Below are 243,414 nucleotides of genomic sequence, written 5' to 3'. Positions count from 1 at the left end.
AGTGTGTTACTGTTTGACTCTAACCATTTCTTGCACAAACCATCTCTTTATCTAAAGGTTAAAAGCCACTTTTTAATTCATCTATCTTTATTCATTTGTCAATTCTCCCTGAAAGCTTTAAAACAACTTAATCCTTCATTTATTCCTAGTTCTTTAGTATAATAAGACCAACAGGTGAGCTTTTATTCCCTCATAACGACAAACTACCCACTTACAGAAGTCAACACCCCAAATAAACATTGTGTAACAGTAATGAAGAGGCTCAGACGGGGAACTAAGATTAGCTGCGTTTTTTTCCCCTTCTAATTAAGAAGCGTCTTTTTGCTGTCGTCATGTCTGCGCGTGCGCCCGCGTCCTGGGCTATAAATAATCCAGTGAAGGATAAAATGACGTCACTTCCACTAGCGTTTTAGGACCAGCAAGCTGTATTACGCCGACACATTCGCCGCTCGGTCGCTGTAGTAACGCGTGGGGGATCGTAGGCTTATTTCCACGCATATTTGGAACCACCCTCCTCCCACACGCGTCACTTTTCCAGCTGAAGTCATTTATTTTCTTAATTGAACCATCTGGAATTGTTTGTAACAGAGAAGAGGGTGGTAATAAACTCGCCGCAACTTTTTCTTTGGATAAGCTTTATAACATTTTATTAATATAGATGTTTATAGCTATGTCTAGTTGATCACCGGTGTTTATTACACTCGCAAGCCGGCTGTGATCGCTCATAGGCGGACACCAGAGAAGCAGATCTTCGCTCGCTGGCCACCTGACCCCGTGGAAAACAAAAACGGCGACACTAAGCACCGAGGGGGCGAACTTTGCGGGTGCTTTTAGCGTCCACGATGCGACACCCCGGCATCATCCCGATGCAGGATCTCGTAAGAGCCGCGCTTTAACGCTACCGTCGAGATGAGCAGCACCGACTTGGAGCGCGTGTCGCTCAGCTCATCGGCCAACTCGGTGGCGTCGAGTGCGCGGACGTTATCGGCCAATGTGAAAAAGCTCCACAACGCGCTCAACCTGCTGCTCAACGACTTTGAGAGGGAGCAGTTTATCCATTGCCTTAATGTCTACCACTCCAAACGTAACGTTTACGACCTGGTGCAGACGCTTAACGTCATCCTCAACGCGCCTAGTAAGCGACAACTTCTCCCCATGCTTCGGCTGGTGATCCCCCGCTCGGATCAGCTCCTTTTCGAGCAGTATACATCGGAAGGGCTCTACTTGAAATCGGATTTAGTTGCAAGCAATGGCACGGCTGAACCTAGTCCTGGTCCGGGCCCGAGTCCGACCGCTCACTACTCCAAGGATAACCCGTCAGAGTACCAGGTGGCTTTGCGCGGCTCCCCGGATAGCTTCAGCACCAGCAGCGATGGGACAGCTCCTCTGGTCCCCCTACTGGGCAGGAACTTTATTCACGAGCCTCCTGGAGAGCTCCGTCAGGTCACGATGAAGCGACATAAGAGCAATGAAGGCCTGGGGTTCAGTATCCGGGGTGGTTCGGAGCATGGAGTGGGTATCTATGTGTCTTTGGTGGAACCGGGAAGCTTGGCGGAGAAAGAAGGCCTTCGGATTGGGGATCAGATCATGAAAGTCAACGATAAAGTCTTTGACAAAGTGTCCCACGCTGAAGCCGTTAAGGTAATTGATTCTTCACTTTTCTACATCACTGCATGTTTTTGCTTGAATTAAGAAATCTGAAATGTTGCTTAAACGTGCTAAACAAGGGTTAAATGTAATCGATTTGGTTTGAGTGGGTGATTAGGGTCCTAATATTTGTCGCCACGTGGGTCTTAAAAACTGATGCAGTTACTGTTATACTGTCAGTGATGGAGACTGGTCGTATTTACTAAAGTCCTTGAGAATTCCGTCCAATTTGTTTTCTGGGCTTAAAGAAAAGCCATTAGCAAATGAAGTGACGAAAGAATCTGCTTGATTTGTGTACACTGTTGATTGATTTAAAAAGAGCCAATGGCAGGCAGTTTCTCGGTCTTATTTGAACTAAGTATTGAACGTGTATTGTTGTTTTTTTCTACAACCATCTTCCACTCGAAGCACGTGTTGTCATTGATTTTATGATTCCAGTACACTGTAGTTTAGATCGATTTACACCAATTGTAGATGCGGTCACAATGGTACATACTATTCTGTCGTCTTTTTAAAAGCCTCTATTTTCTAATGGATTTTACTTCCATCCATTTTCTTTCAAGCTTGTTATTTTTTTCCATGGTCACATTTGAACTAGACTCAATACACACATATTTAGACAAACATTCACAATTCAGCTATAGCCATAAGTCTTCATAAAGACTACTTTGTGATATGTTTTGAGAACAAAAACTAATTTTACACAGCTATACTTTAAAAAAATACTCCTTATCCCTATAGCAACCCTTATTTTTCCTCACAGCTTTCAACTCTATGCTTTATTATCAAATGTGCTCTTTTTAGATTTGTCTAGGCTAATAAGCTGCTTGTCATTTGATGAAATTAGTACATTATTGCCTATGAATATGAACCATTTTTATCAAGTTGATGTGTGAAGCTTAAAGACAGGTAGGTGTCCATCATTGTCTAAAAAAATGACCATTTTCATATTTTACGGTGAGTCGGATCACAGTGTGATCATGTATGAATAATTCACATTTTAGCATATCATATTTTATTCTGAATGACTTTCTCTCACTTCCCTCAGTGTTCGATAGTTAATGGAAAACATGGACTGACCTTATTTCGTTTTTTATTGGCATACATGCACAGAATAAGGACCGCCAATGCAAGCATGGTCTCAAGTGGTCTGCTTCGTATAGATAATAATCCACATTTTTCATCAACAGTGCCTCTGAATTGGCACCTAAACATGTTCCAGGTTCACAATAATGAGAATTGCACGGCTTAGTAATTATAGTAATCAGAAGAGTATTGAGTTGAGTGTCTGTGGGATGAGTTAAAGTTAATTTCATAGTCCATACACTTAATTAATCGCTTATAGCAAAGGCAGAATTGACAGTACACATTGTATTTTTTTTATGCAATACCCTTGAAATTTTTAGAAGGGTTTCTGACCTGTGAATGCAAGACAATTGATTGCTGCAGTTATAGATGCTCTCTTTTTAGAGTCAATGAGGTCTTTACATTTTATCTATGTCTGAGATGTGTGAGGAATAGTAATAGAAATGGAAACAAAACAGGGCTTAGAATGTCTCTATTCATGTTGTAAAGTCTAATTTTTCTGCCAATCCCTGTCTTTTGTATTTGTTCACTGATTATGTAAACCGTGTCCCTGTGAAATATTCAACGCCCACATATTGCTAACTTTACCTGGCTGGCATATTCAGGGCCTTCCTTTTTTATTTCAGTATTTGCTTCATTGCTACATATTTAACAACAATCATAATTGTGGTTTTTATACAAACTATATATTTGTTCAACAAGTTCAACAGTGAGCCTGGAGTGTTTATAAATAAGGATCTTTTGTTAAAACAGCCAACAAATCTATATTTGGCATCATATCTCTATTATAAAGCGACACCAGTAAGCTAGACATTCAGGAAATATGTCATTAATTACATTTTTTTTTTTTGGTCTCACTTTCTGGCTCAGTAGATAAAGTCAAGATTTCCAAGCGAATGCTTTGGTGCTACTAGCTGACAGGATACTGCAGTCTATTCGCTGCAGTGCGTTCTTTCCATTTGGAATTGTTTACATATAGTATATTGGTATACCAAGTAAGACGAAAACAGCTGATTTGCCATAGTAATGTAGTACAGAACACATGACTTTTGCTGAAGGGCAGCTCAAGGTATTGAAGAGCTCTGCACAAATGTCACATGACTAAGAATGCTCTCATAACAGGACATCCCGGAAGCGTATATCCCTCAAAGTGTAAATCATAAAAATTGTGAAAGTAAAATGGTTAATGACAGTGTGGTTGTTAACCTTTGCATATTATCTGATAGTGTTGAAAGTTGCTGGTTATTGCATGTCAGCTTTTGGTGTATGTTGCTTGTTTTTCAGATTCAAGCCCACTTTTCTTCCCTCTTAAAGATATGTTTTGACTAAAAGAGGTTTTGCTCATCCCAGATAGGCAGACAGAAACTATTTTCGTCCCTGAGGCATTTAATCACCAATGATGGGTGACAAGATTGAGTGTCGGTTTGATGTTTGGATTGCTGGACTGGGAGTGGACTATGAAAAAGACCTTTCAGATAAAAATGATGTATGGTAATATAGAAAGCAGGTTCATGTTATTATTTAGAATAACATTTATAGTTTTTTTTTGCTTAGGCTTCTGAAAATATGAGAGTGCTGTCCAGTTTCAATATGTGCACTTATCTTGACTTTACTGACAGTTTCTGACCATTTGCACAGAAATTCTGCATCCATGCAAAATAACTGTCATCTCAGAAAAGGTAGTGGGAGAATTACAGATGTATGTTGTCACTCTTGGCTTGACATGATTGCATGGAGGTGGGCTGTTGTCAAAAAAATTTGAAGACAAACATTTATGGAGTTGTTTTCAACTCTTGGAAAACTCCAATTTAGTATCCAGTCTTTTAAATGTGACAGTTTGTTCTGTTAAATCATGTCATTGTCTCATTTGAAGTAGGCAAAGTTAATACTTTATATATTTAGTCGTTATTTTCGCATTGGGAAATATAGCCAAATGTGAATTCTGCTCAAAATATAATGCAATATGTGGCATCTGCGGTACTTTTCTGGATGGAAAAAAATACTACAGTTAATTTCATATTTTGTACTCATTTTAGGCACACATATGTGTTGATTTTGTCACCTGGCAGATGCATGAATCATCAAATTTATTGTGATACGACCACAGAGAATATCTAAGCAAAAGTAACGGTAAGATTGACTTATTTGTATTTTAAGAGTATTTCATTCAGTACTTCATAACATTTATAGTGCAAAATGTCATTTAAATGAAATATCCCAACTATGGGATGAATAAAGTTATCCATATCCATAAAATATTGCTGAGTAGTGATAAGAAAGATAAATAAATAAAACAAAGCTTGCCCAAGTCAACTCATAACTGTGTAAAGTAAGCAAATGAGTATTTACCGATTAAAAACGACATCAGATTCGAATTACTCGAAGCAAACAATAAACTAGACTAAACAGATGGGACACTTGTTAGATTGTGGAGAATATTTGGAGGCAATCACTGAAATCTGACAATGTAAAGTGGCACCTGCACCTGTCTACAAAAAAATTGGCTCGCTCTTGAATAGCTAATCACATACATATAAACTCATTTAAACCGTAAACACTAGCTGAGAAGGCCAACCTTCCTTTGCCAATGAGTTAAATGAGCATAAGATAAAAACAAAGAATATAATCTCACCATGAGAGGACTGGAGGTCATTTTTTTTGAAATGTCTGGCATGAATTATTGAGCTTAGAATTTATAATCATGAAAGGACGCTATGAAACGCATAGGTAGGAATAAGCATGACAATATGAAAATGGTGTTAAATAAGGCTTTTCTTTGAGTAAAGGTGTGTCAGTGAATGAAGATTGATAGAGGAGACTTGTCTTGACCTCAAAGGGGATTAATGGATACTTTGAGCTGCTTGGATATTTTCCATCTTTAACATCACGTTGTTATGAGACTGAAGAGGCTGTGATTTGAATAATGATGTGGAACGGGCATTGTTGCAATAGCCAAATATACTGTCGCTCCTTTTGTAGCACAGATGTAATTAAGCACTGGTGGGTGACTGTGGTAAGGTGGGCTAGGATAGATGAGGCATTACATTACTTATGCCATTTTTATAGGCGATTGTAGGCAGTGATGGAGTAGTGTTACATTCTGTATATTGATCTACTGTACCTATTCATGTAAATCGGTAAAAAAAAATGTTGTTTTTCCCCCCATAGTATTTCAGAGTACTATTGAGCTTTACTAGGATGTAATTTTATTTTTTTAAAATCTAAATGTTGGTCTAATTGAGCTGTGGATGTCTTTAGGAGCAGTCAGATTTAGAGATTCTGTTTAAATAATAGTTTTTTTTTAAATGGTATGGAATTGTGCAACATTATTTATTATGATTAGAAATTAAGGCTGTTATTTTGTAAATGCTTATTTAGTCAATGCAAGTTGTTGGGAACACTAATGGAAAGATTTAAGGACTTTATAGGATGGGACACCAGAAAATAATAAATAACAAAGGTTAGTAAATGTAATATAACTTTTAGATTAGTAAATGTAACATAATTTTTGGGGGATAATCCACTTGATATCAGACATTTTTAATTTTCTTTAGGTCAGTGTGTATAAAACTCGCTGTCTTTTCAATTAAATCTTCCATGTTTGTTTTTTAAATTAATTTTCTGAGAAAGTTTCATTTGCAGTACAGTCACACTCTGTTGGTTTTATTTGTGGTAGAAAGTACACACACGGCAGTTCCAACTCTTTCTGCTTATCACTGTACTGTGGACAATTAGAACTAGTGTAAATCCAGAGTTAGTTAAATTAATAAACATTAATCCGATCTCGGCACTATTTAACCTCTTTACTTATATCATGACTTTGGCTGATCCCTGCCAGATGCAATTATCCTGTGATGAGAAAATGAGCCTAGGGTCTTGGGAAGATTCAAGGGTGAAGGACAGTATGAAAGATATTCCATCACATACAACCTTCCATAAATTGGATAAACCTGCAGCTAATATCGCAAACATGCTCAACCTCAGACAATCACTTGTTCTCAAAGATCTCAGCCGATTATTTTCGCAGCGGGAATGTAGAAGCGTTATTTATTTAGCGTGGTTTCATATCTGATATAGCCGGACTGGAGATAAGCTGCTGATTTTACTGAGATTAGCTCTTGGAAAAAAAGATGGTTTGCCTTAAGAATTAAAGAAAAAAAAACAGATGCGGAAAGATAATTGACTGGTGGTTGAACGGAAATGACAATTTCATTTTTAGATGGCTTTAAACTGAGAAGGGATCACGTTAAATGATTCTGATGAAACAGATGAAATGTGAAGGGTGAGAGCAAGGAGGAATTGAGTTAGATCAGTTTTTTTTTTTTCATTTTTCTCCATCTGTCCACATGCTATGATCGGTCAAAATCAAAAAGCCAATTTTCCACTACTGTCTGGTTACATCCCATACGCGCCCTCTGCTGATCTAATCTTAAAAAGAAAAAAAAGATCATAAAGTGAAACTGAGTCAAGGGACAACTATTGTATACCACTATTTGGTCTAAGAATTCTGACCAGTCCTTTAACTATATATACTTTTGAAAAATAATGCCATACATTTCTATATTCCCAGTATAATTTCGATTCCAACAGCTCATGAAGACTAGCCGTACTGTAATATGCTGTAAAGTGTAGTATATGGTAATAACACTGACGAAGCAATGAGATGTGAGGCTTTTTAATGTCTCTCCTTGATAGTAGTGAGGGGGAGAGAAGGTAAAGACATGGAGGTCTTTGTCCTTTAATACAGTACCACTTAGTTGGAGTGGCCTTTCCACCGCCAGCTCTAAATACAGAGATCACACTCATAACTTGCTCCAATGGACTGTGGATAAGGTGCTAGTCTCGGAAGGAGTGTCAATGTTTAAATCCTATCACAACTTGTACTTATCAGGTACTGGAAATGAGCAGAAAGTGTACATTGGTATTTAATCGACATGATATTTGAGTTATTTGAACTCAAAACTGTCCTATTCTTGAGATTCCAGCCTGTAAAGTATATTTTTGTAATTTCTGGAGTTGGTTGATTAATAGTTATCTGTAGAAGTATTGCAAGTATTAAATATCTGGATTGCACTGATACTAGTATCCATAAGGTAGTAAATGGTGTTATCAGTATTGGCTAGTACTAAGAAATAACTTGTCGATTGTAATGATGTTTCCAAAATGTTGATAGGCCTGCAATCATGTGGTGTCCAATCATTGTGCTTTGAATTTGAATGAGTTTATCACTACTGGATCCAATCCATTTCAACCTGCAGCCTTAGAAGAATATGACGAATGTCTGTTTATTCCTTTTCAACTATCTAGCTGCGTTAATTTTTGTTTTGTTTTGTTTTGTTTTCCCCAAAAAATGTGTCAGTACAATCTCATTATTTGCCAATACTACACAGCCGGATTTCAGAATCTGTAACAAGAGCCAGAAATTGTCTCGGCGCAACACCATAAAGCTTTTCTAACTGTCTCGGTGGCCCACCTGATTTTCTTCCTCCCCTTCTACTCAGTTCATTATTTCTATTCTTTTTTTCTTGCCCTTATCTTCCATGCAAAGTACTTCCTGCCAGCATTATAAAATGAGCTGTGTGCGTGGGCATATGCTGCCAAACGCTTGCTATCCATATCACACAACAGACATAAAATCAAGGCCAACCAACAACAGCTTGCCAAAACTAACTAAATGACCCATTATCGAACCTTTCCTTTCCTTCTTGGCTCGTCAGAGGTCTCTGGGCAGGTGTTTCAAATCTCTGTGTAGGGGTGTGGGGGGTGTTTGGGGGGTCCGCCTTTCATGCTCTGGCCTTGTGTTATCCAGCTGTCTATTCTTTCCCTTGTGTACAATTCAGCACAAACATTGAGGCAAAGGCGATGAGAAAAGCCATCACAACTATTTGCGGTGAAATGTACCTTGCCAGGTTTAAATTAACACCATTTACTGTTGAACATGATATTAGATACAAAGTATTTGTGTGTATGTGTATATATGTATATTTATGTGGATGTGTATATATGTATATTTATGTGGATGTGTATATATGTACATATATGTGGATGTGTATATATGTACATATATGTGTGTGTATATATGTACATATATGTGTATGTGTATATATGTACATATATATGTATGTGTGTATATGTACATATATGTATGTGTGTATATGTACATATATATGTATGTGTATATATGTACATATATGTGTATGTGTATATATGTATATATATGTGTATGTGTATATATGTATTTACGTATACGTATATGTGTATGTGTATATATGTATATACATATATGTGTATGTATGTATATATGTGTATGTGTATATATGTATATACATATATGTGTATCTATGTATATATGTGTATGTGTATATATGTATATACATATATGTGTATGTATATATGTGTATATATATGTGTGTATATATGTACATGTGAATATGTATATATATACAAGGGTCAAAGCTGTTGTCATCATAAAATGTTAGTTTGCTACACAAGCAAAGTTAATTAACATTTTATCTTCCTAAAGCAGATATTAACTGCCGTGTTCTGACTCCAAGCAGTCAAAGACTCAGTAAATATTCTCCTCGCTTCAACTTTTTGAATGATGAGCTGTTATTAACGTAGCATCACTGATGATCTTCACACCTCTCATTCCTTATTGTTAACACCCAGATTATAAAATGTCCCTCCCACAATTTCAAGGTAGAATGTAGTACTTTAGGTTGCTTTATTAGAGCAAAGTTTCAGTGATCAGCTTTTGTGTCAAAGTAGTCATAAATCTTTGTTAATTTTTGGTTATTGTAAATGAATCTATTGCTTGATGTCTTCATGTAAGGAAGAACAAGTTAGATACTGTAAGTGGTGAAGCTAATAAACCATTGGAGAGGCTCTTTGAAGGCAATTTCTCCCACGTCGCCTTTGGTCTCGCTCAAGCAGAAAAGAGCAGATGACGAAAAGCCCTGTCTTGTCACAGGCACTAATGGAAGATGGCGAAGGTTAAAGAAAAATATCAAGCCTTGATGTACTGAAACAATGGCTGAGTGTAATAGCTAGTCACTTTTAAAACACTGTGTCTCATATCCACAGAGGTTCAAGAAACAGAAATGACAGTTGTCGGGCTGTCTGCTCTTTTGCAACGCCACGTCATATTGTGAATTTGGCACCTTTCAGAACATGCAGTCTGGATGCAGTGCAATAATTCTACAGGAGATGAAGGCCTTGGGCTTGGAATATGAAGGTAATAAAGAATAAGAGCACTTAACTCCTTCTGACAGATGCACCATAGAGACTTTAAAATCTCCCAAATAGTCAATGTACTGTGCTTCCACTTGACAGACTTACCTCCTCAAGTAGGCACTAACGTGTAGTCCAAGGAATGAATGACATTTTCTTGCTAATTTGCTGAAACAGCTTAGTCGGCATGACAAGTACATTTAGCTAAGGTTATTATAATGCCAATTTTTTATCAGGGCCAGGATAAAATGAGCTTAAATGGCCAAATACAAACAAAACTCCCCTCTGTTTGTTTCCCAGAATGTATTGGCTGATTCTTAGTGTTGACATATCGCTGCAAATGTGCACGTTTTGTTTTGTCATGGCTCTTTTCTGAGCTTTGTGCAATGTAGGCCAGGCTTGCAGGCTAGAGTTGGTCAATGCAGTCAATATTTGCACTAGGGCACAACATCGACTTCACACTAACCGTCTTGTATCGGGCCATTAGGATCCACCAGCACAGAGAGGAATGGATTAGGCTACTGCAATGTGGGCCATAAAAATCATCGTCACCTCCCCACCCGCTAGGGTCCAGTCATCAATACTGGCAAAGGCTCATATGGTCACATAGAGGCTGACATCACGGAAAGGACACCTTCAAATGCAACAGTGCATGTGTATAAGCCGCACTATTGCAAGGTTGTTTTGGGTTGTGTCGGAGTGACCTTTTGTCAAAGTTTAATGAGATTCTGATAATTACGGTTAGCCTAACATATTGAAAAAGTGACCATAGCAAGTTTTTTGCAGATGTTCGGATGATTGCTTTCAATTAGAGTCCAGTTTTGTATGAAGTTTGGGTTAATAATTATCCATTCGGTCATTTTCCAGCACAGGATAACAAAGTATTCATTTTGATGTAATTTGGGGATGAGTGGGAGAGTGGTAGTTCCCAAAGACAGAGGTTGTGGGTTCAATTCCCTGCTCTGGTGGCTTTTAATTTGGTACTACTTTCAAGCAGGCTAATGCAATGTGTGGTGTACTTTTTTTAAACTGTAGTAGTTTGCTTAAACTGTTGTATATTGAAAACAACTGCAAAAATGTTACTGTTTTTAATTCCCAGTAATACAGCGGCTAATCTGAATATATGCAATACGACATTGTGGTTTTCTTTAGTACTCTACTCATCCACTTTTCCTTACAGTTTAAGCTTCTGCGTCGTAAAAATATGACAATTTTAACTAACAGAACCAATGTGTCAGCATATATGGGATAAGATGGGATAAGACTAACTTGGCTGTAAAATGGAAAAGGCTGCTTCTAAATGCTTCACTTAGCAGACAAATGTATAACCTATGCTGCAGTGATGTACTTTCATTGCATTTACAGCTTTTTAAGCCGCTGCAGATGGATGGGTGGGTATGGAGCCTTTTTATTTTTTAAGAGATTAGGGCACATATGGGCATTATTTGAATGCTAAATATGTCTTGGTAGACACAGAAAAAAGAACCAAAACACATGGTGAGACCTAAACAAACTAAGCTAGGATACATATTTTTTATTTTTACCCTATTAGTCATATACACAGGCCAGAAAAGCTGTGAATCTAATTCTCTCTAGGGCCACATAAAAGCTGCTTGGCACAGTCTGTGCTATAATTCTTATTCGTTGGGGAACCTAAATATGCTCCAAGTGTCCATATGTCAGGTGATTTTTTTCGATTCTCAACCCGAATTGTTTTCCTTTCACTCCCGTTGCATTATTCTGGAAGTGTTCCCGTCTGTCTGGTGTCTGGTGTTGTGTCCCACTGCTGCAAAATCAGATCACTTGAAGCTGATATAATCTGTGTCTTTCTTTCCCTTTAATCTGTACTGAGCATTAATTACAGGAGGCAAAATTCTATGGGGCTTTCTTTTAGAACATCTTTAAATCCCTGATAGTGATTGTACTATTTATTATTACTGAGTGACTTTAGTGAAGGTCAAAATGTAGCAATATCCAGAGAGTTGAGAAATACACTACAATGTACAATCCAGTTAGACTTTACAGTATTAAGGGTGAAATATCAACATAGTATATTGATGATTTGACTATATTAGAACTATTTAGCACAGTTCTACTCAAAAGGAGACTTTGTGGAGGTTAATATTCGGATTTAAAAACCAGTCTGTTGAATAGAAGTTGAATTTAAGTCATTATAATTACACATTTAATCACAAAGGCCCTCACTAATTGCATTTAGTTTGTCGAGTAATTACCACACTATGTAAAGACTATAGATTTTAACAGACAGGTCAACCATTACAAATTACCATCTTTATAGGCTCAATTTCCAAAAAAGCCTATTAGAAACTCAGCGATCTGATATGTTATGTTGTCCTATTAGTCTAAACATTATATCCAGCTTAATATGTGGATTTAAACTTACATTATATTTAATGGAAACCATTTTAAAACGGTTTATTGATTCTCGGCGTGAGGATATCAATAACCTATTGGGATACGAAGTATTGCAATATATCACCATATGGATATATTGTCAACTTCATACTCTGTAGTACTTGTTGAGTGTATCTGAAGAAAAAAGTAGCCGATGACTGACTGAGTAACGTTGACAGATTGGCCTGTGCTGATGTGCCTTTGCCACTGGATTTAATTTTCTGCTTTCCTGGGTACAACAAAACAAGAGGTCGAACATAAGAGTGTTGTGCTGAGATAGCGGCTCAAAAGATACAAAAACACACACACTTGAGACATCATTTGACAAGATCGAGCAGCCCTGTGGAGCTTCTTGTAATGCTGCTTTCTCAGAATTTCCAATTCAGGATACATAGGCGACATGGGGCGGCATCTGAATTAGATGTTTGGTTAAAAAAAAATAATACAAGTAAATACATATTCAGTTGCATATTAACAATATTAAACAGTTAGCCCTTGCCAGGCCATTAAAAGGCTTAATGAAGTTGTGACATTCTGAAAATGTACTTAAAAAAACACGACTTGTGTTGAAAATTATGGTCATATACCTTCTAAAATAATCATCAAAATCAAGTTTTTTTTAGGATTCCGTCCCCAAATAATAACCTGAATGAATGCAGATATTCACAAGAAATTGTTTTGTAAAATATGATTGAATTTGAAGTCACACAATAGTTATCTAGTTCTACAATGTCTTCTGTGTCTGTGCTTGCTACTGCAACCAAATTAATTTACCAAAAACACTATTAAATACAACTCTAATCTAATACGATGCTAATGTTAAGTTATGAGTCATTAAACACTGCTTCAGATGTTCTTAAAAATGTTGTTAGCATATTAGTGCTTTTTATTCCAGTTTATAAAACGACAGTGAAACATTTCTGGCATCTGTAAATAGCATGGTACATTCTAGCTGCTGGTGGACACCGAGGGGACACAATGGGAGGCCAGTTTGATTAATGAGCTAATGTACTATAACAAGTTGGGGGTAGATTAATCTTTTGTCAGCAAATAACACCCCTACCCCTTTTGAACAGTGTGATGCAGTTCATTGTCATGGTTGACATCTCTTGAGTTTTGCTGTAACCGTCAGCACTGTGGAAACAGATCAGCAATACTTATCTCTGCCAAATGTAGGATTTTTTTTTTTAACTTAAAATGCTTAAATTTGTATGAGTTTATTGGAAACCTCATCACATTTGAGCCAAAGTAAGGAATGTCTATATCAGCAAGGTCGGAAGCCATGTTGACTGGACATTTTATCCATATTTCTTCTGTAATGTTGTTTAAAATGCAACAAAAATGATGTATTTCAGTGCCATATGATTTCCATCATTGTGAAGGACTGAAACTATTCATGACTCAATTATGATTTCATAGTATTGTCTCGCTTATGTGCAGGTGTTCCAGCATGTTAATTCAAATTAATGAGAGGAACAGGATTCGGGGAATTGGAGGATTAGAGAAGATGAGTATTGTGGGTATTTTTCTCCTGCTAAGCCCAGTGATTGATGACTTGAGTCTGTTAAATCTCTGTGTTGGCGGCCTTGTCGATTAATCATTAATCTGTTTACTTAATTTGGGTTCCCAAACAGCTTTTTGTAATACCCAACCAATGCACATCTGCAGGTTTGGAAAATCTGGTGGTCAAAGTATCCCTCTAATCATCCAATAGAAAATTCTGGTTCTAGATTTGGTAAATGCCATTTTTATGTATACCTGGATATGTGGAAGCTACACTAAAATTGTCCTGAGTCATCTCTAAATAAGGTTGCAACTGTCAGAAGTAGATAGGCTGAGTTCATTGGTTTGTGCCTGTTTGTTTTCACTAACCTCAAATTTGGACTGGTATAGGATTTAGACAAGAAGCCTGTATTGATTTGACATTTGATCTCAGCTGTCATCTCCTTTCTGATTACACATCTGGTAAAAATCAATGGGTTTTCCCTCTCTCATAAAACTAAATTATTGACTATCATTAAGGATTTGACGGAGACAAAACGACTACAATTACAGCCGAACCGTTGTTTTACTTGGATTGGATCATCTGGATCTTTCCTTCTCTCTTACTCTATTTACAGTGCTATTTATCCGTGTAGATTTGCCAGTGCTGTTGTGAAAGTACCTCTTCAAATTGAACTTTCTCAAAAGATGTTTGTTGAGGAGTGTGTTGATCTCTGTATCTATCCGAAATGGGGGCGCAGTAGTAGTTGATAGATTCAGTCTGACAGCTGGGAACTAAAAGGCAATTTTCCTGGTTGAAAGATGGCACCCAGTAATGTTTTCATCCACATTGGTTACTTGTCTGTGTGTGTGTTTGTGCACATTTATGCAATGGTGGCAAGCTTGAATGCACTTGATTTGTCAAGTGCAGGCTAACCCATGACGGCGTATCAAGTTTGTGCAATTGGTTTGCACAATAGACAACGTCAGGTTTCCACTTTTGCTTCTAATGCATCTAAATAATGCTGAAGGACTGTTTTCCCACATAAAATAGTGTTCTATCTGAAAGATCCTTTTAAAATTAGTTCAAGTTACAACATATATACATACAATATCTTTTTAAGGATGGGCATTTATACTTGGAAACTTGAACTGTGGACTTATTGTTGCCTGTAGGTTATGACTTAGCCTGTAGATGGAATCTGCCTTCTGATGATGTTTGATTTCTCAATGTTTAGGGAAATAGCCAGGTGGTTGTAGTTCAGTTTGAACTTGTCACTTTAAGATTTTCAGTTGGTTTTGTGTGATAGGTATCAAATTTACAGGTTTCATCTGGAAAAGTTGCATATCTATTTTTAAGTCCTTTGGCTTTAACAAGCTTTTCTTTGCTTGATTTGTCCAATGCAATAACCCAGTCCTTTGCCTTTTCGCATTCACGTCGGTGACTGTGTCAAATCTGCAGCTGTTAAAGTCAACAGCCAGAAATACTAGGGCCTCTGGGTATTTACTGAACTGGCCCATTTGGTCAGATTTTTATGTGCAGTCCAGGTACATGGGAATATATTGATCTGCCAGAGGGTCCCACACACCAAAAGCCATTAGAAGGCAATGAAGCACAGCAGACAGCAATTTCTGATCTCAATGTATTGCTCTATAAATGTACACTTTGTGTCTAAGTGTAGGTTTCTATTTTGCGACAGGTAAATTGCTTGCCTTTATTTTGAATTAATTTCTTTTTGTCAATTACTGTAAATGCTCTATAGTGTTTGTACAATTTTTCTGTCACCATTGAAATAGATATAGTATGTCATACAATGAAAATATGTCAAGTTTAACACATGCTTCACATTGCTTTACATGCTTTTATTGTGCTTTGTAAGCCCCATTTTGTATATTTTCGACAAGTAAAGCTGATTTATAACATGTTTTTATTTAATATACATTTTTCTTTCCCCCTTTTCCATTTTTTTTAGGTGCTGAAAGGGAACAAAAAACTGAATCTTTCCGTACGGTCAGTAGGGAGGATTCCTGGCGGCTATGTAACCAACCACGTTTATACATGGGTTGACCCACTGGGCCAAAGTGTTTCTCCTCCTCCCGACTTGCCCGAAAATCACAGCGCCACCCTCCGAAGAAGTGAGAGTCAGCGACGTAGTAACTTGCAGCTCCTGCAGGAGGGAGATGAGAAAAAGGTAAAAAAAAACCTAAATAATCACCTTTTTAACTGTTTCTGCTTGAAATGCTTTTCTGCAACTTAGCGTTGTTATTCTTGTCAACCATAAACTTTAGGCAAAAACTCTATGAGGTGGAAAACTAGAATATTAATGCTATTAAAAAAGCAAGGGAAAGTGTTTTCTTCTAAAGTAGCTCATTTATCTTTCTAGAAAATCAGGTCCACTTTCCTGGAAAGGAACAAGGGAAATTTTTGCTTCTCTAAAGAGCATTCATCTTTAAATTAATCCAAGATGGAGAAACTGTAATAGACTTTTTATGTTGGGTCCTTTTTATTTTCTTGTCGTGAAAAGTTATCTCAATGAAAGCAGTGAAAATTACATTAGTTAGGACTGATTTAGATTTTTTCTTGGAAATATTTTCTCAACTAACGTCTGCCACTTTACATGCATTTGTGTGTTATTATTAGAATGTATTATGGATATTGAGCTTTGCTGTGATATGTAAGACTTTTGGTGTAGAATACGATTTAAAACTGTATTCTGTTTACAGTCCTTAAGGTCTGCATGGCGTTTTCAGTGCATCAATGCATTGGGATTACAACAAGATTTGTCTTTTTCACCTCAACTGTCTTAAGCCATCCTTATTAATTGCACTGTTGTTTCCAGGTCAACTTAGTTTTGGATGATGGGCGATCTCTCGGCCTGATGATTCGAGGGGGAGCCGAATACGCTTTGGGTATTTACATCACTGGAGTGGATCATGGATCAGCAGCAGAGTGTGGAGGACTCAAGGTATCGTAAATTTTACACTCTATTGATTCCATGGATCTGATCAAACACTGCACACTTCTATTTATTAACTGTTTATCAGAGTAACATTTATGGAGGTAAATAGTGTTCATATACAGTTGGTTAATAGCAGAGGTTGTTTATTCTATTATTTGGTCTATGAATATTAACTTTAAAAGGGTTTTTATCTGGAAATTAGTTGATTTTGTGTACATTATGGCAATATTTTCGATTAGTTTGCGTCTTCCATGAATCTTTAGTTCATTCAAATCATCACAGAACAAAATCAGCAGTTTTTGACTTAATTATTGTCGTGTATCATTTCAAAATGGAATGGCTTGGGCAGAAAGACTGTTAATAATAAAGTTTTACATCTGATATTCGCAAAATCGCTCCCTTCAACACCACTTATTCTTTTTTGCTCTCAAAGATGTGGGCGGTTGCTATGGATACTAGAGTAGTAAATGGGAATTCGGATCATACTGGTTGGGTGGCTGAACAGTTATTGTGACATGAGGTTTTCCAAACCAAATCCAAGTGTGGGGTTGATACCAAAAAGCAAAGCAAATAAATAAAGAAACCAAGAAAACTTAGATTTTCGCACCCTTTAAGAGTAAAGCTTGTAAATGTTGTCTTAAACCCCCCAGAACAGTTCAGCTGAATGTGTTTTTAATGGTCGGTGAATAAAAGGGATTTATAGTTGGCTCTTTTCTGCGAGGACAGAAGGTCTGCCAAATTATACTTTTCATTCAACTCCAAAGTACGAGAAAGGTCAGTCCTGCCTTGATAGTTGCCGTCGACATGCTATTGTTTCATTTCATTAAAATTGGCTGGACAAAGGTCATCCGTGTCGTGATGTCAAAACAGTGGCATGTAAACAAACTAATTGGGAAAGTCATAGCCAACCTTTTGTTTGTTTTTACATTTAAAAATTAAGATTTTCCGAATGAGATATGTCATTGGCTGGATAGGTAACTAAATGAAGAGGGCTCTGAGCATATTAATGGATTCGGGCCAAGGATTTCTCATTTGTTCGGGGGTGATTTTCCATCCCGTCTGATGATAAAGCAATCCTGCTGAGACAGCGCATCACACAGTGACAAAAAAAAGAGGCTTTGCAAAACAACAAGGTCATTTAACTGACACTTTTGTCATCTGGCATCTGGCAATAAATCTCAATGTCACATGACTAGAAATTGAAATGAAGCTACGTATTATATGGACTATAAGTCGCACATTTAGGCCTACGACTATTTCTTTCTGGACACTGACAGTATGTTATATTAGTTCTTAGTTTCTGATAAAAATGTCCTTCAAAAATGCCATTTATAATCCAATACAAATTATTAAATTTCTCATCATCCATTCTTTGAGTGGTCCAATTTATAGTCTGAAAAATATAATATATTAATATGATAACCTTGTCTTTGAACTTGAGCCATTCAACAATTACAAGAAATTAACACAAAAAGAACGCTTCTACAAAAACAACATTCAAAGAAATACATTTTATCACTCAGTTATTCATATGCATATATCCAAATGGGCACTCATATTGGCAGACTTTCTCGTCCATCCTTTTTTTTTAAACCACTTGTCCTCCATTTTGGCTGGATGTGTGAGCTGGAAGCCTATCCCTGGTGACTTTGGGCAAGTAGCGGGGTATGGCCTGGACCATAGCCAGTCAATCACAGGATTCTTCTCTAAGGACAGATCGTATTAACAGTTTTTTTTCCAAAGTATGTCCTCACAAGTACATTGCTTCAGTCCAATAGAGCTTGCATCTATACAACAGTACCCCAATTCAATATAAGCACTTACTTTTAACAAGAGTCAATGTAACACCTTGACTAAAGGCAATATTGACACTATATTATTCATCGCAGTTCTTGTTTACAGCAACGTCTAATAGCATTTAATCATAGTGAGGCATTTTCAATACAGATATCATATTACCTCATTTAGCTACTTGAAAATGCCAAAATAATTAAAGACCGCAAGTGCTGCCAGTTCATTTCCATCATTATAAATGAAAAACAATACAAAAATAACAACCCAGGTGTGCCTGAATAATCTAACTGGGAAGGCTGTCCCTGTTTATTTATTTATTTATGTATTATTTATTTGTCTTCAGTAAATATGAGATTCAAATTGGGCTCCACACAGACAGTAGTAAAGCGTGATTGGTACCCAGAGCTCCATTGATCAAAGTCAGAGCCGTTAACAGGCAACTCGAGTGTCTAATACTCCTAAGCCACCAGGGACCTTTTAAGCAGTGAATAACCACTGCTGTTTGCTGCCACTATATAGCCACTCTGTTTTCTTTCCCTTTTTTTGCAATCTGCTCCCTCATTCTTCGTAAATCTTGAAGGAAAGCCTCTCTGATGTCCATTTTTTTCCTCATAAAGACAGCAGAAATGTCTTGTATCTTTTTTTCTTTATGACTGTGTCTTCAGACTTTACATAGTCATGACATGACACCTGATGGAATGCTTATGGTAGTTTTCTTTGTGTCATAAACCAGATTTATTGGAGTTATATTTCCTAAATCTGCCCAAAAAATGTTTAAAAGTATGTCAACTTGAGATCAAAAGTGACATAATTTACCGAATGAGATTTAATGACTTTTTTATAAGCATTCATTTATATTCATGACCGCATCATGTCTTGATTATGACATTGATGGTTGTGTTTTATGTCACAGTCATAAAGACAATATATAATATAAGATATAAATTATGACTACCTTTTAATAATATGTAACAATTAAAAAAAATGTAATAATAATTGGCATCAACTAAGAAACTCATCAAGGTCATCTCATCTCATTTTCTTATCCGCTTTATCCTCATTAGAGTTGTGGGGGGTGCTGGAGCCAATCCCAGCTGTCTCCAGCCTCATCAAATACATCAAAAATTTAAATAGCGAGTAAAACTTCAACTTTGCTTCCTTAATAATAGACTAATTTCCATATTATATAAAGTATAAGCCCTAATAGAGTAAAAGCCCTAATACAATATCCATTGATATTCATCTTTGACCTCACCCAGATTTGTTTTTAAAAAACAAAATCAAAACCTAGTGTTTTTTAAAGCCACCTCTTAATTTTATAATTGGAGTGTCCTAATTTTCTGCATCAAACAGAGGCTCATCTCCAAACTCAATTAAAAGTTTTGCCCTTTCAAGATTACAAATGTTTTAGGTGTCTCACCGACAAGAGTTTATTTTTAAATAGTGGACAGAAGGCTGTTACCATCATCCCAAAGGGCAGAATATAATGATTTGGACTGCATAATCATATTTCTAAGGGCTTATTTGGATGATTGATCATTTTGAAAAGCCTGGGAAAAAAAAACTGAAGTGAGTAGCCAACCCTTCTTGTGGCACTAACTGCCAATCACAGGTCAGCCTGGGTCCGATTCCATGAAACAGATTGGTAATTGTTTCCCTTAAGCCGTCTGGTCTGTCAACTCAAACACACACACACACACACACACACACACACACACAAATACCCCGGGGTGGGGGAGATTATCACTTGTGCTCGTGGTTAGATTGAGTGAAAAGACACAGGATGTGATTTGTCACATAACACTTCCTATGAGTCATAATTTGCATATAAATCAAGTGAATCATTTCCTTTTTAAACATGATTTGGTACTCGGAGAGCATGGAGGGAAACAAACAAGGCTATGGTATTAGCTGCTACTCAAATAATGTCGAGTGGTGGTGACATACTAGGCAATCAGTGACATGTGCACTGATGTAAACACAAAAGCACGTCAAATGAAGGCAAGCAAGCGAGTCTTTATAGCGGGATGACACATTTCACTTTGAATGCTCCAAGAAGCTATTATGTGTTGTCAATAATATGATGGCAATATTCAATTTCTATCTTTTTTTTTAAAGATTATATTTAATTGCAAGTGAAATGACATGTCTGCTATTTTCAATGATTAAAACTATTCTCTTTATAACATTTACTGATTCTATACACTTAAGAAATTGGAAAGTACACAAAAAAATGGCATGACGGGATTGATTTTATTAATTATCTTTTGATTTTTAAAGCGGTCGTTCATTACATTTTTTAGAAAGATCTCATCTATTACATCCTGACAGTAATCACATAAGAAAATGTCATTTTGACCTGCAATTAAATTGTCATGAAAATAATTGCCTTAGTGCCAAAATGTGATATTTTTGGGTGATTTGCAACATCGTGAAAATAACAAGACATTTCAGGTCCATGTTTTTTTCTGCAGAAAGGATTTGGATTTCTTTAGAATCTATTACCGGGTCCTAATACCAGGTCGATTCAATATTCCATAAGGTGGAGAAAAATAGACCCCCGGCTCTATTTTTCTATGGGGGTTCATTTATTACAATGGAAGTTTTTGTCCTCTTCATCGAAAGAGTTATTATCTATCACAGTACCGCAGATCATTCACACATCCTCTGGCTTTTGTTGTGTTTTATATTATGGCAGCTCAATAGCATCTCTGGCATAGAGATTGACCAGAGAAAATGAAATGCTTGTGATGCTGAACCAGGCCCATCTTGTTACAAATGGAGACACCATAAAAGAGAAGAGAAGGAGGAAAATAAGGACAATAATGAGCGAGAGAGAGAGGCAAGGAAAGGAAAGCAAAATCCAGGAATAATGCCGGCAGGACTTATTATTCCTGAAAAACAGTCCATACCCATCAAAACATATCATATCTTTTTAATGACGATTTTACCATGGTGGGAATCTAAATGCAAATATAATTGCCATTTCTGGAAATAATGGCATCTGGTAATTTAGTCTGATATGGTCCAAATTGTCCAATACTTATTGTTTCAATGTACTTTACCTCCTCCGTCTGTTATATTACCTTTTTTGACCTCCATACCTTTTGCATATTAAAGTCTTTGCCCAGCCCACCCTTGCCATCATGCCCTCCTGCCACTCCTTTTTGTACCTTGCCCTCCTCGCAGGTTGGGGATCAAATCCTGGAAGTCAACGGTCGTGGCTTCCTCAACATTCCACACGATGAGGCTGTCAGGGTTCTTAAGTCTTCGCGCCACCTGATGATGACCGTTAAAGACGTAGGTCGTCTTCCTCATGCCAGGACGGTAGTCGGGGAGACCAAGTGGATTGCAAGCTCTCAAATTGCAGAGAGTTCTGCAAATAGCAGTATGGCAAGGTAAATTTCACATACTATTCTCTACCTGTATTTGAACAAAAGGTTTTATATCAACATTTTAGATCAAGCCTGTGAAATGGTGTAGAAATGTTAGAGAAAAGACCCAAACTTGGGTTGTAGTATGTTTTTTAGCGTGCATAATAGTGGTTAACTGCCTTTTTAGAAAGGCTTCAGGCTGCCAGCAACCATTTTTGTCCTGGAATTGCCCTTGTTGAAAGTCCATTTTATTGCAACAATAGTGGCAAAGGGAACTAAAAGGTGTAAGTGCTTGTTTATTTGTGGGCGTAAACCATTTTCAGTCTCTAAAAATGTTGTTTTCATCATTGGACAAGCCAGGTCACCTGTAAACCGATTTTTAATGTTATTATATAATGTATCATATACTTTTAAGCATTTATAGATGAAAAAACACAATTAAAATAGCAGAAAATTAACAAAAGGTCCTATTTAAGCATTGTTATAAAGGAGTGGATTGGAAGTCTGTATCCATCAATGGCAGCCCACAAGTTAAGCCGTCAATTTTGATTTATTAAGTAATTTAATCTTTACATTCATAAGAGTTGTGGGTTTTATTGCGGAATCTTTGGCTTCAGGATAACACAAAAGAAGGCATGCCAATATCTTTCCTAGATCGCATGATATAATAACTTTAATCCTTACGATCGTCCAGAAGCCCCCCCCCCATAATACTCACCAACATAGTTGACCTTTTGACAGCTTTAAGATCTGCAGAGCTGATTTTTATTAAACTCCTCTTATTATTACGACACAGGAAAAGAGGCCCAACACAAAGAAAAGACAGACTTATTCATCTTGTGCTGTCGGTGGGTCAACATAGTTTGCCAACAGTAGGGAAAAAGCAAATGTATCACTGTAAAAACATCACCGTATTTCTCCCTTTGGGCCATTAGTGTAATGAAAGAGAGTCAGATGCTTGGCTTTTAAGAATAGCTGCAAAAAAAATTAAAACAAAGGGGTAAATTGTAGAAGGGGGAAAAAATGCCCTTAAAAAAGCAACAATTGCAGCTTCATAGAAAAAGGGAAAACCACTTTTTAAACTGACAGTTATCTTCTGATGACTGACAGCAGGTTTAACTAACCCCAAAGTGTAAATTACAGATGATTTAATCTTAATGAAAACAAATCTGGCTGTAAACTCCAAAGCAAACCTTGATTACAAAAGTCTTTTTAACAAGAAACGTGCGAGAATCTCCCTTAAATGATTCTGTCTTGGGTATTGCATTGCTTAGCAAAAACAGATGCCTCCTCATGTCCGTCCATTTGTCTCAATGCAAGACAAGTGATGTGTTTTTGTTAGTTGGAGAGCTGTAGTGACTTACTCAGGGGAAAAAATGATGCTGAAACAAACAAAGTCCAGTACATGTAGAAGCAAAACACCCAAATTCACCTTGCGTGTGCATTACTTGAATTCCATGTCAATGTAGGTTATTTTTTAGAGGCAAAAATGGCTGGTGAAGCATTATTTGCAGAATTATACACTTGATGTATATTAAAATGATGCCTTCCATATTTTTAAGGGTTATCATTGTCAAATACAGAAGTAGATTTCTTCAAAATAAACCTGCATGATGCTTGTATATCAATATAATAATATATCATATCATATATGCTTGCTACATAGACATTATGGCTGTTTTTTGCTTTCTATTTGTTGAAAATAACCCCTTTTTTAATGATTCCCCCATAATGTCATACCACAAACCACAAGAAATACTGTCATCAAAAATTTGCTTTAAAACTGTTCCAGTTCTAGCTTTCTCCTTTCCTATTCAAAGAGTCTTTGTCTACAATTGACCATGCATGCAAAAAAGGCAAGGCAGTAAAATACACTAAAAAGGCATACTTTGCTATATAGAGTGAAAAGAGATGAAAAAATAAATGAATAAAAATAAACCTCACTAGAGCGAGGTCAAATCTAATGGGATCCTTTTGTTGCAACAACATGGTAACTAAAAAATGCGGGAAAGCGACTATATTCTTGATATTCAACATGTAGCACAAATGACAGAGAGATGTTGTGCTGTTGAGTGTTTTATGATGGTGCTTTTCTGTGAGCCAAGACCTGATTTTCAACACTCAGCTCTGTCAGAAGCCGCTGACGTAACTTGTATGATTGAACGTTGGGCTGAGTACTAAGTGTTTTCTTCCCAAAGAATACAATTTATAGTCAGAAACTGTATACATATAAAACACACAAGACTAGAAGTAATAATATATATTTGGAAAACAAAACAATGAGTAGGGATGTCCCCTATCTGAATACTTGGTTGAAAATTGGGCTGGATGTCAATAACTGTCAATAATAACCATTGAGTTCATTGTGCTACCATCTCCTTTAGGAACATGTAAAAAAGCCAATTAAGAAATGCCACCATTGGTGTAAATAGTGTGCTTGTTTAATGTTGTCTAATTTGTTCCATGGCCTTTTTTCCACAGCTTTTCTGTGGATCAAGGAGCCTCTGCTGCTGGAAAGGTGAGTTCACAAAAACTTACATTTTCTCCTTTTCTTCCTTTACAATGGATTTTACAAAGTCCAATATTCATCCATGTTCAGATTTATAACAGTTTGACAGAAAATGAAGTTAAAAAGTCAACATAAATGCATACTCATTCTTGTTATTAAAATTAAAATTTAAATCATTAAATTCCCCCCAAAATAACCACATTATTTCACGATAGACCATTTGAAATGGAAAGAATGCATAAAACGCATATTTTTACCATTTCAGGTTGTATTGTTTACTACATACTTTAGTAATATCACCCATAATCAATAATAAAATACCATTTGTTTCTGATAAGTATAAAAACAAACAATATTGCTTTCCTTTACATTATGCTACCACTGTACTGACCCAACACCCCACCACCACATGCCCCCTCTTTCATATTTGTGTCCCCTTCCAATGTCGTAATGACTTTTAAGCAAAGCAAAGGTCAAGGCTGGGTTGGAATGAAGAAATATTAGGAAGGATGTTGGACCAGACAGCTGCTGATGAGAGGGGAGGCAGTGTAGAAAAATAACAGCTCACTTCTTATTACACACTCTCTGATCAACATTATTTTCTTGACAGATGGGGGGGAGTACGATCGGAGGGTGGGCAATATTTAGAGAAGAGATATGTATTAGTTCCAGACAGCTGCTCTAAAAAAGGCTTTGTAAACAATCTGTTTACACAGAACAGTGGTGGCAGCAATTAACTACGCACTGAGAAAAAAAATACTTAAAATGAGCCAGCGTACGCCTAGCAGAAAATGTCTAATATTTGATCGTTCGTGGTGTCGGCAGGGATGACTCCAGCACCCCCTGAAGCCTTCTTATGAGAAGGGAGATAGATTGTACTTTTAGAATGGGGAAAAGCAGGGAACTGAATAAATATATTTATGTTTTTCTAACAGATTCAGAGCTACAGAATATGCCTGTAAATTTAAGTACTTCAGTTTCTATCCAACCTAACTCATTTTTTTTCAATTGACGCTAAGAATAAGGAAATTCACCATACTAATCCAAATATTTTGGTGAAGGGCACTCTTAGAAAGAGACTGACATTGCTGAAATTGTAGCCTCTTACTTCACATAAACATGTTTATATGCCTACCAGTCTCTCCTACACCTTTACTTAGTCTATAAAATAAATGGGGACTGTCTTCCAGCAGTCTACTGAAGTCAACATCACTTAAAAAATGGAAAATAAAATAATGTTTATGCTACTGGTAACAAAATAAAGTGTCCCACAAGTATAAAAAATAAATAAATTTAATCGTGACCTTAATGAATATGACATTTACAATGACATGTATCTAACATAGCTATTTCAGGACCACGGCTAGCGATAAAATTGCTCCATTGGAAGACATTGTTGCCTCATTATGTACTTTACTCAGTGCGTCAAGTGTACTAAACTGTTGTCAAATCTGTTTGCCTTTATCTTTTTGCACTCCAGTTTGTGTGCACAGCTGACTTTCAGTACATTTGCACTGTGATATTTCAAGGGAACTCTAAAAGCGTAGTGCAGTGACGCATACTGTATTCAACGCCATGTTATTCCATTTGGAGTTTACAGCTAAGTGCCAGACTGCAATACTATGGCACACTTAAAAACTTTAAATTATACCCAGTGATGAATGAGTTCAGCTTGAGAACTGCATCAAGGGATGTAGTGTTTCCAAATGTTGCCCTTTGAGTATCTCAGGGTATAAAAATGAGCTGTGAGGAAGAGTTTGGACTAAATAAATATGTTGAGATGACACGATGAGAGTTTTAATGTGTAAAAATAAGATCAAAATCTCATCACTATTTAATAAAAATTAAAAAGTGTGTGTATATAGAAGGTAGGACCACTTAGAGGTAAAACCTCCACTGCTGAATATTCTAATACTATTCTCTAATTGGGTGATTTGTAAATCATTTTTAGCTTTCTTTCTTGTACTACAATAAAGCCTTATTTTATCTTCTTCTCAGCTGGTGCCTTTTGGATATCTCTGATCATATCACATGTCATTCTGCATGTCTAGCCCACACTTCTCTTTGAGTATTCTTTCTCTTTCTGGCTTGTTATCATCACCCTGAAGCCAAATAGCGTGATGAAGCTACTTATTTACAGATAGGTCACAATTCTTTGCTCAGTTATTCATTCTGATCTGATGCATTTTGGGTTTAACTTGATAGGGGATTACCAAAAAAGGAATGAATAGTGAACAAATTCATTTGGATTACTTTATATGGAAATGTTTGTGGAATGTCTAAATGGGGATATATAAATATTTGTATGATCAATTCATTGTGTTCTCCAGATTTCAATATATGCCACTAGAAAGTAAATTCTACCTGGCAGGACCTTTTGCAACCTCATTGTCTTTTAACTTGAAATTCTGATCAGCAAACTGACTCTGCAGCTTGTAATTTTAATTCTCTATGCATGAACGAGTAGGGAAGTTGTCTTGATAAACGGCATCCATCTTTTGTGAAGACTGAAACATTGCTAGCAAGTCCACACTTTCATCTCAAAGCACTCTCATTAGTCTAGGCCAACGGCAGAACATTATAGCTTGCACTGCGATTAAATCAGAACGGTCCCCGAGAGCAATAAAAACATCCTGTAATGTCATCAATTCGTCTTTATTTGACGTTTTGCTTGAGTAGAGTTACTGAGAAAATGTATCACTTGTATCTTTTGATTGCAAAGGTGTTTTTCAGATCACACTGCGATATATATTGAGACATCATTAAGGAAGCTTTTGATGAACATTAAGTTGGTCTTTTGAACATTTAATGACATTGATTTCAGGTTATTTAATGGTACTAATGCACTGTTCAATTGTTGGATCTCAAAGTTGTGCAGAAAAATGCTAAATGTTGGCTGGAGAGGTCCAATTATTTTAAAATGGGAGGATTGGCAGTGATTTTTACTGGTTTTGTATCAATATGATTGTAGGACTGTCAGACTGTTGAGTATATATTACCTTTATGGATCTGTTGTGGTTAGAGCCTTGGCCTCACAGTTCTGGGGTCGTAGGTTGGATTCCAGGTCGGTGCGCACTATGTGGAGTTTTCGTATTCTCCCCGGGGTTGCATGGGTTTTCTTTGGGTACTCCAGTTTTGCTCCCTGTTGCTCTTGTTGATGAGCTTTTTTTGGAAGCAAAGCCCTTCAAAGAGCCACGAAATCAATTTAGCAAGGTGAGTCCTTCCGTGTAATATCTGCTTAGTGTTTTGAATAAGATCCACGACTACCATATGGCCCTCTCGTGTCATGAACCGCTGCCAACTATTGGCTTGTCCTCTGCATAAAGCCTTTCAATAGACTATTGTGAGCTATATTTAAGCATCGGTGAAAATGATGTAGGCCTACAGTATGCCCTGCGGGATTGGTACTGTGATTCGACAGTAAAAAAAATTATGGGGTCTGTCTCATAACTCTTGATTAATACACTTTCTTCTGGTTCTTGTGCTCTTCGTGTAGTAGGTCAGGTTCTATCTGGGTCAACGTTGATCCGGCTTTATCGAATTTGCTCTCTTATCGATTGGAAGGTTGAACGTTGGGGCGTGTGTTGTTGGCGGCGATAACGGGTAAGCGTCAAGCTCATCTGGCATTTGAAGAATCCAATGAAAGAATGAGAAGACGGACTGGAAAGGTTCAGCAAATTAGTCACTGTTTCTGGATCTTCCTCAACTGTGAAATGCGTTCTTGCATAGAATGTCCTCCCGAGTGTGAGCATCATTAATGCAGTTGAAAGGCGACCAATTTTATTAGCTCGTTCAAGTGCCAATCTGTCCCATAATAGGACAGCGAGAGACATTTTGGCTGTTCAAATGCCTCGTGTAGTCCCAAGGGTTGACTCCCAGGCGTCCTTCAGTGAAATAGTCGCAGGGAAAGTATGGATAGAGTATTTTTTTTTGGAGCTAGATGTGATTAGGATTCAAGAAAGGTATTGGCAGAGTTCACCTTGGTCATTAAAGAGTTGCTACCTGAAAGCCAGACTTTTCAACAGACACTTGCCATAATACAGACTGATGATTGAAAATGCAAAGACCGAGACTAGGCAAATGGGAGTCTGACTCTTCTCTAATGTTTCTGACCGGTACGTGAAGCTCAGCACTTTGAAGTCGGGTCTCATATTCAAGGGTTAGACATATAAATGATGCATGGAAATCACAAACATGAGTGGAAATACATTTTGCTTGGCAAATTGATTTGATTTGAATTGGAGTGTATGTTTTATTTAAATAGATGAGGGTTAGAAAAGATATTTTATTACTCAGAAACCATGTAAATGTTGGATTTTTGCTAGATTTCCAGTGTTACCATTGTTTTTTTATCCCTACTGACAAATCTAGACATTTAAGTAAATTGTTAATATGCTGTTAAATAATACAATTCAATGTACAATCACTGTAAACTGAATGTTATGCTTAAATCTCCATATTCATCGTAGGAAGTGAGAACAAACAAGAGGCAGATGCAAGCATTAATATGCACTGCTCATCAATTTCTATAGTGATAAAATCCTGTGATTGACGGTTAGACTAGCTTGGATAGCTATAAAAGCTGTCGTCTGCCCACACGTGTTGAGAACGATCTCAGTGTCCTCCTGTAAGCTTTACTGCAGATTTATCACTGCATGATGATTGTGGATGATGTTAGGACAGCAGGAGGTGGATAATTTATACATATGGGAAGAGATAACTGGCAGTTTTTGGGGTATTTTAAGTAGGATGTCATCTTTATCGGGCCATATTTTTGTTTTGAATGTAACTCTCTACTTTTTACTACTGTGTCTTTAGCTTTTGGCCTTCTTTCCTCCTGGGGCATTTTGTCCTTATTTTTCTTACATAAAACACCAACAAATGTAATGTCTTGGAGAACAAGTTGGACACAAAGATCCAAAATGTTAAACTGTAAGAGTCAAAAAGCCACACTATGCATTGACAAGCCAGAATAAACATACACACACACACAAAAACTAAGAATTAAAATCACATTATTCACCAAAACACTTTCTTCCTCTTACTTATAATCAGTTTTAATGTGCCTAATGAATTTGAGTGTGTTTTTAGAGAAAATAATAAATAAGAGAAATATGAAACAAGGCAAAGAGCCACACTATATACAAAATATGATAAGATGCAAAGCGCCTCATTCATTTTGTTCCTCAGCCTAAATCTGTCATCTCCATCTTGGTTGCCATTCCCTCAAAATCCTATCCATCACATCCTATTCCATATCTATATATTCCCTACACTACTTCACTCAACTTTCCACTTTATTTCCTTAACCCTTTACACATTTTTAAATGCATTTTTTTCCTATTTTAAATGATGCAGTGGTAAATATTTGCATATGTCTCCAGTCTGGTTTTTACAAGGGAGTGGCTGGATCCCAGGTGACATTGTCCAGTTTGGTAAACCAATCCAGAGCGATGTTAGAAGAGCAAGCACGTCACCTTCTGACTGAATCGGAACGGCAAACTATGGGATACTACTTGGAAGAATACCGGGATAATCACATTGGCGTTGAGCAGTTAGTCATGGCGCTCTTTGAGTTGCTCAATACACATGCAAAGGTGAGCCATGATGTCAAGAATTATGAATAATAGCAAGGTTTAATGGACTCTACCATTTTTTTTCTTGTTGCAGTTTTCTCTACTGTCAGAAGTACGAGGTCTGGTCACCCCACAAGACCTGGAACGCTTTGATGGGATGGTCTTACGCCGAGAAATCCAGGCTCTCAAAGCCAGACAGGGTACAGCGGGAGAAGCCACGCTCCAAGCGGACACTTTATCCATGGTGTCGTATCCTGACACGTTGACTTCATCTACAGCTAGCTTCATGACCAACACCACTTTAAGCTCCGCCCGGGTAAGTCTTGTAAAGTTATAGTCTTTCAATGGTTTGTGTGTGTGTGGAGAGCTTGATTAAGGATACAGTATTTGAAAAGATGTATTTTTTCCCTTTACGTTTACTGTATAACTAACCAGGAAAGGCTGCTCTGGCTGGTTGATATGATGGAGGTATGAGTAATTTTTGAAAGGGTTGACGATAAGGAGTGGTTCAATTCCCTGTGGGCAGAGATTAGGAAAAAAGACAAAAAGAAACACTTTTCTTTGTTACATTTTTTCTTCCTAGACAAATATATGGAATTCATTTGAACATTATTTTAATGAAAGGATTTGTAGTATCTGATTTTTGTGCTTTTAATCTCCAAAGGCTTTTTTCCCCAATTATTTCCTCTAATTTAAAAGCATAATATGAATTTGTTTGCAATTTATATGTAATCTCCAATTATTGTGACTACCAAGAAGAATCTAATGCAGTTTTTCACTGAGTCATGTTCAGTTAAAAATGATTTTTTGGGGGGTTTTGCAGTGTTGTTTTTCTCTGCTGTGGTTGCCTTTTTTTAATACAGCGAATAATGTCAAGAAACAGCATTTTTCAGAAAATCGTGGCATAAAAAAAACATTTTTTATGTGTTATTTACTGAAATCTCAAATCCTCCTTCACACAAAGTTGCGTGTATTTTTCTGTGTGTGCATAGTTGGAAGCATGCCTTCTTTTTTTTGAAAATCTTCCCACTGTAAATCAAATTTTCCATTTGTTTTGGGATGAATACACATCTGTGTGACATCTACTCACATGCTGTTGTGCTCTTGATGTTCACATTTGGCCTTTTTTCTACTTACTGTGTATCTTCTTTGCCCTCATCCTTTTGATTTTTCTTCTCTTTTAGAATGACAGCGTGGTGGATACTAATCAGGAAGATCCTTTGGAAAGTCTGAACACACTACTAGCTGACATCTCTCTGGTGAGCCCTGCGGCATGTTGCACAAAACATGAGTTCGGTCCGATAAACGGGGATGGCGTACCAAGGAGAAGGGAAGACGGAATTTGCAAAAAGGGAAGTTAAGCCATTGTAGAAATGGATGAGGTTAGTGGTGAAATCTGACCTGCAGGCTTTGCTAGATTTGAGTTTTTTTCAGTGCAGGAAAAGGATTTTGCACCAAAGCCAGGTAGAAACTGGTCTTATTTATTGAATGGAAAAAGGTGAGCAAAGGCCAATGATAATAGTCCACTCTTCTGGCGACGTATTTATCTCAACAGGGGGTTGAAAAGCAAGTGTAGAGGGAAAAAAAAGCTATTAGTCAGTCAATATTCTTAGCTGCCTACTTCTCAATCCATTCTTGATTTTTCTATTGTCAATGTTTTTTTTTTACCACTCATTTAAGTTCTCAGTTTCACTCATCTCTTTCATGCCATCCAAGTATGTGTCAATCAATTTCAACTTAATACGTGTTGAGGGATAAACTCAATCGTCAAAGTTGACAGGGACAGAATTCAATCTGTGGATTGGACGTCTATGAGAATTTGGATTACTACATCTTAAGCGTTAAGTAGTCTGGTTACTGTATTTTCAAGACTATAAGGCGCATTTAAAAGTCTTAAATTTTCTCCAAAATAGACAGGGCGCCTTATAATCCAGTGTGCTTTATATATGGAAAACAATTAAATTGACGGTGCGCCTTTAAATGTGGTGCGTCTTATAGTCGTGAAAATACAGTAAATATTGTCTTCTAACATGCAGTCTGTCCTTCCCACATCCCTAATCTATTATGGTAAAAACCTATATATCTATATATAAAATATGCTCTCACTTCAGGATGACGTACAGTCCACCACAGCAGACTCTCCCCCCTCCTTCAAACCTCCACCCCCAACAGGGGTGCAGAGGCGCAAGAGTAGAAGAGATCAGCTCACCAAATGTCCCTCGTCCGAATCCGCACACTCTGACTTGCACTTCACAGCACCCGCTCGCTCCAACCACTACAAAAAGCCAGTTCGAACCGCCTCCTCGCCATCACTACATCCCAAACAAGATCCTCCCACTCCGCCTACCCGGGACTATGCGGCGATCCGGAAGACCGAACTCTTGGCACCCTCCAAGAGTGGACAAAAAAATGCCAGTCATTTGTCCAAGGTCACACAACAACAACAACAACGGATTGGCCCTTTCCCACGCGTTCAGTCCCCAAGTCGGGGTGGCGGCGTCTCAGCCAGATTGCCGCCTCCGCCCTTGCTTCCCGCCCCTGGTCCACCACCCTCGCTTCCTTTTAAGCCAGCCACATTGTCCAAAGTCCCTTCTCCAGGCTCTAAGCAACAGTTTGTTACGGTGGAAGTTCACAGACCCAACGGGGAACCGGACGTCAATGAGGTGCGCCCGCTGCCACATGCTAGAGGTGAGAAATGGAGGTCAAATTTAAGTACGTTTTTACTTCACAATACGTTTAAATCGTCACACTGAAATGGATTAGATGGGAGACAAACTAAGTGGTCTTCAGATCTGGCAAAGATCATCTGAGGGTATTTTTATTCATGATTTTATGCATTACATACATTTTTTTGTACATATAAGGCATTTGCACATGTGAGCAAGCAAATTTGCATCGCTTTATTGGCCAAAACAAAAACTGTAGAGTTTGAATTACAATTACATTTGCATAAAAGGTGGACTTAAATCTAAATCTACCTTGGACTTAGGCTAAAATTAGTTCTGTGTAGGTGCTGAATTAACATTTTTGGAGAAAGAAACATTAGTGTTTTGGTTTCTTTGTTTTTACATTACACATTCAACATTGTTAGCAATGACACGCCCTCTTTTTTTGGTCTTGGTAAAAGCACATTTGTCATACAGATTGTGTCCTGGCTATTATTAAATTGTCATTAAGTTGTGCGTCGTGTTTGTAGCAAACACAAAGCCAAACAAATGCAAGATAAATGTCTTTTTACATGAATTATATCAACATAACATTTTCCTAGATCTGTCACAGTCACAAATATTAGGTTGAAATATACAAAAAGACTATTTTCATCCACTTTTTTTGCACACCACATCCCATCCGTCCTTTTAGAAATAAGAGAGTGGATTTTTTAATGCAAATTAAAAATTCAAAGCATTTGAATGGGGGGACTTAAAGCACCCATTTAGCGCCGAGCGAATTAAAAGTGCTGATATAGCGTGTGCCTGCTCCCCCCCTTAGGTGGCGCCCTGTCTCAGCTGTCAGACAGTGGTCAGACTCTCAGTGAGGACAGCGGTGTGGACATAGCTGAGTCAGGACACATCAACAAAGACAGCAACTCCCATTCCTCATGCACACGACACCCTCAAGACAGCCAGGGGGGCGGGGGGGACCACCCCACCAAACCGGTGAGGGTGTACTTTTAAACAGCTGTGGGCCCTACATGAATGAATGAGTGTATTCATAAATGAGGGATGGTCTACTTGAGCTCTACCTTTGTGAGGACCAATTGAACTGATTTTAAAGTATGTTATTATGCAAAGTTTGAGCCTAAAAAGGAGCCATGTTATGTTTGACTGAGGGTCCTCCGCCTCCCCCGCCTCGTTGATGTAACGCGAGGTAATAGATGGAAGCGCCGGTGGGCTTCTGTCGCACTCGCACGGAGCTATTTTAAGAACAGGCTTTTGTCGCACGCAGTCCAGTGAGTCGATATTTTCGCAAATAAGCCGTCAATTCTATGGCAAATTCAATTGTGTGAGAGTTTTGATATGGTGAGGTGGTCATTTAGGTTCTTTTACAGATTTAAATGGAGTCATGAGGCTTGTTTTCAATTGGATTAGAAGGGGGAAAGTATTTCGCTGTTGGTTCTCATAAATGTACGAGTATAGGTCCATGTGGAACATTTTCTCCCTCTTTAGTTTTCCTTGGAATTATCCATGAATTTTATTTATTCACCCAATGTTCCATTCTTTTATTCCATTCACAATGGCAGCATAGTGAGGGAGTTCAATCTATAATTAGGACATCGTTATGGGATAGGGAAACAATTGACATACTGTCAATATAAATATTTGCATTCTGGGAGGGAAGCAATTGTATGCATGTGTTGGGGTAGAAACAACAACTTGGAGAAATATGTCTGTCAATCAGTTGTCAGGTTTGTCAAATTTGAGGCTTGCAGATGTCTAGAATTTTAGGCATGATTACCAATTGCAAAAAAATAGATATTTATATCTCTGCATGATTTCAGCCAGGTCTGTTGGAGCCCACTTCCACGCTAGTGAGGGTAGCCAAGAGCGCCAGTACATTGGGAATCGCCATCGAGGGAGGAGCCAACACTCGGCAGCCATTGCCACGAATTGTCACCATACAGGTAAGCTTGGTTGATGTCATCCTGCCATTGATAACTGTTATAAGTACATTGGCACATTTTAGATGTAGATTTTACACAGGTTAATAGCATGTAACTGTATTTAATTGCAATACTAGATATCCAAATAATAGAAACCATGAAGGCAGACTGAAATCTGTATTAAGGTTTACAGCACTTGCAACTTAAAATATTAATTTGTACACTAGACTAACTAAAATAGTAAAAACTTTGTTTGAAATGACAGTGTATGTCTTCTAAGTGTAGACAAGAAGTCAATGGATTTGCTTCTGGCTATAACATGCAGAATTTTAAGCTTTTAAAGTAAGATCAGGCAGTAGCTAACAACATTTTTCAATGCTGTCTACTGGCCTTCTTTCTAGTGATTGGAATATTTAAAAAAAAAAATACTGATTGCAACACAGTGGAAGAAAAGACGCCAAATCAGCACAAGGTTTTTCAGCCTAGGTTTGAATGATAGAGGAAGTATGCTTTTAATATAGGACTGAAGTTTGAGCATGGAAGGAGGAGGAAGAAGAGGTCAGGTGGTGTGGGTGGTTGCAGATTTTCATATCAACAAACAACCACTGAGAAATGCGACTCTAGCTGACATTTATCATCTAGAAATATTGTGCAATGCTTACTTTGCGGACTAATTGGAGGTGCTTGGTCATGGTTTGCTTCTTAATTGTGCTGTAGATGACTTTTTTTACCGCCTTAGATTTATTAACTGTTTCTATTTTGCAGTAAAATATGCACAAGACTAAACTTACAAAGTATAAATGCCCACAAGGCTGATTTATGTTAAATGGTCCAATTACTGAGTTGTTAATTTGTAGTCTTAACATATCTCAAAACGCCTCAGAAAATGAATTTTCTACCAGCTAACTCTATTTCCAAGGCGACATCTTTAAACAATAGCGGCGCGGTGCTTTCGTTGTTATTTGAAGCCGTTAATATCATGGCCGCCTTGAGGTAAGCCATTTCCAAGCTAGGAAAAGTCACATTTTATAACTCTTACCTGGGGAAAGGTGACTTGGTGTTATTAGACCCTTGAGCAAGGCGTGCAAACTGATTGTTTCCCCAAGCATCAGCATGATAAACTGGTTTTAGAAAAGGCAACAAATGGGGTAGAAGGGAAAAAAAACATTCATTTTCTTTCTGGCTGTCCAAGGGCCATGGCTTTTCCATCCAGGGGACAGATGACAGTATCAAATCCCAGCCGGTACACCCTATTATTCTGTCTCCAATGTATAACAGAGTCATTTTGATGTAGCACACTTTTTGGCTTGTGTGTTATTTCTCCCTGGCCAACATGGTGCTTAGTGGACGGCAGGCGTTATCTCTCCAAATCAGCAGTTCTCAAGTGCCCGTTATCACTGCAGACTTTCAATCACGATGACTGAACGCTCTACCAGCAACCCGTAATTGTCGCAGGCTTTGATACTAAATAACACATAATAATGTTATTGTAACGGTAGAATGATCTTGGCGTGGAAGTTGTCTTAGTTACGTTAGTAAGGTCAAGTTGGAGTCATATTAAACATGCGTTAAGAAAGAGAAATATCTGAAAATGTTTTGATACACATCAACAATGATTTTGTTTTATTGCTGTAGTTAAATTGGAGCTAATGGTGTTAAACGCCTGACCAGTCTTTTGGTCGCCGGGCAAATGTACTTAATATTAAACATTACTTAAATATTAGACAGTACTTGGATGTTAAACAGTACTTAGATATTAAACAGTACTTAGATATTAAAAAGTACTTAGATATTAAACAGTACTTAGATATGAAACAGTACTTAGATATTAAACAGTACTTGGATATTAAACAGTACTTGGATATATACAGTACTTGGATATTATACAGTACTTGGATATTAAACAGTACTTGGATATTAAACAGTACATAGATATTTAAACAGTACTTGGATATTAAACAGTACTTAGATATTTAAACAGTACTTGGATATTAAACAGTACTTAGATATTTAAACAGTACTTGGATATTAAACGGTACTTAGATATTTAAACAGTACTTAGATATTAAACAGTACTTAGATATTAAACTCTCTTTGAGCACCGTTTAAACGTATTCATAATTTTGGGTTAAATCGATGGTCGGCTTTTGAATTGAATCTTGTATAGCAACCGTCCTAAAAATCAATAGTATTATAACATAATGAAATATTTTTGCCTCATCTCAAAAGCCCCAAGATGCGTTTACTAGTATGTCTTCAAAAAAAAGGTACTTTGGTGTCTGTGTGCCTTTGCTTGCCATTTCATTATTCAAATCATGTGGTGAACAAATGTGACATTTGTTTTACGAGCGCAGCTGCTAAATAAGGTGGACTCTTTCACTTGCAGCCCATTTATTCACTGCAGTGAAACCAAGTACTTTTGCCGTCGTGTCGCATGGTTCAATAACATAATACTAATCATTTGCACAAGTGATTGACCATGAAATACATCTGCCAAAGAAAAAGATAATCGAAACTTAATGGATAACATTGTGAGAGGACAAAACATTATGTAATTATTAGCTCGCTTAATTGCAAAATTGGAATTTTGAACAGACGCCAACACAATGACCTTAAATATATCATGAAAATCATATTTATATAATCACATGGGCAGTAAATGAGATAAATAAACATAAAAAAACAGCCACTTTAAACACATTTTATTTCTTTGCCGCAATTGTGTGACACATTCAAAGGAATGTGATGTGTTAAGTGATCAAAGGTTGCTGCCATAAGAAAAAAAATGATAAAAAAATGATTCTGTATTCTGACTTTGCCCTACTTTGGGGTAGGTATATCCACATTTTGGCAGAGCATGCTTAAACATGAAATCAAAATGCAAATTTGCGTGACTCAGCCCTGCCAAACTTGACAGTAATAAATCTCAGTGACAGTGCCTTCACGCTCTCGGACGAGAAAGATGGACAAATATATGCTGCATTCAAGTCCAAGGGGCAAACTGGGACATAAGAGCCTGGAGGGACTTCAGGTGTTGATTTAGTTTGAAACAAAAGGCTGGTGAAAACACAGAACTATTTTTGGAACGCTGAATAAATCGCATTGTTATATACTAGGGATGTCAGACTAATATTTAGATTTATAGTATGACTTCTAGTTTTTTAAATATAAGTATTATCTTAATATGATACATAATGAGCTGTTTTGTAATGAAATGTAGCAAATAACATGAGATTTTCCATAGCAAAAGACAAATTACACACCTTTAATAGTGTGAGAAAGCTAGGTAATGAAATCAGATAATATCGAGCAATCAAGGAAATTAAGTCCAAAGGATAAGAGATAGAACAAATAGAGAGTGACATATTGATTCAGTGAAAACCTTCGTTAAACCTTGCTAGTTGAATTGGAATGCAATATGGGCTTCATCAGTGTGACCATTTCCACTTGGAAATCCCAAAATGGGTTATTCATCATTATTGAACTATCATTTCACAAGAATTGCTGACATATTCATTATAAATGTGTGGGAAAGTACACATTTGAATGACCACACTCTAGTAATCGATAGTTGTTGTTGTTTTAGGCCTTACAAATGTCTATTTATACCAAAAAATCTTTAAACTACTACCAAGACATGATCAATATTTGAAAAATAATGGGATTTAATTCTTTCTTTGTCTTTCTTTCTTTAAGAGGGGCGGTTCTGCTCACAATTGCGGTCAGCTAAAGGTGGGTCAGGTGATTCTGGAGGTAAACGGGGTTTCCTTGAGGGGCCGTGAACACAAGGACGCCGCACGCCTCATTGCCGAGGCCTTCAAGACCAAAGAAAGGGACTATGTGGACTTTTTGGTGACAGAGTTCAATGTAGCACTATAGCTGAGTGACAGATTCAAGGACGCAAAAAGGGAGGACCTTTTCATTTAAAAAAAAATGGCACAAAGTTAAGCGGCGGACTTGAAGGAAAAGTCACCATGGATGACATAACATCAATTCTAGCGCGCTTCTTTTCAACATGTTACCTCTCCGCTGTGAGACCTTAACAAGGCGTGCATAACCTACTCCATTTTACTTTCTTTAAATTCAATTGGGCTCCATTTCATTTCTATTGGAACTTCTGGAATACAATTTCTTTAGTATTGTTTTTTTTAGTTTAGAGTCCATTTCTAACTTGAGTTTTTTTCACCATTGATCCAAATTGGCTTGAGTCTGGATTTATATATTGCAAAGTTGAATAAATATAGATGTATATAGTCTATACTGTACAAAGATCTATATGAAATATGAGTTGATTGAGAGGTTAATCAACTTATACACATATAATCAAAAGTTAGAAATCGGAGCAGTGCATATTTTTATTTATTTTTTTGTCTTGATTTAAAGGGATGGACAACACCTGTATCAGGAATAATGTTTAATTCATTGGGAAAACATGTTTTATTCTGAGAAAAATATTTCTAGAAGTTAGTTTTTATGACTGCAGTACTATTTTGTTCAACAAAATGTCCGTACAAGACCTTTCACCCGGCTGTCTGTATTCAAGTCCAATCAGTGTTAATGGCTGCTCTTTGGTTATTTTAGCAGATGTTGTCTGTCCCTTTTAAGCATGGAATGAATGAACATTTTCCCATCTACCATTGCATTATCCCATGCAGGTTGACAGGAACTGCATGGTGGGAGGTAGCTGAAGAGAGACCCCCGCAAGCAACATGTAAACCCTCAAAAAGCCAGCAGGTTTGAATCTAGAACAATCTTCTTTGAGGCCACTGCCTAAGCCACTTTTGCATAATGCACCGTATGCTTTGGCAGTGGCTTGAAAATCTCTATCTAATATTGTGGCCTTTATGGAAGTAGATGATTAAAATCCCTTTTTAATGATCACTCCTAACGGCATACACAAATAAGGCAGTTGATAATGAAAATGCGTAGAACTTGAATGTGGTCATTTGCTCGATGGGGGATTATTTCTCACTCGGTGTTTTCTTCTGCTTAACAACTTTGATTTTAATTTCCAAGTCCTTCAGAAATTAAAGTCAGTGATCCATTCACAAACTGTGAAAACAACACATTAACTAAAAAAATAATCATAAAATTGAAAAAATCACCCTTCCATTTAAATACTAGCGATTTACAGTAATCCCTTGAATATCGTGGTTAATGTAGACCAAACATGTCCGCGATAAACGAAAAAAATACAGTAGGACAACCAGTTTTTATAATCTGAATGTACGCAAAATCAAAACAGTCATCTTTTTGTTAATGTATTCATTATGTTAATACAGTTTAATTTTCATGTCCACAGATTGGACTCTAATTACTGGCACTTTAATCTCAAATGCAAACAGTGGTTCACTCAATTATATTGTGGATTTTTTTTAAATCACCATTCAATAGTGCAACCATAATAATAGTCTAGATATTTTAATTTTACAAAGACATGCTGGCATTCTGTATTTTTGACTCCCCACTTGGTTAACCACATAAATTGCCCCAAATAAACAATTTTATATGACAAGGAATTTGAAAAATGAACTACAAAGCAGACACCTGTTCAAAGAAATCCAACTTAATATCTTAGAGTAGACATAATATACTGGTTAAATCATCAAAGTGTGTGAGAGAAATAACTCTTGTTTTCCAAATGTTAGTTTTTAACTTTACGTTCATGTCGTGATGGATTGTATTCAATTCCAGCGCTTCCACTGAATACTAAACATTTCCTCCGTTCACTTCCAATCTGCAAGGTGGCACTTATTAAATTTCAAGAAGAACAATCGCATTCTCGATAGCATTTTCCCAAGCCGGGCATCCAACTGTGTGATTATGTAAAAGCAATCTGGCCCTACCGCCTCCGCCCCTTCTGAAGCATTCTGGGACCTGATCACATCCCTCAAATATTCCTTTGCTAACCCTTAAACTGTTCAGGTGAAGCATAGAGGTGAGTGAAAAATAATTGGAAATATTTCATTGATTTTTCTCTCGTTTACTTTAAAGACTAATTCAAGATTTAGATAATGAACCTATTTTTTCGAAATGTGCCAATTGATGTTGGGCTGCATTGATCTGATGTTAAAAGGCCTGTAGGGAGGGAGGCAAAGACTGCAAAGGGCGCAATGGCAGCTTGAAATAGTCTAATTAAGCGGACGGCACAATGGTAGCAATCTGGCTTTTTGTTCTGATGGTAAAGTCATAGACTTTAAGCAACAATAATGGCCTCTTCACTCCCAATTTCCTTGTTAATCCAATTGATTGTGTTAGTGTGTATGTGTGTGGGTGGTTGGGTGGGATATGTTATATTTGATGATGTATTATTTTTCACTTTGTGCCTCCTCCTCCCATATTAGCTGACTTTAGTTTTTGGCTATTGTTCAGCATCCATCCTGTTTATTTGCTTTTTTGGTCCTCATGTCAATTGCCTGCTCCCAGCACATGAACAAAGAGGGTTAGAAAGTAATATTGATACAGAAATGTGTTTAATTTTTCAATAAAGAGGACTGCACAAAACTAACTGGCTAAGTGCCTTTGTAATTTCAGAGCATTTTAGGAAGGCGTGGGATTTGCTTCATTCTGTGTGCAAGAGAAAGCCAGGATTATGGTATGACATTTTGCTTCACCATGACAACACCTAACACTGCTTTGAACATCCAACACTTCCCGTCTTACGACATCGACACGATGGTGCAATCGCTGTAGTTTCAGAACCTGGCTCTGTTTCTCCAGATGAATAGAAGACATTTTAAAGACATATTTCATCATCTTCCATTAATGTGTATCTAACACAGACTAGGGTGACACAAACATGAGATAAGTCCTTAATTTGATTATGGAATGTAACTCATCCAGTGATGATAATAGGCACTTATTTAAATTCCATTTGGTTCTTTATAAAAATGGCAAAGATGTCCCTAAATAAGAATATTTCCTATAATTGATTAAAGGGAAGTCCAGATGTTTTTAAATGCCATCAAAACTTTGCAAAATAAATCAGAGAGTGCTTGAAAGTTATGTATTTGGAAATATGATTATTTTTGGATCAAATGTTATGAAATTATCTCATCCCTTTTGCTACTAATCTTTGTTTTTATTCTATTTAGGGAGGAATAATGCATGGAAAGCAATTAGACAGCATCTGATCTACTCCTAATCTAAAGGAACAGCCGGATGGTGTCCTCTACTGGGCTAATGTGGTAAATGTAAATCTAATAAATCCCTCCCTGGAAGTACATTTCCACCAATCCAAAATACTCATTTGTAGATCTGGGATATCTTGCCTGCTGATTTGTCTCTTGGAAATCTTTAATCCAATGATTGGTCGTAGTGGACAGATTATAAAATTCTACTCTAGAAGGTTGTAATCAAAGCAAGCGACGTTGTAAAACTGCTTTGTTACAATCATCTTGTAAATAAAGCAGATCAGATGGAAACAAGGTAAAGTTGTTTTCATGATGGCAAAAAGTGTTGAGTAGGTTGATTAAGTGTTGCAAGTCGTCCGTATCAAATGCGATTTAACCCTGTGTGTTATGATCATCTTTGTGCCAAAGTATATGTGCTTAATGTAAAGTTTGACGTGTTGTTTTGTACTGTGTTGCAACCTGTAGACTTGAGTAGTGGTCCTGGTTTGTTGTGGTCAGCGTGTCATGGTGACAGAGGGGCGTGGCTTTGCTCATTTTTTAGTTTGGTGGTTGTCATGGAGACGGAGCCTTGTGATATTGGGAGATGCTGACGGCTAGCCTTTATAGACTAAGGTAGAGAAAACAGCTTTTGATATCAAACTGATTACTGCTTGCTGTGAGGTTTTGTTATATTTTGGAATTCAGCAAGTTTCGGGCTTTAAAGATTTGGATGAGTTCAACAATAATGTGTATTGTGAGGCTAAGTATGTATATATTTTTTGGCAAAGTTAAACACATGGTGATATTCTTCAAGTTGTGAAGAACAATGTTTCTATTATTGTTAGTGCTAAGTCTAATATCTATTTTAATGATTTTACTTTTATGGATTTTATAGTAAAAATGGACTGAATTGAATCCTGATCCTCCATGAACTATTTTCGCCAGATCTACGCAAGTGATCGGTGAGTGTACAGGTCGCACCTCAACTAAAGGGTTAAAAGCAGATTAATTCCCACCCATCTGGCCACTGTAGAAAATCCTCCATTCGATTGAGCATGTGCAAGACAACAGGTAAGTTGTATCTTTGTTTTATTCCTAACTTCACAAGACAAATATTTGCAGATTATATTTTGTGCTTTCTTCATTTCTTTTTCTAAATTCCCTACATTTTCTCAGCTGCCAAACTATCTGCTTTCATTCTTTTCTGGTGTCTAAAATGCCATAGTGTTGACGTGTGTGTATATATACTGTACACTATTTGACAATGTTCACAATAATCAGATGGGAAAGCATATGTAAATGTCACAGATATTTTGAAACATCCCTCCAGTGCCTCTGCCACATTCTACATCGTTACTGCGAGTTCTAAACTGGCCGACCCGCATTCCTGACCGCCTTTGTCCTACTTTTTAGCAACTCCATTCCAAGGACCCCTCTACACAGCTGCAAATCAAGCAGCTAACTGATGGGACCACCAGATAGATGATGGGACCCTGTCACATTTCCTCAAGTCAAGAGTTGAGTGACAATGGAGACGGTAAAGAACACCAAGGCAGGAGTTCTATCTTGGACTCCGGCTCCAGTGTGCATCTCACCCGCCAGCTCGGAAACATCTGAAGAGTGGAATGGAGGCGAAGAGCAAGATCAGGACTTTTATAGCCAGATGGATGAAAATGGCATCATAGGATTGATTCAAGAACGTGATGATGATACCGAATGTATTCAAGTTTCCCCATCTCCCAAATCCTACACCCAAGAAGATGTTACTACAAGTGGCTATGAGGTGCAGCATATGCCTCCTGAGGAGAGCGTTTACTCCCTCAATGGACAACTGGAAGATTTTGATGGACTGTCAACTTGTGAGTATTTAAACAACTCATTAACTTAATATCAGAACATATATACATGCTAAAATCAATTCAGTGTTTTGCTAATTGTGGCTTTATTTAGCATAATATTGTATAATTTGGGCCATAATGAAAATCTGTTATTTTTTTATCAATATTGTAATCATAATTTTGCATAGTGTTGCAGAAAATTTGATTGTCAGTATTGCTGTTGCAAAATATAGCCTTAAAAACACAACATAACAACATTAAAGTTGCACTGGAGTATAAGTACCTCAGACAAATCAATGTAATATTTTGTTCCTGAATATGATGGTTAATAATTTTGTAAATTATGCCAAATAATTTTTCCTACTACTCTATTTTATGTTTGCAGTTGCAACAAATCTATTGACAACATTCCCTGTCTTTTTTCCTCCCGTTTTTAGTCGCTGATGACGTTAGTACTTTAAACGAACAAAGTCATCGTGAAGACTCCACAAATGAGACCAAGCTGTCAAAAGAAGGACAGAAAACAGAGCGCTTCTCTGAAAGGGAGAAATTCTTTGAAATGGCTCCCGGGAAGAAAGACAGAGCAGAAGGTGAACGGGGGTTCCGAATTGAATCACCCCACCATAACAAAGATGAGCCAGAGATCATCAGCGAGCGGCACTTTTTCCAGTCCTCAATGGTAGTAGAAGCTGATGGCGACTGCAAACCTCAATGTCCATCATACCAGATGTCCTCTCTCCCAATGTACTCTCCACTGGGCCACTTTACATCTGATGTAGCAGCATCTGCTCCAGGGTTAGTTGGGGAAACCATTCCAGATCTGAGTCTTACTGATAGTCCTCCAGACTCCAATAGCATCTTTAGCTGTGGTTCTAGTCCTGAGCACCAACAAAACCAACAACTGGAGGAAGAACCCATCTCTCCTCAACCAATAATGGCTAAGGAGCAAAGAGGAGTTCATCATGAGTATCCACAGTCTGGTCTTAAACAACCAAATACGTACTCATTTACACAAAGGTTTCAGCATGGCCAAGATACTGCAGTTTTGAATAATACACTAAAGGAGGACAATATCAAAAGAGCTCTTCAAACAAGGTGATTGGCTTAAACGTGGCCATTTTAGTTGTAGTTTTTTTTAACTTGTGGTGAATGTTCTTGTGTTTCCAGAAAGTGCCATCCCAACCACAAAGTACCAGATTTATCCAAGGTAAAGCCTCGGGTCTCTTTCCCTAAAGGGGATTATCAACCGCCCAAGAGCAGATGGCCCTCCAAGAATCCTCCAAAGTCCTTGTCACCAGAGACCCCCGTTGTCTTAAAATCTCCAGCTGACATTGTGAAAGACGTTCTGCTCAACACAACCGACGGACCTCACACGCCATTTGATTTCCATGAAAAAACATTGACTGGCAGTCCTGAAGCCAACGTGCCGCAAGAGTTCCGATGTCAGCAAGAGACTGGCATTCTACTTGACCAACTTCAGGTACATTCAAGGGATTAAATAGCTCCACTTTATATGTATCGTTTAAGGATGTCAGTGGAAGTCAAGATTTGAAAATGTGACTTCCACATTTTGTCTTTCTGTGGCTGCAGGAGAAACACGGATTACTGCTGACTAAATATGCTGAGGCGGCGAACACAATTGACCGCCTACGCTTGGAACCCAAGGTTTCAATTGGTTCCTTTCATCAGATTTCAAAACCAAACGAAAGCATCAATTGCAAGTTTTCAAGTCATTTTGCAGTGAGAATGACAAATACAAATAACGTCATGGGGGTTTTTGTGTTTTCTCTAGGTTAACCTGTACTCGGAACAACCAAAGCCTGCTCAAGTGATGCCATTGCAAGTGCAAGTGGAGCCATCAAAATTCATGCAACTGGACTTTCCACAAGCTCAGAAAGCACAGCCGAGCACACTTTCTCCACAGCCGAATGAACAAAGCACACCCAAAAGTAAATGCATCCAATTTATCTACCTAGCAAAACTTTTTACTTACATATAAGCCGCAGCTGAGTATGTTAAATAGTCGCACTGGAGTATAAGTCGCATTTTTTGGAACGGCAATTTTTTATTTTCTCAGAAACCAAGAACAACATTTGGAAATTAGCTGCAGGTCCAGCCAAACTATGAAAAAAATGTGACTTATAGTCTGTAATATACTGTACTTTAATTCAAGATGGTTTTCCTTCGAAAGTTGTGAATATATAGTGCCATAGAAGCCGTAATGAAGCATTTCCAGGAAAATGCATCTCAGAAAATGTGCCTATGTCAATTCCTCCAGGAGCTCCCACTGGACTAAGTCTGTCTGCCTCCATTTCAAAGAGCGCAGAGTGGCAAGGCAGTCAGAAGGTGGCAAATTCCCTTTACGCAAAAGCGGACAAGTTCCTCCAGAAGGTCGGCACTTGTCATTTTTGGCCTGTGAATAATGTGCGAGCGATTAACTCAAGTTAATATTTCCTTAATGTTTCAGCTCCAACATTTTGAGGACTTGCTGAACAATAAAACACCTTTCCACCAGGTAAAGGTAAGACCAAACTCCTCCAGAAGAAATGCTCATGATGACACAATCACACTCACAAACTAATGCCTTTGTCTCAGAGTTTTGCAGAACTTGGTCAAGTCCTGAGATCTTTAGAAAAGGGCTACCTGTCTGCAAAGAAGAAACACAAAGAACTTCAGGAACAAGGTGCAAAGCCCAGCCAATTTGACCCCAACCGGTAAGACGACTGGATTCAATTTTGACTGTACACATGGTGTGGATATTCTTGTACATAGTCAATGATTCATTTTTTTATGTTGTCTTTTAGAGAGCTCGAGGAGTTTATTTACCAGTGTGGGCGGCATATGGATGACCTCAAAGAGGTGGTGGATAGAAGAGCCCGTGAGGTTGATTCCGCTTCTCCTTGCCTCCAGGCACAACAAATTTCGCCATCTGATGATTCTCAGTCGGAGGTAACAATGAAATGAACATACCGTATTTTCACCACTATAAGGCGCACTTAAAAGTCTTACATTTTGTCCAAAATAGACAGGGCGCCTTATAATCCAGTGAGCTTTATATATGGAAAAAATGTCATTCATTGAGGGTGCGCCTTATATAGTGGTGAAAATACGGTACATCTCCAAACAAGGACTAAAACCAACAATCCTCAACTTGTGGCTTATTGGAGATTTAAACTTTTTTCATTTTGTCTGAAACATTATCAAATATCTGTTCATAAATCTTGAATTTCCTTTCATAATACACAGAATATTTCCCTATCCTTGGCTAATGACGGCAAGTTAATTATGTCAAATGTATATGTAAGAATGACAACACAAAAATGCCCTTTCTTTTTTTTCCAATTGATCACATGACAGTGTATCTAATAAAGCTCTTTAGTGTCTTTGTAGTAAATAAAATTATGCAACCATGTGATTGTCCCTCCTTTCCAGAGTCGACATACACCTATGTTGGTTCACCCAGTCGAAACACCCCAGAAGGAAGTCCAAATAGTTCCTTTGAGTTCCTCCAACTCGAAGAAAAGATGCGCCGAACAAGCCATGGATGTTAAGGAGTAAGCACAACATACAACACCGTCCATGTCTTGGATGTTCCTTTTTTTCAATGTCATGTTCATTTTGCAGTGGTTCCACTGTCTGTCTCACCCCGACTACTCACATCATGCGGAAGGAGGTTCGAAAGTCGTACAGTAGCAGTCAAAGCAGCCTAGCAGAAATGAGTACATCGATGAAGAGAAGTGCCAAACTTCAAACTGGGAATGGGAGAGTGTTATCTCAGGTCTGAAACAACTTTATTTTCGCCATTTGAATCCATGTATGGTTGTTTATTGATGTGTTTTGCCTTAAATAGGACAGAGTTATTTCTCCAGGGACAGACAGTGGCTTTGTTGGTTCTGAGTATAGTCATCACATCTGGGCTGCCGCTTCTTGTTCCTTCCAACAGGGAGCATCAAAGTGGTTAGTTAATACAATTTTTACCATAGATTTTTACCATTTTTTTCCATTCCCCTAATAAGAATTATTTTTGAAATATCTTTTTCAATTTTGTCTTTTTCCTGGTGGTGCCCCCAGTAATGTTAGGCCTCCAGAAGCGAGCCCCAAAAAGCCCCAAGCAAGCCGAAGTTCATCCCGATCTCGTGAATCCCCGCAACCGCAAAGGCGCACCCCAATACCGGCCGCTGAATATTTTCAGCAAGCCATGAGAAGATTATATCCGGAAGAGCGCAAGTCAAAGCATTGGGCGAGAAGTCAAACGGACTCAACAAGGACTGACAGTGAAAGTGGTAAGTTTGAGTAAAAATCTGTATTATTTTTTGCCATTTTAACCTGACATCTCTTGTATTTGTAGCCAATACCGCGTCAGAAGACGCACAAAGTGACCAGTGTGAAGAAAACCACCTCTGTTCCTCCCCAAACTCATCTTCCTCTGCGCTGCGTCATCACCATGGCGACACTCCTAAAGCGGCGAGGTCCAGTCAAGTGGTGACTTGCAAGTGAGTGTGCGTAATGCGGCAGCTGCCATGGCGATGCTTGCGCAAACAAAGCATCCCGCCAGACGTTTGTTCACTGGATTTTTTTGTAAGCCTTGATTTAGAAGCCCATCCATCTTCACAGCTTGTGAAAGACTGACACTGACTTTTTGTTTTAGTGACATCAAGCTTTATTTCAGATATTTTATTCCAGGACTGGCTGCTAATGTAAAAAAAGGTACTTTGCCTTGCCCGCCTGCATGGTATGGCGTGGAATAACACATTAAGATGTTTTATGGGGGTTATTATTACCATAAGGTGCTCTTGAGATTTCTCCATTTCACCTTTATGTAAGAATATTATATTAAGTACATTTAAGTCAGTGTTTGCATTGGTTGGCCTTCAACTTTTGACACTGAAATTGAGACACGTCAAATCTATTTTTACATGGGAAATCTGGCAGTATGTTAGCATTTAATGATCTTAAATTCGGATGCCAACAAAAAAAAATATGATTCATTATTTTACATTGTTATTATAGTGAGGAAGAGGACCCTAAAGGGACTTTATAGTAATATTGACCCCTATGTGTTGGGTTTTTTTCCCCTTGCATTGATAATTGATTCTTGTTTTGAGTGTTTCCTCAGCATAGCGTTCATATTTTCTGCACCTATGATGTTTTCATCCTGGTCATGATTTTTAAAAACAAAACCAGTCGATATGACTTTTCATTTGGTTTCTTTATAGTGATCCAAGTCGACTTCTACAGGCCATTAAGTCCATCCGTCCAAATGGGGAGAACAACTGTCATTCTGTGCCCAATTCCACTCAAGGCAATTGTAATGACCACCGAAATTCACATCCACTCAGGTTGGTACTTTACAGAAACAAAAAAAAAATGTATGGAAATATTCCTTTCCAGGCACATTGTGTTTTATATATATGTATATATATTTTTGGGAGTTTTACTGTCTTTGTGGACTAACATACGGACGGTCCTTTTGTTATTAGTGGCAGCAGAAAGAAGTGGACAATTGGAGGTGAGGCTGAACAGGTGGTGAGACGCATTGCCAGGAAAAGATTGACACACAGACATCAAGCACAAGCTGAAACGTGTACGTTCATCCCTGCTAACAATCTTATCAATATGTAAACTATTCAGAATTGCAATCTGACTGTGTGATCATTTTTTTTTTATCTTTTAGCCACCGCAACAGAGGATGAACAATTCTCCCGTCGAATTCTAGTGTCAAGGTCCACTCAAACTTCAATTCTGGTTGCCGAAAGCCAGAATTCACATAGTGTTCATGTCCAGCACATGAGTAAGACCATCCCTCTTTCAACATCAATACAAAGCTGAATTCACCGTCAATCATGTCTATTGTGTGTATATTTGTATATTTTTGCAGAGCAGAATTGTGTCTCCTGCGTGACGGATAATGTTGGCAGAAAAAGCAGCGGTCCTTCTGGTTCGCCACGTGTGTCACATCCCAATTTGTCTTGTGAAAGTGAGTAATGTCACATCATTAAGGGCAACTACTGCAGTAATCTAGGGATGCCCATTTTGGGGGCGTGATTGTTCTTTTAATATGGATGTTTTGAACCAGCAGAAACAGCCGGTGGCAATCAAGAGCCCCCTCACTTTGCTTCCTGTCGTTCTCATTACTGCCGTCACTGTGGACATTCTGAGACCAAGACAGCTAATGAGCAAGGTGAGAAGGCAAAGTAGTAGTTCAATACAACACTTAGACCTGAGCTGTATAAACACCAGTGATTAACAAAAAGTATTTTAGGTTAAAAGCAATGTGCAGCAGGATCAGAATATTGAAACAACATCATTTTGAGAATCTTACCAATGTTGCATTTAAATCAGAAACTAGGAAATGCAATTTATGGAAGAATTGCCTGGGAAGCTTTTCTATAAGACTTGTCATATAAGTACCCACATGTATACATTCTTGTAGTATTACACATACTCGAATGCCTTTATTGTCCTTATATTTATAAGTACACACTAGTTCATGTAGTACAAGTACACATTAGTTCATGTAGTACTAGTTCATGTAGTACAAGTACAAACCAGTTCATGTAGTACAAGTACAAACCAGTTCATGTAGTACAAGTACAAACCAGTTCATGTAGTACAAGTACAAACCAGTTCATTTAGTACAAGTACAAACTAGTTCATGTAGTACAAGTACACACTAGTTCATGTAGTACAAGTACACACTAGTTCATGTAGTACAAGTACACACTAGTTCATGTAGTACAAGCACACACTAGTTCATGTAGTACAAGCACACACTAGTTCTTGTAGTACAAGTACACACTAGTTCATGTAGTACAAGTACACACTAGTTCATGTAGTAGAAGTGCTCACAACGTATACTACGACTGTCAAATGAAAAAACAACACTAAAAAAGTATCTCCAAAAATCCGTACTTCAACCTTTATTGAAATATGAGTGCTAGTCAAGAAAAAAGTGAAACCTTAACATCAATAACCAAATGATAGCATGAAAATAGTTGCAATTTCTGTCCTCTTTTGTAATTGAAAGACTGCAGAAGCACAAGCTCCCCCATTCTCTCCAACGGCCAACCAACGGTGTCTCTAAGCAAAGCACCCCCACAGCCTGCCATGTGTCCTACACCATTGCTGTAAGTCCAATTGACCAATTTTTGTTTTGATTGGGGTGACATTTCACCCAAAAACATGACTCGATGACTACTTTATGATTTTTTTTTAGCCTTTATCTCCAACCTCAATCCGTCCACATGTGCACCAACAACACAAGCTCTCCTCCCGACCTCATTAGTAGCAAGAAAGAAGAAAGGTCGCAACATTTGCCCTGCGTTGTCCCACAACGCTGTCTGGACGACAGCCTCCTCGCCGCACGGGAAATGAAAGACAGGTCGGATAAAATGGTGCGCTCATTGAACACGGCCCTCCGCTCTCTTGAGCGGCTTTCCAAATCCCGCTCAGGTTTCCACTCCAACTGACCAACAAAGTATCTCCACATCAAACCTACCTTCAGGGAACTTTTTTTTTTTTTACAAAATGTCTACTTGTGCTGCCATCCTTTTATTTTTATTTCTCTGTAATGACCACATATCATTTTTTTTGGCATCATTATTATTCCAACAGATCTGCTGGCAAACCTAGAGGACAAAATGCTGTCCGAACCATAGATGAGTTTGATTTAACATTCCATAACTATTGTCAATTTTTCCCAATCAAGGATTTTTTGTTAATGATAAACTCGCCTGATTTCTGTACAGGCGACTTGGAATGTTTTCCCACTCGAGACAAATGGTTGCTTCTCTTTATGTCTTGCGATTCCTGGTGATCAACAATGGATGTCCACCATTTTTTTGCCTTGGAGTCTGTCGTCTACCCAGGATAAGGTACAACTTGTTAAATATCACCACTGCCTTGATCATTTGTAGCATTATTTCCTATGAGGGTATAATGGAAGGTTTATTTTGAGCATAAATGACTTGACTAGTGCTATTAACAGTCCATTAAATGCTAGATTTGTATTTTAAAATGTGAAAGGTCAAGAAGTTTAGTTGCTTTTTGTCCTCATGAGTGAACACTGCAAATTATGCACTTAATTTTGCATTAAAAGTGCTTTTTGGTACTTGAAAATATTGATTCTAAAGGCATTTTTTAACCTTATTTGTATTTTCCCTATGACTGCCTTTGTATTAATCTATCAGTCATTAGAAATGAAAGTGCATTGCATAACATAACTGCATTTTCTTATTAAATTTTTGTGCAAAATTTTAAGAATGAAACCAGAGTCAGGTTTCAGGTTAAAAAAAAAGATTTAGCAGAAACTGTTGGAAATAAAAAGGTAAATTGATCCTTTAATTCTTTAGAAAACAAATGTTCTCATCTTCCTAAATTCTATTTTGGGTATCATTGCTGTCCACATGAGGTCGCCTTTCTAAAAACTTCAGTTTAAATTTATATTAATTTATCCTAGAAACAATAATCCTCAACAAAGTATAGTTACAGATCTTTTTACGTATATGGGCAATAACTGATGACTCTTAAAATGTAATGGAAGCCAATTTATTCCACAGCCTTAGTACATATATGTTACACTTGGAAGTATTGTTTGTGCTTCAACACTCTCAAACATACATTCCCAACAAGTTAAACAGTTTAAGACAGACTAATGTGCAGATTTTTTTTCTTTTTCTCATAAATAATTTCAAAATAAATCAAGCAATTTGACATTTAGTCCTACAGAACAGCAAATCAATAGAAAAAAACAAGCATTTGCAGTACAGAAAACGTATTATAGTGCAATATTCAACTTGTTTTTGGAAGAGGGAAAAAGGTGAAGGAAATGATTTTTTTTCTTTTCTAAATTGGTATTTTACTCTTGCAAAGCCATTCACCATTGAGAGGATTTACATTTCACCAAAGGGGGAGGAAATCAGGCAAAGAAAATAGATCTTTTTGTCATTGCTTTGTTAACTACAACTACAGCTAAAACATTGCAAACAACATGGCGTTCTATTAAAGGAAAAGTGCACTACTTCACAATTGCAAACATCACCAGTCAGAGACATTAAACAGCAACATATGGCATATACACAACACTACTCAGCGCATGATCCAATGAAACATTACTAAGCAATAATTAAGACTTGACAGGATACAATACTGAAATACAACAGGCCTTTTTTGGAGTATTCATCATGGATAAGCAAGCAATAGCTCTTTAAACATGAAAATATGACAGTCTATGGGTGCCTTTTCTTATTTACTGGTCTTGAGAGGGTTCTCACTGAATACTTAAGTCCTGGCAGTTAAAGGAGGGATGAAAAAAACTAAAAAAATCAATAGACACTTCTCCAAACCGCCACTATCACAAACTCAACCTTGATCTCAGTCATGTCGATTATTACCACATGTGTAGAATACATCATATGCGTAGGAGGATGTTAAACTACACTCTAGAATTCTAACTAGTCTCTTTTGGCGTCAGCTAAGTTCAGATAATGTGACCGCTATAGCATTCTCGTGGTGAATTTGCATAGTCTCGACCTAATACACTGAGTTGCAAGGTAGAGTCAAAAGTCGTAGTTCTGAGAGTCTTTCAGTAAAGTATCCTAAATATCCTGAAACACAACATCTTTAGAAGAGGATAAAAGTAGCTTCCAAAAACATCCACACTGGATACAAACACAGACAAATCCAAGCATGCTACTTGATACAAACATCTGAAATGGACAGCAGGGGTAAATCCTCTTCGGTTCAATATATTTATATATATATATACTTATATATATTGCATGTTGGTTGATCTGCTGTAATTTACAACCTCTCAAATCTACCTGCTTTAGCAAACATTGACAAAGCAGGTGACACGAGGGGGTGACCGACAAGATTGACCTTATTCTAGCAGGTTTTGTAGCATACAGTACACTTACATTTTGGTATAGTATTCCATTGGTTAAAGTGGACCGGATATCAGTTGCAGTGGATGATTAAATCCATTGCAAAACAGTAGTTTGATTCTTTTGTTTTAACATATAGTTTGATGTCTTTTTTTATTATTATTCTCAAGCAAGATGCAGACACAAAGGATTTTTTCACACAAAAGGGAAAGTAAGAAGGAGATGGGTGATGGAGGGGGGGGATTTTTTTAACTTGTCACTTCTTCATCTGGTTTGTTCATGGACTTGAGCTGTTCCAGCAGGCTGGTGGGGGTAAAGATGTTGGTCGATCCTGAGAGGTGAGAACACAAAAAAACACATATATGCAGTTAGGTATATGTATAAACATAGGCAGGATGTAAAAAATGCATTTTCAGCTCTCACTATTCTAATGGTATTCATCAGAAGTGTACTGTATGTTTAAAAACCAGCTAGAAACAGTCATTTTAATGTTACTTAAGCATATGTTTATAATAGTCACTGGATTCATTTTAAATACAAATAATTGTGCTTGTGTTGGTTCAGGATTTCATTGAAATGAATGTAGCAATAGTTATAAATTGCATTTTTGTGGCTTTTTGACAATAATTTGATGTGATGACTTAGGTTGGCTGGTCACACCAAACAGGTAGGCAATGTTTTAACTCATAATTTTGACTTATAATTACACAGGTGAAGTAAAACTATTAAGTCAGCTGAAGACACATTTTTTTGTCAATTTTAACTCACCATTTACAGGCGTGGAGTAAAGCAAACATCTTTAGTTCAATCATTGAATTCAATCTAATTACCACCAGTTCTAAACATAATTTAAAAAAGGTCCGACCATTTGATTTACTCCTTACAACACACATTTCAACTTGCATTGTTTGTTTCCACTGCAAAGCTCCATGCTTTGCTTTTTTTTCTCATTTGCACTGTTAAATTATTTCTTAAATCCCCCCAAAAATATTAATAGTAAAAAGAAGCAGCAACTCCAATTCCAATTGGATTGCACAGGGTCACACATGCTGCTTTGTAGCACAGAAACAAACAACGTTTTTGACTACAGTACTAACTTCTTGTGCTTGGATACGTCTAAAATACGTAACAAACACAGGTACTTTCTATAGGTAAGGGATGGCCATTTGTGCATTGAATGTAAAAGTCAGTATGCGCCAAAGCAGACATACTGGCAACTTAAGAACCATAAATAAAAATTGGTTCAGAAAATGATATCACCTCAGTGGCTATGTTAGGGATGAAAATGATGTGTTGTAATAATGTTTCTTCCAGAGAGGGTACAGACGCAGGAATGAAGATTTTTGCTCCAAGGATGCAACGTATTGGATGTAATAGTTACAGGTAATTCTTTAAAATCCAAACTTGCTGTTTGGAGTTATTTGAATAATGTTGTCGTTAGTTGTTAGTTTGCCGATGCATATCAGGTGAAGCAATGCTGTTTTAGCCACACTCAGCAGAGAGGTGTCAAACATAGTCATTTTAGACCAAAAAAAAAAGACAATTCTGGAAAAGTAACCATCACCAAATTGGAGATTTTATAACAGCACCCTCTGCTGATGAGCCAGTTGGGTGGACATGTGATGATAGAACAACACAACATCAAGGGAGAAAGGAGATTCTCTTTTAATGTGCTTCAACCATGTCCTGGAAAATAATTAAGGTGATTGTCGTGACCACTAAAGGGTTGCTTTGAGAAGAAAAATGTTAAAGTAACAAAAAAAGATGGATCTCGGGGTAGATTAAATCTGAAGTGAGCGGTTAACGGTGAGTCGACACCAGCGAGGGGCGATTTAATCCACCCAGTAGAGATGATAGGAAACGGCAGCAGGGATGGGGGATGGCCGACCCACTCGAGCATGGCCGCTCTTCATTTTTAGCTCGTTTATGCCTTTAAAAATATATAGTCTGGTTACATTGAGATAGCATTTACTACGATAAAATGACATAAATTAATATTTTGGTATTTAAACCAAGTAACATCCCATTTTCTTATGTTTTAATGTGACACTTCATTCATTTTGTGTTAAAGTATACTTGTATTTGTATATAGGAGCATTAAGATGTCAGAATTATATGGTTTTGTTGAAAATTAAGATGTTTGAATATTCTAAATTCATGTGTCAGTTTTGCTGTAAACCTACAGTATTTTTCGGACTATAAGCCACACCTGAGTATAAGTCGCACCTGAGTATAAGTCGCATAAGCCAAAAAAAGAGGAAAAATACAGATATAAGTCACACTATAGTATGAATTGCATTTTGGAATGATATTTTTTCTTATGGAGAAAAGCCATTTTTAGATAATTACAGCCTTATATATATGGAGCATGTCTCGACTCAAAATACTGCAATTCCAATTTTCTTTGACGCTGTAAGATACTCTGACAGAGCGGCCCATGCGGCGAGCAAAGGCTATGAATTACCCATCCCTGAGGGTCACAAAAAGGGAGGAGGAGGGGGTGGAAGTACATAAAACACTACTGAGTGATTAAAAAAAGAACAAGGAAGCCCTTGTACTGTTTAAAGTTCAGAAAGGGCTTCTTGAGCGGCTGCCTTTACTTTTTTCTGTGTGAATTCTCTCTCCCTCCCTCCCAATCTGTCTCTGCCTCACTCGTCTGAGGCGTCTGCGTCCTCAAAGGACACCCTAGTTGACTCTCGGAAGTCGGGGTGCTGGAGGTCCGATAAGAATTTGGTGGGGGTGAGCATGTGGGTGGAACCTGTAGGAGGAACAGAGGTGGCTTCACCACTCGTCTCTCAACACGTGAGCAGGCCCTCCATACACTTTGACATTTGGATAAAAAAAAAACAACAACCAGACGCTCTTACAAGCACACACACAGAGACACACATTTACCTGATGGTTTTACAATATACACGCATACAGGGATATTTATATATCGAACAAAAACATTAGGAAGGCAGAGAGACAGAAAAAGACACAACGAAAGACAGACAGTTTTAAAAGACGAGCTGAAGCAGAGCAAAACAGGAACGTGGAAAAGAGCAGCACAAAGAAGCGTTAAGAAGACATTAAATCAACAGTCCATGACAGTCGGGGCTACTGTAATGTAAGACACCACACACATTAATAGACATGTTGTAATTATGGGTTGCTAATACTTGTTTCTTGTTTTTTTTTTAGCAAACGGCATTTGATACCATCTCGTGGCATATTGGGGCTGAGTTGAGGAGCTTCACTTAAAGAAAAGTCGGCATTTACTGCTACCTTGTGGACTTTGGGGGCATAATTGAGGTATGTTAATATATTTTTGCTGTTTTTGGTGGGCTCAGTCCCTGGAAAGTGAAGGTATATAGGCACAATATCAACAAAATTGCCAGTTTTCGGTACTTAATGTCCCGTGTTTACAAGAAATTAGACTGTAGGCGTTCAAAGAATAATGAAAATCATTGAGTTCAATTGATTCAAGATAGCTAGAATGAGTGTTTACAACAAAAACAAGGAAAATAGCAAAAAGTTGAAATAATTGAAGCAGGAATACAGGGACAGTAAGTGGTTTTACGAACAATATTACCTATATTGTGGCACAAATTACTACTTCTTGCAATGAACCCCTCCCCTCCCCATTCGCTCAACTCACCAATGATGGCTTCCCACTTCCCATTGGCCTGTGTGACCTCGTAGGCACAGCGCATCTCGCTGAAGGACACTCCCCCAATAATGAAGACCATGACACGAGGGCCAGTGCGGTATTCTCCGGGTGTCTTGTTCTTGTGCCAATGTCCGTACCGAGCACTATCAGTGACCAAAACCATGTTACAATATTATACATTAGGATTTTAGGGTGGAGCATCCCAAATACCCCTCAATCATTTGTATTTTTTTAGTAGTATTAGTATTTGTACCTGACAGCAGTGGTGCTGAAAGAAGCAGAAGAGCGAGTGGAGATGTAAGGGTAGTGCTTAGTGTCTAGTTTGTCATCAATGGCATCCTGCAGAGGGAATAAAGTACACATAACATGATAATCTTTCAAATATTATCCATTGAGAGATGAGTTACGACTTGTAACCCACCTCCATGATGTCCTTAACCAATGGTGTCCAACGGGACAGTTGATAGGTCTGCTCGCTGACTCGTTCCTTTCTGTCCAATTTCTTACCTCGACGAAGGGTTGACTAAAGACAAAGGAGACGATAAGTGCGAGATCAAATCAAAAATTAAATGATAGCACTGAGTGAGAGAAGCGTTACGTCTGTGACAATGGGCACTCCCAGATGAGCCATGTTGGTGATTATCTCACTATCTTCAGGGGGGATCTGAGCGTGCTGGATGAGCTTGTTCAGGTTCTCCTCCGTTATGCCTAAAACAAGCATACACATGACATATCCCTCTTGTGTACTTGACATGTTATTAGCATTTTTTTTTAATTACGACGTCGCAACAGTGGAGAAGCTGTAACAGCCCCTTTCCTGCTTGCAAATTTGGTGTAGAAGGAGATGTTATTTCGTATAATGTGGGGGGTGATATCTTAAAAATGTACTTTAAAGTGTGTACTGTTCTCCATACCGTTCTTAAGGAAGATGTACAGCAGGATGATGCGTATTTTGTCATAAGTGCTGACATTGGCATCCAGCAGAATCGGTACAATGGCCCTCATTGGATCTTTAATCTTTTCCCCTTCAGCATCTGTGCCCATTGCAAGGTCCTACAACACACAATTTGGTCTAATTGCACTGGCCAACAACTACATATTTCAAACTGTATGGTTATAAATCGTTAAAAGAATGTTTTCTGGGTTTTTTTTTGCAGAAGTTTCACCTGTTCCACACGGCACAGCTTGTCTACTGTCCCTTGGTAATGCTTCATGCAGTCTTCAGCAAGTTGGAGGTGAGTAGAGTACTATAAAATACATCATACCTGATTAGCATTCCCACAAAGGTGAGTTTTTATAAAGTAAAAAAAAACTGAACATTCATGTGCATATAACAATACCTTGCTGAGCTCTTTCTGATACTGAGGCATCTTCTTCAACATCTGGGACAGATCCCTCATTGTGGTCTATTGAAAAAAAATCAACATTAAATTACACTTAACTCAGAAGAGAACAAATTAATTGTATCGTATATTTCAGAAAATACTAGGAAAACTTTGGAATTGTTAAAGACTGAATTAGACCCATTACCTTCTCTCCAGTGTTCATTCTCTTGCTGGCAGAAAACTCTTTCAGCTGACGTGTCACTTCCCTTAATGTATTTAAAAATGTTGAGTACACTTGTGGATACGACATTATGAAGACTAAAAGTGTTCAGGTCATTAGGAAAACACTTACTGGGACACCTCTGCAATATGTTTGTGTCTCAGGCTGACCCACAAGTCATCATCTTCATGCAAAAGAACTTCTTTCTCACGGTTGTCTCCCATCCCACTGGTGTCATACCTGAGCAAAAGCAATTTAAGTCAAATAACTTCAATTATCTAAAGAATACTCAATATTTGCTTACTTGTAAACGTCGTTTTCAATTGGCAACAAGTCATAGCCCATAGCCTGGAAGGTCAGCTCATGCAGTACAGGTGAAACAGGGTCAAATGCCCTATCCAGGATGATCAACTGGGAACGAGCTTTATCCGGACCCTGCGTATTTAGACGTAAGATGTTATTTATATTTTCAATGTGGAAATCATAATCATCATCATAAAATAAGGCCTACCTCTCCCATGGTAGGGTCATCTGCCTTGTAGGCATCCAGTTTATCCTGAACCAGCTGAGCCAGGGTTGCATTGTCTTTGTAGTCCCTAATTTATGGACACATGCCAGATGAATGGAAGCAGTTATGAGGAATAAATAACATAACAAAATATCTTTGTGCTTACCCTCTGTATCTGACTGCAGGGTACTCCTTAAGTGTGGCACACAGTGTGGCCAGTTGCTCTGCCAGCCTCTCCATCACAGGGTTCTTCAATTGGGTCTTATGTGGACTGTAGAAACTGTGAAAGGCATCAGCATTGTCCAGAGAGTACACCTGGATGGAGAAAATCACACAATTTGAGGTTAGTTGTGCTTAATACTATAACTTCTTACAAAGTATGCAAATCTTTACATGATTTTTCATCCAATTTTGTGCTTCTCATTTTATGAGCATTAAAAGTTCTCAAAATCCAAATTATCCTCATCTGAGGGACTTTTTTCAAATACTAATAAGCTCCGCAATGCTTTTTTGTGACAATTCATCCCCAACTTGAATGTCCTCACTTCATTTCCTTCCTCTTCTCCTGTTTCTTTACTCCACCAAACCCTTACCGCCTCCTACCCCATCTGCCCGCAATCACATGACCAAGCTTCTGCAAAGCAGAAGGGTCCCTCCATCACCTCCGCTTACAATTGGCCAACTTTCCCTACGTGGATCTCAGCTCATCCAAACAGGGACTTTTACATCAGCATGTAGGCGGGCCTATGAGGCAGCCCTTTGCCCTGGAGCATGAAATCACTGACTCTGAATTAATAACAGTAGACAGGATGGAGCATAGAATGGTGTGGAGAGAAAAGTCATCCTTAGATCAAGTAAAAGAAGATGACCAAATAAAGGAGGGCCTGAATTAAGGGTCAAAAAGGGTTTAAAAAAAGGGAGATTTGTGAATTGAAAAGACATTCACAGAGGAAAGCTGATACCGCCTGTCTGGTGACTCAGTAACATTGTGTTGAGTGAACAATTGATGGTTTGTCATGACCTTTTCTCTACCTATGTTACTATCTTTTTCTGTGCAGAACAGTTGTTGCCCCACCACCATTTAAATCTGCCAAATCACCATTACTTTGCAATTATTTTTCATCTTGCCTACACTAGGTTTTCGAGTCTTTAAGAGAGGAAAAAAATCACAACAAATTATCTATTTTACAGTTCAGTGGACATGGCTGAATTCCCTACCTGAGACTCGTAGGGCAAGAAGGCGATGTTGATCTCGGTCAGTGTTTTGATGGTTTTGGAAGCACGGCTTTTCACCAACTCATTGAACAGAGGATCTGGGCAAGCTGATGGAGAGAGAAGAACGAAATGTAAACAAATGTTTGGAAAATATGGCCTCTTGATCATCTAATCATTGCATACGGTAGGTTAAGTCATTGTTTTGTTATTATTAGAGACATTTGTACATATAGCAGATGGGTAGTATACTGTCATTGCTATTTTTCATAGGATTAAGATAGCTATTATTTCCCAATCCATGAGTGTCAACTACACAGGTTTAAAATACACAGACAAAGGTTCATGACAATAACAAACACCTGAGTCCCCCAAGGGAAGAAGAGCCAGAAAAGACACAGCAGTTGACACTTGAACAATTCCCCAATCCCAAGAAACCATGATGCAAAAAGGGTAAGATCTTTATGCCTTCTGCATCAAAAGCAGAAATGTGCTAAACTACACAAATACTTACAGTCGGTGAAGAAAACATGGGCTGCCTTATATTTCGCTGAATGAGGGTCTTTGAAGTCTCCAATAAGGGTATGGACCGACTGTAGATGTGAAACAGAAGCCATGAAAAGATACTGTACTACACTTGGAAGTATATAAAAAATCAGGTATAGTATTCACATTTATGTGTATAGTAGCATTTTGATCAAGATATATTTCAGTCCATTGGAAAATTGCTGTTTTTCATATTGTAACCTATAACAGTGAAAATAAACATTTTGCTATGTGCATTGGTACCTTCTCTGTAGGTGTTATCAGAAAAATGGCCTCTAAAGTGGGGAGAGGCTCTCGCCGCTTGTTGATGTCCTCCACAACTGGATGAGCAATAAAAACATACATTGATGTAAGTAAATTTTTTAATGTTGTAGGTTCACATGAAAACAAACCAATTTACTTACTTGTAATGCCTTCTGTCATGATGTCTGTCATCTTGCAGCAAGAGGATAACATCCTCATGCTAAGCTGGTCCACAATCAGGGCCTGTGATCAAGAAATAATACTCTACTTTCCCAAAAATTTGCAATAGTACATTGCTATACTAAATGATTTTTGACATTTTAGCTTTGCTATATGCTGAAGATGATTTAGTAGCAGTTTCAATTCGTCGTTGTGGCTGTTAGGCAGACAACCTTGCAGAAGTCATTGTATATTAATGACTTCTCACCTTCCATTCTCCCTTCTTCTTCACCTTCTTGATGACATCATTCATAATTTCTGCAAGGAATAAGGAGGAACGTCATTAGGATGTGTGCAGTATGTGCTACTGACATTGGTGTAGATGGCACTGTCTATAAAACCATAGAATTAGGACGATAGGACGCAAAAGTCAAGCAAGTTTAATAAATAAAATCCAATGACAGCCTCTTAAAAGGCCATGGAACAATATTTTCTGTATATTGGCCTAAATCCCTTGCAAATTATCCATGTTTTTTTAATATAAATTTATATATGGAGTCTTGATCAGGTCGAAGTGTGTATTTATTGTTAGATTTTGGCACCAATTGTTTTAGTAGGGCCCAAAAAAGCAACTAATCTATGCTATTTAAAAATGAATAAGAAAAAAATCTTCACAGTGAATTTGCCACAAAGCTTCTGAAGATGTCATTAAGAGGCAATGATTTGTACCCTGTCATGTCCAGATAACAATTGGAACAATACAAGACAAGACCGAGAGAGGGACCTGGTTAAACACAGTGCAACAGCTGTGTCAACCAAATACACACACAAGCCTAATAATTACTCTCCTGTCCAGTTTAACAGGATACACATCCTTATTCTTGTACTCAAAGAAGAATCAGGATATAAGTCTATATTCAAATTCATACATATTAATCAGAAATGGGACATACTATGTACAGAATCATTTAAAATTTATCAGTTGTAGTGTGAACTGTATCAAATATTTTGAACAATACACTTGCTTAGAACAGATCCATAAAAACGTCTAAATTTGTAATTGGTGTGACAAGAAGCTCTTTCCATTTGGATGTTTATTCAAAAAATATTGAAAGAATTCAATTCCTATGATTACAATTTGCATCCAAAGTGAAGCATACGACTATAAAAACGACAAGAATGCCTCACCTTCTCTTTCACTTTGACATGTGCTCATATCTGTGTGTAAACACATAATGTGTGTTTGCATCGCGAGGGGGATGGTGAGCTAAGAAAGAGGAGGTCAGCTGTGACGCAGCACTCTTCCTCAATGTAAGAACGAAGGCTTTTATTTTTCATTAAAAGTTCTTGTTTTTTTTAGAAATAGCAGGCCTTCATAAACTGCAGTGATAGCGACTATGTCTGTACGGTAAAGCCGTTGGTGTATACCTTGTGCGTGCATGATTCACAAAAAAAAAAAAAAAAAAAAAACAAGGGCTGCAGGCACTGCAGCACACATAGAAGCCAGACAAGTCTACTGCTGTGGTTTCCAAGGTCATTTTGGAGCCTGCTAATAATATTATGTCTTCTTTTGGATTTCAGATCACGTGATAAGGATGCTTTCAGGCATGCTATTTTACTATCTACCCAAAACCCACCTATTTTACTGTCATTTCTTAACCAAAATGACTGATTTCATACCAATATGAACACATACAAATTGCAGAAGAGTGACCAAGGCCTTGGAATATGAAGAGATCTTGTGTGGGCATGAGTTGAGTAAGTACATTTTGTCATTTTGCCAATTTTTGGAGTACTAGAACTGCTATATAATGTTATGATCAGGATTTGTGTTTGCAAGTATGCACATATTTGATTAATTTCCCGGCTAATCAAAAGGAGGTGATTGTTTAAATCTAATATATTATCATTGTAATTGGTAGTTATGGACTAAGTATAGTTAGATTCTGGTCACTTGGCCTCATTTTCCATATACTCTAATATAAGAAGTCATAAAAATAGAGGCAATGCTAGCTTCCCATCCCCCATCTCCATCGTTTACATGTATTGCTGCAGAGTGGACCCATGATGGTTCTTCTATCTGCCCACACTCCCTCCACCAATCCTGGCTCTTGTGTCACCTTAGCCAAACAGAGTGCAGGTGTTCCCCAATGCAGGCCCATATACGACCTAATACTGCCTTGTTATTTTATATCTTAATGATGCTCTGAAACTTGATGGAATGCAAATCATAACTTTGCTTGGTTGCACTGTCATGCAAGTTATAAAACCTTAATGAATAATTTAGATTGAAGGTTTTGGTAAGAGGTTAGTTAGGGGGCTGTTACTGGTGCAGTATTTTAATCATGTAATTTGTTTGTGAAATAAGCTACTTGTAAATATTGTGATGTTTGCATCATGTTTTAGGCTTATTTTTAGGTATCAATTGGTTTTAAGTGTTTGTGTAAGGCAGACTGTTAAATATCAAACATATATATTATTTTGAGCATGACTCAGGCTAACCAGGGATATAAATAGTAAGCATATTTCATTAGAGTAAATTTTATCGGTGCTGCAAATATGATTAGTATTTTGATGCACCATTTACCTGTAATAGCCAATTCTATTTTACTCTATATTGAAAAATCACACAATACTGCAAGAAAATAGAAACAATTCCCAATTACATAACTTGAAAGATGTCATTGCAGCCTTGCATAGGAACTCCACTGATATTTTCATCCAGTTGAGCCAAGCCTAAAATGAAGATGCGCCTCTGTATTGAGGCCTGCATTTCACACACTCACACACACACACACTCACACAGAAGCCACCAGAGTAGACAGCATCCTCACCAGAATGAATCATCTAAATTACGACTAACAGTCCAAAAGATTCCTCTTGAAAATAACCGACCTGCATGCAAAAATGTTATGCTTCTGCGACTATAATACAAATGATGTACATCATTCCGCCCTAAAACCATCAAAGGCAATTCATATCATCTTAAATACCATCCGCCATGAACGTGCGATACAGCATCCCGAAGCTTGCATCAACCTTTGGGCGTAGAATAGCTCTATTTTACGCAGGGGTGAGGCACTGCTGAAAATACTAAGCTCCGAGAATCCATTTCAAATAACACAGTAATCATTAAATAGCCTTAAAATAGCTCACACAAGCCAATTAAGCTACAGGAAGCTTTTTATTTTTGTGCCCAATACCAATGCAGACCTATACAGTGATGAAGTGCGTGTATATTATTAGTGAGGCATAGAAAGGTGTGCGCAGGGTGCATTTTCCCACTGCCATTCATCAATGGCGTCTCAACATCATTTATAGATGTTTTTTTTTTTATTTATTGGCATTGACATTGGCGCATAGTCGCCGCAACAGCCCGACTCTGCAGGTTACCTCCATCCTTTTCACTACACCATTTTCCCAGCACATCCATCCGCATCCCCCCACAAGCACTTGCATTCAAAAGGACGACAAAACACAGCAATGACACCATTGTGGCTAATTAGGGATTATGAAAATGAAGATTCTTACTCTCTCCGACCACTGCCTTTAATCCGATAGGTGCCATGATGATGCCGAGTGTCGTGTCGAGTGCTTCCTCACTCTAGTCCTCCTCTCCTCCTCCTCCTCTTCCTCCTCCCATCATCACTGCGGAGGAGCCTTCGCTAGGAGACACAATGTATCCTTCCGCCCATTGCGCACAGCTATAGGACTAACTTGGACTAACTAATGCGTCTAATTAGACAAAAAAACATGACTTTCATTTTACTCATTTAAAACTAACAGTATAAATGTTTGAAGGAGAATTAGATGGGAGCAACATTTATAAGATCAAAATGCACTAGTAAGATAAGGATTTTATTTCAGTGAAGGGTCTTCCTTGATGTCTTTTCTAAATATATTTGTAATCACATTTAAACATACATATGCTTTTGTGGCACACATAGATCAGTCAATTACATGTTATATAAAGAAGTGAGGTGTTTTAATAACAGGGCAAAAAAACTATTCTAAATAAAATACACACAGTACAACATGTAAACACGATTTATATAAACTATTATCCAAGCAAACGCAAGTCTTCTCTGGAAAGAATGCTTATTGTTAGTGTTTTGGAAACACGTTGTTTATGGATACTTAACATAACATTATATAAATAAATAGCCTAAATCAGTAGTACTAAGGCCTAGTTAGTATAAATATTGTGAAGTGGTTGATAAGCACATAGTCCTACTTAAGTGCGCACAAATGCAACTAAACATTAAAATACAATTCCTAGACTTTCCTTAGACCACAAAAATACATGTACAAATCATCTTGTAACGTTCAACAAAATCCACAAGAGGGCATTGCATTAATATCAGACCGAGCGATGGAATAAAATAGGACAGACTGTACCTAATATTAGAAAAACGATATAATAATCCAGAAAATAAATGATGTCAATATTATTGAAAGCCAGAGACATAATAGACGACATCCATCCACGTCATATAGGATATTTTCTAGCCCCAAGTCCCCTTCATCTTAAAACAAAAGAGTAATACAGTAAAGTGAAGCCTCTAAGCGGGGTGTTGTGGAGAAACCGATCTGCTGCTGGCCACACCCTAAGCAGGGCAGCCTTAACACGTTGGACCAGTGATGACTTCCAGAAGGTGTGTCGTCCTGCCTTCCTGAATCCGAACCGTGAATTTGCCACCTCCTTCTTCTTTTCGTCCCCGCCTGCCGCCGGGGTGTTGTCACTTTGCCCAGAACTGCTCGGAACAAAACCCTGGCAGAGGAATAGAAGCAGCACCAGCAGCAGTAGTAAAGAGAAAAAACCCGAGATCGGCTGCAGAAAAACCATTGCTGAAGCCCATCGCGGATCTCGATCGGAGACGCTTCCCAAAGCCTTTCAGTTTGGGAATCTTGCCGACATTACACGCTTGAAATCGGGGATTGTGAGCAAGCAAGTCGTCGGTTCTCCTGCAACCATGGGGGACGTGGTTTCCTCTCACCTGGATGAAAGCAAGCGGGAGATGATTGCAGGTATGAGGGGAGGGAGTGCCTCAACAACACCCTTTTTAATTGTTGAACGACAACGACATTTTATTTAATGTCATGAGGTATGCCAGCAATTTATCGTTGCCTTAGTCTAGTCTAGTCTAGTCCTAACCAGGTTTTCTGCCTTTAAATGTAAAACGCCCCCAATCTTTTGTCTATCAGATCAAGTTATTTATTTAATCTTGCATGCCTTCTTTTCCTTTTTTAAGTCTTCAAATGTCTCCACAATAACAGCAATTATCACCTGTCAATTGCTTTTCAGGAAGAGGACCTAATATGGACTATCTCTACCATTATGAATTGTTTTATCATACTAGTGTTCTGTTTCACAATCTTGACTAAATAGTTCCTGCTTGGTCAATCTGCTATGGGCCTTCCTCCCAGACATAATAAGTAGGTTTCCCTAAGGGTAGCAATGTAAATTGGTCGTGGCTGCTATTTGAGTCTCCGATTGCTCCAACCTCCCACTGTGGACTGACTGACTGTACATTCTGGGAGATTTATTCCAACCAGGCGTAAAGGCTGAGTGGAGCAGGCCAGAATCTTGACTCATAATACTCTCCCTCCTGAAAAAGGAGGTTGGCTGCAAGGCTATAAACATCTGGGGAAAAGGGATAATGTTTTAGGATTTGGCTCCAGTAGAGGTCATTGGCTTAAAGCCATGCTCGGACTTGGAAGCAAAAAAATGTATTTTTTTTTCCAAAGGCATTTATTGGGAGCATTTTCAAATGAAGGAAAAATGACGGTAGCCTGAGTGAGTGTGTGTTGCTCCCCAGTTGCTCTTTATTTCTTGTCCAGAGGCAATGTGCTGTGCAACATGCGTAATTTCACACCAGCTTTCCAATGGGTGTACAAAGCTGTCAAACTGATGTTGTAATGTACAGCTAGGGAAAGTATTTCTGGACAGTTGTTACTAGGCAGAGTTTGGGAAACAATGGTTTGTACCTGAAAATTGGCAGCCCTAGCCAGCAGCATAAACTATATTTGTAATGTTTTAGCAATATATTAAGTTAGAAATGACTAGAAAGCAATCAGAATGCCCGTATTAGAAACAAACCTAACAATTACATTATATATGCAATATAAAGCCTTTCAACTCATAACAATCCAAAACAAAAGTGCTATTAAAAAAAAACTCGTTATCCAGTTCCTCTGGAATAACGGGAATTTAATCCGTTGAATTATTTCCTAAAATATACACAATGAACAGAGACACTTAACTTTACAGTTTATTACCATGTTTACACAATGACCTATTCAAGGTTAATACTTTTGTATTTTAACCAGTGTGTAAACATGCATGTTTTACCTACTTTTTTTAAAGATATGTATAAATTAATTGCTTTGTATCTTTAGCACCAAACCTGCAAACCTGTTTCCATGTAAGTATCGGTATTTTGGAATGTCGTAAACCAAGATTTAGTTTCTTTAGATAGGTTTTGCCTCTGGTAAAATGTGTTAAAATTTCTAATAGTGAATGCCATGCAAATTTGAAACCTTGGAAAGTATAAAGAAATAGAAAACCATGCTGCTATGGAACACAATAGGCGTGGCCACTCAGTTGAAGCCATTGGAAACCAATGGCGCGTCCACACAAAAACGGGTTTCAGTGTACTGCGCATGTTTAGAATAGTGGTTTAGTCCCCATGTAAACCATTTCCAATGTGTCCTCCCACTTTTTGCTCTTTGCTTAGCTTTTCCTTTGGTTTTTCTAAGCACATCTGGTGTGTACACTTGACTCCAAAGGGCACATTACTGTGTGGTCGCTATGAAATGGGTACTGCGCGTTCATGCTTGCAAGGACTCTTGTGATTTCTTCATTCTGGCTTTCGGTTCAGGCAAAACTCACATTGCATCGATTTGTAATAGCCGTGACTTGTCACGCAAGATTGATCTGGTGAGAACAGCAAGGGTCAGCATTAGTTTTGGGTCAGTTACAGTAAGTTTCATGTTTCACTGGGAGTGCTGCAATGCACAAAAGAGCTGACAGTTCTTAAATGTGTGAGGTTAGATGCTGTTGTGATATGTAGAAATTATTTGGAAGAAAAATAGGCCTAGAATGTCTGTGTATATCCTTATTTTGTTCTACTTTAGCATATAATTTGTTGTGGAATTGAGTGACCTGAACACTACTATTGATTCAATGTTAGCAGTCAGTGTAAAAATTGTGTTGACTTTTCCCTACTGCAATCTGCACATTTTTTTGAAAGAAATAATGAAAACATAGTGCTGGTAAGAATTGGGAGGGATGGAAAACTGTTTGTACTGTTTTTGTTTTGGTTCAGAGTGAGAACACTATGACCAAAACAAAACAATGTTGCTGTTTAATGACCCCAATTGACCTCTTTTTCTAAATAGCTAATGTGCTTTGTTGCCCTTTCTTAGTTTTTTTAATCAGGCAACATTCAGGTTTTTCAGGGGATGGTTTTTAATGGTGTAAAAGTATAATATTTCTAAATTTTATGATAAAGTAGGCATTTCAGCTTTAAGAATTTGTTCTCGAAGCTGGAATGGTTTGCTTACTTTGGCAAGAGGAGGCACATTGCAAAAATACAGAGTTGTTAAATTTGTTGGGGGAGTAAAGGCTTTGCAATGGGAGAGAATACATGATAGATACTTTAAAAAACTAATAATTAAAAAAAGTGCAACAACAAACTCCCATTGGAACAAAACCAACCTTTCATGAAATCTATTTATGTATTTATCAAGCTTACTTTCAACTATCTTTGAAAATCTCCATTGTATTATTTATAGGATTAGACTTTCTTTCCAATCATGGTTCCATTGGTCTGTTTCTCATTCTTCTCATGTCAGTGTGGACTTGTCAGCTCTTTCCTTCCTGCTACTTTCCAACTTCAGGATGGCTCCATTCTTCCTGTTGTCCCCTTCCATAAACGTATCTCAGTCAACTGCTGAGTGGGCAAACTTATCAGCCCCCTTTTTTTTCCAGCACTGGAACGTGGGAAAGTCTCACATCCCCTCCAGTAGTTTCTTGGATGAACTGTTGAGGAAATATGCTTGAAGGCAGCGGCAGAATTGGGTCAAGTGGCGGCTACATTTTTGTGCAGTTATGGAAACTGTGATGAATCTTTTTTGGACTATTTTTTGTACTATAAAATCCAATTGCATTTGGAAGATAAACCAGAATTCAATAGGAACACATTTAAATTAGCATTTTTTTCCCTCCACTGTTCGAAACTACAATTGACTGTATTCTCCGGACTATAAACTGCACCAGCCAAACAATGCATGGTCGAACTATTACATGGCAATCAATCATTACCTAATTTTTAAATGTGTTTTTCCTTTCTCCTGTAGTGAGGACCAGAGATGTAATGCGACAATTCAGCGACCTGTACAAACAACAGTACGCCGTCGCTCTCTTCAACAGCGTCCGATACGAGTTAGAAGGAGGAAGTGGACCGCAATCACAGTTACTACACAGAAAGGCAAGTTCGACTAATCTGTTACCTCAGCCAACCCGAAAGAATGTCAACAAATTTGTAGTCAAAACCACAAGGAAACCTTATAATAACCAGGAAAATGAAAGGCTTTGCAGTTAAATACTATTTCACCCCCAAAAACTCACCACATACCAAAAAAAGCAGAGGAAAAACTATTCCTAATCTTTCACTTGACTGTTTTGACCACATTTTTTGAAGTTATTTCAAATTTGGAGATTCCATAAGGCTTTTAATGCTCAAAATTGCTTTAAATTGTCATCCATTAACCACAGTGGTTATGTCTTTCCATTCAATATGTTGTAGATTATGAAGATGACAACAAAAAACTGTTGCTATGGGGATAGTAAACAAAGGTTGGGTTAGAACAATGTGGCAATCTATGAAGGAGGTTATTATATGAGCTTTGTGGAGCTGTCAATCATAACTATGGTTCTCTTTAAAAGTATTTTCCCCTTTTTTAATGTACCTACCAAATTAGCTTTATTTAAAAGAAACCATCTAATTTGGACTGGTCATTAGTATTGTATTAATCATTTGAATGTATTTATTTTAGTTTTCAATTAACATAAAAGTGTCTTTATAATTAATATAAATAATCTTTGATATTAAACGCCATTTTTTTAGTCTTTTAGATGACCAAAACTTGTCACTTGCTCTTTAAATTTTTAAATGTTTTGTCTATTGACTGTTTATCTTTTGGTATGCTTTTCAAGGAGTAGAAAGTAGAGCACATTTTACACATGATTAGAGTATTTGGAATTCCATAGTGGTGCTTTACTTCTCCTTTTCTTATATTGTGAAGGACAAGCTGTCTATCCCTATGACACCACAAATTAAAGGATAGAATAATTCATATTAGACTCATTTGAAATACATCATTTTTTTCCCACAAAGGATCCTTTGGCGGGTCGTTTAATCTTTTCCGGGAATTTATTCCAATACCTTGAGGAGAATCGCAAATGGAGGAACCGCTTTGTTTCAGTGCCAAATAACTACAGCATCAACCTCTATGAGACTAAAACGGTGAGTTCATTTTACTTCCAACTTCTCCCAATTTCAAGTTAGCCATTACACGGGTGAATTTGTCATTTCAACAGGCACATGAACGGAGTCTGCATCCCAAAGTAACCATCAACTGTGCCGGCTACAAGGCCCTAACCTCCATGGAAGATTACATTGAGCTTATTAACAACAGCCTACCAGGTAGTAGACTTGTTTCATCACTGATGCAGTCTTTCTGGTGCTCTGACGATTGGTCGCCGGTCAAATGGTGACAGAGGTTTTACTGTTAAAACCAGCTCTCAAAATTATATTCATGAGAAAGAGTTTAACATCTAAGAGAGAGAGTTTAATATCTAAGTACTGTTTAATATCTAAGTACTGTTTAATATCCAAGCACTGTTTAATATCCAAGCACTGTTTAATATCCAAGTACTGTTTAATATCCAAGTACTGTTTAAAATCCAAGTACTGTTTAATATTCAAGTACTGTTTAATATTCAAGCACTGTTTAATATCCAAGTACTGTTTAATATCCAAGTACTGTTTAATATCTAAATACTGTTTAATATCTCAGTACTGTTTAATATCTCAGTACTGTTTAATATCTAAATACTGTTTAATATCTAAGTACTGTTTAATATCTAAGTACTGTTTAATATCCAAGTACTGTTTAATATCCAAGTACTGTTTAATATCCAAGTACTGTTTAATATCCAAGTACTGTTTAATATCCAAGTACTGTTTAAAATCCAAGTACTGTTTAATATTCAAGTACTGTTTAATATTCAAGTACTGTTTAATATTCAAGCATTGTTTAATATCCAAGTACTGTTTAATATTCAAGTACTGTTTAATATTCAAGTACTGTTTAATATCTAAATACTGTTTAATATCTCAGTACTGTTTAATATCTCAGTACTGTTTAATATCTAAATACTGTTTAATATCTAAGTACTGTTTAATATCCAAGTACTGTTTAATATCCAAGTACTGTTTAATATCCAAGTACTGTTTAATATCCAAGTACTGTTTAATATCCAAGTACTGTTTAATATCCAAGTACTGTTTAATATCCAAGTACTGTTTAATATCCAAGTACTGTTTAATATCCAGGTACTGTTTAATATCCAGGTACTGTTTAATATCCAGGTACTGTTTAATATCCAAGTACTGTTTAATATCCAGGTACTGTTTAATATCTAAGTACATTTGACCAGCGACCAAAAGGGACCAGAAGACCGGCGACCAAACGTCCGATAACGGTCTTTCTCCATCAACCAAACTGTCAGAGAACCATATGGACATTTTTTTTAATCATATGCTCTCCCTTAGATGTCAAAGCCAAATTGGCCAACAGTCCTTTTATCAAGTGCGCCACTCCATTCCCGCTCATCCTGTGGCACCCATACGCCCGTCACCACTATTTTTGCGTGATGACAGAAAAGGAACAGCAGAAATGGCACGCCGTCTTGCAAGACTGCATCCGACACTGTAATAACGGTAAGAAAAATGCCAATGAAAAGTGAGTTAAGTGTGATATAAGTCTTCAAATGACTGTCAAGTAGAACCAAATGTTCCTATTGTTGAATGTCAAAATTCTTTAGGGGTCATTTGTTTGCGTCAGTGACAGCAGGAGATATTTTCTTTCAAATAAATCTGTCTCCAGCAAGCAAATTACAAAGTTTTCTTGTTGCCTGAGGGAATAGTCTTAACAGATGATTTTGTATAATCACCTGTTCATCATTATGTGGGACGGGCTAGGAATTACTACTATAGAAACTATAGAAACATGATAATAATTGAAATATAATTGCTGAATGACTGAAAAATTCTCATGAAGTTTGACTTGAGGGATTTTTTGTACATTATGGTTATGTCAAATTGAGGTTACAGAGTTGAGAAAGAAGCTAGTGTTGCTCCCATTTTGTCTTCCGAAGCAAATTTGAAAACAAAGTTAGTGGATGTCCTGGTTTAACTGTGATAAAAGCAACCATTGTACTGTGGTTTTGGATTGGATGAAGTAGTTTACAATGAGTTAATGGGACATGCTTGGCTTAAAAAGGAATCTCAGGATGGCTGTGTCATTGTTGTTCTAAAGAAAAATTCAATGGAGGCGTCTAGCCTCAGAGCTATAACTTTTGTGGGAATGTCCAGTGGTTGGGAAAAAAGAAGAGTGCTCACAATGGGGTACTAAGGTTCTTTTTATTTGTTTTATAACGTGAATCATCCACTGGACTTGAGCAATGAAGAGACGTGGGTCATTCCAAGTTCAAAATAGTTACACAGTAAAATATTATTAAGGTATTTTAAAGTGTAAATTATTTTGGAATCGTATAGAAGGGCCTTAAAGTGTACACTTGAGTTTTAAGGGTTGTAAAATGCACAAAATGGCAACATTGGTTGTCACATTTTTAATGTTTTCCTCTGTCAAACTAACTTGGTTTCCTAGGAAGAAAGTAAACACTGATAGTCCTTTTTACCATTGTTAATTGTTCACAAGCTATGTGAAACTTATATATTTGGTAGATAGTGATATAACATTAGAATAGAACCTTTGATCCTGCCATTTTTAAGTGTTTTTTCCTCTTAAAAAGGTAAGAATGGCAATATTTAAAACAAAACAAAAAACACTTTTTACAAATATAATGAAGCATTTCAAACTTTAACCCAAAAAATGTTGGTTAAAGTAAAGATAACTGATAAATATTTCATAAATAATTAGACTTATCATTCCATCTTTTATTGATTACATAACAATTCACATTGTAAGAAAACTACAAAGTCCAATGAAACAATGAATTCATTGTTAATGCTTAACACGGTCAAATTTCAACAGGACATAGTTTAAATATTTTGAGTAATACTTAGAAAAGGGACTTGGGAACACCTTTTTAACATAGATAAACATAACCGTTTTGCAAATTTTAATTTAACCAGCATGAAGTACTTTAGAAGTCTTCCATTTGCAATTCTGACTCATTCATATCTTTCTATTTGTGCTCTAATATTGTTGAAATTTTCGCTTTAATCTCATAAATTTCAACACCCCGCCCTTTTCTTCTGAAAGCAGGAGTTACATTTGACTTTAACATGTTGACAAGTTAGAAAGGGAGACATGCCCAAGGATGCCGAAACATTCTGTAATTACATTTTTGTCATGCTGTCATACTTTTGCACTGGTCTCAGCAAATCAGCCTTAAGCAGCAGCGTGTTGAGGAATCCACTGTCCAAACGTGTTTTCCCGCTTGATGTGTTGACGCCACCTTGCACATTTTGCTTGAAAAGTTGCCGTCTTTTAACACAAAAAACTTCATAACGGTCATCACTAGATTATTCAACTCAAGTTTTGGTATACACAAGTGCTGTACAGGTATTTTTTATTATACTACTAGAATTGTTATCAACAATAATTAAAGGAATAAGCAACTTTCTCTTACTACTGCACAAACTAATACAAAAAAAGAATTCTGGTTATTTCCTACTTGGTTTAAGACACTATTTGTATCAAAATCTACTCTAGAAATAGGTATGAAATATTAATTAGCAAAAATTCTAGCATGGGTATGAGTAATCAGCACCAAAATCATGCAAAAGGCTGTAAATAAGGTAAGCATGTGGTTGAACACACCTTGACGCACCTTAAAATGTGCCACTTATGTTGTTGGGCGCTCAGTTTTTACGCATTGTAGCTCATATCTAACTAATTCTACTATTTCTGCATATTGTGAAAGCTAACAATGCTTTCTTAAAGTAAACATAGTGCTAATCCTAATTTAAATAGCTCGTAGAATGTGTACTATTCTTGAAAACGGTTATTTAATGAGCAATCTGGCAAAACATGTTTAGTTCTAAATTTAGGTAAAGTTATTCAAATTAGAACACTTAAGAAAAAAATGGGTTTAACCTTTTAATCCACATTTTTTAAACCCTTACAGGGCACTCATTTAATTTATAATATCTCTTCCAGGCAATAATTTAAATACTGTGGAGAAAAAAAAATCATGATTAATTGCTATTATTTTGTTTTGTTTTTTAAATGACCAAAAAAAAGGGACATGCTTTATAAAGAGCACCCACATTTAAAAAAGTGACCCACTGGAATTAACAATATCCATTTTTATATGCATTCTGTGTACATATTTTGGTTTATTTTCAGTGTTATGCCTCAAAGTGAATTCCTATGTGAAAACCAGACCCAAAGTGTAACTGAGAAAGAACAAGTGTGGTTCTTACATTTCACTCATAAAAGCCAAAGCAGTGCCAATATCCAAACTTGTTCAGCCATTTACTTGTTAGGACAAGTCCCTGTTGTACATTCCAACAAAAATCCTGGGCTAAAAGAACATGTTCTGAGGTATTAGGGACTCTGTTGGTGTTTTATTATGACTTTGGCATGTAGAGGTTAATTGCATCAGTGTCAATTGGCGACATTCATGCATTTGACCTGTTTTAACACGCCCAAGCACCTCCTTTGTCGTGTTGGCATTTTGGAGGAAAAACAGAACAGGGACTCGTAAAATGGTGACATGATCCTTTGGCTTTTTTTGCAGTTCCTTGACGATATTAAAAACACAGTATGCCGTTGCAAATGTTTTAAATTCTCATGCCACCTGTCTGGTTTTATTTGTAAGTATGCTCAAATTGAAACAGAATGTTTATTCATTGTTTCATTTAGAGCCCAAAAGATTGTAATGTTGTCCTTGGTCATTGATTGATTTGTAGCTTTTTTATGCAATTGTGGCAAAAGTTGAGAGTTTGTAGCACTTTATTGCAGGTTTTTTTAGCAGTTTGTAGCAGTTTTTTAGCAGTTTTTAGCAGTTTTTTATCATGTTTTTTAGCAGGTTTTTTAGCAGGTTTTTTAGCAGTTTTTTAGCAGTTTTTTTAGCAGTTTTTTAGCAGTTTTTTGCAGTTTTTAGCAGTTTTTTGCAGGTTTTTTGCATTTTTTTGCAGTTTTTTTTGCAGTTTTCTAGCAGTTTATGTTCTTGAGATAAGGGTAAACCTTTTATTTATTTTTTGTGTGTGTGTGGAAAGTACCTCCTTCAGATAAAATCAACTGATTGGTCCGTTTAAACGGTTAAAAATAACTCCTTTCCTAATGATTTGTAGCCCCCTGTTAATTACTTCTGATAAACAATGACCTAATTTCACAGAAATCTTCTGCATTTGATTGGTCAGTCCATAACAATGAATATATAGCACCCCCATATCCCATGAGACATGACCTAAATGCGCACTTTACCAATTGGGACATTCATGTAATACAACAATTTACAACTTATTGACCTACTGTACTTTTACTTACTTTATTGGGCTAGTGAAGTATTTTTACAACAGATTTTTTTAACTAGTATAAGATGAGATGGTGTTTTACAAATATTTCTTGCCTTGACAAGGAAGTATCAACAATTTTATCCACAATGTGAATTTCTTTTATTCAGTAAGTGTCTGTAGATCATTCCTAGTGATTTATCAGTCAAGTATTTGTTTCCACATTTTATTGCAGTACTGTGGGAGTGAATTGCGTCAGACCCGGTGATTCTTGGTGTACAATTTTAGCAATACAGGAGTGGTAAAATGGCAAAAACAGGATTTGACTGTTAAAATGTTAAGGGAAAGGTAACGGTTGTCAAGCTCAGTTTCACTTGTATGCGGGTTGTAAAGCCTTGAATTGAAAGCTAGATAAGCTTAGATAAGGCCATTATTGAGGGATAGTTTGAAGGTCTGGGACATTTTCACTTAAACAAACCTAGCAGGGTGCAGTCAGCAGGTCAAGTAGGGAAAAAAATCTTAAAAGATAGTGTGCTCACATGTTCTATTTATGCAACGTCCACTCATACACGCGCTACAGCGGAACTGTATAGTCTCGTGGTCAGTCTCTTTGGCATAGTGACCAAAAATATTGTTAGGGAAAGGTTACATTAATAGTATTGACATCATATTGGTGAGTATAATTATTAACCAAGATAAATAAGATAACATTCTTATTGAAGCCTGCCAAAAGAATTGAAATCACAGTAAAAAGGGGATACTTTGAGTTCAAATAGGCTTGGGATGGGCCAAAATTTAATATACACACAAAAATCTTTCTTGAAATTGAATTAAAGTATTAAATGAATGCATGTTTTCAATCTGTTTTGACTGACAGATCATAAATATTTTAGAAATCTATTGATACATCTCATCCTTGGCTAGTTTGGCAAAGTTTTCTATGGAAGAGTGTAACCCTGTGTTCCTTATACTTCTGATTGTAGCAACTAGGTGTAAACTTTCCCCAAGACCGTATTTCATAGGGTCTTTTCAACCATCCTTGCAAATTTATCGAGGAGGGGCAGCTTCCTGCCGGGTCACCCAACCCTCTCCTGCCAACAATTTCTCACTTGCTTCCTGACTTTGTCAGCTAGCTGAGTCACAACCCTGGAATCACAACATTTTCTTAATTTTTTAAAAAGTTTTACATGACAAAGAAGTCTAAATCATTGTGAAAATTTAAAGTAAAGCTGCAGTATCTACATGATATATTATATATTTTTATAAATGTATTATATTAAAGCACAGAATGTGTTTAGGCTTGGTTAAATAGCAGGATTAATTATTAGTCATCAAATCATACCCACATGACTGTAAGTAACTTCCTGAAAAAACACAAATGTTGCTGTTTTAGTAAAGTTCCTATATTCTGGGCATGTGAGATTTGTTCACAAACTAAAAAAAATAAATCTTCCATTTTTTTGCAGTAGATTAACCATTAATATGCAAAAAAATCTTCCTTTTTTTTGCTTTTGGAACTTTTAAGGGAAAAATGTTTGGAAAACCTATATTAGAACATCTGAAATGTGTATTTAGTTCATCAGAAGTACTGTTAGTTAGTAAGAGGATCTAAAATATTTCCATTATTTTGAGTATGTAGACTTTATTTATATTTTTCTAGTGTGGGTTAACTGAGTGATCTTATTTTACTAACATTACACTTCCCTGTCAAACTAAGGTCTGCCAGAGGACTGCACTGTTCAGACACCAGCCTTCACTGACAGTGTGAGACTGCACAGACAAGCCAAAGGACACTATGGAACTTGGGACATGATGTGTGGAACTCCTCCCCAGGTTAGACATTTTTCTACTCGATTTTATTTTTTAAGACACATTGTCAGTTCACCTCGGCTTCTTCCTAAATCCCCCCCAAAAAAACATGTGCATTACAAATCAAAGCCAAATTTCCATATAATGTTCACTCACTATAATATTTCTGATTATCTGTCAGTCATTTTTTGTGATTGTCTGGCTTTAGGTCAAAATGCACCACTTGGATACATCCCAACTCCTAAAATGAAAGATTAAATTAGATTAGTAGATTGATTTGCAGTTCTGTCCTATTTTTAACAGAGCTTTTGTTCCTATTTGCCAACTCTGACTATATTTGCTCATTATTGCATTGAAAATTAGTGCCCTAGAATTTCATTGTGAAGCAACCTCTTGATAATTAACTGTTTATTAGACCTCCAAATACTATTAGTTAATCATCCATTCATCTTAATGCTATCCCAAAGCAAATTGATTCTGCCCTTATTGGCTCCTGCCCTTAAGCATTTTCTACATCATGCCTAGAGTGTGTCAGGAACACCGCCCCCTTTACATTCACTGCATGCAAAAGGTGACACGCAAATACTATAGTCGGCTTCTCCTTTGAATGAGTTCCTTTTAGTTTTTCTTTTTTTTAACCTGCTCCTGAATCACTCTGTTCACAGCAGCTTTAAACATACCTGTGTTATCTACTCGGCTTAACAAGATTAGGTTTGTTTGCCAACCAAACACTATGTACTGCTTCTTGCTTCATTAAAAGGGTGGATCATAGTACTATATATATTTTTTTAGTTTTTTAGTCTTCACTGAAGTGACAGCTTCAGACATTTTAATTTGTGTATATCAAATATTCTGCTATATTTCCCCTGATTTGTTGCTTTTTAGTTGGATCAAATTGAGGAAAATATGAACAAAAATATTATACTATGCTATACTCTATGTCGGTAAACTTAAGGCATACGATATACATAGTAATGTAATATTTTATGTTTTTTCTGTACTACCTAATATTTCTCCAAGCTGTAGATAAACACTGAAGTATCTTGAAGGTACACAAACATCTTTCTATGTGTGTTCACTTCGTTCTGCTTCTAAAGCAATCCTCAATAGACTGACTGTGTTTTTTCATGTTTATTTTGGTGGTTTTCTGTGTCAAGGGTTAGTATATTATAATTATTTTCCTTCACATACCTCTCCCCAATAGCAAATAATAAAAATAAGGTGGGTCTTCCTAATAAGGATGTTGTAGACTTCATAACTTATTCAGAATGCGTTCTTATGTCTGTCCAGATTCTGTCAAATCTAGTGATGGAGACCCTCCATCCTGAACTGAGGGATGCAATCGGTCCTCGTTTAAAAGGAAAGATGCAGCAAAGGCAGCGGGATTGGATGTTTGTAAGTCCCCATAATACTATTTTACAAGGACAGTGAACATATCATTCATAAATGTTGTTGTAGATTTCAGATGCAGTTTACAAGCAAGTTTTGGCCCAAACCAACAAGGAGTATAACTCCCTTGTTGAAGCCTGTGAAGTTCAGAAGGTTGAGCTGGATTCCAGACTGAGGACTGACATGGACCAGGTCATCACGTCGAAAGAACATATTACCAGCAAAATTCGAGGTTAGATTTGTTTAGAAGTCTATCCTCCATTGACATTCTGATCAAATAATATTCAAATTTTAATCCATTTGCAGCCCTGGTGTTACCTAAAGCCGAGTCTCTCCTGAAGAGGAGTGTCCAACCTTACATTGGCTCCATTTTGGACGCCTTGATGGAGCCTACCAGTCGAGGTTTTTCTGAAGTCAGGGATGTTTTCTTCAGGGAGGTTGTAGACATCAACAAGAATTTGGTTAATGGAGGAGATCAAGCCAAATTAGGAGAGGTAAGTCCTTTTTTGGGCCTAAATATATGACCACCTTGCTTCTAAAACTGTGTCAATCTTCCCCTCAGCACATGGAAAGGCTCTCCATGCTGGCTTTCCATCCAGTCAAAATGAAGAGTTGCTACGATAACGTGGAGGAACTCAACTTGGAGGGTTTACAGCAAAGGTTCGACGTTTCTAGCCCTTCTGTGTTTGTCAGCAGGGCTCAGATTCTCATGAGGGAGGTGAGAATTTCAACTGGAATGTTCACATGTTGTCATCGGTGGTAGCTCAAATGTCAGTAGGGCTTCCAGTTGGCTTAAAGAAACAATTTGATTGGTTGATTGTGACATCTTAAAGTGCCTAAACACCCTTTTTTTGTTGTGACAGCAAATGGACAATGCGGTACACACTTTTGAGCAGCTGCTACAGCAATCTTTAGCTTCCCAGGGAGATAATGAAATGTGTAAAGTCATCCAAGGGTGCCAAGATAGGGTCCTCAAGGTAAAATAGGAAGACAGAATATACATATGTTAGGTTTTTACAGTTTTTTTTAATGATGGTCAGTCATTTCTGCCTGTTTTTCTGGTTCATCTTTGCAGAAGTACGATTATGACAGCAGCACAGTACGCAAAAAGTTCTTTCGAGAGGCTTTACTGCAGATTATCATCCCATACATGCTCCAACAGCTTTCTCCAACCTGCTCACCCGTAAGTAGAATCATATTTTTTTTACACTCCAGAGCATTTTGACTTTTCCACCATTAAATCGGTCAAGTCAAGCTAATGTAATCGGATATTGATTTACAAGAGGTGTTTGTTTCTTCAGGCCAGTGTAACCTTAGTCACATGAAATAAATCACATGAAAACAATGAGATGCTTTGAAAAGGGAAAAAAAATGACTTGCATTGATGATTAAATTGATGAATGTGTGTCTATTGTCTTGGTAGGAGCTGCCACGTTTCAAAGAACTCATCTTTGCAGACTTTTCTCGTTTCCTGCTTGTGGAAAATATGTTTGAGGAGGTCGTGCTGCAGTCTGTTTCCAAGGACATCATGATGGGTGAGAGAGAGAATTCGCAATATAGAAGATTGGGAAATTAAATGTTAAATTATATCCCTATTTGGTTTTCATTAGACACCCAAGTGCAGTTAACCAATTCAATTGCTAGGTTTAATTGACAACATTATAGTGTATCACTATATCACTGTGGTGTATCACTATATCACAATGGTGTATCACTATATCAGAGTGGTGTATCACTACATCACTATGGTGTATCACTATATCACTATAGTGTATCACTACATCACTATAGTGTATCACTATATTACTATAGTGTATCACTATATCACTGTGGTGTATCACTATATCACTATGGTGTATCACTATATCACTATAGTGTATCACTATATCACTATAGTGTATCACTATATCACTGGTGTATCACTATATCACTGTGGTGTATCACTATATCAATATGGTGTATCACTATATCAATATGGTGTATCACTATATCACTATAGTGTATCACTATATCACTATAGTGTATCACTATATCACTATGGTGTATCACTATATCACTATAGTGTATCACTATATCACTATAGTGTATCACTATATGACTATGGTGTATCACTATATCACTATAGTGTATTACTATATGACTATAGTGGAGATGCACATTTTTAATTCATATCAGGCATGTAAGAAGTGAGATTCTGAGCCGTGGAAATCCAGTTTGAAGCATTATAAAAATACAAAAACATAAAAAATAACTTCTCTATAATATTTGCAATCTTAACTTTTCACTTTTCCATGTATAGCGGTGAAGGAAGCTGCCGTCCAGAGGAGACACAATCTCTACAGGGACAGCATTGTCATGACCAACAGTGACCCAAACCTCCACTTGCTTGCTGAAACCACTCCAGTGGACTGGGCCACCAAATTCGGCAACGGTGAAGCTGAGAGCCCCAGCGGCGATGGCGAAGGAGGTTCTGGAAAAAGGCGCAAGCAAGTAGTCTCCATGATCCAACTAGATGGGGTCCCTATACCCTACGAGTCCTGTATGGAAATTCCAGGTGTGGAGCTCATCCCAGAGGAAGAAGCCGCAGTGTCCGATCATTCCGAGGAGCAATCGGACCCTAAATCGCCCGATAGCGTGGAGGAAATTCGAGATCTGATCAATCCGGTGATGGAAGTGGTGTTACCGAATGAAGTTAAGAGTGATGTGAGTAACGGGAAAGTGCCAACTGAAGATGGAGAGCAAGTGGAAGTCAGCAAAGTTACCGAAACGGTGGAGGACGTCCCTTTGAAATCGCCGCAAGATAAAACATCGGCGCAGTCGCTCGTTCAGCAACTCATAGGAAACAAGAAACAGGAGGATAAGGAAGAAGAGAAAATTCGAAGCGCCATTGAGGAGATCGATTTAGCCGTGCAAGGGGAGAGCGAAAACACGGTGGATGTTTGCCAGGAAAAATCGGATTCAGAAACACAGCTTCCGTTAGATACAAACTCCAGCCCTCTTGAGGACACTCAACTGGTCCAAAAAGTCCTCAATGAGGTCATCAATGAGGTAGTCAATGGTAAGGAAAGTATTGTTGACCCTGTTGAGGGGGAGGTCAGTTTAGCGTAGGAAGATAAACGTCTCAAGTTGAAGATAAAGACTTTTATTGTATTGTTTCCTTGTGGATGTCGCACACATGGTGACCAGTTAGATCTTCTTAGAATCTCGGAGATTCGAACTTGGTCAATGGGTCTTACATATGCAGTTTAATTATGCCCTCGGAAGCGTCCTAGTTTGTATGTGACACTGAATGCACCGTATGTTTTTTATTTTTTACTCCTTTGCTTTTTTCCTGCCGAAAACACAACAGCAGAAAAGAAATGTTGTTTTATTCAAGTGAGATGATGGAAAATCTTGACTAGTGATGGCCAATTTTAGCAATAATGTGCTTGTACACATCCTTAATGACAGCAAGGGTGATGTAGTATCCTTTTTATGTGTTTTTAACTACTACAGTTCTTGAAATGTTATCTATTTTTGTAAGTGTGTCTCTATTTATAATATACACGTAGTTTATACTTAATGTGTCACGCTTTCATAGGTATTGGCTTATCTTGTGAAAGTTTTGAAACTTAAAGACACGGTAAGTTACATAAAGATTAAAAATGTGTGTTTATATTTCCTTAGATTCATTGTACCTACTTTTTAGAGTGTTTTAGGCACAAAGGTTACATTTGCTCAACTCTAATTCAGCTTGCAAAACCATAAATGTTTGAATTTTGTACCTGTTTATCACATAGGTGTTGGCATGTGTATTTAAATGAGTCACGGATTTATGACTGGAGGACAAGCTAATAAAAATAATGAAATGGTGAGTAATTGTAATACAGAGTTGGTGGGCACACTTACAATTATACTACAGGACAAAAATCCATAGTTAAAGTATGTAATATCTGCTTTTTAAATGCACAGAAGAGAGAGATGCACATCCTTCTCTTTCTATTTTAATTATCCATATTTTAACCTATATTGTAAAGCTCATTTTGCATCTTGGCTTATTACATTGCAAGCTTTTAGATCTTTTACCTAACAGTGTTTTCACCGGAAGGGAGACGCTCGTTTATTTATTCCTGTATGCTTGTGGTTGTACTTTTAAAAATTTCATTCTTGCTTTTGTCATCTTGACATATGTATGATAATTGAATAAACTTATTTCCTGCCCTCTTTTTTTCGTGTTAAGTGTGATTCTAATTTGATTAGGACTGATAATGGAACCAGGGGTCACTGACCTTTCTGAATATGATTTATATGAATGGCCTGCTTAGTTAAAATATACTCTTACAATAAATCTACACTTTTTTATTAGAATTTTGTGTACTGGTATTATACTTTGGGCCACAGGACGGCGCTATAGGTTGCGTGTAAACAATGGCTCAATTTCAGTAGGCACTTTCAAAGTAAGTTTTGTTGTGGCAGTCAAAATGTAACATCCGGTAAGGCTCTTATTGTGTGTAATAAACAGGATGTAGAAACTGCGTTCAACAATGTTTTGCACATGTGCGGACCACGCTTCCCCCAGATGGAGAAACAATTGACATTTTCGTCAAGATCTGGATATTTTTACTTATTTTGAAACGTTTAAAGTCATCGCTAAGGTTGACTTAAAGTCATGTTAATTTGATCGGTGGAGAAAAAGTATTGTGCATGCTAAACGGGCTCCAGATTTAGAAGTTTAGCGCTAGCCTATCCGGACGCGCAACATAATGTAAATATTCTTTGATCCCTGGTTGAAAGGACCTGTCATCGTTCAAACTTAACTTTTTAATAGTTCTTTAATGCGAAAAAATGGACTGCCACTTCCCGCAGAAGCTTTTCCCGTCATTCTACAACACTGGACCGCCAAACTTGACAGTGACAAATTGTGCAAGAATTTGGGGTAGTTATGATGGGATCATGCTTCAGGTTTGTCAATTCCATTACTTCTGATCGCTCTCATTTTTAAGGAATTTAGTAAGATCTACAAATTTGGCTATTACAGAGACTGCAACATTTTATAATAAAACAGGATTTTATACTTAAATGATCTTCGCAAATTATGTGACAGTTGCTTGATGACAGTCATACTATTTTTGTGTAATAAATACTCACGTTGTGTGTTAATGTAGAATTACTGAGTCAACTGAAGTGTAAAGATATGCATATATCATATTTTAATATAATAATAACTAGTGTCTCGTTTGATCGCTTCCACCTTATAGTTAAAATGGATTGGACTTCAATTGGCGTCAATGGCAGCCAAAGAATTAAGCAATTTAAAATCAATAGATCTTAATAATTTAAGAAAAAGGAATACAACAATACATTATTACCTGTGATCACTTTTGTTCACGTTTCTGTTATTCATGCCCAATATCTAGACAGTCCGTCTATTTAACCAGTTTATTATGTTTTGTCATCATTTGTATAGTCTTAAATAAAAAAAAATAAAAAGTATTTGACACTCTTTTAAAAAATTAATAGAGCCTAGAGATATTAACTGTTGCTACAAAAAAGAAAAAGTCACTAAAGTTAATCCCTAAATTAGCTACTGAAAACTTACAGTACAGCCCAGTACACAGTACAGTATAGTTATATCTTTATCCTTATTGTTATGATTTCAGGATTCATCTAGTCCTCATAAAAAATGGACATCGAGGCACAAGCCCAAAGGCGAAATATGGCGTCACAAAGAACCAGCACCAATCCCCCTGCTTAATCCCAAGAACTGTATGTGACAGCTAATATTTACACACATACACAAAATTGTTGTTACTTCATATAAACTATGAAAAAACTTAAATTTGACAGAAACATGTCTGTTTTATTTCAAATATTCAGCTTTCATTTGGTCTTCAACCCCTCTGGATCCACTTGACTTCACAAATCATGTAAGTGTGCTTCTTCAATCTAAATATAAATATAAAAACATATTTTTTAATACATATTTGTATAATTTTTCATCTCCAGATGCAAAACTTTTACTGGGATCACTGCCAGGATGCTCTTGGAGGCATTAGTGAAGTTCTGGGAGACAATTTCAATTTCAAATTTGGAATGGCAAAGGTATTTTTATCTTATATATACATATCCATCTGAAAAAAATAATAATTCCCTGTCATATTGGACTAAATTAATGTACTGCCTTCAAATCTATTCCATTGCCTATGCAGGCCTATCATATTTTCCCCAACAAAATTATTTATCTTGATTTTTAACCCTGTAAGAGAAAAAAAATATCTTCAATCTTGGGGGTATAGTCATTTATATTTGGCGCTCTCCATGGTGCTGAATCTTTTGGGGTTAATTTTTGCTTGGTAGAAGTTATTGCAAAACTGATCTGTATCATATTTTCATAACAGAAACATTCGTCTAGGATAAAAGGCTTCTTTGGCCAGCTAGATTTGCCAGTGTAAGTATCCAACACACTTTTGAAATGAAATACCGGCAGATTTTTTTGAACTTTCTTGTTTGCTTCCCAGACATCACGAGTTGTATGAATCCAGACCATTCCGAGGCCTCAGTACACTTCTATCTGATGTTGTGCATGATATTCCAACTGAACTGTTGGGTTCTCTGCTACATGAGGAACTGAGTACGCAGAGAGATCGCCATTTGTTCTTTGAAGGAGCCACAGGAGGCGCTCTCAACTTTATTCCATCCTCACAGAGTGGAGACTCTGAAAATGGATACCTTCTCTATGCTGGAAACCGTGGAATGACTAAGATCAGTATCCTTTTGCCAAATTATATAATTTTCATTTAAATTTTACAGTCTAATCCATCTGTGTGATAGTTGTTCTTACATCAGTACTTCAGATTTCCACAAAGTGCAGTTGAAGCAACGTCAAGACAAGTGTTTGTCTGTGAATTTAGAAAACAAACCGTTCAGCTTCCAATTAAAAAGCCCCATCCGACAGATCAGCTCCGCCTCCTTGTTTGACATTTGTAAGCAAGATTGTTGATTGGAGTTTTTAATCCAACATTATTCGGTCGGTGCATTAATGGCTTTTGTTTTTGTAGGTTGTACTGCTGTGAGATCAGATTATTATTGTGGAGTTTGGAGATTTAGTCAGATGGAAGAGCCGCGTTTGCTGCAAGTTCTTAACACAGCAGAACTTGCCACCTGCGTTAATGTCAGGTGAGTTTACTCTTATAAATCAGCTTTTTACAAACCATTTTAATAATATATGTGGGTTTTTTCAGTCCTCATGTTTTAGGTGAGATTCTGGTGGCAAGTGAAAGTGGAAAAACTCACCTGTGGACCATTGGCAAAGGGTATGTGCATTTCTTGTGGCACATTCGAAAAGGTTAAAGAAAATTCTATTTGATATTCTGGATTCCATTTTTAACTTTGTTTCCTACAATATGTCAGGACTCAAACGGTTTTGGAAGATGACTGCAATCTTTACTTTAACGCCAAGTCGTCATGGCGATGGTGCGAGTTCTCCGCTCATCCTCGGGTGATGATCTACGCCGACAGGACCGGAGCTGATCTCTGTGATATCAGGGTACGATTGAGTATCTGCCTAAAATACTTTCAATCCTACTGTCCTACTGTGAAACACAAAAATGAGACTTTTTTTGTCTCTGTTTGTCCAGACGAGTACAGCCTCCAATCAAACACTGTTTAAAATCAGCAACACTGCAGAGTGTCGAACTGGAGAGAGGGTTTTTTTATGCAAATACTTAACCGATGCTCATCTTTTTCACCATCTTATCACAACTCAGGTAAATCCCTTCATTCATAATTTTTACCATCACTTCAAAATGTCAATATTTTTGGATAAATGTGTCTTAAATGAACAAATTTGCATTGAAACGCATGCATATGCTTTTTTTTGGTCTGTAGTACTCAGCCTACATTATGGACGAACGATTTCCCTGCGTGCCAATGCTGAAGATTGATCACATGATGCAATCCCCGCCAGTGTTTAGTCACATCCTTCCTGGTGGGTCTTCATCTAAGGATGATGATGATAGAACCACTAAAATTCTACTGGGTTCCCAGAGGGATCAGGAAATCATGCAGTTGCAATACTCAGGTTTGTCATTGAGCTAGGAGGCCAAAATATATTTTTTTATGTTTAAGGCTGTAGTTTTCAGTTACATTTCCATCTTTTAGGGAGCGGATCAAAAGCGTGCGTCAGTGCAGGTCCTCCTCAAGAACTGTTTCGACCTTGTGATAGCTTCAATTACCTTCCTGCTCATGTCCCGCATCGTATGGACATTGCAACCACAAGACTGTCCTCAGCAGCTGCAGGTATGTCGTGGTCAGATTAGAAAATTTGAATGTTTTTAATTCTGGGGTAGTTTAAATAGTCCCTATGCAGTTGTCTTTAATGTGATGCCTTGTTTTAATAGCATAAGTGAATAAGCCTGGTAGTATATGATGATAAAGAAGTAGTGGTGCATAGTAGTCAATGAGGTCTTGATATTTAAATCTCAAAGATCTTCTATTTGGGAAAAAGGCAATATAATAAAGTGTTAAAACGTGTTCTTTTGTGTTTTCACATTTTTTTTAGGTCTGACGTGCATCCGAAAGAGTGCAACAGAGGGAAGTGATGAATCCGTCTGTGTGCTACAACTGACAGAGGCAGGCGATATTTTCTACCAGGTCCTGGAACACAAGCCATTGGGGGACAATTCTCTTCCAGTTTCAGCCAATGAACCTCTACCGTGTCTTACTTGGAAAAAGCTTTTAAAACCAACTCCTGAACGTGGCTCCAATTCAGAATGCATTGAAAATGGGACTAATAATGCACACACAACTCAAGGGACCCCCATTAACATGACTTCTAATAATATACCAATCAAAGCCACTCCGGGAAAGTTGAGTCAGGACGCTCTCGTCACTTGGAAAATCTGGCTGCAAAAACTCTTCCTCAAGGAACGCCAAAAAAATCCACCTTCACAGCATCCAAAACTAGTCACAGTCATGACCAGTGACATCCTCACTGTGTCTAACGACCAAGTGCACACATTATCTGATGATAAATACGTGAGGAATATGAAAGAACATTTGAGTGCTTGCATGGCCAACCGTTCCCTGTTGGTGCAGGTCCCTAGTTTCTCCCGGCATTCCGGCGTGGTTCCGTTTCCGGACACGGTGCACACGGCGGCTTGGAATGACGACCTCAGTCAACGACTAACCCTATGCTGGCGTTCCCGGGACAACTGGCGGAAATGGTGGGACGACAGGCTTGGAGTCAATAAAGAAGAGAAGTTGAGGGAGCTCCGGAGGAAGAGGAGGAAAGAAAAAGCAGAACGATCGGGTCGTCGGCAAATGGACCTTTCTGAGAGCTTCACCTCGTCAATCGCCTACCAGTCGGAGCTGGAGAGTTTCTGTGAATTTTCCGATTGGGCGTCGGTTGGGAGCCAAAGCCAGGGGGCGTGGTCCGATGGAGGAGAGACTCTGGGGGGACAGTTTGAAGGCTCAATGGGTTTTGAGACGCCAAAAGCCAAGAAGCCCGCCATTCTACTGAATGAGGACGCCGTCACTCCTACGCCAGTTGACGTCAACCAGTCCAATGCATTCCCAACTACGTCCACGCCATCCACTCAGAAAAGACCTGTCCACAAAAGGCTTGCCGACGACTACCTGAACTTCACGTTTGGATCGCAGGTGACTAATGGCTCATATACAGTTTTTTTCACTATGTTGTTGTATTCAATATAAGTACAGTAACTGTAGTTTTAATCAAAGTAATCCTTCATTACTTAATATTGACCCTAAAATTTGACAGTGCCATTTAGGTGAATATTTTCAATATGTTTTTTTTTTCTGGTAAAGTCCATCTGCCAAAATAGTATTTTTCTATTATATAACAAATATAACTGAATATTGTGTTTTGCAACTGCATTCATACTTTGCACTCAATCGGCTAAAAATGAAAGTTTAAAAAGGTGGTACCTAATAGCTGATAATGTGAAGAAATTTGTGTATATTTTGAAAGCAAATGAACATTGTCATCTTTACTCTTCCACATACAGGACAATACCTTTCAGGAGAATATCTCATTTAGTGTGGAGGATCTTCCACTTCAGCCCATGGCCCAGTCCTACCAGAACCGAGGCGCCCAGATCCAGTCCTCCCAGATCCAAGGCTCCCAGATCCAAGGCTCCCAGATCCAGTCCTCCCAGATCCAGTCCTCCCAGATCCAGTCCTCCCAGATCCAAGGCTCCCAGATCCAAGGCTCCCAGATCCAGTCTTCCCAGATCCAGTCCTCCCAGATCCAAGGCTCCCAGATCCAGTCCTCCCAGATCCAGTCCTCCCAGATCCAGTCCTCCCAGATCCAGTCCTCCCAGATCCAAGGCTCCCAGATCCAGTCCTCCCAGTCCCTCCCACTCAGTTCTCAAGGCCACACGAGGCGGCTGTTGTCACAATTGTCAAAACCAAAGAAAAAGAAAGCACGGATGGGATTTTGAAGTCACGGACAAATGCGGTCTTGACATATTTAGTTGAAAGACACTTTTTTTATCCTTTTTCTATTTCTTTTATTTAGTTTCTTCAAACATTGTGGTCCACATAATCCTATCATGATGTAATTCATGGATTCTTAAGACTGAACTCTACCCTCAGTGCCTTCATGGATTAAATGTTGCTAATATTTCACCCGTAATCTGGATTTTAACTGGATAATTCATCATCTTCAACTCCCAAGAACATCAGGATGTAGAAGATGCTGGTTTGGTAGGACCATGTTATATTTCTTTTTATTAAATGTATGTGTATGTGATCTAAATACATGCTGTAATTATAGAGCCAACAACAGTTTAAAAATAACATTTTTATGTTTTTTTTCCAGTACATGTGACAAAAGAATAAATTAACGTAATATCTACAAAGAACTATAAAGTATTTTTTTTGTACATCATTTACAGTTTTACATTTTTCTATGCATTTTTTTGTACATTTTTAAACAACTTTTGCTCAACTTCACTTAGTTTGTTCCACACATTCTTATGGAAATTTTCAAAAGTATTTTTTTTGTTTTAAGCTACATCCTAAAATTGGCAACTTTAAAGTCAAACAAACACATTATCACAACACACTCACCAAAATCATCAACAGTGTCAACTTTTTGCGGAAGAGTAAGTGCTCTATGCTGAACTTTGAGCAAATAGCCTTACATGAGTCAAGAAAATGAATTAAAAAAATAAAATAAAAATAAATCACGTCCATTATTACCCAAAATTACAAACTGCTTCTCCAAAACAAATTACAAAAATAAACTGTGCAAATGAACAAACTCAGAACATATTAGCAGTTGCTTAAACATTCAGTCAAATTTGGACATTGTGACCTAAATATTATTATTTTTTAAAACTATTTTGTTCTCTTACTGCTCCTGATTGAATGAATTTTAACTAATACAAGCACAGTGCAGAAAATAATTAAAAAAGGCAACTCAATTCAGTCCAGGTTATTGCTAGCATGCTTCTGTAGATCAGTAAACCGATTTCATCCCGACATGATGCTTTTTGTTATTTTTTTGCACTCCAGCCAATCCTGGAATGTACCATGTACCACCAACACATCTAACTAAAGATCTAAAAATCGGCAGCTGCCAGTTTTTTTGTGCAATTCACTTCTAGCACCGGAGCTTATTAGACAAAAAAAAATGTTTAAAAAAATTGGAGGCGAGGCACATTGACGCACATTGGCAACGGCGTCAGGCATTGAGGTATTGGCGGCGAAGATGGGCAGGAAAAAAGCGCCCTTCGCCATCGCTGCCCAGCGAACTGCTGAGGGACTCCTCGCCCGAACTCATGTCCTCGGAAGAGTCCTCACTGAAATAGAAAAAAAATGTTGTCGTGGTTATGAGATAGTTGGGGAAAAAAATACTTCCACTTTTGCTATCATCTGATTTTTGGCATGTCAAAATGTTGGCTGGTCACATTTGTCAGCTGACTGTCAGTCAATGATTCATGAAACTAACTCAATGTCACCAGGTTTGTTGACGCAATCTGTTGTTAGGATTGGTCAAAGTAAAAATGAAAATAAAGTAGCTTATCATTTTATAATCAGGGACATCAGTTTTTGGCCTAAAAAGGGATTTTATGAGTGTTGTTAAGCAATACTTTGGACGTCATTACAATCGGAGGTGTTGCTCATTTTTTTTAATGACTATTGAGTCAAGTTCCTCTTTCCTCATTAGCGGAAGATTTTTCAATAAAGTCTTATTGCGTCAAAGGGCGAGGCCTTCTCGGATGTCATGGAAATTGGTCTTGTCTCTGTAAGACGTGACCTGTGACTCGCATTCATGCCTCTACACAAGAATGGAAGATACAAAGACGTTAGTTACGCCTATGTGAAGTCATGTTTTTGACGCAGTTTCTTTGGGGGGGAGGAAAAAAAACAACAACTACCAGAGAAGTAATGTCATTCCAAAGTGCCTGTCAAACAAATGACTACTCAAACACTAATTTGGTTGCTGTGGAAACTAAAGTGCGTGATGGTCGCGCAGGGTGTGTTTGTTTGTTTTTCTTTGCAATGTCTGGTATCTATCAGGTGATTTTTTTGTTGTTGTACATGCTGTTACATGATCATCTGAATTCATGGATTATCCTTTAAGAAAATAAAGTGTCTGGTATCTTCCACCATAGAGTAGATTAACTTTGTTTTGATTTGAAAGGCTTATTTGGAGAAGATTTACTTCTATAACCCAATTTCTCCTCAAATGAAATTTGTTTTTATCTTTTTACCGAATATCACAAGGTCTCGAAACCCAGACTACGTCAGCTTGTTAAAATTCTCACCTCTCGCTTTCATCCCAGCAGCATTCTGGGATGGTGGGCAGTTCAGGTACACTTCGGTAGCTGCTGTGCAGACTCTGGGCGGTCCGGCGAGACACGATCCACTGCAGTTTCTTATGATTGGGTTTACTGCATTCTGGAGAGGCGTAGTCCAACAAACACTGAGCAACCTGACCGCGCCAGAGCAGGAGTTCACCGTCTGCAATCTGAAACCAAAAAGACAGCTGACCGATTAGCCCGGTGTGCCCCTCTTGGCCCGACATTGACTGTAAACTATCCAACATTGAAATGCATAACAACAGTATACTGTCTCTATCCCTTTTTTTAACTTTAACGTGTAATAGCATGCAAATACCAACTGATTTACTTCCATTGGCAATAGTCGTCATCCAGTCTGACAACTGATGAGATAACCTTGTCTAGAAAATTCAAACTATCAACCTTTTGCATTCCTTCACCCATCTCAGTATGATGGATAGTTAAGAGAGTAAATACAACCCATTTATAAATCTTTATCTCCCCTTTTTCATTTAGTTTTGAACCATAGACATGGTTGCTGCCATCTTATGTAACCACAACTTATGTAGACAGCATAATTAAAATTTATTGGAATGGATCCTCGCTAAGAATAAGCACATACGCAAGGAGATTTCAAGTCACTGGAGACGACATCAGTGAGTGTCTCAAGTGACACGATAGCAATAACTCACTTTGCTTATGTAAAGCTCATCATTACAGTAGCAAAACAAGAAACTTCATGGAGACCAGTTCTAGTACACGACTTGCTCATGTTATTTTCCAACCCTGGTTGAAATGATGTTTACATTCACATAATTTCATGTACCTTGAGGTGTCTTTGGATATGGTGAAATATTTCTAGCATGTCCACCGACTGAATAGCTTCAATCTCCTGTCTCAATAGAGACAAGGCGAGGACGGACGGCTGGAAAAGAATGTTAAATTTATTCTGATGCTCTTTTTTCTACTTCTTAGCTTGCTGTTCTGCACCAAGAATTCTTACCTTTGCTTTGGAGAAGGAGATTCGACACAAACAAGCTTTGAGCTGAGCCTCAAGCTTCTCCAGGCTCAACATTTCCTTCCTGAGAACAGAAAATGATAAACATCAAACCTGGAGATATCATTCCACAAAGTAACAAGGTATTCCCACTACACATTACATTAGAACTAGTGATTAAAAACACAAATGAATGGCATGTTATGAAAGCATAACATGACCTACAAGCACTTATGCAAGTGTTGTTGTCCACAGTAGTCAGCAATAAATCTTATCAGTGTGCTTCAGCCAGACGCAGCTGTCTGATAGTTGACTGCAGGCCCAAAAGCGAACGGTTCCGTTCTCACAAACAACGCAGCGAGTGCACCACCAAGCAAAAACAATGAGGTTTTGGAAATGCTGGCAACAAGAAATGTTGATGGAATGTTGAATTTGCAGACAGCACGTCTGCAGTCACAAAGGCTTAAAATGTTGCTTAAATATGGAAATATTTCAAGTATTGAAAACAGCTAACTCTTCATTTGTTAATATACTGTAGTTTTTTTACTAAATAGTCTTTAGTAAAGGCTAGTTATGGTGGTATTTTCAGTCTGTACTAATTATGGAAGCACAAGGTTTCAGTGGTGAGCACATCTGCTTTACGGTTCTGGGTTTGAATCTTAACTTCCTATGTGTTTTAACTTTTTCTTCCTGTCCTTCAAAATGCATGCATGCTTTATATACTACGTATATCATTTTTTTTACTTGGGCAGTAGTCCTTTTTACCTCTCTGTGGAGTGAGACAGTCCAATCTGATGGTACAAGTGCAGAAAGGTCAAGGCCGTGACAGATTTGGACTTAAAGTTTAATTTCTCTGTGATGATCTTCTCCATACGTCCGAGATCGGACACACTAAAACGACACTGTCCGATACGGATGAGCTCGTCCGTGGACGCCAGGTTGCACTCCTCTTCTGTCACTTTGGCGGCCATGTGGAGGCAGCTGAGGCTGACACATGACAAGTGCTTTGGTTGGATCTGAAAAGGGAAACTGGGTTTTAGCACCTCGTGATCCTCTTTGTGTTGTGTTGGCAGACATAATAATATTGTGTACCCTCATCATGGCCAGGAATCTGTCAAGCAGGTTCACAGCCAGGACAAAGGTCTGCGTGGTGTAGCCAAAGAAACTGGTCAAACTCCACAGGTCCTCGACTTTGGCATTCCTGCACTTGGCTGAGATCCGCCCATCCATCTGAATAATAAACACAGCCATTTTTAGACAGGGAAATAATTGTACTGTCACAATCATCATCTCTACTTAGAACTTCTAATGAAAAACAATGAAATCATTATCCACGTCATGCTAATTGTACTAATAAACTATTTTCTTACCAATCCATTTTAACTTGGGGTACAATTAAATCAGATGTATATCTTGGCAATATAGCCACATACAGCTCTGGAGCCGTAGCCCTTTCATTGGATGTATGTCATCGTTTATAAATGCTTAATCTCAATAACCTAAATGAGTGTATTTACCTGATCTGTGGACTCTATGAGACTCAGGCCTGTCTCCTTAGGGAGATAATAGACCTCTAGCTCATAGTTTGCCCACAGCTCCTTCATCAATTTGAAGGCATCCATGTCTCAGCTGGCACTTCTTTGTCTTCTCCTAAAACAGGCAGAAAGAAAAATTACAAATCTTTCTGTGGTATATGTTGTCCATGACATCTAAATACTGGTCTACATTGTTGACCCACTTTAAGGGGGGAGTGACACAGTGGCTCAGGGTTCGGCCCACTTCCCACAGCTGGACTCGGGTGTCAGATTTCTCTATAGTCAACGCCTTGGAAATCCCAGTAGAAAAACAACTGTCTATATGGGCGGCTTTGCGTTGTTATGTGCTGGATTGCATAGATTTGAGGATACAATTTGATCCATTTGGGGTCCCCCTTACCCCAATATTTTGTAGATTGCAAACCATGGAGCTCGGCTGCAGCGAGCTAACCTTTTAAATCCTCCCTTAGGAGCGGGGGAGGGGATGTTTTCCCCTATTCCTCAAACAGGAAAACATTCTACCCGACTGCGACATAATCGCAACCAAAAAACATTGGGTAAACTAATAGCACAATAGTACATGGCATATAAATATGCTCCTTGTTTATTACTATTTTTGAAAGATTTGTTGTTTAGGCATAACACAAATCGGTGGATAATAACAACATCAACATCCAAGTGGGGAGGAAATAATACATAGTCGATATTTTAAAAGAAATACTGTTTTCAAAATGATAGCTAATATTTAGTTACCACAAATAAATAACAAAGGGCCGTTTCAATAGAATCTGGAGATGTTATTTTCCGTCCAATTTTGTAATTACATCTATAAATGATGGCGATATAGCAGTTAAAAAAAACGACAGTTTGTATGTTTTTTATTCGTTGATATACATTTAGCCAGGATAAATTTGTCATTTGTTGACTTTCCTACGTTATTTTGTCACCCCATCGAATGCGAGATAAATAGATCGCATGGTATGTTTTAATTGATGGTCATTTGTATAAAATTAAATAGGTTATTTTATCACTTACGGCGAATTAGATCCACATATCTGTTGTTTTCCGCTGATGTATTCCTTCTGGTTTTTCTGCAGTCCTTCTCCTTTATTTTCTCTCTTTTGTTGATGTTGCCAACACACACGCCCACCTCTTGACGTCAGTAAAAAAACAACCAATCACGACATTGCTGTAAGAATAGAATTCGCCCCGGACGTAGTGGTACAAATATGCAAGCATAATACGAGCGTTCTTACAGTCCATGCCAAAGTTTTACACGGAGTTTATATATTATATAATCGCTAAATTAAGTTAATGGTACCTGATGATGTCAGTTTCGCCTTGCTTAAAACTAACACAGGAATTGTAATCCTGCCGACCTTGAACAAAGGACGACTGTCTTCAGATTGACGTTTCTAAAAACCAATCACGGAGCTGCACTTGGTCATGTTCAAATAGTCCGCCCAAAATAGGCTTCTTTGATTGGTTCTCAACCTCACAGCGTCTCGACGCTCAAGATAGCATTACGTAAAGGTTTTGGTTTGGCGATGGTGCTGCTTGGTGTTTTATAGCATCAACACCACACAACTCACGACTATTCTTCGTCATCTTATAAACATAGACGGGTTGGGAGGATAAAGCACCTCTTAGGATCGCGGTATGCAACTCACCATCTTTTCCACTTTCAATGTGATGGGAAAATGTGGGCGTGGTTGCGCCACCACGCCCATCTTTTCGACGTTAATTGAGTGCATGCGCAGTAACTTTTCCTTTTGGTGATGGTGGACATGGACGCCAAGGAGGTAAGAAATCGAGCAATTCGCTATCTAAATGCGTTTTTAACACGCGATCGGGAGATTTTTCAGCAATTAATTGAGCCCGAAACGCCAACAAATCTCTTAGTTTAATGCCAGGTTTAACACACCGTCGACAATTTAAGTATGGGCTTCTTTTCTCGACCGGCTTTGTGCCACATCATGTTACTAGTCAGCATTCGTGTTAGCGTCACGATTTGACTTAAAAAGCATGTTCTCCGTTTTCTATCCATGATTGAGTCGTGTTGCAAGACTTTAAATTTAATCAAACAACGCAAGACATCAACTGACAGTTTCCTGGGTAAGTGTCACTCTAGATTGACATCCAGGGGCATGACTTAGTTAGTTCTTGTTGTTTTGTATGTAATCGTTTTCAATCTGAGTCTTAAACACCCGTTCCCGATTTGTAATTGTTCTGGTTTTACAAAAGAATTACGTGTATACAGAATTGAAGCCAACTTTCTCCTTGCGCACTGGTGTCAAAGTACCGGCCCGCGGGCCAAATCTGGCCCACCGTGTCATTTTGTGCGGTCCGAGAAAGTAAATCATGAGTGCTGACTTTCTGTTAGGATCAAATTTAAATGAAGTTTATACATATTATTACCTCATATTCCCCTTTTTAAAATCAATAATTGTATTTTTAATCCATTTGTTACTTTTTGTTTTTAAATTTAAAGAAGCATGTTGTAAAATCTAAAATTAAATTAATTTAAATAGTTTTCCATGCTAATGTTGAACATTTTCCCCCAAATATTTTGTTACCATTTGAAATAAAAACAAATTATTACAAGATTTTCCTTCATGAAGAAAAATAAAAGGTTAAACATTTGTTTTAGATCTATAAACTGAATATTTAGGGATTTTGATGCAGTTTTTTTAATCCAATTTAAATAGAAAAAGAATATCTAAAATAGTACAGCTGACGTGAAATCAAGTTGACCTTATTGCGGCCCACGAACCAACCCGAGTTTGACACCCTGTCCCAGCTGTTAACCTCAGTCTGTATATTGAATCGCCTTGTCTGGAAAAGGGAAAATAGGACTCGCTAACTTATTTTTATTCTTTATCTTGATTGTTTATTAAAGTTCTTGTAAGGTTTCTCTATGCTATAATTGTTTGGCAACCCCCAAATGCCTTGGTTAAATCAAGTTTCCACTGTTTAACCACCAAGATAAAAACTACTTCCCATTAAAAAAAAAACTAAGCCTACATGTTGAATCTCCAGGTTGTATATATGCTAACTTGTGCTTTTTTCTCTGTTTAGCACCAAGATGCAGCTTTCTTTGTGCCGAGATGACTCTTGAGGTTACAGAAGGGGAGACTGGGACTGATCAAGGTAAAACTTAGCCCCACAAAAAGAAAGTTGAATCTCCAGTTTCTATATATTCTAACTTTTGCTATTTTTCTTGCACGCAACAGGCCTGAGGTATCTTGGTTGCCCACCTGAAGATGTCTCTCTTGCATCATATGCTGTCTCTGTATTTCTGAAAATCCAAATAAAATAAAAGCCTAAATCATGATGACATTTCACTGGCCATTCATTTCCACAGCTTTTTGACTAGATGTTTAAGGTAAGAGGGTTGTCATTTAATATTGGAGCAAGAAAAGTTTTTTTTCCTTCTAATTTAAATTCTAATTTTAGAAGTGTTTATCCCCCACCCCAATTTTTTCAAAGATTTATCTTCTAAGTATTTATCCGCCCTTTTTTAAAGATTTATCCCCCCTGCTTTTGTCAAAGGTTTATCCACCTTTTAAAAATTTATTTTCAGTATTTATCCCCCATTTTTTTCTAATTTTATTTTCATCCTCTAGATGTTCCTCCTGCTTTTTTTTCAAATTTAATTTTCTAAGTATTTATCCCCCCCTGCTTTTGTCAAAAGTTTATCCACCTTTTAAAAATTTATTTTCAATATTTATCTACCCTTTTTTCCATCTAGGTGTTTCTCCTGCTTTTTAATATTTTATTTTGTCTATCCTCCATTTTTCATGTTTACCTTCCATTTTTTTTCTAAGTGTTTATCCCCCCTGTTTTTTGTCTATTTTTTTTACTAAGTGTTTATCCCCCATTTTTTGTCAATTTTTTTTACTAAGTGTTTATCCCCCATTTTTTGTCAATTTTTTTTACTAAGTGTTTATCCCCCATTTTTTGTCAATTTTTTTTACTAAGTGTTTATCCCCCGTTTTTTTGTCAATTTTTTTTACTAAGTGTTTATCCCCCATGTTTTTGTCTTTTTTTTTTCTAAGTGTTTATCTCCCTTTTTTTGTCTTTTTTTTTTTTCTAAGTGTTTATCCCCCTTTGTTTTTTGTTAATCTACAAATGTTTTTTTAAAGTATTCTGAAATTCAAATGTTTACTTGTAAATAAATTTTTTGAACTTTGATTATGACTTGCATTTTTTGTTAGATAAAGACCAACACATGTTTACATTTCAAAGCTTTTATTTTGAAAAACTTGAATAAAATGAAGTAATTCCTCTAGTCACCAGGTGGAAATCTGGAAAACAGGATGTCAGCTTTTATTTTGAAAAAGTTTGTAGATTGGTTCCCGTTGGTGGTCCAGCATCGTAAAAAATCGAATCTTCTCCACCCCCTGGTGGAGAAGATTCGAAAACTGAAAAGGGGGGGGGGGTTAGTACAGTTAGTTAAAAAAGCAATGAGAAGGGCTCACCTTTTATTTTGAAAAACTTTGTAGATTGGTTCCCGTTGGTGCTCCAGCATCGTAAAAAATCGAATCTTCTCCACCCCCTGGTGGAATTCTGGAAAACAAAAAAAGGGGGTCAGTACATAGAGTTAAATAAAAAAGAAATGAGAAGGGCTCACCTTTTATTTTGAAAAACTTCATAAATTGGGAGCTCCTGAGGCTATCTGTTCATAAGCAGAAACCAGGTCCCCTGATGGAATCTGAAAAACAAGAGTCAATACACAGAGTTGAATATAAAACCATTGAGAAGAGCTCACCTTTTATTTTGAAAAACTTCATAAATTGGGAGCTCCTGAGGCTATCTGTTCATATGCAGAAACCAGGTCCCTCTGGTGGATTCTGAAAAACAAAAAAAAGGAGTTAGTACAGTTGAATAAAAAACATTGGGAAGAGATCACCTTTATTTTGAAAAACATGGTACACAGGCATGGAATTTTGAAAAATAAAACATTCACAATGTCTTACCTTTTATTTTGAAAAAAACTCAGATATGCTCAGGCAGAACAAATCTATGAGTTTTTGCAAAATAAAAGGCAAGACTCTGGAAATGTTTTTTTGGTTTCCTGTCTGTCAAGATAGGCTCAGGCATGAAACCTGGTCCCCCTTGGCTGTAATTCTGAAAAATAAAAAAACATTCACAAGGTCATACCTATTATTTTGAAAAAAACTCATAGATATGCTCAGGCAGAACAAACCTATGAGTTTTTTCAAAATAAAAGGCAAGACCCTGGAAATGTTTTTTTTTTTGGTTTCCTGCCTGTCGAGATAGGCTCAGGCTGGAATTCTGAAAAATAAAAAAACATTCACAAGGTCATACCTATTATTTTGAAAAAACTCAGATATGCTCAAGCAGAACAAATCTATGAGTTTTTGCAAAATAAAAGGTAAGACCTTGGAAATGTTATTTTGTTTTTCAGAATTCCAGCCAAGGGGAGCAGGTTTCCTGCCTATGTCGAGATAGGCTCTGACAGAACCAATCTTGACATAGGTAGGAAACCAAAAAAGGAGTGAAGCCACAATAGAATAAAGTACAGACTAACGCCGAACATCAAAATTTGACAAAACTACCTCCTACATTTAGCTTTTTATTCTATGAAACATCAAAAGGCAATATTAGACAGTCTACTGTAAAGACTAAAAACGATCGGTCAATTTTCCTCCACAAAACTAGATCAGGATCTTGATCAAGTGGTGGGAAATTTGAAAACACTGGACAGGGGCCTACAAGGTTAAAATAAATACTACTTCTGTCTCAAGTTTTCAGTCAATTTCAAATCTGTTAATTTTTAAAAATTAAATATCCAAAAAGTTTGTTTTACTCTTAAGATGAGGAAAATATTGTTATGTTAAAATTAGTCAAAAATGACACCTGCACTATTGAATACATGTCTCACTTAGGTTGTCAAAACCACATTTAAAACTAAAGAAAAAGGTCCAAGCCCTGAGATCTTTAAGAAATTTAAGGGGGTAAAGTATATTTATTCAAGTGCACAGTTCTATGACTTACCAGATTATATTTTTAAATTCAAAATGTGAAAAGCCACATTGAAACTCACAAGCGGGAGCTACTCCTTCACTTGCCACTATAGTAATTTTTAAAATTAAAATCAATACTAAAATCTACTTTAGGGTTTTTCATTTATCACAGCCATGTCTGGTCTAGATTAGCCGCGATAATCGAGGGATTGCTGTGTACTCCTTACACATCCACTAAAGGCATGTGTGGGAGACTTATCCATAGGTTTTTGCTATTTAAAAAAACACCAAGTTAGTTAGTGTTTTCATTCCAAATTTGAATGCATCAATATAAAAAACGAGCCAATTGCGCAAAGCCTTGAATACTAAACGTTGCCGTGTAAATATAACACGGCTAAAGGAAATCGGAACTATTTAAATGACTCACTTTGTTATGGTGTCAACAAGCTGCTCCTTTCTGGTCGTTTTGGCCACATTCTTGAGATCCCAGCAGTCTGTGCCCGTTGAGGAACTGAAACACACAATGGAACGATTAGTTTTTTAAACAAAGAGCGATCGGTAACGCAATGTAGCCAATTTGTTTGCAAACGTTGCCGTCTGCACACACTTGGGGCTGCATCACGTCAACGAATCATGCCACCGTCAAAAATAGCTCTTAAGGCGAGAACTGGGGCTTCGAAATCCCCAAATGACAACAAACCGAATGTAATGCATCGTCCAGTGAGAAGTTTGTCGGGCTTTCTTCGGCAAATCGTCACGTTTGAGCTGCTCTGCAGTGCACGCACGCACATACGCCCTTCCTGCTTCCTGGTCTATCAGCCATTGCGGCGTCTGACGTCGGCTATTTGAACTCTGGCCTCGGCCACGCCCATTAAAGGGACACATACAAAAATATATTTCTTTTCATAATAACGTGCATTAGTCAGTATATGTTTGGGTGGAGGGGCTGTAAATGCTTTTTGGTTGGACTTTAATACTTAAAAGAAAAATACATTGTTTTCATAATAACACGCATTAGTCAATAGGTGGGACGAGGGCGGGGCGGTAAATACGCGTTGATCGGGCTTTCATACTTCAAAAAATACATTGTATTCATCCTAACGTCTGTGGGGGAAGCTGTAAATACTTTTTGGTTGGGCTTTAATCCTTTAAAATACAGTTGTATTGCACATCATGAAAATTGGGATGTCATGCACTTTGGTGTTTGTTTTTTACTTCTAAACATTTAAATGATAGTACTACTGTGTACATATGCTACAAATCCCGTTGACTTATTCCGTACTGCAATTCCCATGATTCCTCAGTCAGAAAGTGCAGCCCCGCTTTTATCACGTGATTTTCCAGCCAACTGAGAGCTTCGTTACAGGCGCAATGCGGGTGTCGGGAATGTAAGAAGCAATGGCGACGGTCGACTACTCAAGCGGCTGAAATTGACTCCAATTTGACCAAAGAGAAGCTTCCTAGGTACTTGACGCCAAATTTATTCATTTGGTCACGTGACACGGTTCAGAAATATGGATGACGTCATTCTATTGTTTACCTCCAGGAGCTTGCAACTAGGCCAGCACTGTGGGCTAGTGGGTGGTCCAGTCCTAGGGTTCGGGATTCGAATCTCATGTATGTGTTACTTGTACTTTTGTGGATTGCTTCTTTACTCACCCATTTATATTTATATATATCGGCACATATCAGAAAAACTGAATGTTTCCTAAAATACGTAGTTTTCTTTATCTTTAGGCTAAAATAATAATTTTAATAAATAGTATTATTGCTAGGAAAATATTTTTCATAATATAGCCTAAATGTATGTATTTAATATCCACTGTTCAGAAGCCGATCACCCAATCACATGACCAATTGCAAAATGGACTGCACGTCCCCTTCAATTATCCCATCACCCTCCGCCACCCCACTCGCCGCCAAGCAGAGGGATGCGGGCACCAAGATGGCAGGGTCCACCCTGACCCCGGCCCTCCTCTCCAACCTGGGGAAGGCCACCATGCGTGGAATCCGCAAATGTCCGAGCTGCGGCGTCTACAACGGGACTCGGGGTCTCAGCTGCAAAAACAAACTATGCGGGATATCCCTCCGGGACGCCACCTCGGGGTCCCGGAAGGGCGGTGTGGAGGTGGTCCGAGTGATTGTTGACAGTGAGAAGCGAGACGGGAAGGAGCGGGACCATGATGGAGAAGTCGGTTGCCAGGTATGTGGCAAATATGCCATTTAAAAAAATAATAAAATATTAGCAAATGGGAAAATAGCTAACCCCTATGCGGAAATACAGGTATTTTCCGTCTGCCAGCGAGGACGAATATCTGCCCGGCTGGGCTTCGTGGAGCTGGCCCCCGCCCTCTCCACAGGTGAGGGAGACCCCGCGCTCTCTGAGATCAACATGGGTCGCTGCTACGTGCCAAACTGCGGACAAGGTTCCAGGTCTGACCAATTTGATTCCAGTACCCCCGACGCTCTCTGCGCCCACATCAAAGCCGCTGTGGAGTGCCGCCGTTCGGCCACACCCCTCAGTGTCAAAAGCTCCGCCCTCGAGGGGTTGACGGTCTCCTCGCAAACTAAAGAGGAGCTTTGGAGCCTGGCCACCAAATCCCCGGGGCCTCTTGTCCAGCGGGTATCCGGGGACACCCTGGTGGTCAAATGTTGCCCGGATTCCGTGCACCCTCTGGGGCTTCTTCATCTGACTATCGGTAGCGGCGGGGGAACACCCGAGCAGGGGAAAGGCGGCGGAAGGACTCGAGGGGTGACGTTTCAATGCACCTGCAGCCCCCATAGGGGCGAGGACACGGGCGCCGTTGAGGACTCGGACCCTTCGCAACCGTGCATGCACTTTTATGCTTGCTTGTGCGCCTTCGCTAGCGACGAGAAGCTGGCATCAGAGTTTGCCACGTTGATCAACTCTGCGACAGCTGGTATTACAACATAATAGTTCATTTGTATTTCTTCTGAGATGTTTTTGAAACATCCCTTTCCCATCCTGGTTTTGCAGTCTCACCAACGCAAAGCGGAAGATTCCTGGTTCCTTGTGAGAGGCCCTCAGCGCTACCCACTGAGTCGGGAAAATCTATTCACAAGGCCAAAAAAGCACGCACGGATGAAACACTTTTGAGTATGATTGCAAAACATTTCAAGTTTTTCCTAGTTCCTGGTACTATATCGGTCATGTTTCAGGTGGTGGACAAGTGGTGGATGAGGCTTCTGTTTCCATGGGTTTCCACCAGTGGCTTGCCAGTGTCACTGAGAGGATTCAGCAGACAATGCATTACCAGTTTGATGGTAAGTTATGCCACATGCAGTTTAAAAAAAAGTATTTCCATTTCCAAATTAACAAACGTTGGTGGTCATCACTTTTGACAAAAAAAAATTACTCAAATTTATTACTGGCCTGGGTGCACAGAATTTACTGTGAAAAAATATTATTATTATATTCTGTCATTTTGTGTGCGTTTCCTTACAGGGAAACCTGAACCTCTTGTATACCATATACCACAACCCTTCTTCAACGCCCTGCAGCACCGTCTATCGCTTGGCTCCAAGAGACGTTTGCCCAACATCACCACTTCAGTGCTAGCAAGGAACGACATTGTCCCTCCTGGCTCTTCTTCCAAGTACATCTGGCACATCACCAACTTAACAGAAGTCAAACGCATCTTCGACACTCCTGAGGTAAACACCAAAGTCCAATGTTGTTGTAAAATGGACTGAATTAAATAATAATATAATCATAATAGGTTTTTCTAACCCACTACAGTGAAAGTACAATTTTCTTTCATATATACTAAGGGCGTGACAATATTAGATCATTGAGATGCTCAACATGTTGACAATAAACAAGCTGTGACGGCTACTCTTTAAGTGATGCATTGATTTCGGACACTTCAACCGTGTGCCCTTATTATTTGCTTCAATTCCGTTCCCTTTTTCAATATATTGTCCTTACCTACCAGTTGCAGCTGGAGCTCACTCAGAGTTTCGTCCGGAATGTGGATGGTTCCTACTCGCGCTTTCAATGTCAGCAACCTCCAGATGGATTAATGACAGATTGGACGCCGCCCATTCGTCCCATGGAGCTCCAGACGTTCCTGAAAGTTGGTGAGGTGTTTGTTTTCATTTTAAAATTACTATCCTATCATGCATCATACTATTTTTTTTGTCTTTGGTGGATCTAGGACCTGGCTCAGAAGACCCAAAGGAGCCTGGCCCCTTGGTCATTGAATGGACCCCCGACGTGCTCCCTCGATGCCATGTGGGAGAGCTCAGGATTCTCTACCAGTTCGGACATCAGATGAGTGGACAACAGCTGGAATGGTCAGAGAAAGATGGCTGTGTCAAAAATGAGTTAGTGTCAAGTTAAAAAATAAAAACAATGTATTTGGGGGTTACCAAACAATTACAGGATAGAGAAATCTTACATGAAATGTAATAAACAATCAAGATAAAGAATGAAGTTACTGAGTGCTAAGTGCTATTTTCCCTTTTGCACTAAAAATAATTTAACCAAAGTTGAAAATACCAAAGTCATTCCCAGTGGCCCCAAAAAATGTGAGGGAGCAAACCATTTCCAGAAATTCCATTTACTTATTAGCCCCCCTCCCCATTATTTTGGATCATTTGGTCTGTCTCCCACCGGGTGACGTCACAACGGCGGCGGTGCGAGGATGAAAGCAATGGCGTCGATGGACGAAAACATCCGCCGCTGCCGGAGCGCTCGTCCGAGTTATTGTCGTTATGTGGCGGAAGGTAGAAATCCGCCGATGGCGAGCTTTTAAAGAGCGTCGAGTGGTGCCTCGGGACAAGAACGGGCCGGCCATGGCGGCTCATTAAGACTACAAGAGCAAAGCGGGCAGCTGGTAAGCGTGAAGGGAGGGTTTTTTTCCTCGTCTTTTCTCTCCTCCGGGTACCACTTGGTCTTCTTGTGGTTGGAGAAAGCTATGTAGCAACGAGGAGACAATCTGATGCGACATGTTAACTAAAAGACTGAGATGCTACTCAAATATTGGATCGTGTTTATTCCATGTCGACGTTTGGCATATTAACATTGGGTAACGTTGAGTATTAGGGGTGTGTCGACTCTTTCACAATACCATACAATATGAAATCGCTTCTTTATGTCATGATATAATGTGCTCATCATTTTTATAATAGGTGTAATATTATTAGTCTTCAATGGATTGCATTACGTTATTACCAGGGTTGCCAGATTGGGCGTGTTCCCGCTCAAAATTGGGCTACATCTGACAAAAGTTTCAGAAGGAACCGTGCTGAATTTGCCGTACCGTTATCAAGCCGAGCGTCCTGAAAAAAAAGTCGTTAAAAGAATGAACTTTAACGTCTCCCCCTACGCAGGTAAGAATACGAGGGATCGTAAAGCATGGCGGCCCAGGACCCTTCGCCCCCTTCGTCCATGGAGAGCAACAAGCCGGGTTACCCCAAGAAGATCCTGGGCAACAAGCTGGAAGACAAGCATCTGTGCAAGTGCTGCCACAACATCCTGAGACGACCCTTTCAGGCGCAGTGTGGCCATCGCTTCTGCTCGTACTGCTTCAACCTAGCCATTAGGTGAACCAACAAAAAATTTACAGTACAATTTGGTAGTGTTTTGGTAGACTCATGACAAAAACTTAAAATGATTCATTTTCAAATAGCAATCCCTATTTGCTTTTGTTTTAGCAATGGACCACAGAAATGCATTGCTTGCATCAAGGAGGACATTTTTGAAGAGGCCACGTCAGTCCTGAAACAAGGATGTGTGAGTACATGATCAGTTGAAAATCTGCCACATTTGTACAATTCCCTAAAATGAATTAAAATTAAAATCCATCTTTTTTTGGACATTCTCGAAGGCTTTCCCCGACAACGCCGTGCGGCGAGAAGTGGAAAACCTGGCGGCTGCGTGCATTAACGAAAGCTGCTCATGGAGAGGATCTATCAAAGAGTATGAGGTAAGCGGTCAGCATTTATAACCTATGTATCATTATGACAATTTGCAGACCGAGTACAAGTACTATAGAGTATTTCTCTAAACACTGGTTCATAAAACAAGTGTAAACAATAAACATGTTTTGTGTGTCTCAGTTGAATCACGAGGGAAAGTGTGAGTTCATGATCGTCCCGTGCCCGTCCTGCAAGGAACGCATTCGCTTCAACGAACAGGAGCGGCACAGCGAGCGCGAGTGCCCGGAGAGGACGCTCAACTGCAAGTACTGCAAGGAACCCTTTCACTTCAAGAACATCAAGGTAAACAAACCTCAGCTTTTTGAGGGGGGTTTGAAATCTTGTTCATATTGGCTTAACCCTTCAAGGGGCGCTCATTTAACTCAGTGGCTCCCATTGGAGACCTCCAATCCAATAACAACACTCACCAGAATCTATGTTTTTTCAATGTTGGCACACTAGGCCCACGATGAAATCTGCCCCAAATACCCAATGATCTGTGAAGGCTGCGCTAAAAAGAAGATACCCCGGGAAAAGGTGAGCGCTTATCTCATCAGGCTTTCCCATTCGACACTTGACATTTGTCATGTCCTCCAGTATGTGGATCACATCAAGTTCTGCAGCAAATTCAGAATGCCATGTCGCTTTCACGTGGTGGGCTGCGACATGTCGGTAAGTGAGCCCATCGTCCTCTTCGGCTCGAGTGCGACAATATATCAAAATGTCGGATGGTAACTGGTAGGTGGAGAAGGAAAAGACCCACGAGCACGAACGCGCCTTCGCCTACGAGCACCTGAACCTGCTGCTGCACTACATCATGGGTATGAAGGTGAGCATGGAGGGGCTGCAACCCCAGGGACTGGAGGTGGCGGGACACAAACTGGTGGAACTGCAGCAGTCCCTCAGGGAACTGGAGGCCCGGGTCTCCAAGCTCAACACCACCACCTCCTCCTCCTCCTCCTCCACGTCCGGGCATCCCGTGCAGGGAGCCGCCTCCTCTTCGTCCTCCTGCGGATTGGGCCTGCCAGCCCAGGGTCCCCTGCCCCCGCCTCCCGTCCTCTCCGTGTCCACCTCTTTCACTCCGCTGCCCAGCTCGGTCGGCGCCGCCCTGGAGCTTCAGCTCCACAGCGAGAAGACCAAAGTGGCCGAGCTGGGCCGCCGCTGCGCCGAGCTGGAGGTGAAGTCTGCCACCTTTGAGAACGTGGTATGCGTCTTGAATAGAGAGGTGGAGCGATTCGCCACCACCATGGAAGCCAGCAACCGACAGCATAAGTTGGACCAGGACAAGATCGAGGCTCTGAGTAACAAGGTTGGTCTGGTGGAACACCACCACATTTATTCATCACCGTTAATTTGCCTACATACTGTACGCTTTGCAGGTGCGGCAGTTAGAGAGAACAGTGGGTCTGAAGGACCTGACAGTTTCGGAAATGGAGGGTCGGCTGAGGGAGATGTCCGCCACCACGTTCGACGGCGTCTTTGTGTGGAGGATATCGGATTTTGCCAAAAAGAGACAGGACGCCGTCGCTGGTCGAGCCCCTGCCATGTTCTCGCCAGGTATGAAAATGGTTAATATCATTGCATGTATTCCATTTCAGCCAGTTTTTACCTCACTCATTTACAGACCTCCAGAAAGTAAGAACATTCTCAGAGTGCCACAAATACCACTAATGGTATGCAAGGTCTCTCTAGTGGTATGTGAAACATTTATTAATTAAAAGTTTACCCCCCAAGTACAGTTCAGGTGTATTGAACTAAAATACAAAAGGTTCACATTTTTCAGAAATGTTTATTTTCAAATACTATGTCACTTAACTCCGTTCCTATGGCGACAGGCGGGACATAGTATATAATTCATGACATGACTTTTACGCCACTTTCCGTCTTGTTCCTCAACAGCATTCTACACCAGCAAGTACGGCTACAAGATGTGTCTGAGGATCTATCTTAACGGGGACGGGACAGGGCGCGGCAGCCACTTGTCCTTGTTCTTTGTAGTGATGCGAGGAGTTAGCGACGCGTTGCTAAAGTGGCCCTTTAACCAGAAGGTATGCTAAAGAGAGTGAGTGAACCACCCAAAATCGTAGAACTTTTTTCAAAGTTTTTTTTTCTCCTCCAGGTGACACTGATGCTGCTGGATCAGAGCAACAGGGAGCACATCATAGACGCCTTCCGCCCCGACGTCACCTCCTCGTCCTTTCAGCGGCCCGTGAGCGAGATGAACATCGCCAGCGGCTGCCCACTTTTTTGCCCGCTTTCCAAACTGGACGCCAAAAACTCCTACATCCGCGACGACACCATCTTCATCAAAGCCATCGTGGACCTTACCGGGCTCTAGTAGGTGCGGGGGTCATACCAGGTGCTCACTTTTGATGACCACACCAGGGTCTCTCGTTTGAGTCCCGAGTTAATCCCTCTGGGGTGCCGCCGTTTTGTCCTTCTGCCGCTTGGAGGAGTTAAAAATGTATGCCCGGGCGAGAATGTTCCCTACAGGAGACAGGCGCTTTTTTTCCCCTCACGCGCATCGACAAAGGACACCGACGGGACAACGAGGACCGAGCGGCTAAGTCGGGCGTATCGTCGTGGCGGTAGTGGATTCGGGGCGGTGAGATCTTCCCTTTCTTTGTCTTGAGATTGTCGGTGTCGTGAGGCTCTATGTCGGGTCTCGTGGTGAGTACATTTGTCTAGACAAACGTGGAGTTTTGTGATCAACAAGGCTTACCCCCTTTTTGGTTTGCCCCTCAAGCGCCACGTGCACGCTCGCTGCGTGACAAGGGCGCTGTCGTAAATCCTTACATTTAGATTTCAGTGGTTCTCAAACTAAGGTCTGATTTTTCTAAGTATTTGTGGCAGGGCCACTCAAAAGCGCCTCAACTCACTTAAACAGCTTTTTGATATAAAATACTACAAAATGATAGTATAATGGCAACCTCCCGATAAAATTCCAGTTTAATGATCACCTTTCATTGTGTGGTGGCACAACACTTATGGATCCATGGGTTAGGAAATCAATCTACTATATTTTCCAATAAGCAGTTTCTGGACCCCAAAAGTTTGAGAACCCCCTTTTTTTTTGTAATGTTCATATTCGTTCCGACTCGCAGCCAGGGGGAGGGGGGTTAGATACCGGTGCTTTGGTACATCTGTGGAAGATAAAGTGGAATTAGTGAGGTGTCCGAGGTGCAGCCTGACATTGTTTTTTTTTCTTTTTTTTTTCTTAAGGCCCCCTCCACCTCTTCCTCCCCCCTTGCAATTATGCTCGCTGGCTCATATATCGACAGGTGGCGCTGTTCCATTCCCTCCCATGCCCACCCCCGCTCACCAAGAGTAGGAACGTCATTTTGTTGTGCGTCCAAATGTGATGTACGCGGCGCTAGCTGAACCGGCGTACTGCTGTGATTCTAATAGTGTATACTGTTTAGTGGGTGCAAATGTACAGACAGAGAAACTCAAAACATGAACGTTGGTGAACCCTCCATATTTATTATTTTCCATTTTAACTCATTCAATACCAAGGACATATTTACTGTGGATCTATAAATCATCAAGACTTTTTTTTAGATCATTTTTAAAATGAAGCCACTAATTTTATGAAAAAAGTATGAGTTAGAAAGCCCAATTTGATTTGTTCTACTTTTAATTACTGAAGAAAAAGTTAAGTTTGGCCAACTTTTCCACTTTAATTTGGCGGGTATTGAATGAGCTAAATATATCATAACTATTACCACAAAATAATTGCTCTAGCTGTTATTTCAATGGCTGCCATTGCCATTGAGCATCTTCCAGTGTCATTGACGCCACTTGACATCCGGTCTCATCCTCTAAATTTGAATGGATCGAATATCTATTGGCGTCAATGACAAAGAGTTAAAGAGCAATCTGGTCTCAAATTTCCCATCCTACATTTTGCAGGAGCCTCCCTTCGAAGTTGCCTGACTTTTTACTGGAATCTTCTGTTAAGGTACTGTTCACATTCACATTGGGGGGTTCACTGTATACACTCTTGTGTGATTTCAAATGTACAGAAAGCGAAATGACCTTTGTTGTGCTTACGAACTAGACATGGAAGCTCACGTTCGCCACCACAGTGCGGCTGGCCTGTTTTTAAACCAGTCTCGACCGGTATTGAAGCCTCTCTGTGCATGGGAGGCTTTAATTGGTAAATCACGTCAGAAAGCCGCATACCGGTTTATGCTGACGTGAATACCTTTATTTCATATTTGTTTGGAAGTGAATACAGTAGAATAGCTATTATGTTATATCTGGCCGAGTTTGTTTCAAGAAGCCGGCCTAGACCACTGGGGAACAGAGTTAGGTCTAGAAATTGAGGTCTTCTCTCTCATGTCAATTTTTTTTTTTAAACCATAGGATCTCTTCATTCTTCGTAAATTATACAAAATCCACTATGTCAGCATATTTGCAATTTATTACAGGGATTTTGAGCCATGAGCTATTTTCACAAATAAGTACCAGTAACAAGAATGCAATGGTAATTCTACCATTACATTCAAACATGTTTACAATGTTGGTTCAACACAAAACAATGTAGATTTACATTTTTTTAAAACATTTGATCATATGGGTGACAATCAACCCCATTCTCCCCTACTTTTCAGGTGTAATGGTTTTATAAAGCTCTCCAATATTGACATCATTTTAAACTACTGAAAAAGAGAACCAAGGAAATAGAAACAGACATTTTAAAAATCCCTACAATTATTAAACCCCCCCCCAAAAAAAATCTAATCAAATGACTAACTCTCCATTTAGTTATCACCAAACTAATTCAGTTGTAATCACCTTAAAAATCTCACTCAACCTAACTTTTCCCAAATTGTTCCTCAGCGTAGTCTTTATAGCAATATATGAATATATATTTTTCATATCATAAATCTATATATAAAATATTTATAGCCGTGTGGACACACGCACAAGCTGTTATAATAAGAATAGTATTATGAAATACACTATTAATTCTATATCTATGATATCAATGTTTTAATATATTTTTTTGTTGTTGAAGATGGTTTAAACAGGCCAGATTCGATTCCATTCGCCGCGGCGCGAGTCCTTCTCGAGTGCAATATGACATTTGAAGGGTTTTTACAGGGGTCACGCGTGACTTATTTCGCCTTTGTTTACATTGCGCCGAGCAACTTTTAAACTTTTACTGTATAAATATGCTTGTGAAGCCGATGCATTTGATGGAATTGTGCTCTATGTGCATTTATATTCTTAGCTGAAGAAAAAGAAGCATGTCACCCATAACATTACATGTGAGGAAAACACAAAATTTACAGTTATAACCTTTTGTGTCATGCCAAACTCAAATTTTACCTCCATGTTGTATTGCAAGGTGTTTTATTTATGTATTTTATGCCTCTACATAGGTTGCCAAATGGTTATTTAAACTTGAGCTGCTGTTTGTGTCTTGTAGTAAATTGTGTATGTGAATACGACAGTCACTGCTAGCATCAGAAGATATAAAAAAAATAATAATAATAATCAAGTGCCCACCTATAAAGTACCATCATATTTATTCCCTTAAAATCTGAATGTTAACCCTTTACACTACTGAAGAAAAATGCTTACAATGCAGTTGACTAGAAGCATCTTAGATTTTTTGCGCACTTTGCATTAGTTGTACGATTATACAGGGTATTTTTATTCTATTCGTGTACCTTAAAGAGCCATACAAGTATTAACATGTTGATATTTGGTGTTTACCGCATAAGGAAAAAAAATGCAGTCTGAAATAAAGTTTGATAAGCTTGAACATGTTATATTGTTTGACATTTTTTCCCATTTTGATGGAATTATTGATTCTGGTAGTGAGAGTTATAGTTTTATTGGTTATCTTTGCTTATAGTTTAGAATGGGGGTTACGAATTTTGACTTCTCTTCTCGACATATCAAAAGTTACTCCACAATCCCCGCATTTAATCCTCTCCGACTCTGACCCGTTTGCGAAAAAGCAGGCCAGCCCCCGAGGTGCTGTCGATACATAATTAAAAACAGGATACTGGCAGCTCCCTCGCACCCTGCTCCATATAACATATGTCCTATTCATCCTCAAAAGTCTTGATATAATGTTCCAATTTACTTTGCCTTTTGTCAACAAGGATAAACCATTCTCTCATTTCTTTGTTTTTCAGCAGCAGTGACAAAGACAGTTGGTGCCTGACAGAAAAGTTTCTGTTTTTTTTGACAGGGTTAAGTGAGTGCTTACCTGTGAATGTTTTGGAGGTGATAGTTTATTCAAAATTCATCTTGAAAATAGCCATTTTAAGCACCTTTGAGGAAAAAAGGCTCATCAAAGACACGGTAAGGGACTTCATTAATACATAGGTTGTATTATTGTGCTTACCAAAGTGACCCCTTTGTTGCCTTATTAGGACTATTGATTTTTTTTTTAAATACCTACAAACCTAGTTAAGTTCAATTTGCTCCCTAGAGGCGATGGCCACTCATGGATCCCATGGAAACCCCAAAAAAAGTAGACGAAACCTCCAAGGGCAGAACAACGAGTCCCCCCCATTCGTTTTGGACCTTTTGGGGGTGTGGCTTCCCATTTTAAGGAATAAGAACTTACATTGACAGCCAGATTTCACTCAATGTAAGTAAGCATTTGATTTTTGTGTACTATTAGTTGAACATGAGAATTCTGGATTTGTTGTCAAAATCTGTTCGAATTTAATTTAATTCTGTGCAATTCTCGATCATAATTCCTGCTGTTGTTGGGAACTTTAACACAACATTGTTTAAGTTTACGCAGATGGGTTTACATGGCGAGGCCTTCAGTAGCCAGACTATTGTAACATCATCCTTGGCATTAAAAACCAGGGGCTTGAACATTGTTATTTTAACCCCAAAAATGTTCAAGACAAGCATATTTTTCATGACGACTATACGAGGTCCACTGAAAAACCTCTCTGGCCTTTTTGAAGTTTTGTTTTCGGAAAATCTTCGTCCCTACGATTCACTTGCTCTTCCACTTTACTGTGACTGGCAACAAAAATCGCCCATCCATCTTAATGAGGAACACAGGCTGAGCCAAAGTCCTATACAAACACTTCACATCTTGGAGCCATCATTCAGGTGCCTCCTGCCGATAATTCTTCAGCGCTTTAAACACAAAATAGGTCCTTATTAGTTCATGTTTGGGGGCTGTATTTCTTCTCCGTGCGTATTTCCCCACCAGCTGTTTCTCAATTTAACGTCTTAGTATTACTTACCAATATGGCACCTCTATAAACCATGTTCAACTCCATTTTTGGTGGGCCGGACTATTTTAGGTCTAATATCTAGATTTTTTAAAATATTCTTTTTAAAAATTGGATTAAAAGAACTGGATCAAAAGCCCTGTATAGTCCGTTTTTTTATAAATCTAAAACAATGTTTATTTTAGCTTTTTTCTTAGTAATGGAAAATGTCTTTTAATCATGTATTTTTTTTCAAATGTAAACAAAATATTTTTTTAAAGTAGAAAACGGAAAATATTTTTAGATTATACCAAATGCATTTTGAGCTAAAAAGACCAAAGAAAGATATTGTATTAAAAAAATGCAATGATTATTTTTAAAAAGGGGAAAATAAGGAACTGTAATGTACATCTATAATCATGTAAATTTGATCCTAAAACAGAAGGTTGGCACTCATGATTTACTTTCTCGGGCCGCACAAAATGATGCAGTGGGCCAGATTTGGCCCCTGGGCCACCACTTTGACACCTGTGCTCTAAAGAGAAAACTTTGTGCAACTCCTGTATGTTACAAGTGCAATTCGTGCATTGGAGTCAGGTGCTTGTCACAGCACAACCCCCGCTGATTCAAGTTTGCCAGTCAGCTCATTGAATGCTGGAAGGTTTGAGCCAAAAGCTACTACCCCCACCAACACCAACCCAACCCCCGTTGCTTCAATTTTGTCACCTATGTCTTTTCTGGATGCCTTGGAAAGGGTAAAACAGCCAGTACAATTTTTTTTTTACTTATTTCAAACATGGGCCATCAAAGCACAAACTTTTGACCATTGAAGAACAACTGAGTGCCTCAAAGAAATTGAAGCATTGAACATATGAAGGAAAACATAGCATCCCATAAGACTATGCATTTATTTAATAGGGCTGGGCAGACTATAATAAGGGACACAGTGATGTTTTGGTTTCAACCTCCTAAGGAGCAAAGCTTTCCACAATACTAGTGTCCTGCAAGTGCAATCAGTGGATTACTGTCAGGTGCGTCTTGCAGCACAACCCCCGCTGGCTCAACTTTTTCAGCTCGGTCGATGCTGGTGGTTTGAACCAAAATCTTCCCCCACTGACACCGACCCAACCCCCATTGATTGAACTTTCACCTAGAGGTTTTGTGCTTCTTTAGGTGAACAAGTCAGGAAATAGTGTAGCTTGTTAAGTCCCCCACCCTACCTCCCTCCCCCACCGACACCAACCCAACCCCTGGTGCTTCAATTTTGTCACCTATGTCTTTTCTGGATGCCTTGGAAAGGGAAAAACAGCCAGTACAAAACTTTTACTTTTTGGACCTATTTCAAACATGGGCCATCAAAGCACAAACATTTGACCATTGAAGAGCGAGTGAATGCCTCCAAGAAATTGAAGCATTGAACATATGAAGGAAAACATAGCATCCCATAAGATTAGGCATTTATTTAAATGGAATGGGCACCCTAAAATAAGGGCAAAAGTCAGTGCGGGGGAGCATTGGTTAAAAGAGGAACGCTTTCTGCAATACTAGTGTCCTGCAAGTGCAATCAGTGGATTGCTGTCAGGTGCGTCTTGCAGCACAACCCCCGCTGGTTCAAGTTTGTCAGCTCGCTCGGTGCTGGATGACTTGAACAAAAATCTGCCCCCACCGACTCCGACCCAACCCCCATTGCTTCAATTTTGTCACCTATGTCTTTTCTGGATGGCTTGGAAAGGAAAATTTGGCCTTGGAAAGGGAAATTTGGCCAGTACATTTTTTTTTTACTTATTTCAAACATGGGCCATCAAAGCACAAACTATTGACCATTGAAAAACAACTGAGTGCCTCAAAGAAATTGAAGCATTGAACATATGAAGGAAAACATAGCATCCCATAAGACTATGCATTTATTTAATAGGGCTGGGCAGACTATAATAAGGGACACAGTGATGTTTTGGTTTCAACCTCCTAAGGAGCAAAGCTTTCCACAATACTAGTGTCCTGCAAGTGCAATCAGTGGATTGCTGTCAGGTGCGTCTCGCAGCACAACCCCCGCTGGTTCAAGTTTGTCAGCTCGCTCGGTGCAGGATGACTTGAACCAAAATCTTCCCCCACTGACACCGACCCAACCCCCGTTAATTGAACTTTCACCTAGAGGTTTTGTGCTTCTTTAGGTGAACAAGTCAGGAAATAGTGTAGCTTGTTAAGTCCCCCATCCTCCCTCCCCCACCGACACCAACCCAACCCCTGTTGCTTCAATTTTGTCACCTATGTCTTTTCTGGATGCCTTGGAAAGGGAAATTTGGCCACTACATTTTTTTTTTTTACTTATTTCAAACATGGGCCATCAAAGCACAAACTTTTGACCATTGAAGAGCAAGTCAGTTCCTCAAAGAAATTGAATTATTGGACATATGAAGGAAAACATAGCATCTTATAAGACTATGCATTTATCTAATAGGGCTGGGCAGACTAAAATAAGGGCTACATTGAGTGCTTTAGTTTCAACCTCCTAAAGAGCAACGCTTTCTGCAATACTAGTGTCCTGCAAGTGCAATCAGTGGATTGCTGTCAGCTGTGTCTTGCAGCACAACCCCCGCTGGTTCAAGTTTGTCAGCTCGCCCGGTGCTGGATGACTTGAACCAAAATCTGCCCCCACCGACCCAACCCCCGTTGCTTCAATTTTGTCAGCTATGTCTTTTCTGGATGCATTGGAAAGGGAAAATTGGCCAGTTCAAGACTTTTTTTTTTACTTATTTCATACATGAGCCATCAAAGCACAAACTATTGACCATTGAAAAACAACTGAGTGCCTCAAAGAAATTGAAGCATTAAACATATAAAGGAAAACATAGCATCCCATAAGACTATGCATTTATTTAATAGGGCTGGGCAGACTAAAATAAGGGCCACAGTGAGTGTTTTGGTTTCAACCTCCTAAGGAGCAAAGCTTTCCACAATACTAGTGTCCTGCAAGTGCAATCAGTGGATTGCTGTCAGGTGCGTCTCGCAGCACAACCCCCGCTGGTTCAACTTTTTCAGCTCGGTCGATGCTGGTGGTTTGAACCAAAATCTTCCCCCACTGACACCAACCCAACCCCCGTTAATTGAACTTTCACCTAGAAGTTTTGTGCTTCTTTAGGTGAACAAGTCAAGAAGTAGCTTGTTAAGTCCTCCACCCTCCCTCCCCCACCCAACACTGGAAACCAAATTCAGCTCCCCTTTTCCAAATAGCATCTGACATTGAATACTACTTTACCAAATACTACATTTGTTGGCCATCCTGCAATGAAAAGCGACAAATCCACTTAATCTGTCCTTTCTGACCAATTGAACAGTTGATTAAAAGAGGATTTATATGCCCCCAGCCATATAAATCCTCTTTTAAAATTGTCTTCTGTGCAAATGCAAACCAGCTGATTAGAAATGTTGCATTAAGAGAGGACTCCGTTTAAGTCTTCTCAAATTAACCCCTTGAAGCCTGAATTTCCATTTAACTCATTGGCTGCCGTTCACAGTAATTGAAGACCAAGAATTAATACTTAAGAATAATAACAAATAAATAAAAATCTGGCATGATCAACATCTACAATTTCTAGCTAACATGTAGTTAAATTTGACGTGGGCAGCTTCTGTACAGGCCAAATCTGACGTCACCATCTTCCCATCCTTGTGTTTTCCGCCCTTCGACCACAATTCCCAGGAACGCCTGTGCGGTTAAAAATTGGCCGAAAGAGCGACTCCATTAAAGCTCATTGATCCCTTGCCATCCGCAGTAATGCAAAGAAAAGTCAACAAAGCTTCTTATGACATTTTTCAGAGTTACTTAAAGTGGTCGTGAAAGTCTTCTACACATGCTAAAGGATTTACAAGTTTATACATATTTTCTGGCCCTACACCAACTACATATTTCTACCCTCACCACAACATAGCTTATGCCTAATGAAGGACAGTAGTGGCAATAAAATGAAATCATGACATTCGCTTCAGTCAGTGAGATGTGAAAGAAGGAGGCGGGGCTTCTCTGACCTCACTTTTCAATGCCTTTCACTCATTTGCTCTCTCTCTCTCTCTTCTCTGTTTCTCTAGCTTCACGTTCCATCTCTATTTCTGCATCAGTCGCCGAGCAGGAAGACGGAGGAGCCCCCCGTAGGCTAGCTGCAAGATGTTCTCATGTTTTCCTCCCACTGGACACGTGTGAAGGTAAGACAGAATGTGTATTACGCTTTGAAAAGAAAAAAAATCAATTGCTTTGATTTCTTTCTTTAATTTTGTGACGGGAGATGTCAGCTGATGGACTGGATATCGTGCATTACATTAAACATAATGCACTATTTTAGTAAAATTAATGTACGAGTCTAAAAATTCATGCAACTGTTTTCAATGTATTATCTCTCCAAACTGAAGTATTTAAATGGATTGCAGTATTTGACGAAGGAAATCTAAAAGTAGGTAAAAATATGTTTTGTACTCTCACTTTATATATATTTTTGTGTGTATACATACATATATATATATATATGTATATATGTGTATGTGTATGTAAGTGTATATGTGTATTTGTGTATATATGTATATGTGTATATGTGTGTATGTGTATTTGTGTATATATGTATATGTATATATAATTTTGTTATTAGGCTGCAATGTGTGTATGTGTATTTGTGTATATATGTATATGTATATATAATTTTGTTATTAGGCTGCAATTTCAGTCCCATTTCTTTTTTTGTGTCCCTGTTAGAGCACTTCAGCCTTTGAGCCCATTAACACTGCTTAAATGAAGCCTCAATCTGGTTTAGTGTGATTTTTAAGTGTAGACATTGATCCTCTTTTTGTTAGGAATGTGTCTAGCACTCATTTTTTTAACCATTTCAGGTACGAATAATGATTTATTTTTCTTAAATAGATAGGATTTCTACTAGTGACCAACTCATTGAAATTCACAGTGGAAAGATGATCAGACATCACTTGATCGGGTGTCAATCATAATTTAGAGAAGTGCAACAGGTGCCCCTTTTTTTTACAACAGCATCCAGACTAGTGAAAACCCAGTAGTATTGGTTGTGTATTCTATAACACGACAGTAGGTCATGGAACAGCTGTTTTTGATCATCTCCTTCTGTATGGATTCCCTCCTCACGACCCCCTTACAAAGCGCTATGGGAGCAGTCATGTTTTTTTTCTTCTTCTATAATCTATAGAGAAGCATTCCATCTTTCATATGTTCTTCTCCTATGACTAAATTACAGTTGGAACCACTAAGGTCAAAGGGCATTCAGTGATGACAGATATTACCTTTTTGAAATCAGAACACTAGTTTTGTCCTCCATTTTCAGCCACTTTAACAGCATTGTTCTTTTCCAAACCTTGCACAAGAACAGGAATTTATTGCCATTGGAAAATATATTTAACTGCAATCAGGCAAATCTGTTAATGAGGTGCAGCGTTGACCCCCCTACTAAACAGCAACCAAATGACTTCCAGATGCAATCCGACAAATTAGAGCACACAAGCTCAGATGCAATTTTATCACTTTTAAAAATCAATCTGAAAGGGACACTAGGCCGATTGGACAAAATCGTCCGTCCTAGAGCTGAGCTCCAAACATGGAGGCAGCAACATTCCCGCTTTCCCATTTCCAGGCTGGAAAGTTCCCATCCGTCTGCCAGAGTGTGGGAAGTAAAAGCAATTTCTGGATTTTAGCTTACTGAAGTCGAACCGCCCCACGTCTGTTTTTTTATGCATTGTTAGCCTCATGGAGTCGTCATTTTGGCCATTTTTCTTGAGTTATTCTGGGCAACAGCCTGCACCTGAGTTTTCTTTAGCCATAGAATTGTATAATTGCCTCCCACATAGTTAGTATTTCTTTTGTGTTTGTGGCCATAAAAGCAAACCTGAATACTAGTTTTTATTCATTCTGGTTATGTTGGAAATTTACATATTTTGGTACACAACTCTCCCTATGGCAAAAGCCATTGAAAATGTTCTGTCATAGATTTCTGTAGAGAGGTAGTTCCACGTAGGCAATATGTTTTCCAAGTGGTTTGTTTTACAGCAGTTGTAAAGCGCCACAATCCTGAAAACACATCAACCACAATTTCAAATCTGATACTGTCGCATACTCCAAAAATAACTGTATTGTCCATAATGAATGTCAGATGGGGACAAAAATGTCAGTATTGTTACACTACAGTAGGACTTTAATGTTGAACACAAAGTTGTTTTATGAATGGATAATAACCAATACACAATTCCTTTTCTATTCCAGATCAACCTGCAACACAATCTCAACGTAAAGCGTCATGGCCACAAGATATTTAGTGCGCTGTTTCATCGTGAGCATCTTGTTGGGCTTCACTGCCCCCGGCCTAGTAAAAAAGACCCTCCGGCATCGTCGCCAGGTTCCTCTGGAACAAAATGTCACCTCGACCAGAGCCAACAGCCAGCCCGTGGTCTTTAATCATGTCTACAACATCAACGTCCCGGCCGGCCACCTGTGTTCCGTAGATGTAGATACCCCAGAAAACGCGGCTCCCACGGACTCTGCCGTCGACTCTGGAACCCACCTTTCCACAGATGGTGAGACCCAGATCGTCTTCACACACCGCATAAATATCCCACGCGGGGCGTGCGGCTGTGATGCCGACCAGCTTCGCGTCCAAGACCTATTGAACCGCATCGAGGCGCTGGAGGGCGAAGTGTTGGCGTTGAGAAGTCGGTCTGGCGGCGAGGAGGGCGCCTGTTGTAGCGCACAGGCGGCAAGAGACGTGACTCTGTGCGGTGTACACGGCAAATACAGCCTGGAGACATGTGGTTGCACCTGTGAAGAAGGTTGGAAAGGAACAAACTGCACCGAGCCCGATTGTCCCGAAAACTGCCGAGATCGTGGGCTTTGCAAGGACGGTGAATGTATCTGCGAGGACCCCTGGACTGGTTGGGATTGCACCCAACTGCTTTGCCCCAAAGATTGCTTAGGTCACGGGCTCTGTGTCAACGGAACTTGCCAATGCGAGCCCGGTTTCTCCGGGGAGGACTGCGGGCTGCCCATCTGTCCCGGCGACTGCCACGGTAACGGCCTCTGCGTCGATGGCATTTGCGCCTGCGCAGCGGGTTATGCCGGCGAAGACTGCTCCCGCCTCACCTGCCTCTACGACTGCAACGGTAGGGGCGCCTGCTTTAACGGGATGTGCGTTTGTGACGCCGGCTATCAAGGTGATGACTGCAGCCAGTTGGCGTGTCCCAATGACTGCCAAGGCCGAGGCCAGTGCGTCAACGGCTGGTGCGCCTGTGACGCTGGCTTCCGGGGGAACGACTGCAGTGAAGTTTCTTGCCCCAACGATTGCCTGCAGAGAGGGCGCTGTGTCAATGGACAGTGTGTGTGCCAGGAAGGCTTCGCTGGCGAAGATTGCAGCATCAAAGTCTGCCCCTCAAACTGCTATGGTCGAGGCGAGTGTATCGAAGGCCTCTGCGCGTGCCATGCCGGCTTCACCGGCGCCGACTGCGCCCTGCTGAGCTGCCCCCGCAACTGCCTAGAGCGCGGGCGCTGCCTGGACGGACAATGCGTATGCAATGAAGGTTTTGCCGGGGAGGACTGTGGTCGGAAGGCCTGCCTCAATGACTGCCTGGGTCGTGGCCACTGCGACGACGGCTCATGCATCTGTCAGGAAGGCTACGCAGGGCCCGATTGCTCCCGGCTTACCTGTCCGGACAAGTGCAACAACAGAGGGCGATGCTTCAAGGGAAGGTGCGAGTGCGAAAGTGGGTATGAAGGGGAGACTTGCGCCGAGCAGAGTTGCCCAAACAGGTGCCACGAGAGAGGGAACTGTGTGGAGGGACGGTGTGTCTGCGATGAGGGATACATCACAGATGACTGCTCTGAAGGTGAGCTAACTCTTGGAATACAGTTCCACAAACTTCATTTTTTTTATTACCAAAAATGGTCACTTAAAGGGTTAAGGTAGGGAGTACTAACTCATTTTATTGGCACTGCGGTCACCATGTGTTGGTATGCACCATTTTTCTCTAAATGACACCATGTTATTTATAGCTAATTATTTGACCCACCCCCAATTTATGTGTCCTTCCAGTGTGAGAGCTACTGCAATATATTTTCTACCTCAACATTAGGTTAAGAGTCCTTTTAAACTCATTCCACACTGTTTCTCCAATAAGATCTTGAAGTAAGGACATTTTGGCGTCTCTCTCTCTGCCTCTCACTACTTCCAGATGTTTCTCTGGAGCTCCCATTAGCTTGTGTGCACTGGACCATGAAAAAATTCAAACATTTCCTTTTTTTTTCTCTAGTGTCTCCCGCAACGAATCTGACATTGGGTGAAGTCACCACAGAGACGGTGGACTTATCCTGGAGAAACGAAATGCTGGTGACCGAATACCTCATCACATACTTGCCCACTCAGCCCAGTGGGACACCATTGGACTTCACCGTCTCTGGAGATCGAACCAGTGCCACGATCCAAGGGCTGGAACCTGGTTTAGAGTACATGATTAATGTTTATGCTGTTCTGAATGACAAGAGAAGTGTGCCAGTTAGCGGCAAGGCGGCAACAGGTACCAAAAATATGTTTTTCATATTTGTTTCCAGAAATGGCACTCTGGTTCTCTGACGGTTATGGTTTCAATCCCAACAGCCCTTCCACGGCCACAAGGTTTACGATTTAAGTCTGTAAAGGAAAACTCTGTTGAGGTTGCTTGGGAGCAACCAAACATTCCCTTCGATGGCTGGGAGATCTACTTCCGTAACACGGTAGGTCCCGTTTGAAGGCTTTCCCGGCTTTTCATGAGCGTGAGGTGCTAAGCCAGGACTTTTTCCTGGAACTCTCTGGTCAGCACAACACGTGTTTAATTTTGTCCCCAGTGTGGAAAATAATGGAACAAAGTTAAGATCTTGTGAAAAGAAGCTGTGTAGAATTTGAGCCAGAAACTACTGATGTGCAGTGAAGCACTGAAGTCCAGACTAAATAAAATCAAGTCAAGTAGAGGACTTCAATGTGCCAAGATTTTTAAAATTCATAACTGACTCAAAACCAAAACACTCAAGGCTTAACTATGAGTCAAGATATAGATGGTTTCAAGACAATTCAAGGACTTTTCAGGCTATGACCAAGTCTTTGAGATGTCGAATAGTTGGATTGTTTAAGATAGCTGTTCTTTACAGTTTTTACTGTTGTTTTTTTCTTAATGTCCATCCTTACATCTGACTTGTGCTTGTTTTTTTTTTTTTTTTTTAAGAAAGAAGAAAACGGAAAGGTCGTGAACACAGTTCCTGCCTCTAAAAAACACTTTCTGCAGTTGGGCCTTGGCCCAGGGCAGCTGTACGAGGTGTCTCTTAGGATGATAAAAAACAACACTATGGGACCACCGGTTATTGAACAGGTTACAACTAGTAAGTAATTGCTATTTACCCCCATTACATTCTATCTCAAAACTGTGATTCCCATTATTGATTGAAACCAAGAAAAGTCAAACTTGAAGTATTATGGTAATATTCTCGCAGTAGCCATTGGTTCTGCGTGACAGACCTTTAGTTGTCATTGGCTCAAAGTGTGCAGAAAAAGATCTTAGAAGGACTTCATAGCTTTCCCGACATTTAATCCTGCTGTGTAGTGAGACAGTCATGCTTATTTTACATCTCAGGACATGGACAGGCGCATTTTAATAATGGAATCGTCTTTTTATGTGGTGTAACCTTTCCCTTTCCAGACATTGACGCCCCAAGGCAGCTTCAAGTGCTGGATGTTAGCGACTCCTCAGCACTAATCAGCTGGTCTGAACCGGTGGCCCAGGCTGAGCGGGTGACCCTGGTTTACAAACCAAGCAAAGCCTCCTCTGAGGGTGCCAGAGTGGAAATTTTTCCACCCGACAAGCAGCACAGCTTGGAGGGCCTGAAGCCTGACACGGAGTACACAGTTACGCTTGTGTCGCGAATCCACAATTTCAGCAGCGAACCAGCCAACGCCACTTTTACTACAGGTTTGCTTATCCTGCTTAGTTGAAAGATCATTATCTGCAAAACTGGCCAAAATGACAGTCACTATGCGACTAATATGACGATAATTGTATTATGTGAAGCACTGGATGCCCCCAGGGAGCTGCTGGCAACACTGCAGACAGAAAACAGTATCACCCTTAAGTGGCGCAACAGTCAAGCCCAAGTGGACCACTATCGTGTGAAATACAGCCCGCTATCTGGGGCAGCCCATGGCGAGGAAGTTTTTCCAAGAGGACTTGGAGAAACTACGACAGCCACAATCACAGGTAATAAGTGTGTACTTCATGTTCTTCTGACTTGTCCAAGGGTGTCGACCTAGTTATAACCTTTTAATGGCACTCATTATACTCATTGGCTGCCATTGATTGTGGTGGGGAAAGCTGGCTATGATCATTCGCTGGATTTAGTAGAGTTAGAAATCTCTAAACTAGTCAATGTGATGGTTGACCAGGACTGAGGCCAGGGACAGAGTATGGGATCGGAGTGACCGGCATGAAGAATGAACGGGAAAGCCTACCGGCCATCATAAACTCAGCAACGGGTCAGTGCTAAACTTTTTCATTCTGAAGTAAGATGAACTGGATTCATCACTGATTGTTTTCCATCAGACCTGGATCCTCCTCAAGGTCTGGAGCAAACAGAGTCCACAGCAACATCAATTGGCATCCGGTGGAAGAAGCCAAAAGCCAGAGTATCGCGATACCGCTTAGTGTACGTCTCAAGAGACGGGCAAGTGGAGGAGAGCGAGATCCCGGGCTCTGAGACTACATTCGTCTTAACTGACCTGACGCCTGCGACGAGTTACTCCGTCACCATGACGGCCGAGCGAGGCCACAAGATGAGCTCGCCGGTCACTCTGGCTGCAACCACGGGTAGGTTGATCTACTGAAGGTGGGGGAACCACCTCAGCCCACCACTTACTTTCCTGCAGGTTAACATTATATGTGTTGAAAGCATAATGGAGATCATTGAGTTCCTCTTAGATGTTCAGGTTTCTTGGATCTGCATTGCCTAGAAATCTTGTTTCAGGCTAATTTCCACTCACTCTTCACCATTGAACTCTTTCGCGATTCTCTTTAGAGTTCTGGGAACATTTGTCTGCTGTATCCCGATATCTTATTTTCTGTAGTTTTACTCGCTATTAGCCACCTTCCACGATGGTTTTGTATGACCCAGCAGAAGCAGCGAGGCCCTCAGTGGCCAACCTCACCCTCTCGGATGTGACGTGGAACGGTTTCCTAGCATCCTGGAGCCCCTCGGGCGTCGACTTCGACGGCTTTGTGGTGGAGGTAACAAACTTGGACAATATAGCGCAGAGCCAAAACCTTAGTGTTTCGGGCGGAGCAGTTAGCCTCGGCCTCTGGGGCCTGGACACCAACACAAGCTACATGGTTGGCCTGTACCCCCTCTACCAGGGGGTCTTCCTGGAGCCCCTGTACGCCGAAGCCTCCACAGGTACCGGCATATGTCCGCAGTGCCTTGACTCGCTACCTTTTGTTCTCATAACCACTTGGCAACAAACGGGGTAAATTAACATAAGCTAAGGATGTTATAAACTTTCTTGAGTCTTGGAATAAGAGTTAGTGCACGGCTAGAATTCTGAGCATGCTTTCTTTGGATGGAATTTGTTATTTCCGCTGAATTATGCTTTTTTTTTCTTGGTTGCTGCTTCTTTTGTGAATCATAAAAACTATCCGTTAAAGCTAAAGCACAAAACCGTCTTTCAAATATGATCCCCAAAAAAGGACAGTTTTAGATTTTGCACGAAAAAAATAGTGTCCACTGTCACTAGTAGTAAATCAAGTCCAAAATGTCTAACGGTGGTCTCTCCCTTCAGCGCGTCAGCCTTTACTCGGCCAACTTTCCGTGTCGAATGTGACATTCGAAAGCTTCTCTGTAGTCTGGAACCACACCGAGGGCCGTTTGGATGGTTTTGTCCTGGAGATTATCGATTCCGATTGGCTTTTGGAGCCAAAGGAATATAACTTGTCCAGCCTTGTGACGGCACACAAGGTGTCAGGGCTGCGACCCAGCTCTGACTATGTAGCCTACCTCTACGGAACGTACAAAGGAACCAGAACGAGTGCCATCAGTGTTGTTGCGACCACAGGTATTTTCAGGGTTCTATTTTTTTTAATCATCAGCAGTTGGATTTGTGAAAGATTTCATGTTGTCGTCCCTGCGAAGGATTTGACTTGTCTTTGAACTACCTAGTCAAAAAAAAGGGCCTCTCTAGATGAAATCAACGTACTGTTTAGAGCAGTTGTCAATGTGACCTGCTATTGGCTTAAAACGACTTCGCAGGGGCGACATTGCCGTAGTCTAACTTGTGCCTCCAAAGTCAATTGGATGTTGTTTTAGTTTCTAAATGATATATATCTCTTTCTCCCCCTTTATAGCTGAAGAGCCCGATTTGTCCCGGCTAGTTGTTGCTAACGTTACCTCAGACAGAGTGTCTCTGACGTGGCAGGCGGGTGCCAAGGTTTTTGATAACTTTGTCGTAGAAGTCAGAGAGTCTGCTTTGCCCTCGCAGGCGATGGGTCAGGTCCTGCCAGGCAATGCGCGCTCCACGGTCATGGCCGGCCTTAAAGCTCGTACACGCTATGACATAAAGCTGTACGCCAGTGCCGGCGGCCGCAACACACCGCCACTTTTTGCTGTTGCTACAACAGGTAGGCCTCTCTGGGCGAGACAGGGGAAGCGACGTCTTTCACATTCACTTTATTAAGCAGTAGCTCCAGGGTTGGGTAGTTCACCAAATGTTGCATAGTTATACATTTGTAAGTGGTCTGTTTTAATAATTCTACTAGTTTAAGAGATCATTTTATTTTCTTGTGTTTCACACATCTCGTACAAAACTGGCCGACTTTGATAACTTTTAATAGGTTTTAATTCTTTCTTTGTGTTCAGAGGATGTCCCCCTGTTGGGGCCTGTAACCGTTCAGTCTAGCGGTCCGCATAACCTCAGTGTGAGCTGGAGTATTGCGTCTGGCCACTTTGATGGCTTGGTTGTGCGAGTCAGTGATGCCGACCAACAGTCAGAGCCGTGGGAGGTCAGTCTCCCAGGCGACGCCGTAAATGTTACCTTCTCCGACCTAATGGACGCCACGGGCTATAACGTAGAAGTTTATGGCTTTTCTCATGGCCGTCGCACTCCCTCCACGCTAGTCCATGGCGTTACAGGTATCTTAGTAACTTTACCCGTTCTCAACTACATGTTAGTCAATAGTAGCCAGACAGATCTTTGCCCACATATCTAAAACCAACTGCTCCCCTTCATCCAGCACCTTTGCCCAAAGTGGAAAACCTGACCATTTCCAACGTCACTCCCTTTGGCTTCCGAGTCTCGTGGGGGGTGAGGCAGCGGCATACACGGGAGGAATCAGCGCCCAACCCCAGCCTTTTCAGTCACTTTAATGTTGCGGTGACCGACTCGGGTTGGCTTCTGGAGCCTCGGGAATTCAAGGTTCCAGGAAACCAGACCCATCTGGAAGTATGGGGGCTCATCACCGGCATAGGCTATGAGGTCAGGTTGACGGGGGTGTCGAAGGCAGGGCTCCTCTCTCGACCCCTCACCACAGTGGCCGTCACAGGTACCGACAGCGGGGGCGCCGCACCCTCGTCTGGGGAACCGCAGTGGTACCTTGACCTACAGGTGCCTGCCAAATGTGAACTGGGATGCCTATACTTTTCAGCCATTTTCTGCAGATGAATGGCACTTGAATTCCTCTCACAGAACAAATAAAACTTGTGAGTCAAGGTACCACTGCACCGTGCACGCCATTGATCGCCCTGAAGTTTCAACCTCTGGACATGGCAACGCCTGTTTGCTTGAATCATGTGTCTTGAGTCATGGAAGATGCTAGTGACTCAGATCTGCCATGTCTTGCTTTTAAGGCTCCCACACAGTATTGCCGCCTGAATTAATTTATGAAAGTGAATCTTAAATCCTTTCCTTTTTAACATCTCTTTTCAAGCGTCTTTGACGTGTTCTTAGTGGGTAGCCGCGGGGGCGGGCATGGTGACGCTCCCATTTGTTTCTTTCTACCTCCACAAATCAAATGTGAGCCAGCTTATTGGTTTGCGTTCATATTTGACAGTGTGTTTTCCTTGTCAGGATTTAAAACGCGTGAGCTTCTATTTTAAGCATCTGCATTAAGGGGGATGCTTCACATATACTGAGGCTCAGGGCTTCTGAATAGGCCCGATTCTACTCACCATTTCAGGCTTTTCAGTATAATAGTAAAACTACCTCAAAACAACATTTATCTATACTATTAGAACCCATTTTTTTTATATGTTTAATGGCATCTCAGAAAGAAAACTATCAGATAAAGGAAAACACTAAGCATGATCTAACCTGGAATCTGTTTCTTTGCCTTTGAATGCGTGGCTGGAGGGAGGAAGCATGGTGACCCAGTTCCTCCCAACAAATTGGCTCCTGCCTGAATCTGCCTTGATTAAAGTGTCAGAGAAAGCCAATTGTATCTTCAGTTCTTTTGCCCGGACCGATTTCCTCTTGCATCCCTTTTGGACGCCTCCTTCCGATCTATGCCTCTGAAATCTTGGTCAGAAGTGGATGAACCAACTGACCACCTTTCGTTTGTGGCTCAGAGGCAGAACCCGAGGTGGATCATCTTTTTGTCTCCGACATCACGGCTGACAGTTTCCGTGTGTCGTGGACTGCGGATGAGGATCTCTTTGACAGATTTGTGGTCAAACTACGGGACAGCAAACGAGTATCCCGTCCTCAGGAGCACAGTGTCCACGGCGCAGAGCGAACCAGGCTGATGACCGGGCTCGTGGCGGGCACCGAGTATGAAATTGAGCTTTATGGCGTGTCATTGGACCAACGCTCCCAACCAATCTTTGGTGTTGCTCAAACAGGTACACAAGCTACACTGGTTCCATTCTTCAAACTAAGTCATTGAACTTTTTAGAACTGGATCCACTGGTTCTACACTAACCTCTGAGCAAATGGGTGCCTATAGACTTAACCTCTTCAACTCTTGAGTTCATTAACCTCTTCAAACTTACAACAAAGTACCAACTCCTTCTGTATTACCTTTTGGAACCTCTCCAAACTGGACCTTTTTCACTATAGGCTCTCACATTTATGTCCCTTGATTCTCTGCTAACCCATGTACTCTTTTAGAACTGCAACCACTGATGTTTCAGGAATGTCTCTGGAATGAATCCTCTGATTCTCTACTAACCTTTCAGGACTATATTAACCTTAAGGGTACTGGGATCTCTTCCTAATCAATACTTTTTAATAGTAACCTATGGATCCAGTCAGATAGCCATCATACTTGTCCATCTGGTGATGGCTTTCTGATCTGGAACCAATTCTGTCCTAGGATATTTTCCCATCAAAAACATTTTCTCTCTTTCCACAGGCCTGACAACTCCAAAGGGTCTTCGTTTCTCCGACATCACCGATTCCACCGCGGTGGTCCGTTGGTCCACGCCTCAGTCGGCCGTAGACAACTACCACATCACTTATATGCCATTTGAAGGAGGTAAGCATCATGTTGTTATCTTGGTACCAAGAACACAGGATCTGATAACTCAATTATTTAAAGACTTAACTTGAAGATGGGTATACAAGGACTCTGGGCTTACTTAAGACGTAACCTAAGACATGAAACTTTGGACTGAGAGAATCCTTTCTGGTTCACAGGGAGTCCAATGAGTGTTACCGTTGACGGTGATGTACTGGAAGCTGTGCTATCCAACATGAGTCCCGGCAAGATGTACCAGGTGACGGTCAGGGCCATTAAGGGTTTAGAGGAGAGCGACCCTAGTGGGGATGTTTTAACAACTGGTGAGTCCTCACATCTGGGGGAACATTGCAGTCCTCACCTCCCTCGGATGCCGTTCAATGACAGGGGTCATGTCTTTCCTCCCTTATAGCTTTGGATCGACCTCAAGGTTTGACCGCCCTTAACATTACAGACAGCTCCGCCCTGTTGCAGTGGCAACCACCGCTAGCTGCGGTGGAAGATTACGTGGTATCTTATAGTTCTGAGTCAGGTTCGTTTTAATACTTGACTTGATCTATATTGCCACTTGGCGAGATTGTACAAAGTCAACTATTTCACAGTGTCACCTATATCCAAGCGCATTTCTGGAACCGAGTTGACGATGGCCTCGTTGCTTCCCGGGACTCGCTACACTGTTCAACTTTTTGCCTCCAAAGGGGAGCAGATGAGTGCAGCTGCCCTGACAGAATTCACCACTAGTAGGTTTCAGTTATAACTTTGCCATTTTGAGAATTTGAGTGCTCAAATTTGACCTTGGGTTGACAGAAGTGGACCCCCCTCGAGATCTAGCAGCTGTCAACATTCAACCGGACGCCGCCACCCTAACGTGGAGACACCCGCAGGTTGCTGTCAGCGGTTATTCTTTGACCTTCTCTGCAGCAGATGGCTCAACCCGGGTATGACTGCCCACAGAAGGGAGTTTTTCTTTTTCTTATTAAAAAGATTGAAAATGTATTGCGTGTAATTTTTCAGGAAGTCATGCTTAGTCCAACGGCCTCTTCGTACAACATGGTTCAGCTGTCCAGATCCACAGAGTACTCAGTCCAACTGCAAGCTATCGTGGGAACTGAGAAAAGTCAACCCATCACCACTGTCTTCAGTACAGGCAAATACCAGCTTCAACTGGATTTTTACCAAATTGTTTCAGTTTCTCAAGTTTGTGGTGATCTATTTTTTTTTGTTTTCAGTGGGCCACTTGCACAAGTTCCCCAAAGATTGCGCTCAGATCTTCCTGAATGGGGAAAACATATCTGGGATCTATACAATCTATGTGGCAGGAGTGGAAAGTCAGGTCCTCCAGGTCTACTGCGACATGGAAACAGACGATGGAGGATGGCTGGTAAGAATTGGCCGGAATCACATCGGCTCATTGTACAGACCATTTCTCATGAAGGTGTGTCCTCCTCAGGTCTTCTTGAGACGGCAGAATGGAGGGTTAGAGTTCTTCAGGAACTGGAAGAACTATACCGCTGGTTTTGGTAACGTGAACGACGAGTTCTGGCTGGGTATGTTTCTTCTCCTCCACTCGTGGATGCATTTAGCCACTTCCCTCGTTGACAAACTATCCGATTGTCCGTTTCAGGTCTGGCCAACCTTCACAAGATCACGACTGCTGGCCAGTACGTGCTTCGCGTGGACCTGAGAGATGCTGGAGATTCAGCCTACGCTCAGTACGACAAGTTCTTCATTGCGGAGCCCAGGACGCGCTTTAAGATTCACATTGGCGCTTACAGCGGGACTGCAGGTGACTATGTCGTAAAGTGACATATCGACCAGTCACAGATGTTTTATGGACAGTTTTTGTTGCTGTAGAATTGTTGGCGGAAAAGTAAACACGCCGCAAACTATTTGTCAATACTTTCCTGCCTTTGCATCAGGCGACTCCATGACGTACCACCAGGGTCGTCCCTTCTCCACGTTTGACAATGACAATGACATCGCCGTGACCAACTGCGCTTTGTCATACAAGGGAGCCTTCTGGTACAAGAACTGCCATCGAGTCAACTTGATGGGAAAATACGGAGACAAAAATCACAGTAAGGTACAGAAAAACTATTTTCGTCAATGCCCTTCATCTAGGTAAGTCTTAATGGGCTTCCATTGAACTCATTGGCCATTGGCCATTTTGACTGGGTGAGCTTTTTTAACATATTTTCTTCATAAGGTTCAATATATTAACAAGGATATATTTGTACATCCCGCCTCTGTGTCCCACAGGGAGTCAACTGGTTCCACTGGAAGGGCCACGAGACCTCAATCCAGTTCGCCGAGATGAAACTCCGACCAGTCGACTTTGGGATAGCCGAGAGCAGGAAGAAAAGATCGTAAAATCACAAGTGAGAAGTTTAATGCTTTCCAATACACTTCTTTGCCACAAAAGACACTCGGACTCGATCCTCTTTAGCATTCATTTTGTCAAGGGCACATACGTCAACCAGGTCATAAGTAGCCCGTTATAGATTTGGTTACAAATGTTGACTTTATAATTTAGTCATTGCGCATCAGTCGTCAGTAATCTAAGGTTTTTACATGTAGTAGGAACTGTAAAAATTCTAATTAAATTGCCGCTTAACGGTCTTTTCACTGAGTTGATGTTTACCATTCTCTATAGTTGGGCTTCATTTCATCAGCTTTTTTACAACATAGAAACTTCTTTCAGTTGTTAACAAAATGTTTTTGGTTTAAACACTGAAGTATGAGAAATAAATGAGTAAACACCAGACATTTGATCATGTTTGCCATTTATTAGGAACATTTTGTGCAACCTTTATGGTCAGTTTATACGCATGATTGACAGTTCATGGAACCTGTGTTACAGTCCAAATGACACACTGTGGGGGTGTGCTACATAAATAAAACGGCATAGTCACAATTTTTCCGTTACTTTTGGGGAGTAAGGACAGAATGAGGAAATACCTAAATAGCTAAACATTACTCAATTGTCATAACATTTATAAAGGCATACATATAGTGCATTTGCTGTGAAGATATTTTTTCAAGATTCATCCTGAGTCACAGCCATGTTAATGTATGTATTTTAGCAGGGAAATTCACTCCGTGATCCCGACGCAAGATGGCCGCCAGTTATTTATGCCGCCGACTTCGTCTTCAGACGTTTAGCAATGTAAATGCAATATCTGTCTTCACTTCTGATACCCCTACTAGCCATCAAGCTAGTTATGGATGTCCATCACTGAGTTTCTACGGCGCCTATTTTGCACGCCAAAAACATGAAAAGGAATAACATCCTTAACCTCGTTTAAGTGTATTTTACTTCAACAGGTTGGAAAAGTGATTTTTAATTTAATTCTGCTCGAGTGACGCCTTAAAAAGTGAAAGCGAGCGATGCTAGCAGGTGTTAGCAGGTGCTAAGCGGGTGGAGGAGCGAGGAGGCGGGCTCGCGGTCATTATCATCATGCGCCTCCGGGCACGCATGCACCTACGACCGCCAACACGTCAAGCCATGTCGGAGTGAACCGGTCGCCCGAGGGAGAACGCGGGGAGGGGCGGAGAGGCGTCGGCTGGAGGGGATCGTCTTCGGAACCACTCGGACAACATCAGCAACCATGGGGTGAGTTTTATTTTTTCTTATTCGCCTTAACACAAGTACGATTTGTTTGTATCATATCATCGCTGCACATTTTTGTCGCGCCGCTGTCAAACTTGTTTAGACTTGGAGGTCCGTGGAGCTTTCCCTAGCTTAGCCTAGCTGGCTTGCTCGCTAATAAATGCTTACAGGAGATTAAAGCCGCTCGTGAGGACAGCAGCTGTCAATAAATCCACTCTCAGACCGACACATTCTCTTGTGACAGGGTCGTGCATAGAAACGCCGAGTTGGCAGTTATTTCTGAGCTGTCAAAGTCACTTGGATTGTCTGGCGACGCCTTCTAAATAGTAAAAATTCACAATCGAGACCTACAAAATATTTTTAAGTGAATTGTACTACCCTGGCATGCTTTGAACATGCATAAACTTATTAAAACATTAACATTGATACAGTATTGGGGCTTGTTGTAATGTCTGAAGTGGGGAAAGTGGGCTTGCCTCAAGCTGTTTATTAATTGCAGTTGAAGTTGATTTTAAAATTGACATGTAAAACAGAAAAAATGCATTTTTTGGGGGAAAAAAAAATATATAGTTGGGGGATGCTGGAATCTATCCCAGCTAACTATTGTATGTATTATACAGTCAATATAACTTTTAATAAACCAACAGTTTTGCTCCATTAATTATGAAACTATGCTCCTAAGTACTATCTGACACTCCTTTGTACGGATTTTTAATTATTCACAATTAATTTTAATTGACTTTTAACTTGCGGCATAACTTCAGACATTCTTAAATGAACAAAATGCAAATATTACATTAAGCAAGTGTTTGTTGGAGGGTTATAGAAAAAGAGATAGGTGGCACGTTTCCTGTTGCCATGGAGACGCAGCATCTAAGTAAGTAATGCCGTTTTACGTCTGCCAAAACGGCCGCGTGTTTTGCACTCAGATTATTTAGAATTACGCTGGTGTGGAGCCCATCGTGTGCCGACATGTTGATCTTTTCTTTTCAAAATCTTCACTTGGAACCACTCTGGGCGCAGTGGGACCACCATCATCATCAGCAGCAGCAGCTTCGTCGCAACAGAAGCCTTTTTAAATCCCGACAACATTGGGCTCGACCCGGTCATCCTCGGTCCTCGTTGCGACTGTACAATGAATTCCTGAATGCGGTGCTTTTCATTAGGCGGGGAAAAGGGATTATGCTTGAACAATAGCCACGCACAAAACGCAAGGTCACATTTGGATCCAGGCTGTGCTGGAAACACGACATCATCAGATGGACACAACTGGTGAACACATAGTCGTTACACAACTATCAAGTTTTTCCTTACTAAATACAAGTCTGTCAGTATCAATAAATGCCTATGAGTTAAAAAAAAATTTTAAAAAGCCATTATTGTGTTCTGATTTCCAATCTGAAAATGACTCGATCATGTGATTGTAGCAAATTTTGAAAGTAAAATTGTGTGTGTCCCCATGCAGTGAGCAGCCCATCTTCAGCACGCGGGCCCACATCTTCCAGATTGACCCCACCACCAAGAAAAACTGGCTCGCCACCAGCAAACAGGCTGTCACGGTTTCCTACTTCTTTGACAGCACCAGGAACGTCTATCGCATCATCAGCCTGGAAGGATCCAAGGTCTGTATTTACAAAATTATATTCATCTATTCTTATCCCTAATGCAAAAATGGTGCTTTCCCGCCAGGCCATTATCAACAGCACCATCACCCCCAACATGACCTTCACCAAAACCTCCCAGAAGTTCGGCCAATGGGCCGACAGCCGGGCCAACACCGTCTACGGGCTGGGCTTCTCGTCGGAAAGCCAACTGAGCAAGGTGCTCGACGCTAGTCTGCTAGCTTCGATTAGCATGTCTCTAAAAATGGAATATGTATTTTTTTTTTTTGTCCGTCTTTCCAGTTTGCGGAAAAGTTTGCTGAGTTCAAGGAGGCGGCGCGACTCGCCAAGGAGAAGTCGCATGAAAAGATGGAACTCACCAGCACACCCTCACAGGTATCCAACATAGTCTATCAGCTATGCCCATTATTCATTATTTATACAATTTGCAAAGCCTAGCTGTAGACCAGTGGCTCACCATGTTTATTTTTATTTTTTTTTCATTGACATGATGACAAAAAGGCATTTTCATTAAATAGATTTGTGAATTTCCCGTGATAGTACCCTTGCATTTTATTTTATATTCAGAGAGGCATGTCGGAAATACCAAATCAACAAAAGCACTAAACTAGCTTTTCTTGTATACTTAAAGGCTCATTTACAGCCCAAAGTAAGCTATGCCTTAAAGGAAAGAAGCTTATAGACAACCTCTATTACTCTCAACATGACCCTACAGTTAAATGGTGGCCCAATTAGTGATGTCATTGTAATTGAAACTTGGTGTATCTTCCCCCTCTGTCTTGCCTGACAACTTCATAGGGCGGCACACTCCGAGGGAATATATTAGCCACCAACAAACCTGTTTTCAAGAAGGTAAAAGTCACATAAAACCCTGTGGTGACCCTTCTCTTCGCTATTACAAATCCCCAGACCCCCTCAATAACGTCCTTCATAGCAAGGGTGGTGCTAACTATTCTTTCAAGGGCCACTGTGGGTGCAACTTTTTGTTCCAAGCGAACCAGCGCAGACAGTGTAACCGATGGGGGGTTGGGCGTTAACAAGGAGCACCTGCCTGGAATCCACTGATTGCACATTCACATACCAGATATGTGGACAAGTTCTCTCTTTGGAATGAAAGCCCAACCCCCACTGTGGCCCTTTTAAAGAATAATTTGCCCAGCCCTCCTCTATCTTGACTATATGTCCCACTCCTTATAGTCATTGTCATGTTTCCTTGCTTTGTGTGTTGGAGGGCTATCGTTCTTCATTATCATCATTACAGTAATCCAAAAAAATTGGCTTAAAAACATAATGTATTCTCTTATTTTTTATTTAGAATTTAGAATTATTGATTCATTTTCAATGATTTTCTTTTAATAACAAATAATTTACTGCTACTTAGGAAAATGGCTAATTTCTAATTATTCATCTAAATAGAGTATATAATTATATTATTTTTATGGTCATTAAAATATTTTTCTTTTTCAGGAGTCTACCAGCGGGGCTCGGCAGTCACCGCTACCGCCGGATAGCGTGAATGGCACCGAGGACGAGAGAGTGACGGTGGACACGCCCCAGCCGCCGGAGCCGCCCAGACCTGAGCCTCCCCATAATGCACTTACCTTCTCACACAGGTTAAATTCTTGTTTTACATCTGTACCATTCCAATTAGGGGAGGGAGTACTTTGCACTTTGTGGTTCAAGAATCACTATAGCGATAAATGCATTTACTCTCATATAAGCCATATTTGTCAGACAAAAAAATGACTGCATCGAGGGTATGGCTTATATGCAGAAAAAAAGCAAAAAATGATATTAACTCAAATGATTTTTTTTCCATCCATAAGTTCCTCCAGCATCGGGAAGCACTTAGAGGCGGAGCTAGCGGCGCTGAAGGGCAACAACGCCAAGCTAACAGCGGCGCTACTGGAGTCCACGGCTAATGTCAAACAGTGGAAGCAACAATTAGCCGCGTACCAAGAGGAGGCGGATCGACTACATAAACGGGTTGGCAAAATGACTTCCATTTTTATTTATTTGTATATTATTCCAGGCTCTTCTAAATTTTAAAATAACATTGCAGGTGACCGAGTTGGAGTGCGTGAGCGGCCAAAGCACTGCAGTCAAATCGGAGAAAACGCAGCTGAACCGCACCATTGAAGAACTGGAGGCATCTCTCAAGGCCAAGGAGGATGTATGTGACCTGAACTGCATTGGCTTGTGGCTCCATTGTTGACCTTTGACCTCTTTTTTTTTTTCAGGAGCTGGAATGTCTCAAAGCCGAGATGCAGAGTGCCAACCAGTTTCAGTCACAAAGAGACTCGCTCGCACAGAAGTTACAGGTGAATGTACAGGGGGACACACAATGATGATTTTATTCAGTTTTTTAACCCATTAAATGGCCCCCATTTAACACATTGGCTGCCATTAACTTTTTCTTAAATTATCTGAACACAAGTCAGTAATACTACTCTTGTTTGTCTCCTACCAGGCGGTGGAACGTCGGAACGAGGCGCTGGAGGCTCAGCTGGGCGAGCTAGAGCAGCGGGTGGAGGGCCAACAGCGAGAACGCGAACTCTTCCGCCAGAGTCTCCGCTCACTGCTCCAACTGCTCGACGGCAAAATCTTTGAGTTGAACGAGCTGCGTGACGCTCTGGCCAAGCTCCTCGAGTGTAGCTAAGGGCGGGGGCGCCGGACGGCGTCCCGGATTCCACGCCACCTACGAGGTAGTTCCGTCGCACCCGAGAGGGGCCGCCGCTTTTCACTGCCGCCATCTCGTCGCCTACGGCACGCGACCGGAACGTTTCAAGATGTTTACACACATTTATGGTACTCGCTCACCAATTGCCACGCCCACTCGGATCGTTTACAACATCCAAGTGAACGGACGGGATCATCTTGTAGCCTTTCCCGCCGTCACGTTGGAATTGGAACCCTTTTTTTGGTGCAGGGGTGCTTTTCTCTCTTTTTTTTCCCCTTAATAACATCAGCCAAATGAATAGATGGTGCGAGGACTTGACAACGGTACGCTGTTCTCTCGCAGAACTCGGGATGGTGACGGCAAGCTGCCGTGCAGCAATACAAAGAAGATACTGACGAGGTTAACCCCAATCGTCGTTTTCAGGTACTTTGCTTTCACTAAAACTGTGAGTTTATCTCCAAATTAAGTATTTAAAAATGGGCAATATTTTTCCAACTATTTATCAAATAACTAAAGTTTATTCGAATTATTATAATTTTTTTTTTTTTTGCCAAATGTTTTTTTTCCATGTACAGAGAATAATGTATTTTGCTGACGTTGCCTTTTAGTCAGTTTTTTGATTTGTTGCCAAAAAATTAAAAACAGAAACACATTGTGAATTCAAGGGCTTGTTGTCAGAAGTATTTGACTTGAAATGTTGATGGTGAAAAATTGTTTTGGAGTTTCGAGTATATAGTCCATCAAATTAAAGATGTATAATTTTTTTTCATAATTTAAAATAAAGCCAAAAAGTTATATTTAACAGAATAGTTGTGCATATATTTTGTTTTTGGAGAATGAGTGAACTATCGATAGGCATAAAAATGTTTATTTTCAATTGAAAGAAAGCAAGGACAACATTTAAAAAAAATCATACAAATCTTTTTGTAAAATCTGAAGCATCAATAAATACTTGAATACACGGAGGCATGCAGATATAGTTTTTGGTGCGCGTTCGTTAACACGTGGCTTCTCGTTATTGCACATCTGCTGTGAGGTCCGAGTAAAAACTGTCAAACTTCAAAATACAAACCATCACAAAACAGACGACTACCATTGCAGACCCAAACATAAAAAAAAAACACCTAGCAACATCTCCATAAAACAAAGTGTGGTTACATAAAAAAAAAAATCAGGAGTTAAACATAGTGGAATTGAGACATGATAAAGTTGGCTTTTTTCTCATTTCAAGGTTTTTTTCATAAATTGATATCCTCACTCTTATCTCAAATTTTTTTGCAACGCCTCACTGTAAGATAATGCTTATCTTGAACCTTAAATCACAATAATTGAAACAATGCAAGCCATCCCATTAAAAGAAATGGATTTTATATCTATTGCTATAATGGCAGTGAATGATGAGTTCATCAAAAAAAAAAACATTACAATTTCTTAATATAAAGATTCTGGAGAAAATCAAACATTTAAAATCACACACTCCAAAAATAGCAACACTTCCTCGATGGTAAATGTAAAAAAAAATACACGAGTGGTAAACGTGTGGCGATCCTGGGTTAAAAAACAGTCTTGGGATAGAAAAAAAGTTTTGTATGTTTTTGTCTGTTGTTTTTAGATTGCACTAAAAAATCCCATTTAGTTCTCCCAGTCAGCACAGGGCAAACCCTCATCCTCCGACTCGGAGTCGGGCGACGCCTCCTTGATCCTGCGCAGGGCCTCGTGGATGCTCCGCGTCAGGGCGTCGGCCGAATGTGACGAGCGGTCGGCTCGTCGGGGTCGCTCGGGAAGGGTTCGCACCTGCCGGAGACGTACGCCCTGCCGGATTTGGGCTAGGATGTTGTCTGCTTCGTCGTCCGGGTCGGGGCCCAGTACGCGCAGTTCAGCTTTCCGTAGGTGGAAGCTGCCACGTTTAAGGGATGCCAGGACCTCATCCATTGGAGAACTCGCTGTGCAAACATTGTGTTGGGTGTTAGGAAGCCATTTTGCAAGGGTACAGTATATTTGAAATTTTAAGGTAATTGTTTTGAGTAGTAGTAGTACAAATGATTGAGTTCAATTTCACAGCAGAAGGATAAAAAGTGATTGGATGTCTATAGACTGAAATGACTGAAATCTGCATAAAACTAAAAAAATAGAAACTAAAAATGATGACTCATTTTCATGTTTTCTCCAAATATTCTTAAGTGACCTATTTTTGCTTTAAAAAATGAATTATATTTATTACATTCAGACATAATGGTAATACAATTAAGTTTAAATGCTAGTCATAAAAACGAATTCTATTCAGTTCAACCATGGCTGAATTTTGGGGAGTGTCAATGAATTATAATTGGCAACCACTAATGGCAATTACACTGGAAATGACTGGAAATTACCATCAATGACAGCCAGTGTCTTAAATGTCAGATATGTAACGAATTACATTCCTCTAATGTATTTGCAGTCTCACCTCTCCTAAACTGCGTGGCATCCTCAGCCGTCTTTTTCAGCTTCTTCCTTGCCGTCAGCAGCTGGCTGCTGTCAAAGAAGCGAGGCGAAAACGCAGCCAGGGGCAGCGAGGCGGGCCCGGACTCTCGCTCCAACGCCGGACGCGGCTCCACGCTCATGGAAGGCGGAGGAGGGAGCGGAGGCGGGGGCGGCGGTGGAGGCGGAGGGGCGCCTCCGCTGCCCAAGGTGACCACAGATGCCGGCAAGGACAGAAACGGAGGAGGAGAGTCCAACCGGATGGCGGGTAAGGATTCACGGCCGTCTTCCAGGGGGGGCAGCGAGAGATGCGGCAGGTCCGAGATCACGCCATCGGTCTGGACGCCCGCCGCTTGCGTGCATGGGGGTTGTCCCGCTCGCCGCCTCGGCTGAAACGGCTTCACCCGACTGGACCTCAGGGTCACGTGACCGGGATAACGCTGGGGATGGAAGAGCATGGATGAAGACTTTGACGCAGGTTAAAAAATTGTCGTCCTATTTTTTAAGTCTTTTTACCTGATTGAGGCTACGAAGGCGCTCCAGGGTTCGCTGCCTCTCCTGACTGACTCTAGCATTCCGTTCCGTTTCTTCTTCTTCAGTTTCCCGCTGAAATAACATTCACGTCAGATCGAGAGCAAAAAAAGTGTTATGAGAGCTTGTATATACCTGCAAATTGTAAGCCGGGACACCATGGCGATCTTCCAGCTTCTGTTTGTGATTGGAGATGCAGATTTCCTATTAAAGTGGGGGAAAAAATCAATAGTATTGAGTACAATGCTACCAATTGGTGTATTTTCTGATCAGCTAAGTCACCTTCTTGTTTTTGAGGTAGACTCTCTTGGTGGTGATGCGCCCTCGGCGAGCCTCCAGCTGCCGAGTCCTTTGACGCAAGACCCCTAGTTCGTCCTCATCCCGCTGGGGAGGTGCAGGAGTGGGACCACCGGCCTGCTCTTCCGCCCCCTTCATGGCATCGGGGCTTTCAAAGGCATCGTAGTACACCACCTCGTCTTGCCTCTCTGGTAGCAAATGAAAAAACTCTACTTTCTGACCAATGATGTTGAACTTGGCAAAAAGTATTTGGATAAATTTGTCCATTTGAAAGTGACAAATTGCTTCTAATTTTTCAGTTGTGATATGGTCGTCCTCCCACCTGTGATCTGCCTACGAAGACTTTGCAATTGCGCACTGAGCAACGTCTCTTCACAGCGTAGAACCTCGGCCTGGATGTCATACAGTTGCAGCTGGAGTTCATAATACAGCGCCTCCAGGTGGTCCAGGTGCTGCATGGCGTCCTCGCCTCCCTGAAGGCTCCGCATCTGCGAGGGAGAGGTGAGGTATTTGTCTCATTTTAAAAAAACTTGGGATGCTAATTTAAAACATGGAGGTTTTCAGAGTAGGATATTAGCACCTCCTCTTTGAGAGCGTGTTTCCTCTGCTCAAGACAGATTTCCTTGGCTCGCATTAGCTGAAGCGTTTCTTTGGAGACTGCATATTGTAGCAACTCCATCCGCTCCACTGCCGCCCCCCACGCCGACTTGCCCAACCTCCTTTGGTCGGCGCGCATACGCTCGTAGAGCGCTGAAATACAAGTGTACAAAAACTAGAGTTCAAAGAAGGTCAAACTTATTTGTTTTTCTGCTTTCCTCAGATTTGACTTGGTCTCAATCCCCACAAATGCCGGTTTACCTTTCTGTGCTCGATTGGTGGTTTCAAAGAACTTGACGGTCAAGTCCTGGATGGCGAGGACGGCGGAATGTGCCTTTTTCTGCCATTCCTCGTCCTCCTTTCTGAGGGCATCCACCCGGCGAGGACCCAGCCGCTCCGTCTCCAGCGAGATCTGCTCACAAGGGAAAAAAGGCCAGGTAGGAGTCAAATGGGTGTAATACACATTGAGTCCAGCAGACGGCGACAAATCTTAAAGTGCATATGCACTTCTGTTTCTAAATTTTGTATTAGTAACTACTATATATATTTCTTATTATCCTTATTGTTTTTGTGTAACATTATCAAACGTGTATATATTAAAATCTAAAGGTAAGGAATTAACTTAAAATGTACATTCTGAGGTAAATTAGTGAGTGGCCTGCAATAATTTAAAAAAAAATCATTCATGCAAGAAAGTAAAAACTAACATTATAATTTCCTAAACATATTTTTGCAGTATTTATTGGAAATGTATGTCTTGTTCTTTCACCAGGGTTCAATAATTTAGCCCAGCCTTACAACATGTTTGTAGTAGTAGTAGTAGCAATAGCAGTAGTACTAACCCATTAGCAGTTAATGACAGAATATAAAATAAATGTTCAATGGTTTTCCTAGGATAAAAATTTTACTAGTAAGACACACTGATGTGCATTCAAGAGAAAAATGTTCACAGATGAACCTCCTACCAAGTTCTAAATGTAAAGCAGATGCGTATAAGTACAGTCTGTGCTCTACCCAACAAGTGTGTGTGTGTGTGTGTGCACGTGAGATACTAAAGTTGCTATGAAGTTTGGAACAAGTTGAGGGGAGGGACTGGGGGAGATTACATCAGTGACCAGAAACGTGTGAACTTTCTAAAGTCTAAACCATGAGAACACAAAGATGTTTCTGTATATTGTAGCCACAATCAAGTGGGAGCTTTTTTATTGTATTCTTCATTTTCTGGTTAACATTCAGATCATATATATACATATATTAACTCATTTTTTCTGGGACTTTTCCTCCCTCACCTTTTATTATACTGTCAATTGGTGTTAAATTAATCTCCCAGATTCCAATAGTGAGATACGTCTACAACTAATGCCAATAATTACATTGAGGGTATTTCTGTTTTGCTTCAGAATAGATTAGTTAACCGCAGCTACAACTAAATCCCAAAACAGATGGCCTTTGAATCCGTGTGTGTATGTGTGTTTGTGTGTGTCACCTTAATCTGCTGCCGCCTGAGCATAGCCAGTTCCCTCATGTCCCGAAAGGGCTGGAGTAGATAGTGGTAGAGCTCTGTGGCAGCTTCCAGCATCTGGACATATGCCTCGTCCTCCTCCTCGTAGATCTGCAGAAGTTCCACCATGCAGTCTGAGGCCCGGTGCTTGTCCAAGACCTAAGAACCAAAAAAAAAAAAACATTTTTTTTAGTATAGCCGCAGCTCTAAGTACTGTACATGCTACATCATATTAAAATTAAACTACTTTCAGATGCACTACAAATTCTATGAGTGCAAAGTTCCCTTCTCCTTGGCTGGGATAGGCTCCAGCACCCCCCACAACCTATTGACAAAATATTTGTTGTGGTAGTTAGAGCAATTACAGGTATATTATATTAAAAACAAAACATTTATTGACCCAAAATGGATCGTATCTGAAACATAGCCATTCACAGCCAATTTAATGTGTTAAATAACTAACATGTCAAGTCAAAGTGTGCATTTAAAGTTTGTTGCTGTGTTTTTCTAATTATTACACAGGCCAATTTTAGTCAAAAGACGAGCCCGACTAAATTTTACGAAACCAACGAAAGCTTTTACTGAACACAACTATTCAACTCGATTCTAAAAGCTCCAGGCCAGCCATTCCCTTTAATCCCAGATTAGCAAGGGTGGGATTTATGACTGGAATTGGAGGGATTTTTTTTTCTCCCCCAAATTCAGCCAGTTTGTGCGTGTTATCGTCATAACGAAAAAGAATATGAAAATGTACGCATGCATTAGAAAGGTGGATGAGAGGCGCTTTTATGAGCAGCAGGCCAGTCCACCGGCCTGCCGGGTGGCCGGCTGGGCTCAAACAGTCGAGCATTCAGGCGAGCTAAACACTGCTCCTACTGTTTAGGGCCTTGCACCGTCTCCTTGGCAACCACTCACCGAGACAGGCGGGAGGACTCTCACTTTGTGTCCAAAGCTACTGTCACTATCTATGAAAATACATCAATACATCCATTGGTCAGGTAACTTCATGTAACACAACACCTCAATTAGCCTATTTTTTAGATGTGCCTTTTCATAAAAACAACAACAATAAAAAACAATGACTTTCTTTCAAACTTGTTTTTTCAGATACTCTGATAAGTTTTAAGGGTTTGCACAATCGATGTGACTAGGTAAGATTGTGACCCCAAATAAAAAAAACATCAATTTGGCTCTATAGGTTCATAAGAACTCAGACAGGAATATTTTTATATAATATATGTCTGAGCTTTGTCTATTTTGTGCATTTCAGGTTTTCTGCAGACTCTGATGTGCTCAATATAGCAGCAACAGGATGGCGTCTAATTACAGGACCACGTTATGGCGGCCACAGTGGGAGAGAAAAAGGAAAAAAAAAAGTTATCCAGGACCCACTCTACCAGTTTGCTGAGAACCGGAGTCTCTGCTCTGTCTGGCCCGGGCACTTTTTTGCCCTTTGGAAACAACACACCCTGTTTGCCAGGTTAGTTTCAACAGCTGATGTTCAAGACAATATGCCACCTGGCAGGGTTTCTACTTGTTGCTAGGCAGAATAGACAGCACTTCAACACTTTTGCCCCAAACCATGAAATCCAATCATTCTTAACCAAAAAAAAAAAAACATATTTTATTAGCATGTAAATGATAAATATGTTGAACAGTAAAGTTTCCCATTTGTTATTTAATTTTACCTACTTCAAAAAATAATATAGTATTTTACAGCGTACAAGTCGGACTTGCCATAGAATTCATGACATTACATTCATGGTTTTTGGTTTGTGAACCACAAAAAACAGTGTTGGCCTCGGGTTTAACAATATCTCGTCTGATCCGTGGTTAATATTTGACACGTAAAGTCAAGTGTTTGCCTTGGGGATGTCACACGGCGATCATCGCAAACAAGTGCGTCTGAGATTTCAGGTGGCGTCATGAGATTGTCAACTTGAATTGGCAACCCATAATATTTCCTCACGGAAATGCAACCAAAAAATAACTCTGACGCTTGTATCATTAGCAACTGTAAGTAACATTTTAGACTAAATGGAAGTGATTGTCCATTGAATTGAAGCCTGTCATTGTGTGAACACTCACCATTGTACTGTCACCAAAGTGTAATTTATACCCCTAGAAAAACAGATAAATAACACATCTCTGTAGATGACGCGTGTCATATGACTTGGATTTCAGATCAGCACACCTTTTAAGCAGAAGAAAAGGTTAGGGCTTGATTCTTTGCTAGTTATGTCGATAGCGAGAAAACAAATAGCACCATGATGCAAGTTTCCGTGCATCACTTGAACAGACAATAGCTGTGTTTGTGTATGCAGTTTTTTTAATAAGGGGATAAAAAAAGAAACTTTAAAACAAACTTGTTCCAATGCTAAGATCAGAAACTCAGTCTGCTCAGTGCTTAAATTGTACACCCAAAAAAAGTAATCTGTCAGTCCAGATAAGTTTAATACATATGTAAGTACTCCCAAGTGAAGATTACAAAAAGGAGTATTTTGTTAGTAGTACTAATATTAACTTTCCAGGAAAGAGGGAGTTGTTGCGTTTTGGGTGGTTTCCTGGGAGGATGCTAACAGCTGCTGTAACTGAAGCTTTAATTGTTGTCTTTTGTACCCGGTAACACCCTTCCAACGGCAGCCCGATGCGTAGCGCCACGGCCCGATCGGGTTACAAGTGTAGGGAAGTGTGGCAACAGATGGGAGGCCACGGCACGTGGGGGGATGATGGGGCGGTGGGATAAATAAAGGAAGAGGAGGGGATTTAGGGACTATTGGAAAAAGCTCTATTGGGAATTGATGCTGGCGCCCTCCAAAAACAATAACCACATGACTAAATGTCCTAAAACAGAGTCACTTTAAAACAGGAAATGGAGAGAGGAGACAAAGGACGAGGACATTGTGTGGCAGAAGTATTCTGTCTACTCAAAAAACATAAATTAATCCAACTCATAGGAAGTTGGAATTTTCCATGAATTAAAGGACATGGTCAAGCTAGGTTTTAGTTGTCACACACATAATTTGACTGTTATTCTTTGTGCATTAGCTGACTAGTTTTCCCATAGACATTCTGGTCAATAAAGTTACTAGAAATGATAAATTGATCTAGAAAAGGTCAGCTGAGGTCACAAAACAAAAAAATGTAAATACTGTTGTGGTGAATGTTGATGATGTGCTCTGCTCACCTCCTGCAGGTGTCTTTTGGCTCTATCCAAGCCATCCTCGTAGCCTTTCCTCCTCAACTCCCCGAGACTCTCGTAGTACTCCTCCGTGTCGTCGCTGTCTGTGAAGAGCACCTGCGAGAAGATCTTCCAGCCACATGTATCCAGGGCATGGAGCAGGTAGACCTGGAGCTGGTAACACAACGCCTCCATCTCCCGTTCCGACGACGTGGCCGTGGCACCGAAGAAAAGCGACCACACGCCGGATGGCTCCTCGGGGAACTCTGGGAGGCAGGTCTCCAACTCGCCATTGACGGCACACAGCTGGAGGTGAATTGAGCGGAGCTCCTGGGAGGAGAAGAGGCCAGCCCAGCTAAAGTCCTGGCGGCCGGAGGCATCTGATTCCTCGTCGGGGGACGTCGTCGTCTCCGTGTCAATCACTTTGGGCAACGCCAAATCCCAACTCTCAACTTTTCCCTTGGCCTGAACTTTGGGTGAGTGATCGCCGTCCCCCTGGGGCTGCCAGTCCTCTACGACCGGGCACCAGTCCAGAAGTGGATCCTGGAAGGAGGTCCGCTTTTGTACAGTCCGGTTGTGGCAGGTTACAGCAAACTTTCCTTCTATGTCATTCCAGGCCACGATGAAGGCAAATTTATGCCTCTCCTTCTCATCGAAGGCCTTGGGCCGCACGGACACCCATCCGGATTCCAAGTTGTCCTCCATGGCGAAGGACATGTCAAAAGGCCAGGCGCTTGGGAGGGGGAGGGGTGTTTACCAGGCCGTCGATTCTTTCTGCTAATGCTAACTCGCCACAAAAAGTACAATTAGACAGGGACCAGGCAGCCGATTAGCACCGATCGTGCGGCCGAAACAAAGGTTCCCGACTCGATGCCCCGGACGAGCTGCCGAGTAACGGCGGCCAGGAAGGAAGACGGGCCCGGGCGAGGCAGATCCAGTCGGCTGTCATGACTCGGATCAGTCGGCAGTGTTCATCCGAACCTCGGCGCTTTTCTTTTGTTGTGTCCGCAGCCGACGAGGACGACGTCGACGTATGAGCTCAGCTCAGCTCCAACTCAGTCACGTGTGAGTTTGTGTTTACAAGCCGAGCGCGTTCCCGACAAATCCGGGGGAGGGGTTGCTGCGTTCAAAGACTAGTTTAAAAAATGGGACATATGGCTAGTCTGGGGAAAAACATCACATTACTAATTCAGGGGGTCCAAATCTTTTGTATTTTTTGAATGTGAAGCTTAAGAATGACTCCTTTCAAACATTGTCAACTGCTCAATTCGGCAGTGCATGTCATTTAACTACAATTGAGCGCGTGCATGTGAAATCCGGAGAACTGCTGCATTCATGAAGCCAAATCAAAACACCATTACATTTTCAGCAAGTATAGTTTAATTGATCCCAATCAGGTATAATTTCACACAATAATCCAGTAAATGTTATCATTCGACGTTTTTGTAAATGAATATGTTTGTTGAAGCTCACGTGTGTGCATTTGTTCTTTTGTAGTCGCTGTCTACGCGCACGAGGAGCAATAACATCTGCACGTGGGAAAATCCATGACGTCATGACGCCGACGTGATTTTGGAAGAGAACAATAACAATGTTGAAAACACGAAGTAAACTAAGGCGTGCAGTTCCAATTTCTCCAAGTGAGTGTGAACATTTGTTTTAAAAACGCTTTCTATACGAAGTGGCTCGAAATGATGTGCATTGACATGAAAAAATCACAAAATGTGAAAATCAATGTTTTGCACACATTTAATGGCAATGTTATCAAAATAAGACTGACTGTTTTTTTTCTCACTGGCCTTTGTCGGCCTTCTGGAACAGAACTTGGAGCTGCTCCTTGGTGGTGGCTTCCACCTGCTGCATGAGGTCTTCATGACCTTTGGTGACCCCCCAGCCGTCTGGCGTGGAGATGGAGGGACATTGTGGGCGACCGGATGCCGGCTTCAGCTTCTCCCAATAATCTCGGCGGGCCCTGACACCAAAGTTGTAGGTAAGTTGACGTCGGGGCTGCAATCCATCCATTGCCTTACCTGGCCCTGCACCAGGGCTTGGTGTGCATCTCCAGGCCGGCGCCCCACAGGCCGTGCTTGTCGGAGCCGGCCGGGAGGAAGCCACGCTCGGGCGCCAGCTCTTCAGCCAGGGCGCGTACGTGGTAGGGCTCAAAGCCGCAGCAGCCGCCGATGTAGCGGATCCCGGCCGCGTACGCTTCTCGGGCGTACTTGTGCATGTCCCAGCGTGTCAGGATTCTGGGCTCCAGGCCTGGGTCGGTCAGGGGTGAAAGATTGTCAAGATGCACCAAAAACGTAAGTAGCACTTCAATTAACTTAAAAAAAACTCAGTTTTTGTAAGAAATAATATTTTTTCCATCCAAAACTTATTCTCATAACAATGCAATGTCTGGCAGTTGGCTTCTTACAAAAGGGGAACTCAGGTAGGTCGATGAATCCCTGTTTGTTGCAGTCAGGCGTGTGGAAGGCCAGCGGTTGACTCATGTAGTGCGCCTTAAGCCCCGCCTTCTCCACACCTGCCTTCATCATGGCCACCGTGCGCACGCAGGTGGCAGGGTCAAAGTGGCAGTTGACGCCCACAATGTCCGCACCTGGAAAATCAACACTCAAAAAGCGCACTCCACTTTTTGACCTGTTTTATTTCTTTTTTTTTTAAATACACATACCAGCTTTGACGAGGCGGACGGCGCAGTCTCCGGGGGTAACGCCGTTCAGGTCCCCCTCGGGTCCAATGCACATGGTGGCCGCCACTGGCTTACCTGAGGTTTTCAGGACCTGGACTGCCCACTCAGCCTCTTCCACATGCTCAAAATACTGCAAAAAAATAATTACAATTAAATGGGATTTATATTGTGAATGAAACGGATTTTTTTTCATATTAATTTTGCAAGGTAAAAACTGCTTCCAAACCTCTGCAATCAGGAAATCCACATTCTTACTGATGAAAACCTCCATCTGCTTCTTGAAGATGGCCTGGACGTCATCTTTGCTCTTGCAGCTGAGGTACGAGGGTGTCTGGGACACGCCCCCTGCCACCAGGGCGTCGCCTTCATCGGCCACTTGTCTCGCCAGGTCGCACGCCGCTTCGTTAATTTGCTGCCCCTGGAGGCAGGAAAGAAAGAGCGGGATTGGCTTGATCTGGCACCCCCGAAGCCAGCTGGCGGTAAGTTGAGCCACCGCACCCACAGAGATGGAGGTCATGTGTAAGGGCAACTATTTTCGCACAGGAATTTAAACTCATCAATATGAAGCAGTGATGCCCAGATCACACATTTTTGCCTGATTTTACCTCGGAAATGTGTACAAAAAAAATGCACATTCCTATGTGTATTATTATTGTCATATAAATTGAGTCATAAGTAGAACCCATTTTTTTTTCAAATGTGTTGTCCAAAACAAAGATTGCACATTTTTTAAAAATATTTAGTTTCACATAAGTGAATTCATATAAAAACAAAAATAAGCTAACCATCCAATATGTCACATTGAGGTATATTTATTACATATATATAAAAAAATATTTTGCAGTATACTACCACCCTTACAGTAAAGCGCTGATTATGGCCTCTGTTCCCCAGCTTGTCGTCACTGGCGTAGAAGGTAAACGTCTGCATGACGTTGGATCCCGCCCTGAGGAACTCCCTGTGCAGCTGCCGCACTGAAAGCACACCAAATATCATTGGAGACTTAGCCTCACTTAGCTAAGGTACTCCATTCAACACATTTGAAATTGACCATGTTTAACTCGCTAGTTGCCATTGACCGTGATAAACGTCCAATCCATTTAAGCCAAAAACGGCGAATACCTGCTTCAGGATGCTCGGAGGCAGCTTCAGGGGTCCACGGCCCGGCTTTGACGTAGCCCCGCTTCTCCAGAGCGAAGACAAAACCACCATCGCCGATGACCACCTCACCGGCGTCCAGTCGCTCCAGGACACCCTGTATAACAAGGTCAGAAGTACTCTATACTACTTGTTTTTTTTAACACATCTTGATAATACCTCATTAAAATATAGTATCATTTTTATTTGGTATTTTCTCAAATAACTTTCTCATCAACATATATTCACTGTTTTGTATAAAGAAAACTCATTTAAGAAAATACCATGTTTATTTAAAAAAATCCAATATGTATGCCTTTAACTATTTATTTATCTATTCACATAATGTGAAGTACTAAATTTGCAAAGTTGTGAAAATTGTAAATACTAGATGTATTCTTATTTTATTTTTTTTAGAAACATGCAAATTAGCTATTCATTCTGAATTGTCAGTAATACAATGAAGCATTTGCACTTCATTTATTTGATGAGGTCGTGTCAGGACACAAGTAAGGCAAAAGTTCATGCGGGATTCATGTTCTCATACCTTCTTTTTCCCTGCTGGCGCCATGGTTCCTCTTTGCCTTGTCAGAGCTGGGGAGGGGCCTTCTTTAGTCCAGCATGGAGCTTTTATACCCTCCCATTGGGGCGTGGGGCACAGGGTCGCTTTTAGAACACTCGGCCTCACTCGCTCATCATGTATCAGCTTTCTTCAAGTCGCATGAGGCTTTTCACAATAAGCTCAAAATCACAGCGTGCATCTATCTATATTTGGCCTTTTTGCACTCAAATTAATTTGTATTTTTGCTATATTGATTTGACACAGGTTTCGAACTTGCAAAGACATTTTTTTAACCCATAATTGACATACAATTGAAATATAAGTGCTGCTTGCATGTTTTTGCTATAAAAAAATAACAATTATAAATAATTTTTAATGCATTGAATGGATTTGTGAAATTTAAAAAAAAAACAATATTATATGATACTTTTATTTTATGATTTTATGAAATTGAATCAGGTTTGAATTCTTTCAAAATGGGCCTCAGTCAACAACAAGATGAAGTCGAGTATTATTTTAAAGGGGATAAGTGTGTGAAAAAATCTAATTTATAAAATATATTTTTTTCCAGTATTAACTGACCTACATTAGAGTGCGAGCAAACGAGTTTAAGTTACGTCCTGAAACGCCCGGCGACCCGTGGGGGGTGGTCCAGAGTCCACTGGTTGCCTTAGCGAGGCATTTATAACTTGGCCGTCCGCGACTCCAGCTGCTGACTTTGCTGGCTTTTGGAGTCATGTCTGCTAGTGTGTTCAAGCTGGGCAAGGTACGCCTGCCGTCCGCGAGACATTTGGGCCCACTCGCTCTTCTTCGGGCGACACGGACATTCGGCTGCACCACAACAAAACGGCAAGAGCAAAGGTAAGGGGGGACTGGACTCTACACTCAATGTGAAGCAAGAAATTCCTTAGAAATATTTTTTTTTCAAGCCATTTAAGTCTTTATATTTTGTAATTTGTTTCAAATCAGTCCTATTTTTTAATGTACTCATGCAATCCTCCAATGCTCTAAATGTAGATTGGACGTCAATGGCACTTAAATGTAAATTCAAACATCAGGGTTTGCATGACAATAATTTTCTCCAATTGACGCCATTTCGCCTCCAGTGACGCATCTTCCGTTTTGGGCAAACGATGGAAAGACACAGCCGAGACGGTGGTCATCGGAGGGGGTTGCGTTGGTGCCAGCATTACCTACCACCTAGCCAAAAGCGGCATGAAGGATGTAGTGCTGCTGGAGAAGTCAGAACTCACCGCCGGATCCACTTGGCATGCGGTACATCTCATACCAGGGAAAGACGCTGCTCCAACCAGCCAAAACTTCACTTGTACCTTTTCTTTTCCACCCTAGGCTGGCTTAACAACATATTACCATCCTGGTATCAACCTGAAAAAAGTCCACTATGACAGTATTAAATTATACGAGCAGCTGGAAGCAGAGACCGGGCAGGTGAGTTCCTCAAGTCTGAAATGTCAGTCTGGAGGTAAAAGTCCAATCCACGGTTAAAAACCTGCACCCATTTTCTTCCCCTGCACTCAGGCGGTGGGCTTCCACCAGCCAGGCAGCGTCCGGATTGCCTCCACCGCTGCCCGCGTTGACGAGATGAGGTACCAGATGACTCGGACCCACTGGCATGTAACGGAGCAGTACATGATCGAGCCTGAGAAGATCCTGGAGTTGTTTCCTCTCCTCAACATGGACAAGGTAGAGTCAATACAGTCCATTGCTTTTCTCAGGGTACTATGGTGTCCTCCCACATCCCCAAAACTGGCCTTCTGTTTCAGGTCTTGGCTGGACTCTACACACCAGGAGATGGCCACATTGACCCGTACTCTCTGACCATGGCCTTGGCAGCGGGTGCTCGCATGTATGGCGCCCAAATTTACAACCCGGCCCCAGTTGTGGAACTCACACCCACATCTGACGGGAAATGGGACGTACGGACGCCCCACGGCACCATCAGAGCCAATCGTCTCGTCAATGCCACAGGTTTGAACCCATTTCTTAATCCATGTTGTGTTCAATGGAAATAGGAAACTTAAAATCCAGATCTGAAATCTAAATATTCTACATTAAATAAATCAGATATTCAAGTCACAAAAACCTGAACAATGTAGAGCAACAAGTTTCAAGTCGGACGAGGCCTGACATGTTTTTAGGTCGTATTCAATAAAAAACTGTTACCTAACATTTAGAACTTTGCACACATAGGCCCTACATGATGAGGTCAGGGAAAACCAGCTTAAACTGGGTCCAAGCAGCACCTGGTAGGGAATCTATCACGCCATGTTTGTTTTTAAGCAGGCATTTTTTTTAACTTACTTGCTAACATAACACAACACGTTGTCCAATAATTGACAGAGTAAACCAAACTATCAGACACAAGGCTAAAATAAGATTGTTTTTATACGAGCTAGAGTGAGTCCTTAATTCAGTGTGTTTCTCCCTTTTGCTTTGGAAAAAAAAATCTCAAGGCGCACTAAACAGTCTCAAATTATTTTTCATTTAAGTTTTATTGACAGAAATCCAATTGACACAAAAAATAATTAGTATTTTTTTACTCCCAATGTTACTTCACTGTCAAAGTTAATAATTGATTTTCAGGTTTCTGGGCCCGTGAAGTGGGCAAATTAATTGGCTTTGAACATCCCACTATCCCGGTCCACCACCAGTATGTCGTCACGGCGACCGTTCCGGAAGTGAAAGCCCTGAAAAAGGAGCTGGCGGTCATCCGAGACCTAGAAGCCTCTTACTACCTGCGCCAAGAAAGAGATGGCCTCCTGTTTGGGCCCTACGAAAAGATGGACAAGATGGTGCTGCAAGACTCTTGGGTTCGAGACGGCGTACCCCCAGGTGTGTGTTCTCCTACCCTCAGTTGGGCGACCATATGTAAACATTGCGTCCACCATTGCAGGTTTCGGCAAAGAGCTATTTGAATCAGATCTGGATCGGATCATGGAGCACGTGGAGATGGCCATGGAGATGGTACCTGTGCTAAAGAAAGCTGACATCATCAACATTGTGTCCGGCCCCATCACATACACCCCCGACCTGCTGCCCATGGTCGGACCCCATCAAGGGGTTCCCAACTACTGGACGGCCATTGGATTCGGGTGAGTTCCTGAAAAGAAAGCTAGGCTTTGGAAAACTTCTCCCTCTTGTGCTCAGATATGGAGTCATCCATGCTGGTGGCGTTGGCAAGTTCCTGAGCGACTGGATTACAAACGGCGAGCCTCCTTACGACCTGATTGAGTGCGACCCCAACCGTTATGCCAAGTGGGTCGACGTGCCTTTCCTCTGTGCCAAAGCCAGAGAATCCTATGGCTTTAATAACGTGGGTAAGAAATTAGCATCGTTTTGGGGTCTTCCGGATCATTATTAGGGCTCTCCTTGTTGATTATGGGCTATTTTGGGGGTAAGAACAGATTGTAATGATGTCATCAACCTTCTCATCTCTCTAGTCGGCTACCCCAAGGAAGAGCGCTTCGCCGGACGACCGACCTGCCGGAAGAGTGGAGTTTACGATCTCCTCCGGGACAAAGCCTCCATGGGCTTCCATTCCGGTTGGGAACAACCGCATTGGTTCTACAAACCGGGAGATGACATTGGATACAAGTAAGATGTCAAGGAACTCCGATTCAATTCAAGAACATGCTAATTTTCTTCACTTTCTTCACCAGGCCCAGTTTCAGGCGCACCAACTGGTTTGGGCCAGCCGGTCGAGAGTGCAAATTGGTGATGGAAAATGTGGGGGTCATAGACCTGACCCCTTTCGGCAAGTTCACTGTGGGAGGCAAAGACTCGCTCAAGTTACTGGACCGCCTATTTGCTAACAACATGCCCAAGGCCAGTTCTCTCAAACGTTATTCTTCACAAGCATTTTTTTAAATCCCCATTGGAAATAATTATAAATGGGGATGTTTTGGTGGGAAACATTGTGTGTTTTTAATTTTTCTCATCTTTTTCTTCTGGTTGTAGGTGGGCCAAACCAACATCAGCCATATGTTGACACCCACTGGAAAAGTCTATGCCGAGGTCACAATCACCCAGTTAACACCAGGAGAGTTTTTGCTCATTACTGGCTCAGGATCGGAGCTTCATGACCTCAGGTAAAACAGTTTATGTATTTATTTTTCTCGTTTCTGTGGATCACGTTTTTTTTTTTGATGAGTATAAAAGTTGGAATACATGTATTGATGGGATATAAAACTCCCATGAACTATGGAAACCTAAAAGCGGATTAGCAGCTGCTTGTCCAACTATGGTTGCCACCAGCATGTCATAAATCAAAATGTCCAATTGGAATTTTTCAAACCAGATCAGTTTTATGTATTGCCCTCTCGTGGCGGTAGGGTCAAACAGCTACATAGCAAGCCCAGCTTTTCATTGGCTGAAAAACATTCTTTTCATTTGCCAATATCCCAAAAAGGTAATAGGATGTTTCCGTTTTCTTTGTTCGACAGGTGGATCGAAAGGGAAGCAGCCTTGGGCGGCTATGAGGTTGACATCGCCAATGTGACGGAGGAAATGGGTGTGCTGGGAGTTGCTGGGCCAAATTCCCGGAAAGTCCTACAAAAGCTCACCCAAGAAGACATGAGCCATTCGGCCTTTAAATTTCTCCAGTGCAAGCAGATTCAGTTGGCCGGCATTTCGCTACGGGCCATCAGGATCTCCTACACAGGTCAAGGAGTTTTGCATTGTGTTTTTTTGTGTAACATTGTTTGTGTTGTGGTAATTCACATTTTTGCTGACCTGGTCCCTTTTTCCACAGGCGAATTGGGATGGGAGTTGTACATTGAGCAGAAAGACATGGCAACAGTGTACCAGGCCATAATGGAAGCAGGAAAAGAGGAAGGCATTGACAACTTTGGCACATATGCCATGGCTTCCCTCCGCCTGGAGAAGGGCTTCAGGGGATGGGGTGCTGAGGTGCAAACACTAATGCATCATTTCATGAATAATTGAAGTGGAAATATAGATTTTTTTGTCTTTATAGATGAACTGTGACACCAACCCATTGGAAGCAGGTTTAGATTATTTCATTAAACTCAACAAGTCGGCCGATTTCATCGGTAAGGCGGCGCTTCAGGAGATAAAAGCCAAGGGCCTGGATAGGAAATTGTCCTACTTGGCGGTGGAGACGGACGATATTGACCCTGAGGGCAATGAGACGGTGTGGCAAAACGGCAAGGTTAGCAAATGGGTTGCAAATATCCTCCATAGTGCTCCTTTGTAGTCTGTAAGCCTAAAAAACTATACTGGGGGGGGGGGGGGGGGTATATTTTTTGCGGCTTTTTGGAACTTGCTAATTTTGTTTGGTTCATGCAGGTGGTGGGCAATACCACATCAGGAGCCTACAGCTACAGCGCCCAGCACAGCCTGGCGTTTGCCTACCTCCCTATAGGCTTGACCTCAGTGGGTCAAAAGGTCGAGGTGGAGTTGCTGGGGAAGAAATACCCGGCCACAGTCATCCAGGAGCCCCTGATGCTTACAGAACCCACCCGGACGCGCCTGCAGAACAAAGCCAAAAGCAAAGCTTAGGAAAATCCCCTTTTGAACATGGAGGATATGTCCATCCTTAAAATTGACATGAACCACAATGTCTTCAATCATCAGAATATAGCGGTTTACCTTTAGTTTGGTATAACTTTGCAAATAATTTGTACATTTTTTGTAATTAAATAATATAATGCACAAGAATACCTTTAGAAATAAATTAGACAAAATAGATATATTTTAATGGAATTCCTAGTATTGGTGTTGTAATTTTTTTATTAATCAGACACAAAACAACTCGGGGAATGTCAAATAATTTAATTTATGTTTGTGTATGTGTGTACAGGGAAGTGCAGGTATTTATACGTTTCTGTGAGCGATAGATGATAGTTTGTCTAAAGTTTTGCATTAGGAACCGGTACAAGTGCGGCCTCTGCAGAGCCTGAGCAACACTGAACACAACACATCATTTTTTTGACCAAGCAGTTTATTTACTTAATCTCTTCGTAAACATTGTTCATACAAAAATAAACTGTTTAAAAATACATGGTAATAGAGCACTCTATAACTATTAGATCATAAACCCTAATGTTGTGCTTTTGGAATGGCTCTGACTCAAAATGGCCAACGTGTGACGACGCTTCTCCACATTTTATTTATGGTTCCACTTCTTTATCACGTGTAGTCGGAACCACTACCGCTTTCTTCACGTGACATTTAAAGTCACCTGATTGGCTGATGAGCCGACTGCAGTGTTTTCAATAGTGATGGCAACATCCCACTAATGCCAGTGGACAGTTTCCGCTTTTTAACAGCAAAATGGGTCTATTCGCTCTAAGAAGTTGTCACGCGAGACTTTTCTCTCCTTCATTTATGTGTCCTTTTCCCTTCTAGACACAAAGTGGGCTTTGCTCTTTACTTGCTGGCGTCCAATGGAGTCAACTTTCGCGTTGCCCATGGCACATAGGCATCACTTCTTCGCCTTGCTGTTGATCATCTTTTCCCCGGGGATCTCCGGCTCTCGACAGCCGCATATCGTGTTCATTCTGGCGGACGATTTGGGCTGGTATGACGTCGGCTATCACGGCTCGGAGATCGCGACGCCGAACTTGGACAAGCTGTCATCAGGAGGTGTCCGCCTGGAGAACTACTACGTCCAGCCCCTGTGCACCCCTTCGAGGAACCAGCTCATGACTGGGCGGTACCAGGTGAGATTGTGACCCACTTCAATATATACTGCCATACGCCATATCCCACCCAATAGGTTACCAAGATGCTAGAAAATGTGATTAAAAAATATGGCTTTAAGAATTTTAGAGGTCAAGGACTGAACCTGTCAATTACAAGAATAATGCATGATAAAAGATATTAAAATCTGTCAGATGGAAAATTGAACATGATGATTTTATGTCACTCATTTTTAACATTGGCAGATCCACACAGGCATGCAGCATCAGATCATCTGGCCTTGCCAGCCCTACTGCGTCCCTCTGGATGAGGTCCTGCTTCCACAACTGCTTTCCCAGGTGGGCTATGCCACGCACATGGTGGGCAAGTGGCACCTGGGCATGTACAAGAAGGACTGCCTACCCACGCGCCGCGGCTTTGACTCCTACTTTGGTTTGTATGATCCAGCTCTTTGGGGGCTTTATTTGTGAAATATTGGCACTCTTTAACCCAGACAACCACTATGCATCAAAGGCTACCTGACGGGCAGTGAGGACTACTACACTCACGTGCGCTGTGGCCACATCGCCACGCTCAACCTGAGCCGCTGCTCGTTGGACCTCCGCGAGGAGGAAGCACCCGCCCCGGAATACAAAGGCCGTTACTCCACCGAGCTTTTCAGCCAGAGAGCCGTCCAGATCATTGCCAAGCACGACCCAAAAAAGGTGACCCGGCTTACCGCACTAGTTTATTTTAATAAATGATAATCATGATGATTGTATATATGCTTGTGTTTCAGCCTCTTTTCCTGTATGTGGCGCTGCAAGCCGTTCACGCCCCCCTGCAGGTACCCGACCGCTACGTGGCACCCTATGCGTTCATCCGAGACCCCCAGCGTCGGGCGTACGCTGGCATGGTGGGGGCCATGGACGAGGCGGTGGGCAACATTAGCATGGCCTTGCGGGAAGCCGGACTTTGGGAAAATGGTGTCCTGGTGTTTTCCACAGGTACTCCAACATTTTTTATTTTCAGGTAACTAGGTTTTTTTTTATTATTATTAGTTTCTAGTTCATGGGCAAACTGTGGCCCGCGGGCCACATATGGCCCATTAGGCTTTTTAATCCGGCCCGCCAACGTTGTCCAAGTTTTGTTTCCCCCCCAAGATGGCGCCATCACGCAGAAGCCAGTGGCAGTAGCTCTGTCCACTCTAATGTTTTTCTTGTTGTACTGCAAAAAAAGCATATGTGACATTTTTGACAGATAACGGTGGTCAGACGCTCTACGGCGGCAGCAACTGGCCCTTGCGAGGGAGAAAGTGGTCGCTGTGGGAGGGCGGAGTCCGTGGCGTGGGATTTGTCACCGGGGCGCTCGTCAGCTGGCCGGGCAGGACCAGCCGGGAGCTGGTGCACATCTCTGATTGGCTACCCACCCTGGTGGGCTTGGCCGGGGGCCACCTCAACACCACCAAGCCTTTGGATGGATTCGACGTGTGGAACACCATCAGGTGGGGATGCCGAATCGTTAGCCAAGGGGAAGGGAAACTTTTTGATACAAAAGTCTCTTTTGAATATGTTGTTATTTTCCAGTCAAGGATTTGCCTCACCCAGGCTGGAACTGCTGCACAACATTGACCCAATGTACGTGGACGTCGCCCCGTGTAAGTCATTTTATGTCCAATCACACGTGAATGTGGCCGCCATTGTGAATCCAACAATGGTTTTAATCCGCAGTAGTTTCAATGTTTGGCTATGTTGCTAACTGCTAAAAACAAATTGAACCATTGCTTGACTGTGAAAGGAATGGAAATTTCACCCCGTGATTTTTCCCAAAGTGCTTTAGAGTGATTGCTTAACTGACTCAAACTTAACCAAATGTTCTTCTCTAAGCCTTTTTGTCTCATTGACGTCAATCCAAGTTCAATCCATTAAAAAGCAAGTGGCGTCTCTCCCCCAAGGAATGCCGATAAGACGGAAACTACGTTCTTGAAGGCGTCATCAGTCAACGTCGTTTACATGTCAACTTCTTGACATCCGATCCCCCACGCGTTTCTGGGTGCGTCTTGTGCGCGTTTAGGCTTCAAGCTCTTCCAGGAAACGACTTTGGTGACCACTTGGCTCCATTATCCAGGCTTAATTCGATCATTCTTGTCTAAAAATGCTTACTGTTTTGCTTCCAGGTCCCCAATGGAAGCATAGGAACGACACCAGCAAAGATGTCTTCCGCTCTGGTTTTAACGTCTCCATCCACGCTGCTATTCGGTCGTCAAACTGGAAGCTGCTCACTGGATATCCAGGTGTGCAATTGACCCATCAAAACTATGACACATTACCTGCAATATTCGAGGGATTACTGTAAACTGTTTTTTTATTATTATTATTTTTTAAATTTAACCCTTACACCACATTAATTTAACTCACTGGCTGCCATTGATGGAGCCAGACATCCAATCTTGGGAGTCGAGATTGGAAGTCTAGCTTTGTTTCTTGCTGTTTCGTGAGTTATTACAAAATATTATTATTTTTTTATTATTTGTTAGTAAGCCTTGTTCCTTCATTGCGGCATAGGTTGCCCCGTTTGGTTCCCACGACCTGATCGCAACGGCTCATCTCCACGCCGGGATGAGTCGCTGAAGTCCATCATGCTATTTGATGTGGAAAAAGACCCCGAGGAGAGGAACGAGGTTTCGGCCAGTCACCCCGCTGTGGTGGACCGTCTTCTGGCCCGGTTGTACCACCACCAGCAAAGCGCCCTGCCAGTCCACTTCCCCGACGAGGATCCGCGCTGTGACCCGGGGCCCGATGGGGCCTGGGGGCCTTGGGCCTAGATGACTTGGAAAAAGGTTGGAGATTCATAGAGCTTTAAGCCATAAATTTAGACTGTTGTCATGAGCACTAATATACATTATAAAGTTTAATCCAACCATGTCATTTTTAATCATTATCCAAAACATTGTTAGATCGTATCGTCATGAGAATGTTTGATTTATAGCCTGGATTAATGTTGTTTTTTTTCTTTTTATTCAGATTGGCAGCCGCACAGACACGTTGCTCTCGAGCCGCATGCAGCAGTTAACTCCTTGGTTGCCATTGACTTTTGAAATGCCAGCATTTTTGCACAATGGCATGCATTACTCAGATTCAACTTTGTGCTCAAGGGCTTTATTTGTGATTGGCGGCTGAGGAATTTGCCACGCTGTTCCACTCAGAAGAATCATTTGCAAAGAGGAATCTAAGCAGGAGAAGCTAATTTTCTCTGGACGTATATGTTCTTTGAACTTTGACTCTTGTGGCATTTGAACTCGCCAAGGAAGACCCCCGCTTTGCTTTATCACCTTCCCCCTTTCCATAGTGACCTTTGACCCGCAGTGTCAACATGAGGAGTCCGACAAAAATGTCTCTAGAAACCCTAGGGAAAAGAAATTTGACCCTTTTAGAAATTTGCATTAAAGAAGCTTTCTTTTGGACTAGATATTTGTGTTTTTTCTTAAGCAAATTTCAGACATTTTGTTTTTCAATTTAAAGTTAGTACTATGGAAAAATTGGTACTTAACAAGTCTGTATTTCTGTTTCTATTCTTTTAAATGTTGTTTGTTTTTTAAGATTGCTGTAATTTATAAGTGAAACAATAATGATAATAACTAATCATGTTTTTTTTATTTTTTTTATTTAATGACCAAAATCGTTTCTTTCCCAATATGGGATTAAGGTCTTAAGCATCATTTTTTTTTATTACAAAAAAGCGTTAAAATGTTTGTGTAAACTTTGTATATATAGAGAAACCCCACACTGTTTTTCTATTTTTTTATTAGCTCTATAACTTTCCTCAACGTCTTCTACACCCTGATTGGCTATTCGGGTAGCCGCTCTCTCCCAATTGGTCCTTACTATTTTCCACCTCTCGTTCATTGGCTGTTGGGTGAGCTAGGCCCGTCCACCAACCAGCAACGTTTTGATGAGGCTAGCGGTGGCCATTCATTCTTCTGCGGTCCGCTGGAGGAGGACGTGGAACAAAAACCATCCGAAGGCAGCAAACTCGAGGGAAAGTGAACATCAGCCTGAATGTCGTCTTTCGCTTAAAAGAAGGAAAGATCTTTCAGCCATTTTGAAGAAAATCGCCCTCGTCCAACGTGGTGGAAAGGCGTTTACATCGCTCGCATCAGCATCTTCCTCCTAACGTAAGTTTGAAAATACAATCTATTTCAAACAAATGTCTTTTGACACTCTCCTAGTTTACCAATCTTTTCTTAGTTTTCCGATTTCCAACTTGACGCCGATTTAACACTTTTTCTCCTTATTTTCCTCATGTGGCGTCCTTCCAGCATGTGATTGCGTCACTGCTTTTAACAAATTTATCGAGATTGAACTGGAAAAAATCTACGCTATTCTAACGTGACTAAAGTCTTCTTTTGGCGATACAAAGGTAAGTCATTTTGCTCCTTTTTAAAAAAAAAAACGTGAAATGTGTCGAATCTGCCACTGTGTACTAAAAGATGTACCATAATGTCCACAAAAGTACGTACAGTTACAATGGAGCACCCAAACATTTGTCTATTTTAGTAACGTCAGACGTTGTTTAAAAACACATGTCTTGATTCTATCTTATAATTGATCTAGCAATTTCGTCATAAATTTGGATTATAAAATCAATAAGGGTTGACTATCAATCATTCTATTGAGTATGATTTGAGGAATTTTCAAATGTTTACACTAATGATAGATTTCTGGATTTACTGTAAACAAAAAGAGCCCCGGCTCAATGAAATACAAACAAACATGAAGACTTGTTTAAATAATAGATGAGTCATAAGGGTCACAACAGAAAAAAAAAATTGGACTGAATGATCGCTGCCCTCCCATTATATGCTCATTAATACTGTCTTATAATAAATATATTCTTTCTTGTCCTATTATATGTTGGTGTAGGGCCATCTCATAAAAGTACAACTAAAATCTGGATGTGTAATGCTACTTGTAGTCAAGTAGCATTTTTTTTTTAGAGGAAGAAGTTGACAAATGGACGTAACTGAAATTTCCGCACCTGTCGTGTCTTGTTTTTTTTGTTGTTGCGTAATCCGTGGGTGTATAAATGTGGTTTATGCATGGCATCCCTCAGAGTTGCGTTTTAAGGCCCCTTACAAAAGCATAAAAACATCCCACATTTCATTCATCCCGTCCCCATGGACCACGGCCCTTCTTCTTGGAAGGCCACATTAAAGCTCGGCGCCGTCTTTTTTGGCAGACGTGCATCACAGATGCTACGGAAAAGCGCCTTACGACACTTTGAAAGCGTGGAAAAAAGCCGATAGTCGTGCCGTCACGCCTGCAGTAGGACAGAAATTAGATAGGGCGGATTGAAAAAAGGAGAAACTCCCGCACGTGCGACATATGCAAAGACTTTGATACTTCTAAGAAGTTCTGGCTTTTGGTCTCTACACATAAATCTGGAAATCCCACTCGGAGAATTTTTTTGAGGATATTCCGCAAAAGAAATAAGCACGTATGCATCTAGCGTTCCTTTTCTGACCCAAAATGGAGGGATGTCTTTATTGTCGGAATTCCACATTTTATAGACTTAAAAGTATAGACATGGTAGATGTTTTTTTTTAAAGAAACTTATAATGATAAGAAATGGTGCCTATTATGGTAAAAAGTAGTATTTTTATTTTTGTATGACTGAAAATGAAGTTGTTTAGAACTTGGAAAATCTTTTGAAAAGTCTACATATTATAATAATACTTAATGAGTTTAAAGTAAAATCTGCCTTTAATTTCAAATGTCCCTTTTTTAACTTGCACTATTACAACATAATTCTAAACCCTAACCCTAAACCATTGTTCTTATAAGATGACAATTCCCATAATTTACTTTCCCTTGACTGTGACCTAAATACTAGATGATAGAAAACAGCTGTTTTTCCCCCCATTCTTGTTACTTTTGGCCCATTTGCGTCGTTCCGGCTGCCTTTTTCCACACGTCGAAAATGTTCACCAAACTACCAAATTCTCCCCCAAAAATAAAAAAAAATAAGGCCAAGCCCGTGTGAATTGTGACAAAGTGTAGCTGGCATTATTCAACATTTCCACGTGGCTTTCTGCACTAATGTTGATAAACTGGCACCATGCCCTCATTGCTCCTGTTGAATTCACCCCAGAAAAAAACCCTCGTCGTAACTAAACCGCAGCAAATTTCACCAAATTAAAAAAAGAAATTCCTCTATACGCCTCACAAGAATACTACAAGCCGTATATAGAGATATTTACACAAAGCTAGCTCGTAATAAGCCATCCTTTTTTCTTTCCTAACTTTACACGCAGGCATCAAGCAGCCTTTGGCGTTCCCACGTGGCTTCCTGTCCCACTTGGGCTGCCAAACAGCTGATTTCAAGTCGACAAACTGGCGTGAAACTTGATTGCCGTAGCCGTCATGCAATCTTGATTCGATTAGACGACTCCGCTTGCCTGGGAGGGGTGGGTGTGGGGCGTCCATGAAGCCCCAGCAGCCCCCCCAGAGCTTTGCTTTTCAAGGGTGGGGTCCTGGGCCAAAACAAAGCACTCCCCCCTCAAGGAAAGAAAGGAAAAGAAAGCCGCCACTGACTCGTGGGGGAAGGGCCAAGTGCTTTTTTAGCGGGGGCTGGGATTCACCGGACTGGGGGTGGTGGTGGTGGGTTGGTCGCCATGCGGGTAGCCGCAGTCGACGTCATCGGGTAAAAAAATGGAAATAGCCGCTATCAAAGCGCCAGCTGGCACCTGATGTTTGATGTTTGCGTGGCGCCCAGTCACGGGGAAGCCTCATAGCCGCACACGCCACCAAAAAGTAAAAGCAAATGGAATTCTGACGGCTGGGATGAATTTATTTTGACACCGCATTCACAGCATAGATACTTAAAGTTAAAACGCCATTAATTGAGAAGTCCATTTGTCAACGTCCTCCTATCAATATATATGTTACCTGATTACAATTCTGGTTGTGACATCATAACCAGAATGTATGAAAAAAATTGTATGAAATTGTAATCTTATTTCTTATAACTTTGCTATTTGAACCATGTTACATCAAAGTTTGGACTTTGAAATGATGACATTTCACTTTAATCAGCATGACAAAGCAGTCCATATTCCAAATTCCCTTTGGAAAATATGACATTTTTTTTTAGCAAATGATACATTTTCTTGATTGATGACCACTCCTTTTCCGTAAAACAATCTTTTGCCTTTTGCACTTTTTTAAGAAGGGGGGGGAAAGTCCGCTCAATTTATCAGCTTCTAAAAGTGTCTACTCGACCCACATAGATCTAAAAACACCATCCGAGAGGCGAAAAACGGGAGATAAAAACAAAAAAAGCCAGGGGGAGGCTTTTAGTTTCACAATTAACTGCAGCGTTCCAGGGTCAGACATCTGTGATCCATCTCCCTGGTGCAGCCGTCTGGGGCTCACTCTTCCCCAAAAAAATACCCCCCACCAGCCTGCTTCCTTCTACTCTCCTCAAAACTCAGTCATTCTAATAGCCAACACTTTTTATACCACATTTTTCTGTTTATAAAAGACTCAAAAATGAGCCTTTTCAAGCACCAAAGTTCAACTAGTGCATGGTGTTAGTCATCATTCTTTAACTATGATCTGTTCCCCTTTTTTTCTGGAAAACAATTCTTCACCATCCTTCCCGAATCGGTAGCCATCTGTTGTGTGTCCGACTTAATCATGATGTCATGTTTTGCGCGTGCTCTGCTTTGACTTCCACTACGCACGCCCTAGTGGAGGAAATTGGCTGGCGTTCGGACAATCTGAGCATTAGCCGGCCCTCACTGAACCCCCGGGGGAGCCGGAGTCATCTTTTTACCTCTGCAGCTGTGCTAAATGTTTTTTTTTTTTCTTCCATGGGTTAATTATGTGGATTAGCATGGGGTGGTGCCGCGTGAGGTCACTTCAGAAAAACAAGACAATGTCATAGAGTTTGTGGAAAGAGGGCGTCTAGACCAGTTCTTAAATCGGTTATCCTTATTGGTTGTTTGATTTCTCCAAGTGTCCAGGTCAAGTTCACTATAGAAAAGTATTTTAAGCATAAACAAGTATATTTTGCAATACTCTCAATGTAAATATTCAGATTTTTTTTACAAATCTGCCGTTTTTGCTTCAAATTAATGCGTTTTAAATCCAACCCTTCAAAACAAAGTGGTTTTATCCCATTTTTTTTACCACAGCCACTCCACATGTATTACGAAAGCGTTGAATTTTTGCCATTGGTGGAGCCACTCATGGAATTAAACCAATGTGGTAAAAGAGTCAACTTTAATCACAAGCTCCAAAATTTAACATCTTGACCGAGTGTCTTCTTCAAAGTGCATCACTGGAGACAGTTAAGTTAACCCTCCACATTTCCCTCTTAACTTGAAAAAAAAAACCCATTCTGAATAGTCTTTTGTGGCTCCTGTGAGCTTAGCTTCAGAGCCCCGGCACCCCCCCCCCCAGGGCCGAATAATGGACTCCCCCAGCTGTGGAAGTATTCAGCATCCAGCCATTGCCTTTTTAGCCAAAAGCTATTTGCCAGCTAAGAATTTGTAAAGGCTGCCACTACTACCCATGTCCATAATCCTACCAAAATTAATTTGAAGCGAAATGCCGTCTTCTCCAGACTTCCACCAAATAGGAATCCTGTTTTTTAATAATTTGTAAACACAATAAAAAGGGGGTGGATTTTGGGTACATTTCCTGAAAGATTCCTGTAAAATTCCACACTAAATTTTTAAATGGGAACTACTTCATGCATGCAAAATGACTAAAAATGGAGCATGTTTTTTTTCTATTTGCATCCAAAAAACTGCAATAGCATTAAAGTTGGTTAATCAATTTGAAAAAAAAAATGGTGGCTTGGCTGATAAAGAACTCAAAGTCCAGCTAGCAGTAAATTTTTATTATCATAGCATATAAATTATTTTCTAAGTTGGTAAACACTTAGTTTGACCCCATCTAGCTACTCTAGCGTATCCTCTCTTTGGTGAACTGCAGTTGAACCCACGTCTGGATCGTGTAAATGGAGGGCCGAACCATTAGTTAATTACCTGAAGCCTGATGTATGTGAGTCATTACTTTTGTGAAGACAAAGAAATGCTCCATCCAGTCAACGACCTACTTTTTGCAGGCACTATTAGCCAATGGAAAATCCGCCTGTCTCTAATATGCCACAAATTTCGAGCCCTTTGCGTCATATGGTGGCTTATAATTGATCAAACTTCATAGCCAGGAGGGTCACTCCGAGAGAATGTGGGACTACTAACCTGAAATAAAGCGGCCATTTGTGATTCGTTCCACTAAAACCAGACATTGGGGGAAAAATGAGATTTTCAGATGTGCTTTTATTGAGCTTCAGCAAAGATATCTGAAAAATAACGAGCAAGGGAAAGTCATTTTAGTCCTTTTAACATTGAAAGTAGTTTAAAAAAACATTCTGAAAACGATTTATTTAATTAAATGCATTCTGGATACTTTCTGCTTACAATGCTACAAGTGAAACTTTCTGAGTGGGTGTTTATTCATAAAATAGTTTCATAAATAACGGCCCACACGAATATTTTCGATAAATGCATACATTGTTTCAGTGGAGCTTTCCACTAAATGATGAAAAATGATGACAAATTTGGATGAAATGCTTTAATTGTACAGTTTTGAAATAATTTTCTTCTTGTTTTTAATCAACAGGTGAATCATCTTGAGTGTTCCATCCGTCCTGAGGTACTACGTGAAAAGTTCCATCCGTCCTGAAGTACTACGTGAAAGGTTAGTGTCCTCAAATGTGTTGCCAATATTTTCCATATCGAGTATATAAAGAAAATTTCCTTTAAGTACACCTTAAAATTACTTCTGAGTAAACTAAAACTAAAATAAAGAGTTGCGGTCATAGGCAAATCCACTATTGGGGGCATGAAAATGTCATTTTTAAAAATATTTTGTATAGCATAGGAAGTGTTCCGACTGAAAACAAACCAGTCTTCCTGCTTTTCTGCCTTTGATATTTTTTGTGCTTCCCACCATTGTTCCCGTCCTTCGCCTCCCCCCCATCCAAGACACCGTCGTCCATCTTGAAATCATCCCGACCCGACCGCACGCCAACAAATCCCATTGGCGTTTGACACGATACAGTAACGTTATATATTTTGGGAAAGGAGGCCAAACTTAATGTTCCGCTGAGTCTGGAAATCGCCACGGCGGTATTTATCTGGACGGAGAAGGAAGTCGGGGGTGTCGGAGGGAGGCCCGGCAGGGGGGGGGGGGGTTCTGTTTTTCCAGTATGGAGGAAAACAATGGTACGTACGATGGAGAACAGGGACCACCTGTGAAGGTCATTTCACCAGTGGAAAGCCCCCTTACCATAATAAACAAGGTGATCATTTGTCACGTTGTTACCCAGAATAGTGGAGCTTGTTGTCAGTAGTAGCCTGTTTCCTGTTATCTCCATCTTGTTTTTCACATTCTGCCACAGTCAGCTTCAATCCTATAATTCACTTTTATTTCATTTGGTCACAGAGGATAGAATTACTGACAGCTAAGCATTTTTTTCCCTCAAAATATTCTTTGTTTACCAATTTGATGTAGGTTCACAAATTTGTCGGGACTTATTTCACTAAAATTGGCAGTTAATATTGTCTTTGAGTCGCAAGAATTGTTTGCAGCAGCCAGGGAAAATTTACTTGGATTTTTTTTTTACTGGGTCAGCTCGGTCTTGTCCTGCATCTCATAGTTTATTTTGGCCGTGTTATTGTTAATACTCTGTGGAAGCTTCTATTGCTAACTAGCTAAAGTATGTTTGACCATCATCCTTCTCTTCTAAGAGTTGCAGTTTAAAGTTATCTAACATTTTTTAAATTATCGTTGACCAAATATTCCACAATATTCGCTTTATCTAACCTTATATTACTTTGCCGCTTTCTCCCTTCGCTTTTATCTCCCCCGGAGTACAGCGGGGTCAAGTCAAACCCACCCTCCTTTCATATTTGGCCCCCCGAAGCCGTTTGGATAAAGCCACTTTTGTGGGAATCTCGGCAGGTCGGAGCTCCGGGGGAAGTGGGGATTAATCGGCGCTCATCCCCCCCCTCCGGCACAAAAGACGCTGGGAACAATGTCCGACAAAATACTTTCCAGAGCAACTCTGCGGAGGTACCCGTTTCCTGCGCCCCGCCCTCGTCCTCCCGCCGCACGGAGCCCCGGGATTATATTCCGTCCGGGCTCAGGCGGGGCTGGAAACGCTTAAACATAATGGATGCAGTGTCGGGCTTGGGGCGCTAACAGTGGGAAAGGGAGAAAGGTGAGGGGTCCCCCCCTCACCCCTGGGATGCAAGCTGAGGAAATAGGTGTGAAGAATGGAGCCCCCCGATTTAGAACCATTGTGCACTTTGAGTAAGATTATCCCCCAAAAATAAAACCTTATTCGGATTCTCGATCAAACCTGTTATATTTATTGTAATATCATAAAAAAATAATAATAATTATTTTTTGCAAAGCGTCCTAAATATTAAATCCTAGTTTTATAAATTGTCGTTATTTTTTTCTAGATTTATGATGAATAAAAAAAATACAAGTAAAATAAGGAAACAAATCTACATTTTTAGTTTAGACAAAATAAGAATACAATATTTTGCCCTGGTGCTTCTATTTTGCTGTTGCCTGGCAACCCAGGCCTCGCAGTAAGCTTTTATGTGGGTGTTGTGTTTAGATTTGTGTTTCTTTTTTTTTTTTCTTCCACTGGAAAACTCTCTGTGCCAAATGTTCTATTCTCCAGCTGCATCTTCCATCTTTTTTTCCATTGCTTTGCTCCTCGGCGGCCATCTTTTTCCACACGAGTCGAACAAGGCGACTCAAAGGTGCGTCCAGGCCAAAACAAATCCATGTAAAAGTAAAGTTCAAATAAAAGTAAAGTATAACTTACATTTGGATCATATTCAAACAATTCCAGCATTAAAAGCAATTGAGATGTGGAAAAAATAGACTTAATTTAATTTAATACTTGTCTCCTCCGGTAAATGCATTTATAAATTCCCTTCAACATAGTCATTTTCCGATATGGTAAATAGTTTAGAAAACCATTTTTATTAAGATAACTGACTACTGCATTTTCAGATTTTGGCTTCAAAAACCCCTTGTGTGGATCCTTTGCGATTGCACAAGAGTCTTTGAAAGAAAACAAAACCAACAAAAAGAAATCCGAGTCCAAATTTTCATTGGCTGCTGCCTGACTTTTCCATTGTTGAATCTAAACTTGGCCAAAAATGGAGGTCTCGGAGACAAACAGGTGCTTACTAGTCATGTCCTCTTCAGTGGCCTCATGCCTCAGGCTATCCACAAGCACCCCCCCTCTTATCCCAACAAGCCCAACCCCCCTTTTTTCTACATGTGGAACTCATTTGTATTTCCTGCATTGGTGAACACAAAGGTCAGTTTGACACTAAACGGGGAATCTGCCAAAGCTCTTAAACGACATTTTATTCCAACAAGGCTCATTCTGACCTATTTTACAATTCAAAACAAGTCTGTCCACTTGTGTGTGTTTTTTTAAAAATGATTTAATGATGTAAATCGCCATTTGTCAAAGAGTAGAGGTGGATGATGAGGTCACATGACGGGATGTTACTCTTGGCCAAGCGGAGACGAGTGACGAAATACTCGACCAGACAATAGACGCGAGTTCCTGGCTTGCTGTGTTGTTTTAACCCAGATTTGCAGCTCAAGGGGCCGCTCAGAAGGAAGGAAGGGTCCCGAGAGGCGTTGTTGTCGTCCTATTTTGTTGTTGCTAGGAATTTGGAGATGTGGCGCACACGTGGTGCGGCGAGCTGATGTCATACGGCCTCTCCATCAAAATCAAAACATGGCCGCAGATGTGCTGAAGCGTCAAGAAATATTGGCTCCGTCGGTTTGTGGAAAAGCTGACTATGCTGTCCCGCTCTTATTACGCCGCCGATATTTTCTCGGATGGCGACAAAGCTGGGAAAAAGTCCAAATCGCCACGCGACCATTTAAGCCCACTGTTGGGATTTGGGGCGGTTTTCCTTCGACTATTTTTTTGATGAAAACTCTTTGTTTTCTTTAACGAAATTGGCATCTGACTGGTATTTTAACCCGGAACTTGTCACATAATTCTTTTGCTATTAGACTCCTTAATCACAAAATTTATACTTTTGTTGTTCTCATTGTTTGGCTGTGCAAAAACAGATGTTTATAAATATTTCATTTGATTCCTTGTCAAAACCAAGGACCACACAAATCAATATTTTTTGGGTCAAAAATAGACTTCTTATTAATATAAGTCTTTTTAAAATCTGCTCCAAATAGCTAAAGTGAATGTCAACCCAAAACAATGATCTAAAAAGACTTTCAAAGAACTTTATAAAGTTAAAACTGGAAGCCTAGTGTGGGATTTAGTAGGTCAAACATGTCATGGGCTGTAAAAGGAAACACTGGCGTTCCTGTCTTGTTTTGCGTGCAAAAAAAAAGATAAGAGGAGAAAAAAACTCACCCTGAGGCTCTCCATTAAGCAGCTGACCTGGGGTCAGTCGCCGCCTGATAGCCTAACTCCGTCGGGGTGTCACGTGACCTTTGATGAGCGCACAACAGCCTCATGGTGGACACCCGAAACAAATACAAAGTTGTGATGCGACAAAACCAAAGGCAGAAAAATTGCAGGGAAAATGTCACGGAACACACAACCAGGCGCCAATAAACGGGCGCAGCTGTGCGGTCTGGCCAATAGGTCGTGGCGGGGCGCTTAACCTTTGACCCCCGATCAAGGCGCCGCTTTCCATTGGAAGCCCATGGAAAAAAAACTTGGGAATGTTTTTGATGACTACTTGTAATGAAATGCCTTACTATATACTATGTCGTATTTTAGGAGAAAAAGCCTTGCTATATTATGTCGTTTTTTTAAATAGCGGGAAGGCAATTGTAAAACCATGACAAAATACATCAGTTAGCGTGCTATAAAAAATGATTCACCTCTTTATTTTTCTACCTGGCAGGTGTCTCCCTTGTAGGCGGGGCAAGCACTGAACAAGACCATGTAGAGACGCCAACTGGAGAGAAAAAGTAGGGCAGGACGAAGCTCGGCGAATCGGCAACACGTTCCAGAAAGTCCACTCTCCATTTGGACAAAACTGGCGAGCGACTAAGCCGGCGAGCCGGGAACGAATGAGCGAGGGCAGGCCGGCGGTACACGTCGAGGGACTTTAGCGGAGTGGGGCGGAGCGTGGGATCATGTGCCACGTGATCGTGACTTGCCGCTCCATGCTGTGGACACTGCTGAGCATCGTGGCGGCCTTCGGCGAACTCATGGCCTTCATGAGCAGCGACTGGCTGGTGGGTTTCCCCCGTGCCCCCGAGCACCACCGCCACGGCGAGGCCTACCGCCCCACGTTGGGCATCTATGGCCGCTGCGTCAAGCTGCCGCACCTCCAGCGCGGCGTCCTGTGCGGGCCCTACGCCGTGCACTTTGGGGAGATCGCCAGCGGCTTCTGGCAGGCCACCTGCATCTTCCTGGCCGCCGGAATCTTGCTGCTGTGCGCCGTGGCCTTTGTCTCCGTCTTCACCATCTGCTTCCAGAGCGTCATGAAGAAGAGCATCTTCAACGTCTGCGGCCTGCTGCAAGGCATCGCAGGTAAATGGCCGCCGAACCGGTTAATACCAAGTTTGAATGGAGTATTTTCAAAGGCCAATGGAAGTGTTAGTGCAATGACATGTGGAAAAGTTAGTTTGGTGACCTACTTTCTAGCATGCCACACAAAGTGAAACAAACACACACATTGAAGATTTGGCAATTCTTTTATTTTTTTCCACATACAGCAACGTTCTTTTGGGAAAACTGATTGCGATTTGGTGCTAAACAGATTTGCAAACAAAATGTCAAGAAAAGGGCTGCAATATGGGTTTTCACAATTGCTCTTCTAACACTTCCAAGGACTAGACTAGGCTTCATGAATTTTAAAATGCCCTCAATGGAAAAATGTGCGTGAAAAAGATGAAAGCTTGTTTTTCTTTTACTTTATAGGTGCTGCGCAAAGTGTCATTTCTCATGTCCTACTTGGCCTTGTGGCGTTACTACCCTGAAAACTTCCAATGTTAAGCAGGCTCATGCCTGGTTAGGACTTGGATGGGAGCCTGCCGGGAAACACCAGGTAAGTTCTTATGTTACCAAGGGGAATTTGCCCAAGTGCTACAGTGCTGGCTTAACATGTGTGAGGAGCAGTAGCTTTAGGGTGATGATGAATGTTTTTTTTTTTACTAAATCTATTGGGGGCTCCGCCGGCTCGGTGGCGAGTGCGCCAGCCTGGGACACCGGAGGTCATGGGTTCGCGTCCCGGTCCGGTCCCAACTTTTCCCAACAATTGGTATCACGGACCGGTCACCCCCGGAGGCGGGGGGGACCAAGATGACCGTCTGGTCCCCCCCCACCTCCGGGGGTGACCGGTCCGTGATACCAATTGTTGGGAAAGGTTGGGACCGGACCGGGACGCGAACTCATGACCTCTGGTGTCCCAGGCTGGCGCACTTCCCACTGAGCCGGCGGAGCCCCCAATAGATTCAGTAAAAAAAAAAAACATTCATCATCACCCTAAAGCTACTGCTCCTCACACATGCTAAGCCAGCACTGTAGCACTTTGGCAAATTCCCCTTGGTAACATAAGAACTTACAGCACCTGTTTTTTTCCCAGCAGGCTCCCATCCAAGTACTAACCAGGCATGAGCCTGCTTAACATTGCAAGTTTTCAGGGTAGTAACGCCATAAGGCCAAGTAGGACATGAGAAGTGACACTTTGCGCAGCACCTATAAAGTAAAAGAAAAACAAGCTTTCATCTTTTTCATGCACATTTTTCAATTGAGGGCATTTTAAAATGTTACATGCTGTTTCAGAGGCCAATCATTTTCAGACAGCAAAGATAGAGAAGCCAATTCTTAACCTAAAGATTGAAATGCCAAACATTACTCACAAAAACTTGAAACATTTCAACACAAGGTGTGAACATTTGTGGTCATTCCTACCAAATTTGTGAAAATGATTGGCCTACGAAATGGGGTCAAACATATTTACACATGTATATACATGTACCCGTTTTAGATTAAGGCAAGTATTTGATCCTCTCCCATTCTTTCCCAGGTTTATTCCTGATTCTGGGGCTGACGCTGTATCCGGCCGGCTGGGGCTCAGACAAAGCCCGCCTGTACTGCGGCGCGGAGGCGGCGCCGTACCGGGCCGGCTTGTGCTCCATGGGCTGGGCCTTCTACACGGCGGCCGGCGGCACGGCGCTCACCTTCCTGTGCGCCGTCTTCTCGGCGCAGGCCGAGATCGCCACGTCCAGCGACAAGGTGCAGGAGGAGATCGAGGAGGGCAAGAGCCTCATCTGCCTCCTCTGAACGCCAACTCCTCACTGTAAATACCTGTAAATAGCTTTTGCGTCGCCGCGTCTTTCACTTCAGGGGCTTACGCCACTCCCAACCAATAAAAACGCTGCAACCAACAGCTATTGGCTACTGACTTTCTTTCCGCCCACGTCATTCGTGTGAAGCAATCAAAAAGATTAACAACAAAAGCTTCACTGTGCACGCTATTTTATTTTTTTAAGCCTTACTATAGATCAAAAATCTTGACGACATGACTTTTTTTAAAAAGGGAAAAAAGCCATAGTATACATGGACTTCTTTTTTGGCCTTACTCTACATGGTTGGGGTCAGCGCTCACTCCTCAAATGCGCTCCCTGAAGTCTCCTCGCGCCGCCGAGGCCGAACGCGTGTTCCCGTCGGCCACCATGTCGGCCGCAAGCTCCTGCTGGGCCTTCTGGAAGCTGGCCCCGGTGGTGCGGTACTCGCCGTGGACCTGTCCACAAAGACGGTGAGTTTAACAGTGTGTTTGAAATCAACGCCAATGTACTCCTCCTACCTTCTTGAACATGAGCAGCGAGACGACAGCCAAGGTGGTGAAGAGCGCCGCCACCGTCATCAGGATAGCGCTCACCGCCACGCTGGTCTTGAGGCACTCGAGAGCTGAGAGCCACCCGCTGATCAAAAAATGGACACGTCAAAAAGCCTAAAATTATCCTGTACATTTTCTGTCCTGCAATACATTTGGTGTGCTCGTACATTGGATTTCAAATAAAAACTTGTCTAAATAATCTTAAATCTTTCCTTACCAGGTGCCCCATCCGGGGATGCCAGCGCTCTGCACGGCGTACACGGCCAGCTGCCACACGTACACGAAGAAGAAGACGAAGAAACCAAACGAGCTGTTGTTTCTGCCACGACGAGAAGAAGAAAATCTGAGTGACCTCGCCGGGCGTCGGATCGAAGACTTCGGCGGGATGCCACTGACTTGAAGGCCCCGTAGATGGGGCGGTACCAGCAAACGAAGGAACCCGGCGTGAAGAGCAGAAACCACAGGGCGGCGAGTCCCAAGTTGACGCTGCGTGTCGGGTCCACGCCAAACCATGCCAGGGAGCCCGCCAGGTTGGCCAGGAGCGTTCCAGTGTGGACTGGAGGGCACATGCACGCAGAAGAAAATCCACTTTAGAACATTTAAAATTAAATATGCCCCTCTATACTGTCATTTTTTGCAACCAAAAAAAGGCCTTACTATACTATGTCATTTTTTCGAAAAAAAAGTCATACTATAGTATGTCGTTTTTTCCAAGAAAAAAGCCTTACTATACTATGTCGTTTTTTCGAAAAAAAAGCCTTACTATAGTATGTCGTTTTTCCAAGAAAAAAGCCATACTATAGTATGTCGTTTTTTTCCAAGAAAAAAGCCTTACTATACTATGTCGTTTTTCCAAGAAAAAAGCCATACTATAGTATGTCGTTTTTTTCCAAGAAAAAAGCCATACTATAGTATGTCGTTTTTTCGAAAAAAAAGCCATACTATAGTATGTCGTTTTTTCGAAAAAAAAAGCCATACTATAGTATGTCGTTTTTTCCAAGAAAAAAGCCTTACTATACTATGTTGTTTTTTCCAAGAAAAAAGCCTTACTATAGTATGTCGTTTTTTTTCCAAGAAAAAAGCCTTACTATAGTATGTCATTTTTCCAAGAAAAAAGCCATACCATAGTATGTCGTTTTTTACGAAAAAAAAGCCATACTATAGTATGTCGTTTTTTCGAAAAAAAAAGCCATACTATAGTATGTCGTTTTTTCCAAGAAAAAAGCTTTACTATACTATGTCGTTTTTTCCAAGAAAAAAGCCTTACTATACTATGTCGTTTTTTCAAGAAAAAAGCCTTACTATACTATGTTGTTTTTTTCAAGAAAAAAGCCTTACTATACTATGTCGTTTTTTTGAATAAAAAAGCCTTACTATACTATGTCGTTTTTTTGAATAAAAAAGCCTTACTATACTATGTCGTTTTTTTTGGATAAAAAAGCCTTACTATACTATGTCGTTTTTTTGAATAAAAAAGCCTTACTATACTAAGTCGTTTTTTCCAAGAAAAAAGCCTTACTATACTATGTCGTTTTTTCCAAGAAAAAAGCCATACTATACTATGTCGTTTTTTCGAAAAAAAAGCCATACTATAGTATGTCGTTTTTTCCAAGAAAAAAGCCATACTATAGTATGTCGTTTTTTTCCAAGAAAAAAGCCTTACTATAGTATGTCGTTTTTTTCCAAGAAAAAAGCCTTACTATACTATGTCGTTTTTTCCAAGAAAAAAGCCATACTATACTATGTCGTTTTTTCCAAGAAAAAAGCCTTACTATACTATGTCGTTTTTTCCAAGAAAAAAGCCATACTATACTATGTCGTTTTTTCGAAAAAAAAGCCATACTATAGTATGTCGTTTTTTCCAAGAAAAAAGCCATACTATAGTATGTCGTTTTTTTCCAAGAAAAAAGCCTTACTATAGTATGTCGTTTTTTTCCAAGAAAAAAGCCTTACTATACTATGTCGTTTTTTCCAAGAAAAAAGCCATACTATAGTATGTCGTTTTTTTCCAAGAAAAAAGCCTTACTATACTATGTCGTTTTTTTCAAGAAAAAAGCCTTACTATACTATGTCGTTTTTTTCAAGAAAAAAGCCTTACTATACTATGTCGTTTTTCCAAGAAAAAAGCCATACTATAGTATGTCGTTTTTTCCAAGAAAAAAGCCATACTATAGTATGTCGTTTTTTCGAAAAAAAAGCCATACTATAGTATGTCGTTTTTTCCAAGAAAAAAGCCTTACTATACTATGTCGTTTTTTCCAAGAAAAAAGCCATAGTATAGTATGTCGTTTTTTCCAAGAAAAAAGCCATACTATAGTATGTCGTTTTTTCGAAAAAAAAGCCATACTATAGTATGTCGTTTTTTCCAAGAAAAAAGCCTTACTATACTATGTCGTTTTTTCCAAGAAAAAAGCCTTACTATACTATGTCGTTTTTTTTTCAAGAAAAAAGCCTTACTATACTATGTCGTTTTTTTGAATAAAAAAGCCTTACTATACTATGTCGTTTTTTGAATAAAAAAGCCTTACTATACTATGTCGTTTTATTGAAGGAAAAAGCCTTACTATACTATGTCGTTTTTTTGAAGAAAAAAGCCTTACTATACTATGTCGTTTTTTTGAATAAAAAAGCCTTACTATACTATGTCGTTTTTTTTAAGAGAAAAAAGCCTTACTATACTATGTCGTTTTTTAGGATAAAAAAGCCTTACTATACTATGTCGTTTTTTTGAATAAAAAGCCTTACTATACTATGTCGTTTTTTTGAATAAAAAAGCCTTACTATACTATGTCGTTTTTTTGAATAAAAAAGCCTTACTATACTATGTCGTTTTTTTGGATAAAAAAGCCTTACTATACTATGTCGTTTTTTTGGATAAAAAAGCCTTACTAAACTATGTCGTTTTTTTGAATAAAAAAGCCTTACTATACTATGTCGTTTTTTTGAATAAAAAAGCCTTACTATACTATGTCGTTTTTTCCAAGAAAAAAAGCCTTACTATACTATGTCGTTTTTTTGAATAAAAAAGCCTTACTATACTATGTCGTTTTTTTGAATAAAAAAGCCTTACTATACTATGTCGTTTTTTTGAATAAAAAAGCCTTACTATACTATGTCGTTTTTTTGGATAAAAAAGCCTTACTATACTATGTCGTTTTTTTGGATAAAAAAGCCTTACTAAACTATGTCGTTTTTTTGAATAAAAAAGCCTTACTATACTATGTCGTTTTTTCGAAAAAAAAAGCCATACTATAGTATGTCGTTTTTTCCAAGAAAAAAGCCTTACTATACTATGTCGTTTTTTCGAAAAAAAAGCCATACTATAGTATGTCGTTTTTCCAAGAAAAAAGCCATACTATAGTATGTCGTTTTTTTCCAAGAAAAAAGCCTTACTATACTATGTCGTTTTTTCGAAAAAAAAGCCATACTATAGTATGTCGTTTTTTCCAAGAAAAAAGCCTTACTATAGTATGTCGTTTTTTCCAAGAAAAAAGCCTTACTATACTATGTCGTTTTTTCCAAGAAAAAAGCCATACTATACTATGTCGTTTTTTCCAAGAAAAAAGCCTTACTATACTATGTCGTTTTTTCCAAGAAAAAAGCCATACTATACTATGTCGTTTTTTCGAAAAAAAAGCCATACTATAGTATGTCGTTTTTTCCAAGAAAAAAGCCTTACTATACTATGTCGTTTTTTCCAAGAAAAAAGCCATACTATAGTATGTCGTTTTTTCCAAGAAAAAAGCCATACTATAGTATGTCGTTTTTTCGAAAAAAAAAGCCATACTATAGTATGTCGTTTTTTCCAAGAAAAAAGCCTTACTATACTATGTCGTTTTTTCCAAGAAAAAAGCCATACTATAGTATGTCGTTTTTTTCCAAGAAAAAAGCCTTACTATACTATGTCGTTTTTCCAAGAAAAAAGCCATACTATAGTATGTCGTTTTTTCGAAAAAGAAGCCATACTATAGTATGTCGTTTTTTCCAAGAAAAAAGCCTTACTATACTATGTCGTTTTTCCAAGAAAAAAGCCATACTATAGTATGTCGTTTTTTTCCAAGAAAAAAGCCATACTATAGTATGTCGTTTTTTTGAAAAAAAAGCCATACTATAGTATGTCGTTTTTTCCAAGAAAAAAGCCATACTATAGTATGTCGTTTTTTTCCAAGAAAAAAGCCTTACTATACTATGTCGTTTTTCCAAGAAAAAAGCCATACTATAGTATGTCGTTTTTTTCCAAGAAAAAAGCCATACTATAGTATGTCGTTTTTTCGAAAAAAAAGCCATACTATAGTATGTCGTTTTTTCCAAGAAAAAAGCCTAACTATACTATGTTGTTTTTTCCAAGAAAAAAGCCTTACTATACTATGTCGTTTTTTTCCAAGAAAAAAGCCATACTATAGTATGTCGTTTTTTCCAAGAAAAAAGCCTTACTATACTATGTCGTTTTTTCGAAAAAAAAAGCCATACTATAGTATGTCGTTTTTTCCAAGAAAAAAGCCTTACTATACTATGTCGTTTTTTTCCAAGAAAAAAGCCTTACTATACTATGTCGTTTTCTCAAGAAAAAAGCCTTACTATACTATGTTGTTTTTTTCAAGAAAAAAGCCTTACTATACAATGTCGTTTTTTTCAAGAAAAAAGCCTTACTATACTATGTCGTTTTTTTCAAGAAAAAAGCCTTACTATACTATGTCGTTTTTTTTCAAGAAAAAAGCCTTACTATACTATGTCGTTTTTTTCAAGAAAAAAGCCTTACTATACTATGTCGTTTTTTTGAAGAAAAAAGCCTACTATACTATGTCGTTTTTTGAAGAAAAAAGCCTTACTATACTATGTCGTTTTTTTGAATAAAAAAGCCTTACTATTCTATGTCGTTTTTTTCAAGAAAAAAGCCTTACTATACTGTGTCGTTTTTTTCAAGAAAAAAGCCTTACTATACTGTGTCGTTTTTTCAAGAAAAAAGCCTTACTATACTATGTCGTTTTTTCAAGAAAAAAGCCTTACTATACTATGTCATTTTTTTCAAGAAAAAAGCCATACTATACTATGTCGTTTTTTTCAAGAAAAAAGCCTTACTATACTATGTCGTTTTTTTCAAGAAAAAAGCCTTACTATACTATGTCGTTTTTTTGAAGAAAAAAGCCTTACTATACTATGTCGTTTTTTGAAGAAAAAAGCCTTACTATACTATGTCGTTTTTTTGAATAAAAAAGCCTTACTATTCTATGTCGTTTTTTTTCAAGAAAAAAGCCTTACTATACTGTGTCGTTTTTTTCAAGAAAAAAGCCTTACTATACTGTGTCGTTTTTTCAAGAAAAAAGCCTTACTATACTATGTCGTTTTTTCAAGAAAAAAGCCTTACTATACTATGTCGTTTTTTTCAAGAAAAAAGCCATACTATACTATGTCGTTTTTTTCAAGAAAAAAGCCTTACTATACTATGTCGTTTTTTTCAAGAAAAAAGCCTTACTATACTATGTCGTTTTTTTCAAGAAAAAAGCCTTACTATACTATGTCGTTTTTTTCAAGAAAAAAGCCTTACTATACTATGTCGTTTTTTTTCAAGAAAAAAGCCTTACTATACTATGTCGTTTTTTTCAAGAAAAAAGCCTTACTATACTATGTCGTTTTTTTGAATAAAAAAGCCTTACTATACTATGTCGTTTTTTTTTTTAATAAAAAAGCCTTACTATACTATGTCGTTTTTTTCAAGAAAAAAGCCTTACTATACTATGTCGTTTTTTTGGATAAAAAAGCCTTACTATACTATGTCATTTTTTTGAATAAAAAAGCCTTACTATACTATGTCGTTTTTTCCAAGAAAAAAGCCTTACTATACTATGTCGTTTCCTTGAATAAAAAAGCCTTACTATACTATGTCGTTTTGTTGAAAAAAAGCCTTACTATACTATGTCGTTTTTTTGATAAAAATGCCTTACTATACTATGTCGTTTTTGAAGAGAAGAAAGCCTTACTATACCATGTCGTTTTCTTGAATAAAAAAGCCTTACTATACTATGTTGTTTTCTTGAATAAAAAAGCCTTACTATACTATGTCGTTTTCTTGAAAAAAAAGCTTTACTATACTATGTCTTTTTTTGACAAAAATGCCTTTCTATACTATGTCGTTTTCTTGAATAAAAAAGCCATACTATACTATGTCGTTTTCTTGAAAAAACAAGCCTTACTATACTGTGTCGTTTTTTGATCAAAAAAAGCCTTACTATACTATGTCGTTTTCTTGAAAAAAAAGCCTTACTATACTATGTCGTTTTCTTGAAAAAAAAGCCTTACTATACTATATCGTTTTCTTGAATAAAAAAAAACCTTACTATACTATATCGTTTTCCTGAAAAAAAGCCTTACTATACTATGTCATTTTTGAAGAGAAAAAGCCTTACTATACCATGTCGTTTTTCTAAGGAAAAAAAAGCCTCACTATACCATGTCGTTTTTTAAGATAAAAAGCCTTACTATATAAAAGTGAATTTTTGGGGGTGACACCTACACATCCAGAGGTAGTACATGTTGTTCACCGTCTTCTGGTACTCCACCGGAATGTCCACTGCAATGTCATGGTAGAAACAAGGGCGCAGCAGAAACTTCCTCGGGAGGGGTGGCCAGTTGTTTCTCCTGCCTTTTTGGAGGAAAAAGTGTACATTGACCTGTTCTGCTAAAACACATTTGGCAACCCACCTCCCGAAGCCCTGACTGATTGCATCTCCCGTTCTCTCCGGTCCAGTTCGGCCGCCTTCCTCTCGAGCTCTTCTTGCCTCCTCAGCATATCGCTGGCGGCTCCGCTCGTCTCCTGACGGTGGAGAAACGGACGTGAGCTTGGGCTCGACGCCGTTGATGCAAAGATAGAAACGAGGCGACCTGCGCCCGAGCCAGCGCGTAGACGGGAGTCTCATCCGTGGGTTTCATCACGGCTGGTTGCGTCAGGAGGCCGAGGATGGCCGTCGGGGGCTTGCTCGCCATCGTCGCCTGGAAAAAAACGCAATCCACAATGAAATACATGCCATTTTGGTGAAATGTAAACATGTCTGCCTTGGTGATCATATGCAAGCACAACAAAAATGTAATAATAAACCAAACCGTGATGTGTAGATGGCTATGAAATGGTTCCCTTTAAAATTATATTATATTAATAATCAAAACCCATTATAAGTTGAGATCTTATTTTACCATATGCATAATCAATAACACTGCACATTTGGGTGGAAAAAATGCATTTCAAAAGAATTAAAGTGGAGAAAAGTTTTCTTTAGCTATTTTATTCAGTAATTACTAGTTACCTGGTGGTAATATCGTGTGCTGAACAAAATGAAAAAAATATTTCTCATTAAAATCTGCGAAGGCAACATCCTATATTTGAGTTTGTAGAAACTAAATTATTATTTTTAAAAATAAATGACACAATGACGTTTTAAATTATTATCTCAGCCGGAATTTACTGCCCTCTACTGTTTACAAGTGTGTAGTGATAATACACATTCCTTGAGTAGTATTATTTTCTCTGCTATGAAATTGACGCAAAATACAAAATAACCCGATCCGTTTTTTATTCTAAATTTCATCTTAAGTTTATAAATTAATATATTTTTCCTAAAAATAATGAATAAATACGAATACACTCTAATAACACCCTAATGTTGATTACATTATACCTTCTGTAATATTACTTTATTTATTTTTTAATTATGTATTGTGATATATAAATGGAATATTTTCAATGAATAAATACTCACTAGGGTGGCCTCTGTGAAGGGATTGTACTCTTCTAATCCCAATTCCATTGTCGTCCGTCTTGGATCCTAAAATGCATCCACAATCCTATAAATGTCACCCTACTCTTCAGAAATGCCCCTTTTCCTTTTAAGGGTTGCATATCCAAAGTTTCAAGAAAAAATACCTTGCTCGCCATCTTTAAGTTCCAGACGAAGAGGCGGCCGTCAACTTGCCGGTGCAGTTTGAGTGAGTGATGAATCCCGGCTGGCATCGTATGGCATCGTGTGGCAATTGTGTGGCACCACCTCCATCACTTGGCACCATTGTGACGCCCTCTCAATCATTTAAACGCGGTCTGTTGGGAAGATCTTGAAAAATGGATTAATCCAGACATCACTCAATGAATTGCCAAAATATAAGAGAATCAACAAACTGATTTAGGCCATTTTGAGGTGGACTACATTTCCAAAAGCATTCATTGACTATTTTCTTTACATATCACGTAATTATGGATCACAATGAAAATGTCACAATAGTATTGTCCTAATTTTCAGGGAATTTGGGCCAGCCAGACGAAGGTCTTGTCACCATATGCTTCTGCCCGTTTGTCCTCCAGCACCAACACAAAGGCCAAAAATACAGCACCCCTGCAGGTTTTTGTGTGAATAATTCAGAGTTAATAGACAATTCTTACAATACAACATACATTACAATACAATACTTACCACAGCATTAAACATGATTTGAACATTTCAAAAATTAGATTTAAAGATTGAATTCTAAATCTAAAAGTATACGTACTTAAAAAAAAAGGCTTTAATGGACTGTGTGCAATTTAGCGGTTTATTTAGGCAGTTGTGTATACAAAGGATTGAAACACTGTCCATTCGTATATACGCGCTTGATAGGGTCACTTTACACAAAGCAGTCCAGAAAAAACTCCACTCCAAAATCACATTTCCTCACACATTCATCTTTTCTACAAAAAAAAAAAAAGACCCAGAGTACTAACATAAGAGTAGCATAACATAAACCCTCCCCAATCTCATTTTTTTTAATAATCAGTCTAAACACATACTCACCATTATGACTATATTCCATAAACTCTTAACAAAACAAAAAAAAAGTCAACATAAAGTGTTCAGTCGGAATGAAATGTAACAATCAACATATTTTCCAAAGTTATTTAAAGCTGTGAACATCAGCTACCACTGACAACACAACATATGAATTTTCCAACCACCATCAAGGAACAGAGGTCCACAGTAGCCTGTCAAAAAATGCTTTAAAACAATATAGATTTTTCATTTTTTTCCCTCTGTGTGAATTAAAAAAATTTAATCCGGTAATTAAAAAAAATAAAAAAAACAAAACAAGCACAAGGCAAAAGCACAGCGCCTTTTTTTCTCTCCTAAATTTCCCCAAAAATATTAAAAGTTTGTTTTAAATTAAAGGGAATATTGGTGTCAAGTGCTTTAAGTCCCCCGGCCATTGCCAACTAAGGCAAACCGACAGCAAGATGATAAAAGGTGACACATTCATAAGCTTGTCTGGTATAGAAATATGTACTGCTTTTCTATTTAAAGTTGCGTGAAGTATTTTTTTTTAACAAAACCCAACAGACAAAAAAAAAAAGGCAATCATCATCACAGCAATGCCAAATGACTTCCAGGTGATAAAAAATATGGCAAAAAAATGATATATTTCCGTATTTTTGACTATCAAACAGCAACAACAGTAAATGAACCATCTTTCCAAACTGAGTATACTCATTTCAATATGAGGATTGTCAAGTTAAAATGCTGAAAGCCGTTTTTTTTCAATTGATGATCAAGCAGGCACACACAGAATCTCTTGGCAAAACGTTTTTTAAACATAAGTTGGCAAAAAATGGATCTTTCTGGAACAACTATGTTTATCGGCAAAAAAAAAATGGGGCGAAAGCATCTAGCAAACGATATCGTGAATCAACACATAGTTTGGACTCATTTGAAGCTTGTTACATTACAAAAAATGAGAGTGGTGGTTTAAAAAAGGACAAAAAAGGTGATATAGACAACTTTCATGTGGGGTCATTGCACTTCCTAGCAGCCAAGTGACTCCGCCCTCCGCCACTTGGGAGAAAACAAATTAAAAAAAATGGAGCAGCAGGAATGAAAAGAAAAGCTGTGCTAAAGTGCTTCTTCCTTCTCCCGCGTACGAAAGCCAAACTTGATCTTGTTGCCCTCAACCCACCAATAGAACGCAGCCAACCAATTCAGATTCATCGCTCCGCCACGTGTCAACTCGTTTCCCTGCCATCGACGGCCAATCCATTCCAACCGGGAGGGACGGCGTCCTTTACCTAAACGATTGTCTACCTCTCTCAACCCATTCGGGATAACTGGGAAGGTCGGCATGATTTCCAACCCACCCACTTGAAGTGGATTGACAAAGATATTTAGTCTCCCCCTTTTCGAGCTTCTTCCCGCAGTAGCGCAAGCTAGTCTATTGGCGCCGATGGCATCCGCCGAGTTACCGTATCATGGGGGCGGGGCTATAAAATGGACTCCTCTCCCTCTGAGCGGCGAGCGCGTGGCACGCTTATTGCTATAAAGACACTCGGAGAGCAAACAAGGCCGTAGCGATGCACGTGCGGGCGGACGGAGGCGCGAGCGAGCGAGCTATCGCGCGAGCAGTTTGATGAGGTTGGCGCACATCTCGAAGAATTCGATGGTGTGGCTGCCCGGTCGCGGTACCGGCGGGAGGAGCTCGGCCACCCCCGTCGAGTCGACGGAGGAGGCCAGCGACGAGGCCAGCGAGCCCTCGGCGCCCGGCGTTTTGGACAGCGGAAGGGCGGCGGAGGACGGGGCCGGCGAATCGGCACAGTCTCCGTCGCTCTTGATGGCCGTGCGGTAGTTGCCCACCGAGCCGGAGCGCAGGGGCGTCGCCGTGCCGGATTTGGTTTCCAACATGTCGTCTGTAAATGTCGTTTTTTTTGAGAAAAAAGGCCTTACTATACTTTGTCGTTTTTTAAAGAAATAAAAAGCCTTACTATACTATGTCATTTTTTAAAAGAAAAAAAGCCTTACCATACTATGTGATTTTTTAAAGAAATAAAGACTTACTATAGGAATATGAATGAGTAAATGATAAATGTACCGTCTATACTCCGGAAGTCGAGGAGGTAGGTTCGGCTGTCCACCTGGTACAGTTGAAGGCTCATCTTGGTCTGCATGCCAGTCACCGGGTTTTTCCTTCTCACCCGTAAATAATAAGGATTCGCCACCTGCAAGGCCCAGCAACAAAAAAATAAAAAATGAGCTCACCAAGGAATAATCTCGCATCTTTCCCATCGACACGGCTTTTACCTTCCACTCATAGTCCAGCTGCTTCATGGCCCGACACACTTCAGTCATGATGTCATTGGGCCTGCTCTGGCTGCGGATACCCAGATGCCACTTGGCCCTCCGCACGCCCTGGTGCTTGGATTTCTGCGGGTTGAGCTCGTCCAGCGTGTGGCGGGGCCGCGGCGGGGTTTCCGCCACTAGGAAGGGCACACGCTCGGGGTGGGGCTTGACGGCGGCCACCGTCAAGTGCGGGTCGTCCAGGAAGCTGTCGGGCGGGCTGGACGCCAAGTAGAAGTCCTTGGCCTCGTTCATGATGCGGCGGTTGTCGATGATGAGGTGGTAGGCCACCGCCAGGGGGTCCTGGTGGTTGCGGCTGTAAATGCAGGCCAGGACCTCCTCCTCTGTGCACTCAAACTTGTCGCACACCTCCTTCAGGGCCTCGTCGTCGATCATGTTGTTGCTGTACGACGGGTCTTCGGGGAACAAATACTTGGGGAGGTCCTGCTTGAACCAGTCGTCCTCTCTGCGGGGGGGAGAGAGTGGACGCTGGTTGTCAGCGGGGCCCACCATGGGATTGACGGGGGGGGATTTGCTGTCCTTACCTGATCTCTTTGATGGTGGCCCTCTTCATGGGGTCCACTTGCAGCATGTGCTTGAGGAGGCTGGTAACTGATGGGTTCAGGTATGGCGGCGTGAAAAAGATGCCGTCGCAGATCTTCTTGAAAAGCGTGGGCACGTGGTCGTCGTCGAATGGCAGCGTGCCACACAACAGGGCGTAAAGGATTACCCCGCTGCTCCAGATGTCTACCTCGGGACCGGCGTATAACCTAGCGACAAGAACAACAAAAAGAAAATAATCAATAAAAACTGCATGAAAAGTAGTTTATACAATATCACTAGATTTTTTTATGTAATGTAATATTTAATATATGGGAAATGTATTGCTGTGTTGCCAATTCTTCCATTTCAAACCAATTGGATGTCTATTGTTGTCAATGGCGGCCAATGTGTAAAAAGCATCCATTACCTTCCTGAGATAACCTCAGGAGCAGCATAGTTGGGAGAACCACAACTTGTTCGCAGAAATTCTCCATCGGACATCATGTTTGATAAACCTGTACACAGTTTAGCAGTATTACTACAAAATTACACATGTCCACATCGAGGGTTGTATTTTTGATATATATTTTTTTATAACTCAGCTTACCAAAGTCAGCTATTTTTGCATTCATATGCGCATCGAGCAGGACATTTTCCGGCTTGAGGTCTCGGTGCACCACCATGTGACGATGGCAATAATCAACCGCCGAGATGATCTGCTGGAACAGTCGTCTGCTTTCCTTCTCGTCCAACTGCCAGAAGAAAAAAAGACACAAATTGTCAGGCGAAAAGAAGAAAAACAACACCGACCGCGCCACCTCAACAAGCGCAAAGTGGATAACACACAGTTCTCACACATCATTACCAGACCAAGAACACTTCTGGCCCAAAATAATTGACAACAAAAGAGAAATTACCTTTCCATTTTTGCAGATGTAATCAAAAAGCTCCCCTCCAGAGACATACTCCATCACCATGAAGATATCGGTCGGGGTGCTGATAACTTGATACCTGTGGGGGATTGACTGGTTAGAAACATGCATCTCAATACAACACTATTTTTCTAACAGTGGGAATCTTATATAATATTTTCAGGCTAGAAGCGTTAGCATTTCCGGCCTAAACTCCCAGGTGGCACATTGCTAGCATAGCAGCTTCATGTCATGCATGCAGAGGAATGTCAACTTCCTTTGTGTGCATTCCAGATGCCAACCAAGCCAACACAAGTATGTCAACAAAGCGGAAGCCATTTTTAAGGCGCTGCCTTTTGTTTGGTGCCAGCTACTGTATTGCCTCTTATGTATCTCGAGGAAAATGTTATTTTGGATTGGCAATACATTGCAGGGGGACTTACAGTTTAATTATGTGAGGGTGCCTGAAAAGTTTAAGGTTCTGGATCTCCCGACGAATCTTGCCCACCACATCCAAACTGCGGATCTTCTGCCGGTTCAGGATCTTCACGGCCACTTGGTGCTTGGTCAGCTCGTGTTGGCCCACTGTGAAAAAAGACACAAAAAATAGCATGAGCTGTTGCTAACGGTAGTACTTTTTATTGCTTTGGGTTGAAAAGGGACAAAGTTATCATAAGCTAACCTGCCCTTGAAATTAACTACTTTATGACATCAGCAAATTTAATTGTGGAAAGAAGTGGCATTGTATCATGTCAACAGGGTATTTGTGATTTGACATAACTTATGCTGTGTTTATTAAATCAATGACTCAGACAGTATAATTTGGCTGTAAAATATGGGATTATTTCTCATTTTTTGCTTTGACGCTAACTCGAACAGATACGAGCTCTAAGTCACTGGTGCTAAAAGCTCGATTGAATGGCTTTTCTGCTTGGTTAGCTTTAATGGCATTTTAAGGTTAAATTGCGAAATGAAAGCCAGGTCACGCCCCCCCGCCCCCCACACACACACACATGCACACCCACATTCCCAAACTTAGCAGTGAAACCCCCACCCTATCATTAGCCTGTGTCACAATCTGCTAAATTGACACCCAACATCCGACACGTTGATTTGGCAAACGGTCGACATGATTTCATAACATTACCTATCTTTATTGTCAATTCATTTTTTTCCGAGCTTTACTTCCCGGTGGCTCCCTTTTACAAGTGACTTGTGGCTCTTTCCGACTAAACCACCAGCTATTCTGTCCCATAAAAAAGATCTATTGCAAACTAGAGGTGTTTGACGTCGTTGTGTTCGCCGCAAACGAGTTGTGCAAACGGGCAAAAGGGAAAGACAACAAGTGCGACGCCTTCCTCGGGCTGACAAGTTAGCTTGTCGAACTAGCCGCAATGCTAAAAAGATTCGCCGGCCACCATCTTTCAGTTGAAGTCGGTGTGGGGGTTCCCGTCGCGGATCTTCTTACCTTTAACCTTCCCGAACGTGCCCACCCCGAGGGTGTCGCCGAGGATGTAATGTCCTATTTTGACTCTGCCCTCGTGTTTGGTCTTGTCCGTCGCCATGTTCCCGCAGTGGCCTCGCTTAGCCAGGCAGTAAACGGCGGACGCAGATGGACCGAGTTCCGACGCTGAGCTTCCACACAAGAGTCTCCGCGCCGCACGTAGTGGGAGGAGCCAACGCCGCGCTTACTTTGACGTCTCCGGTCGAACGTAAATGACGTAGCAAAGGTGCCTTCAGGTTCACATGGGAAATTTCAGCCCCACTGATTACTTTTATACTAACCTTGGTTCTTTCTAATTATTTAATACATGTCCAACACAAAAACATTAAACTAAATGTCTCCACGTACTAACCATAACGGTATCAATATTCGTTGGCAAGTCAACTACAGAGTTCAGGGAAACACCCTTGTGTACCTCCTTATCTCTGTTTACACTCAACGTTTTACTTCCTCCCAACCTAAACAAACCAGGCTTGCCTCTGTGTAAAACAATTTTAAAGTAAAAAACAAAATGCATTAATTTATTATTAACAGTGTGCATGGCGGCATAATGCTAAAACTGTGCAATCTTAACAGAAATGAATAAAAAAAAACAGTTGTTATTGTATATGACATCCCACAGTAAGACCACATCGGAAGAAATTTTTAATTCCTTTGGTGTCTGCAAAACACAAAGAACAATGTGCATTATCTTAATGAACAATGCTAAAACAGCTAGCACGCCACAAACAAAACAACAGCTCAAACAAAAACGGGTGAAATGGGCCTTAGGAAATGTTCACAGATAAAAACAGTGCTAGTGGAGGTAAAAGAGAGGATAAACTGCCGCAAAAGAGGCACAAATCACAGCACACAGAGAACAATTCAAGTGAAACTGAGTCAAACCTGCAAGATCTTTATGCTTGTAAAATGGGAAATCAAAATTTAAACCCACCCAAAGGAATGGGAGACAAATTGAAAAAGTGTATAACTGTTAAGTGATTAATATGCAACTTAAAACCTGGCCCATAATCAATAAAATACTCACAAAACGTCCGATATTGGCATCTGGGGTCAAAGTTCAACAAGAACCAAAACTGCAGAACAACTTAATTTGAAAATCTGCTAACTTTGAAATGTCACAGTTTGATAAGATGAAAATGGCACAAATTTTGATTGACAGCAAATCACCATTACATGGCTTCCAACATGATGTCCTAAGAAATGGTTATGGCAGCAATATGAAATATTAAACAGTTCAAAATCAAATCAAGTTGACCTGTAAAAGGTTCCATCCTGATGCCTATGTTCAATATCCAAACAAATTGTGAGTAGGGCGGACGATACCTCTTTAAGAAGTTATTAATGACATTTAAAGTGTCAAAAAAGGAGGAGTGGCTTAGAGAGAAAAAATGCATTTCCAATGCTAAAATGAATGGTTTACAACAAAGCAAAATGGATGTATGGAATTGTTATTTACTGCGTGGACCACGTATTAAGCACGTACTCCCTCTTGTTCCCGGACTGAGGCACTTGGAAAGAAAACATGATTGTACTGCTGTTGTTGCGCGTTAAATTTGTGCCCGTAAATCACGGTCCTATCTACCCGTGTACTTGACCTCAAACCCCATAGCCAAAGTCCAGATTGTGAACTTGACACACTAGTTACTGATTCCAGATCAGTTTTCCAAAAGGGGAGGGCCCGCGGGGCCCGTAATCTCTCAAAACATCGACCAATTTTTCCCTAAAAATGGGCTGAAGAATTCTTCTTGTGCTCGTCGAAAAATAAAAGCATCTTCCCTTAATGCGCAACAACCAACTAATTAAAAATATAGGAAAATGACATGGATACTACAAATGCTACTTATTACCTAAAAAAGTAATATTCACAGTCAAACTTTTTTTTTTTTAGCGACGAGCTCCACCTAACGCAAAAAAACAAAACAAAATGGACACCTTTCACGTACCATACATCACAAAAATACCTTCCTCAGTCCAGTGGTCCACCGGGGTAGCAAAATTGGAAAGCAGCCTGGGAAGGCAGGAAAGAGGGCGGGGCTAAGGGGCTTAAGGCAAGCTGGAAATGTCTCGCTTGGGGGGCGGTCCGTCCGACTTGCAGGCCGCCGCTGGGCCATTGGCTTTGTCTTCGAAGAGTAAGACTCTATAGAAGGAGGAAAAAAAGTTTAGTTGGTTTTCCAGGAACTTTGTATTAAAGGACTTTGACTAGTGTCAGTGGTTAAAGTATAAAAGGGACAGCACATATTAATATTCATGTTAATGAACATTAGCCAAGAGGTTCAGAGACATATGTTAATTGGTATTGAGTTCCAGGTATGAAGAGGGAAGGTGCTTTGGCTAATTTAGCACTATTTTTCAAGGGAACTACACAGTCACCTATAGAGCCAGCCCTTGTTAATATGTTGGATTTTTTTGGTACAAAATCTTGTATTGGAGTAGGAGCTTTTTGTTGAAAGATTTTGTAAACTAATTTGGCATCTGCATATTTAACATTTATAATTCCATTTCAGGCATTTGTGTTTTAAATGTGAAGCCCTGCAAAAGTCAAAATGTGATGTTTTTTGTTGAAGGGCAAAGGAGTAACCGTGTATTATTTTTTTTTACACTTCCTGCATTCAAGGATAAGGAGATTAGCCAACTAAACAGTGCAGCGGCTTAGTCCCGCAGAGCTGACGTGCCCCTGAGGCGGACTGCTTTAAAAAGGATCATCCACGATAACCAGATTGAAAAAAGTGGCCAAGACGCCATCTCATCACCCCCAAAAAAAGTTTCCGCCTAGTCATGAAACGACCAAATTTTCAGGCCTGTCACTTTGCTATTGGCGGCCTTCGCTGACTCATCCATAATCATCTACCTAATCGCGCAATCCCACGGCTAAGAATAACGACGACCCGGTTTTGTTGCCATGGAGATTAGCGAGCCAGTGGCATCGGCGCTCATCCCGGCGGACGGATGACGCAATTGGCCGACGGGGCGTGGTTGAAACTCACAGTTTGAGTACTGCCGAACGTTTGCCCAACATCATCTTGACAAAGTCCCTGTAGTCGATGGTGTTACTGCTGCTCCCGCCCGTCACCTCCATGATCATTTTCTTCAGTTCCAAGTGGGTTTTGGGAACACCGAGTTTCTCCATCATCCTCTTGAGGCCCATTAGATCTGAAACCAAGATAAAAAAGAAAATATTTAAAATTGTGGCATTTATTACAGCTATATTATATACTATTTTAATAGTTGACAAATCACAGCTCACATAAAAAATCCATTACTTATATAACTCAGGACTTTACATTTTAGCTATGCATCAAAGTCAAAAAGATGTCTTTGATATTGTATTGTTGCCAATAAATCAAATAATTCTGACATTTTGTTCCATTTTCTCACTCACCAATCTCGCCTTGGTCATTCAGATCAAATTCAGCATATTTATCTGCGGAAAAAAAGCACAACATAGAAGACTTAAAATAAAAACAAAACAAACAAGTCCAAATTTACTTCAAACCTTATGAATGATAATTCCATAACTCATATTTTCTGATCACCACAAGATTTGCATAACACATTTATTTCTTATGAGTGTTTATACATGTGTTTTGAAAAGCCTGTGCCTTTCACCCCTTTAAACACCACCGTTTTCTCTCCTCTCGTCAGATTACACTCTGTGTGGCACAATGGCAGCTGTGTGTGCCCATGTGTTGGGAGTCTGAGAGACGGAACTGTGTTAACTGTGCGAACCCGCGGGGAGACCGATGGGACAATGATCAGCCTGTTCCCAAACTTGTGGGGGAGTGAGTATTCTATATATTGCAGAGTGGGACACAGCCTGTTGATCATCTGCAGCCATATTAAACCAGCCGACCCAAGTCTGCTGCCCCTTTTACCCAGACACTCACATGGTGCCTTCAGGGGCAATTGGAATTTAGGCCTTCACAACATTATGACAGAGTAACAATTGCAAAAGCGGTCATATCGTTTTTTTTTTACACAAAATACAAAGATGTCTCCATTCTTTTGTACATGATGTAATATAAAGCTTGTGATAGGACAATTATCGCTATAATACAATAATAAAATACAAAAATGTATTTTCATCCTTGTGCTGTGAATTGAAACAAGTTTATAACAAATGGAAAGTTTGGCTAGAATCCTGTTTAATCTTATTTTATTTTTTAATAACAGTGAGACTACATTAAAAAGCTATATTGAACGTTAGCATTTTTTTTTAGCTAGCATTGACATGGGTCTGCAACAGTTTGCATCATTAAGGTCAAAGGTCGTCAACCCTAACATAACCCACTGGTGTACATTTCTCCTTTGTTAATGTTTTTTTCAAAGTACTCATAAATACTGCTTTGGTCAAATCCTGGATATCAATCATGTTTTTATGCCACAAAACTACACGAACATCTGGAGGGAGTGATTGGGCTCCCTTAAGCAGCTTTGCGTCATGCTAAAATTCCAACGACAAGATACATTCACCCTTGTTTTATGAGTTTGAATTCAGTTTTTATGTCACAATGAGGCCATTCTAACACCACTTTTTGTTCCTGCCGGCGGAAGGGAGCAAGGTTCCTGAGATAACATTGATAAAAACATAATAATAATAAAAAAATAAACCCTGCCGCATTCCACTGTTGGCCTTGCGGACATAAACGCAGCATGGAGAAATGTGAAAAAAATACAGATGCCTAAAGAGAAATACTACTGCATTCCACTACATTCCAGTGCTATCACCCAAACTCAAACACCTTGTCCTTAAAAAAATATTTACCATTTTATCAGTCACATACAAAAAAATTCTTACTTTTAAAACCCTCCAGCTTCATTGCGAGGTCATCTTCGTCCCTATACTTTTGGTCCTCCAGGAATTCCTGAATATGGGCAGAAAAACAGAAGGATTAAGTCAATTCCAGCTGTAAAAAAAAAACAGGTTCAAAACCAGGATGACTCACAACGGGCCCGTGTCCTGGTTGATTTGTCGCGACTGAGTGAATTTATGAAAGTGGGACACCTCACCGGGGCATGAAGACAAAAAATGCCAGGAGCGATCTGCACTAATGAAATGATAATGAAGCATTCCGCCATGTGGAACCACAATCGGGCCTGACCTCCATAAGTCTTTCCCGTTTCCAATGAAGCCCGACAGGCTTCAAATGTTTCAACCTCCTCCTTTGACATATTTAAAATTATTCCCAATCACCACATTTACTACTTTTACATGAATAAAATAATCTTTACTATTCTTTTGAAATCTTAACTATTTTACTGCCAATCCAATGCGTCTTAAAGGGCCAGTAGCTCTAACTGGTGACTCATTGGGCCAAACGGATTCAACTTCTATCCCTGTCAATGTCATTCAATGAGTTAAAAAAAGACCTCCACAGCCCCCCAGCTCAATGAATAACCGATTTTTTGGACAACCCTCACTTGGGGGACCCCCCCTTGCCCTTAGGAGCACGTGATATGTAGCAAAAAGGATTCATTGATGCAAAGGAATGTCCTGAAGGCATCACGAACTGCATTTATTTACTCTGAAAATGGGTGACTAGATGAGTGGGAATCAAAATATGAAGATGAACTATGCAAAAGATCCGTGGGAAGAAATAACGGCAGACAAAGAACCCCATTGAGAGCGCCTACACACCTGTTACCCCGATTCAAAAAGAGCAGGTGTAAGGCTAGGAATTTCAAACTACAAAACAATGAAGACAGACATTATGACTTGACGTCCCGATGCTTCCAAATACGACGCATTTACGGTCAATCGGATAAAGCAATGACAAAAAAACAACAACACTTACCTGATTTATTTCTTCCAGTTTTACTTTTTGTTGATCCTTTAAATGCCCGAAGGCCTTTCCCCCTAAAATAAAAAGAAGAAATCAGGGGAAAAACATGTCAAATATGGACGTGACCTAGCTTAAACGACCCATTGTAATTGCGGGATTGGAAGTTAGCCACCTAGAGACAAAGCCGGATAAAAAAATAAAATTAAAGACATTGTCTAACCTTGTAGGTTTTTACTTGCAGGCATCACGGCGGCTTTTGTGCGTGTTTTAATCCAGGTTATGAAATATTTCTACAGCCGAGTAGGCTACCGCAAACGTGCGGGAGATGCTCCAACCTCACTCGGATTGTGGCAAATTTGGCGACCGCTGTGATGATCGACCCTGTGAGAGGATACGCATCCGGTAACAGTTTTTCACAATAAATGTCAGCGTCCTCCAAGGCGTCCCCTTTACGTGACAACGTTGTGATTTTGCCTTGAAATAAGATGGTGATTTCCCCCTAGTTCAAAGAAGAATTTTACTTTTACCTTTGATGCTTCAAAGCACCATGTTTCCGTTAAAAATAACGGTCTTGCTTAAAAGGGCGACGTCTTGTGGTGGAGGGAGGGACAGCTAGTTGGCCTCAGGTCCATTCACAAACTGTGAATAAATAGGTTGATCCAATTAAATTCTTAGTAAAAATGATGCACTGCAGTTTTATTTTTCAATTGATATAAAACAATTTCATAGTTTTGCCTTATTATTTATACTTTGTGTTTTTAACCAATGTTTTAGCCATTATACTGTTTAATTGTGTCTATTCATTCATCTACATTTTAATTTTAAATGTTTATCATTATTACATATTCAAAAATAGACTATTAATGTTTCCTTACCGCATGGTGGCGCACTATCAAAAGTAAAAAGGTGCTTTAGAGCACATATTTAATTATTTCAGTGATAAAATAATAGCAATTTTGCACAATTCACATTGACAACTGATAGGGAAAAAGGTCTGTAACCTATAATATTCTTTTTGTTTTGAATTTCAAACATTTTGGCTGTGGTTGCAAAGTTCTCTCATGAAACCAGGCCATTGTGGGAGTTTTTTCTATGCCACCTACTTTGAGAAAGTTTGGAGGTTTTTGGCTTTTGGAGTTTTGCATGTCAGACGGCAAATGAGCGTCTAATGCGGCCTGTGCAAATGAGTTCCTGGCTCACATGCTACTGTGGATGATAATTCTGAAGCAATGAGACTGTAGGTGAACTAGGTCAGGGGTTAAGGGGTAATTGCATCCTTGGGGGGCTGCCGAGGTGGACCTCAATCTGTGGAAAGAGAGGACGGATGAATAGCTGCAGGGAACAATGAGACTGGAGAAAGAAACCGATGAAACGCAGTCGTGAGCAGAAAATACGATTGCTCCAACTAAAACACTGTCAGCCAATTGAGGCCAGCAAAGTAGCACAGCCATTTTGACAGCCTTACAAAAAGACAGTTAGAACTAAATGGCGTTCCACAAAGAATGATCCCGGATACCCTTTAGTTCATTCATTTGGTGGTCAGTCATAGGCATTAAGGTGTTCAATCCATTTTGAAAGGTCACTGAAATATGACAATAAGTCAGCTATTTGTAAAAAGGGCCAAAATTGGATTTAAAAGAAACTTGAGAAATTCAGTAAAATGCGGCTGGGTGCGTAATACAAATTAAAATAATCAATATTATTTCGTTCTGGGTCCATTTTTACTTCTAAAGATAATACTGCAGAAAAAAAAGATAAATCAGCATCTTGCACGTAGTTAGATTGATAAGAGTGGAGGACTTAAAATTGAATTATTTTAAAATAAAGTACATAGCTGTGGTGTCTTCTCTATTCATGCCCACATGAAGGTAGCATTGAGTCATGATGAAGTTTTGCTAGATGAGGGGTTCCCATATTCAAAAATCAAGCATCTCCCCATAACTTTACAGAAAACTGAAACATCAGCATATAAAAATAAATAAAATACATTGTGGAGCAATTGGATAAAATATCTTCCATAAGTTTGTCTTTCAAGGACCCCAAATGGCATAAATAACTGCTTTTTAAATGCAGTTTGAAACCAAAATGGCACAAAATTAAACATTTTTCTACATTTTCTAATGATAGATTTTTTTACAGCACTAATGAGCACCAAATTTTATATAAAGTCACTTTCTGGATTCTCAAAAAAAAAAAATCAAATTCAATGAAAAAAATCAATTTCTTCCTGCAAATATACAAACCGAATTCGAAGAGTTCAAAAGTGGACCTGCTGATTAATGAGAAGCCTCCTCTTTCCTTCCATTTAAGCAAATTAAATTAAACGACCATAAAAAAAAGGTTTGACGTACGTCGACTTGCCTTGAACAAAACAGACGAGCCGACTAATTGTCTCGACTAATTGACTCGATACGTTTTAATTAGATGATGTGACAAAGTGCAAAACAACAGCGGAGGCACTCCGACAGGGATAATAAAGAAGCAGCGTTATCAATATTGATCTGCTTAATTCAATCTTGCATTTGATGGAAAAAGTTGCTGCGAAAAGGGAAATTTAGGGCGACAGTGGAAAAAAAATGGAAGGAAATCTTATTAAAAGGGGTGACAAAGGTCCCAGTAACCTGATTTAAGGTGTTTTTATGACAGCAGTGCACAAAAATTTGACTTATAAGCTTTTAAATTAATTTGCAACATGCTCACTAAAATAAAGTGCTACAAACTGTAACGAAAAGCTAATTGTTCTTCGACGATTTTGCACTTTCTCGCCACTGGGAGGCAGTATAGTAATTAGTCGCGTATATGCAAATGAAAGACTTCTTGTTCTACTGCTAAAGAAAATGCTAATCATGCAATGCTAACCATTTAATTGGTGTATAACAGTGTTATCCCAATTCAAAATAAAGTTTTTTTAATACACAAATAAAATAGTTTTTCTTTGTTTCATGTTTAGATGGAATTTCTTGTTAAAAATTTGCTACTAATTGTAATTTACACTGAACAAAGTACTGGCATAACAATTCACAGAAACAGCGATTTAATTCTAAAAACTTTTTTATATTAAATAATTTACATCTGATTTGATGTTAAAGTACAATTTGTTCCAGAGGCAGTCTACATTTCTACTTTTTTCTTGTTCTAATTCTCCTAAAAGGGCTGAGCTAGGCTAGCAATCATTAGCGTTCTAGTAGTATTCATCAATTGATTGAGGGGTCCGTTGCAGACAAACGCCCGCCATGATTTAACCGCATCCGTTACAGCTCTGAGTCAGCGGGCCCTGATGTTTAATGGGCTGCTGCTATGTATGAATTTTCTTTTCCTTTTTTCTTTTTTTAGCGTCACTATTAATTGCATTTTGGACGTTTAATGGAAAATCGTCAAGGAGGCAAGATGGGGGGACGCTTAGTCACCACACAGCTACATTTATTGCCCATACATCACATCCTAACATATTTATAGGCCATCATTTAAGTCATTTCTTAACTTTCTTAAGTGTTAGAGAAGTACTAAAAACTGAATTAGAAAAATCCGGCCATGGATTTTTGTGACGAGTTGGAATTATTAAAAGAATAAAGCATAAAAATCAAATAATGTACTACACATTATTTTAAAAGTGAGGAATAAAGTCTTACATGTTAGAGGCTAATCTTAAAGTGGCATGTTTTGCTCTATAAACAAACAAAAAAGGTGCTTTGTTGTGCTAAGATGACACCAGCTTTCCTTAAAAATCATAATACAGATACTTCAAAAGGTTTTTTCCTTCACCTCTTTTTGTCCTAGGCATTTGACATTTTTTTTTGGTATGCAAAGCAACCTGAAATCTACAAGAAAAACAGCAGTCTTGCTCTGTTTGAAAAAAAAATAATGTCATGAAAACGTCTCCTATTTGAAAATATTGCTCCTACTTAGCTAGAAGAACATGCCAGCGGGGAACATGTCGCCAACTTGTTTTACCTGGTGCACGTTTTGGGAAAAAAAGTGACAGTGACAGCAAGAACACTGTTAATTTTTACACTTACATAACCATTATTTTTCTTCTAAGTTAAGTTTCAATAGTTGTATATTGCCTAGAACACTTGTTACACTATTAAAAAATATTTTACTAGTTCATATACAGGAGGGGTGCTTAAACTTTTCCATAAAAATAGCTTTTTTAATATGTATTGTAATTGTAGGTATTGTATACAAAGAAAAACAACTAACTTCAATTTTTCATTTAAATAAAATCTACCCACTTATGGCTGTATTGTATATTTATTTATTTTTGCTATTTTTATTGAGTCATATTTATTCATTCTATACTGGACCCAATTTCTTCTCTAGAAAAAAAACAAAAACTTTGCAGCAAAAGCTATTTTTTTAGGTTTTTAATAAAGAAAAACTGGGCTCTAATGTACAAAAACATAAAAGAATTACAGTACATACCTTTGTATTGATGTGATGAATGCATGCTTTTTAAGGGGTGTGGCCTAGGGAGGAGCTTGAAGACTCAGGTGTGTTAGTATCTCTGTACCTGGAAATGTGGTAGTAAATGTTTCAGTGCTAGTGAGGGTGATAAACATCCAAAATTTCTCAAATGGGCGGAGTCAAAATGAGTTTTTTTGCACAAGTGTGCAGTCACAGGCGTCCATTTGTTTGCCATCAGCCTTCCCAGTTAAAATGAATTGGACGCCAATGAATGAATTGCTTAGCTGCGCTTCTTGCCGCCCGCTTCCGAGCACGAGGACGGCAAGTGTCGGGCGATGTCCCTGAGACTGTCCCTCTCCCGAGAGATGTCCAGTATGTCACGGTCCAGGAGCGCCAGACGGCGCCGCTGGCCCTCGGCCGCCGAGCGCAGACTTCCGATCTTGGAGGCCAGGAGGGGGCTCTCCACGCTACCGCGCAGCATGCTCAGGCGACGCGCCGTCTCGTTTAAGACCTCCTTGAAACGCTCCAGGGGTACGTTGGCGTCTGCAGGGGGGGGGGGGGGGGGCATTTTGAGTCTCAAAGTTGGGTATAGAACTGGGATCATAATAGTCATATAGTTAGGAATCTTTTCTGACTATCTATTGTTATTTGGAAGAAGATAATTAAACAATATGTAACCCTAAAATGTGGCAAATTTTGAGGTTAAGTCCTGCATATGCAATTTTGCGAGAGAAAATAGCAAAAAATATGTTAGTTTTTTTTTTAAAGCCAAAATGGCCCTGAAGCATGATTGTATACGTATTAAAAGATCTATTTTTGACAAAACCTATTAGTTTTTCATTTCACAAATGTTTGTTAATTTTTTTTAAAGCCAAAATGGCCTTGAAGCATGATTGTATACCTATTAAAAGATCTACTTTTGACAAAACATATTTTTTTTTATTTCAAGAGTCCACATTACCAATTTTGTCGATGAGCTGAGTCAACGTGAGCGAGTAGACCTCCAACTGCTGCTTAGCCGCTTCCACGTCCTTCCTCACGTCCGCTAGAGGTGGGGCCGGCTAGAGTAGAGAAGCACTGATCGATACATGCGCTCCAACCCACGAGCCATATACGATCCTACTAAACCTCAGCAATGGCGGCTATGGCTTGAGACTTTGCGTCCTGGACCAACGCCGTCTGCTTGGCCAGACCTTGCAAGGCAGATTCCACATGAGCGCTGAGTTGGACACAAGCCGTCTTGGTGTGCTTAGCCTGGGTCAGCACCTTTTTAGATTCCTAGCATAACAAATTCACCCTTAATTTCCAAACATAGACGTAAATACTGTCATTTAATGTACCTCGGCTACTGCATTGGCGGTCTTTTCCGCGTCCAATGAGGCGTTGGTGGCAAGACGGGAGTTTTCAATGGCGGGCTGCAAGATTTCTTGGATTTCCGACGTCAAATTGTTGACGCCAGCCAGAACTTTGCCTTCCAAAGGCTTTGTTTTCTTTAAAGAAGCCGACGTCTGGGCCTGCAGACTGGGCCACTCGTGCGCCATGTCTGAATGGAAAATAACATATTCAGTAGATGCAATGTATATAAATACATGGCCATGGAACACAAAATACTTCAAGTATAGCTATAAATACTAAGTTGTGGTCACAATTAAGTAAATGGTGATCGTAAAATAGGAATTTAGTGGACACTAATACTATAGACAACTAAATTGTGACTGTAAAATACAAGCTATGCACAAAAATAACCAAATTAGCTACCATGGGTGCATAATATAATAATGTATGATCATTTGGAGACTATTATTATTCCACAAAATGCAGTACAACCTGTAAGATCTACACAAAATATGAATTTTGCACCATATCCCAATCTGTGATCATGAATTAGGTACAGTATACTGTCTCACTTTGTAAATCGCGGTACAGGCTGATTTCTTCAGACTCTGCCGCTTTTCCCGCGACTACAGACGCCAAGGAGACCAGTTTAGTCCATCGAGAACGGGCTTGCAGCTGGAGGAAAAAGACCAAAAAAGGCATACATACAAGTTAGTCCAGACAGCAACTCAAACTACACCACACCATCCCATAATCACCTCTGCGATGGTGTTGAGAACTTCCTCCTTATTGCTGACGACATCTACGAGGGCGCGAGTGTGGTTTGTGATGTTCCCAATCAGGTCGTCTTTGAATTGGATGCTTCCATCCAGTTCTTGGCTCTTTTTTAAGAGGGAGCTTCCACGCTAAAAAAAATAGACAAACACACTTTAAGAACACTACACTAAAAAATTCTACCCAACTTTGATGGACTGACCTCAGCCAGCTCATCAATGGCGTCCGTGCTATTGAGCTGTGACGTGATGTTGACGAGGCTGGAGTGCAACATGGCGTGGTTCTTCATTTGGGCTTTGGAATCAGGGTGGCTTTGGTTCACCAATGAGATCAGGTTTTGCTTCTGTTCCTGCATCTGGGTCATCCTGGTCCAAATTTGGCAAGTTTTTCCCCCTCTGGGCACTCAAGTAGACATTGTTTGCATACTGTGAATTGGCTTACCGTTGCGTCAAGTCCACGACGTACTCATCGGTGGAGTTGTCCTGCAGGAATTCTGTCAGTGAGGCCAAGTTGCGCTTGGAAGCGTTGAGGGCCTGTCCGGCCACCATTTTGATTTGATCTGCGGCGTCTTCGTGCCTATAAAGTTGATGTATTTGTATAAAATGCTATGGGTATTTGTATAGTACAAGGGTATCATCCCCAAAAAGAAAGAAAATGGGTTCAACAATTGCAATTGTTGATTTAAAAAGGGAAAATAAGGAACTATAATACACATCCATAATCTTCATTTGATTTTGATTATAAATCAGAAAGTTAGCATTCGTAATTTACTTTTTTGGGGCACAAAAATATTGATTTTGACAGATTTGGCCCCCGAACTGCCACTTTGACACCAGTAGTATAGGACAAGTGAATACTAGGCAATACAAAGTGCTCCAATTGCATAAAAATCAACCAAAACAATTGAAATCGAAATGAAAACCTATAAAATGAATAAAAAAGAAAGGTCATAACTTGGAATTTCTCATTGAATTTTGAAGAGCAACACTGAAACTTTGTAGACGATCCTTTGAATCACAAGAAACCAGTTTGACAATTTTACGACCAGTGTAATAAAGTCCAGACTGATTTTTGGGAGAGAGCTGTGAATCTACCATTGCAATAATCCAATCTCCTGAGAATGAATGCACCAATAACTTTAGTTTGTGGCTTATGAGGATTGCAAACAGACAAGATTTCCCCCCCAAAACACACAATACATTATGGAGCTTCATTTACTCACCTTTTAACAAGAATTTGAGACTCATTTACCATCATATTCCACTGGTTTGGTCCTGACTCAACCCCAAAAGGTATTATCTAGAAAAAATAAAATACATGTTTTCACCAAAATTGTTTTTACTTCTACTTTATGTATATTTTAGTGTACTCCAATACATTATCAACCATTTTATGGTTAATTACATTACTGATAATGGCTATTTTTTCCCTTACTAACAATACATTGTAGCAATGAGAACAACATATGGTAATTTTTGTCCAATTTTGGTATAAAAAACCTTCCCAATCCAAATGAATTGGACGCCTATTGCAGTCATTGACACTAAAATGTCAAGTATGCCAGTTAAAATATAGATATGATATTGTTTATTGTGAGTGGCAGGGAATGAATTGAATTCTCTTCAGGTGCTGAATTTTGAAACATTTCTTTTCCATGCGGATGACTGCTGAGATATTAGCGATTTGTACTTTGTGGCAAGTCATCACTCTTTACTTTCTACACACAAAGATAAAACTAAAATGTGTCCACTCTATCTTGTTCAAAATTGGGAGACAAAATCTCTAAACATCCACTAAAATGGCCAAAAAAATAACTCGGAAAAATGTCCAATTCCTTTGCCCTTTTGAGCACATATTCTTGACGCTGATGAACATGGCTGCCAAATACCACCTTACAAAGGTCAACTCATTTTAGGGCCTGAATTTTCAATTTCTTCAAGAAATTAGCATTCACTCCCTTGTAAAAGCACACTTTGCTGCCTGGCTTGGATCAAAAGTAATGATAAAAACTTTCTTTGGAACAGAGCATCAGCCAATAATAAAAAAAATGGGTATAGACTTGAAAGATATGCCTGTCAAAAAATAAAAAAAAAGCTTTGAGGCTAAATTAAAATTGGTAAATACTAAATCTGGCTGCACAAAATGTTGGCCTGCCAGGTGGTGAGACTCACCTTGTGAACTTGGAATAACTTGAATGTTTCAAAGTGGGTTGGGTGGCCATTTTCCCTCGAGTTCGATTTCCATTTCATTTGGGATGATGCAAATTTGAGAAAATGTGGAAATGTGGAAATGTGGAAATAGAAAGCATGCCCTTCTTTCCCTGCCTGCACATTTTTTTCCTTCCTTTCTTATCACTGCTACCTTTGCCTATCAAAGAGCTTGGATGGGGACTGAAAACATTTGCATTGGTAGAATTTTGAGGATCAGTATAGATAGCTTTTTCCAGGTACTCCTATTTCGGAAGCAGAGTTCAAACACCAATGGATAAATACAGACTACCGTATTTCACGGCTATAAGGCGCACTATAAAGTCTTAGATTTTCTCCAAAATAGAATGCTAAAATATTGTCCTTTGTGGTTGCCATTGTTACAAAAAAAGTAAGAGTGAAAGGTTTACTGTTAGATTAAAGATGACCTTTTGCAAAAAGAACTACATTTCAATTGTTATGCTAGTGACATGACAGTTCTAACCCTTTTTGATTCTGACCTAACTGGGTTTTGAATCTATAATATTACTGTAGCAGTCGTACGTGCTGACTACTGTGCTAACAGTCTACTCTTGTTTTAGATGCCATTAAGTAGGTTTTCCTAGCATACTGCTAAAAAAATGTAAATGAAAGCCTACCAATGCATCCAGGTCTTTTGTGGCCTGCTCCAATTTCCCTCTTGACCCAACGACAACTGCCGCCATCGCCGACAAACTCCTACACACACTCTTTGCCTTCTTTTCTTCTTCTTTAGCGCCAATACTACAGTTCAAAGTAGTTTCTAGATGCTGCAGCTGGACCTCAAGACCCCCCCTGGATGTCTCCAGTGAAGCAAATTGTTGTATAAAGGCCTCCCGAGTCTCTGGAAGCAGAGTTGCAAATCCAGTATGAGTCAGTAAGACGGCACCCTTATGAGAGTGTCATTGGTTTTTGGTGAAATATTCAAATCACTAGAGGTGGTACCTTGGATGGCTAGAAATTCTTCTAGTGCATTGGGAAGTCCTTCTCTGTCCTGCTGGTTCTGGGGAGTCCCGTCTTTGGGGTCTACCGGTGGGGGACGGCGCGTCCCTAATCGTCCTTGGCAATTGAAGCGAGCCAGGAGCTTTTCAGTGTCCTGTAAGTGTGTCCTCAGCTTCTCTGCCTTTAAACACATGTTAGGAAATGTAGATTTTGGACACCAACAATGAATAATGAAGTACAACTACAAGAGTCCACCACACTGTTTGTAAAAACCCAGATTTTTTCCTCTTTGGCTATTTTTCTACTATGAATAAATGAGACAGATACTAGATAGCAGGATGAAGTGGCTTGAAGGAATTTTCCAGTGTAGGATCAAATCCTGAACAGAAGATTTACCCGCCCTGTTGCACTGCCTTTAAAGAAAAAAAAATCGCAATTTATCATTCAGTGTCAAGAGGAAGCTAAAAAAAATCAGGACAACAAGAAAAAAGGAGGAAGAAGCATGGTATGAATCTGTTCCGTTTCATCCCATGGCGAGAAATGTGGTATTACGACAGAAGCAATGAATAAATGAATAACAACGGCCAGATAAGCATGGAATCAAAGAGTGCGACATATCTAACAAAAAGGGACATGGATTTCACCAAATATAAGGTGAGGACTAGGGAAGAAAAGTGGAGGACATTTGTCCACTGGAGGTGCTCTAAAATGTCAACCAATTAAAAAACAATGGCTTAACTATTACAAGCAGTATTGTTGATTATGGCTAGTTTTATAATGCTACACTAGCTATTACATGTTGATAATATGACAGAATATTAACATGGCGGGACAGGAGAATAGAAAATCTATACTATATAACATACTAGCAAAAAGTGCAAAAATATTAAGGTTAATCTGATAATTTCATCTGAAAAAGAAAGACTAATTAGAACACAATTTCATTACTAAGCCTATTAACTGTTGATTTTTTAATGGATTTTACTCCTAATCATGCAGTTTTTATTTTAAAGTTGTATATTTTATCGCATTAAAGTTTATTTTTTAATCTACAACTGTACCTATTTACTTTATTTAGAGATCTGGTTTGAACTCCATCTTCCTCAAATGTTTTTGTGAGAGGAAATTTTGGAGTGTTCATTCCAGCTTCTAAATATTCTTTTTAGACTGTTAAAAAAAAGCGCACCTCATGCTGCACCAAGCCGTAACAGGCGGGACACTCCTGGCACTGATGTGAGCCTCTGTCGTGGAAATAGTTGGCCTGGCATTTGTCACACTTGGCGCCAGTGAAGCCGGCCCGACACGGACACGTGCCGTCGGCGTGGCACTGCATGGAAACAGCGCCCATGGGGTCGCAATCACAGGCTGGTTGGGGGGAAAAAGAGGAAAAAGGCTTTAATTTTTATGCCTAAAGCCACTTTAACATCAACTTCATTTCACGTGCACTGGACCATTTTAGATATAATATTTAGATATCTTTTAAATAAATATATTAAAAGAACTGGGTTAAAAGCTCTGAATATTCAGTTTTTTTATAGATCTAAAACAATATTTATTTTAGCTTTTTTTAAATCATTTTTTTAGATTTTACAAAGTAATTTTTGAACTAAAAACTGAAAAAATGATTTAAAAATGACATTTATTGATTTAAAAGGGGAAAAAGCAGGAAATTTAATATAAATCTATACTCTTCATTTGAATTTGATCCTAAAACATGTACCTCTGCATCCTCGTGATGAGAAGCCAAAGAATCCCATTCGACAGGCATCACACAAACGCCCCTCCACGCCCCCTCGACATGAGCACTCTCCCGAGATCGGGTGGCAGGCGGTGGACGTGGACCCGACGGGGTGACACTCGCACCTGGGGCGAGTCGGACATCAGTCATGTTCCCAAAAATCCCCTTTCCGCGTCTACTCACCTCTCGCAACCTATGCCGTGTCGGAGGTTAAAAAAGCCTTCCTCACAGCGACTGCAGTCGCGGGCGGTCACATGGTCCAAACACTGGCAAGTTCCCGTCCTGGGGTGACATTCCGTGACGTGGCTGGCGGTTCCCGCGGGATGGCAGTTGCACGCTGGAGAAGACAAGGACAAAATATTTCATACCACCAGGAATTTGAAAAGGAGTTATGTCATACTACTGACTAAAAACAAACAGAAATATTTTGGAGGCAAATGCATCCATAGAAGGGACACAAAAGGATTCAAAATGAAATTAGATCCTCATTAAGATTCCTTTCATAGCTGCTTTGGACCCCACCGACTAAAACATATTTTAGGACATTTCAGGGTGTATATTTTGGGTCATATTGTTAATTTTGGGTTTTTCAAACCATGAATGACCCCAAAATTAACAATATGACCCAACATAGAATGTCCTAAAATGTGTAAAAAGTGACCCAATATCAACAAGTAGTGGAAAAAAATAATAATGAACAATAAAGTGATCTAAAATGGCCTTAAACTAACATGAAATAATCCTAAATGTATGGTGAGTATGTTATCATGCTATCCAAAAGCTACTAAAAAATAAATGAAGATGATTGTCCACTCTTTGCAGGAAAAAAACAATAATGAAACCCATCTTTCGTTCTAGCATCTACTCACGTTTGCACTTTGGTCCGGGCCCTTGGCTTCGAGCGTCGCCATAGTAACCTCGGCGGCATTCCTGACAGTGGTCCCCTTCACTGTCCCCCGTGCACTTCAGGCAACGTCCAGTCAGGCGGTCGCACACGCCCACGGCGTTAGGGTCCGCGTTCCCGTTACAGTCGCATCTGCTGCACTCCCTCGCGACGCCCGAACTCCCCATCGGGTCGCCGTAGTAACCGTCATCACACAGCTGGCATCGAATCCCTGCCGATAGATAAAATGGCGATGTCAGAACCCGCGCTATCGTCAACGCAGGCGGTCCACTCACCCGTTTGTCCTGCGGGGCAGTCGATGCACACCACCAGATCGGTCTCCGCCACGTGAACGCAGCCACTCCGGTAGGGGCACGGGCAGGGTTGACAGTCACTCGGTGTGCCGGTCAATGGGTTGCCGTAGTAACCGTACAAGCAATGCTCGCAGCTTGGTCCCACGGTGAAGTCCGAGCATTGGCACTCGCCTGAAAAAAACAAGAATGTAAGATTCCATTGACATAAACATGCAAGATTTAGCATTAGCATTTGAGCATTTTGTTTATTTTTCTGCTTGTGTGGGAGGATTGTCTCAAAATTACGATGCAGATGGAGTCGATGAAGTAAAAAAAAAACAACAACAAATCCTGTTATTTGCATTTTAACATGATTATGTTAATGTATAATGTTTGTTTTTGGTTTTATAGGAACTACAAATTCCCAAACACTCTAAATTGCCTAAAACTAGGCACACCCTGCAATTGGCTGGCTACTGATTCAGGCCAAAGTAGGCTGGGTTAGGCTTCAGCACCCCCTGGGAACCTTGTGAGGATAAATGGTTTCAGAAACTGAATGACTTGAAACAAATTTGCTTCCTAAAAATGCAAATAACACTTTCAAGTTTATTCCTCTGGTGCTGTATTTTTGTCCTTTTTGGGGTTTGGCTCCTTCAAAACAAAAGAGTATCCATACTTCATGTTCAATTCTGAGAAGCCATCTTGTTTTAATGTCCTCCTCAATCCTCCTCATTTTGTGTTGGTCAGTGAGACCTGCAGTGGGGGTCATTTGTTTTCTTTTTTTTCCCTTCTGGTTCCAATTTGGGCTCATTTAGAGGAAATCCCAACCCCCACCCAACTTTCCCCCAAATTGGCAAACTTCTTTTCCCATTCCGAGCAAGAAACCGAGACCATTCAAATGCACGAGACGGCATGATAGACACGTCCAGCCAATTTGGCTTCCACGCCTTCTGATGTCTTTCAGGCGCTATTTTTCACTTCGTACTTTCTAGGTTACGTGCACTGGCGGAAACTAATGAGTTGTCGGATGCATCCAGACTCCCCAAAAAAAAGTAATTCCAGGACACAAACCGGACAATTCCGGCCTCTCGCCAGCCGAGGACGCTGCGTCCCTGACCTGAAAACAGTCTCCGACAGAGACAAGTGAACTCAGCTGGGCCATAATTGCTTGTGGGAAATCCAGAAAAAGAAAAAAAAAAACCTTCAAGGGAGGGAGACAATTCCCTCAAGCAAGCAGCAAGAAGATTAGCATTCCTGTGAAGTACTTAAAAAAACCCAAAAAACTAACAAAAACATATTTAAATCCTGGAGATGTTTGTGTCCATCAGGACAGATTTTTTATTTTGAAAAATCCCAGACTAATTATGTTTTTTCTTCATGAGTTATTATGCAGCAAGAGTGGGTGAAGATGATAAATCATGGAGGCGAGTGCTTATCTAATTGCATCCAGACTGAACATGACTCGTCGTACTGTAAAAAAAAGTAGCTTCCTTATTCACTAGCAGCTTCATTTTAATCGTACATCTCGACACGGAATCGTGGCATTATTTATTCAAGGCCCGCAACAATGCAATATTCAACACACGACGAGATCAGGAAGCATTCATCTGCTTAATACCAAGCATGCTATGTAATACTTTGCAAAAGGGGGGGGGGGGGGGGTGCGCGTCGGATTAAAGCTTTCCAGGGGGGCTGCTATAATAATTACAAGTTTATGCTAAATCCCCTAGCAAGCAATAAAACGATTAAATGTGAACATTCCTCTATTGATGACGCTAATCGTCCAACCTATTCACACTGGGAGGGTGGGGACTTATAAAAGCTTTTTTACAGCCGGACCTCCTAGTTTTCATGAAATGGACGGATAAGGTCGTCAATGGCAAGGAGGGAATTTGTTATGATGGAACTAAAATATAACTTTAACAAGAAGGGAGACGCTCATGGACCAAAATGCAAACATAATAAAGACAGAAAAGACTTGCATGCAAACACGGGGTTTACATACACAGACAATGGTTGATTAATTGCAAACATAAGGGAAGGAGAACCAGAAAGGACAAAGTACTTGAAAATATGAAAAAAAAAATAATAATTAAGCTTTACCTAGTGTTTTGGTGCATTTTCTGTCAATAACTGTAAGGCTGTAATCTAACTCAACATGGCAACTTTGCTTTAAGTAGTTGCTCCCTGAATTTATGATGTTTTTTTGCAGAGGGAGGAACTTAGAATCATCTTAAAAAACAAGACGACGCTACGGCACCACCGTACGTGTGGCATGGCTCCCCCATGAGCTGTGACAAATTTAACGGGGGTGGAAATGTGCTGACTTTAGCAAGTGTGAAGATGACTGAACGGGATAAGGGAGGCTAGGGGAGGGGTCTTGGTGACAACGTCGCTGCCATTGACGGTGATAGACAAACAAAGTTGCTCTAAAAACAAATGCTGTCACATACATTGACTATGGGATGAAATAAAGTTCTAATTTAATCTAATCTAATGCCAAAACATTGAATATGTTCAACATTCCATTTTCCCATCCATATTTTACCATCTTTTTCTTAAGTCTTGGAACTCTTACTGAAAAAGAAACCACACCAAACATAGACTATTGACTTTCCTGACCTGAATGAACCAAAGCATCTTATTTGGCCCATTAAAAACTGCCCAAAAATAAATTCTGAAATATTTAAATCTATCCGAAGTGGACACAACACGGCACACTTTGATGACTGTCCATAAAAGGACTAACTCCAGAAGGTCGGAAAAGGACAAAACATCTCCAAGCGACCCGCCTACCGGTAAACAAATGTATAGACGCCATAACTCTCTCCCCGGATGGCGCGATTTGTTTGCAGCCTCGGCGCTCATCCATCAACGACTGCCTTTTTTGCTAAGCACGTGGATCCCCGCAAGCAGACAAAAGCCCAAAACAAACAAATAAATAACATTCTTACAGTCCGCAGTTGGGCACATGCTGGTTTGTCACGTTGACATTTGTGCAGGGCCAACTTTCCAAGGGGAGGGAATAATTCAAAGCTCTTTTGCATGGCTTAAATGTCACAAGTGCTGCAGTCGTGAAGAGGAAGCCAAGAATCACATTTTTTTTTTGTAAAAAGGGAAAAAAAATGGGAAAAATAGGCTTCAGAAAAGGAAATACCTGTCTCATGGCATCAATTGCTATACAATAAAACGCTTGGCTCATTAGTATGCTAGTAGCGAGTCATTGTTTACCCATAAAAGGGTCACGTATCTTTCCCGAATGGCCGTTTAAATGCCATTTCTCCAAGGCCGTCAATGCAAAAAGTGGAGTGCCGAGTTTATCCAGTTGTTTGATTTCATTCTGGCTATCAGATGTTTGATTGCAAAATTAATCAATGTGGAGTTTTTACTAAATATACTACTTGGAAAAGAAATATTTAATACATTCTGGAATAATTTGAGGAGATGTGGAACAAATGAATGAGTTTATGCTTGGAATAATATTATTTTTTAAGAAATTGGCACTTTCTAAAGAGTATTAAATGACAATATAAAATAAAATAAATTACCTTAGAGTATTACTAGACTTAATTCAATATGCAATACCACTAACTTAGGCCATACAATGTATATATTACAATATATATACTACATAGAGTCCCAAAACAACCAAATATATTGATATAAAGACAAAATAATGGACCCATATATATATATATTTAAATTAATACATGAATTAAACAGTAAAATTACCTATATTCATAAATGTACCTATTCTCAAAGCCATATAATAAAAGTATTTTGTCCCAATAAAATGAATTATGCAGCATTTCAAAAGTGAGCACAAAAATAATAACGTCAATAAACATTTAAACTAATTTTGCTTAAATATGAGAATGCCAGCCTTAATTTATTAGAACCCATCATTGTATGTTTACCTATTATTCAAGTAATTCTATGTTTTATAAAATAACTACACTTTTTTTCTTAATTTAAATCAATTACATCTCATACAAGGACATGTATACTTTTTTTCCATCCCTTCAGAATGGCAAAGTTATCCCAAGGTTAAAAACAAGTATCAATTTTCTTGCGACAAAAGTTCAACCCAGTCAATTTCCCCACAAATCCGCCAAGTTATCTTTAGCCACGCGTTCACCCTTTGAAGATAATAAACATGGCGCTTGTAACACGCATGCAAATGATGAAACAAGTGTTAAATACGGAACGTCCTCTCGAGTCCCTCTTTTAACCAATCCCGTGGGTTGTCCTGTAGTGGCAGGCAAGTGGAAACGCGCCAACTAAAATTAGCTTCGCCGCCTGCTCGCCGGCTTTGGCTTTTTTGCGCATCAACAGAAAAAATTTAGTCGCCAACATGTCCCCGACCCGCCTAATTTCCGCCCTGAATCTTAATCACGGAGTAATCATGGGTGGAGCCAGAACACGAGGGAGGGAGTGGAATTTATTCAGCCGGGTTGCAGCTCGCTAATCGTGATTTATTAACAGGCGGCGAATGGTGAGGCTTTTTTTTTTCCATTCTGTTTGCAGTCGTGCAACAGCAGCACATTTCCAAAGGTTAATATTTGCACTGGAAATGAGCAATGTTGCCCCAAATCGACACGGGCTAATGACGGAACTTTTTGATTCTGATTGTATTTTTTTTTCTGTCGGACTACAATCGAATGAGACGTGCTCAATTAATCAATTAAATAGACGTCTAATGCATTGCAAATTTCAAACAAGGGATTTCAAAAGAAACCTTCGCATTAAATGGACAAGATTTGCACCATTACTAATAAACATAACTTGATTATACTTGACAAATAAATGAGAGAGCTGCAATAATTGATCGATTTAATAGAGTAGTTGAGTAAGAAAATATCTTAAATTTAAATTTGGTGCATCCTTTCAGAAGATATGTTTTTATAGTTTGTTTTGAAAGTGTTTTATTTAGTTTTATCATTTGTGAGCATACACTGTACTCTAACTAGTTGATATAGGTCATAAAAATTAGATTATTTGTTGTTTTTTGGCCTTTTTAGAAGTATATTTGCAATATTTAAATTTTTTTCATGCATAAGAAATATATGTATGTCCTGTTTAAAGTGAGTCAAATGCCTATTGTGTATATAAATGTCTATTTTAATTAGAAGAAGCACGAATAAAAGTAGCTTGAATATTTTTCAACCCAAAATATTATGCAAACCTGGTAAAATGGCAACCAAATAGCATCACTACAAGTCAAATACTTGCCAATGACCATTTCCGACAAATAGACCAAAAAGAGCTGTGCTGCAAGGACCAAATGAGAGCAGGTGCAACGAGGAATACGGAAGATGTAAAAGAGCAGGAACAATCTGACCAGTGTTTGAGAGCAGCAAAAGAGTCTCCCCCGACTTGGCGAAACGCAAGCAAATGAGACGTCGTTGGCCTCACGCCACATACTAACCGGCCTAATCAAACGCTTGGGCCACAGATGCGCTCTGAAAAAAATAGTAGTGGCACAAGATTTAACAAACTTGCAGATCGCTGCCAACCCTCCCCTATCAAGAGAATTGGACATATATCCCTATCAGTAGAAGCAGACAATTTTTTTTATAATCTTAAATATCACCCAACATATAAACCTGCAATGAATTATCTTATTTAAAAATGAAGGCAATATTAAATGCTGCCTGAATGCTTCTTTGCATAACAATACGACTTTTTCCAATATTACAAAGTCAATTCAATGTGTACTTATAATGCAATGAAGTAAATTTCAGATAAAGCATTAATAAAAAAAGCTATTTTGCGCTTTTTCTTGCTGAAATTTTAGACATTAAAAAATAAAACAATCGTTGCATCGTACTTATTTATGTATGTTGGAGTCTAACATTGAAATTTCCCAAAGAGAAAAATCTATTGGAACGTGCTTCAGTCTTACTTGAACTTGTTTAACCCCGCCCCCTTATTAATTCATCAAGATCAGCACATCAAACCCTGCGATAAAATCACCATGAAAGTGACTAGCCGTTCACATCTGCTAACGGTTGAGCTCGAGGAATGATAAAAGATGAGAGAACTATCCGTCTGCTTTCTTCTAGAAAGAAGCTTACCTCCTTTAGCCCCTCCTCCATTTGCAAAACGGCGTTAAAAACACTCGAGAGCACCCCTCGTCCTCGTGCACTCTCGTCAATATAAATAAATAAGTTCACCGTGTTTAGGCCGCCCGAGAGATGCCACTTTACAATTTTACGGGACATCGCTCGTGGGAAGTGAATTCCAAAAGACCCCCAGAAAAAGATGGCGTCTTGAATAATGAAAAGAAAGAACTGTGGAGTTGTGGTAATCAGGATTTAAGTTGAGAGTTAGGGAGTGTTTTGTTAATGGCTTACCGGATTCTGGGTGGCAAATTCCATGGCGGTTGCAGTCGCACGGGATACAGCTGGAGAAGGGACCCCCGCCCGGGTGTTCTCGGGTGAACCCGGGCGCACATTGTTCGCAGAACTGACCGAGAAAGCCAGTGGGACAGTGGCAGGTTTCCACCCAGTGGGCAGGGGGCGCCGTCGGGTCGGGGGTTGGAGACGCGGAGGTCAAGTTAACCTGGCAGAGCTGCGACGTATCTACAGAAGAGAGACAAAATGACATTGAAAAATTGTATGACGGGATGGATGTCAATGGATTTGGCATTAAAATGGGCGTATATTCTTTATCCTCTGCAAAAACTGTCTATCACCCTCAATGGTGATATTACTGAATGATTTGGAGACCTTTGTTCATCATCAAAATGTACAAAAGTTTAACATCAACAATTCAAGTTGAAAAATAAAATGTATTTATTGATCTATTACTATATATTGATTATTTTTTTATGACTATATACTAATTATTTGTTTATCATGACTATATATTGATTATTTGTTTTACATGACTATATATTGATTATCTATGTCTTAGTTGTTTGTGCACTATGTGGTAAAAGCTTTAATTCTCATTATACTTGTGTAATGACATTAAAAGCATTCAATTCAATTAGATCATTTGGAATTAACCCAAACAATGTTGTAAAACGACCCTAATTGCACACTCTGGCTGTGATTAAAATTCTGAAGGTAAATGCTGGGTGGAGGGGCTATGGCACACCGGTGAATAGAAGGATAGGCCGGGACCGTCTTATTATGCCGTCGCACCATCCTTTCATTAAAATGGACGGAATGTCGGTGAGGGCGACTCGTTAGAAGCGGTCACGCTCCGCCTGGCTCGCTCACGTCGTCCTCATTACACCGCCAATCGTTTTCATCTGTCAACCGATGGAACGTCACAAATCGGCCCGGGAAAAAGGCCAGTAGATTCCCCGGGTATGGGAATGGGTAAAAAAAAAGACAATTCCCAGTGGAAAAGGGCGACTCTGATTAGCTGCCATTGACATTTTGACTGGGAATGTTTGTTCAATGCTTGTCTAATCCAATAAAAACAAAAGCGGGAGTTTTCCTGCGTTTGGCAACTTACAGTTAAGTCCTCCGGCGTTGCTGACACGGAGCGCTGTGATGTTGCGCAGGAGGCGTCCAAACTCCAAGGTGGATACTTTGGGGGTCATCTGGTTTTCACCAAGCCTGCCATGACACCAGATTAGATTAAATTAGATTAGATACATTTATTCATCCTGTGTTTGGGAAATGTCATTGTCACAGTAGCAAGAGGGCGAGAATACAGACACAGAAAAAGACATTTTAGACATAAATAGGTAATTAATAAATAAACACATCTTGTTAGATCACAACAGATGAAACAATTTGACAAAAATCTGCCCAAGTCCACATATGCACTTGACACCAAGACGTAAGATTCAAATATGCTGACTTTGACACGCTGCAGTTTTACAGCGCCGGCTGTTGGGTGACACGTCGGACGTGTATTCTCACGCCGTGTTTTATTGCCTTCGCCACAGGTGCTGCGTCAGCACTTTGTGCAAAGATGGATGACGCCATCTTGGAGCAAAGTACAGTCAACACACGCTACATTGCCGTTAATCGTTTTTGTCTTCCGTAAATCATCTGTCAAGCAAATTTGATTCCCAATTTCAACGGATTTTAGTCTGGTTTGTTTCTAGACCAGTAGACTGACATTTGAAGTTTGTTCCAGACCAAAACTCTGTCCTTGGTTGACTACAAAATCCAAAATCTTAACAGTAACAGTCACAAAACTTTAAAAAAGGGTGTAAATTCTCAAAGTGTGGCAAAGTCTGGCATTGCCGTGTGTCTTAATGAGCATGTACTTCATTAAAGAGAGGCAATTACAAAGCCGGGACCCTCAAGGGAAGTTGCATTCACTAAGCTGGTCAGACAGAGATAAGCGACCCATGTGAATAAAGTCGGCGCCGCCTTGGCCCCAACGGGTAGGCTTTGTCAAGCTGTAATCAGCGGCGGGCAGAGACAAATTCTCATCCAAACTGAGCTCGCCGAGCTGGGAATCGCAAGATCGTCATCGAAGAAAAGACCCAGATCATCCTCAATGGCGTCAAAGTGCCCAGTGACATTGACAAAGACGGTGATTTCTTCATTTGTTGACGTTTCACCCCTAAATTGTAGATAATCAAGATTTTTTTCCCACTCCGTCACATGTGAACCTTAAAAATGTGACATTTTTTTTCTTCCAGACATCTTCAAAACCACATAAAGGTTGCTGGAACCAATCCTGGCTGACATTGGTCTCAAGACAAACTACACTCAAAACTGGTCGCCACTCTATTGCTTTAACTCACATTTTTTTTGCAGAGGATAAAGAATACATGCCAAGTTATTTTCCTTTTAACTCACTGCACTAATAGTAATTTTCTGCAGAAGAAAATCAAATATATGCAGTTCAATTCCCCCAAAATTTAGACATCTATCCAAGTGTATGGCAGTAATAACCTGAAATATAATACCCCATAATTTTCCCATCATAACAAGCGTGCCTAGCAGGTAATCCTTCACAATAAACACATATTCGCTCTACTCCCCCCATTTTTTCGTATTAAAACAGCATTCTGTATGGAAAAAAATAAACATGTTAGTATTTTTTGTCTCACGTTGCAACCAATCATCTCGTCTTTTCATCTTTTGCCCCCGATCTTAAATCCCACCGCATCAATTTAATTCGGCGCGCCGCTAAGGCGCCATGATCTTTGTTGTTGCTGGCGTTTAACTAGCTAAGATATTTAGTGAACCAGAATTTGGATGCTGTCAGTCAAAGAGAGTCAAGAATGTATACTGTCGCTCATGTTTATTTAATCAAGGCGCTGATTTGCCAGCTTTTGCTTATTTGGGATATTGCGGCGACAGATGGACGCGTGTGGATTTCACGTTCATTTACAAGAAGAGTGCTTACACTCTCGCATTGGCCCGAATATAAGACGACCCCGATTAGAAGATGACCCCCCCTTTTTTCCCCTCAAGACTCAAGTTTGAAAACATAGTTTTTGAACACCAAATTAAATTATAAACAGAAAATACTGACAGTCAATCTGAAAAAAAAAAATCATATTATATTTATATCTAAAGATGTCTAGCGCCATCTAATATTGCCAATGTGTATAATGTATAGATTTTAAGACAACACTTTTTAGTTTTATTTCAATGCAAAAAAACACTGTCTTATATTCGGGTCAAATTTGTACTATTCCCAAAGAAAAGTTTAATTTTCACAAACTCTAACAAATGTAATAGTAAAACTACTGAATAAAATAAATGCACACTCGATAATACTATCAAATGATTTTTTTACAAATTAAATATAATTGAAAATTCTTGTACTAAGGTTATGTATATCATTATGGAATTTATGTAACAGAGCAAACATAAATAAATAAGCATGTGTTTTTTTTTTAAATTAGGAGCATATTTATGTATGTTAGCAGCAAATAATGAGCTCAAAAAAGTAATGCAATACCAGAAATTGTTAATGAATACAAAAAAAACTGCTTAATAAAACAAAATAGCAGTTCCTCTCTTAAATAAAATACGAGGATAGAAAAATGGTAAAATATGCTTCTCAATGAATTATTGGAATGTCCTTACTAATAAATGAAATGAATTCAATTTAAAAAAAAAATCCAATTGACATTAAATATTTGAGAGATAAGAATCAGATAGGAGTTTTTGCAATTGACACATTTTTTTGTGTGTGTGCAAAAATTATGCTTGGAGGGGAAACCATGTGCAAAAAAGTGTGAAGCTGAACCAAGTGTGAGAGTCTAATGAGACCTGCACAGAAGCTCTTATCGGAAGCGCTCCATTGCCTCGCGCCAGCAATGAGCTCTCTTAACTGGGACGTGCTATGCCGTATGTTTGTCTTTGGCTTAAATCTTATTGTATTCAGATAAAACTAAAGCGCCCTCTTTTGAAAATACACTTGAATTTTTTATGACCAAAAAGACCCAATTTGACAATGGGAAAAATGTCTTAGTTGTACTTGGGATAAAGATTATTTCAATGAATCCATTAAAGTAGGAAACTTAAATATAATAGAACTGCCAAATACTATCAATTTTTCATAGTTTGCGACGCCAGTCTTTCTTTCTTGCTCCAATTTATATGAAAACAAATTAAAATGTTGCAAGTTCGATCTTTATCCATTGCTAGGACCCCACTACCAAAATAAGATGATGACTCATTGCAGGGGGCTTTGTCAACAACATTAAAATAGGAATCAGTTTGAAATATAGAATTAATTCACGATAAATTAAGTTGCGATAACCGAGGGAAGACTCTACATTTATATGTACAGCATATTTATAAATTCATTTTCTTTAACACTCCTCAGTCAGTGAGTAAATTTCTTCTTGCCTGTGGCTGATTTCTTCCTATTCTGAGCACATCTTTGACCAGGGCTCAGCCAAGGACGTGGAATAAAAAATAATTTAAAAAGGTTTAAAACAAAACAAAAAGAAAATAATGTCATTCAGCCAAGCTAAGTAGGTGATGGCAGACATTTTTGGCACTGTTGAAGGGTACTACCGCAAAACCAAAATACTATTTATGGTTACAACATGTGCATTTTTTGCATCACCTGTGAAAATTTTAGGCTTGATTTCTAACTGACCCTCATGGGAAGCTGTCAAAAATATCCCCCATCATACCTGAGGACAAAAGTTTTCCTCGGCGCTGGGTCGTCGTCTCGATGCACCGGGCCGGGCGTAAGTTCAGCGCTGAGACTGATCCCGGCACCTTCCAGTAGAACACTGACATGATCTGGAAGCAGTTCCAGGGTCTCCGAAGTGAAGGTGATGGAGAGCAGTTGGTTGTAGCTGAAGCTTTGATCTCCCACCAATTTATCTGCAGAAGGAAAAAACATGTCATTTGATGCAGAGGATAAAGAATACATGCTAGTGACAGACTGCTATTAGGAGCCACAGACGGCCTGTCCATTTTGAATGGAAGACTTTTATCACATCGGACGAGTGTTGAAACGCTTCTGCTTGACATAATCAGGTTGCAGGGTTGTCATGGCGACCCGTCTTTCACATCACTGCAGTGGTTTTGGCTCAAAAAACGTGGAGAAAAATAATCGGCAGCTGAGCGCCCTTCGTCATCTCCCCCTTTTTAATGTTACTCATTCCTGGCTTTTACTATTGCATTTCCTTAAGCCTTTAGTTCCAGCGTTGTTGCTTGTACCTCTGCCACCAATCAGACCTTCTCACTCAATGTGGAAGCATTTTCTTTCAAGGGCTCACTGAAATGAATGAATTAGAAGAGGTTGCTTTCTGGCTTTGACTAAAATCATAATGAATAAATGCCTCCTACCATACATATTTCTCACTTTCCACGGTTGACTTTATCAAAAATAAGGCTGATTTCCTTCCTGATTACTCTGTTTCCAAATCAGGTGTTTTTCTTGACAATCAATTTCCAGTTTTTTGATTTTAAGGCAATTCTAGGGTATGGCTTATATGCAGTTGCGACTAATATGCGAGAAAATACTGTAAAAGTAGAAGGATTTCCTTGCGTCTTTTAATTTTTCAGAGCTCTGTTATTCTGAGAAAAACATTTGGTTCTGACACCAACTGAGCAACATTTTCTATCAATAATCTAAAAAAAAAATCAATGAAAAAGACCCCAGTACTAGATTGTACCTGCATGTTCTGCCGACATGTGTCCTTCTCCCTTGGCTCATGTTCTACCAGATATTTTTTTGTATTGAAACCCTACCCTCTGTGACAATTTCCTTTTCTTGCCCTGCCAGATTGCCATAAGGAGACATGGGAGATGACCGCTACTATTCGCCGTCCTCCAAAGCAAACCCCTTCACGCACTCTCACAGCTGATCACGCTTGTTGCGAGACCTCGCCAGCTGCTCTCTACCGGTCAGTCTGCCGTAGTTGCCGCGGGGGACTCGAACTCCGTCTGTGTCAGGGATCAAACAGCTGTCCAAGATCGGAGAAGGGGGCTTGGGGCCATGTGATCACACCCGCATCAAACCAACTTCAATTTCAAATACCACCAATTTCAAATGATATTTTTCCTCATTGGAAATGAATGTTAAATTTCTATTTTTTGGGGACGTTTGGATGATTCCATTGTAGTTGGATATGACAATGCATGGTGATAATCAAAGTGATAAAAAATGAATTCTAAATAACAAGACGTTGATATTTCGGCTATTCTTAAATTGCGTTAAACCTCCTTTATGATCTGGTTCAGATTTTTGACCCACTGGCTTGAGGGCAAAACAGTCTTTTCAAGGCGATAAAGAAAATACGCTCATTTGTATTCTTGTAGATCACCTTCTTCATTGCCAGATGAAGAGAATTTGACATTTGTCAATTTGACATGAATTCTCATCTCTACTTTTCCCAAAGAAAGGTAATTATTGTTGATTCTAGTTTTCTGTCAATGACAAGACATCCGTTCGAGTGATAAATGGCAAAAAAAGGCCATTAAATGTTGGGGACAAAGCATCAGGGAGCTCCAATGCCTGGTCGCCTTTCCGATTGTCACGGAAAATTCGGCGACATGCCTCCGTTAATGAAATCCTTGGACCCCTCGGTACCACCCCCCCGCTACCCGCCATTTTACTTTCACGCCACCGAGCCCGACACCCACTTGTCATTCGCCATTTGGGAGCACGCGAGCATGACGCCGGGTTCGGTCGAGTGTCAGCTTATGTCTCTGGAGTGGCGTGATACACTAATACCGACTTTGGACCGCTTCGACTTTTCTTAAAAAGGATTGATGGAATCCTGCCCTCGATGCGACTGCCGAGAAGGGAGCGGGTCAGAAAAAAAGCCATCCATGGAAATGAGACAATCTATGTCGGATAACACTTTAGCAACAACAAAAAGCTGTAACATTGTTGTTGTAGTGTACAGACCTAAATACTCCCTCTATCTTTATTTAAATTACATTTGAATATTTCTTAATACATGCCTTTTTACTTGACTTTGTACTTTAGACTTTTTATACTTTAATGATGAGTGATGAGTATGTTAGTACTTTAGTCCTTTTATTCTGTTTATGTTTCATATGTACTGTTAACGGATGCACTTTTTTATTTGTATCATATCTTATCATAGCTGACCCGGCCCATCTGTCAAAAGTCAATGTGGCCCCTGGGTCAAAAAGTTTGCCCACTCCTGGTTTAGGGAGTAAAGTTCAATATCATGATAGGGAAATTGGGCAAGTATTAGAAAAATAATCCTAGTCATTATACTCGTGGCCTCCCAAAGACAACAAATGCCATCAACGCACCCATGAAGGGGTCTCACGGGATTCTCCGCCATTCCGCCGCAATTTGAGCAAAACCCAGACGAAGGAAGCCATAGTTTAATGGGCTTGCAAAGTATTTTGCTCCTGGCGGCGGACGAAGAGGCGCCGCCAGGGGGTCCCGGCACTTTTGGCAGCAAGAAGCCATTTTGGCAGCAAAGCCAATTTCCACTTTGTTGCCTCTCCAACGTGGTCAAATCCATCAGGCCTTCTCTGCCGGAGAAGCTGATAGAAATGAGCCCTAAATCCTACGGCGAGGGCCAGCTTATTCCCTTATCTCCTAATAGTTCCGATAAAGGATTGGGACGGAGGGAGGGGTAGGGCGGTCGGACAAAATATGGCTTGTGCGACCTGCTGCCAAATACCGCAATTAATCTCGGGAACAACGGAAACCAGGCTTGAATAGTACAGTCGGCGTTCTAAAACCTGCATAAATGACATATTCACGACAAGGGGGTTTACTATCTAAAAATAAAACACAAATATGGATAAAAACACATTCCAGTGGACCGGCAAAACAATGATCGGTAGAAGATATAGTCCAATATTTATCAGGCTTACCCGGGGCCCTGTAGTAGCCGGGGTCGTCCTCGGAGAGAGGCAGTAAGTAGACTTCGCCCTCCTTCCACAGCAGGGGCTCAAGTCGACCCCCTGAGAACTCGCCCAGCCAGCCGTCCTGATCTGGAGGCAAGAAGATACACATTTATTTCCAAAAGTTACAGTGGGATGCGAATCCCAACAGTTTTTCCCAATCGGAGATGTTTTTGTTTCACATTTGTTCCATATGGCTGCATTAGGTTAGTTTTGTTTTTAATTTATTCATTGTGTTTAAAATTTGATACTATTTCAACAAAATCTAGGTTAATTTGATTATGAATGAGGCTGCTAAAATGAGATCATAACGACTTCTTTCATATAAAAAGATAAGTCTTACTGTGCCTTTTTTAAGACTTTATTATTGCTGCCATTGTATAACGCACCTATCAAATTTATTGAGTAAAACTGCAAATGCAAACATGATCTGAGTTTTGTCCTTGATGGCAAGTACATCTATCCAAAAGAATTTCAAGTCATCCGTTTATTTCATGGCGACTATTCAAAATTCAGATGAATTAAAGACCGAAATAACCCTGAAACGTCTGCTTTGGAACATAAAAATATCCGACTTCCCTATGTCCTCCAGTTTGGGGCTTTGCTCCAATCCAAACAAATATAATTGGTATGCTACACTGAGTCGAGTTTATGTCAAACAGAATCTGGCCGGGTAGATAGTTTACCTTCCATGAAATCTGAAGTGATGTTGACGGCCGCAAAGTGGTTGGACGAGGAGCAGGCCTGCGAGTGGCCGAAGCAGAAACACGCTTGGCAGCCGTCCGGGTCGTTTTCTTGCAGGTTGAAGAATCCTGGCTTGCACCTGCGTCACACGCTTAGTAAGAATCACATTTTTTTTTCCACATTGTTTGATCCTATTATCAAGGTCGCGTTGGTGCATTTTGGGTCCAGCTGTGTTGAACTACGATCTGCAGAAGGTAAACTGTTACTATCTTTGGACTAAGAACCACCCAAACAAAGCCAGTTATGCGAGGACAGACATTATATCAAAGTCTATATCAAAAAATGTTAAGCAAGCAGATCTATTAGCAAAGATAGTTTCAGGTGGAGTTATTTTCATGGAAGTAGCATATTTTCTCGCATATAAGTCGCATTCGTAACTAAAAAAATGACTGAATTAATGCTACGGCTTATATGTGTACAAATTAGACGTAAAATGCGATTATGACTGGAGAGTGCCTCACCTGTTGCATCGTCCTCCCTCTGCGTTATCTTTGCAGCGACAGCTACCGTCCAGTAGCGAGCAGTCACCCACACTACCACCAGGGGCGCACTCACACGGTCTGAGAATCGGAAAAATAGAAATTTAAAGTGAGTCAAATGAAAGACAGCATAGAAAAAAAATGAGCTTGACGGCCTTTTGCGATTGATTGCTTTTGTTTGGAACGGCAAATCTAATATTAATGAGAGGCGCTATTGCAAATAATTTAATTATCTCCCAGCAAAAGCGTCCCCCCTTGTTTCTGCTCCAATGGGCTGAATAATTCACACTGTTGCTCAGCTGCCTGATTTTTCAGCATCTATGATGGAAAGCACAATATGTGTGTGTGTGTGTGTATTTGTGTGTTTAGTTGCATTCTCCTCATGTTTCTCAGAATCTAATCTATGTAATAAATGGCCATAAGGTAACCAAACCTGTGATGCATCAGTGTCCTCCTATCTAATTTCAGCAGCCACTCAGGATTTGTGAAAATAAAGCAACAGATAAACAATATGTAAAGAATAAAACCCAAATGTAATCAGTCTTTGCATTGATTTGATTTAAAGCAAGTGGAAACAATACACAATATGTACCATTCCGGCACCTGCATGCTGTTCTCCGAGTATGTGTAATGTTATTTATGTTATTTATCCGAACATCTATAGGGGTTTTGCCTTACTGGAGTCGTGGTTTATGATACATTACAAGAATATATTGGAATTGACATAATGAAAAACAAAAAAATATATGGAAATGTTGAATTTATTCTAATGTTGCTACTGCTAATCAACAGTGGAAGTATTATTAACATTCTCTCTGGCAACTGTAGGTCAGGGAGTGACAACATCAACCTTGAATACAAACTCGAGGGAAACATGCACTCACACAGTGAGGAATACTCATAAGAAAATGATAATACATAAATACAGTCAATGAGATGTTAATATAAAAAGACTGTAAACAAATGCATAGATTTACTATAAAGACAATAGCCATTTTAATCAGACATTTTGGTTGTGAAAGAAATTGACAAAATGCTAATTTGACTTTAGACCTGAGACACTTAAAACTCAGTTTACAATGATCTTGTCTAAACATTTAAAAATTAGATTAGAAATAAATACTTTTGTTGTTTTTGTTGGTTTTATGGCCAGAGCATATTACATGGGAGGATCACATTTTTCTCCCGTGTTTCAATCTCGCTTCTGAAGTTTATATGATGGATGCAGTCGCCATGGAAACAAGCAGGTTTGGTCAGAGGTCATTTTCAGACGCACACGCACGTGCACTATGACGAGTTAGCAACCACAGTGCAGCGGGTGTGTGTGTGTATATGTGTGTATATGTGTGTGAGGGGAGTCAGCGGGGGAAAGGCGAAGCGAGGTGTTTTTAGAAGGGTTTTTTTTGGTGTCTTTTTTTGAGAAGTGGTCCACATTCAGCTGCCTCACTCGGGATGTGCAGCTAAAAATATGCTAATGTGATCCACTAACTAATGCTCTTATGCGAACGTGTTGCAGATGATAATGCTGTTGTGCATAGTGCTTGGTTCCCCTTAATGTAAAACACGGGACAGTTGCAGCTCGTTTGAACACATTGTCAACAAACAACATTTGTAATCCTCACGCTATTTCTGCAGTCAACTTTTGCCAAAATGTTGTCTTGAGGCAAGGTCAGCTCCTTTCTATTATCAACCAGAAAATTTAGTAGGCAGCAAAAAGTTTAAAAAAAAATCAGGTATTCTGACCCAAAAAGGACATTTTGGGGCATTTGAGCAAGGCTTGCATCAACATGGCAATAACAATAGATCTTCACAGAGGATAAAGAATCTATCCTTATGAAATTTGTTTCCACCATGTACTTGGCTCTGTATTTACTTATCTGACATATTTTAAAATTTTTAATTCTCTTTATGTTGTGTGTAGTCTGATCTACTCTAAAAGTGGCATTAATATCTTAAAGCCTAATTGTTTTAAAAAAATAAAATCTTATCCACCAAAATCTCTTTATATAAAATCTTTTCAAACCACAATTTGTGTCTCTAAAATCTTTGTATCAAGGCACCACTGTATTAGAAATGAGGTTATAGTAAATGTCGGTCAGCCCTCCTGATAACAATGCTTTGCTGTTGCTCACCTGCAGCCACCAGGTCCCAACGAATGGAAACCCGGGCGACACGTGTCACACTTGTCCCCCGTCACGCCTCGCCCGCCGCATGTACAGCGTCCCTCGCCGTCGCACTGCAGACCGGCCGAACCTGTGGTCGTTACCGAGAGAAAACGTAAAGAGGGTCAGGGAGGGAGAAAATGTCCGGGGTTATGGCTATGAACGATCGATGCGTGCTTAATCAATTCTGAGAATAACAGAACAGCTGCTATTGGATTTGTGTTAGGGAAACAGGCGGCCAGGCGAGCGGGAAATGATGTGGACACGCCACCCACTCGGGTTAATGGAGAGAAAAGAGCGACTGGGGCATGGTGACCGGCGGCGGAGTCTGTTATCGCGGGTGATCGATAGATGGGACAATCAAGTCGCAGTCATGAGGAATAACATGGCAAAGTCAGCAATTCTGTTCTAGCATTACAGTCATTTACATGTGTAACTACTTTACAGATTATATCAAAGTGTTGGAAGATTTCGGAGCAGGGCCAAAGTGAGTTGGAAAATTGGGTTCTAAATAAGGTTCTAAGGGTTTTGAGCTGGAGTGTTGTGTTCATTTTAGAGGCAGGTTTTCGTCAAAGTAAAACAGTACCATAAGATCCATCCATTTTTTTTAGGGTTTAATGTTGTGTGTATATTAGAATTAAATGACTGGAATTTACAAACTTGAATGGTATTGAAATAGAATGGTCGCAAACTTTGGATTATGGGCAAATATCGTGTAAGGCCTAAAAATTGCCGATTTATTTTCCTATGATTTACCATTGATGTTGCAGTTGCATGGCAGGCAGGGCTGGTCAGGTGACCCTCTGTAGTAGTTTTCCCGACACCGTTCACAGTGGGCACCATCCGTGTTATCCCGGCAATCCAGACAGCGCCCCCCGTGGCCTGTGCTGCGGTACAGATCCATGTCAAACTCACAGCGATCCGAGCGGCTGCTGCAGTTGCAACCTACAAAAAGTGAAAAGTACAGTTATGGGATTGGATGAGCGTTTTCCAAACTGGTTGCTAATCTCATTTCACACGGGCCTAATGAGGAACCAGTTAGTCGTTGGGGAGGAAATCTGAGATAGTGTCATTTGTGTTCATACAAGACCAAATTAGTCAGCTGATAAGGCAGCGCCATTGCTCCCAGCTGCAAATCCTTCCATAATTTTTATCCAGGCACCCTAAGGGGCATTTTATTATGATCCCAGCTCTTGGAATCTCTCTGTTGTAGGACTATATACCACATACTAATTGATGGATTGATTTCTTGAACAAATACAGTCTGACCTCTACTTACAAATGCCTCTAGGTATGACATGTTCAGGTTACAAAATACTTTTATATGCAAATGAGTGCCTCAAGATACAAAAAAGATTCAAGTTACAAAAAGTAAATGCATTTATTCTCACTTTAGAACCTCACTAAACTCTACTGGGCTCTCATTGGTTGCCTTACAACAACAGCCGTTATCTGATTGAACTTATACTTGGAAGAAGTCTTCAACGGAATCGACAACAACTCTTCATCCTTTAAGATTCCCTTATGGTTTTCAAATGAGGGCTTTCCTATGATTTTAGAGGCAACATTTTGGTCCAATTGCCCCGAGGCGGCATGAACAAACATCAAGTGCGTAGCAAGGAGCATAATTGTGAAAATATACACAAGCCCAACACTTCCTCAGGCTGCCATACATAGAGGCATGTACATTGTCGTCGCATTTAGGGAGGGGGTGAATGAAGGTCTCCTCAGAGGCTCTTAGTGTAGCACATCAGAGTTCCATTGGCCTTTTTTAAGCGCTTTTTAATTTGCATAACCTGACCCAGCGGGAAGTAAGCATTGCCCATGGATGGCTCCTTGGAGGTTTGTTTGGTGGACGTTTGCTTAGTCTGGTTTTTAACACCCCCTTGACATGGGCCATATTTGCTGGCTGGAAATGCACTAAAACACAACAAATTAACTAAAAAGCACATTTTCTAAGCAAACAAACAACAAATGATCCAACCATTGAAACTAACTACCAATGTATGACACTCACTTCACAAGATATTTGAATAAAAGGCCTACATTGTTGTTTTTTTTCTCCAAACCTCACTAATTAAAATATTTCCCCCTTTAGCCAAATATCCAGTGTCATAAATTTTGTCTTATCAAACACTAACATTGTGCAATTAAAGGCTTTCCTTCATATCACCATCTGATAATTAGCCGAAAAAAAGCAGTGTTGCCAAAATATTGCTTTGCCCAAAAGTAAAGCAACATGATTTTTTACACACAGAACAACCCAACACATTCTGTCTTTTTAATGATTTATTTAATATTAGACATCTCTGATTAAGGCCCAATTTTGTTTAATGCTGCTGCAACTTGAATGGGATGGCGGGGGGGTTAGTCTTAGAGGATTTATAATTTGATTTCATCCAATGTGAGCCAATTCCGAGTTGTCTTTGACAGCTTTCCGTCAAAGTGTGATGAGCCAAGCTTGATAAACACTCCAATTCATACACAAAAACAAAACACACACTGATGATGCCTCTGGCAAACAGATGTGCAAAACTACATCAAATTTACTCGTCAACACAAAACCACAGATGCTACTTCAAAGGTACAGTGTGTTCCAGAATTCCTGCATATTTATAGACTGTACGACAGCGGTCTTGATTCATTTTTAAATTCATTTCATCTTTTAAGCTGGGCGCACGGAGTGCAATTGTAAAAGCCACATTTTCTAATCACAACTCCAAAAAAAACATCTCTGAATAGCCCAACTGAGACAGTTACAATGTCACATATTACATTGAGGTGAAGACAAGGCTTGGCTACGTGTTGAATCAACAACTAAAATTCCAATGTAAAGTATGGCGAAGACAACTTACGTAAACACTCATTTGCCGATTCCCCAGTAGCTCGTGCCCAAGGTCTGTCCTGGTAAAAGGGTTGGCATCTTTGGCAGTCTTCTCCCTCCGTTTGATGCTGGCATGCACAAACCAAGCCATCACCATCCGTGCCAATGCATTCGCTGGCATGACCGTTGCACTTGCATCTGAAGGTGACAGAAGTTCAGTCCGTTAAAAGAAACAGAATAATAACTTGAACGTCATTTAAAAGAGGCAGCAAATAACCTGACTGTTAGGTTCATTTTTAGTTATCTTTAAATGTAAAACAATACTATTAATTTGCACATCAATTAATTTCACATCTCTAGTGTTGCAAGTCAGACTCCATTTTGACATCGTCCACGTCACAAATGATTCTGGCATGTGGGAATTTTTCCTGCCCATTTAAAGCCACAAATCAAAACAATTACAAGGTTATTGATTAATCCAATTGGGTATGCAAAACAAGAGCTGTAACAATTATCACATATCAGGTATTCAATTATAACAATGAAGGTCGGAACTCAAAATCAACTCTATTGGAAATTAATCGACTTAAGCATCCTTCTAGGTCTGCATTCTGGGGTAAAGGTCGGTCCTATCTTGCAGTAAACAGACATCGGAACAAAAATATTTTAACCAGCGAAGTTTTTCTGATATAAACAAGATCTGACTGCAATCAACTGATTTCTCGACAACAATCTGACCCATGAAACACCAACCAAATCAAAAAGTGTCAAAATCCGAACGCGTTGGCCCTTTTGCATGTGTAAAGCTGTCAACGGCACCCCCGGAGGTATCCACTATGTCGCGACAGCGTCAGCAGGTTGTGTCAAGAGACTGCAAACCGTCTTGTCAAATAACTGATGCCACGCATCAAATCACCAGTGCGGTTCGCCTGAGGCTTCACTTATTGGCGCCATAGCTGTCAAAGGTAGTGGAATACCTTTAAAAATGTCAGAATGACACATCAGATATGAACATGCAATTGTTTTTAATGTAGAAACACTGCACGTGCTTTTATCATAATGTCATAGTGTTGACCTGGGCATGCACAGATGATGACAGTGCTGCGAAACCGGCACATGCCGGTCGACGGCCAAGTTGTCACGCGGGTTTTCTCCCTCAGGTGTCGAGACATTGCCGAGCGATCTGCCACGGCTGCTTTGCTGAGACTGAGCAACCGTGACAGGTGTCAGATCAATTTGAGACTTGGGCTGAAGGGTTCGTTTCAAATACTTAGCAGGACTACCAGCGCCGACTGAGGTGCCGCCCGCTACTCTCTCGTCAGTCAGAGTGGTAAACAACTGCAGTTTCAACTCCTACTGGCACATTTTATATGGATTGATTGCTACAGTTGAACATCTCAAAGGTGAATTGAGATTTGATAGGATGCACATTTTTAGAAATCAATTACCTGCCCCCTACGGAAAAATCGGAGATGGCGTAGAAGTAGGAGCGCAACACTTTGGCATCCTTGAAGACTTCGTCGCCAAAGGTGTTGAGCCTGTCCAGTGACACGAGCAGGTCGGTTGCTGTCACCCATTCCTGCAAAACAGATATGTACAAAATAGGGATTTTGAACTTTTTGGGTAAGGTGGCCTTATTCCTAGGATCTCCTCATAATTGGCAAATTGTCTGATTGCAATGAATACAGAACCAGTTTTTTGGTTCTTTTGGTATCCTGGCCAACAAAGAAACTGTGTTTTGCTCCGTTTTTGGTTTATTTTTTTACAAAGATAAGGACTACAATATGAAGCCCAACCTATCGAATTCGGTAAAGTACCTCCTGAGGTGATAGTGGGCCTTTAAATGAAGTGAGTGTGAATTGTGATAGTGCTTATGTTATAAGCTCGCCACTTTGATATGATTTGTAGCACCTGTGAGTCTGGCGCAAATGTAAAGACAGGATGGAGCAACAAGAAAGTGCAGGCGGGTGAACAAACAAGGCAAGGGTAAACACAAGAAGAAGCTGGAGATAAAAGTGAGACGAGGGAGATTAAAGGTGAGTACTTGAAGCTGGCCGGTATTCCCTTAGATGAGTAAAGGACGGGAAAACAAATTGAAGTAACTCATCCAAGAGAAACTTTGATTTCAGGCTAGTTTGTTACTTTGGCGGTCTTTCAAAAGTAGGACTCAGAATGGAATAGCCAAGACTTTGTTGTACTGAACCAAAGGAGACAGACTGGAAAATCAATGACCACCTACTGCAGTTCCCCCAATGGCAAATTTAGGCTTCCTTTATGCTAAACAGCATTTTCCTACTTTATCACCTTTAACCAAGACCTTCTCAACATCCACTAAAGTGTTCAACAGACAAGTAAACAAGTAGACTAGTAGAACGATTGCTCCAGATGATTGACATGAATCAGTGTAATAACAGATTTTTACAAACAGTCCTGTGGTTTACTGCCAGCCAAAGCGAAATAAAAAAAGCAGCTAAGCTTTAAAGACAGTCTTTGTTTACAGGTCAGGACACAGTCAACTTGGCCAAAATTGCCAGGGACAGACGATCCATCACGGTGGACAAATATTTGGGTCACCGCTGTTCATGCAGAAGTTGATTCCAAGTAAACGGCGGCATAATGAAAAAGGGAATTAAATATGAAAGACGCGTCGGCGTTCTGATTCAGAGTGTCTGCTGCCAGGCCGCCACCTCCACTTATGTTTTCAAAAACCAAAGTCGCAAAAATAGCGTCTAATTGTATGGCAGGCACACATTTTTAAAAGACATTCTGCGAAAAAAAATCCCCCTTTTGCATCAACTACTACTAATTGAGCAATTCTAGTTTTTATCTAAGTACCGTTTAATATCTAAGTACTGTTTAATATCCAAGTATGTACTGTTTAAAATCTAAGTTCTGTTTAATATCCAAGTTCTGTTTAATATCCAAGTTCTGTTTAATATCCAAGTACTGTTTAATATCTAATTACTGTTTAATATCTAAGTTCTGCTTAATATTTAAGTAGTTTAATATCTAAGTACTGTTTAATATTTAAGTGTTGTTTAATATCTAAGTAGTGTTTAATATCTAAGTACTGTTTAATATCTAAGTACTGTTTAATATCTAAGTACTGTTTAATATCTAAGTACTGTTTAATATCTAAGTACTGTTTAATATCTAAGTACTGTGTAATATCTAAGTACTGTTTAATATCTAAGTACTGTTTAATATCTAAGTACTTTTTAATATCTAAGTACTGTTTAATATCTAAGTACTGTTTAATATCTAAGTACTGTTTAATATCTAAGTTTGACCGGCAACCTAAAGGGACTAAAAGACCGGCGACCAAATTATCCTGTCCAATGACTTTTTAACAGTTGGGTCATTCAGTTTTTTTTTAGATAGGTAGGCTGGAACTAGAGTGGGAAGTCATTCGTCGTTGGCATAAAGATGCTTGTAGAAATTCGGTAGGTCGGCAAATAGATGAAGAGATAGTGCCGGAGGTTAAAACGACATTTATCTACAACATAAAAAAATGTCCATGATGGTGTCAGTGGCATTAGCCGTGTGGCGTCTTCTGCGCCAGCCTCACGGGGCATCATGCATATTTCATGAGGCTTAAAAACCTGCAAATGCATCCCGCCTGTTTTATTAGCATTTTAATCCCTCCGTGGCTCCGCCACTTGTGCCTTAGGGCTGAGAAGACTTTGCAATACGCAGACACTTCACACACACTTCACTCAGCAGCTGTAAAGACTCGCAGATGCACACCCACACGCCGCATTGTGTCCGCCGAAAGGTCAAAACAAATTACAATCTCGGGGGGAATATTGCATCTGCATATGGACTTTATCATATTTAGACTTAATAGCCATAGACATCAAATCCTTTTTAAGCAAGATGGCTGGTAATGACTTATTATTTGACGTCGATCTCAGTCATTGTTAGTCCCCAAGTTCATTAACGGAATAACGATAAAGAAGTTAAAACAATGGGAAATTTGTTCGTCTCTTGTGGTTTATTTTTGGGGAAAAGTGGCTCTACATTTGGCGCTCTGAAAACTGCCAAGGAAGTAAAATGAACTGAAACCGGGCTGTGACATTGGGGCAAAGGGACATTAAGCAATTAAATGAAAAGTGATTAACTTTGGAAAAGGGAGGGCATTACTCCAGAGCCGAGACGACATCCGGTCCTGGAGGTTAAAAAGCGGGTTAAAGCAGACACGTATGATAGCCTCCGAATCTTAATTGAATCATTAGTGTTTTCTTTAAACAACTGCTGGCCAAGTCGTGGCTGCCTTACTGTACGGACAACCGGAATGTGAAAGTTAATTAAGCTTTTGCTGTGATTTGCACAAATAAAAAGTAATGGCACTGACTGGAATGCTAATTAACCTAAAGGAATTGGCCGTCCCACTGTGAAATAAGTGTTGTTTAGAAGTCGGTCTACTTGCTTTCTTTGGTCTATTTAGCCAAGTCCCACCGAGCATGACTAATAACTCTTGCCCATGATCATGCTCAGTGCCGACATGATGAATGGCTTTGTATTTTTTGTTTGACTTTTTATGTGGCGCAAACATTTTGTGGTAATAATGCATCCGATAAATAATAACGAAAGCGGGATGGAGCATTGAAATAAATGGCAGACGTTGGAATAAGTAACGGTTGTTTTTAATAAACTAGTGGAAAGAAAAGCCGAGTTGTAGTCACACTTTTCCGATTGATAATTATGGATCCGATATGGGGAATTGTAGGACCGTATTCTATTAAAAAACCTGATGACGTTCAAAATGGTGCCCATACAATGCTGTTATACTAAGAATAAATATGTCTGTGTTGATGTGTAATTATTTTTCTGAAATTGAACATTCCAATTGTTGTCTTTTGTTAAGGATTTAACTATGGATCATTTACAAATCATTACCATATGTAAATTAAAATAGATATAACTTAAAATAATTTACTATATTTTTACGACTATACAAGGCGCACCACATTATAAAGCACACTGGATTATAAGTCGCCCTATCTATTTTGAAGGAAATTTAAGACTTTTAAGTGTGCCTTATAGTTATATAGTACTATATAAATAGCAACAATTGCTCTCAGTAGACCTCAGGTCGAGTATGCCAATCAATCCTTAAGAAATTCTTAAGACTTAAGACATTGACCACAAGTTTCAGATTTCAGACTCAGATGGACTAGGTCTCATAAAACAAGCAGTTATGGTCATTGACCAAAACCTTATTAGTTGCTGGAGAAATAAGGACATAGACATATAAAAAGAGCAAAAGCCACCCAACAGAAAGGCAATCAATTCCTTTGTGGGGTTCCATCTCGCCAAGCGTAAATAGGCTGCCCAAGCCTGACTGTGTTCAAGTGCATTTCTAGCTCAGAGTGCAGCGATAAGGCTGACAGGCGGACAGAATGAGAAATAAAGAGGCCAGATATAAAGGTGGAGTGGGAGGCCATTTCAGGTAAGATCACTTCATTTGAGGTTGGGGGACGTGTGAGGCCATGTGACTGATCCCAAATAGCCTAGCCAGGCCTACAATCACGGATGGTGGCGCATTTACTCCAGATGTTGCTCCTCAAGCGTGACCTTCGACCTAGCGTAACCTCATCAGGAACTTTCACGGAGATGCACACCCAGCTGGTGTCGATTTCGAGAGCCTTTGTGAGATGCCACCGGGTCACGGCTTGGCGTATCGTCTTTAATACCACACATTGGCTTTTGATTGGCGCCTGTTGACTTGACAGGGTAATGGATTCTATCAAAGATGACTTTAGGGGAGAAACACTGTCAAATGATTTGCCATAAGTCAAGTGTTGATAGATATTTAACTATATACTGGACTCATCCTTGGAATGTGATGTCAAACACAATCCAGCAAAAAAAATTGTGTTTCTTGAAAAATATGGCATGCACTTTAAGAAGGTATCAAACGTCCATTTCCTAGAAACAATTTTCTCTACAGAAAAATAAAAGGCTTTTAGTAAAACTTCCAACCACTCAACTGCCATGTGGTGTTCTAATTTAACAATTCATTAATCATAATAACTAGACATTTACAATAAATGCCAAGTGGAGTCGCGGAAAATGACAAATGGCTTGAGTTGCATATAGAGATTTTTCAACAGGCAGATATTTGACATATTAGAAAGAAGACCATATCTTCAGTCACAACAAAAAACTGTGAACGAAAAAAACTAAACGGAGTAGCTCTCAATATTGTCAATTTTCCCTTTTGCAGGTATAATATCTGCAATAAACATGGATTTGATCATAATTCCTTTTCAATGATGTCCAGTGGAGCCAATTTATAATGCAGCCAGACAAAAAAAACTCAAATTCCATTGTCGGTACACACGTACAGTACATAGAGCATTACTTATTGACTCTAATCCACTCTCTAATGTGCATAATCCACTTTAGCCATTCAAAATGAAAAGGCATCCAGGACACAAAAGCCATACTCACAAAACACACAAAGTTATATAGACGCTTTGTTTGTTTTTGATTTTTCCTTTTTTTTTAAAACTAGTCCATATTTAAAATAAAGTTTTGTTCTTGTACTTAACTTCTTCCTTCCACAGGGTCTGGAAAATATCATTGATGTTTAATTTGCTGAGTCATGGCTTCCAAGTTAAGATGTCAAAGACTTCAACTCAAGAATAGAGATTCCAGATTTAGCTCAAGGGAATCTACCATAACCTTTCAGATAAAAAAAATGATGACTAAAAATCTTAAATTCCATGACACTAAAGACAACTAATGGTACGCTCTTGGTAGAGCATGTTTTTTGCCTGTCTTTAAAATTCAGGTCAGTGTCATGCTTCCAGAAAGTACCGATATTGTTGAGAAACGTGATAAAAAAGGGGAAATGGGATCAGAGGCGATGGTAGGCCTACTCATCTAGTTGTAAAAAACAGGAGGCGTCGAGCAGGTTCTGCTGAGAGATTGGCCACCCTATCTGCGTATGCATTCCCCTTATTGATCCCGCACGGCTTTATAATCTGGGGGTCGATGGTTGTGGATAGATATAGAGCCAGCAGCACCATTAGTAGGCGCCTTTTAATGTAAGTAAGCCTAGCGCGCTGATCTCCCGCCCACCCAAAGGGGGCTCAGTCAATTACGCGGCACTCACAATGGAAATGAAAACATTAAAAGGCTGGCGGGTTAATGAGAGATTGCAGTATTCTCAGCACTTTATGCTGCTTTACAATACGCGACAAAAAAAAAAGGAAGAGCAATTTCCTTGCGGCGACCCGAACAATATAGCTTTTAATTTGTTCAGATTAAAACGCCGAGCCTACAGTAAAACAAGTCATTTGGGCAAGAGAAGACAAATTAAATAAAATAGTAAAGGACTTTTTTAGTTATCTAGAGGCTGATTATCTTCAAAAATCAACAGGAACAGAACTAAAAGTAGTTGGTGACCTTGAAATGACCCCAAAACCAACACTATGTGATCTATTGACTGAAATTATATTGCACGGTATTTTCTTGCAAATTAGCCGCCTTGGCGCCTAAAAATTGCCTTAAAAATCAATGAATTTGACAATTTCTCTCGTATAAGCCACCTGATTCAGGTTTGTTCTCATCAAAATAAATGTTGTTTAGCATTTTATCTTTTCTCTATTTTGAAATAAATAACCATATTCATTTTGAGCATGTGAAGTCTAATTTATGCACATATAAGCCTCACCCTTGATTTAGTCATACGGCCTATATGCGAGAAAATACTTACAATCTGAGTCATTGTGGAAACATCACAATGGTAAGATTTATGAAGACGCCAATCATATGATCATTGTCTGCTGGCTCCTCCCACTTAGGATTGATTGGACGCTTATCTCCATCTGTAATGCTAACACATCATCACTTAGGGCTATACTGATATAATATCCCACACTGTTACTCTAAGTCACGATTGTTCCATAGCAAAGGATTTTAAAGAGCCCAGAAGGTATAATTAATTGGATTAATTCATTCTCGCCTGGAGTTAAAAAATGATCGATGGACTAGCAAATCCGATTCTATGTACACATTTCATGGGTCCACGCCACTTGGCATTTGGCAGCCACCCTACGCCGTCGCCTCGGGATAATCCAACGGCGTACTATTTTCACATACGGCAGGCACCCGGGGGACCTCTCATTTGCGCTACGAAGGGAGAAGAAATGTCTTTATTCTGCGACTCGGCATAGCTTAAGGTTGAGGAGATGATGGGGCCTTGGCCCTAGCACCATCTTTTCTCAGCTTAAATGGGGATCAGGATGGAGAAAGGCGGCCGTCTTTGGCTCCGCGGGGGCTCCGTGGGACCGGTTTTGAAGAGACGCCGGGTTGAGATTTACTGAAGGCGGATGCTGGAGTGGGGCATATTCACTCCATCCAAAAAGCTTATGTTCTTGAGGAGGAGAGTGACTTGAAAGATTCTCTAAGCTGCCACGAGGTGGAAGTGAAGAATTTGCAAGTTCTTACAGAATATACAGTATGTAAGGATTTTAAAAGGTTTTTACTTTAAAAAATAGAATATTTTGAAGAACAAATTCTAAGAGCCGTGAGAAGATGTTTTTTTAAAGGATAATATGCTGAAAAATGTGGTCTTATTTTTTCTGAAAGCAAGTACTGGTAAATACTAGATGTGCTCAAAATTCGAATGAATCAGAGTTACTAAATAATAATCAATCAATGTTGAATACAAGGAAAAAAATGCCATATTCAAAGCCTGCTGAAAATCTTGCATGAGTATGCAAATATTGTTTTAAACAGGTTGGGGTGACAAAGTTATTTTCAGCCAAAGTTTTCACACCACGTCTGACTCCACCAATGGTGTTGCTTTGACACTAGGGGTGTAAAACCCTATGTAATTATTTTCTTCAAATGCCTACTTACAACCCCGAATAATCTAACAGAAAACCAACATTTCATTAATCTGAAAGGCTAACAAATAAGGTACTTTTCTGGTGAAGTCTACATAGTATTCTTCAAAACCATGTGAACCAAATAATGTAACTCCCTTGGAAGTTAAATTTTTGCTTTAACTCTTGAACACACAAACTATCATTTGGGTTTCAAACTCTACACAAAAATGAAATACAAAACCAAAAACTCTTGGGGTTGAAATAGTCAATGAGAACTAACCTGCAAGACGAGGCTCTGGTCGAAATTGTAGGCACTGGGTCGTCCCTCCAAGGTAGAGAAGGCCACGTTTCCGCCAGTGAGTGGAGCAATGTCGCTGAACTCGTCCGTGCATAAGGCTGTCCTTTCGTCATCGCCCACACGCAGGAAACCATTGACGGCCTTACCATAGGTTTCCTGGCAAGAGGCGCTGTAGAACTGATATGGTAGCCAAGGACCGTCCATTCGAGAACGTCTGTAGATGGCGAAACTCTCCGGTCGACTGGTGTAGAACTTCAGTCGGATGTAGGTTATCTCATAAGCCTTCCCTGCAGAACACACAGTTGTAATCTGTTAGGGTTAAAGATTGAATAAAAATTATTAAGTCTACAGTCAATGACAGTAATTACAATTCTTGCAATCTTTGGTTTTTCAATATAAACCCCCTGCAAGTCCAGTTGTTTCTGAATCTTGATCTTGAAGTATCCACAGCATCGATAACCTTGTCATTGATGTCCAACCAGATCATTTTTGGAATGTGTAGAAACAGATGGAAATTAGAGGGTTTCTAATTTGATCAGTTAGGTTGGTGGGGGGAAGAGTTGGAACCCACTTTACGGATTGTTGCCATGACCTCTAGAGAGGTAGGATTTTCCTGGTGGGAAATAATCCCTTCTGGACTTTTCTACAATGTATTGTCCAGAGATGTTGGGAGGAACACCAAATATATCCCCCCCCCCCCCCCCCAAACAGACACCATCACCTTCCCTAGTGAGACCTTGGATTTCTTGGGGTGGGAGAAATGGCATACTTCCAGGACTTTCATTGCCCCTTGGCTGGCGACTAAGATGACTTTTCTGGGCCAAAAATAACATCCACATGAGATCTACTTGGTAATATGTGGGCTGCCAACCAAATTGAGTTTGACACCCTTAGTTTGCAGGGAAAAGCTACAACACAAGCGTTTAAAACCCCCCACAAAAACAGATCTTTAAAGGCCTTGTGAAGGAGGCTCTCGTTGATTTAAGATGCCATGTACTTGTGGACTCTCACCACAAAAACGAGGACTCTTCACTTTAGTTGGAGAGGGTTTCATTTGCCGTTTCTCATTTCCACTACCCCTTCGCCACAGCCTCTTCAAACAAGCACGGTGCAGTCAGCTGTTACGAATCAAGCGTCCCCTAATGAAAGACATACCAGGTTTCTTGATTCTACCGAGTGGGGTGTGGGTATTGTTCTCTCACTTGCATCGTTCCTCTATAGGGAAATTTGTCCTACATCATTAGACACAACATCTCCCACCCGCCCTTTGCAGGTATTGCAAACGCTCTTGTTTTCACAGCCACTCGTAATGGTTCCTATCCTCTCAGAGCTGAGAGATCGTTAAACTTTCATTTACTCTCTGCGTGAGATGACCGCAGCACTGCCGGCACCGAGGCACAACTCATCACGGAGGTACAAGACTAGGCCCAAAGCGTCGCCTCCCACCAACGCCAGCGGGGATGAAAGGCAATGTTGCGTCTGCAAAGGATATTTGTGTAATTTCGTGCATCGGATGTTTAATGATTCGTGGTTTTTAGTGGGAGGTAAAGGCACACATTTCACTAGGGGGTGGGGGAATTCATTACAGCTCACACCGTGTTGATGTAGCTACAGTTGCTAATAAGGAACACTGTGAGAAAATCAATGGTTAGCAAAGAGGAATGGAAATGATGGAAAGTTCGGAAAAGAAATTACTATTGACCAGGGCGACGTTGACACATCGGGAGTACTAAAAACAATCAAAATCTTGTGTTTATTATGTTTTACCGTATTTTCTCGCATATAAGCCGCATCGTGTATATAAACAATTTCCTTCATATAAGACGCCCCCTGTATTTTATGCAAGATACGATTTACTTTTTATTCTTTTATATATGTCAACAAGATTTTTGTATAACATTTCATGTGTTTATCTTTTTTTCTATTGAAATAAAAGACCATATTGTCTAGCATTATGCATTTCGTCTGTCACCTTGCAGTTTCGAGTAGGTCAATTTATGCGCATATAAGCCGTATCCTTGATTCAGTCATAATTTTTTTTCTGCGACAAATATGAGAATGTATGTGAGAAAACAAGGTCACAAATAGCAGACGGAAAGGACGTCAAAATTACCGTCCACAAGAACACTATTCCTTGAGTGGCCACTTGACAGACTGCATCCAACCTTTAAAAAACAAGTTAGTTCAGGAGGTTCACTTAAAAATTGATTACTAGGCAGAATGACATTGAAAAGCTTATCTGCGTACAGAATACAAATGAAATAAATCTGCAATGTCTTTGTATTTAAATGACAAAGATCCACTCCACTTAAATTAGTCAGCTAATATCTTTACTGACCCTAAAAAACCGATTGACCCAAAAAGAGAAACTAGATAATAAACTTAGATGAAGTGTATACATGTGTGTAAGTCAAAACCCTGTGAAAATGTCAGGCAACCCATCTGGATGCTGGTGGGGGAGCGTCTGGACATGCATGTTGTCTTTTGCGTCTCTAATCTAAACATGCGCTTGACTAGTTGAGAGCTAGGATGACAAACACAGAGGCGGGTGTCCAGCGGCAAACAAAATACGACAAAGCAGTTGGGGGGCTTCTAAAGAAAAAAAAACCCTTAGTAGAATTGAGGGTCAACCTTTTTCCCACCAGAAAAAAACACTAGCATCCTTGAAGCCTTACAGCTGGTTCTCATTGGGTGCAGTCAAAGAACACTAACATCCTGTCTAAAAGAGAAAACAACAATCATATGTCTTCAACCTCCCAAAATGTGCAATGTAGCAAACAAAAACACCACTAAATATTTATTCCTAGCCCATTCCCGGTAAGTTTAGTCTGGATGAGTGTCTGAGAGGTCAAAATGTTCCCAGACTGCCTTTTAATAGCAGCAAGAAAACCTCTAGAGAGACTTCACCAGAGCCACTTGAGTGGATTTTCTGAGAAGCCCAAGCGATTATCTTTGAAGGATTATTTCTTGATAGGCCATTGCTGAGTTTAATTGAGATCAGACTTTGGATTTTCAAGGTAGTTCATGCCAGAGATGTTGTTTTAGGATTACCTTTCGTATCCAGAAATCATAAAATGCCTGGAGACTGTTTTTAATTCAAGTTTGCAATGCTAAACAAGCAAAATCCTATTCATGTTGTACACAATAAGGCACAAGAAAACATTGCATCGCTCGATGGAACAATATTATATTCACAATGCATGAGTGAACTTAGGTCAACTCATTGCCTGCCTATTGACCAAGTTGGAAATGAACTGGTGGGCTAAGAACTCCACATTTAGTAGAAAGAAGAACAAATAATTTCACCATCTTGCAACAATCATGGCTCTGCCAGCCTTTTGTCATTTGAGCAAAGGAAAGGTTTGCAAAATTAATTCTTCAACTGCTATTGACGGCAACCAAAACATTATTCGAGATGTCAATCATTGCATTCAAGGGAAGAGTTGAGAAAAACAATTAAAATGCCAGTACATCCTGAAAATTGGGAAAATAGATATTTTGAAAAGTCAGTACTGTTTTAGCCTCATATTGGAGTGTCAGTAATACTCAAGGGGCGGCTTATACGTGAGAAATTGTAAAATTCAACAATTTTAAGGGATTTTTTAAGGGTTTGGGTTATATACACAGGCAGCTTATATGCATGTAAATATAGTACATCATTTTAAAAATATACTATCGTCTTTTACTGTCGTTTCCCTTAACAGAGGCAATGGGTACATTTTACAGTACTTTTTACACACTTTGTACTCTTGCCATTTCTGCACATAAGCTTTCACTATCTTGATAGCATCCCATATTATTACCGGGCAAACTGTAAAGGCTAGACAGGTTTGTGGGGCCAAGCATCCATCAGAAATATCCTTTCAGCAACGGCCATGTCGGCGGTCGCTATGCTTTTCTCCAGTACAGCCAGAGCTCTTAAATTATTGACAACAAAGCCTCGACAACAGCTACCTGCTGTTGGAAACTTCTGGAAAAAAAAATATCCACTTGCAACCCTCTGAACAGAAAATACAATAAGTCCTTGACATTTTCACCATCTATCAGCTTCACAACCATCGTTTCTAGCACATCTTGGTGACAGGGACTGACTAAGGAGATTTGTCTGGGAAAAAAAGATGCCCGGATTCCAGAAAATGGCCCCCCGGGGAGTTTATTTACTCAACTGCAGATGAGGGGGGGATTTTTGGGCTCACTTGAACTCATTATGGGCTGCCAAAGACAAGAAAGATCCAATCTATAACACACTGGCAGCTATATTTCACGGTTAGACAGTCATTTTTAAAAAAATATATGTATGCCTACCAATACTATATAAGTTCTATAACTTAATGACAATAGATACTTTAAAAAAAAATCCTCAATAGTTTGAGTTTTCAAAAAATGCAATAAAGATAACATAATTGATCATAACATGCAGTTTTCTATTGTCATTATTGGAAGCCAATTAAAAAATGCTCTATTAGAAGACAATTTCAACATTAATTGAAGGGAGAGACTGCAATTAAAAATAAATGAACATTTCCAACTTTAACTATGCAACTGATTATTTTTTTCGACCTCAGATAATGGAGAAATGATTGTTTAAGTGAAACCAAAAATGCCATTGCTTTAAACAGGAACCATTTTATAATGTAAAATGTAATAGTGAATATTCACAAGTAGTCCATAATCCGACTGGAATTTTCTTGGAAATAACTGCTCTTTTTCTTTACTTTTGCATATCTGAAAAATTAGGTTTCTTTAATTAATTGACTTCTTCCACTGGAATGCACAAAATAAAGAAATCCGCCCCTTAAAACCCAAAAATAGGCCATAATACCAAATAATACCGAAGACCATGAAATGCTGCTTCATCCCATTTGATTCTGACCTCATGTCAACAACATAAGGCTTCAACTTGAAGTATTTTCTTTTTTAGTACTAGATGTCTTTCAAAAAAAGGCAAAAGTTAGCGTAAACCATTGAACCATGTCAAAACCAACTCTGTGTCCTCCTTATTGACTCGCAATCCTCCCCAACAAAACTCTCAGCAGACGAGCCCCCGAGGGAGGGACTTTGCGCTCACAAATTCCGACTTAAAGCCGTGTCCGTGTCAAAGTGTTTTTACGCGGACAGCGCTGAGCCACGGCCCTGGCTGTTTAGCGCAGATGTTCTGCATTAAGTATTTCATGCCAGCGGACAGACGGGATGGGCAACGACGGGGTAAAGATGGCAGTCAAGCCAAAGCGCTGAATCTAACATGCTTTTCCCTTCAAATCCCATCAATGGCACTATGGACAAAAATAATGTTGTTATTAATATTATCATGAATGCAAGTGCCAGCTAGAATTTACCTTCTATTCCTGGAGATGGTTATTGGAACACTACATAAGATGCTTTAAAGCCATTTAAAATGAACAGCCTATGAAAAGAGTTATTTGAGAGGATTGTACTTTGTAAAAAGTTGGAGTGCAAAATAATGGATGCTTTCAAAATGTATGGGCCAGGAAGTAAACTTTTAACTAAGAAATAAAACATATTACTAGAAGTTTGGATTAACGGGGTGTGGATATTTTCTTTTTAAAAGATGACACTAAATCACATTACACAGTAGAATTGGAGACTTTTTTCAATGGATGAGTTGAGTAACTTACCTTTTTGTTTTTATTATTTTTATAAAATAGTTAGCCTTGATTGAATGCCTCAATCTACCTTATCTGTTATTGATAGACCCAGAATAAGTTTCCTTACATATTTGGCTTCTTGATCAGCAGTAGCAATCTATTCCTGTGAAAAAGGTAACGTTAGTGCAGATTAAAAATTCATTTGTGATAATATGACATATTGTAAACATCAAATAAATCAAGTTATATAAATATTGCATATGTCAAGTCTCTGATAAACTATCGTGACCGGACGTTTGGTCGCCAGTCAAATGTACTTAGATATTAAATTGTACTTAGACATTAAACAGTACTTAGATATTAAACAGTACATGGATATTAAACAGTACTTGGATATTAAACAGTACTTAGATATTAAACAGTACTTCAATATTAAACTGTACTAGGATTTATATGAGTATATATATATATAAGATATAAGATAAGTTATATAAGATAAGTTTAGATCCTGGAATGATCCATTTAAAAACACCCACACAAATGCCACATCAGTTTTATATGACAAGATCAACTCAACCTTTAAACTTACCCAAATGGAGTGTGAGGTTGACAGAAGTCGGGTGCTGGATTCCAAAGTACATGGACTGACTCTGCCAATGCGTGGGCTCGTCACTCCTGTGGAAGTCGGTCAGCAAGTCGGCCCCGTGGCTAAAGTTCGGGTCTGCAACGTCACAGCGATGGCACGAACGTGCCGCCGAGCCCATCTGCGTACAATAGTCCTCAGGCGGCATTCCGCATTGGTTAGACGCCTCCACGCTACGATTGAAGGCCACATTTTCAAACTTTGGCAAGCAGCGGCTGGGGGCGGCCGTCTCCTCGTCGTAGCAGGAGTCCATGGAGGCTCGGGCAGGAGGCTGGAGGAGGGCCAGGAGATGAATCCACACGGCGAGACGGGTGTCCATTTTTGACACCCTGGCTTCAATCGCTGACTTTCCGCATCTACACTTCACAAAGCAAAAAAAAAGCTCACACCACAGTACTTTGATGGGAGGGATGAAAATACACAGGAGCCCTGCGGATAAAAAGTCATCACAGCTCGCGTAGACCAACTTCAACATGTGTTACCCCTTTTTTCTGAAGGCCCAGGCATATTAGGAGGAGGGTCCGGGGATGGGGGGCTCGTCAGTGGGAGGCGGCATTGATGAGGAGAGTAAGTTACCCCAATTCTTCCATCTGCTGGTGAAAGACAACCATCTTAAAATATTCCAGAATACTCCAGAATTTCTTAATCCTGAATGTTAGAATTGCTAGCAAAATTGCTAGCAATGTGATATATGTCAGGATTCTTTGTACAAATACACACTATATATAAACAAAAGTATTCAAATACCTTTAACCAATACTATATGATAGCCACTGCTTCTTAAAATGACACAAATACTCATAGAAAAACACTGTATTGTGTAAACAATACACAACATCTATAAACATTATTATTCAAATACTTTTCATTAATAATATATGATAGCTACTGCTTTTAAACCATTACACAAACATAGAAAAACACTGAATTGTGTAAACAAGAACATTATCACATAAACATGTCATCTTTATTTCAATGAAACGTATTGCAGTACTTGCAGTATTAATAATATTAGTTATTCAGTGTGAGGAAGAATAATGCACTAAGAGTGCAATAAGATAATTTTATTTAGATTGAAAGCCTCACATAGTGATTAAGATGCAATACAAACGGAAAATATTAATATCAACTAAGTTATTTTAGCATCTGGACGATTTAACATACATTATTAAACAAACACTTTTCATCTGATGCATTATTGCTGATTAAGATCGTCAGTGCATATGCTTCAAAGTTTAAATCATGTTTAAATGAAGGAAAACAAAATATACTT

General features: G+C 39.9%; 20 protein-coding genes and 5 long non-coding RNA genes across 48 annotated transcripts; 15 read left to right on the top strand and 10 right to left on the bottom strand.

Moving 5' to 3' along the window:
* The first annotated feature begins 391 nt into the window (after positions 1–391).
* whrna (whirlin a) lies at positions 392–39,167 on the top strand. 4 transcript variants are annotated; one of them, XM_077737872.1, is made up of 12 exons: positions 393–1,641; positions 15,834–16,052; positions 16,701–16,826; positions 21,735–22,012; positions 24,470–24,506; positions 29,882–30,094; positions 30,168–30,389; positions 31,258–31,332; positions 32,185–32,761; positions 33,563–33,729; positions 34,572–34,694; positions 38,370–39,167. In XM_077737872.1, the coding sequence occupies exons 1-12, from the start codon at positions 910–912 to the stop codon at positions 38,550–38,552; spliced, it is 2,952 nt and encodes a 983-aa protein (XP_077593998.1). In that variant the 5' UTR covers positions 393–909; the 3' UTR covers positions 38,553–39,167. The 4 variants fall into 4 exon arrangements, with proteins under 4 accessions (XP_077594000.1, XP_077593998.1, XP_077593999.1 ...); XM_077737873.1 differs by having other exon boundaries at positions 394–1,641; positions 21,804–22,012; XM_077737875.1 differs by lacking the exon at positions 393–1,641 and adding an exon at positions 9,822–9,967.
* Positions 39,168–41,766: 2,599 nt separating this feature from the next.
* akna (AT-hook transcription factor) lies at positions 41,767–51,743 on the top strand. 6 transcript variants are annotated; one of them, XM_077737881.1, is made up of 24 exons: positions 41,767–41,860; positions 42,348–42,418; positions 42,731–42,856; positions 43,199–43,644; positions 44,061–44,718; positions 44,791–45,103; positions 45,214–45,288; positions 45,416–45,572; positions 45,902–46,014; positions 46,091–46,144; positions 46,219–46,337; positions 46,428–46,572; positions 47,056–47,177; positions 47,248–47,401; positions 47,474–47,580; positions 47,695–47,906; positions 47,972–48,116; positions 48,840–48,962; positions 49,104–49,207; positions 49,298–49,414; positions 49,502–49,600; positions 49,700–49,804; positions 50,651–50,750; positions 50,840–51,743. In XM_077737881.1, the coding sequence occupies exons 4-24, from the start codon at positions 43,314–43,316 to the stop codon at positions 51,090–51,092; spliced, it is 3,606 nt and encodes a 1,201-aa protein (XP_077594007.1). In that variant the 5' UTR covers positions 41,767–41,860; positions 42,348–42,418; positions 42,731–42,856; positions 43,199–43,313; the 3' UTR covers positions 51,093–51,743. The 6 variants fall into 6 exon arrangements, with proteins under 6 accessions (XP_077594007.1, XP_077594009.1, XP_077594006.1 ...); XM_077737880.1 differs by lacking the exon at positions 41,767–41,860 and adding an exon at positions 42,036–42,101; XM_077737886.1 differs by lacking the exon at positions 41,767–41,860 and having other exon boundaries at positions 42,138–42,418; positions 43,199–43,322; positions 43,388–43,644.
* Positions 51,744–52,154: 411 nt separating this feature from the next.
* On the bottom strand, positions 52,155–65,051 carry stxbp1a (syntaxin binding protein 1a). Of its 2 annotated transcripts, XM_077736992.1 has the most exons (20): positions 64,904–65,051; positions 61,641–61,690; positions 61,375–61,456; positions 61,214–61,290; positions 60,939–61,017; positions 60,431–60,534; positions 59,379–59,527; positions 59,216–59,300; positions 59,009–59,139; positions 58,837–58,944; positions 58,690–58,750; positions 58,500–58,565; positions 58,326–58,406; positions 58,074–58,212; positions 57,758–57,867; positions 57,581–57,682; positions 57,413–57,498; positions 57,148–57,302; positions 56,108–56,265; positions 52,155–53,838 (listed from the first exon to the last, which is right to left on the bottom strand). In XM_077736992.1, exons 1-19 carry the CDS (start codon positions 64,938–64,940, stop codon positions 56,156–56,158), a joined length of 1,812 nt encoding a protein of 603 aa, XP_077593118.1. In that variant the 5' UTR covers positions 64,941–65,051; the 3' UTR covers positions 52,155–53,838; positions 56,108–56,155. The 2 variants fall into 2 exon arrangements, with proteins under 2 accessions (XP_077593118.1, XP_077593119.1); XM_077736993.1 differs by lacking the exon at positions 56,108–56,265.
* Positions 65,052–65,906: 855 nt separating this feature from the next.
* niban2a (niban apoptosis regulator 2a) lies at positions 65,907–83,552 on the top strand. The gene is made up of 14 exons (XM_077737752.1): positions 65,907–66,400; positions 69,734–69,864; positions 70,774–70,902; positions 70,977–71,082; positions 72,214–72,381; positions 77,867–77,982; positions 79,249–79,353; positions 79,417–79,579; positions 79,654–79,841; positions 79,910–80,065; positions 80,211–80,324; positions 80,423–80,530; positions 80,771–80,882; positions 81,647–83,552. Exons 1-14 carry the CDS (start codon positions 66,346–66,348, stop codon positions 82,453–82,455), a joined length of 2,460 nt encoding a protein of 819 aa, XP_077593878.1. The 5' UTR covers positions 65,907–66,345; the 3' UTR covers positions 82,456–83,552.
* Positions 83,553–83,983: 431 nt separating this feature from the next.
* Positions 83,984–91,174, top strand: taf1c (TATA-box binding protein associated factor, RNA polymerase I subunit C). 2 transcript variants are annotated; one of them, XM_077737266.1, is made up of 16 exons: positions 83,984–84,091; positions 84,193–84,288; positions 84,987–85,092; positions 85,204–85,253; positions 85,333–85,428; positions 85,725–85,774; positions 85,845–86,092; positions 86,181–86,309; positions 86,385–86,502; positions 86,568–86,639; positions 86,737–86,872; positions 86,964–87,092; positions 87,214–87,406; positions 87,487–87,624; positions 87,887–88,986; positions 89,355–91,174. In XM_077737266.1, the coding sequence occupies exons 2-16, from the start codon at positions 84,280–84,282 to the stop codon at positions 89,787–89,789; spliced, it is 3,009 nt and encodes a 1,002-aa protein (XP_077593392.1). In that variant the 5' UTR covers positions 83,984–84,091; positions 84,193–84,279; the 3' UTR covers positions 89,790–91,174. The 2 variants fall into 2 exon arrangements, with proteins under 2 accessions (XP_077593392.1, XP_077593391.1); XM_077737265.1 differs by having other exon boundaries at positions 83,990–84,288.
* ccng2 (cyclin G2) lies at positions 90,137–95,822 on the bottom strand. The gene is made up of 8 exons (XM_077737267.1): positions 95,706–95,822; positions 94,653–94,785; positions 94,228–94,365; positions 93,901–94,151; positions 93,142–93,220; positions 92,965–93,063; positions 92,124–92,326; positions 90,137–91,154 (listed from the first exon to the last, which is right to left on the bottom strand). Exons 2-8 carry the CDS (start codon positions 94,755–94,757, stop codon positions 91,037–91,039), a joined length of 993 nt encoding a protein of 330 aa, XP_077593393.1. The 5' UTR covers positions 94,758–94,785; positions 95,706–95,822; the 3' UTR covers positions 90,137–91,036.
* Positions 95,823–96,148: 326 nt separating this feature from the next.
* Positions 96,149–98,004, top strand: LOC144210550 (uncharacterized). Its single transcript, XR_013329404.1, has 3 exons — positions 96,149–96,472; positions 97,749–97,820; positions 97,904–98,004. It is a non-coding gene; the product is annotated as an uncharacterized LOC144210550 (long non-coding RNA).
* A 900-nt stretch (positions 98,005–98,904) lies between these two features.
* On the bottom strand, positions 98,905–101,523 carry LOC144210738 (uncharacterized). Of its 3 annotated transcripts, none has more exons than XR_013329448.1 (6): positions 101,361–101,523; positions 101,088–101,171; positions 99,442–99,523; positions 99,304–99,384; positions 99,152–99,239; positions 98,905–99,094 (listed from the first exon to the last, which is right to left on the bottom strand). It is a non-coding gene; the product is annotated as an uncharacterized LOC144210738 (long non-coding RNA). The 3 variants fall into 3 exon arrangements; XR_013329447.1 differs by having other exon boundaries at positions 98,905–99,073; XR_013329449.1 differs by having other exon boundaries at positions 98,905–98,977.
* Positions 101,524–101,974: 451 nt separating this feature from the next.
* On the top strand, positions 101,975–105,116 carry c17h2orf42 (chromosome 17 C2orf42 homolog). Its single transcript, XM_077737064.1, has 9 exons — positions 101,975–102,124; positions 102,207–102,277; positions 102,491–102,863; positions 102,945–103,581; positions 103,659–103,778; positions 103,841–103,945; positions 104,127–104,335; positions 104,617–104,761; positions 104,839–105,116. The coding sequence occupies exons 3-9, from the start codon at positions 102,510–102,512 to the stop codon at positions 105,021–105,023; spliced, it is 1,755 nt and encodes a 584-aa protein (XP_077593190.1). The 5' UTR covers positions 101,975–102,124; positions 102,207–102,277; positions 102,491–102,509; the 3' UTR covers positions 105,024–105,116.
* On the bottom strand, positions 103,743–105,702 carry LOC144210408 (uncharacterized). The gene is made up of 3 exons (XR_013329376.1): positions 105,297–105,702; positions 104,610–104,969; positions 103,743–104,330 (listed from the first exon to the last, which is right to left on the bottom strand). It is a non-coding gene; the product is annotated as an uncharacterized LOC144210408 (long non-coding RNA).
* LOC144210406 (TNF receptor-associated factor 2-like) lies at positions 105,303–112,927 on the top strand. 3 transcript variants are annotated; one of them, XR_013329374.1, is made up of 12 exons: positions 105,303–105,519; positions 106,016–106,228; positions 106,340–106,418; positions 106,513–106,611; positions 106,745–106,906; positions 107,066–107,140; positions 107,201–107,275; positions 107,346–107,912; positions 107,983–108,160; positions 108,503–108,651; positions 108,723–110,564; positions 112,815–112,927. XR_013329374.1 is itself a non-coding variant. In XM_077737063.1 (11 exons), the coding sequence occupies exons 2-11, from the start codon at positions 106,041–106,043 to the stop codon at positions 108,939–108,941; spliced, it is 1,791 nt and encodes a 596-aa protein (XP_077593189.1). In that variant the 5' UTR covers positions 105,303–105,519; positions 106,016–106,040; the 3' UTR covers positions 108,942–112,379. The 3 variants fall into 3 exon arrangements, 1 of the variants encoding a protein (XP_077593189.1); XR_013329375.1 differs by having other exon boundaries at positions 112,762–112,901; XM_077737063.1 differs by lacking the exon at positions 112,815–112,927 and having other exon boundaries at positions 108,723–112,379.
* A 135-nt stretch (positions 112,928–113,062) lies between these two features.
* Positions 113,063–132,082, top strand: LOC144210380 (tenascin-like). Of its 3 annotated transcripts, none has more exons than XM_077737023.1 (22): positions 113,063–113,219; positions 117,892–118,005; positions 118,228–118,250; positions 120,074–121,686; positions 122,110–122,373; positions 122,454–122,569; positions 123,055–123,208; positions 123,526–123,795; positions 123,895–124,080; positions 124,266–124,355; positions 124,423–124,686; positions 129,214–129,336; positions 129,498–129,641; positions 129,731–129,850; positions 129,921–130,058; positions 130,126–130,256; positions 130,333–130,465; positions 130,548–130,699; positions 130,769–130,865; positions 130,943–131,104; positions 131,238–131,401; positions 131,578–132,082. In XM_077737023.1, the coding sequence occupies exons 4-22, from the start codon at positions 120,108–120,110 to the stop codon at positions 131,686–131,688; spliced, it is 4,398 nt and encodes a 1,465-aa protein (XP_077593149.1). In that variant the 5' UTR covers positions 113,063–113,219; positions 117,892–118,005; positions 118,228–118,250; positions 120,074–120,107; the 3' UTR covers positions 131,689–132,082. The 3 variants fall into 3 exon arrangements, with proteins under 3 accessions (XP_077593149.1, XP_077593150.1, XP_077593148.1); XM_077737024.1 differs by having other exon boundaries at positions 118,228–118,254; XM_077737022.1 differs by lacking the exon at positions 118,228–118,250.
* LOC144210383 (tenascin-like) lies at positions 124,703–128,578 on the top strand. 5 transcript variants are annotated; one of them, XM_077737030.1, is made up of 7 exons: positions 124,703–125,269; positions 125,652–125,924; positions 126,214–126,486; positions 126,725–126,997; positions 127,099–127,340; positions 127,408–127,564; positions 128,429–128,549. In XM_077737030.1, coding segments are annotated over exons 1-7 (1,518 nt in total). In that variant the 5' UTR covers positions 124,703–124,971; the 3' UTR covers positions 128,431–128,549. The 5 variants fall into 5 exon arrangements, with proteins under 5 accessions (XP_077593156.1, XP_077593153.1, XP_077593155.1 ...); XM_077737027.1 differs by having other exon boundaries at positions 127,408–128,578; XM_077737029.1 differs by having other exon boundaries at positions 127,099–127,564.
* Positions 132,083–132,328: 246 nt separating the features above from the next.
* homer1 (homer scaffold protein 1) lies at positions 132,329–138,037 on the top strand. 4 transcript variants are annotated; one of them, XM_077737035.1, is made up of 10 exons: positions 132,329–132,931; positions 134,394–134,550; positions 134,618–134,749; positions 134,833–134,925; positions 135,349–135,402; positions 136,018–136,163; positions 136,377–136,536; positions 136,613–136,723; positions 136,791–136,871; positions 137,021–138,037. In XM_077737035.1, the coding sequence occupies exons 1-10, from the start codon at positions 132,927–132,929 to the stop codon at positions 137,207–137,209; spliced, it is 1,128 nt and encodes a 375-aa protein (XP_077593161.1). In that variant the 5' UTR covers positions 132,329–132,926; the 3' UTR covers positions 137,210–138,037. The 4 variants fall into 4 exon arrangements, with proteins under 4 accessions (XP_077593161.1, XP_077593162.1, XP_077593164.1 ...); XM_077737036.1 differs by having other exon boundaries at positions 135,349–135,403; positions 136,040–136,163; XM_077737038.1 differs by lacking the exon at positions 135,349–135,402 and having other exon boundaries at positions 132,331–132,931; positions 134,833–134,926; positions 136,040–136,163.
* A 51-nt stretch (positions 138,038–138,088) lies between these two features.
* jmy (junction mediating and regulatory protein, p53 cofactor) lies at positions 138,089–146,883 on the bottom strand. Its single transcript, XM_077737026.1, has 10 exons — positions 145,804–146,883; positions 142,602–142,775; positions 141,377–141,527; positions 141,099–141,268; positions 140,841–141,006; positions 140,504–140,706; positions 140,357–140,425; positions 140,207–140,296; positions 139,677–140,130; positions 138,089–139,173 (listed from the first exon to the last, which is right to left on the bottom strand). Exons 1-10 carry the CDS (start codon positions 146,512–146,514, stop codon positions 138,863–138,865), a joined length of 2,499 nt encoding a protein of 832 aa, XP_077593152.1. The 5' UTR covers positions 146,515–146,883; the 3' UTR covers positions 138,089–138,862.
* LOC144210391 (uncharacterized) lies at positions 146,363–148,617 on the top strand. The gene is made up of 4 exons (XR_013329368.1): positions 146,363–146,862; positions 147,295–147,437; positions 147,619–147,787; positions 147,843–148,617. It is a non-coding gene; the product is annotated as an uncharacterized LOC144210391 (long non-coding RNA).
* On the bottom strand, positions 147,272–150,215 carry bhmt (betaine-homocysteine methyltransferase). Its single transcript, XM_077737034.1, has 8 exons — positions 150,174–150,215; positions 149,612–149,744; positions 149,351–149,463; positions 148,716–148,907; positions 148,472–148,619; positions 148,214–148,396; positions 147,828–148,056; positions 147,272–147,769 (listed from the first exon to the last, which is right to left on the bottom strand). Exons 1-8 carry the CDS (start codon positions 150,195–150,197, stop codon positions 147,589–147,591), a joined length of 1,203 nt encoding a protein of 400 aa, XP_077593160.1. The 5' UTR covers positions 150,198–150,215; the 3' UTR covers positions 147,272–147,588.
* Positions 148,699–149,505, top strand: LOC144210390 (uncharacterized). The gene is made up of 3 exons (XR_013329367.1): positions 148,699–148,808; positions 148,878–148,968; positions 149,384–149,505. It is a non-coding gene; the product is annotated as an uncharacterized LOC144210390 (long non-coding RNA).
* Positions 150,216–150,806: 591 nt separating the features above from the next.
* On the top strand, positions 150,807–155,729 carry dmgdh (dimethylglycine dehydrogenase). Its single transcript, XM_077737025.1, has 15 exons — positions 150,807–151,049; positions 151,295–151,463; positions 151,539–151,637; positions 151,728–151,892; positions 151,973–152,177; positions 152,793–153,041; positions 153,103–153,301; positions 153,357–153,526; positions 153,650–153,803; positions 153,869–154,034; positions 154,167–154,297; positions 154,652–154,869; positions 154,960–155,117; positions 155,185–155,379; positions 155,517–155,729. Exons 1-15 carry the CDS (start codon positions 150,925–150,927, stop codon positions 155,727–155,729), a joined length of 2,616 nt encoding a protein of 871 aa, XP_077593151.1. The 5' UTR covers positions 150,807–150,924.
* A 680-nt stretch (positions 155,730–156,409) lies between these two features.
* On the top strand, positions 156,410–160,319 carry arsb (arylsulfatase B). Its single transcript, XM_077737032.1, has 9 exons — positions 156,410–156,892; positions 157,118–157,304; positions 157,386–157,576; positions 157,651–157,858; positions 158,112–158,355; positions 158,438–158,508; positions 159,028–159,144; positions 159,416–159,690; positions 159,875–160,319. The coding sequence occupies exons 1-8, from the start codon at positions 156,617–156,619 to the stop codon at positions 159,673–159,675; spliced, it is 1,554 nt and encodes a 517-aa protein (XP_077593158.1). The 5' UTR covers positions 156,410–156,616; the 3' UTR covers positions 159,676–159,690; positions 159,875–160,319.
* Positions 160,320–160,775: 456 nt separating this feature from the next.
* On the top strand, positions 160,776–173,344 carry lhfpl2a (LHFPL tetraspan subfamily member 2a). The gene is made up of 5 exons (XM_077737040.1): positions 160,776–161,025; positions 161,170–161,270; positions 166,544–166,621; positions 170,851–171,485; positions 172,984–173,344. The coding sequence occupies exons 4-5, from the start codon at positions 171,086–171,088 to the stop codon at positions 173,238–173,240; spliced, it is 657 nt and encodes a 218-aa protein (XP_077593166.1). The 5' UTR covers positions 160,776–161,025; positions 161,170–161,270; positions 166,544–166,621; positions 170,851–171,085; the 3' UTR covers positions 173,241–173,344.
* On the bottom strand, positions 172,698–181,794 carry LOC144210388 (secretory carrier-associated membrane protein 1-like). Its single transcript, XM_077737039.1, has 9 exons — positions 181,712–181,794; positions 181,548–181,613; positions 180,676–180,783; positions 180,496–180,607; positions 180,308–180,436; positions 174,193–174,352; positions 174,014–174,115; positions 173,764–173,881; positions 172,698–173,700 (listed from the first exon to the last, which is right to left on the bottom strand). The coding sequence occupies exons 1-9, from the start codon at positions 181,721–181,723 to the stop codon at positions 173,569–173,571; spliced, it is 939 nt and encodes a 312-aa protein (XP_077593165.1). The 5' UTR covers positions 181,724–181,794; the 3' UTR covers positions 172,698–173,568.
* A 562-nt stretch (positions 181,795–182,356) lies between these two features.
* Positions 182,357–188,053, bottom strand: prkaa1 (protein kinase, AMP-activated, alpha 1 catalytic subunit). Its single transcript, XM_077738119.1, has 9 exons — positions 187,836–188,053; positions 186,811–186,952; positions 186,374–186,467; positions 186,064–186,208; positions 185,884–185,971; positions 185,459–185,683; positions 184,878–185,379; positions 184,669–184,795; positions 182,357–184,486 (listed from the first exon to the last, which is right to left on the bottom strand). Exons 1-9 carry the CDS (start codon positions 187,930–187,932, stop codon positions 184,191–184,193), a joined length of 1,716 nt encoding a protein of 571 aa, XP_077594245.1. The 5' UTR covers positions 187,933–188,053; the 3' UTR covers positions 182,357–184,190.
* A 450-nt stretch (positions 188,054–188,503) lies between these two features.
* aif1l (allograft inflammatory factor 1-like) lies at positions 188,504–194,056 on the bottom strand. The gene is made up of 6 exons (XM_077738122.1): positions 193,875–194,056; positions 193,667–193,728; positions 192,670–192,736; positions 191,254–191,295; positions 190,859–191,024; positions 188,504–190,011 (listed from the first exon to the last, which is right to left on the bottom strand). Exons 1-6 carry the CDS (start codon positions 193,897–193,899, stop codon positions 189,918–189,920), a joined length of 456 nt encoding a protein of 151 aa, XP_077594248.1. The 5' UTR covers positions 193,900–194,056; the 3' UTR covers positions 188,504–189,917.
* Positions 194,057–197,057: 3,001 nt separating this feature from the next.
* On the bottom strand, positions 197,058–242,611 carry lamc3 (laminin, gamma 3). The gene is made up of 28 exons (XM_077738123.1): positions 242,088–242,611; positions 235,875–236,179; positions 228,200–228,330; positions 226,783–226,949; positions 224,684–224,872; positions 223,898–224,018; positions 221,748–221,846; positions 221,229–221,365; positions 220,513–220,632; positions 217,329–217,524; positions 213,719–213,822; positions 212,605–212,832; positions 206,252–206,440; positions 205,942–206,187; positions 205,256–205,409; positions 205,055–205,197; positions 204,521–204,699; positions 203,338–203,515; positions 203,013–203,236; positions 201,390–201,466; positions 200,609–200,743; positions 200,356–200,532; positions 200,152–200,290; positions 199,966–200,068; positions 199,399–199,601; positions 199,187–199,336; positions 199,020–199,119; positions 197,058–198,601 (listed from the first exon to the last, which is right to left on the bottom strand). The coding sequence occupies exons 1-28, from the start codon at positions 242,458–242,460 to the stop codon at positions 198,339–198,341; spliced, it is 4,830 nt and encodes a 1,609-aa protein (XP_077594249.1). The 5' UTR covers positions 242,461–242,611; the 3' UTR covers positions 197,058–198,338.
* Between the last annotated feature and the right edge of the window lie 803 nt (positions 242,612–243,414).

The sequence above is a fragment of the Stigmatopora nigra genome, chromosome 17, assembly GCF_051989575.1.
Source record: "Stigmatopora nigra isolate UIUO_SnigA chromosome 17, RoL_Snig_1.1, whole genome shotgun sequence".
In the NCBI taxonomy this organism is placed as follows: domain Eukaryota; kingdom Metazoa; phylum Chordata; class Actinopteri; order Syngnathiformes; family Syngnathidae; genus Stigmatopora; species Stigmatopora nigra.
The sequence above is the reverse complement of the archived record's forward strand: the minus strand, read 5'-3'. Positions and strand labels throughout refer to the sequence as shown.

Excerpts from the sequence above, each read along its gene's own strand:
- ccng2 (XM_077737267.1), bottom strand. The coding sequence starts at position 94,757 with ATGGATGCCTTCAAATTGATGAAGGAGCTGTGGGCAAACTATGAGCTA. Across the intron at positions 94,366-94,652 it reads TCATAGAGTCCACAGATCAG|ATGGATGGGCGGATCTCAGC; the intron begins GTAAATACACTC and ends TTTATTATTCAG. Across the intron at positions 91,155-92,123 it reads TGCTGGGATGAAAGCGAGAG|TGAGGACTCTTCCGAGGACA; the intron begins GTGAGAATTTTA and ends TTTCTATTTCAG.
- niban2a (XM_077737752.1), top strand. The coding sequence starts at position 66,346 with ATGGGGGACGTGGTTTCCTCTCACCTGGATGAAAGCAAGCGGGAGATG. Across the intron at positions 77,983-79,248 it reads TGTGTGGAACTCCTCCCCAG|ATTCTGTCAAATCTAGTGAT; the intron begins GTTAGACATTTT and ends ATGTCTGTCCAG. Across the intron at positions 80,531-80,770 it reads TTTCTCCAACCTGCTCACCC|GAGCTGCCACGTTTCAAAGA; the intron begins GTAAGTAGAATC and ends TTGTCTTGGTAG.
- c17h2orf42 (XM_077737064.1), top strand. The coding sequence starts at position 102,510 with ATGACCAATTGCAAAATGGACTGCACGTCCCCTTCAATTATCCCATCA. Across the intron at positions 103,779-103,840 it reads CACGGATGAAACACTTTTGA|GTGGTGGACAAGTGGTGGAT; the intron begins GTATGATTGCAA and ends GTCATGTTTCAG. Across the intron at positions 104,762-104,838 it reads CCAGACGTTCCTGAAAGTTG|GACCTGGCTCAGAAGACCCA; the intron begins GTGAGGTGTTTG and ends TGGTGGATCTAG.
- lamc3 (XM_077738123.1), bottom strand. The coding sequence starts at position 242,460 with ATGGACACCCGTCTCGCCGTGTGGATTCATCTCCTGGCCCTCCTCCAG. Across the intron at positions 203,516-204,520 it reads ACGGCTTGGTGCAGCATGAG|GCAGAGAAGCTGAGGACACA; the intron begins GTGCGCTTTTTT and ends ATGTGTTTAAAG. Across the intron at positions 201,467-203,012 it reads CAAAAGACCTGGATGCATTG|ATAATACCTTTTGGGGTTGA; the intron begins GTAGGCTTTCAT and ends TATTTTTTCTAG.
- prkaa1 (XM_077738119.1), bottom strand. The coding sequence starts at position 187,932 with ATGGCGACGGACAAGACCAAACACGAGGGCAGAGTCAAAATAGGACAT. Across the intron at positions 186,953-187,835 it reads CACGTTCGGGAAGGTTAAAG|TGGGCCAACACGAGCTGACC; the intron begins GTAAGAAGATCC and ends CTTTTTTCACAG. Across the intron at positions 186,468-186,810 it reads CACCCTCACATAATTAAACT|GTATCAAGTTATCAGCACCC; the intron begins GTAAGTCCCCCT and ends AATCCCCCACAG.
- LOC144210383 (XM_077737027.1), top strand. The coding sequence starts at position 124,972 with ATGGTTTTGTATGACCCAGCAGAAGCAGCGAGGCCCTCAGTGGCCAAC. Across the intron at positions 125,925-126,213 it reads CAGTGTTGTTGCGACCACAG|CTGAAGAGCCCGATTTGTCC; the intron begins GTATTTTCAGGG and ends CCCCCTTTATAG. Across the intron at positions 126,998-127,098 it reads GCTAGTCCATGGCGTTACAG|CACCTTTGCCCAAAGTGGAA; the intron begins GTATCTTAGTAA and ends CCCTTCATCCAG.
- dmgdh (XM_077737025.1), top strand. The coding sequence starts at position 150,925 with ATGTCTGCTAGTGTGTTCAAGCTGGGCAAGGTACGCCTGCCGTCCGCG. Across the intron at positions 153,804-153,868 it reads GGAGATGACATTGGATACAA|GCCCAGTTTCAGGCGCACCA; the intron begins GTAAGATGTCAA and ends TTTCTTCACCAG. Across the intron at positions 154,870-154,959 it reads CATCAGGATCTCCTACACAG|GCGAATTGGGATGGGAGTTG; the intron begins GTCAAGGAGTTT and ends CTTTTTCCACAG.
- homer1 (XM_077737035.1), top strand. Across the intron at positions 135,403-136,017 it reads ACAAACCTGTTTTCAAGAAG|GAGTCTACCAGCGGGGCTCG; the intron begins GTAAAAGTCACA and ends TTTCTTTTTCAG. Across the intron at positions 136,872-137,020 it reads CGCTCGCACAGAAGTTACAG|GCGGTGGAACGTCGGAACGA; the intron begins GTGAATGTACAG and ends GTCTCCTACCAG.
- bhmt (XM_077737034.1), bottom strand. The coding sequence starts at position 150,197 with ATGGCGCCAGCAGGGAAAAAGAAG. Across the intron at positions 148,620-148,715 it reads TGGATTTCCTGATTGCAGAG|TATTTTGAGCATGTGGAAGA; the intron begins GTTTGGAAGCAG and ends ATTTTTTTGCAG. Across the intron at positions 148,057-148,213 it reads CCTACCTGAGTTCCCCTTTT|GCCTGGAGCCCAGAATCCTG; the intron begins GTAAGAAGCCAA and ends TGACCGACCCAG.
- stxbp1a (XM_077736992.1), bottom strand. The coding sequence starts at position 64,940 with ATGGCACCTATCGGATTAAAGGCAGTGGTCGGAGAGA. Across the intron at positions 61,018-61,213 it reads TGATAACACCTACAGAGAAG|TCGGTCCATACCCTTATTGG; the intron begins GTACCAATGCAC and ends TCACATCTACAG. Across the intron at positions 58,945-59,008 it reads ATTGAAAACGACGTTTACAA|GTATGACACCAGTGGGATGG; the intron begins GTAAGCAAATAT and ends GCTTTTGCTCAG.
- LOC144210406 (XM_077737063.1), top strand. The coding sequence starts at position 106,041 with ATGGCGGCCCAGGACCCTTCGCCCCCTTCGTCCATGGAGAGCAACAAG. Across the intron at positions 106,419-106,512 it reads CAGTCCTGAAACAAGGATGT|GCTTTCCCCGACAACGCCGT; the intron begins GTGAGTACATGA and ends ACATTCTCGAAG. Across the intron at positions 107,141-107,200 it reads AGAAGATACCCCGGGAAAAG|TATGTGGATCACATCAAGTT; the intron begins GTGAGCGCTTAT and ends CATGTCCTCCAG.
- aif1l (XM_077738122.1), bottom strand. The coding sequence starts at position 193,899 with ATGCCTGCAAGTAAAAACCTACAAG. Across the intron at positions 192,737-193,666 it reads AACTGGAAGAAATAAATCAG|GAATTCCTGGAGGACCAAAA; the intron begins GTAAGTGTTGTT and ends GCCCATATTCAG. Across the intron at positions 191,296-192,669 it reads GAAGCTGGAGGGTTTTAAAA|ATAAATATGCTGAATTTGAT; the intron begins GTAAGAATTTTT and ends TTTTTTCCGCAG.
- LOC144210380 (XM_077737022.1), top strand. The coding sequence starts at position 120,108 with ATGGCCACAAGATATTTAGTGCGCTGTTTCATCGTGAGCATCTTGTTG. Across the intron at positions 122,374-122,453 it reads TAGCGGCAAGGCGGCAACAG|CCCTTCCACGGCCACAAGGT; the intron begins GTACCAAAAATA and ends CAATCCCAACAG. Across the intron at positions 130,059-130,125 it reads CCTGACAGAATTCACCACTA|AAGTGGACCCCCCTCGAGAT; the intron begins GTAGGTTTCAGT and ends TTGGGTTGACAG.
- jmy (XM_077737026.1), bottom strand. The coding sequence starts at position 146,514 with ATGTCCTTCGCCATGGAGGACAACTTGGAATCCGGATGGGTGTCCGTG. Across the intron at positions 141,528-142,601 it reads TCAGGCGGCAGCAGATTAAG|ATCTCGCTGGAGACGGAGCG; the intron begins GTGACACACACA and ends CCTTGTGAGCAG. Across the intron at positions 141,007-141,098 it reads AACACGCTCTCAAAGAGGAG|ATGCGGAGCCTTCAGGGAGG; the intron begins GTGCTAATATCC and ends TCTCCCTCGCAG.
- taf1c (XM_077737265.1), top strand. The coding sequence starts at position 84,172 with ATGGACTGCCACTTCCCGCAGAAGCTTTTCCCGTCATTCTACAACACT. Across the intron at positions 86,873-86,963 it reads CTGATCTCTGTGATATCAGG|ACGAGTACAGCCTCCAATCA; the intron begins GTACGATTGAGT and ends CTGTTTGTCCAG. Across the intron at positions 88,987-89,354 it reads ACTTCACGTTTGGATCGCAG|GACAATACCTTTCAGGAGAA; the intron begins GTGACTAATGGC and ends TTCCACATACAG.
- lhfpl2a (XM_077737040.1), top strand. The coding sequence starts at position 171,086 with ATGTGCCACGTGATCGTGACTTGCCGCTCCATGCTGTGGACACTGCTG. Across the intron at positions 171,486-172,983 it reads CCTGCTGCAAGGCATCGCAG|GTTTATTCCTGATTCTGGGG; the intron begins GTAAATGGCCGC and ends ATTCTTTCCCAG.
- akna (XM_077737881.1), top strand. The coding sequence starts at position 43,314 with ATGGAGACGGTAAAGAACACCAAGGCAGGAGTTCTATCTTGGACTCCG. Across the intron at positions 47,907-47,971 it reads AAGGACTGACAGTGAAAGTG|CCAATACCGCGTCAGAAGAC; the intron begins GTAAGTTTGAGT and ends TTGTATTTGTAG. Across the intron at positions 50,751-50,839 it reads ATGTGTCCTACACCATTGCT|CCTTTATCTCCAACCTCAAT; the intron begins GTAAGTCCAATT and ends ATTTTTTTTTAG.
- arsb (XM_077737032.1), top strand. The coding sequence starts at position 156,617 with ATGGAGTCAACTTTCGCGTTGCCCATGGCACATAGGCATCACTTCTTC. Across the intron at positions 157,305-157,385 it reads CGGCTTTGACTCCTACTTTG|GCTACCTGACGGGCAGTGAG; the intron begins GTTTGTATGATC and ends TATGCATCAAAG. Across the intron at positions 157,577-157,650 it reads CCAAGCACGACCCAAAAAAG|CCTCTTTTCCTGTATGTGGC; the intron begins GTGACCCGGCTT and ends CTTGTGTTTCAG.
- LOC144210388 (XM_077737039.1), bottom strand. Across the intron at positions 174,116-174,192 it reads CCCATCTACGGGGCCTTCAA|AAACAACAGCTCGTTTGGTT; the intron begins GTCAGTGGCATC and ends TCGTCGTGGCAG. Across the intron at positions 173,701-173,763 it reads CGCTGCTCATGTTCAAGAAG|GTCCACGGCGAGTACCGCAC; the intron begins GTAGGAGGAGTA and ends CTTTGTGGACAG.
- whrna (XM_077737872.1), top strand. The coding sequence starts at position 910 with ATGAGCAGCACCGACTTGGAGCGCGTGTCGCTCAGCTCATCGGCCAAC. Across the intron at positions 16,827-21,734 it reads CAGAGTGTGGAGGACTCAAG|TCTTTGCCCAGCCCACCCTT; the intron begins GTATCGTAAATT and ends TGCATATTAAAG. Across the intron at positions 22,013-24,469 it reads GCAAATAGCAGTATGGCAAG|CTTTTCTGTGGATCAAGGAG; the intron begins GTAAATTTCACA and ends TTTTTTCCACAG.